The sequence below is a fragment of the Pleurodeles waltl genome, chromosome 11, assembly GCF_031143425.1.
Source record: "Pleurodeles waltl isolate 20211129_DDA chromosome 11, aPleWal1.hap1.20221129, whole genome shotgun sequence".
NCBI lineage: Eukaryota > Metazoa > Chordata > Amphibia > Caudata > Salamandridae > Pleurodeles > Pleurodeles waltl.
The window spans coordinates 6,822,388-7,049,324 of NC_090450.1; the positions used below are offsets into that span (position 1 = coordinate 6,822,388).

The 226,937-nt window shown below is 47.4% G+C and overlaps 2 protein-coding genes across 4 annotated transcripts; one reads left to right on the forward strand and one right to left on the reverse strand.

Moving 5' to 3' along the window:
* Positions 1 to 31,660: 31,660 nt before the first annotated feature.
* CCDC50 (coiled-coil domain containing 50) lies at positions 31,661 to 115,608 on the reverse strand. 2 transcript variants are annotated; one of them, XM_069212774.1, is made up of 12 exons: positions 115,487 to 115,605; positions 96,211 to 96,273; positions 93,550 to 93,679; positions 92,055 to 92,145; positions 86,651 to 86,759; positions 76,792 to 77,550; positions 75,618 to 75,733; positions 72,896 to 72,940; positions 62,458 to 62,559; positions 56,727 to 56,806; positions 53,421 to 53,530; positions 37,968 to 38,670 (listed from the first exon to the last, which is right to left on the reverse strand). In XM_069212774.1, exons 1-12 carry the CDS (start codon positions 115,530 to 115,532, stop codon positions 38,651 to 38,653), a joined length of 1,671 nt encoding a protein of 556 aa, XP_069068875.1. In that variant the 5' UTR covers positions 115,533 to 115,605; the 3' UTR covers positions 37,968 to 38,650. The 2 variants fall into 2 exon arrangements, with proteins under 2 accessions (XP_069068876.1, XP_069068875.1); XM_069212775.1 differs by lacking the exon at positions 76,792 to 77,550 and having other exon boundaries at positions 31,661 to 38,670; positions 115,487 to 115,608.
* On the forward strand, positions 70,571 to 210,730 carry UTS2B (urotensin 2B). Of its 2 annotated transcripts, none has more exons than XM_069212777.1 (5): positions 70,571 to 70,683; positions 177,406 to 177,507; positions 204,884 to 204,921; positions 207,179 to 207,272; positions 209,400 to 210,730. In XM_069212777.1, exons 1-5 carry the CDS (start codon positions 70,632 to 70,634, stop codon positions 209,423 to 209,425), a joined length of 312 nt encoding a protein of 103 aa, XP_069068878.1. In that variant the 5' UTR covers positions 70,571 to 70,631; the 3' UTR covers positions 209,426 to 210,730. The 2 variants fall into 2 exon arrangements, with proteins under 2 accessions (XP_069068878.1, XP_069068877.1); XM_069212776.1 differs by lacking the exon at positions 70,571 to 70,683 and adding an exon at positions 168,043 to 168,185.
* Positions 210,731 to 226,937: the final 16,207 nt, after the last annotated feature.

The following is a 226,937-nucleotide window of genomic DNA, read 5'->3' on the forward strand; positions in this document are numbered from 1 at the left end:
AAATTCATCCCGCAAACTCTACATCAGGCCCTACGTTGTTGGGAGCAACAATGGACACATTGGACAACCAGGTGACCTTGCCCCTGGTTCTGGAGCCCCCGTGGTGTCCTGACCACCAAGTGTATGAAACCCTCATGAAACCCTTCATCATCCAGGAAGGAAGCGGTGTTGAAGGAGGCGGTGCATTGGAATTGGATGTTGTTGCAGTGTCTAACGGGATCAAAGTGGACGGAAAACCCGTCTCACAGTCGATTACACGATTACTAAAGAGGAAATACGCAACGCAAAAGGCGTCGAGCACAGTCAAGCAGAGAGGGTTGGGAAGTGCAGAGGTGGAACTGTCACATATATTTCTACCACTTTTCCATATGTTGAATAAAATGGTAACCAATGGGTGAAAGAGTACCCGAGTACCCGTCCTAATAAAAAGGATGTGATAATCACAGTAATGGCATGAAAAATTACCAAAAGGAAATAAAAAAATTTAAAAAAATGAAATCATTTAAATTAAGATCAAAACATAGTGGAAGCATTGTCTGAGTGGGAGAAGTGGCTGGCCTCCCTGAAATTATACTTGATAATATTAAATTTATAGTTATTCACTACTCGTGACCAATCATCCTATCTGGAGAAAGAACCGGTTCACCTGCTCGAAGAAATGAGAGTTGGGTTCGTGAGACAGGTAGGCTGAGATTTTATTTACACACTGCCTCTGGACTTGTACCTGTCACTAATGACATACGGGCATTTTGTTTGATTTATGTGATTAAACGAGCTCATGCCTTGGTGAGACCCACAGAGTGGTTACATTGGTTTGAGATGTCAGCAAGTTTTTAGGGTTGTCATCAGTGCTTAATTTGTAAATAACAAGGCGCCGGTGCTCAAAGCTCTCCTCTTAAACACGCGGCTGCTGCAATTAAATGTGGGAACACGGAATACCGAGGCATCGTAATCCTGAAGCCATCTCGGGCCTCTTCATTTCATTTAAAGCACCCCCCAGCCTCTTCAGCTCACTTTTGCAAGTTTCTACTTTCTCCCATTGTGACGCTTTTTCGTTTTTCTCCTCTTCCGTCTTTCCCAAATGTGTCTTTTGTTCACAGCAAATGCTTGAGGCAGAAGAATAAGCCCCGGCCCTCAAAAATAAGTGCTGGTGCTCAGCCCCGGAAACAACAAGCACAAATTAAGGACTGGTTGTCCGTCAAATACTGTAGTTTGAATGGAGATTCTAAAATCTGTACTGGAGTTTACCTTTTAGAGATTATCCTAACATTTCTGATTCTATGTTTGTATCTATGTATATAAGTCATACATTTACCACTTCCGTGCATTGCGTGGCTCATGAACACCGCACTATGATGACATAAACAATACAATATACTGTCATTTGTTCAGAGTTGATCTTGGAGTATCTGCTGAGTAGAGTTAAGCTGTTATGTTATGTGGACTTGTAGAGCGCGCTAATCACCTGAGAGAGCTTCCAGGCACTTGGGCCGGTGTGGAGACCTGGTCCGAAGAGCCAGTGCTTCAGCTTCTTGCTAAACTCCAGCAGTAAGGACGTGTTTCGGATGTGCTGTGGGAGGTCATTCCATGGGTTAGGTGTGATGTAGGAGAACAAGTGCCCTCCTGGTCTGCTTCTGTGAAAGCAGGGGGTGTGTGGGACTGAGGCTCAGCGTGGGTGTCGGGGTGCATTGTGAAGGTTGGTGCGGTTGTTGAGGTATGCGGGTCCAACAGAGTTTTGTACCTGTGTGAGAAAAGTTTGCACTAGTTTCGTTTGTGAATGACTAATTTCAACACGTTGTATATATGCAGAATACCTGCACAAAGAAACTCCATGGACACTGTGATTTAATCAGATTACTTACCCTGGTTCAAGCGGCGTAACAAAGGCCCCGCTGTCCCCTCCAACGGGGAGAGAGCTCCGGGCGGGCCCCCTCAGCACAGTACACTGTGGACGGGCGGCAGGCCCCTGACTGGGGCCTGGGGGAAGAGGGCCCCCTACAGGTATTTTGCAGGGGGTGCCCTTTAAGTTTCGTTTACGCCACTGCCTGGTTCCATCACTTAGGCAAAACAAGTGGTCCTGTGGTTCAAAGCACTGCATGGCAACAGGCCTCAGCATCACGAGCATCCTTGTATCAATACAATTACAGCGGATCATGGAAACAACACACTCACAATGCACACATCCCTACTAGAAGCCTCTGGGTGCGGCTTCCCAGAAGGGTCTAGTGGGAAATCAGTGTTTTTACTCTGCCCTGGAGCTGTTGGAGGTGGACGCTGCTTTTAGCAGGCCAGGGAGTGAGCTCCCGCACACAGGTGTGAGTGACATCAACATGACTTCAGCTATGTTTCGCGTCATCACAATTACTTCAAAGGAGAAAAACTATTCTGTATGATGTGCTGCGTCCAAAATCTGAGATATTAAAAAATCATTTTAAAATTGCACTAAGTGGAATCCAACGCTTGCAGTCTGTATTTAAATGCGCAGACAAATGAAATTACGGCGTGAAAAAAATGGCAAGCAAGCCTCCACGGTTGCAATCTAACTGCTATAAATGTCCCATTTAGGGAAGATGTGTTTCCTAATTTCTAACAGAGCTAATATTGCGTTACCATAAAAACCCACCAAAAACTCCTGCTAACCGCATCTTTAATCAACGTTTGCAGAAACATTGTTTCCTCATGTAGCGCTGCATGTATATTTGAAGGTGCAGCAAGGGTCTCGATTACTGATGGTGGTAAAACCATCACCAAAACTGTGGTATTACTGCAAATTGATTAGCAGTTTGTTTTTAGGTTTTCACTCTAGGGTTAATACCACTTCCCTGGACATGATAACTGCGTGGATGATGTCACCTTTATGTTTAGTTTAACACCAAACTACCTATGACCCTCAAAGACAATTTCACTCATTTAAGAAAAAAGAAAAAAAAAAAAAAAGTATTGCTAAAACCAATATATTTGACCTGCATTTGGAGTCCTGATTTAAACACTGAAAAGGTCTCCTGCAATGAAAAGGATAACACAATACATGATTGGTTCTGTGATATGATGCCTTACTGAGTGGAAGATTGCAAAGTATGTTGACTCAATGTAGTGTTGATTTGAAAATAGTTCCTCGTGCTTTAGCAAGCAAGAACTGCGTTTGAATCAGAAAAATATGCTTACGTCACTGGAATTATGCAATTCTGCGACTGCAGTTTTTTGCATAGTTATGGATTTGCTGCATTTTTCACATAATTCGTCATTGGCTGCAAACTCTGCAGATTAAAAAAAAAAGTTCTCAAACGGATCAAAAGTTATTTAAAACGTTCCAACGTGTCTGCGTGCCCGTAGCGAAGGGTTACTGGTCATCGTTCAGTTCCTTATTTATTTATTTCTATGTTAAACTGGTAGTAATGAGGCGACATCTTCGCGCAGACAGTATTAGCAAATAATAAAGCAATTCTATCGAAAAACGAGCCACATTATGCCAAATAATTTGTATTTTCGTGCCGCATAATTTAGTCAACTCTGCTGCATAATTTAGTGCTCCCCGGGCGCACAATCCCTTTGAGTATGCTAAATATTAACCAATAACAAGAGGCGAGAAAGTAACATTCTTCTACGTGGAGACATAACCTACTCTATGTATATTTTAAATAATGTGTAACCGAGGTACTGATAGCTGTGGTCTCTGTACAGACTTAGGATGGGTACAAACAGGCCCCTCGCGCTGCGAACACCCTCTGGGTTCTGCTATAAACCACAGGAGGTGATCCTTTTTTGTGAGGAGGCGGGCCAGTCCCCGTGGGACTGTGGGGCCCAGAGGAACACGTGTCTGCTCTAAAATAAGCACTGGCGCCCCCGGTCCGACCGGCCGGCCCGGTTCCTAAGGATCGGACGGATTCTGCCTCCAGGAAGAGGGCGTGAAAAGTATTCTACCCACGAACAGGTGAGAAAACCTCACATTCCAGGGCTCGGGGAGGGCTCGAGAGCAGCATGTGCACACAAGTCATGCAGAGTGCACATTAAGAGCTGTGCGCATTCAGTGGTCTCCAAAGGCGAGATGTGCACACAAGCGCACCCAAGCCATACAGAATGCACATTAACAGCTGTGCTGTGCGCATTTAGTGGTCTCCAAAGGCTAAGAAAGTCGAGGGGGTGCAGACAAGCACAGCCAAGCCCTGCAGGGTGCGCATTAACAGCTGCGCGCATTCTGTGGTCTCCAAAGGCGAGGAACGTCAGAATGTGCACACAGGCGGCCCAAAATCCTACAGAGTGCACATTAACAGCTGTGCTGTGCACATTCAGTGGTCTCCAACGGCATGATTGTGCACACAAGCGCTTCCAAGTCCCGCAAGGTGCACATTGACAGCTGTGCGCATTCAGTGGTCTCCAAATGCGAGATGTGCACACAAGTGCAGCCAAGTCATACAGAGCGCACATTAACAGCTGTGCGCATTCAGTGGTCTCCAAAGGCGATGAACGTCAGGCGGTCACTGGACACGGGTCAGAGATCACACGGGGGCTCGCTGGAATGAGTTACACAAACGGCAGCACATCATTCATGTGAGAAGATGCCGCCATTGAATAAAGCAACCCCTAAAAACATCGGCTCTGATTTTCCCGCACACTTCCTTGATTTATAAAGTTCCATGAGGGTGATTTTGGGATATGAAGTGGTCCTCATACCCTGCAGCACTAGTACAGAGGGGCGTTGTCACGAATCTGAGGAAACGCGTTAACCCTGACTCCCCCGTGGAAACCCGAGGATCAGACCCAGGAGGGGCAGCCTGGCTCGGTGAGAAGCTCAAAGGATCACATCACTAGGGGGCTGTGAGCACCCCCGTGTAGACCCTGCATCAGACCCCAGTGCTCCTAATACCAGACCCCTGAGATCCTGTGTCTGTTCCTTGTGGGCCCCTCGGATGAGAAGCCAGAGGCCTTGACAGCTCCCTCTGTATTCTCTCTGTACCCAGTACTAAGGCTCCTGGCTGGCTGTGGCTGTTCCATATACCCCTAGGATCAGATCATGGAAGGATTGTGGCTGTTCCCTCTGTACCCCTTGGAATCACATGTTGGAAAGACTGTGGCCGTTCCCTCCTTACCCCCTAGTTCAGATCCTGAAAGGGATGTGACTTGTCCTCTGTACCCTCCCCCCCAACAGTTCAGATCCTGGAAGGACTGTGGTTGTTCCTCTCTGTATCCCTTAGCATCCGATCCTGAAAGAGATGGGACTCATCCCCCCTGTACCCCCTAGTGCAGCTCCTGGAAGGGACGTGGCTGTTCCCTATGTACCCCCCAATCCAGATCCTGGAAAGACTGTGGCTGTTCCCTCTGTACCCCCTAGTTGAGATTCTGAAAGGGATGTGGCTGTTCCCTCTGTAACCTCTAGGATCAGATCCTGAAAGGGATGTGACTGATCCCTCTGTAACCCCTAGTGCAGGTCCTGGAAGGGACGTGGCTGTTCCCTCTCTATCCCTTAGGATCATATCCTGGAAGGGATGTGACTCATCCCCCTGTACCCCCTAGTTCAGATCCTGAAAGGGATGTGACTGGTCCCTCTGTATCCTCCCCCCCACCAGTTCAGATCCTGGAAGGACTGTGGTTGTTCCTCTCTGTATCTCTTAGGATCCGATCCTGAAAGGGATGGGACTCATCCCCCTATACCCCCTAGTGCAGCTCCTGGAAGGGACGTGGCTGTTCCCTCTGTATCCCCCCAATCCAGATCCTGGAAAGACTGTGGCTGTTCCCTCTGTACCCCCTAGTTGAGATTCTGAAAGGGATGTGGCTGTTCCCTCTGTAACCTCTAGGATCAGATCCTGAAAGGGATGTGACTGATACCTCTGTACTCCCTTGTTCAGGTCCTGGAAGGACTGTGGCGGTTCCCTCCTTACCCCCTAGTTTAGATCCTGAAAGGGATGTGGGTGTTCCCTCTGTTCCCTCTAGGATCAGTTCCTGAAAGGGATGCGACTGATACCTCTGTACTTTCTAGTTCAGGTCCTGGAAGGGATGTGGCAGTTCTCTCTGTAACCCTAGTATAGACCCCGAAGGAATGTGGCCGCTTCCTCTGTACCCCCTAGTTCATATCCTGAAGGGCCGTGGGCGTTCACTTGGTACCCAACTCTTCAGCTCCCGGAAGGCTGTAGCTGTTCCCTCTGTATCCTGGAGGATCAGATCCTGGAAGGGCTGTGGTCTTTCTCTCTACACCCCTAACAATCCGACCCTGGAAGGGCTTTGGCTGACCCCTCTGATCTCAGTAGTTCAGATCCTGGAAGGCTGTGGCTGCTCTCTCTTTACCTCCTAGTTCAGGTTCCTGAGATGCTGTGGAATATTCCCCCATAGCTGCTACCCCAAGTGAATGCCAGATGTTAGACAAATTGTAAGCATTCCACTGATCACCTTTTGTGTGTTTGAAGTGCTGCCCTAAGGGGGCCCAGGGTATGCCCAGATGTGGACATTTGCTCACATGGCCTCTGGAACCAAGCTAGATGGACTAATGAGCCCTGTTCCGGGTGAACCCAACTGTGGCTTGCTTATCTTCTGGTACCTGGGACGGCAGTGCCGGCTGGACTGTTCCTATTGGAGCAGGGTCATGACTGATCTGCATAGGGCTGTAGTGAAACTGAGGCGGCAGGGTGAGCAAAAGAAGAATGTGTTATGTTACTACCCTGAGGAACTACCAGTGGTCAGAGAAATCACAAGCATTCCTCCCATCACCATTTGTGTGTTTGACGTTCCATCTATAACCAGCCAGATAAAATCCTAGAGGGCTTGAGAGTGCTCCCGTAGCCTCCACTAGCCTCTCCTTAGGACAGTGCGGTCACTCCCTCTTTTACCAGCAAGATCAGATTCCAGAGGAAAAGAGGCTGCTCCACCTGTAGCCACCAAGACCTGATACCCCAGAGTGGCTGCTCCCTCTGACACAGCCTCCTCACTCTGACACAGCCTCCACAATCAGATCCAGAGAGGCTGCGGCTGCTCCCTCTGACAACCTCCACAATCAGATCCCGAGAGGCTGTGGCTGCTCCCTCTGACACAGCCTCTACAACCTCTGACACAGCCTCCACAATCAGATCCAAGAGCCTGTGGCTGCTCTCTCTGACACAACCTCCACAATAAGATCCCAAGAGGCTGTAGCTGCTCCTTCTGACACAGCCTCCTCTCTCTGACACAGCCTCCACAATCAGATCCAGAGAGGCTGTGGCTGCTCCCTCTGACACAACCTCCACAATCAGATCACGAGAGGCTGTGCCTGCTCCCTCTGACACAGCCTCCACAATCAGATCCCAAGAGGCTGTGGCTGCGGCTGCTCCCTCTGACACAGCCTCCTCCCTCTGACACAGCCTCCACAATCAGATCCCGAGAGCCTGGGGATGCTCCCTCTGACACAACCTCCACATTCAGATCCCGAGAGGCTGTGGCTGCTCCCTCTGACACAGCCTCTACAACCTCTGACACAGCCTCCACAATCAGATCCAAGAGCCTGTGGCTGCTCCCTCTGACACAACCTCCACAATCAGATCCCGAGAGGCTGTGGCTGCTCCCTCTGACAGCCTCCACAATCAGATCCTGAGAGGCTGTGTCTGCTCCCTCTGACACAGCCTCCACAATCAGATCCTGAGAGTCTGTGGCTTCTCCCTCTGGCTCAGCCTCCACAATTAGATCCAGAGTGGCTGTGGCTGCTACCTCTGATACAGCCTCCACAATCAGATCCCGAGAGGCTGCGGCTGCTCCCTCTGACACAGCCTCCTCCCTCTGACACAGCCTCCACAATCAGATCCAGAGAGGCTGTGGCTGCTCCCTCTGACACAGCCTCCACAATCAGATCCCAAGAGCCTGTGGATGCTCCCTCTGACACAGCCTCCACAATCAGATCACTGAGGGGCTGTGGCTGCTCCCTCTGACACAGCCTCTACAACATCTGACACAGCCTCCACAATCAGGTCCCGAGAGGCTGTGCCTGCTCCCTCTGACACAGCCTCCACAATCAGATCCCGAGAGGCTGTGGCTGCTCCCTCTGACACAGCCTCTACAACTTCTGACACAGCCTCCACAATCAGATCCGAGAGCCTGTGGCTGCTCCCTCTGACACAACATCCACAATCAGATCCCGAGAGGCTGTAGCTGCTCCCTCTGACACAGTCTCCACAATCAGATCCCGAGAGTCTGTGGCTGCTCCCTCTGACACAATCTCCACAATCAGATCCCAAGAGGCTGTGGCTGCTCCCTCTGACACAGCCTCCACAACCTCTGACACAGCCTCCACAATCAGATCCGAGAGCCTGTGGCTGCTCCCTCTAACACAACCTCCACAATCAGATCCCGAGAGGCTGTGGCTGCTCCCTCTGACAGCCTCCACAATCATATCCTGAGAGGCTGTGGCTTCTCCCTCTGGTTCAGCCTCCACAATTTGATCCAGAGCAGCTGTGGCTGCTACCTCTGATACAGCCTCCACAATCAGATCCCGAGAGGTTGTGGCTGCGGCTGCTCCCTCTGACACAGTCGTCTCCCTCTGACACAGCCTCCACAATCATATCCAGAGAGGCTGTGGCTGCTCCCTCTGACACAGCCTCCACAATCAGATCCCGAGAGCCTGTGGATGCTCCCTCTGACACAGCCTCCACAATCAGATCCCTGAGGGGCTGTGGCTACTCCCTCTGACACAACCTCCACAATCAGATCCCGAGAGGCTATAGCTACTCCCTCTGACACAGCGTCCACAATCAGATCCCGAGAGCCTGTGGCTGCTCCCTCTGACACAATCTTCACAATCAGATCCCGAGAGGCTGTGGCTGCTCCCTCTGACACAGCTTCTACAACCTCTGACACAGCCTCCACAATCAGATCCGAGAGCCTGTGGTTGCTCCCTCTGACACAGCCTCCACAATCAGATCCTGAGAGGCTGTGTCTGCTCCCTCTGACACAGCCTCCACAATCAGATCCTGAGAGGCTGTGGCTTCTCCCTCTGGCTCAGCCTCCACAATTAGATCCAGAGTGGCTGTGGCTGCTACCTCTGATACAGCCTCCACAATCAGATCCCGAGAGGCTGCGGCTGCTCCCTCTGACACAGCCTCCTCCCTCTGACACAGCCTCCACAATCAGATCCAGAGAGGCTGTGGCTGCTCCCTCTGACACAGCCTCCACAATCAGATCCCAAGAGCCTGTGGATGCTCCCTCTGACACAGCCTCCACAATCAGATCACTGAGGGGCTGTGGCTGCTCCCTCTGACACAGCCTCTACAACATCTGACACAGCCTCCACAATCAGGTCCCGAGAGGCTGTGCCTGCTCCCTCTGACACAGCCTCCACAATCAGATCCCGAGAGGCTGTGGCTGCTCCCTCTGACACAGCCTCTACAACCTCTGACACAGCCTCCACAATCAGATCCGAGAGCCTGTGGCTGCTCCCTCTGACACAACATCCACAATCAGATCCCGAGAGGCTGTAGCTGCTCCCTCTGACACAGTCTCCACAATCAGATCCCGAGAGTCTGTGGCTGCTCCCTCTGACACAATCTCCACAATCAGATCCCAAGAGGCTGTGGCTGCTCCCTCTGACACAGCCTCCACAACCTCTGACACAGCCTCCACAATCAGATCCGAGAGCCTGTGGCTGCTCCCTCTAACACAACCTCCACAATCAGATCCCGAGAGGCTGTGGCTGCTCCCTCTGACAGCCTCCACAATCAGATCCTGAGAGGCTGTGGCTTCTCCCTCTGGTTCAGCCTCCACAATTTGATCCAGAGCGGCTGTGGCTGCTACCTCTGATACAGCCTCCACAATCAGATCCCGAGAGGTTGTGGCTGCGGCTGCTCCCTCTGACACAGTCGCCTCCCTCTGACACAGCCTCCACAATCATATCCAGAGAGGCTGTGGCTGCTCCCTCTGACACAGCCTCCACAATCAGATCCCGAGAGCCTGTGGATGCTCCCTCTGACACAGCCTCCCCAATCAGATCCCTGAGGGGCTGTGGCTACTCCCTCTGACACAACCTCCACAATCAGATCCCGAGAGGCTATAGCTACTCCCTCTGACACAGCGTCCACAATCAGATCCCGAGAGCCTGTGGCTGCTCCCTCTGACACAATCTCCACAATCAGATCCCGAGAGGCTGTGGCTGCTCCCTCTGACACAGCCTCTACAACCTCTGACACAGCCTCCACAATCAGATCCGAGAGCCTGTGGTTGCTCCCTCTGACACAACCTCCACAATCAGATCCTGAGAGGCTGTAGCTGTTCCCTCTGACACAGCCTCCTCTCTCTGACACAGCCTCCACAATCAGATCCCAAGAGGCTGTGGCTGCTACCTCTGACACAACCTCCACAATCAGATCACTGAGGGGCTGTGGCTGCTCCCTCTGACACAGCCTCCTCTCTCTGACACAGCCTCCACAATCAGACCCAGAGAGGCTGTGGCTGCTCCCTCTGACACAACCTCCACAATCGGATCCCGAGAGGCTGTGCCTGCTCCCTCTGACACAGCCTCCACAATCAGATCCCGACAGGTTGTGGCTGCTCCCTCCGACACAGCCTCCACAATCAGATCCCGAGAGGCTGAGGCTGCGGCTGCTCCCTCTGACACAGCCTCCACAATCCGATCCCGAGAGGCTGTGGCTGCTCCCTCTGACACAGCCTCCTCCCTCTGACACAGCCTCCACAATCAGATCCAGAGAGGCTGTGGCTGCTCCCTCTGACACAGCCTCTACAATCAGATCCTGAGAGGCTGTGGCTTCTCCCTCTGGCTCAGCCTCCACAATTAGATCCAGAGCGGCTGTGGCTGCTATCTCTGATACAGCCTCCACAATCAGATCCCGAGAGGCTGTGGCTGCTCCCTCGGACACAGCCTCCACAATCAGATCCCGAGAGGCTGTGGCTGCTCCCTCGGACACAGCCTCCACAATCAGATCCAGAGAGGCTGTGGCTGCGGCTGCTCCCTCTGACACAGCCTCCTCCCTCTGACACAGCCTCCACAATCAGATCCCGAGAGCCTGGGGATGCTCCCTCTGACACAGCCTCTACAACATCTGACACAGCCTCCACAATCAGATCCCGAGAGGCTGTGCCTGCTCCCTCTGACACAGCCTCCACAATCAGATCCTGAGAGGCTGTGGCTGCTCCCTCTGACACAGCCTCCACAATCAGATCCTGAGAGGCTGTGCCTGCTCCCTCTGACACGGCCTCCACAATCAGATCCCGAGAGGCTCTGGCTGCTCACTCTGGCTTAGCCTCCACAATCAGATCCAGAGAGGCTGTGGCTGCTCCCTCCACAATCACATCCCTGAGAGGCTTTGGCTGCTCCCTCTGACACAGCCTCCATAATCAGATCCAGAGAGGCTGTGGCTGCTCCCTCCACAATCACATCCCTGAGAGGCTGTGATGCTCCCTCTGACACAGCCTCCACAATCAGACCCTGAGAGGCTGTGTCTGCTACCTCTGACACAGCCTCCACAATCAGACCCTGAGAGGCTGTGGCTTCTCCCTCTGGCTCAGCCTCCACAATTAGATCCAGAGCGGCTGTGGCTGCTACCTCTGATACAGCCTCCACAATCAGATCCCGAGAGGCTGTGGCTGCTCTCTCAGACACAGCCTCCACAATCAGATCCCGAGAAGCTGTGGCTGCTCTCTCTGACACAGCCTCCACAATCAGATCCAGAGAGGCTGTGGCTGCGGCTGCTCCCTCTGACACAGCCTCCTCCCTCTGACACAGCTTCCACAATCAGATCCCGAGAGCCTGTGGATGCTCCCTCTGACACAGCCTCTACAACATCTGACACAGCCTCCACAATCAGATCCCGAGAGGCTGTGGCTGCTCCCTCTGACACAGCCTCCACAATCAGATCCTGAGAGGCTGTGCCTGCTCCCTCTGACACAGCCTCCACAATCAGATCCCGAGAGGCTGTGGCTGCTCCCTCTGACACAGCCTCCACAATCAGATCCCCGAGAGGCTGTGGCTGCTCCCTCTGACACAGGCTGCTCCCTCTGACACAGCCTCCTCCCTCTGACACAGCCTCTACAATCAGATCCCGAGAGCCTGTGGCTGCTCCCTCTGACACAGCCTCCACAATCAGATCCCCGAGAGGCTGTGGCTGCTCCCTCTGACACAGCCTCTACAATCAGATCCCGAGAGCCTGTGGCTGCTCCCTCTGACACAACCTCTACAATCAGATCCCATAAGCCTGTGGCTGCTCCCTCTGACACAACCTCTACAATCAGATCCAGAGTGGCTGTGGCTGCTCTCTCTGACACAGCCTCCACAATCAGATCCAGAGAGGCTGTGGCTGCGGCTGCTCCCTCTGACACAGCCTCCTCCCTCTGACACAGCTTCCACAATCAGATCCCGAGAGCCTGTGGATGCTCCCTCTGACACAGCCTCTACAACATCTGACACAGCCTCCACAATCAGATCCCGAGAGGCTGTGGCTGCTCCCTCTGACACAGCCTCCACAATCAGATCCTGAGAGGCTGTGCCTGCTCCCTCTGACACAGCCTCCACAATCAGATCCCGAGAGGCTGTGGCTGCTCCCTCTGACACAGCCTCCACAATCAGATCCCCGAGAGGCTGTGGCTGCTCCCTCTGACACAGGCTGCTCCCTCTGACACAGCCTCCTCCCTCTGACACAGCCTCTACAATCAGATCCCGAGAGCCTGTGGCTGCTCCCTCTGACACAGCCTCCACAATCAGATCCCCGAGAGGCTGTGGCTGCTCCCTCTGACACAGCCTCTACAATCAGATCCCGAGAGCCTGTGGCTGCTCCCTCTGACACAACCTCTACAATCAGATCCAGAGAGGCTGTGGCTGCTCCCTCCACAATCACATCCCTGAGAGGCTGTGGCTGCTCCCTCTGACACAGCCTCCATAATCAGATCCAGAGAGGCTGTGGCTGCTCCCTCCACAATCACATCCCTGAGAGGCTGTGATGCTCCCTCTGACACAGCCTCCACAATCAGATCCTGAGAGGCTGTGTCTGCTCCCTCTGACACAGCCTCCACAATCAGATCCTGAGAGGCTGTGGCTTCTCCCTCTGGCTCAGCCTCCACAATTAGATCCAGAGCGGCTGTGGCTGCTACCTCTGATACAGCCTCCACAATCAGATCCCGAGAGGCTGTGGCTGCTCCCTCGGACACAGCCTCCTCTCTCTGACACAGCCTCCACAATCAGACCCAGAGAGGCTGTGGCTGCTCCCTCTGACACAACCTCCACAATCGGATCCCGAGAGGCTGTGCCTGCTCCCTCTGACACAGCCTCCACAATCAGATCCCGACAGGCTGTGGCTGCTCCCTCCGACACAGCCTCCACAATCAGATCCCGAGAGGCTGAGGCTGCTGCTGCTCCCTCTGACACAGCCTCCACAATCCGATCCCGAGAGGCTGTGGCTGCTCCCTCTGACACAGCCTCCTCCCTCTGACACAGCCTCCACAATCAGATCCAGAGAGGCTGTGGCTGCTCCCTCTGACACAGCCTCCACAATCAGATCCTGAGAGGCTGTGGCTTCTCCCTCTGGCTCAGCCTCCACAATTAGATCCAGAGCGGCTGTGGCTGCTATCTCTGATACAGCCTCCACAATCAGATCCCGAGAGGCTGTGGCTGCTCCCTCGGACACAGCCTCCACAATCAGATCCTGAGAGGCTGTGGCTGCTCCCTCGGACACAGCCTCCACAATCAGATCCAGAGAGGCTGTGGCTGCGGCTGCTCCCTCTGACACAGCCTCCTCCCTCTGACACAGCCTCCACAATCAGATCCCGAGAGCCTGGGGATGCTCCCTCTGACACAGCCTCTACAACATCTGACACAGCCTCCACAATCAGATCCCGAGAGGCTGTGCCTGCTCCCTCTGACACAGCCTCCACAATCAGATCCTGAGAGGCTGTGGCTGCTCCCTCTGACACAGCCTCCACAATCAGATCCTGAGAGGCTGTGCCTGCTCCCTCTGACACGGCCTCCACAATCAGATCCCGAGAGGCTCTGGCTGCTCACTCTGGCTTAGCCTCCACAATCAGATCCTGAGAGGCAGTGGCTGCTCCCTCTGACACAGCCTCCACAATCAGATCCAGAGAGGCTGTGGCTGCTCCCTCCACAATCACATCCCTGAGAGGCTGTGGCTGCTCCCTCTGACACAGCCTTCATAATCAGATCCAGAGAGGCTGTGGCTGCTCCCTCCACAATCACATCCCTGAGAGGCTGTGATGCTCCCTCTGACACAGCCTCCACAATCAGATCCTGAGAGGCTGTGTCTGCTCCCTCTGACACAGCCTCCACAATCAGATCCTGAGAGGCTGTGGCTTCTCCCTCTGGCTCAGCCTCCACAATTAGATCCAGAGCGGCTGTGGCTGCTACCTCTGATACAGCCTCCACAATCAGATCCCGAGAGGCTGTGGCTGCTCTCTCGGACACAGCCTCCACAATCAGATCCCGAGAGGCTGTGGCTGCTCTCTCTGACACAGCCTCCACAATCAGATCCAGAGAGGCTGTGGCTGCGGCTGCTCCCTCCGACACAGCCTCCTCCCTCTGACACAGCTTCCACAATCAGATCCCGAGAGCCTGTGGATGCTCTCTCTGACACAGCCTCTACAACATCTGACACAGCCTCCACAATCAGATCCCGAGAGGCTGTGGCTGCTCCCTCTGACACAGCCTCCACAATCAGATCCTGAGAGGCTGTGCCTGCTCCCTCTGACACAGCCTCCACAATCAGATCCCGAGAGGCTGTGGCAGCTCCCTCTGACACAGCCTCCACAATCAGATCCCCGAGAGGCTGTGGCTGCTCCCTCTGACACAGGCTGCTCCCTCTGACACAGCCTCCTCCCTCTGACACAGCCTCTACAATCAGATCCCGAGAGCCTGTGGCTGCTCCCTCTGACACAGCCTCCACAATCAGATCCCCGAGAGGCTGTGGCTGCTCCCTCTGACACAGCCTCTACAATCAGATCCAGAGTGGCTGTGGCTGCTCTCTCTGACACAGCCTCCTCCCTCTGACACAGCTTCCACAATCAGATCCCGAGAGCCTGTGGATGCTCCCGCTGACACAGCCTCTACAACATCTGACACAGCCTCCACAATCAGATCCCGAGAGGCTGTGGCTGCTCCCTCTGACACAGCCTCCACAATCAGATCCAGAGAGGCTGTGGCTGCGGCTGCTCCCTCTGACACAGCCTCCTCCCTCTGACACAGCTTCCACAATCAGATCCCGAGAGCCTGTGGATGCTCCCTCTGACACAGCCTCTACAACATCTGACACAGCCTCCACAATCAGATCCCGAGAGGCTGTGGCTGCTCCCTCTGACACAGCCTCCACAATCAGATCCTGAGAGGCTGTGCCTGCTCCCTCTGACACAGCCTCCACAATCAGATCCCGAGAGGCTGTGGCTGCTCCCTCTGACACAGCCTCCACAATCAGATCCCCGAGAGGCTGTGGCTGCTCCCTCTGACACAGGCTGCTCCCTCTGACACAGCCTCCTCCCTCTGACACAGCCTCTACAATCAGATCCCGAGAGCCTGTGGCTGCTCCCTCTGACACAGCCTCCACAATCAGATCCCCGAGAGGCTGTGGCTGCTCCCTCTGACACAGCCTCCACAATCAGATCACTGAGGGGCTGTGGCTGCTCCCTCTGACACAGCCTCTACAACATCTGACACAGCCTCCACAATCAGGTCCCGAGAGGCTGTGCCTGCTCCCTCTGACACAGCCTCCACAATCAGATCCCGAGAGGCTGTGGCTGCTCCCTCTGACACAGCCTCTACAACCTCTGACACAGCCTCCACAATCAGATCCGAGAGCCTGTGGCTGCTCCCTCTGACACAACATCCACAATCAGATCCCGAGAGGCTGTAGCTGCTCCCTCTGACACAGTCTCCACAATCAGATCCCGAGAGTCTGTGGCTGCTCCCTCTGACACAATCTCCACAATCAGATCCCAAGAGGCTGTGGCTGCTCCCTCTGACACAGCCTCCACAACCTCTGACACAGCCTCCACAATCAGATCCGAGAGCCTGTGGCTGCTCCCTCTAACACCACCTCCACAATCAGATCCCGAGAGGCTGTGGCTGCTCCCTCTGACAGCCTCCACAATCAGATCCTGAGAGGCTGTGGCTTCTCCCTCTGGTTCAGCCTCCACAATTTGATCCAGAGCGGCTGTGGCTGCTACCTCTGATACAGCCTCCACAATCAGATGCCGAGAGGTTGTGGCTGCGGCTGCTCCCTCTGACACAGTCGCCTCCCTCTGACACAGCCTCCACAATCATATCCAGAGAGGCTGTGGCTGCTCCCTCTGACACAGCCTCCACAATCAGATCCCGAGAGCCTGTGGATGCTCCCTCTGACACAGCCTCCACAATCAGATCCCTGAGGGGCTGTGGCTACTCCCTCTGACACAACCTCCACAATCAGATCCCGAGAGGCTATAGCTACTCCCTCTGACACAGCGTCCACAATCAGATCCCGAGAGCCTGTGGCTGCTCCCTCTGACACAATCTCCACAATCAGATCCCGAGAGGCTGTGGCTGCTCCCTCTGACACAGCCTCTACAACCTCTGACACAGCCTCCACAATCAGATCCGAGAGCCTGTGGTTGCTCCCTCTGACACAACCTCCACAATCAGATCCTGAGAGGCTGTAGCTGTTCCCTCTGACACAGCCTCCTCTCTCTGACACAGCCTCCACAATCAGATCTCAAGAGGCTGTGGCTGCTACCTCTGACACAACCTCCACAATCAGATCACTGAGGGGCTGTGGCTGCTCCCTCTGACACAGCCTCCTCTCTCTGACACAGCCTCCACAATCAGACCCAGAGAGGCTGTGGCTGCTCCCTCTGACACAACCTCCACAATCGGATCCCGAGAGGCTGTGCCTGCTCCCTCTGACACAGCCTCCACAATCAGATCCCGACAGGATGTGGCTGCTCCCTCCGACACAGCCTCCACAATCAGATCCCGAGAGGCTGAGGCTGCGGCTGCTCCCTCTGACACAGCCTCCACAATCCGATCCCGAGAGGCTGTGGCTGCTCCCTCTGACACAGCCTCCTCCCTCTGACACAGCCTCCACAATCAGATCCAGAGAGGCTGTGGCTGCTCCCTCTGACACAGCCTCCACAATCAGATCCTGAGAGGCTGTGGCTTCTCCCTCTGGCTCAGCCTCCACAATTAGATCCAGAGCGGCTGTGGCTGCTATCTCTGATACAGCCTCCACAATCAGATCCCGAGAGGCTGTGGCTGCTCCCTCGGACACAGCCTCCACAATCAGATCCCGAGAGGCTGTGGCTGCTCCCTCGGACACAGCCTCCACAATCAGATCCAGAGAGGCTGTGGCTGCGGCTGCTCCCTCTGACACAGCCTCCTCCCTCTGACACAGCCTCCACAATCAGATCCCGAGAGCCTGGGGATGCTCCCTCTGACACAGCCTCTACAACATCTGACACAGCCTCCACAATCAGATCCCGAGAGGCTGTGCCTGCTCCCTCTGACACAGCCTCCACAATCAGATCCTGAGAGGCTGTGGCTGCTCCCTCTGACACAGCCTCCACAATCAGATCCTGAGAGGCTGTGCCTGCTCCCTCTGACACGGCCTCCACAATCAGATCCCGAGAGGCTGTGGCTGCTCACTCTGGCTTAGCCTCCACAATCAGATCCAGAGAGGCTGTTGCTGCTCCCTCCACAATCACATCCCTGAGAGGCTGTGGCTGCTCCCTCTGACACAGCCTCCATAATCAGATCCAGAGAGGCTGTGGCTGCTCCCTCCACAATCACATCCCTGAGAGGCTGTGATGCTCCCTCTGACACAGCCTCCACAATCAGATCCTGAGAGGCTGTGTCTGCTCCCTCTGACACAGCCTCCACAATCAGATACTGAGAGGCTGTGGCTTCTCCCTCTGGCTCAGCCTCCACAATTAGATCCAGAGCGGCTGTGGCTGCTACCTCTGATACAGCCTCCACAATCAGATCCCGAGAGGCTGTGGCTGCTCTCTCAGACACAGCCTGCACAATCAGATCCCGAGAGGCTGTGGCTGCTCTCTCTGACACAGCCTCCACAATCAGATCCAGAGAGGCTGTGGCTGCTCCCTCTGACACAGCCTCCTCCCTCTGACACAGCTTCCACAATCAGATCCCGAGAGCCTGTGGATGCTCCCTCTGACACAGCCTCTACAACATCTGACACAGCCTCCACAATCAGATCCCGAGAGGCTGTGGCTGCTACCTCTGACACAGCCTCCACAATCAGATCCTGAGAGGCTGTGCCTGCTCCCTCTGACACAGCCTCCACAATCAGATCCCGAGAGGCTGTGGCTGCTCCCTCTGACACAGCCTCCACAATCAGATCCCCGAGAGGCTGTGGCTGCTCCCTCTGACACAGGCTGCTCCCTCTGACACAGCCTCCTCCCTCTGACACAGCCTCCACAATCAGATCCCCGAGAGGCTGTGGCTGCTCCCTCTGACACAGCCTCTACAATCAGATCCCGAGAGCCTGTGGCTGCTCCCTCTGACACAACCTCTACAATCAGATCCAGAGTGGCTGTGGCTGCTCTCTCTGACACAGCCTCCACAATCAGATCCAGAGAGGCTGTGGCTGCGGCTGCTCCCTCTGACACAGCCTCCTCCCTCTGACACAGCTTCCACAATCAGATCCCGAGAGCCTGTGGATGCTCCCTCTGACACAGCCTCTACAACATCTGACACAGCCTCCACAATCAGATCCCGAGAGGCTGTGGCTGCTCCCTCTGACACAGCCTCCACAATCAGATCCTGAGAGGCTGTGCCTGCTCCCTCTGACACAGCCTCCACAATCAGATCCCGAGAGGCTGTGGCTGCTCCCTCTGACACAGCCTCCACAATCAGATCCCCGAGAGGCTGTGGCTGCTCCCTCTGACACAGGCTGCTCCCTCTGACACAGCCTCCTCCCTCTGACACAGCCTCTACAATCAGATCCCGAGAGCCTGTGGCTGCTCCCTCTGACACAGCCTCCACAATCAGATCCCCGAGAGGCTGTGGCTGCTCCCTCTGACACAGCCTCTACAATCAGATCCCGAGAGCCTGTGGCTGCTCCCTCTGACACAACCTCTACAATCAGATCCAGAGAGACTGTGGCTGCTCCCTCCACAATCACATCCCTGAGAGGCTGTGGCTGCTCCCTCTGACACAGCCTCCATAATCAGATCCAGAGAGGCTGTGGCTGCTCCCTCCACAATCACATCCCTGAGAGGCTGTGATGCTCCCTCTGACACAGCCTCCACAATCAGATCCTGAGAGGCTGTGTCTGCTCCCTCTGACACAGCCTCCACAATCAGATCCTGAGAGGCTGTGGCTTCTCCCTCTGGCTCAGCCTCCACAATTAGATCCAGAGCGGCTGTGGCTGCTACCTCTGATACAGCCTCCACAATCAGATCCCGAGAGGCTGTGGCTGCTCCCTCGGACACAGCCTCCTCTCTCTGACACAGCCTCCACAATCAGACCCAGAGAGGTTGTGGCTGCTCCCTCTGACACAACCTCCACAATCGGATCCCGAGAGGCTGTGCCTGCTCCCTCTGACACAGCCTCCACAATCAGATCCCGACAGGCTGTGGCTGCTCCCTCCGACACAGCCTCCACAATCAGATCCCGAGAGGCTGAGGCTGCGGCTGCTCCCTCTGACACAGCCTCCACAATCCGATCCCGAGAGGCTGTGGCTGCTCCCTCTGACACAGCCTCCTCCCTCTGACACAGCCTCCACAATCAGATCCAGAGAGGCTGTGGCTGCTCCCTCTGACAAAGCCTCCACAATCAGATCCTGAGAGGCTGTGGCTTCTCCCTCTGGCTCAGCCTCCACAATTAGATCCAGAGCGGCTGTGGCTGCTATCTCTGATACAGCCTCCACAATCAGATCCCGAGAGGCTGTGGCTGCTCCCTCGGACACAGCCTCCACAATCAGATCCCGAGAGGCTGTGGCTGCTCCCTCGGACACACCCTCCACAATCAGATCCAGAGAGGCTGTGGCTGCGGCTGCTCCCTCTGACACAGCCTCCTCCCTCTGACACAGCCTCCACAATCAGATCCCGAGAGCCTGGGGATGCTCCCTCTGACACAGCCTCTACAACATCTGACACAGCCTCCACAATCAGATCCCGAGAGGCTGTGCCTGCTCCCTCTGACACAGCCTCCACAATCAGATCCTGAGAGGCTGTGGCTGCTCCCTCTGACACAGCCTCCACAATCAGATCCTGAGAGGCTGTGCCTGCTCCCTCTGACACGGCCTCCACAATCAGATCCCGAGAGGCTCTGGCTGCTCACTCTGGCTTAGCCTCCACAATCAGATCCTGAGAGGCAGTGGCTGCTCCCTCTGACACAGCCTCCACAATCAGATCCAGAGAGGCTGTGGCTGCTCCCTCCACAATCACATCCCTGAGAGGCTGTGGCTGCTCCCTCTGACACAGCCTCCATAATCAGATCCAGAGAGGCTGTGGCTGCTCCCTCCACAATCACATCCCTGAGAGGCTGTGGCTGCTCCCTCTGACACAGCCTCCATAATCAGATCCAGAGAGGCTGTGGCTGCTCCCTCCACAATCACATCCCTGAGAGGCTGTGATGCTCCCTCTGACACAGCCTCCACAATCAGATCCTGAGAGGCTGTGTCTGCTCCCTCTGACACAGCCTCCACAATCAGATCCTGAGAGGCTGTGGCTTCTCCCTCTGGCTCAGCCTCCACAATTAGATCCAGAGCGGCTGTGGCTGCTACCTCTGATACAGCCTCCACAATCAGATCCCGAGAGGCTGTGGCTGCTCCCTCGGACACAGCCTCCTCTCTCTGACACAGCCTCCACAATCAGACCCAGAGAGGCTGTGGCTGCTCCCTCTGACACAACCTCCACAATCGGATCCCGAGAGGCTGTGCCTGCTCCCTCTGACACAGCCTCCACAATCAGATCCCGACAGGCTGTGGCTGCTCCCTCCGACACAGCCTCCACAATCAGATCCCGAGAGGCTGAGGCTGCGGCTGCTCCCTCTGACACAGCCTCCACAATCCGATCCCGAGAGGCTGTGGCTGCTCCCTCTGACACAGCCTCCTCCCTCTGACACAGCCTCCACAATCAGATCCAGAGAGGCTGTGGCTGCTCCCTCTGACACAGCCTCCACAATCAGATCCTGAGAGGCTGTGGCTTCTCCCTCTGGCTCAGCCTCCACAATTAGATCCAGAGCGGCTGTGGCTGCTATCTCTGATACAGCCTCCACAATCAGATCCCGAGAGGCTGTGGCTGCTCCCTCGGACACAGCCTCCACAATCAGATCCCGAGAGGCTGTGGCTGCTCCCTCGGACACAGCCTCCACAATCAGATCCAGAGAGGCTGTGGCTGCGGCTGCTCCCTCTGACACAGCCTCCTCCCTCTGACACAGCCTCCACAATCAGATCCCGAGAGCCTGGGGATGCTCCCTCTGACACAGCCTCTACAACATCTGACACAGCCTCCACAATCAGATCCCGAGAGGCTGTGCCTGCTCCCTCTGACACAGCCTCCACAATCAGATCCTGAGAGGCTGTGGCTGCTCCCTCTGACACAGCCTCCACAATCAGATCCTGAGAGGCTGTGCCTGCTCCCTCTGACACGGCCTCCACAATCAGATCCCGAGAGGCTCTGGCTGCTCACTCTGGCTTAGCCTCCACAATCAGATCCTGAGAGGCAGTGGCTGCTCCCTCTGACACAGCCTCCACAATCAGATCCAGAGAGGCTGTGGCTGCTCCCTCCACAATCACATCCCTGAGAGGCTGTGGCTGCTCCCTCTGACACAGCCTCCATAATCAGATCCAGAGAGGCTGTGGCTGCTCCCTCCACAATCACATCCCTGAGAGGCTGTGATGCTCCCTCTGACACAGCCTCCACAATCAGATCCTGAGAGGCTGTGTCTGCTCCCTCTGACACAGCCTCCACAATCAGATCCTGAGAGGCTGTGGCTTCTCCCTCTGGCTCAGCCTCCACAATTAGATCCAGAGCGGCTGTGGCTGCTACCTCTGATACAGCCTCCACAATCAGATCCCGAGAGGCTGTGGCTGCTCTCTCGGACACAGCCTCCACAATCAGATCCCGAGAGGCTGTGGCTGCTCTCTCTGACACAGCCTCCACAATCAGATCCAGAGAGGCTGTGGCTGCGGCTGCTCCCTCTGACACAGCCTCCTCCCTCTGACACAGCTTCCACAATCAGATCCCGAGAGCCTGTGGATGCTCCCTCCACAATCACATCCCTGAGAGGCTGTGATGCTCCCTCTGACACAGCCTCCACAATCAGATCCCGAGAGGCTGTGGCTGCTCCCTCTGACACAGCCTCCACAATCAGATCCTGAGAGGCTGTGCCTGCTCCCTCTGACACAGCCTCCACAATCAGATCCTGAGAGGCTGTGGCTTCTCCCTCTGGCTCAGCCTCCACAATTAGATCCAGAGCGGCTGTGGCTGCTACCTCTGATACAGCCTCCACAATCAGATCCCGAGAGGCTGTGGCTGCTCTCTCGGACACAGCCTCCACAATCAGATCCCGAGAGGCTGTGGCTGCTCCCTCTGACACAGCCTCTACAACATCTGACACAGCCTCCACAATCAGATCCCGAGAGGCTGTGGCTGCTCCCTCTGACACAGCCTCCACAATCAGATCCTGAGAGGCTGTGCCTGCTCCCTCTGACACAGCCTCCACAATCAGATCCCGAGAGGCTGTGGCTGCTCCCTCTGACACAGCCTCCACAATCAGATCCCCGAGAGGCTGTGGCTGCTCCCTCTGACACAGGCTGCTCCCTCTGACACAGCCTCCTCCCTCTGACACAGCCTCTACAATCAGATCCCGAGAGCCTGTGGCTGCTCCCTCTGACACAACCTCTACAATCAGATCCAGAGTGGCTGTGGCTGCTCTCTCTGACACAGCCTCCACAATCAGATCCAGAGAGGCTGTGGCTGCGGCTGCTCCCTCTGACACAGCCTCCTCCCTCTGACACAGCTTCCACAATCAGATCCCGAGAGCCTGTGGATGCTCCCTCTGACACAGCCTCTACAACATCTGACACAGCCTCCACAATCAGATCCCGAGAGGCTGTGGCTGCTCCCTCTGACACAGCCTCCACAATCAGATCCTGAGAGGCTGTGCCTGCTCCCTCTGACACAGCCTCCACAATCAGATCCCGAGAGGCTGTGGCTGCTCCCTCTGACACAGCCTCCACAATCAGATCCCCGAGAGGCTGTGGCTGCTCCCTCTGACACAGCCTCCTCCCTCTGACACAGCCTCTACAATCAGATCCCGAGAGCATGTAGCTGCTCCCTCTGACACAGCCTCCACAATCAGATCCCCGAGAGGCTGTGGCTGCTCCCTCTGACACAGCCTCTACAATCAGATCCCGAGAGCCTGTGGCTGCTCCCTCTGACACAACCTCTACAATCAGATCCAGAGAGGCTGTGGCTGCTCCCTCCACAATCACATCCCTGAGAGGCTGTGGCTGCTCCCTCTGACACAGCCTCCATAATCAGATCCAGAGAGGCTGTGGCTGCTCCCTCCACAATCACATCCCTGAGAGGCTGTGATGCTCCCTCTGACACAGCCTCCACAATCAGATCCTGAGAGGCTGTGTCTGCTCCCTCTGACACAGCCTCCACAATCAGATCCTGAGAGGCTGTGGCTTCTCCCTCTGGCTCAGCCTCCACAATTAGATCCAGAGCGGCTGTGGCTGCTACCTCTGATACAGCCTCCACAATCAGATCCCGAGAGGCTGTGGCTGCTCCCTCGGACACAGCCTCCACAATCAGATCCCGAGAGGCTGTGGCTGCTCTCTCTGACACAGCCTCCACAATCAGATCCAGAGAGGCTGTGGCTGCGGCTGCTCCCTCTGACACAGCCTCCTCCCTCTGACACAGCTTCCACAATCAGATCCCGAGAGCCTGTGGATGCTCCCTCTGACACAGCCTCTACAACATCTGACACAGCCTCCACAATCAGATCCCGAGAGGCTGTGGCTGCTCCCTCTGACACAGCCTCCACAATCAGATCCTGAGAGGCTGTGCCTGCTCCCTCTGACACAGCCTCCACAATCAGATCCCGAGAGGCTGTGGCTGCTCCCTCTGACACAGCCTCCACAATCAGATCCCCGAGAGGCTGTGGCTGCTCCCTCTGACACAGCCTCCTCCCTCTGACACAGCCTCTACAATCAGATCCCGAGAGCCTGTGGCTGCTCCCTCTGACACAGCCTCCACAATCAGATCCCCGAGAGGCTGTGGCTGCTCCCTCTGACACAGCCTCTACAATCAGATCCCGAGAGCCTGTGGCTGCTCCCTCTGACACAACCTCTACAATCAGATCCAGAGTGGCTGTGGCTGCTCCCTCTGACACAATCTCCACAATCAGATCCCGAGAGGCTGTGGCTGCTCCTTCTGCCACAGCCTCTACAACCTCTGACACAGCCTCCACAATCAGATCCCGAGAGCCTGTGGCTGCTCCCTCTGACACATCCTCCACAATCAGATCCCGAGAGGCTGTGGCTGCTCCCTCTGACATAGCATCTATGATCAGGTCACTGACAGGCTGTAGACACTTCCTCTAATACCAGCAAGATCGGATACCAGAAGGGCTGTTTGCTCCCTCTGTTGCTCCTAAGATCACTCCCCAAAGTGGATGCTCCCTCTGCCTCAGCCTCTACAATAAGGTCACTAATAGGCTGTATCCACTCCCTCTATAGCCGATAACATCAGAAGCAAGAGTGGCTGCTCCCTCTCCACAACCCCTGGGCTGAGATCCAAGATGGCGGGGCTGCGAACTCTGTTGCCCCAAATATCAGATGCAAGAGACAATGGGCTTGAATTCTAAACAACTTTTGATACAGTGGATCATGTGACCCTGATCAAGCTCTTTCCCAGGATTGGATATTAAGGTACCGACAATTGAATGGTTTCACCACTTTTTTGGTGAAGTTGGTTTCTTTTGAAAAAAGTATTTGAGCAGTTGGATATGGGGCACCTCAGCGATCTAACCTCTTCGATATGTCGAACATTTATGAGACCCTTGGCATTAGTACTTGAACAATTTCTTATTATGTATTGGACTCAGATCTTTTGATCATGTGACTCCTGGAAATCGGACTTCAGAAGCCTTCCACCAAATGCCTTTTGGCCTTGACTTGCTGGATGGGCAGAAATTTAACTAGACTTAAGCTTCCAAAACAAAGGTGCCTGCTTTTGGGAAAGGCGACCTATGCTCACCCTTGTAAAATGGGGGCAGGAAAAGCAATCATTAAAATACGAAAATCTGGCTCGGTTTCCACATTTTGCAGATCCTCATGCTGGATAAATTTCAAACCGTTCCATGATAAAGGCCAGCCTTCTTCCCTGAAGCTACTGACAAAAACAGAGGAGGCAAGAAGGCCGAGGTCTGGCCATCTCCTGTTTCATGTCGCCAGGGTGGATCTCTTGACCAAAAACAGGTAAGCCGAGAAAACCAAGGTCTGACCATAGTCTCTTGTTTCATGTTCCCCATGGAGAATCTTTAGACCAAAAACAGAGGGGACGAGAAGGCCGAGGTCGGACCATCTTCTCTTGCTTCATGTACCCAGTGTGATTTTTCAGACTAAAAACAGAGGGGGTGAGAAGGCTGAGGTATGAGTATCTTCTCTTGTTTCATGTCACCAGGATGAATCTCCAGACCAATAACAGGGGAGGCGATAATACCGAGGTCTGACCATCTCCTGTTCCATGTCCACAGGGTGGATCTCCAGACCAAAAACAGAGAGGGCGAGAAGACCAAGGTCTGACCATCTTCTCTTGTTTCATGTCTTCAGGGTGGATCTTAGGCCAAAAACAGAGGCGATGAGAAGGTCGAGGTCTGTCTTCTCTTGTTTCATGACCCTAGGGGGAAGAGCTTATGCACAAATTTATTCATTCCCCCCTCTGCCCTGATAAATCTTCCCCCCCCTTTGTCTGGGGTGAGGGGAAGGCCCACCCTAGCTCAAAAGTATATTGAAGGTTCAATATTCAAGAAGCGAAATACCCAGAAACTCCTGTCGATTGTTTTAAATATTGTTTAAACATCTACAATTCTGTAGACTTGGATAATGTTATCTGCTGAAACAATTAAATGTAATGTTATCGCAAGTTATGTATCTGTGCTTTTGTTTCACACAGTTACATTCTGCTGTAGCTATGGAGCACACCACTGTATGACAACTACGAGCCAATTGCACAAATCTGTGCTCGCCACTGTGACGTAATATTCGGGATTCACCATCCTCTCCTGCAGCAACACGCACGAACATCTGTGCAAATAAATAGAATTACGTTTCTATTTTGCAGCCATACCCTTACCCCAGACGTCTTTCTGTCCAACACACGAGAACTGTGCCAGAGCAGCTCAGCGCGCAGCTCCGCGGCCCAGCGCACGGCTCCACTACACAAGCGCACAGCTCCGTGGCCCAGCGCACCGTGGCCGCACAGCTCCGTGGCCCGGCGCACGGCTCCACTACACAAGCGCACAGCTCCGTGGCCCAGCGCACCGTGGCCGCACAGCTCCGTGGCCCGGCGCACGGCTCCACAGCACAAGCGATCTTCCTTCCTAATGTTTATATTAAACCTAGAAATGTTGCTGAGGTTGGACACATCCCCTCACCTACACACCCGAACAGGTAGGTGTGTTGAGATGATTGGGGCACATTACTGTGGTGTTCTGTTGTCCCACTGACTGCAGGTGCGCAGAGGGGGCGAGATGAACCTATGGAAATGTCACGTGACTGCCATAAAATGCCCACATTGTTTGACGATTAAATACATGAACATCTCATGGAACCGCGACCGCCCCACCTTCGAGCTGCAGGAAATCTGTGAACTGAGCCTCTGTTTGTAAGTGCTGGCAGGTCCCACTGGCACATTTGGCTCAGGCGGACTCGGGGTGACAGCAGCCAGAGCTTGCAGGGAAATAAAGGCTTATTTCATTCTCTTGGCTGCAGGGCATCACTGCAACCCTGCGGGGGGCTGATCAACGGGGGGGGTGGGGGTGGGAGGGGGAGGGGGTGTGGCGGTTCACGCGATGTGTAGTAATTGTGAAATTTGCGTTTGTTTTCCAGGAAGACTACGTAAAAAAAAATGAAAATATTGTGTTTCAAGTGCTTCTAACAATACTCACTGCCCAGTGAGCCCTCCTGCGTCCTGCTTCTCAGGGGCAGCTCCTCCGCAGTGGCAATGGAGAATTGCCCCCAATCGTTTTATATTTCAGCTACTGGCTCAGTCAGCAGGGGCAGGGAGGGGCCGGGCTGGTCCATGGAGGGGCGGGGTGAGGGGGGTAATGGGGGAAGGAGAGGTAGTTGAGTCACTGCACTAAGCGTGCATGTCAGTTTCTCCAGCCTTCAAAGGCCAACCAAACAGACATGCGCACTAAAGTTTCCTCATTTCCTAAGGCTTCCTATCCCACAGCGGTAGATGGGAATATTCCTGGAGTAGGCTTCGAGGAGCATGAGGCTTGAAAGCACAAAAGGTGGATGTGCTAAACGGAGAGTAGATCCCCCGGTGCTGGTTTATACCATCTAGCGACAGGTCTAGAAACCACTGTATAGGTGGATGGTTCCTTCCAAATTGCAAAAATAGGTGCAGGGAGAGCCTCATTGAATGGGAGAAGAGGCTCAGAGGAATGGGTAGGGGAATGCAGGACTTCCGTCAGGTTGCTGGACTTAACTTCTGTAGATGGCAGTTGTAAGTCCATCATGTCAGAAGCATTTCTCACCACTGCCTGATAAGAGGGTGCTTTTTGAGGGCTAATGCCTCTAGGAGATAAGAGCTCCTTCTCTGGATCAGTGCGCAGTCAACTTGCATTTTTCAGACCTTCAAATTGTGACTCAAGTCCATGGCCGGTGTATGAAGTTGGCTCTTTATATGATATATCAAAATGAGATATATTGTGTAAAGAGTCCCGGGGTTCCCTTACTTGTGCACAGGAGCTTGCTCTAGCAATCCCAAGGTGCTCCCTTAGCGGGTGTGTGGTTCCGCAGCCTAAGGCTGATCAGAGAGGAGTGCGAGACACCTGCACATACACACCCGTCAATACATGAGACACAGGACTCAAGAAGGAGATCCACACCAATCTACAGAAATAACACATATCTTTATATAAATTTAGGCACCAGAATCAATACAATCAGGTAAAAACATTTTGCAAGAAAAATATTTGTAGGTTTCAAAAGCTGACAGTGTAATTTTCAAAAGCAGTAATGTTATCCTATGGAGAGAAGAGCAAGTAATATATTCAGGTATACTACATCAACGTACGAGGCCAATCTCCTGGACTTAAAGTAAGTGCTGAGCAATGGTCGGGCCACACCAACAGGTCATTCTGGGCAGTACTGGAGCAGAAGTGTAGTATGATTGTGGGGTGCCCAGTGCTACTCAATGGAGTTAAATGAGGTGGAAAATATGCTGCAGGTGAGGTCTGGCGATCCAGTCGGGAAGAACCAAGAAGTTGGTTCCAATCTTGGGATGCCACAAATGTAGGGACACCTTCAGTCCTCTACTCTACGGGTCAGAGGCGACAGGTGCAGAGGTGCCCTGAGTCATGAGGTTTTCTCCACCTGGGCACTTGCGTTTGAGGGGGCCAATGTGCAGATGCTGCAAGCAACATCGGAGGGTCCACAGTGGGGAAGTCTGAGGTGGACCTCATCTATGGAGGATTGGATAACCATGTGGCACTGTTGGTCCACTTCAACTCAGACTGTGCGGCACAGATGTAGTGGGACTTTCAGCTGTCAGGTTTTGTTAGACTGGAGTCCTTGCAGTCAGTCTTGGGGTGCTTGCAAGCTCCACTGGAGCTCCTGGGTCTTTTTTGAAGGCAAACAGTCCTCCCAGGTTTTGGCTGCTCAACAGCTGCAGGACGAGATGACTGGTGAACAGGGGCAGCAGACAGGCCAGCAGTGCTGTGTCCAGGTCATGTGCTTCTTCCTTTGCTTTTGCAGCTCTACAGTGTTCTTTTTCATAGGTCATCAGGAATCTGCTTTCTTGGTGCCAGGGCCTCCCCTAAATACTGAATTTATGGTTGTTCCAGGAAGTGTAGGGTAGTAGCCAATGTGCAAATTGCTCCTGGGGTCACTATACCCCCTATATGACTACCTCATGTGGGAAGTTGGCATAACCATGTCCCAGAGTTTCTAAATCTGTCAACACCAAGATGTCCACTTCAAGTAGCACACCTTAGGTGTGTGTCTGACCTGAGGAGTAGACCCACATCTCTGAATACTTAATTTCCCACCTGCCCAGGAGGCACATGGGCCCTGGGGCAGAGGGTTGGCATCCCTCCTTTGAGAGAAGCCAGATCTGCATACCAAGGGTGGTGGGCTTCTTTGAAGCCCCCCCGCCTTGAAATGCAGATTTGCATGTCTTCCTATTGGGTGGGGTGTGTAAACAACTCCCCCCACATCAGGCTTTGTCTCTGACAGCCCAAGTGCAAAGCCTCTCACTCTGGGAGGTCAGAAGCATGTCTGGTGGTGGCAGGGTGGCTGAAACTGGTCAGTCTGCACACTGGTAGTTAGTAGGTTTTCAGGTGGCACCTTTAAGGCGTCCTCTGGGTGTGTGTATTAATAAATCCACTGCTGACATCAGTATGGGCTTATTAATACAAGATGTTTGATACCAAGCATCCCTATTTTCAGTGAAGCCATCACGTAGCTGGGAACTCGTATTGAACAGTGTCCAGCACATGTTCTTAAAAAGGCTTCCCTGTTCACTCACTATGTCTAAGAATCAACAAAGACGCAGCAGAGGCAGATCTTATCTTGCAAATATGCCCTCTCATGTAATATAATGTGCCCTGCCCTAGGGCTGCAAGGCCTGCTGCAGGGGTGACTTACATATGTTGCATCAAGTACTAGGAGACATGAAACACAGGCTGTGCACCATGTCATGTTTTCATTTCTAGCTACACCAAGACACAGTCTGCAATGGTCTCTTTTGTACCCATGTCCTAGATACCAGGAGTACCATTTACTAGGGACTTACACGTGGGCCAAAGGAATTGTCAACTGGGGAACAATTGCACAGTTTTAGGGAAAGAGAGCTGGCACTGTGGGCTTGGTTAGAAGAAGTCCAGTGCACTTTCAGTCGAAATTGAATCAAATGCGAGACAAAAAAAAAAAAAAGGGGGGGGCGGAGGGTGACCATGTGAAAAAGGGGCACTTTCCTACAGCCAGCCATTATACAATGTTGATATTAGGATCGATTTCTCCTTCCTTCGCAATTTCACTGGCTCTTTTGCTGTAGCTCTCAGTGGGATGTTTCAGCAGCTCTTCTTTCTGATCCCAATAGTTCCTGTCGTACCTGGTCATGAAATTAGGGATATAACAAAAAAGGACCAAGCTAGCAATCACGTAAACTCCATATTGATTGCATTTGGTCACAGTTTTAATCAGCTTCTGTCACGATCAATAGACACAGCACCACAAGTGGGGTGCCACTTTTATCAGGAGAAGTGAGGGGAGTGCTAGGTGGTAGGGATTCGGACGATCCTGGAACTCTCCCACAGAAATATGAGTAAATATGAAGAAAATAAGTGATGTTAGCCACAGTTTAATATTTGCAGGACAATCTTGGCATGAAAAAAATAAAATTGTAGGAACAACCCAATGCGCAATACTTTGAACTCTCCTGGGTATCAAATTTTCAGAAATGTCTAGGTATAGCAGGTGTCCTTGGATGGCGGCTGCGTCTCAAATACCTCTGAGATACACACACAAAAAAAATGGTTTCATTTTTAATGCAGATATTTGATGTCTCTACATTGTGATTAGGGGCCTCTCAAGCAATCGGCGGTAGACCCAGCCACATGACCGCTCCGTACAGTTTTTAAATGTGAGAGGCGTGGTAACAAAAGTACAAAAAAATGTGTGATTATCCATTGAACTTCTCTCCATTTTTGGCTTCCAACTGTAAGCCATTAATTAGATGTTATCGTATGAATTGCTCCATGATCAGTACACAATGAAATACCATGATAAGCTGTAGCTCAGTTGTTGGCTCCGGGCGTTGCATGTTTTCGGACAACCAAAAACCATATATCCTTGTTATAAGAAAGCTATGATGGAACAGTATATAAAACTTTTTTAATATCAGCCATTGGAGCACAAAATGAAAACGTTGTCACATATTTCTATTTTTAACCAATTAATTTCATCATTTTTGGATTTCTGCTATTACCTAGGTGTGAAACCGTAAGTCAGCACCTAAAACGACCCTTTGTTTTACTTAAAATTGTGCCTACTTTTCAGAAATGAATTGCTTTCTGGGTTCATCAACGGGTTTTCAGACTTGTTTCCGCAACACACTGCAAATCAGTAGAAACCACAAAAATATGAAGAAAGAATCGAGTACCACTTAGAAAACGCAAACAACTGCGGCAACTCTGCTTGTTCCTGAAAGCTGGAAATCTGAACACAGAACAACTTTTGTTGATGCCATTTTTACCACAAAAAAAAAAAAAGTGTAAGGTAACCACTGTCGGCTTACACAGAGGAATATGTTACAAAGGATAGTAGATATTATGATACAGGATTCAAGAGCATGTGTCTACCCAACAACCCATTTAAGCAAGCAGGACCACTCACTCCGTCATGACTGAAGATGCTCTCCTATCAGGACTCAGACACAAAGTTTCAAGGCAAGTCCAATGAGTTTAGGTTTGTTAGCATCCACAAAGGTCTTTTAAAGTGAAACAAAAGACACACATTGGTGCAGTTAATTACCAACTGGATGATTTATTGAACACAATGAGAAAGACAACTGGGTACAAACATGGAAAGGCTCTTGGGGCCTCAGCAAACAGACTGCTTTGCACCTGAAAAGGTATAAAGTGTGCTACTCATCTCAATAGTGTTTAAGATGCACAGCCCCTCAATATGATACTTTGGTTCAAAATTATTCAGACAGCGTAAAGTAACCCAGAAAAGCGTGGCATGAACAGTCAAAGTAGCAGGCTTGCATAGACGAACCTTGTATTTGTGCAATTGACATCAAATGGAAGCCACACGCGCTTCAAAGTGAACTGCAGTATACAAATGTCCAATGCAAATACTGACCAAACTCACATTAAACAGAGACACACGGGACGCGTACAGTGTAACAGTCCATGCAAGTGTGCACTTAGCACCTTTTTGAGGATAGTGCTTTGACACTTTTCAACAATCATCTAGTTCCATGAGAAATCATCTGCAAACACCTGGCATTGGAATTCAAAACTCACTAAGATGTGTTCCGGAGATTATGTAAAGAAGTCCCACATTTGTGTGGAAGGTTATATCCCAGATTTTACCTAAAGAAGACTCAATTTTGTGTGGAAGGCTGTGCCCCAGAGTTTATCTAAAGAAGTACCACACTTGCGTGAAATCCGTGGGTGTAAACTTGGCCATGGGGCAACAGTCAACCTCAGCAACCAGTTGACCCTCTTACAACAGAGGGATCTATTCTGTTCACATACATGCCCTTCTTTGGGGCACAACAGTCCACAGTGCGTAAGCACCGTGGAAAAAGAATAAAGAGACATAACAGTAAAATATTACCATGATGTAGGTTTGGTCTCTGACGCCTCTACCACACCTGATTATGGATTTAACTGTATTTTGTAGCAAGGTTAGCTTTGGCTCCAAACTTTCAACGGAAAACAGGTTGGCACAGGCACGCTCACAGGCTGCCAATCTCTAGAAATTCATAATTAGGGCCCAACATACGAGGTTGTCAAAGGACTCTGCCATCCGCAACTTAACAGAACAAAGCACAGCTCAAGTGGTTGACGATGCTGGTGTCTCCAAAGCCATCGGTTAAGGCACAGTGTTTGCAACCAGGCCATGAACTGAACACAAAGTTTATGTGCTGTGGTCACCCACCAGTGGTTTAAGAGCATATGTTGGCACAAAGCTCACATTCGGCGATAAATATTGCTTTTCTTCCAATTGTAGAGGTCCGCCTCTGCATCACAATATAATGCATTCATCAGAGTTAAAGGGACCCGCAGTTCCCATAGCAAAGAAAGCAATCTAAGACTGAGCACTGGATTCTCTAACACTGTAGATGAAAGAGTGAGTCCACCCTGGGGGAGTAGCATAGTGAAACAGTAGCACTGCAAGGTAGAAACTCTGACCAAAAGGGTATCCTGGACCATCACCAATAACTCCAGGGGATCTTGACGTGACACTGGAGAAGGGCTTATGGAATAAGACAAGGAGAGAGATACAACACACGGAAAGGGAATGCTGTACAATATTCCCTGGAATGACAGAGGGAACTTTCTCCGGCAACAGAAGGGAAAATCCTGGGTGGACAATCCTGGAACAGCCTAGGGATCACTCTTTGAATAACTAGGAAAGAGGGTCCTGTACACTTATTCAGGATTCTAACAAAGTGAGGGGCTCTTGGAGGAAACCAATGCCTCCCCCCCCCTCCCACCCGGGGATATAGGGTGCTCACGCATGGAATTACATGAGGTTCCCTGATGATCCCTACTGGAATATGACATGGGGAAAACGGGCCAGAGCAATGGCTTATATGTGCATTTCTGCACTCCAGGTCCTGGACGCCTCTAAGATACTGCATGTGCTGTGTGAGCTGAGGCACAGACACACTTTCAAGAGAACACACACTACACAAATTGGAGCTTAACATACGATTGATTCATGTTACTAAAACTGGCATTAGTCAGTGTGACCTCAGGCCTCCATGTCACCAGAGACCGCACAAGTCTCCTGTCATTTAGCTGCAAGGATTCCATCTGATGCAAACTACCTTGAGCACTGCAGAAACTCCTCCAAAGACAGCCCCGTCAATGCATGCAGGATGGCGACACAGAAGGCATCATGAGAACAATACTTTAGAGAATCACTTGGCACACAAACACGTAGAGACCCAAACACTACAAAGACAATCATCAGTAAAGGTTGATCCTATTTTAGGAAGGTGTAAGTGGAAACTCTTGCTTCAACCCTCCACAGGTGCTGCTGGGCTACCGAAAAATCCAGCGGTTCAGACCATCGGGAGAGTGACAGGTATGAAATCTGTAAGTTTAGCATTGAGGTGTGCGTTGGCGTCGGACAACCTAGGTGGGTCATAGTGTGTTATGTCAGGGCCCCCAAATGGAAAGTTTTGGCACTTTGAATAAAATACTTTTATCAGACTTATTTTCACAAAGAGAATAAGCTTCCCTCAAAGTGCTTGCCCCATTCTGCATAAATATTATCCTATTTTTTTTTCTTTCTTTTCCATAAGGAGAGTCTCGTGAACCAGCAGACCACGAACTGGTGATGCCACCATCTCCAATGTTTGCCAGTGTATGTATGCTATCCTCCCTTCCCCAAACCAACAACAGCAATATATTAATTAGGTTCATGACTGGCCAAAGCATAGCAAGTAGCAATAGCCTGACATATAGGAGTCGAAGGACGCTTCTAATATAAGACGTCAATGGAGGAATAGACCTCTCTCAACAAGGCACAGTCAAACCCGCATATGTGGTATATGTATGAGAACTACATGCCAAGGGCATGCACTCTGTGTTTAAAGGCAAGCGCTATGCAACAGCGCTATGCAACAGCATGCCATTAAGTAGAGCAAAACTGTGCCATTGCATGCAGTAGTCGACCGTCAGCGCTAATGATCTCTTCAAACAGACACATATGGAAAACTATGATTATACGGCCACAAATGTGTTTGTTCGTAGTGTGGAGAAAATGCCTTCACTTAAATAAGTTTGAGGGTCAAGTGTGTTACCTTCAATAAAGGTTTTTAGGACAGAAACACACAGACATTGCAATACATCCTTTTACAGATCTGCGTGCCGGTTGGTGTAGCAAGTTACAAAAAAACACCATTTCATGATATCAGTCGTCAATAAATTCACAAATATGAGAGAGGTAAAAAGAAACTAAAACAACTGGCCTATCAGAAGTAAAAAAAAAAACAACAACAAAAAACAGCTCATTGAAATAGAAAAATAAACATTTACAAAATAACATTGAAAATGGCACTTAATTCCCAAATCTGTTATGAAAAGACCTTTGTGCATATTTATCACCCCCCTCCCCCACTCCAATTAATGTTAATATGCAACGGTGAGTTATTGAGAGTGCGGTCCAGGTGAGTATAGTCCAGCACAACGCAGCCGGAAGCGGGCTGCTTTCCTGAGAGGAGGCGGAACGTGACACTGGGCTTGGGAGGTGCATGAGATATGAGGACAATATGGGCTCTTCTGGCTACCTAGGACTTCTGCACTAAATGTCAAGCACCCCTACAGTTTCTAGAGCTTTCTACTCTTTGGGTCCCGCACTATGACAAAAGGATGCTAAAAGAGGCTTCTGTGAGAGGCAGGTTTAGGTCTGTGCACATTAAACAGCTTCTGAGAAATGTGTACCAGTGGAGTCTGGTCTTTTGAACACAGGTGCATTAAAAATAAAAAAGATTTGGATACGCAATCCTGTAGGTCCAGTTGGCCACTGGTCAGCAGTCGTCTCTGCTGAAAGTCCCCGCTTCTAGCTACGGGCACTGCTCCTTTCTAAAGAGCTCGGTATTCAGCCCAAGCCGCCAACGGCTCTCTGCCATCCAGATTTCACAAAAGTGCATTTAAATGTATCCAGGTGATGCAGAGGGTTGGGACAGGTTTGTCCATAATACAAACTGAAGATAAGATGTCCTCAAAGTAGGCATTGTGTCTCATCCTCAAATCCTAGCAATGCCAGCGTCAGAGAGCACTGCCCACAATCCTGGCACAAGGGGTATGATGCCAGTTAAAGGAAATGCGGTCACTGATCAACTAAGAACAGTGGTATCACAGAATGGTATCACGGGACCATACAGAAATGTAATTATATTTTCCCAAGGCAATCCATATGAAAATTATTAAAAACAAAAATTCAACTCATATTTTCCAGTTCTAAATGACCAAAAGAGAATGGAAATTGTTCATCTCCAAAAAAACAGTAGAAACGTTAAAAAGTGTTCAATGCTGAATCACCCAGAGGCCACATACATACCCATTTTCAACAAGTAGATGAATATTAGCAGTAAAACTACTGAGCATCATTGCACAATGTCAAGCCTGGGACTCGGTTAAGATTTTATTTTAGACAATGATCTGAAATTAAGCACCAGGCAGCTCTGCCTGTGCTGCTTGTATTGTACTTTCATAACTGCTAAATATATGATACATCTGAATAATTTGCAGAAACTCTGCTTTTGGGCGGCTGCTATCCAAAAATCATGGTCTGGAAAATGTGTTTGCCAAATCGATTTCAGCGATGAACATTATTAGTCTTTCCGTTGAGCTGGACCTTACCACCTCAAACCTTCACTGTGGCCTACAGACTCCCCAAGTATCAGTCAAGAAGCGTAAGAGCCCCCCGGCACGGAAAGTCCTTGGAAGCAGAATTGAATTCCTGAGATGGTTCTTCATCCCAGGAATGAATTTACCCAACCTGTGCTTAAGGTCCACATCATTTTTAAGGGGTCTCTGATTTTCATGGCAGAATTCTGTGTAGCTTTACTCAAAGAGAAGCCACAAATCGTGACTGGTTGCATTAATGATAGGCAGATAACTTGAAAATGGGCCAGCTAACCTTCCGTACTTGCCACGGGTGTCATCTGCCTGCTGCTACACAGAGATTTTTCTGTAACAAACACACAGAAGAAAAACAAAATGAGTAACAGTTGATTTAGTGACAGGCAGTTCTACACCTAAGTGCGTTGTTAGCCGTAGCGCCACCTAGACATGTATTGCGTTGGAACTGGAAAGAACCACTATATAAGCTGGACTAAAGTCAAAATTGCAAAACACAATTTTATTCAGTGGCTCCCATTTTTAGTGGAAGTACCATTACTAGAGGCATCCCTTGGAATGCAAGATTTGAAAATTCAATCATGACGAGGCAAACGACCAGCCTGTCGGTGACTGGGCATTAATCTGAACTAGGACACCAGGCAATCACTGCTTGATTTAGTGCCTTCCATTGGTGTTCCTGCAGCACATGCTAGTGGTCGTCACGCACATCGTGGGCAAGTGGTGCTCGTCTGAGAGTCGGTGTCGCAGAGTAGAAGCTCCTTGGCACCAAAGTGCAAGTTTTGCCTTCTGCCATAGAATCAATGTGACTACAGGCGGTCCTCTGATCGATGCCCCTGCTTCCAATTTTTCCAATTCTCTGACAATCAGTACAGGAATAACTTCTATTTTTCTACATAGGATCTAGTGTGAATTACACAAAGTTTCATCCTCCATTGTTTCACAGTGAGCGGCCTTTTTCCACCCAACATCCAGTCTGGGATACTTCCCGTTTCAATGTAAATCCTCCTGGGAAGGCTATGGATCATGCACTGACAGCAGGTCAAAGGCCTTTCTCAAGGATACATCAGTGCTTTGTTTTTCACAATCAATAAGGGAATAATCAACCACACCCTATGCAGGAGAAATGCAGTGGAGCTCATTCACCCAGAGCGGCTTTTCATATTCGGCTTTCAAAAGCTGTTGATTTCCCATAGATGTGATGTGCTAAATCTTTTACGTTAATGAGCTCATATGATGCCGACTGGCGTTTTGGTACGAAACAGAGTTAGACACCAGAACAGCATAAAGAACCGAAGATGCCACAGCGAGGGAAGACACCCTTCGATGAATTGCAATGCTGCACACTCAACCATCAAGCATGACGAGGACCACTCTGCTGCCGCGAGCCAACATGTCACCAGGAGCACACCATGACCCTTCCTGTGCCTCTAGTTCAAAAAGATCCTCTGGTAAACATCACCAACAACCAATGCTGGATCAGAATGTCACAGGAGGGTTTAAGACACTTGTTCTTGCCAATACTTCAACCTACAACAGTACCTCTTAATGTTGCATGTATCAGTGACTGGTTCTGTTGCATTAATGCAGATGCCAAGAGGAGGGCAACCGCGCATTGGTGCTCTGCGATGAGAGCCATTGGAGTTATTGCTTGCTAGCCCTGAGCCTTGCCCGGTTATAAGTGGCCAAACGTGTCAGTTTCTAGGGAAAGGCTGGCATGTCGAGTAAAGGCTTTTGTGCTTTATTGCGTCTGATGTTTTTCATACCCGTTAAAGCGAGACAAGCATGCCCTCTATGATCAAATTTCAAAACATTTATAAATACAATTCTCAAGAATCACTATCCTGCCATATATCACTCCTGATGCTGTCGCAAACTTTATGTTCCACATCAACAATGTGGACAACTCTAAAGACCAAGCATTATTTGTAGACTTAAGGACAGAAAAAGAATCCACTATGAACAATTTCAAATCGTGAATTTCCCTCGCCCACAAAGAGAAGGTGCACAAGGAATCGGTTACCTGCACATTCAGTTCACTGGCTGCATGTTTAGGCGGGAAAATGGATTGGATAGTAGAATGGGCATATCTGTGTCAGACCTGTGAACTCATTCCTATGCTGTCGTTGATATGTCAGTCATAACCTTTGCTGCTTTGTCAGGTGGCAGCGAGCGTGGGTGGTGGTGTTAGGAGGAGGTGTGCCATTTGTAGGGACCAGATCAGCTAACGCGTGGTGGTCTCCAGGGCTCTTTCAGCACCGGACTGCGCTGCACGAACAAGGGAACGAACGCAGGATGGGGCGCGATGACCTACAAGGTGTTGACCACAGAGGAAAAGGATCTTCAGAATTCCTGATAAAGACTGCTACAGTTTGTCAGCATCAGTAGAAACACGTTTACTTTTCACTGCCGGTAGGATGGACCTGTGAAACATAACGAAGATGTGTTATTAGTCACTTAAGCGCCAATTCACCAAGATCATTTCTCATTCTATAGTGAGAAAGTGGAAGCAGTAGAATATTGTGTAAACTTATCCGTACCTAAGAGGTGAACAATTACACACAGCAAGTATGAAATATGCTTTAAAAATGAATTAAGAAAACATGGACCAGACTTTACCACACACAACGCAGTGGAGATCTGAATCCACTAGATTAAACAATTTAGTCGTACAGATTACACGATCTGTTCTCTAACACAACACCCCTTAAATTAGGCAACTCAATATTAATTCCCAGAAGAAGGACACTTTAAACAAGTAACTTACCTTTAACAAAGGTTTTGCAGTTTTGTGTCTGCTACAAATTCTCATGCTGTGCGTATGCTGACATGTGGAGTCAGACAGCCCAGTGCTCCTAGATTTCACACAACTGATATTATAGGTTGTATTTGGAGAGCTGCTTCCTTGGTGACACAACTTTACATCACAGAGAGGCTGTGCAGAATGCATCTAACGCACCAATCTATCACCAGGGGGATTTTCAATAGGTACAGGTATTGATCAATTGTGCCCGGACATGGGTCCCGTGCTCACTGTACCACTGGATCAAATGTAGCCTGGCTGATGAAGGGTGATACCCTAAATTCGGTCCCAGAATTGTTATTTCTGGACCAGGGAGGACCTGGCATGGCCGTTCGGGCTGGACTGATCCCATGGGGAGCAGGGTCAAGACTGATTAGCATATGTCTGGGTCCAAACTGGGATGTCATGGCAAGCAAAAGAACAACGAATTAAACCCAGATCTGTGACTGCGGGTGAGTGTTTGAAAAGTTTCAGTACTCCGTCCATCATTCTTTTATGTTGCTATTGTTCAACTGTGACACAGTGGCAGTGGTAAGTTGATGGCCATGACCCCAATGGATACCTTTTTGACATGACTCCTCAAGAGGTCACATTGTTAAAACTTTGCAAAAGGAGGCTTGCAGAACTAGCCTAAGTGGAGAAGCCAGATGGCGCCTCACAGCGGCCGCAGAGGCTTATAGACTCCGCGATACAAAAGAGAATTCAGACTATGTATCAGAAAGGAGCACATACTATGACTGCATGTTATATGATAGCAAGTTACACAAACAGTTTTGCACAATAAGGTTTTAAATAGACTATCACTCGTGGTGATGTTCATTGCTTTTCACAAGCCAACAAAGTAAGTTTTGACCAGGGATTAGCATCAAACAGTCCTACACTGCCCTCTGCTGGCTGTTCATCAGGACTGCAGTTCACAGAGAGTGTTACCTTCTTTGATGAACAAAAACAATAAAGATTAAGATAGCTCAGAAGATTAACAGAAGCAATAGTGCATTTAGTAGGTTCAACATTAAAATCTTGGTGTGACTCAGTCCATCATCAACAGGAGGTCAATGAAACGCATGCCAATGTGTCGGGCAATAGTCTGTGCCGCTACGTAACGATGGAAACCTATCCCAGGGTATGGACGAATCAAGCAGGAGGCGACTGGCTCATTGGGGCGTTTTGGGCTTTGGCTCATCACCAACCAGATGGCATTAACACAAAAAAAAGATAATTTGGCGTTCCTAGAGTAGGTGCCAGCTTAGCAGTCCAGGTGGCGGGCCACTGGTGATGCGGCTACTAACACGACTTTGGGACTCCTAAATTGATGACGCGCTGGCTGATTAGGTCTTCTAGGCCAGACAGACCCAGTGCCAGAGGTCAGCTGAAGCACCGATGAGTAAATGTGTCAGTGCCAGAGGACCTTCTAGAAGCATCGATGAGTAAAGATGAGCACAGTGCCAGATGAACATGCAGCAGCAAACAGACAGAGATAAGGAGATACGCCAGTGCCAGAGGGGCTTGCAGAAGCAGACAGAGATAAGAAGATGCCCCAGTGCCAGAGGGCACTTGCAGAAGCAGGCAGAGATAAGAAGATGCCCCAGTGCCAGAGGGCCTTGCAAAAGCAGACAGATAAGAAGATGCCCCAGTGCCAGAGGGCCTTGCAAAAGCAGACAGAGATAAGAAGATGCCCCAGTGCCAGAGGGCCTTGCAGAAGCAGACAGAGATAAGAAGATGCCCCAGTGCCAGAGGGCCTTGCAGAAGCAGGCAGAGACAAGAAGATGCCCCAGTGCCAGAGGGCCTTGCAGCAGCAGACAGAGATAATGAGATGCCCCAGTGCCAGAGTGCCTTGCAGAAGCAGGCAGAGATAAGAAGATGCCCCAGTGCCAGTGGGCCTTGCAGAAGCAGGCAGAGATAAGAAGATACACCAGTGCCAGAGGACCTTGCAGAAGCAGGCAGAGATAAGAAGATGCCCCAGTGCCAGAGGACCTTGCAGCAGCAGGCAGAGATAAGAAGATGCCCCAGTGCCAGAGGGCCTTGCAGAAGCAGGCAGAGATAAGTAGATGAACCCAGTGCCAGAGGGCCTTGCAGAAGCAGACAGAGATAAGAAGAAGCCTCAGTGCCAGAGGGCCTTGCAGCAGCAGAGATAAGAAGATGCCCCAGTGCTAGAGGGCCTTGCAGCAGCAGACAGAGATAAGAAGATGCCCCAGTGCCAGAGGACCTTGCAGCAGCAGGCAGAGATAAGAAGATGCCCCAGTGCCAGAGGGCCTTGCAGAAGCAGGCAGAGATAAGTAGATGAATCCAGTGCCAGAGGGCCTTGCAGAAGCAGACAGAGATAAGAAGAAGCCTCAGTGCCAGAGGGCCTTGCAGCAGCAGAGATAAGAAGATGCCCCAGTGCCAGAGGGCCTTGAAGAAGCAGACAGAGATAAGTAAATGAACCCAGTGCCAGAGGGCCTTGCAGAAGCAGGCAGAGATAAGAAGATGCCCCAGTGCCAGAGGGCCTTGCAGAAGCAGGCAGAGATAAGAAGATGCCCCAGTGCCAGAGGGCCTTGCAGAAGCAGGCAGAGATAAGAAGATGCCCCAGTGCCAGAGGGCCTTGCAGAAGCAAACAGAGACAAGAATATGCCCCAGTGCCAGAGGGCCTTGCAGAAGCAGGCAGAGACAAGAAGATGCTCCAGTGCCAGAGGGCCTTGCAGAAGCAAACAGAGACAAGAAGATGCCCCAGTGCCAGAGGGCCTTGCAGCAGCAGACAGAGATAAGAAGATGCCCCAGTGCCAGAGGGCCTTGCAGCAGCAGACAGAGATAAGGAGATGCCCCAGTGCCAGAGGGCCTTGCAGAAGCAGGCAGAGACAAGAAGATGCTCCAGTGCCAGAGGGCCTTGCAGAAGCAAACAGAGACAAGAAGATGCCCCAGTGCCAGAGGGCCTTGCAGCAGCAGACAGAGATAAGAAGATGCCCCAGTGCCAGAGGGCCTTGCAGCAGCAGACAGAGATAAGGAGATGCCCCAGTGCCAGAGGGCCTTGCAGCAGCAGACAGAGATAAGAAGATGCCTCAGTGCCAGAGGGCCTTGCAGCAGCAGACAGAGATAAGGAGATGCCCCAGTGGCAGAGGACCTTGCAGAAGCAGGCAGAGATAAGAAGATGTCTCAGTGCCAGAGGGCCTTACAGAAGCAGACAGAGATAAGTAAATGAACCCAGTGCCAGAGGGCCTTGCAGACGCACAGATGAGTGAAGGTTAGCACAGTGTCATACGGTCTTGCAGCAGTACATGCATAGATGAGACAGTGCAATAGGGTTTTCCTGCAGCACAGGCATAGATGAGTAGAGGAGTGCAGTGCCTGAGGGCCTAGCAGAAGCATAGATGAGTAGGTAAGCACAGTGCAAGAAGGTCTTGTAGCAGCAGAAGTATAGATGAGTAAAAGTGCCAGCATCCAAAGGCCTAGCAGCTTCATAAGTATGGATCACTAAGGATGAGCATAGTGCCAGATGGTCTTGTAGCAGCAGAAGTATAGATGAGTGAAAGTGCCCAGTGTCTGAAGGCCTAGCAGCTTCATAAGTATGGATCAGTTAGGATGAGCATAGTACCAGATGGGCTTGCTGCTGTAGACAGAGATAAGTAGGAGACCCCAGTGCCAGAGGGCATTGCAGAGGTAAGGAGGAGTAAAGACGAGCACAGTGCCATAGAGTACTGCTGCAGCAGAAGGACTGATGAGTAAAGTGCCAGATGGTGTTGTTTCAGCAGAAGCACAGATAAGTAGATGAACCCAGAACCTAACAGGCTTGCAGAAGCATGGAGGAGCCCAGTGCTGGAAGATCTTGCAGAAGAGTCTTTCAGAAGCATAGATGAGTAGATTAGCCCAGTGCCAAAGAGTACTTCTGCAGCAGAATCATGGATGAGCCCAGTGCCAGAAGATCTTGCAGAAGGGTCTTTCAGAAGCATAGATGAGTAGATGAGCCCAGTGCCAGATGGTTCTGCAGCAGCAGAAGCATATATCAGCAGGTAGGTCCAGTTCCAGAGGGTACAGCAGAAGCTTAGAGGAGCAGAAGAGCACAGTTCTCAGAGGGTCTTGCTTCAGTGACGCCTAAACAGGTAGCGTGCAAGAGGCAGAGTACAGACGAGTAGAAGTACATAGTGTCAGAGGGTCTTGCTGCAGCAGAAGCATAGAGGAGAAGATGAGACAGTGCCATGCCAGAGGGTCTTGCTCCAGCAGAAGCATCGATAAGTAGTTAAGGCAGTACCAGAAGGTATTACTGCTGCAGCAGAAGTGTGGATGAGTAGATGAGCTCAGTGCCAGAGGGTCCTGCAGAAGCACAGATGAGAAGATCTGTATCTTGCCGCTTTTTATCACTCTGTGTGAATTTGAACTTATTAATCTGTCTTTTTAGGAATGAGAATTACTACATGCCTGTTTTTACAAAGTTTTTTTAACGTTTGGATTTATTTAATGCACTTCAATTTGAATTGTTGGGATAATCACCGCCCCTCCTTACCTGAATGATACTCGGTTGAGAAAGGGATATTTTTAATTTATTGTGCTCTGAGACTCCGACCACTTTGGGTGCAGGAAGTTGGGCCGGTTAGAGCCCACTTCCGGTTTCGGGGCAAAAACCGCGGTTAGCGGTCTAGTGGTTTTGTCCCATCAAGGGGGGTTAAATGCCGGCTCAAACACGGCCGCGCAGCGGACGCGCCGAAGGCGCGCCAAAGGCAAGCCCGTCTGCGCCCGTCCGCGCCAGAATGGGCCAGGAATCTTGCATCTTGCTCTGGAAAAATTAGTTATACCATTGAAGAACTCAAGAAGCTGGCATGCCCCCGGTGCACCCACACTCTTATCCCGGACACTGCTTACGCCTGGAGGTGTGCGCAGTGTAATTGGATGGTGCCTATACCATCTTTGATGGGAAAGCAGAAAACCCAGGGAGTTTGGGGAGCAGGGGGGAACAATTTTGAACATGCTTTAGGTGGAATTGTAAGGGACGGTAGAGCGGTGGGCTCTTTCGCTCTTAAAAATGTTAGATCCCTCCCAAAACACAAATTTGAAATTAATGAACTTATTCTTACTCTCAACATAGACTGTCTCTTCCTAACAGAAACTTGGGCGAGGTCTGACTCGGACCCTGATTTTATTGAGGCAACCCCTACCGGCTTCTCCTTTCACAGGGTGGACAGGAATACAGGCAGAGGAGGAGGCTTGGCCATTATTTGTAGGTCTGAGTTCACTTGCACCTGGAATAGTGCTAGTCACATACCAGAGGTCTGTGAAGCTATGGCCTTTAAACTATTCCTGGACAAATTTCTAGTCTTGGAAGGCCTGTTAATTTACCGGCCCCCTGGCCCCGCTTCTAAGTTCCTCTTGTTATGGCCTTCATTATTGGAACCTTTAATCATGGCCCCTAAAGCAATCATCTTGGGAGATTTTAACATCCATTTTGATAATACGCGTGATTTGCTGGTTGCGGAATTCCTCAACCTTATGGTGGTTCTGGATTGGGTCCTAAAAGATGGGATGGCCACTCATAGAGCTGGTCATACCCTAGATGGGATTTTCACCCACCCCGAGGAATATTTGTATCTCTCAATGACCCCGTTAGAGTGGACGGATCATGCTCTCCTGACGTTTAAATTTCTGGCCAGGCAGCAGCCCATAATATCCATTCCCCAGAAAAAAACTGATAAGATCCTGGAGAAATATTGAAGCAGAACCACTGAAAGTAACACTTATACATAACTGGAATGATCCAAAGGTGTCCATGTTGTCACCGCTTGCTAGATTTAATCTGGGCATTAGACAGGCAATGGACACGCTAGCACCGGCGAGGATCTCTGCTTCCCGTACTAGGAAGAAACCCAATCAACCTTGGTTCTCTCAAGCCCTCAAAATCTTACAGAGGAAATACCGGCAGAAGGAACTCTGCTGGAAACTCAGCCTTTGTGAAGCCGAGAGGGTGGATCTCAAGCTCGCACTTAACACTTACAAAGAAGCCTGTCGGGTAGCCAAATCGGACTACTTCACACGTAAAATTAGCGAAGCAGCCAACTCTTCTAGAGAGCTATTTAGAACCGTTAACGTTCTCACCACTCCCTTAGGCACTCCCAAAGTAGAAAATTCTCAAGACTTCTGTAATAAAATAGCCAAATTTTTTTAATGTAAAGTTCTTGACATTTATTCCAGCTTTAGGTTGGATAAGAAACCAGCTAACCCGTCCCCCCGGTCAACTATTCATCCTCACCCGGGGGTGACAACTAACGGGGTGCCAGACAAGCCACTCTTACTCTCAAAGTTTAAGATCCCCTCTCATGAGGTTTTGTGTAAACTGCTCTTGGAAGGTAGATCTGGCTCCCCTATGGATCCCTGCCCCCCTGCTATCCTCCAATTAGTACCAGAGCTAGTGGTTTCTATGCTGGCCCCTATTTTTCAGGAAGTGCTTGCAACGGGCCTATACCGCAGGGTATGGAAAGAAACCACTATTATCCTGTTAAAAAAGAAGGCAGCTGGCAAACCCGATGACTTGACTAACTTACGCCCAATAGCCCTTCTCCCCTATGCGGCCAAAATCTTAGAAAAACATCTTAATAAAGAATTGGTTGATTTCCTGTCTGCCTCTAAGGGCTTGGACAGCTCGCAACATGGTTTTCGGAAATCCCACAGCACTGAATCAGCTCTCATTGCATCATCGGACACCATACGCAGACTGGTGGATAAGGGGCAGGGGGTCTTTCTGGTGTTATTGGACCTGTCGGCAGCTTTTGACACCATTGCTCCCCATATCCTGCTAGACCGTTTATATCAGGCAGGTATTAGAGACCAGGCTCTTAAACTGATTGAATCTTTTCTATCTGACAGGTGGGCCACAGTTAGTAGTGGCGACTTCAGATCCCCTGCCTACCTCCTGCCATGTGGGGTCCCTCAGGGCTCCTCCTTAAGCCCGACGCTATTCAACGTGTACGTAGCACCGCTGGCAGAGCTGGTTCGCTCTTTTGGCTTTATTCCTACTTCATATGCAGACGATACTCAAATCATCATCCCTATTGATAAAGACCTTGAAGAAGTGGCCATCCGCTTCAACGCCTGTATGACAGCAGTGAATCATTGGATGAAGACCAACTGGTTGAAACTCAACTGTGAAAAAACTGAGATTTTGTGCTTTGGAATTGGAAGGGTACATTGGTCTTCTAGCTGGTGGCCTGAAGAATGTGGGACGCTTCCTGTTCCACGGTCTACCTCAAAAAATTTAGGAGTAGTATTTGATGAGCAACTGTCTTTTAAACCTCAAGTCAATCTGATAATTAAGACCTGTCTGTGGACCATGAAGAAATTAAAAAATATATTTCCTTTTATTCCACAAGCCTGCAGAACTACTGTCATTTTGGCTTTAGTCATTTCCAGATTGGATTATGGAAATGCGCTTTTACTCAATCTGGATAAAGAATCTTTGCACAAACTACAGTTGATGCAGAACACTGCTGCCAGGCTTTTATTAAAATTGCCTCACGGGGCCTCTGTTAAGAGGTGCCTTAAAGATCTACACTGGCTTCCGGTAATCCAGCGGCTCTCTTTTAAGGCTCTCTGCATCACCCACAAGGCTGTCCATGGGATTGGGCCTAAGGCATTAACCACCAAGCTGCAATGGCACAGGCCGAATCGGCTGTTGCGCTCGGCCTGTGCCTATCAAATTCAAACAACCCGCACTAAGAAAGTAAAGTGGGGAGACAGAGCATTTACCATTGCGGCTGCTAAAATCTGGAACTCTCTACCATTGAACATTAGGCAAGAACATAACTATTTAATATTTAGGAAATTGGTCAAGACCTGGCTGTTTCCTCTATAAGTTTGGGAATTTTCCGGTTAAGTTACCCCGCCTCACCCAGTTAGCGCTTCGATGCCCTTGGGCCGGAATGCGCTTTATAAATACTCAATACATATATACATACATAGATGAGCTCAGTGCCAGAGGGTCCTGCAGAAGCACAGATGAGTAGATGAGCTCAGTGCCAGAGAGTCCTGCAGAAGCACAGATGAGCTCAGTGCCAGAGGGTCCTGCAGAAGCACAGATGAGTAGATGAGCTCAGTGCCAGAGGGGCCTGCAGAAGCACAGATGAGTAGATGAGCTGAGCTCAGTGCCAGAGGGGCCTGCAGAAGCACAGATGAGTAGATGAGCTGAGCTCAGTGCCAGAGGGTCCTGCAGAAGCACAGATGAGTAGATGAGCTCAGTGCCAGAGGGTCCTGCCGAAGCACAGATGGGTAGATGAGTAGATGAGCTCAGTGCCAGAGGGTCCTGCCGAAGCACAGATGAGTAGATGAGCTCAGTGCCAGAGGGTCCTGCAGAGGGGTCTTGCAGAAGCGTAGATGAGACGGTGCCAGAGGGCCTTGCTGCGCCTTATGTATGAATGAGTAATGTACATATATTTCATGAATGGAAGACAAGGTACTGCAGTTTGGGCTGCAGAGATCCTTTGCAAAGAGGGACAACCCTGCTTTGTGTGTGGCTGCCAGCCTTCTGCAATTCTAAAAGTAAGTTACAACTAGTGAAACAGAATGCTGCAGTCAGAGGAATACCAGTCTATAAAAAGAGTTAAGAAGCATTTGCTGCCACCACTTGATACCTTTTTTAATTGACGGTCTGCACTTCAAATGGAAGTGGAACAGATTTTTTTTCTCAATTGAAGCACTTTCTACAGCAGCAAAATATTTCTTGCAGATGGTCCTTATTTCTGGAGCACCGAAAAAATCTGAGCACGTCGTAGCGCTGACTGTAGTCCAGCTTTGAATGACGGTTACATTCGCTTTACCTGATGAGCCCAATACACCTCACCATTCATTCTAAATTCAAACCATCAACACTCTGGAAGCTTACGTCACCTCCTGTCGATAACGTGCACAAATGAGCGTCTGATTATCTAGTTACACTATTTGTAAAGCTGTCACCAATCTCGTATCCTGGTGCTACAATTAATCTGTTGGTGTTTCAGTCAGTGGCAGATGACTTAATTCACATTAACGCGGGAGTATGTGTTGTAATTTAGTCAATTTATAAGTTAGTAATTATGTGTATATAGTTCATGAACATACGGTCATTAGATAAATATAATTCTTGTGTTAACGTTCTTGGCAACATAATGTTTAGATATGGGTAGGATGTAGTTCTTAATGGTATAGTCCGCCCTCCCCTATGTGGGAGATTGAGGATGCAATGTTCGGGAGGTGGTAGGGACCTGGAGTGCATGATAGAATGTTGAGAGTTGACAGAGATGGTGGTGACGGAAGGCACAGAGTGGAGAAGAAGCAATAAAGTCTGTTCTTGAAGTAAAGAAGACTGGAGTGGACTTTGTAATAATGGCGACGAGGAGTGCGTAAGGGGGCACATTTTTCTCTACCCCTTTCCATGTTGGTGACTCTCCACCTATCCTGTGTCCTTCGGAATTGAAGCCTGTTGCCAAGAGAAACTCGGAGTTCCGGTTTATTTTATTTTAGTATTAACTATTAACTGAATTTAACATTCCGTTAGTGAGGAAAAACAAAGGAACTGAATACGAACAGGAATTTCGTTTCTGTCTGCGTTGGTTACATTGGACAGCAGAGTAGTGTAGGGGCAGGTGTGCGAAGTAGTGTCGGACACATCTTATTTCTATTTGGCGGCAGCGTGAAGCAGTGTCGGACACATCGTATTTCTATTTGGCGGCAGCGGCGGTTTCCTGTGATCTGCGCGGAGGTGCCGGTTTGCAGTGTCAGACAACGCATTGTGATTTAGCGCACGAACGGCGGCCTGCTTTGAATTCCTCAGAATCAAAGCACAAGTGCCGAGTACTTCAACTAAAGGTCAATTAGAGTTTACATCTGACAAAACGAGCGGCATTTGGCTTTGATCTGCGTGCACTTCAATTCGACGGTGAAGGTTCGATTCAGCCCTGACTAGAATTCCAGAATTCCATTCGAGAATTTCCTGATATTTTTTGTGAGCGATTAGGATTACTTAAAAACTTTCAACATAAAATTAAACTCAAGCCCAAAAGTAAACCCATTGTGCATAAAACCAGACCTATTCCACACTTGCTGAAGCAGCTATTAAAAAAGGAATTAGAAAAATTAGAGTCACAAGGAATTATCCAACCCATTGAATGCTCCGAGTGGTTGGCCCCCATTGTGGTGGCCAAGAAAAGCAATAACAATGAAATCAGAATTTGTGTAGACTTAAGAGACCTAAACAAGAATATTTGGGTTGAGCGGCATCCTCTTCCAAGAATACACGAAATACTGAGCACTATGGGGGAAGCTTCATACTTTTCTGTACTAGACCGCTCGAGTGCAGATCATCAAGTCGAATTGCACCCAGAGTCCAAATGGCTAACAGCATTCACCACTCCATTTGGATCTTACATGTTCAACAGGATGCCCTTCGGTCTAGCATCAGCTGCAGCGGTTTTCCAAACGATCATGCAAAACATCCTAGGTAGTGTATCCAATACGTTTTATTTCCAGGATGATGTACTTATATATGGTGCAACAGAAACGGAGCATGATAAAATACTTAGAGTTATCCTAGAAAAGTTAAAAGCAGCAGGTCTCACATTAAAGAAAGAGAAGTGCAGAATGAAAGTAAATTTGGTGGAGTACTTAGGGCATGTTATATCCAAGGATGGCTTTAAACCCAAAGTTTCACTCGTTGACGCAGTAATGAATGCCAGTGCACCAAAAAACAAAGATGAGCTGAGGTCCTTCCTTGGCGAATTTATGGCCAAGTACGTAAAAAAAATTTCAAAGGTCTCGGCAGATCTTAGAGAACTGTTGAAAAATAAGGTTCCTTATGAGTGGAACGAGAGCCATGACAAAGCGTTTAAGGAAATCAAAACAGCCATTGTAAATGCTCCATATTTGTGTAATTTTGACCACCGTAGAAAAACCTTCCTCACAACCGATGCCAGCAAGTTAGGCCTGGGGGCAACCTTATCGCAGATTATTGATGGGGAGGAAAGGATAGTAGCATTCGCTTCAAGAACCTTAAACAAGGCGGAGGCTAACTATTCAGTAATTGAAAGGGAGACCCTCGCATGCTTCTGGGCGGTAAAACATTTAAATTTGTTGCTGTGGGGCGCTCAATTCACATTACGCTCTGACCATAAACCGTTGGTATATATATTTTCCACCAAGGGGTTTAATAATATCACACCCCGGATAGCTAGATGGATTCTAGCTTTGGAAAATTTCTGCTTCTCAGTGGTGTATCTACCAGGAAATAAAAACTGTGCAGCTGATTTCCTCTCAAGAACCCCGTTAGACTGTATAGAAATTTTTTACGCTTTAGAATACTCTATTTTACCGGTTGACTTACCATCCATAAGTGATGAGGAGTGGAAATCTGCTTCCCAACAAGACAATTCCTTGGCGCTGTTAAGGAGGAAGGCGAGAGAGGGATGGCCCGGGAATAAAAAAGATGTAGAGGACATCATCAAGGAATATTGGGAGGTAAGATTGGAGATTAATGAGAAAGACAATTATATTCTAAGGAATGACAAAATCATACCTCCTAGTAATCTCAGACTTAAGATTATCAAACTTGCTCACGAGGGTCATCTTGGAAGAAGTCTTACTAAAGCCCGAGTAAGAGAAAGATTCTGGTTTCCAAACATGGATTCTATGATTGAGGATGAAGTTAAAGAATGCTCCTGTTGTGCTCTAAGTGACAAGTCAAAGGTAATACGCAAGACACCCATTTCCCCAGTACAGATTCCTGCCAAGCCATGGGTTAAATTAGCGTTAGACATCATTGGACCCCTTAATTATACGGGTCTACCTACAAGATTTGCGATTGTTCTTATTAACTACCAATCGCATTGGATCACAGCAAAGTTAGTTAACCTTGTTACCACAGAATCAGTCATCAACTTCTTGAAAAATGTATTTAGTATAGAAGGAATTCCAGAAGTTCTCATAATGGACAATGGGGTCCAATTAACTTCAAGCTCAATGAAGCAGTTCCTGGATTCAATCGGGGTAAAACATCACACCACAGCTTTATATTGTCCCAGAGCCAATGGCTTAGCAGAACGGGCCAATAGAATGATAAAAGAATGTATCCAATTGGCAAGTATTAACAAATTGAATATTGAAAATGCCATTAGAGAAATGTTATGGGCATATCATACCAACTCCAACTCGATTACAAAGATCTCACCGTTCTCAGCATTACGAGGCAGAGAACCATGTACTAAATTCTATCCCTCATGGTTGGGTGGGGGCAGACGGTGTAAGAATACATTTCCAACTGTTAGTACAAAGGTAGTGAAGCACCAGGAAGGTTATAAGGAAAGATAGAATACCAAATTTGGAGTTAAAGGACAATGCTGGAAAGTGGGGGGTAAAGTCATGATCAGAAAATCAATTGGTTATTCGGGAGGCGGGTGGAAGGATACTAAATTCATGGGTCCATTTTGCATTTCAGAGGTAAAGAAGAATGTTGTTATTTTAGAAAATGGACAGTGCTGGAGCATGGACAGGGTTGCAAGATATGTTCCTTTTACTGCCAAGGTCACAGACAAGAATTCTACATGGAAGGAACCAACGCGGATGGAGATCAGGGACAATGTACTGAGGACTCCAAGTAGTCGGATGACCAAACCTCCGGTGTGGAGTAAGGATTACATCAAATAGTCAACAGTTGGTGAATCTCGGTTATTCAAGGAATTATTACTTTGTTAAATATAAACTATCCCTTCCAAAGTAAATTCCCTCCCCCATTGGTTGGACATTTTATTGTGCGAGGAAGATGTGTTGTAATTTAGTCAATTTATAAGTTAGTAATTATGTGTATATAGTTCATGAACATACGGTCATTAGATAAATATAATTCTTGTGTTATTAACGTTCTTGGCAACATAATGTTTAGATATGGGTAGGATGTAGTTCTTAATGGTATAGTCCGCCCTCCCCTATGTGGGAGATTGAGGATGGAATGTTCGGGAGGTGGTAGGGACCTGGAGTGCATGATAGAATGTTGAGAGTTGACAGAGATGGTGGTGACGGAAGGCACAGAGTGGAGAAGAAGCAATAAAGTCTGTTCTTGAAGTAAAGAAGACTGGAGTGGACTTTGTAATAGTATTGCATCAACAACCGAGGCTTTCGTACCTCACTTTATAGACACTAAACCGCCCGGCCAAGTACCACGCATCAGGGGTGAGACAAATGCATTTTAGTGTGGCGGTCCATACCACCGCACTAAAATGCAAAGTCACGCATTTATAGGGTCGATAGCGCTGAGGTGCAGATGCAAGTGGGTCGGAGCTCTGCCCAAGCACTGCATGATGAGCAACCTGCGTGCGCCTCCGACAGAGTGCGCAACTGCCTCAGGTGGTGCCTGTTCAGGACTCTCGTCATGGCTGCGACTCACTCAGGTCTGTGTGAATCATTGTGCTTTTCTGATTTTAATACCAGTATGTTGCTGATGAGGTGCTAAGCAGCCTGCACAAGGTGCTTATCCGTGCATTGCCGCTCTGCAGATGGCACACAGAAACACGTTCACGTCCGTTACACTCCGATGGGAGCAAAGTTACATCGACTGCGCCTTCTATTCACCACTGCCAAATCTCAACTTCCCATTACAACCTGCTGAAATGTAAATAAACATCCAGCAGTAAAGAGATCTTAACGGAAATAACATTTTTACTTCATTTTGTTGATTTTGTACCACAAAGCAATGATTAGTACACATGGGCGGGGTGACTCGAGACTTAGAGCCACTGTTGTGCAATGCAACTGTAGCTATGTGTGAACTTGACAGTAGCGGGCACTGAGGCGCGCCGGATCCGAGGCGGTCGCTCAGTCAGCTATTAATGACGATTTTCTTAGAAAAGTGACTGAGCTAAGTCTTTTTTTAAATATTGGTGCTCTGCAGCAGTTTTAAGATCTTCTTAGAGTTTCTCGTTCCTCAAATGGGTGTAATGTCTGATATTTAAATGGTTCCCTTGTCTACATTGCTTTATTTTTCTCTGAATAAAGTGTCACTGATAGTTGTTGAAATGTCACTCATAATTACGCTGAAATTATGAAAATGTCAGACAACGCCATCGGAATCCTTGGCTACTACGACTAAACCCGGCTTCCAAACGTAGTCACAACCTCTCCATGCACTGTAGACCAAGACAAGGATGTGCTCTCCCGCTGGCCCGGGCAGCATCGCCCTAGTGTGCACAAAACCAAGTTTTGAAGAGAACAAGGACACTTCCAGACCCAAGCACTAGATGGCAGGATTGCGCAAAGCAAGTGACTCTAGACCGATTCCATCCCCACAAACTCCTCTGAGGGACCCCGTTGCCTCGGCCGGGGAGTAGTTATGGACTCACCCTTCTAAAGGAAGACGTACCACAGAAAGAAGGCTTGAGGAAGTAAAGCTCTTACCTTTAGGAGACGTTTGAGATTTGGAGAAAGGGCGCGTCGAGCTGGACTGTTTTTCAAAACTGAGACTGCTCTCCAGGTCTGAAATGACCTCAGCGGCGGGCGGGGGAGGCCTGCGAAGCCAAGCACAGGGTCAGCAAGAGAGCTCACGAGGTTAGTGCATCACATCTCTGCAAACACTCATCTCTTGGTGAGAAATATCTGGGGCAAGGCACATGCAGTGGAGTAACAAAACCTCAGCAGGCCTATCTGCAATGAATGCTGATGGGGCTGACCCACAATGCCCCCCTGCCACCTTGCACAAGTAGTTACCTTTGCCTCCTGCATTCACATCATCAACAGGAGATTCCATGATCGGTTTAGCGCCAAAGAGAAACACATTATGTTTTTAGATGAGCGCGCTCTAGCTACATGCACACAAATAATCCATTCAGATTCATGTTTTTTTTATTACCCTATTTATGCTTGTATTAACAAAATGTAACTTTAGTGCCCGCTGAATGACCCCCTCACTGACGCCTAAATGGGGGATTCGCTCTGTGAGGGATGTGCAGATTCAAACTAAATCTGGTCACCAACAGGTTAAGATTAGGAAGGTTATTTCTATTTGGAAAGAGGGCAAGTTCAGCGACCGTAGACTGGCGGAGCTCCCACTCTGAGCCTGACCGCTCCCCTTCCCGTTTAGTGCCTTATTCTGAGCGCCCAGGGGAAGCACTAGTTTACCTGTGATGAATGTGCCCTCCCCTGAAATTCACTTCTAGGGACACCGATGACAGTCTGGCTACTGGTATTTAAACATCTCATATAACAGAAATGCATTGTGAAAAGAATGCACAGGTATGTAATGGCCCACCCAGTGATGGGCGACGTGTGTAACTGTTGTTTTGCGTCCAATGCAGAAGTTTACTGGCCACCAGAACATGAAGTGCTACATTTAAAGCGGGAGAAGCGCAAACAAGCCTCCTGCACATTTTGGACAGTTAGGGTCTCATTAGAAATCTGGTGGTCAGACAAGCCAACCGCCAAACTCGCAGGGGTGAGGCGGCCATCAACCCCGGCTGCCTCACCCCCCTGCCATATTATTACATTCCCACCATTTAGCCCGGCAGGAACAGTGCTATGGGATTGCTCTCGGCTTCAAGTCGAGGCCAATACCGTAACACTACAGCACCATCAGAATGCGCACTGTCTGTCAAGCCGACAGTGGGCATTCCAGGGGTGCTAGCAGGGGGGCCCCTGCACTGCCCATGCCATGGGCACTGCAGCCCCCCCCCATGGACCCCTGCACAGCCTTTGCACCAGCCTTTCTATAACAGCTGAACCGCCACGGAAGACTGGCAGAAAGAGGACTCATGCTCCGCACGGTGGTGTTGGATTCAGCACAGCCGTGGCCGAGCATGAGACAGACTGCCGTCAGCCCATCAGGAACCAGGCTTCTGGCGGGGCCAGTGGTCCCTTGGTGGTCTGACAGCCAGGGTCCTAATGTGGTGGTGAAACTGCATGTAGTGTGGCAGCCCGACCACCATCGCAAGTCTGGCCGTCATTGGACCACATGTCTCATTATGAGGCCCTTGGTCCTGATAAGGACATTATAAGTTCTGGATGAGTCAAAATGCACAGCATAACCTGAACTGCAACAGCTACTCTTGCTTGGAACCTGGAACTTGAAACCTCAGGGGTGCCTGGAGATAAGAGCTTAATTTAATGATCTCATGGCCTAATGCACTATTCAACGTTTTTCTGTCTTTTACTTCTTTGTCTCGGGGGGGGCAATGTTCTATATCATTAGGCGCTGAACTCTTTAATTGCCCAATGTATAGAGGATGCTTACTGAAGGAATTTTCTGTTTAAATTAAAATGTTAGAGATGTTGCATTTGATCTATAGGATAATATGATAAGTTTATAATGTGAAATGTATATAAAAAAATATTCATGCGAGATAAGTATGCAAAGCTAAGAATTGAAATGATGGAAGACATACAGACTTTCAAAGTGCAAAAGGTACCAGCCTCAAGGTGGTGCAATTAAGGTCAACAGCAGAAAAAATCTATTAGGTTGAACAATGGTTTTGCTGTTTGAACCTTCTATAATCACAAGCTCCACATTATTTCATCAACTTTTGGTTAGGTCTGGATATTTTGGTGGCAAATTCTAATTTTACTTTTGGGGGCCTGCTAGAGGCAAAGCCAGCAGTAATGCTCACAGATGGGTATCAATCAATTTTTTTGTACCAGATTTAGCATCCCTGGTAGGAGACACTTAATATATATATATTTTTTTTTAAATCGGATTGCTGTTTGTATCATCTACTGCTTTATGAATAAATGATGAGCTGATCCATTGTCCGGTGGAGAAACCTCTTTAACATCTGTTTGTGTTTTAGCCATTTCAATAGTTGCTCATAACTTTTCATCATACTATCTGAATGTAAATGCATTCCCTGCTCTTCTTGGTGTATTAAAAGGCCAATCTCTTACAGCTCAAATTGTGCTGTGTGTACACCTGGTTTAATATTCTCAACAATCTCAGCTTTATGCTTCCCTCCTGTTTGTTTTAGCATCTTCTTGTATGAGCTTAGTGTCAACAAAATGAACCAGAGACTCAATTTCCACTTTTAAAAGTTTTATTTTTTTTTCAACAAAATTCTGAATGAAGGCTTCAACATTGGTGTAAGGTGTCTTAGACTTTATTTTCCCAAACTGCGTATCATGATGAAGTAGCCATAACTAGAAATCACAGAGGAAATTCAAACTACAATACTGTGGACAAATGCCATAAGTGTTAGAATTTTGCCAGAGGAAAATAAATTGCCTGCATTGATGTTTGACCATTTATTCAGTACTGATCAATTTCATAATGCCATTACCCTGAACACAGGAAGGGAGAAGCCCTACATAAAAAGCGCTATAGTGAATGTTTACGTTTATAACACATTAGAGGCACTTTTTTCACAATGAAGCAGAATCCGCTCAGCCACTTTCCAGAAGTAGAGAAGAAACAGGGCCCTCTAGAATGGCGATTGTAGACAGAGTGCAAGGAAAGATGGGTGCACAAGGATTTAATGGAAAAGAGTATATAGGGCTTGGACGAGTAAATTACAGGTAGGACGCTGTGGGATGTGAAGATCAGGGAGTGAAAGATGTACCCAAGCAAGTCCGAGGAATCTCCATCCCCCTCCATTTACCAACTTGGGCTTCCCACTACAACTCCAGAATATCAATAGTTTTGGGCAGCAGTTGTTTGGCTTCGGATTACTGCAAGGAGATGTGGTTTGGAACATTCACTTGAGTGTAGAAAGAATTTCTTACCGTGAAGGTTTATCGTTTCGCGATCTCGGGTGTTCTTGGCGGTCTCTCGATCGCGAGTGTCCATGTTCATTTACTTCAAGCTGAAAAACATGAGCCGGTGGGTCTGGGGTGGAACAGCATGAGCACATTAAGTAACATGTTTTAGGATCACCTCTCCAGGCCTTCGAAACACTGGCCAAGCCCACGTAATTTAATCAAGTACCAAAATCGTTAGCACCAGTTAAATTTGGACTAGACCACATTATCTTCCCATTGTTTCCTTGGAACAACTCCAACCAACTACTCTTTCTCTTGTATTACTCAAGATTGGGGTGAAGAGATCTCATTGGCGGGGCAGCTAGCGGTGCTAAAAGGCACAGGCCGGAGTACTCTACTCATAAAACATCAAGAACGATTAGGACAAATGTCCCCGTTCCTCACGCTCTCTACATTCAACAAACCACAAACTTCCATCTGCACGGCACGTAATACTGCACCTCAGCCAAGAACTAACACAACTTTGATCTCTTAGCCTGAACAAGGGAAATTGGCTTATCCCAGTGACTAACTTCAATACATTCAGATGGGCACCCAAGTTCCTCCTTTGACATTACTTTCAGGGCTCTGCATCCATGGCAAAAACGCTACATCAGTTGAAGAAGCAATGGAACTATGCTGGGTGGAGAGTCTACAGTAGTAGGACATTTAAGAATAAGAAGTCAAGTTGAAAAATTAACAAACCATAGTTTAAAAATGTTTTTTTTAAATCAGTATTGATTTTCATGCAGTGATTAATTTGGTCTTTAAGATTGTTTACTGATATGCACTGTTCGTAGTGGAAGGTAAGCATTTGCACATTTGCAATAGACCTTACATTTGAGACACTCAACACCAAAGGGTTCTGCATACACAGAAAAGTGAGTGACCACAGAAATAGTGCTCTATTCTTGCTCTCAGAGAATAAGTCCAACCTATTGCCTCTATCCTGGATTAATCTTGCCTTACTCATCCCTACTACCTTGAACATAAGCCACTGCACACAGTGTCCATCTAGGAAGTCTGCCTACAATAACTTCAGATTCAGCTGTACACTTTAAAAATGCCTTATACCGCAATCCTGTACAGTCTTGTCTTTTAAGGAAACTATTTCTTTAGAATTTCATACATCAAATGGCTTTTTTTTTTAGCACGATTATAAATGTTTATTTACAGATCACTGAAATCTGGATACCAGAATTTAAGAACAAACATAAGTCTGAGTCGTCCACGAAAAGCTTTCCACAATATGCCACTACGGAAGAGTAAAACCAAAAGTCAGGTAACAGGACTGAAAGGAGAGTCCTATTGGTTTTGCGAATGCGTGTTACTATTTCAACCCTGCCTCGCAGCCACAGACAGAGCCGTGTCAAATGAGTAAAATCATTCTGGCTCTCCATGATCATCACGACTCCAATTATCATCTTCAACCTTGTTATTAAAAACTCTCAAGTATTTTGAGACCCTCCTTGTGTTATGCCCAAGTAGATTAGGTTTTGTGGTATGTTCCGACATGGCTAAGGCCTCACATCTGTCTCTCTAAATCATATATTCAGAAAAATGTGAGAAGCACTGTAGGCGTAGTGGTAGGAAAATTTAAGGTGCAGTGAGTTGAAGAAATCTCGTTCCCAAAAATCTCTCTGAAAAGCATATTGCTGCAGAAAATAGTTCCAGGGCAACAAGAAGCAGAAGAGGGGGTGCGAGGAACCTTGACATGAACCTCTACAGATCTGGAATGGTCGAGAGAAGGCCACCCCACATTTCACATATGCAGTCTGAGCTATAAATTGTCATTTAACCTTGCAATAAACTCATGTCCAAGGCAGGCTTCCTTAAGTCCTACAACACATAATCACACGTAATGCACACAAATGATTCTACACAAAGTGAATAAGCAATGTTTTCGGACGGATTATCCCATGCTGTCCACATTTGGTGGTCCAAGATTCTATGATTTTTTTTTTTTTTTTTTTTAAAGCATCTGCCAGAAATGAAGCAGATTTGCGAATCAAACCAGAAAGGGGATATCTATGCTGAGTCTTTTGGCCAGAATATCTGATTGGATTTTAATCTTTGCATTAATCAGGGCTATGGAGCAATAGTTGCTACACTTAACCCGTGTTTTCCTATAGCGGGTTGGGCGGTTTATTACACCTTTGTCGGAAATAAGGCCGAAACCGTGGATGATTGCACATACATTGGGATTAGTTGTTTAGTCATGGACTAAAGTCATCTAGGGCAGCAGTTCCCAACCTGTGGTTAAGGCGAGTTTTAATGCTAGCAGAATGCTCCCTGGTTAAATGCAACACATGCATAAGCATGAACGCAATATCTTACAAAATACAATGTACACACAAAAAATGCACCTAAAAAAAAAAAAAAAAAAAAAAAAAAAAAAAAAAACATGTTTTGCTAAAATGTCATACAGTTTTAAATATAATTTCTAATTTTGTAAATCATGTTTGATGCCTGCCAACATATAACAAATAAAGATAAAAAATGGGAACTGTACAAATCAGCGTAAAAGTATTATGAGCAACAGTATGTGCAACATAAAAATAAATTAACAGGTCGTGATTCTCAATTAAAGTCAAAAAAGTGTCCCAGTAGCTATATGGCCTTTCTTAGTGCAGACTTACAACCTTCGGGAGTTCACAAGGGTTAACAGAAGTAGCCATGAGAGCCATACTCAAGTAAACTACTGAGAACTCCAGTGTCAAATTGAGCAAACCTATACATATGTACATTTGCTAATGTGAAGATCAACCTAACAACATTCACTTTCCCACTATCCCCTTTTTCTACATGTAGGAAGCGGGCTCTTTATATAGTGGACAAAAAAAGCACATCATGTAAAGAGTCCAAGCAAACCCCAAAGGAACTACACAGGCACAAATGTCACCCCAAAAGCTGTCTTTTGTGGTAGTGTGGGTGAGCAGTTAAGTGGATCGGAGGGAACTGCTAAGTATTTAATGCACACACAAAGGCAATCAGTGAAACACACAATAAAGAAATCTGACCCCAATTTATAAAAGTTACACATACTTTAATATAAATTAAGATGCCAAGCTCTCCGGAATCAGGTGAGTACTTTTCGAATTATGATTTTTTTTCAGTTTTCACAAGTTGACTGCAATTTTTGGGTGCAGTAATGTTATCCTATGGGGGAAAACATGTATTGCTTTCAGGTATTTAACAGCGACTTACAGGACTGTTCTCCAGGACTTAAGGAGAGTATGGGGCAAGGTCCAATGCCACACTAACGGGTCAACTCAGGAGGTTCTGGGGCAATCAGGTGCAGAGGTGTGTTACGGCTTTGGGTGAACTGTTTATTTAAAAGGGGGAACGGTCCGTTCAGGAAGTTGCTGCAAGCTGGGACTGGGGTGGGGTGGGGAGCGGCTTTCTGGAGGAACCCACAGGGTGCTTGACCCTTGAGGTCCTCTGGAGTCTAGGGACACCATTGGTCCACTTCTCCTAGGGCTGTGGAGCTTGGGTGCAGTGGTGTCTTGGCATCAGATCCGGTGCTGGAGTTACTAGCAGTTGGAGGAGGCCTGCAGAGGAGGCTGCAGACAGCGACGGAAGCCAAGACTGGCCAAAATCAAGGGTGGGTTCACCTCCAGAGCATCTCAGGACCCCGTGGGCACCATCAACTCCCTCAGACTTGGGCTGTGGGACTAAGGAGCTTTGAGGTGTCAGGTTACGGCGGTCTGGGACTTGCTCTGGGTCTTGGTGACCTGGTGAAGAGTGGAAATGGGGCAGTAGGGCCTCTTGCCTCACTGGTCTCGTGGATCCGGACATCCTGACATCCCTAGACTGTAGGTCTGCCTTGGTGCTGTTGGAATCAGGATTTGACCGTCAACAAGCCTTTATTGCTGCAATTGGTCCAGTATCCCAGGTATGGGTGCAGGGAGCCTTTGGGTGAGGACAGCATCTCAAGACTTCAGTGAAGTGGTGGGGTTGATGTCCTGGGCTCCAATGAGTCTTCTCCTGGCTCACTGATCCCATGGAGGGGCCGATGGCCAACGAGGAAAAGTACCAGACTTTACAAGCATTGCCTGCAGATGCAGGGAAGCAGCTCCTCTACTCCAAAGGAGACTCTCTGGCGATTGCTGAAGCGCTGCCACCTCTCCAGGTTTCTTGGAGTCTGAACAGCAGCAGTGCAAGTTTGTATCTTTGAGGGTTGGGTGCAGCAGGCAGGCTGGCAGGATTGGTGCCAAGTCATTAGTGTTCCTCCGTTCTCGGGTCAGCAGTCTGATTCTGCCCACTCCTTTTGTGTCCATTGAAATCTGAAGTCGAGGTATCAGGGGTCCCCCAAAATACTGAATTTACAGGTGTGTAGTAACCCATGGGCTACCAACTCCTCAGGTCACCGTGCCCCCAGATGACCACTGTTCCAGAATTCATAAAATCCAACACACACAATAAGGTGGAATTCCTAATTTTGTGTTCACTTCAGGCGGTCACCCTAGAGGCGTGTCCAGCATGCAAGTGCAACACGCCTCCTGCATAGCTAATTTTCCCCCATCTGTACAGAAACTGATCTCTGGTTTTAGCCGGCATGCCAGTCAGTCAGCACACCAGTAGTTGGTTGGTTTTCAGGGGGCACCTCTAATGTACCCTTTGGGTGCATATGTTAATAAATCCAACACTGGAATTAGTGCGGGTTTATTAATATGAGGTATTTGAAACCATACACCATAGGTTTCACTGGAGCCATTAAGTAGCTGGGGAACTTGTTTTTACCAGTGCCCAGGTCATACCTTGGTACATACCTTAAGATGGCTTCCCTGTTCCCTTGTACTGTTGGTAATTGAATGACTAGAACCGGAGCATATCTGGCCATGCAGATGTAATATAATTCACTCTGCCTTAGGGTTGTAAGGCCTGTGGAAGGGTGACTTACAAGTATTACATGCACTGTTAGGGGACCCGGCGCATAAGTGTGTGCTGCGTTTTCACTTTTTTAGAAATTCATCACGCAGCTTGAAGTGGCGGTCTGTATGGGTTTGGTCCCTTAGAGTGGATCAAGCTATGCGGCAGCTCTTAGGGACCCTTTTTAGTATGTATGCCCTAGGCACCACTTACTAGTGGCTTACAGAGGTGCTAAGTGTCTGGCCACCTGGGCATCAAGTGACCAGGGGTCTCGTTTTTTGGGGAAGAAACACTGGCACTAGGGCCTGGTTAACAGGAATGCAGCCAAAACCCAGGTTCCTACACTACACGATGGAAAAGGTTTTACCCCCGCCCCTTCAAACCTTCACAGTCTGTTAGAGATAGCAGAGGACTGAATACCCTTAAAATGTTAGTCTGAGAGAGGGCAAAGCCCCACAGGGCTCATCACTACCAAAGCTACTGCTGCCCACCTACGTCTGTATGTAGATCTGTGGAAAGGAGGCAGAATCCAGACTTTCCTAGAATCCAAGCCTGGTGTAATGGGAGGACTGTCAACCATTCCCAAGGATGACCTGCTCACTGCTGATGTACCAGTCACTGTGGGTGGGTCTCTTCTCCAGGTTCACACGCAGTACATCCTTTGGCCAGGCACAAACGAGATCACTTTGTTTCAGGAAACTAATGGAACTGAGATGACACCCACCAACATGGAATGGTTGGAATGGCTGATATTACCTTTGCAGAATCTGCAAGTTTCTAAAACTAGGCAATCTTTTAGCTAGAGGACAATTACACCAGAGGAGGAAAATTAAAGCATAATTACATTCCAGTCGTCTGGTGGTCTCTTTTCCTGAGATGGCTTTTCACACGATTTTTGTTTCCTGTACGCTTTCTTCTCTCGCTCCATAAACAACCGAGCAATCTCCTACAACAAAATAACACAACCATTATTAAGTTCCAGGTCACTTCTTTGTTGAAGAGTATAAAGGTAATTTTGATCCTAGAACTACTTCAACTAAAGTTAATCCTGAGACGACTTTCAATACCAATTAAGTACATTCCAGGACAGGAAGGAGGTCAGGCTGCATTGTGAACTGAGAGAATGCGAAGCAGACATTTGGGACAGAAGTCTGCATGTCCTGGAAAAGAAGCATCACCTTGCCCTGTACAACTGTCTGGCATACTTATGTGTTTCCACTAGTGGAATTGACAAACAGCCATTTAGTTGGGGGATTGCAACATATTCTCAAGACACATGAAATGTACAAACAACGCATTTTTACAGCTTTATACCAATGAACTGTTAAGACCATATTATCAACTTCTGCCTACATACCAATGAAACTAGATGTTCAGATTTCTGCCAAGATAACATCTTCGATGCAGGTAGGGTTCATGATGGCAACACCACCGACAACTTTCTTTAAAGAAACTTTAGAGTTATTCACTTATGTTAGTAGTTCCACTTAGCACCTGTTCATCCCGGAATATGATTTTCACAGAATGTTTCACACCCTTTGTGTGGCAATTAGTCAAAAACTTCGTAGCATCTCTACCATTTCTTTACAATAAAAATAGTTTTGCTTCTCCCCCATACCCTCCCCACCCCCAGCATTCATGCGGAGAAGACGGTCACTGGTTGTAGGCAGAAAACACATTTGTCACTTAGTCCATTACTGGTTCTAAAGTGCTGCGTCCACATTTGCAGGGTCCAATAGCAGTGGAACACTACTAAAATAAATAAAAAATATAAATAAAATAATTACCTGCAACACTAGTTCTCCTTTAAAGAGATCATAATTAAATTCACAGACACTAGAATATTTCTGCCCAAGTGGAGAAAGTTAACTTGGAAAGTAGTTGTGGCTCAGTAGGACCTTGGGGTTTTTCCTGAAAGGATTTGCCTCTCTCTCTCTCTGAAGGGATGAAATTACTTTGTGTTGAGTGCTTCATGTTGGGATTGTGGTCTTTCTGGCTGCCTTACAGTGGCAGTGAAATGTGTCCTTTATGTGAGAGTGCATCCTAATAAGCCCAAATACCAAAACACAATTTTCCGCTTTGGTAAGCCTGTATAGAGACAGTATCTCTTTGTTCAGAGGGTTGTGTATTCCTTTTTCCAACAACATCAACATCAGCAATTTCTCACTACGGTGGCAAGGGTTCGTTAACTTTTTCATGGTGATCTTAAATAGAATTCTAGTTCTTGTGGAGTAAAGATGGAATATGAAACTATTGCTATCTGGGGGCTCTTTCATGCTTGATCACAAAGCACTAAGAAGAGAATTTCATTAGGATTTGCCCATTTTCAAAGTTAGTTGTAGAAAAACTTCTTAAACAACAGTTGCTTTTTTCCCCTACAATGGAAGCACAATTTTTGTGTATCTATGGGATTCAATCAGAACCAATGGACAGAAAGAGGCAAGAAAACATCTTTTATCATGAGAGTGCTGCATGTCAGTTTCCCTTATCCAGCACTGACATCACGCATCTCTTGTGAATGCTCTTTCGCATCCGACGCATTAAGTGCATTTACACAGAACTTTCCAAGTCCAATGCCTTTACTTTGCGGATGTGCATGCAGAGGTCCCCAACAGAAGAGTTCCGTTCAAGCCCAACTCATTATCCACTTCAGGACTGTGTTATAGCTCAAAGTACAGACCAGTAAGTGCACACAGGCTTAGTGCAGCGGAAATCATGGCACCTGCGTGGAAAAGCGTGCAAGATCAGAAAATGAAATCAGTGTTCATCTCAAACTAGTGCACTCAGGAGCAACAACGTTGTAATACGGTCTTACACCTATATATAGACCACTACAGATCACCATGGTAAGTAGTCTTGCTTTCAGAATAGTAAATCTACACTTTTGGCACCGGCTCACCTTGACAATATTTAAGTAGTTAACATGTGGAAGTCAATATCATAGACTTCAATATTGTGACATACAATCATTAATGCTTAAGTGAGTCTCACTAATTTTATTCATCACCTCTCTCAGTGATATATGCCATTCGGTAAACCAACACTATGGAAAAATTAAGAACCTAACATCTTTAGAATAGCTTATCTCAAAATAATCAGCACATTTCATTAACTACAGACAGTAGACGTACTGTACTTCTGCAATTTTGGGACTAAAACCTAAATCCATTGTGATATCACCTAATGATAACTAAAATCCAACTATGTTGTCATCTAGTCACTTTTAGTGTTTAGCAAAACACAGAACCAACCGCCTGCTTGATGTGGGCATTCCAGTTGCCAAGCGAGGGCTCATTTACTTCTAGTATATCAACCGAAGGATGGACTCATGGGATGGATAGGTAGATCAGCATCGAGGATCTGAACATTTTCTGGGGCATCAGAGCAGCTAAGTAGTATGCTGCATTAGAAATGCTGATAAAGAGGTTTTACAGGACAGTAAATTGTGTAAAGTCAAAAGGGTTTATTTACGAGTTTGCAAATGTAAAGGCAGACACCTGCAAAGTGAGCATTGAAGACAAGTCCTTCCGTGGAGACATACTCATCTTTAGTTACGTTTCTTGAGATTCTCAACAAAACCCAGGTGTTGTATTCGGAATGGACCTTAGGCAGGAGATTTGGGGTGAATCCCTAATTCCACATACATTTTAAAAAATTTTGTGAGAGGAATGATTTTTCCTGGTGCTCCAAATGCCTTTCCACTAAACATTACACATGAGACAAATTTCAAATGCAAACTGATCGTCCCTAAAATCTACTCCTATAAAGTACCTACTAATGTACGCCAGTGCTATAAAAAAACTATCATATTAATAACTATCACTCAATGCCGGGCTTGAGAGTGAGTTACTACAAACTAAACCACATGAAAATGTTATTGCTCGTCCGCGATTGTACAGTCAGTGCTCATATATATCCAGGGAGGTCTTCCTCTAGTCTGCAAGGTCCCACTCTGAAGTTATAGATCGAATGTTCCAATAATCATCCGTCCATCCTCCAGAGCTCAGCCTAACCCTGCAACAGGACATTTCTATAACATCACTGTTCTAAGACTGATGTGGAACAATGGGGTGAGAAACAAGCAGATGAGAATAAACACCCTCTCACACTTGGAGAAGATTGGCCTTGCTTTTGAAAGTGACTGCAAAAAGACTTAAAATATAGGCCACAAAAATAGCAGTCATGCATATATTTGTTCTTACAAAGTAATCAACTGTACCTAGGTCCACTATCCAGCATTTTGTCCCAAATATGTCATGTGTGGAGTTTCAGATTGTTTGTAAGGAGTTATTTAAGGTCTAGGTTTCACAAGGAACAAACTACTTGATATGGAGGCAAAACATCAGTATGAGTTTCAGAAGAAGAATTTAGAAATGGAGAAAGAAGCAGGTGGGAAGCTGTTGGTAAAAAAAAAAAAAAAAAAAAATTAAAAAAAAAAAATTAAAAAAAAAAAAAAAAAAAAAAAAAACACACACTATTCAACTTAGGCATCCAATATAAAAAACAAAAAAACAAAAGCTACGGCAAAGCCAATAGGTCTTGCCTATGAAAAAGCTATTGGCTTTGCCAATGTGTTTTAGCTAGGTTGTACACCAGCGTGGTTGCTGTTGAGCATGGCTAACAACTGAGGGCACAGAAGGGAGTGGTGTGGAGTGGCATAGAGCGGAGTGGTGTGGAGTGGCATAGAGCAGAGTGTTGTGGAGAGTCATGGAGTGGTGTAGAGTGTTGTGAAATGGGTAGAGTGTTGGGAAGTGTAGAAGGATAGAGTGGTGTACAGTGGCATGGATGGAGTAGAGTGGGTTTGAGTGGAAGGTCGTAAAGTGTTGTACAGTGGAGTGGCACAGTGTCGTGGAGTGGCATAAAGTGCCACTGAGTAGAGTGGCATAAGGCGGACTACAGTGTTGTAGTGTAGATTGGAGTTAAGTGCCATGGAGTAGATGGAGCTGCATACAGTGGAGTACAGTGTCATAGTGTACAGGCGTTAAACTTTCAGAGTGGTGTGGCATAATGTGGAATAGAGTGTCACAGAACGGAGCTACATTGAATGCTGTGGAGAAAGTGTAGTGGAGGAGCATAGTGTGTCAAGGAGTGGAGTGAAATAGTGTAGTAAAGTGGCACTAAGTGGCATAGAGGGACTAGAGTGCGGTATATAGTGTTGTGCAGTGGCATAGAGTGGAGTAGATGGTCGTAGAGTGGAGTGGCACAGAGTGGAGAAGAATCAAGTCAGTGGATTTTCATAGCATAGAGTGTCAGAGTGGAGTGTTGTGGAGTGAACTGTCAGAGTGGAGTACAGTGGAATGTCAGAGTACAGTGTCACAGTGGAGTATTGCAGAGTGCAGTGGAGAAGAGTGGAGTGGCATAGATTGTTGTAGAGTGTGGTGTCAGAGTGGAGCGTCATACAGTGAAGTGGCATATAGGGGGTCATTCCGACCCTGGCGGTAAAATCCGCCAGGGCCGGGGACCGCGGATGCACCGCCAACAGGCTGGCGGTGCATCCCGGGGCATTCTGACCGCGGCGGTACAGCCGTGGTCAGAAACGGGAAACCGGCGGGGTACCGCCGGTTCCCCGTTGCCCTGGGGAATCCTCCACGGCGGCGCAGCTTGCTGCGCCGCCATGGGGATTCCGACCCCCTTACCGCCATCCTGTTCCTGGCGGTTTTGGCCGCCAGAAACAGGATGGCGGTAAGGGGTGTCGTGGGGCCCCTGGGGGCCCCTGCAGTGCCCATGCCAATTGCATGGGCACTGCAGGGGCCCCCGTAACAGGGCCCCACCAAGATTTTCAGTGTCTGCCGTGCAGACACTGAAAATCGCGACGGGTGCAACTGCACCCGTCGCACCCTTTCCACTCCGCCGGCTCCATTCGGAGCCGGCATCCTCGTGGAAGGGGGTTTCCCGCTGGGCTGGCGGGCGGCCTTCTGGCGGTCGCCCGCCAGCCCAGCGGGAAAATCAGAATTACCGCGGTGGTCTTTTGACCGCGCAGCGGTATTCTGACGGCGGTACTTTGGCGGGCGGCCTCCGCCGCCCGCCAAAGTCAGAATGACCCCCATAGTGTCAGAGTGAAGCGGCACAGAGTGGCATAGGGTGGCGTGATGAAGAGTGGAGTAGTGCGTCATACATTAAAGTGAAGCAACAGTGACATAAAGGAAGTTTCTTAGAATGTCAGAGTAGTGTCGAAGAGCGGCACAGGGTGGAGTACAGAGTGGGAGCGTGGAAGGACAAAGTATCATACAGTGGAGTAGAGTAGTGCAGCATAGAGTGGAATAAAGTGTCATAGAATGGCGTGGAGTAGAATGGAGAGTCGAGTAGCTTGTCGTAGAGTGTTGTGTCACAGAGCAGGGTACGATGGCATAGAGTGGTGCGGTGCAGAGTGGAGAGTCAGGGTAGAGGGGCATAGAGTGGTGGCATTTTGTATATTAGAGAGGCATGTCGGAGCGCGCAGATTGTTTTGGATTGGCGTGGGGCAGGTTGCAGTGAAGCAGTTTGTTTTGGATTAGGCGAGGCAGAAAGTTTGGGATTGCAGCAATGAGTGTGGCAGAAATATTTTGGATTTGAGTGGGGTGGGTTGGTAGGATTGGCGTGGGGTGGATTGAGATGAAGTGATGTGGTTTAGTTTGGAGTGTAGTCAAATGGACTGGAGTGGGGAGGATTTGAGTTGGGGAGATTGTTTTGGATTGGTGTAGTGCATATTTTAGAGGAGCTGAGCAGATTGGAGTGGGGCAGACTTGAAAGAGGCCGATTGGAGCTGGGCAGATTGGAGTGGGGTAGATTGTTTTGGTTTGGAGTTGGGCAGACTGGAGTGGGGCGGGCCAAAGCGGGGCAGGCCGGGTTGGGCCAAACTGTTTTGGATTGGACTGGGGCAGATTGTTTTAAACTGTAATGTGGCAGATTGGAGTGGGGTAGATTGTTATTGATTGGAGTGGGGCGGATCAGGGTGAGGCAGATCGGGGTAGGGAGGACCGGGGTGGATTGGAGTGGGGCGAATTGAAGAGAGACTGTCTGCTTTGGATTGGAAGGGAGCAGATTGCTTTAGATTAGAAGGGAGCAGATTGCTTTGGATTGGAAGGGAGCAGATTGCTTTGGGTGGGTGTAGGGCAGGTTGAAGTGAGGCAGTTTGTTTTCTACTGGAGTGAGGTGGGTTGGGAGGACTGGAGTGAGGTGGATTGGAGTGTGTGGTGGATTGGGACAGAGAGGTGGATTGGAGTGTGTGGCGGATTGGATTCGAGTGGGGGTAATGGAGTGAGGAAGCCTGTTTTGGATTAGAGTGGGGCAGATTGTTTTGGACTGAAGTGGGGCAGTCTGGAATGTGGCAAATTGGAGTGGGGTAGATTGTTTTGGATTGGAGTGGGGTGGATCAGCGTGAGGCAGATCGGGGTAGGGCAGACCGGGTTGGATTGGAGTGGGGCAAATTGGAGAGGGATAGATTGTTTTTGATTGGACTGGGGCAGATTGCTTTGGGTTGGTGTAGGTTGGTGTGGGGCAGATTGGACTGGGGTAGATCAGGGTGGGGTGGATCAGGGTGAGTGGGACAGATAGTTCTGGACTGGAGTGGAGCAGATTGGAGTGGGCCAGATAGTTTTGGAATAGAGAAGGGCAGATTGTTGCGGATTGGAGAGGGGCAGATTGTTGAGGATCTCAGAGGGTCAGTTTTTTTTGGGATAGCTGTACCGGAGTTGGGCAGGTTGCTTTGTTTTGGAGTGGGGTGGGTTTGGACGACTGGAGTGTGGTGAATTGGAGTGGTTTGGGGTGAGTGGTCTGGATTGGAGGGAGGCGGATTGGAGCGTACTGCCTGTTAAAGTATAATTTCGAAAATTACACGAAAGAAACAATGTTTCTTTGCAATATTTGGTACAAGATAATCGTCATCTTTTGAGAACAGGGCCCATGAGCAACAACAAAACATCAGTGAAAAGTGAGAAAAGTAGGCCTGGCAAAATAAAACAAACATTTAACTATAGAAAATACAACTTTGCAACTTTGTTTGCTCTCCAGAGCATGTTTTGCCAGTCACACGCCTTCTGTTAGGCACTAGAAGTTAAAAAAAGAACAAAATAGTACCTCAAGAAAGGGGAATTAAAAGAAACAAATGAGGAAAGAAACTGTGTGCTGATAAGGGAAGGCACAGAGACGTGTAGAGAGAGATCAGGAAAAGAAACACAAACAAGAGGGGAAGTCTAAAAGGGAGAAAGAAGATAGAGACGTAAAGGGCAGGAATAAACATGAACAATGAAAAAAAAAAAAAACACTGAAAGTGGTGACTAGAGTAACAACAGAAAAAATGTAAATTAAAAAATAAATAGAGGAGTAACAGAGCACAGGAGAAAACATAAAAGAAACAAAAAATGAGGGAAGAAAAATAAATCTAATGAAGAAAAGAGGCGAGGGAGAGCGGAGAAAATGAAATAAAAAAAATGATAAAAGAACACTTATATTTACATAAACGAAGAAAGAAATAATATAAAAGAATGAATGAATAGAAAGAAGGCAAGGGAGAAAGAGGAAATAAAAAGATGGCAAATGAAAGCTCTAGTATTAAAAAATAAATAAAAATAATAATAATAATAATAATAATACATGAGAAAAATAAAATGAATACGTGAATGAAGAGAAAGGAGTGCTGTGTAGCCATTCTAGCTATAGCTTCATGCACATTATTTTAACACGCTAGGCCAAGCCGCTGAGCACTCTAACCTAGATATATTTTATTTGGCTTGATTTTATTATTGTTACAACAGCCACTTCTACGGCCTTGTTTTATTTTCTGTTTATCTAATTGTTTTTGCCTAGGCCAGCACTCTGTTCTCAAACAAGACATTCTTGGTCACTCTGTGCTTTTCCAAAGCTACAGCACGGTACGGTACATTGGCAGTGAACGTGGTAGAAGTTTAGTCTCCAACATTTGCAGAAAACACACATCCTTACGTAGGGACATTTTCTCAGAAAATCAGCTGTGTTATTATAAAAACACTTCCCTGTCCCTTACACGTTAGAGGGAGATTCCAGCCAGAGAACCACGACTGTATGCTGATTGCTTCGCTACAGATGCTAACGCAGACTTCAGGCCTTTGTTCAGGTATGGGGGATGATGCTTTCCCAGGGAAACCTGAAGGGCAGAATTAGAGCTTAACACGCTCTGCTCTCTCTTAGCCTAGGTAGGAGCTAGTCTATGAACCGTAGTGACAATATGATGGTGTTATTTTTATGCTTCACTCTCCTCGTCACAATTTTAATACTGTCATGCTTAGTCGTCCTGGTTATTGCAGCTCATGCTCTGCTATCTAAGATACAGTCATTTTATTAAAATGATTATTAAAACATATACTGCCTCGGTTTGTCATTTTATGTTAAAGACTAAGGTACCTGAGAGAAACGGATGAGACATGAGCAACCACGGCTTGCCTTAGAAACCAATTATGTCATGCGCTCGGCTGCCTAGTCATCCCTGCCTTCGGGTAGAGATGAGGCACTGCTAGTTAGCCGCAGCAAAACCCGGAGTGGAGCGACAGGCGTCACCTGCAGTGGGTTAGACTTAGTCTCCCACGCCATGGGTGATTCTGTCGCTTGAAGCCCAGTAGTCTCATAAGAATAATGAGAGCCTACGCGACATGAGGAGGGAGAGGAAAGGAAATAAAAAGATGCTAAAGAAATGTTGTTGCATTTGGATATATAATAAATATTACAAATCTAATGCTCCAAAGATGACAACAAGTGTTTACCATCCAAGTGACCCATTGTAATATAAAAGTAAACCATGAATTACTAAACCACACGCAACACATGTGAAACATGCACACAGACAAGCACATAACCACACACAGACATGAATCGCATGCACACTTCTTTATGCTGTTTTACAGAATAACCTGTATGTAATTAAGCATTTAGTCCTGGTACAACGTTCACTTCTACTAATGCTCACCTCACATTTAAATTGCCCACATGCACATAATTACATTTCCACAGACAGTGTGCACTAGCCATTGTGCATAGCCACCCTATGCCTACGCAGCTACTGCATTGTGTGTTCACCTTTGTGGGAAGCCAATGCATGCAGCACCTAGACAGAAATAGTGCCACTAACAGACCGCAAGATATACACACAGACGGACTATCTGGTGCAGATTCATGCACCAGAGGCTGCAAAATGTATTCAAAATCTCTTTCTAGGCCATGTAAACAAATAAAGGCAACAGTCGGAAGAAGGGGACTTTTCTGGAAAGAACAAATCTCAATTTCTTTATAATGCACGTTATTCCAAATGTACATTTGTGTCTTCAAAGCCAGCCTTTTGCCTTGCGTTTGCACACAGAGTGTGGCATTTATTATTAGACAGTTGAGTGCAGTAGACATAATTTTATGACAAAATATTAACTTTTTTTTTGTTAGGACTACCGTCCCCTAAGCTTATGCAAAATATGTTTAGATAATGCATTGCTGTGTCTCTGGAGCCATGGTTGTATGTGAGACCCACCCACCCCTCACTGGCTCCAAGATGCTCAATGCACCATTGTCGAGGCTCTGTGCTGGACAGCCCTTAAAATAAAATTAAAAATAATTTGAAAAAAAATAAACTGTTACCTTAACGCTGCGCTCCGTTTGTCTCCTCGCTGCAGGCACAGGCTCCCAGCCTTCCCTGAGGCTGATCAAAGCAGCATCAGGATTGGCTGGAAGCGCCCAGCCAGGATTCTCCCAGGCAGACTGGGAGCCTGTGCAGGCTCCCTCCAGCTCGGCAACTGTGTTGCTGGTCTGGAGAGAGCCTACTCCACATGTGTGTTTAGCCGGCCTGAGACAGCCGGCCAAACACACATGCACTCCGAGTGGGACTGCTGAGCACTCACCCCCCATTGCTCATCACCCCCGTGGCCCCTAAAAGGTTTGCAGCTGCCGCTGTTGGCGGGAGGAGACGCTCCTCCGCCCTAATGGAGGAGCCGCCCTTGTGGAAGACGCAGGTTGACATTTGTTCAGTGTTTGATGCACAGCAAATGGGACAAGATAAGAACAAGATTTACAATCCTGTTTACAGAATGGGGCTCTTGGAAAAATATTGGTAAGTAAGGTTTTGTCCTGGGGAAGGAGAAAGTGAACCTGCAGAACCAAAGCCGGCAAATTGAAAGCAAGAAAGAGTGAGTTACAAACCACAAAGCCAAAAGGTAAGCAACAGCCGGAATGTATTCCCAGATCAACGTCTGAAACTCCAAGATGAAAGCTGCAACCTAAAAATACTGAATCAAATATACATTGGGATAGGCACATCCGAACCCACGAGCTGCTGAAAACGCACTCACCTCGTCTTGTGCAACTTGAGCTGCTCGTTCATCTTCCAGGGAAACCTGCAACAAAAGCAGGATGACATTACAACTCGACAGAGAGACACACAGAGAGAGACACACACACAGAGAGAGACACACACAGAGAGAGACACACACACAGAGAGAGACACACACAGAGAGAGACACACACAGAGAGAGACACACACAGAGAGAGACACACACAGAGAGAGACACACACAGAGAGAGACACACACAGAGAGAGACACACACAGAGAGAGACACAGAGAGAGACACACACAGAGAGAGACACAGAGACACACACAGAGAGAGACACAGAGACACACACAGAGACACACACAGAGACACACACAGAGACACACACAGAGACACACACAGAGACACACACAGAGACACACACAGAGACACACACAGAGACACACAGAGAGACACACACAGAGACACACAGAGAGACACACAGAGAGACACACAGAGAGACACACACATTAAATGCTTTGGGAGTGGGTCTTATCACCGCAGTTGATCCGAGCCACTAATGTGATTAAATTCTGGTGAGAGGTCCAGATTCCTGCACTACACACATTGGGAGTCCCACAGAATGAGTGGAAGCACTTCTTAGAGTAATGTGTGAGTAGAGTCACTTTGTAATCTCAGTGCAGAGCATGACCTCTTTACTGTTACTGTTCACCCAAGAACCTGTGGCCTTTAACCCTGCTCTGTGAAGATGAATAAAGATTGATGTAACGTTCAACGTCAGCCATCATCAGTTAGTTGTGTAGTTTTCAAATCAACTTTTGTGGAGAAAACAAATGCTGCCCTAAAATGAATGGGACAATTGCAGAATCACTCAAACTAGAGTAACATCAATGCAGTCTGCATTTTCCTCACCAAGGAAGGGGTACGAAGGATCCAGAAGGCAGCACTCCGTGCACCCGGTGTAGGTATTTATTGAGCACGCTGTAAGTGATGGCAATGCCAGCCATGTTAACACTGGTTACCCAGCTGCCCACGTTCAATGAGAGGAACCTCACTCCTCTGACAAAACACCGATCTCGTGGGAAACACAACTGCACCCTGGTGAACACCAAGCACCTAGAGAAAAGGGAGGCACAACTCAACAGCAGCAGCCAACTACAAGGCGTGCATGAAATAATCAAGGAAAAGACATTACCCGAGATAACTCCAACCTATAATCACTGGACATTAAGTTCCACTAGGAAGGTGCAGCACATGAGGCAGGTCACTGTCTAATGACTCCAGAGCATCAAAGGTTCTCTCCTGTTCCCAGAGGATGGAAACCTAGCAGAGGGACCACTGATCATATCTGTGGAAATACTGCCGGGCGGTTATGCATATGGTGCCTAAAGGCCAGGCCTCGTCCCATGCAGTGCTTCTAACCACCTTTGTTCCCTACATTGCACAGTAATTAGCAAAAAGAAGTCATCATAAGCAAGAAAGGATGAACAGGTTACTCTTTCTTATGGAAGTTTGCTAAGGAATGCACCAAAGCCGCAAAGTTGGCTTTTCCACACTGCATCCAGTGTTCTTGCCTCATTGATCAGTAAACGGAGTGCAAGCATACCTCAGGCGGAGACGTCTCGTGCACAACAGAGGCACCAAAAGAATGTAGAATGGTGTAGTGAACAAACTGCTCGTTCCCTCTTTTTGGAGTGTTGAAGCAACCCTGAAGAGCTTGTGGATATGAGAACTACACAAAGTAATCCCAAGGAATAGACTCCCTGAACTAGGACACAAAGACCTGTTTTTTAAATTGTTTTTATTTCATTATGAATAACATCAGGGGCTTGTGCAATAACACAAGGGTTCCTGGCCTTGGTCTGAATTGGGAGACCCCAGGTGGAGCTCTTACAGATTGTGCAAAGCCAACTGGTACCTTCAGGAAGAGGTTTCAGCTACAGGCGGCTCTAATTATACACAAAACTGAAAAAGCAGAGGTCCACTGAGATGTTAACCAGTGGTCTTATGAACTGTCTAATGTCAACGATCCACTGACATTGCAATGTTCTCCTCTGAACGGACTCCTTTCAACAAACCTCTGGCGCACCACAATTGTGCTTTTCTTGGTGGAATTTTATCAAGTGCACAGCAGAAGCACGAAGGGCAGTGAAGCATATGAGCCAGCTGTAGAAGCCAGGGCATGCGTAAAAGGTATTTACATACTGCTAGGAAGACATAAATAGAACTTTACAGTGGAGGATTGGGGCCCTATCTAGATAAGAATCTAGATTCCAACGTCTACCTATGAATAACCAGGAAAATCAACCAACGGTGAAGACGCAGAACGCATTCTGGCTGGGTCAGGCGAGAAACAAGACCAACATGAAATAGAATAGCACAGGAGCAGCATCTTGGGCACAACATCTTCTACACACCCGATACTACACAGAAAGGACCAGAGGGCGAAGCACAAAGAAAGCCAGGGGGAAAGGGATGATCATGAGCGCTCTTCTCAACTTTGCCAGCTTTAGAAAAGATTTAAAGAACTTGATCAACAGCTGTCTCATTCAACCACCAGCCCAGACTAGATGTGCCAAAGACAGAGGCAAATCCTAACTGCGCACTGTGGTCGTCCAATAAGAGTAAGGCTAACTTTATTGTATAAAATGTGATTTTTAACTAAGGGTAACTTTGCTAGAACATAGCGTTGATTCCATTGTCATTTTGACACATTGAGTTAATGGTATTTTTTTTTGGTCACCCTTAGCTCTTCCTCCTGTAGCCGTCGCGCGATCACTGCGTCATCCAATCCCAGGCTCTGGACTTCCACCCGAGGTTTGCTGTAAGCCGCATCTCTTGTGCCTCTCGACCTCATGCCTGGAAAACAATCAAATAGGATCAATGAGCAATGTGCGCGCAGGGCCATCGAAGGAATATTTTCTATCTTACTCAGATACTGTTTCTGGGCCACTTACGGCACCAAAACTTGAAACAGTGGATCTGTAGCGGGACAGGGCCTCGTTAACGAGTACACCACGAAATACCTCAAGAGTTGATACAATGGCAGAAGGTGAATGAGAGGCGTCACTACAGATACTAGCGACATTGTGCCAATTACCCAGACACGCCTTAAAATAGAAACTTAGAAAATGCAACCGAAACGTTTACCCTAAAAAGAGAAACAGCAGATTAGAGACACCAAGCTTTTCTTTCTAGACCAAGGCATTAAAAAAAGTACTTAAAATTAGATGATTAAATCCAAGTTTCTATAGAGATTTAGACTGCATACGACTGAACAGGAGAAAGAAAAAACAAAGTCAGATACTATACTATACAACGGTACTGTGGTGCAAAAATTACGTTTTCAATTCATCCTTATGAAGTTGATAACCCAAACAACGTCATCATTTATTGGAAAATCAGATAGGCAAGTAATTTGGAAGTGGGACAGAAGGGTTGAGGTGAGGTCAAAGTGGGCGTTTCATTGCAACATGAGCTTAAGACAAATATCCACAATTTCAGGCTTACTGGTACACAATTTATAGGTCACAAAATATAAACATATGGATTCTTTACATATTCTGGCACAGAAATTGAACTGATTTAAACACCCTCTTCTTTTGCATGTCATATAGCTGATTGATTGTTCAGAAGCCCCCAAGACCAAACCAAAGTAAAGAGCAGATGTTAGAAGATGTCAAACACCAATCACCCTAAAGCAAGAAAGCCCATGCAGCTTGTGATATGGACAGAATGAAGCATGATCCTACGCACCAAGCAGTGCAGAGAAACCATAGCCAGAAGGCAATTTAAAAAAAAAAAAAAAAGAAAAAGAAAGCCCGAAAGATTCCTGGAAAGGGTGGTGGCCAGGAGAATCTCTCCGCGGCTAATCGAAGGCAATCATCCACTGAGCAGAGTCCTCTATGCCGATTTACCTGCATCCTTATGGGGGTTTGCATTCCGGTCACTGTAGGGAGAGGTACTCCTTCTTCGATCTCCAGTTTGCTTTGGCTCCAAGTGGTTGACTCGCTTATGGTCCTTTTTATTTAGTACCTTCAAGTCAAGGAATTCCTCATAGTTTGCACCTCTTTCAGGAGACCTCCCCTGGGTTCGAGTACACCTCTCCCTTCCGCAGCGCGAGTCGTCCGGGCGACCAAGCTCTCTATGGTGCCCTGCATCCCTAGCAGCATCCCTTCCATTATAGGGGGATGGGCTCCTTCTTCCATGGCCTTTTTGGTTGGGTTCCAAGTGGTCAATTCTCTTATGGTCTCTTCTAGCTCCTTCTTTTAGGTCATAATATTCATCATTGTTTGGAACTGCTGAATTAGTAAGTTCCCGGCTCCTGGTGGACTTCTCTCCCACAGAAAGCTGGTCATCCCCACACACAAGCTCTCTGGGACTATGGCTCATGACAGCATCTCTGCTGGTCTTGGGGGCAGGAGGTCTCTGAGGCCTCGGTTTCCTTGGTGATGATCTGTCTGGAGCTCTATGTAACTCGCCATCACGCTCTCCAGGATCATCAGAGTGCCTTCTGAAACGATCAGAGACATGTCCGTGTTCCTGGACATCACCAGAGCTCACAGCTGGGGAGCGCTTTCTGTCATCCCTTGACCTTCCAGGTGGCTCCCCACTCCGGGTTCGGCGAGGTCGGTCAATATCAGATTGGTGTTCCTCGTTCCTGCCTCTTGAGTGGGCTGAGGAATGAGGGGCAGAGAAGATATTATAAACAAGCAAGCAGGTGAGTACAACGTACAGCAACGCAGACATAAGCACATGAAATGAACACAATGCGTGAAATGCACAGTCAGCAATTGGAAACAGAGGCGAGTATGGTGACAACACTGCATGTAGCAGAACGCCATCGGTATGATCATCATATCTGTAGGAATTAATTCATGACGCAAACATGGAGCACCAAAAAAGTAACCAATTCCTCTTCTTTTCACACTTGTTTTTCTGCCAGTATAGGATGTTTTAAGCAAACTGAAGTAGGCCCAAAAGATTGACTACACTGTACACAAGAGGTGTAATAAAATGTTCCATCCCTTCATCTCCCAAGGTACTCACCTGCACAGACATATTGAGGTTACCTTTGTATTAACGTTTCAATGATTTGCAGTCACGTTCTCAGGACTATGATCTCTAACATTCAGCAGCTCCGCAGGGCATCACTTCAGTGTGTTCCTAAGGGCTTCCAAATTCTGCCACTGAAGAGAACCCCATAAGCCTTATGCAAACAGTAGATGTACAAGAAAAGTGTGGAATAATCATAATGCATGTTATGCAGAAAGAAGACCAACCTACACATGCCAATACCAGGTCCAACCCCGCAGGCTGCACTGAATGGGATGGGACCATCAACACCGGTCAGTACTCCAATTAGGACTGAGCTGCTTTAGAGGTTGTGGGACAAGCGGCAATAGTACCCCAATCTAATAGATCACTGAAGCCCACACACGGAAAAAGAGACCCTGAACTTCATTGGACTGTCAAAGACAAATATTACTTAAGGAGGTAGAATGCATTACGTGGTGTTTTAGGAGGCACCCAATAAACCATCTGATCAGCCTAGTTTCACAAACAAAGTGACTGAAGATGAAGCTGTGAGTTTCCAGTTTCACGCAGCTTTCACACCCCTTCCACTGGAACTAAAACAGGCCAGAACGCCAGGGTTGGTAAGCCAAGCGTGCAACCCCTCCTGGTCACTTGAACAAAAGGAGAAGTGACTCCTAACATGAGGCCGGGGCAAAAATGGAGTCTGCAAAAGCGAAATCATGACAGATGGCCGAGCTCAGTTTGTTCTGTGCTTTCATTTCCTGCTGGAACACCAGGTGGAAACATGTGAACAGGCAACAAATGAATGTAATTTTGGCTTTCACTCTTCCCTGGTTGATAACTTGAAAAGGATGGTTTCATATAAAATGTGAAACACACATGATTAGCTACCAGAACATACTAAACGTTACAGCTTTTTTTCATTTAATAAGCAAAAAAAAAAATTGAAAAAGTACAGGCAACAGTATTTTCCCATCTTACAAACCACGCATTCTAATTTTATGAACAAATTCATCTTTTAAAAAAGTTAAGATTCTCTGCTTTACTTAATTTCTGAATAAATCCATAGTAATATAATAAGAGTTGGATTTTTATCAAATATTGTATTTTTGATTTAAAAGAAATTTTAAAAAATTACCTGACAAAAGACAAGTGTTGGCAAATGCCATCTGAAATATATATTTTAATATTACCTAGTGGCGGTCGCCACTAGGTAGTTATACTTACAACCTAGTTTCTATATAAAAGGCGTTTTTTACTTGCCTATATCTTTAGCGCTACTTGATTAATCTTCATGAAAATTTCCATGAAGTGGGGTCAGTCTACAACGCTTCGTTAGTTTAATACCCTCGGGTACGCCAAGTTCAGGGGCTGTAAAAAAAATAAAAAAAATTAAAAAATGCTCTCCTGGAGCCACATATGGCCCTGGGGATCGCCACACCCCACCAGGGCCGGTTGTTGCTATGTCCCGGGGTGCCCACCCCTGGGACATAGCTGTTTGCTGTGGCTTGGCTACAGTGCTGCGGCTAAGCCACAGCAAACACTTCTGGTTTTGACAACGGGACCTTTAAAGCAGGTCCCACTGTCAAAACCCTAAGTTTTATCTCTGTCCTCTGCGCGCATGAAGGGGACAGAGATGAAATGCTTCAGCAAACATGAAGCTGCTCTCAAAGCAGCTCTGTGCAAGCTGAAGCATTGGCACTGTGGAGGAAGCCTTAAGCCAGTTAGCCCGAAAGGGCTTTTTATGAATGAAAAAAATAATAAAAAATAAAAAAAATACAGACCGCGCGGTAGCCCTTGAGGGCTCCCTCGTGGTCCCACGTACCCTGTAAAGGGTTTTTGATTAGATATTATTTAAAAATAAATAAACAAAATATAGGAGGGACCGCGGGAGAGACCTTAAGGGCTCCTGCATGGTCCCTGAAAGCCCATAAAGGGCTACAAAAACTAAACCCCTGTTGCTCACTGTGAAGGTTGCTGACATTCACACTAAGCTATAGAGGTTCGAGTCCAGCTCGACTCATTACCATGTTTTTTTTTTTTTTTAAATAGAAAAAAAAAATACCTTTTCAAAAAATATGAAATACATTTTTATGTTAAATCCAACAAAACTGTCTAATTCCAACTATATGAGATATTAAAGCCCTAAGGTAACTATAACTGGCATCTTCACCATGCATTAAAATGACCCCAGAAATTATGGCAATCATGCCATGTTTCAGAGCATCACTGATAATATCAATGTAAGTTTTTGACGAAAAACTGCATGGCGGGGGTGTGAGTTATAATTACCTTGACCCCTCGGGTGCCTTGGATGCAACGGTTACGTCCAAGTAGAGGCCCACGGGGGCACATTACTGTTGTCCAGATCTGCCCCCCTGATTCTGACTAAGAAAACATTGGGGGATCCATGCAAGTCAAACCTCCCTGAATTCCCTCGGGTGTCTAGTTTTCAGAAATGTTTGGGTTTGGTAGGTTTCCCTATATGGCTGCTGAGCCCATTACCAAAAACACAGGTCCCCATCCCCTACAAAAACAGGTAGTTTAGTATTTGAAAATTTTGAAGTGTCCACATAGTGTTTTGGGGCATTTCCTTTCACGGGTACTAGGCCTACCCACACAAGTGAGGTACCATTTTTATTGGGAGACTTGGGGGAACGCCAGGTGGAAAGAAATTTGTGGTTCCTCTCATGTTCCAGAACTTTCTGTCACCAAATGTGAGGAAAAAGTGTTTGGCCAAATTGATGTTTGCAAAGGATTCTGGGTAACAGAACCTGGGGAGAGCCCCACAAGTCACCCCATTTTGGATTCCCCTAGGTGTCTAGTATTAAAAAATGCACTGGTTTGGTAGGTTTCCCTAGATGCCGGCTGAGCTAGAGGCCAAAATCCACAACTAGGCACTTTCCAAAAAACACTGCAGTTTTCTTTGGGAAAATGTGATGTGTCCATGTTGCGTTTCCTGTCATGGGCATTAGGCCTAACCACGCAAATGGGGTACCATTTTTATCGGGAGACTTGGGGGAACACAGAATAGCAGAACAAGTGTTATTGCCCCTTGTGTTTCTCTACATTTTTTCCTTCCAAATGTAAGATAGTGCCCATTTTGGAAATACAAAGGTTTTCTTGATACCTATGTTTCACCCTATAGATTTCACCAAATGAATTGCTGTATACTCTGTATAGAATAAAAACCCATTGCAAGGTGCAGCTCATTTATTGGCGCTGGGTACCTAGGGGTCTTGATGAACCTACACGCCCTACATATCCCCGCAACCAGAAGAGTCCAGCAGACGTAACGGTATATTGCTTTAAAAAACCTGACATCGCAGTAAAAAGTTACAGACTAAAACGTGAAAAGGTGAAAAAAAAAAAAAAAAGGGCTGTTTTTTTACCTCCATTTAATTTTTTTTTTTTATTTCAGCTGTTATTTTCTATAGGAAAACTTTGTAGGATCTACACAAATGACCCCTTGGTGAATTCGGAATTTTGTCTACTTTTCAGAAATGTTTAGCTTTCTGGGATCACACCCATTTCTGTCACTAACTGGAAGGAGGCTAAAGCACACAAAAAATAGTAAAAATAGGGTATGTCTGATTAAAATGCCAAAATTGTATTGAAAATGGGGTTTCTGATTCAAGTCTGCCTGTTCCTGAAAGCCGGGAAGCTGGTGATTTTAGCACCGCAAACCCTTTGTTGATACCATTTTCAGGGGGGGAAAAAAACCACAAGCCTTCTTCTGCAGCCCTTTTTCCCCCCATTTGTTTTTTTAAACTAAATTTTCACTGTATTTTGTCTAATTTCGTGGTCTCCTTCAGGGTAACCCACAAACTCTGGGTACCTCTAAAAAAAGGATGCAAATTTGGAATGGGTAGCTTATGTGGACAAAAAGTTATGAGGGCCTAAGAGCGAACTGCCCCAAATAGCCAAAGTAAGTCCTGGCACCTGAGGGGGGAAAAGGCCTGGCAGTGAAGGGGTTAAGGCACAAGTTATAGTTTATTTAACTATAACTGTTGAATTTCTATGGTTTTGTACATTTGAAATGTGAGCCCAACTATAATGTCCCTGTAACCTTTGGTTGTTTAAGTGAATTTCTATGTCTTTTTTTTTTTTTAATTCTATTTTGCAACTATAGTTTCCCTATAACCTTTGGTTTCTTCAGTGAACTATATTTTATATATATATATATATATATATAAGAAAAAAACAGGAGATGAGGACGTACAATCTGCGCCATGAAAGGAAAGCAAAAGAAGATAACAGACAAAGAATCAAGGTAAACAGAAAGATGTTGCAACAGAGGAAGAGGGAATGACAAGGGAAAAAAAGGAAACTACAAAACAATTTTAAGTGAGAAGGAACGGACAGAACCGGAGCTTCGTTAGAGCAGTGCACGAACCGGCGGGCGGGGTGGGTGGGCGCCTGACAGAAATGGAGAAATACTAGGGTTAGAAATAAAACCAAAGAACACAAGCTGCTCCCAAGGTGGGGGAAGAAACAAATGCAAATAGACACAGTCAAGAAAGTAAAGTAGGGGCAGATACTGCAGGAAAAACAAGCAATTACACATCATCACGTAACTACAGTGCTTTACTGTCAGAGCAGTGCTTGTTCGCTGTACTTGTTTTTTGGGCCAATTGTTATAGAGAAAAATGCGTCTTCATGCACAAAATGCAGAAAAGAACACATTTTACACAAACGTATAGACTTATGGATACTTTAATCTCACTATAGACAAACTCAACAATATTACGAAAGATGTATAGACCTCCTTTAGAGAAGATGCTCCCCATGAGCACGCGTGTCACTAACATGACTGGGAGCTGGGACAACAATCATGGTTAGATACTGAAGACAAGAAGGCTAGAGCTATGCTGGTACATCTGCAAGCATCAGGTGCCACCAAAACCAGCAACTGAGGGGAAGAGGCCAACTTACTGAATTACAAAACACGACTCATTGTGCAAATTACAGCAATGACCACAGCCCGCTGAACACACTGTACGGTGCCTACCTTTTACAACTCCCTCTAGTACGCAACCGTAACAACAAAAAATGCAGTTAATCTGATGCTAAGTCAAGGTGCTAGTTTTTTTTTTTTTTTTTTTTATTAATGAAATGATAAATGTTTGAATAAACAGACCTCGCCCTTTTTCGCCTGTGGTTGACCTATAATCTGCGACTGCTGTGATTAAGTGCCATCAACCCTTTTTCAAAATACAAAAGAACAACAAGAATTAAAAAGAAAAAAAAAAAACACAGCCTTACTAGAAACACAGCTGCTGTGTATGGGTTTTCCGCTGAAAAGGGATCACCACAAAACGAGTGGTAGATGAAAGTGAAACAGCAGGCCACTGCCAAGTAGAAATTCATTCTCACTTTGCCATGGCTGCTGTATTCTTGTCCTTGTAACACCATCAACAGAAAGAGCGTGCCCACAGACTTACACCACCGCTTTCATCTAGACAGGAACACTCTCAAAATCAATTACAGCACACCACTCGAAGAAGCTTAGTTACATGACAACAATGAAAAAAAAAAAAAAAAAAAAAAAAAAAAAAAAATAGAGATTGTAGAACTTGTACCGGACTTTATCACCATTTTCGTTGATTCCGGAGCTCCCTCTCGGACTGTGCAAATAAGAACGCTGGATGTGGTAGGTCATGTGTCCGAGGTACTGGAAGAGGCGCATGAGGTTCAAAGACATCCTTGAAACACAGTGATGTGTATGTCACTGTATGTAAGCATTAGGTACTGCGGACAGTGAAGAAATGGACGCATTTGCACATACCAACTTTGCATCTTGTACAGTATCTTATTCACCAACACACGTGCGCTTCTCAACACGCGCTCACTATGCAAGTACTCCATCGAATTATGGGACCTCATCAGCACCCTCACACCAGATGTAGTCTTCCTCACCGAGACCTGGCTTAACCCCATATTCACCCAAGGCATTGCCACAGCGATCCCCGAAGGATATAAAATCACTCACCAGGAGCCACACCAACAAGCCGGGAGGAGGAACAGCTATCAGCCACAGAGACCATACAGTGCACCACCACCACCCCCCGCCCCCCCCCCCCCCCCCCCCCCAATGGAACATCAAAACCTCAAGCTCCACAAAATGTCAAAACAATCATCAGAGGCACCCTCGTATACCGACCCACAGGCCTGCGCTCCAGCAATACCACTGCAAACTTAATTGCGCCCCTAGCCTTAGACTTCAAGGACTAGACCTTCCTCAGCAACCTAAATCTCCACATCAACGTCCCCCAGTGACAACACTCCACACCTCCTCAACAGTATGAGCAGCCTCGGATTGACCATGATGATCCGCAACCCTACACACACTGGACCCCATTTTCACCTACAGTAACCTCGTCCAAAACAGCCGTGTCACAGAACTCACACAGACCAATCACTTCATCATCCATTTCAGCATCTCCAGCCCCCACACCTCCACCACCAAAATAACCAGCTCCCCCCTCCCCCGGAGGTGGAACAAAGTCTCACAGATCAGCTGGGCAGATGCCCTCAAAACCTCCAACCCCCCTAATGCCACAAACCGCGAACCACGATTGAAAAACCTCAACACCTCGGATCACCAGTTGTGCTGACAGCATTGCCCCCCAGCAACTGCAATATCCAGGGAAAATCCTCCCCCCAAAAAAAAAAAAAAAACACAGCTGGTACGCCCAAGAACTTAGAACAGTAAAACAAGACAGAAAACAGCTGGAGAGGAGATGACACGCCAGCAAAAATGCCTCCGACAGAGCAGCGTTCAAGACCTCCCTCAACCTGTACCACCGCCTGCTGAGGGCAACAAAGAAGTCAGCCCTTGCTGCACACTTCGATACCAGCGCCAACACCACCACGGAACTCTTCAGCATAGTTAAGGAATTCTCAAACCCGGATGCCAGTGAAAACATCAAACTCTCTCAGGAGCTGTGCGACAACCTCACCCACGTGTTCTACAACAAGATGGCCAACATATACAGAAACTTCGAACCTAACCCTCACCCACAGACTTCCTCGACAGATACGCCACCACTGTAACTCACACACACCACACACTGACCACCTGTAACATCCTCTCCACCCAGGACATCACCTCCACCATGAAATCCACCCACTCTGGAGCTCCCACAGACCCAGGCCCGCACCACATCTTTAACCTTGGAAACCAAAGGATAGACCAGCACTCATCACCCTGCTCAACCCCTCTATCACCATTGCAACTTTTCCCGGCACCTAGAAACATGTCAAAGTCAGACCAGTATTACAAAAACAAAATAAAACTAAAAATAGAAAAAAAAAAAAAAAGAAAAAAAAAACACTTTGCCTAACCTATGGAACCCAAGAAACTACAGACCAATCTCCCTGCTCCCATTCCCAGTGAAGGTACTGGAAAAGATCAACAAGCAACTCAACTCATGACTTACCTGGAGAAGAACCAGCTACGTGACTCCTTCCAGACAGCAGTACTGATCTTTGGCAATAGCAGCAACACAAGGAACGACTCCTGGTGGCCATCAGACATAGGACCGACACCCACTCCCTCCGACCATGCCAGAAACCTCAGAATTGTCACGGACAACAAGCTCACCATGAAATCAGCAATCAACACGGTCTCCTCCGTCTGCTTCCTCACTTTGCGTATGCTATATAAGATCTTCAAGTGGCTACCCCTACCCACGAGACACAGGCCCTCATCACCAGCTGACTGGACTATGGAATTGCCATGGGGACAATATAGGCTGGCCTTGCAGAGGGAGGAGGAGATGGAGGGAGGCAAAAGATGCCATGGGCCTGATTAGTGCTTTAGTCCCTAAAGAGGCATGCAAGACTATATCAGTCATAAACTGGGCGGCATTCTTCACAGTGCCTTGCAATGTGTGCAGGCCATGAAGTCCACAAGAAGTCCAGAACACCGATGGCCATTTTAAGACAGGAACCTCAATGTATTCTTTGAGCAGCCACATTGTTCTTCATTTCTCTACAGGATGTGCGCATATGCCTTCCTACACCTGCCTCAAAAATTTCAATGGTACTGCTACAAAAAGAAGCCGTTGTAGAGAAGAGAAGTATATATGCAGGATTGTCCAGCTAGAAAAACGATTTACTCTACTGCAACAAGCAAGCCACGTACAAATCTGCATCAGTTTATGTATAACATATTTACTCAGACGATACTTCTGGTGGGAGTTGGTTGCCATGCAGAAGAAGGGAAGCCATTCTTTCCAAGATGGCGTCTGTGATCAGCAAACAGCCCCTGCGGGCTGCCTCTGCTCCTGAAAGCAACGCATCACCTGTTTCGGAACGGAATCACTGTCTGCGAGGCGGAAGCATACATCGGATGTCAGCGGAGTGAGAGAAATACTGCTCTGGGCTGATCCAAGGTATGACCTACAAAGGGCTTACGGGCTATTGGAAAGAATAATTCACTGAAGGGGCTGAGCCAAAGTCCACTCTTATTTGGAACCGTGAAGCTGCCAAGCCAGACCTAAAAAGTAAAAGTTACTGCATACAGCTTACATAAGATGGCATCACCTGGTCTAAATGAGGCAAAAACAGCACAACTGAGGTGAGCTGCAAATCTTCAAACCCATACACAGTTCACTGACCAACTCATACACACAGTGCTTTGCAGTGCAGATGATGAAACTGGGTCCAGTGTCGCCTTGGTTGTCACCCATAGAACATGTGGCAATGCCAGGACTTCAGCTGAACGATCTGTACCTGGAGCCAGATGGAAACTTCCGTCATCTCCAGCCAGCGGCTCCAGAAACGGTTTCTTTCGTTTCTTTTCCTCCTTCAGTTCCTTTTCTTGCAATAATCGTGCAATGTCCTACTCAGACCAGAAGAAAGAAATTAGTAGGAGCAATCAATGAGCAAATTACGCATATTCATTTTTTGATTATGTTTCATTCAAATTTCGGGAAATGATAACCTACAATTGTAGGAGGCTGGACTGGCTTGTAGTGAGTACCAAGGGGTACTTGCACCTTGCACCAGGCCCAGTTATCCCTTATTAGTGTATAGGGTGTCTAGCAGCTTAGGCTGATAGATAATGGTAGCTTAGCAGAGCAGCTTAGGCTGAACTAGGAGACGTGTGAAGCTACTACAGTACCACTTAGTGTCATATGCACAATATCATAAGAAAACACAATACACAGTTATACTAAAAATAAAGGTACTTTGTTTTTATGACAATATGCCAAAGTATCTTAGAGTGTACCCTCAGTGAGAGGATAGGAAATATACACAAGATATATATACACAATAGCAAAAATATGCAGTATAGTCTTAGAAAACAGTGCAAACAATGTATAGTTACAATAGGATGCAATGGGGAAACATAGGGATAGGGGCAACACAAACCATATACTCCAAAAGTGGAATGCGAACCACGAATGGACCCCAAACCTATGTGACCTTGTAGAGGGTCGCTGGGACTATTAGAAAATAGTGAGAGTTAGAAAAATAACCCTCCCCAAGACCCTGAAAAGTGAGTGCAAAGTGCACTAAAGTTCCCCTAAGGACAAAGAAGTCGTGTTAGAGGAATAATGCAGGAAAGACACAAACCAACAATGCAACAACTGTGGATTTCCAATCTAGGGTACCTGTGGAACAAGGGGACCAAGTCCAAAAGTCACAAGCAAGTCGGAGATGGGCAAATGCCCGGGAAATGCCAGCTGCGGGTGCAAAGAAGCTTCTACTGGACAGAAGAAGCTGAGGTTTCTGCAGGAACGAAAAGGGCTAGAGACTTCCCCTTTGGTGGACGGATCCCTCTCGCCGTGGAGAGTCGTGCAAACGTGTTTTCCCGCCGAAAGACCGCCAACAAGCCTTGCTAGCTGCAAATCGTGCAGTTAGCGTTTTTGGACGCTGCTGTGGGCCAGGAGGGACCAGGAGGTCGCAAATTGGACCAGGAGAGAGAGGGGACATCGAGCAAGACAAGGAGCCCTCTCAGCAGCAGGTAGCACCCGGAGAAGTGCCAGAAACAGGCACTACGAGGATGTGTGAAACGGTGCTCACCCGAAGTCGCACAAAGGAGTCCCACGTCGCCGGAGACCAACTTAGAAAGTCGTGCAATGCAGGTTAGAGTGCCGTGGACCCAGGCTTGGCTGTGCACAAAGGATTTCCGCCGGAAGTGCAGAGGGGCCGGAGTAGCTGCAAAAGTCGCGGTTCCCAGCAATGCAGCCCAGCGAGGTGAGGCAAGGACTTACCTCCACCAAACTTGGACTGAAGAGTCACTGGACTGTGGGGGTCACTTGGACAGAGTCGCTGGATTCGAGGGACCTCGCTCGTCGTGCTGAGAGGAGACCCAAGGGACCGGTAATGCAGCTTTTTGGTGCCTGCGGTTGCAGGGGGAAGATTCCGTCGACCCACGGGAGATTTCTTCGGAGCTTCTGGTGCAGAGAGGAGGCAGACTACCCCCACAGCATGCACAAGCAGGAAAACAGTCGAGAAGGCGGCAGGATCAGCGTTACAGAGTTGCAGTAGTCGTCGTTGCTACTATGTTGCAGGTTTGCAGCCTTCCAGCGCGGTCAGCAGTCGATTCCTTGGCAGAAGGTGAAGAGAGAGATGCAGAGGAACTTGGATGAGCTCTTGCATTCGTTATCTAAAGTTTCCCCAGAGACAGAGACCCTAAATAGCCAGAAAAGAGGGTTTGGCTACCTAGGAGAGAGGATAGGCTACTAACACCTGAAGGAGCCTATCAGAAGGAGTCTCTGACGTCACCTGGTGGCACTGGCCACTCAGAGCAGTCCAGTGTTTCCAAGATGGCAGAGGTCTGGAGCACACTGGAGGAGCTCTGGACACCTCCCAGGGGAGGTGCAGGTCAGGGGAGTGGTCACTCCCCTTTCCTTTGTCCAGTTTCGCGCCAGAGCAGGGCTAAGGGGTCCCTGAACCGGTGTAGACTGGCTTATGCAGAATTGGGCACATCTGTGCCCAAGAAAGCATTTCCAGAGGCTGGGGGAGGCTACTCCTCCCCTGCCTTCACACCATTTTCCAAAGGGAGAGGGTGTAACACCCTCTCTCAGAGGAAGTCCTTTGTTCTGCCATCCTGGGACAAGCCTGGCTTGACCCCAGGGGGGCAGAAACCTGTCTGAGGGATTGGCAGCAGCAGCAGCTGCAGTGAAACCCCAGGAAAGGCAGTTTGGCAGTACCAGGGTCTGTGCTACAGACCACTGGGATCATGGGATTGTGCCAACTATGCCAGGATCGCATAGAGGGGGCAATTCCATGATCATAGACATGTTACATGGCCATATTCGGAGTTACCATTGTGAAGCTACATATAGGTAGTGACCTATATGTAGTGCACGCGTGTAATGGTGTCCCCGCACTCACAAAGTCCGGGGAATTGGCCCTGAACAATGTGGGGGCACCTTGGCTAGTGCCAGGGTGCCCTCACACTAAGTAACTTTGCACCTAACCTTTACCAGGTAAAGGTTAGACATATAGGGGACTTATAAGTTACTTAAGTGCAGTGTAAAATGGCTGTGAAATAATGTGGACGTTATTTCACTCAGGCTGCAGTGGCAGACCTGTGTAAGAATTGTCAGAGCTCCCTATGGGTGGCAAAAGAAATGCTGCAGCCCATAGGGATCTCCTGGAACCCCAATACCCTGGGTACCTCAGTACCATATACTAGGGAATTATAAGGGTGTTCCAGTAAGCCAATGTAAATTGGTAAAATTGGTCACTAGCCTGTTAGTGACAATTTGAAAGAAATGAGAGAGCATAACCACTGAGGTTCTGATTAGCAGAGCCTCAGTGAGACAGTTAGGCATCACACAGGGAACATATATGGCCACAAACCTATGAGCACTGGGGTCCTGACTAGCAGGGTCCCAGTGACATAACAAACATACTGAAAACATAGGGTTTTCACTATGAACACTGGGTCCTGGCTAGCAGGATCCCAGTGAGACAGTGAAAACACCCTGACATACACTCACAAACAGGCCAAAAGTGGGGGTAACAAGGCTAGAAAGAGGCTACTTTCTCACAACAATGACGTGCATATACTATTTGTGGTCACTTCACGCTCGTTCTGAGGTTTAAAAATAAATAAAGAGCGATGCACAGCTCTGCATTCTGAACTAAAGGGCTGCATTTAAGGTACAATAATGTCAGTCTTTCTACTCACCAGATGGAAAGTAGACACTCCCTAGAAAGGAAATATGCAGACAAACCTTCAACGCAGAGGGTTTCTCAGGAAGCTGTCATGGAGCGGGGATAGATCTGTCTGTTGAGGTGACACAAACCTCCAAGAACCCCAAATCCACGTGTGAAGAGAGGTCCAAGAGGTTTAAGTGTTAGACACTTGTCTGGGGCTTGAATATTTCGTAGGTCACAAACCCAGCTCAGAGAAGGCATGAAGCTCATGCCATTAAGTATTCGTGTCGCAGGGGGTGCATCTCGGATGCGAGCGGTTATAGACACAACAGAGGTGTATGGACACTGAATGCTTTACAGAAGCCACATTATTAAAGGGAGGGGGCGCAGGGGGTCAGTAGTATGTAAGAGAGTGTACACTGGCTGTTATAGACACAACAGAGGTGTATGGACATTGAATGCTTTACAGAAGCCACATTATTAAAGGGAGGGGGTGCATGGGGTCAGTAGTATGTAAGAGAGTGTACACTGGCTGTTATAGACACAACAGAGGTTTATGGACATTGAATGCTTTACAGAAGCCACATTATTAAAGGGAGGGGGCGCAGGGGTCAGTAGTATGTAACAGAGTGTACACTGGCTGTTATAGACACAACAGAGGTGTATGGACATTGAATGCTTTACAGAAGCCACATTATTAAAGGGAGGGGGTGCAGGGGGTCAGTAGTATGTAAGAGAGTGTACACTGGCTGTTATAGAAGGTACTCCAGAAGTATTAACATCGCATCACATGTGTACACACTCACAGCTTGGGTCAGGTGGCGATACACTGAATTGTACACAAGGTTTTGGGCAGGTGACAAGGCAAAGATTAGACCATAATTAGGACTTTTGGTTCACGGAGCACAGCCGCGGCCACCAGTGGAACTCGCTCTAGAGACAGGGGAGTATCTGTTGATTTCTGCATCTTTACAGGTATCAGCTCATTACGATGCACACCTTCACATCGGCGCACCTCTCGCCTTATCCGCCACAACCTTCCGACTGATCTCAGATTTCACTCTATCTGCCAGTTCTAGAACAATCTCAGCAAACAGGCTCTTTTGCCGTGACTCATCCGGCCTCGGTAGCTCTTATATCAACACGCGGTGGAACCCGGCAGCTGAGGGGAGGGAAGGAAGCCAATGACCGGAAGAGATGAGGTCAGCAGAAGGATGTGAGCGGCTCTGGACAGACTGATAGTCGGCACTGAGGAAAGGAGGAGACCTCCGCTAATAAAGAGAGAGGGAACCGCTGAGACAGCAGGGCCACCAGGGGGAGGCCTGGGCCCAGGCTATGCGGCAACAAGCATTAGCAAAGCCAAGAGTGCGGTCTTAACCATGAAGTGCTTCTCTGGGCCCGGATAGGTTTATGTACTCAATTAGTTATCATACCTTCCATTCCCCACTCAGTGCTGCACTCATGAATCCATCCATCTTTAAAGTAATTCAAATTCTTATGATACATACTGCTTAATAAAATAACATTATTTCATTAATGTGTTCTCCAATTTATGCTGGTTTAGATCCACCCTGCTGCCATTGTTTTAACATCCAACATTTTATAATCCCATCATGGGTAAATTACCAATCTCTGTATGTTCTTGACATGCATATTACAGTTCTCCAAGGAAGGCCTGGTGAGTTTTGCAGACACTAGTGAACCCACTCTCGCCACAGTCTTGGTGCATTACTCAATCACTGATAGAGCTGCAACAGATTCGACCTGTTCAGTGCTCCGTTTGTGTATTTATAGACAAAACATGCTTATTTATAAATGGCCAATCACAGATGACTTTTCTTAAACACTGCTTCTGATCAGAACATCCACTGGCATGGCTACATCCTAAAGGCACGGGTTTCCGATGTTTGGGGTTTCATCTATGCCTTGGACAATGTCCCACCATAACTTTCTCAAGCTGAACATAAGACAACAAGTTCTGAAGGTTATCGCACTCTTACCGCTGCGCAGCCCGGCTTACCTCATCTTTTTCCTCCTGCCTCCGTCTTCGATCTGCTTCGATAACCAGCTTCTCCTGGATTTCCTGAGCTATTTCGCAGTCCTGGCGCTCACTGAAGTAGAAAAAAGGAATGGCCATTACACCGATAATCTGCGATCCAGAGCCCCAACACCCACTTAACCAGAGAGGGCCAACCACACACTGAACTCTGTTCCAGTTAACTAGATGGTAAAGTGCAAGCTCTGGGCAGAACCAGGTGCCACAGGTGGGCAAGGCGTTGACTGGGCACTATCAGCGGAAGCCGTGTATGACTGAATATGTCAGTACAATGAGTGCAGCAAAGGCAGTCAGGACCACTACACAAGATCAGAGAAGGTAGAACTATCCAAATATTTGAAGCGACAATAGGGATGAAAGCAAAGGGAGGAACGAGCTCACGGCCCCACGGGGGACTTCACATGGAACGAGAGATCCCATGTCGCAAAGATTAAGCGGCGCTTTGAAGAGGTGGCCATGAGCAAAGCACGGAGCCTGGTGTGTACCTAACAAAGGGAGCTGCTATGGCCAAGCATGGAAGAGGTAGGCTACGGCAGCCATCATGGAACGGTGCTGAGACCTCAGATCAATAAAGCGTCCGCGGGATGGAAGGGCGAGCCAGAAGGGCATGAGAAGGGCTGGGGAAATGAAGTTGAAGACCTAACAATAATTAAGGGAGAGAAACACGCTGGAGACCCAGACTCACTGGGATCAAACTTTCATAAGCAAATACGGGAAGGGCCAGACTGGGTAAAACATTTTTTAATGTTTTTTTGCCTCAGTGGATTGGAGGCTGGCTACTTTGGAGTACAATGAAGATTATACATACATATATATATATATATATATATATATATATATATATATATAAAATCAAAGATTTACCCCAGACTCTAGGAATTTGAGGTTGAGAAATTGCCCGGATGGGAGTGGTGGTGTGAAGTATCATACGATGCTCCCAGAAGCGGCTTACTGTGCACTAAAAATGAGGATTTATGACAGTATCTATTGTGGACCCCATTCAGAAGGACTGGATTAGAAGTCTAGATTGGGATATCCTGGGGTTCAACCAAGGAACTTCTTTATGGTACTAAAGGTCAATAAAGACTGAAAGGTCCGGCTATTGAATTTAACTCAAGAGAAAAGACTTCCTACCTCAATTCACATTAGAACTGACTCCAAGGCGCAGCACAAAACGCTGAGAGGCACCCTGGGTAGCACTACTTTCAGGAACAGCAAAGGAGGAGGCATTATTTAGCAGGAACTTTCACATTCTTTTTGGTATTTTACAGCAAGATAAAAGTAATCATATCTTACCTCCTATTCTGCAACAAGGCGTACTACAGGTAAACACGGTTCAGTCATACCGTCAGTAATACATAGAGAGCCATCAAATGTCGTCTTCCATATTGAATTGCAAAAAACTGCAGTTATGAACCCCCACAAGCCCTTTCGCTCATCTCTCATCCCACAAACTTACAGGTCTTTGTGGAGTTTCTTTAATCTCTCTTGTGCCCGCAGGTCTTCTTCCTCTTGCAGCTGCTTGGCCACAACCAGGTCATGCTGCACCAAACGGGACCGCTGAATGTTGGTTGCCAAGTGATGCTCAACTAGGAAGAAAGAGCAAAGACAGAAAATATTTCAAACAAGAGGGAGCCAGGTGGGGCATTAACAAGAAGCACCCTCCAAGATTGAAGCGATCAATCGCTCTGCCTCAATTTTTTACCTTCAGATAATCTGTCAATCTTAATTCATGCAGAAATAATCTAAAAATACTGCAGTGATGAACAATCAAAGTCCATACAATTTACTTATAACTTTGCGACATTCGCCAGGTGGGACAGCACTGTTCACACGAAAACTGTAAACACACTCACGAAGGAACAAAGGTGATCAAAACAGAGAGAAGAATAATCAAAGCTCCAGATGATATTTTTATCCTACAAAAAAAAAGTAATCAATTGTTTCTGAGCTCTAGGAACCTGACTGAAAAGAGAAAAAAAAAACAAAAAAAAAACACGATCTTCAAAGGAGTCTTAGAACAAACAAAAATAAAAACTACTTAACTTTAGGCATGTCTGCCTCCTGAAATCTGTTTTTTATTCATGCAAGATACTCCATCTGGGTCTCCATTAACCTTTTCATGTCCTGGTGCATTACCCTGGAGCCTTCTTAATTTCACTGCATGTTTGAGGCTCCGCTACCTAATTCACAACATCAATGGTACCTCCAGGAGAGATCCGGCATCAACGTTCTGCATAACAAGACTCTTCTAGGCAGGAGACCTGCATTCACAACGGAGGACGGTGGCGGCCATCTTAGCCATCACTGATCAGACAAGTAGGTATTACTGAGGTAGGCAGCAGTCAGGAAATGACAGGACCTCCGGACTGTGGACTATTCCCATACAGCCACCAAAACATTACATCTACCCATTGCTACTCAGGGAAATGCCAGATATTGACGAGACTATACTAATGCTATTACACAACATAAGTCTTAAGACTGGGCACCAGTGGGCAGGAGTCAACTGGAGATGTATCATAAATCCATCCATCCATCTCCGGTCTGTAATGCTGCAAACCTCCAATGGCTGTTACACAAACTGCTCAGTCTGGCAGTCAGCGGAGGTTGCACTGCTCTGCAGAATTTATAGCCCCAGGGATCTCATTCCGGTGGTTTACTCATCCTATGTGCACCCATGTAAGAGCAGACATTTCGGCACAAGCCCAACCCTACCAGCACTTTACAGGGCGAGGCCGGCTCGACAGCACAAACCTAAGCAGACAAATAAATTGAAAATGGGTTGTTAAGGTGCTGGCAAAACTAGTCAACAAGCAGTGGCAAAGTCAATAGGCCACGCCTAAGTAAAAGACATTGGCAAAGCCAACAGCTCTCAGTCATGTCGTACATCAGTGTGGCTGGTGTCTGGACTATTAAACTGTGGTAGCGTACATCAATCCTCCCTCTCTGCAAACAGTTAATATAAGAAACACAACATACAGTCAGCAGCCACTCTGCAGCGAGATAGAAAGGCGTAGGAGATGCCTTCCCTGAAGAAACGGGTCCACCTCCTTCCATTGCTTCTCTGGTTTACCTCTGCTTCTGGGCGACTAAACAGACAAAGTACTCTGGCATTGCTTTAGCTACTGTACCATCAAAAACATGATTAATGTTGAATGTAAAAAGTAGAGATGCCTCTGGGTGCTATTGCGCTATAGAAGGATTTGAAATACATACATTAAAAACTGAAAATGTTGCTAGGGTGGACGCCTGCTTTCCAAACAAAAGATAGGACATAACCAGGGCCTCTAGACTTCAGAGACACCGGAGGACTAGGTTATGTGACAGAGATGACTCAGTTATGCAGCATAAAAACTAACTGGGCGAAGTGACGCGGCACGTCCTGTGGCAGTTTTACTTCACCACTTGGTCAGATTAAAGCGCATTGAAACTGCAGGACTTGCGGTTGCCGCATTCGAAGAAGTTTAATACCTGAAAAAGCACACGTCTACTAGATGGTGACCAGTTGAACTATGAAAGGAGTAAGTGAGTGTTCACAGCCTTTTTTTAATTTTTTTTAATTAACTTTTGATCCATTTCAGATAGAAATCTTTTTTTAACTTTAAATCTGCAAATTATGGAGCAAATATTGTATTATGTGGGTGGTGCAGTACATCCATAATTAAAATTAAAATGCTGGTGTCAGAGGGCTGTGTCACTGCATCGCCCTGGATGAGGTGGAGTAGATTCTCAAGGTGGAGTTCTGCTCGGCACATCTAGCCTGGTCCACCCTCGGAGGAATGAGCTTATACCTCAGCTGCTGGTCAGGGGGTCATACTTAAAGATTATACGATGGATTGTCACTTACGTTACCACTTTTGTGGGGTTTGTGAGACTACAATGCAAAGTCTGGCATCTTCTTACTAAAAACATATTGACTCAGGGAGTGACACAGAGATAAGATCCATCAGATTGGTGAACTCACACAGGCCATACTGAGCTCTTATGCATGATGTCGCCGCCTAAACCTCAGAGCAGCCGCATGTGTGCAAGGTGTGCAGATAGGTTTCCGTGCAGTGTTTGCCCAACACACAAAGGTGCCCCACCACACCCCAAAAGCCAATCCTCGGGTACTCACTCTCCTGTTCCTGGAGATTGTGCGCCAAACTGTGATCCTCCAAGACGGCGAAGTCCCGGCAAACTGCAGAGGAGACAAGAGGGTGGTTGTAAGGAAAGGTCATGCTTGATACCCCAGAGCATCGAGAGCACAAGCCTCGCTGTTCACACCCATGATGGCGCGTGCCTACTGTTAGTATGACATGCCAGGCGCTAAATCACACCCCACAGCGCCGTCAAATTACAAAACGCTGTCGCGTTTCACTCATGCACTACTCTAAGTCACATTTTAATAAAATGCATAAAACACTGAATTAATTTACAGCTCTGCAGGTATGATGAACTCTATCCCAGTGGTATGAAGCTATAAGCACACAAAAAAGTGTATAACACCAGGACTTGTCACTCCCCCTGTGTCCTCATCACAACTCACAGTTCCAGCAGTGGTAACCAGATAGCTCACTATGCGTATAAGGCGGGGCTGTTAGTACACTTTATCAGTTGGCCTGTTGAACGATAATTCGCTATTGGTTTAGCCCACCACAGCACTCAGCGACAAGACATCCCACTTTAGGCACGGACTCCCTTCACTCCGAGTTACTGCACAAACCCTTCGCACATTGTTCACATCCATCTAAAATACTTACTTTCCCTTCTCTGAAGCTGCTTCAAAGTGTGCTTTATTTAAATATTTTAACATTAAATACTGGCTATGTATTTTGCCATCACCTCAGCCACCCATTTACATAGGATTTCTTGCCCACCTGTGTTTAAGTTGCTGTTATAAATTATTTAAGTGACATGGTAGCCGCCTGGTGTTTGAGCTGTTGGTTAGGTGTGATTTATCTATACCTCTGCCACAAACAAAAATATTAAAAAAACATGCATGGAGCAGCTGGACAGGGTGGTATTTTAAAACAGGACTAGTTAAACAGCCACACCATTGATTTTTTTTTTTTAATCAATAACATCTTCTTATTGCTGAATGATTCAGGTTGCACCCGGTTTTCTTTTTTGTGTGGCATAAACTTGCAATAATATACATTTATAAAATAAAAATAATAACTATCAAAGACAGCCTGCCAGCACCAGACACGTTTTCCTTGTCAAGGATTGTATCATCATGCTAGAAAGAAAAATGGAAGTCCTAGTGGTAAAACTGAGAACCAGATGCAAAACATTAGTTGCTTACTTGGTACAAAACATTTACCACTTTGCAGAAACCTGGTTCTGTAGTTTAAAAGAAGTGGAGAACATTATCTTGCCATGCACAGCAATGGCATCGTTCCAAGAACCCATATCCTTCCGCTGCCCTTCTTCAGAACGCAAGCCTTGTCCCGTAAAACAACAGGCCTGCTGATTTTCATACTCGATGAGACCCTCTAAAAAGGCTAGAAAATTGCCCTAAAAGGAAGAGAGAAGATGTTTCCAAGTCAACTCTTGCAGAGGGGTTGTCTCTTGATATTTCGAGCAAGAGTGACCTCTCCTGGAAGGAGTTTACTTTCTGGTCCAGGATCTTCCGAGTAGTATTTGGACCGCCATCAAACGTCTTGCTTTAAAACGCCAAACTTGTTGAGTGCCTTCATCAGGCTGCTTTGAACAATGTAGAAAGTGGAGCCTTCTACCCCTGTTTACCTTTAGTGCAATATTTGTCTTTCTCCTCCTTCCGCCAACCCTGCGGCAGCTCCCATGGATGGACAAGCATGTGAGGAGCTGTTACAGAAATGGAGAGTATCTGGACGATGCTCGGACGGAGGAGGTAGGACAAATCTAGGCATGTTAAGTGAGAATGACCCAAAGAGTCACACATGGAGTGGTAGAAGAGGCGAGAAGAGAGGACCAAAACTCATGCTATCCATTAATGAAGGAAGTAGGAATTCCTGGAAGGATGTGTAAAGCAGTGGTCGAAAACCCTTAAATTGACCGAAGTCCGGACAGGCACTTAAGAGCGGGATTGGAGGTCGAGGTCATCACAAAAAGCAATGAGCCGAGTATGGAAAGTTGGTGTTGATAAAGATTACGGGCAAAGAAAATGGACAAGAGGGATTTAAACATAGCATAGAGGAGCGAAAGGGAAAGGGAAAACCCAATGAATGTAGGAGATGCAAACATTCCCATGGCCCAAAGTGGCACCAAGTCCTGCGATTCTGTGCGGCAGGTGATGCGGGGATCCCCACAAACCCCAGAGTTTAAGAAAGTGCAGTGGGCAGGGGAAGCAGACCGAAGTGCTGCTGGAGGAACAATTGGGGAGCAACAATTAGGTGCGCAGAATTTTATTTTATTAAAAAAAAAAAAAAAGGGGGGGTGGCGGAAACAGTTAGGTAAAACAGTGTGTGTACTCCATATAGCTAAGAGCAAGAAACAGGCCGCAATATGTAGAAAATAAGGGAAAAAGATAACAAAAAGCAGGTGTGTGTGTGTGTGGGGGGGGGGGGGGGTCAGACTGTGAGAAAAAAATAATAACAAACAAGAAAGTGAAAACCAAGATAAGGGGCGGAAGAACAGAGAATGGGGACTTCACCTGAACCGGGCACGAGATCATCTCTTCTGTGGCTAGAATGACACTTCCAAGGTCGTGACATGATGGTAGGGTGTCCTCTGCCACCAAGCACTAGAGGCCATATGTATGAACTCATTTTCCCATAGACACAGAACGGGTAAAACCCTTTGATACATCTGGCCCTAGATCACACATGGTCCCAGCACATCTTCACCCAATTATCTTGGAGCATTTTCTTAACAAAACCCATCTTATGCATTCCATTGCATGAAACGTGCACAAGGATGGAAAGAAACTTCAACCAGCTCTACAGGCCGCTTACTGCTACTTTGTCACCTTAGGCGCCTTGTACCAAGAGTCTGTCTGAACATCGGTTGATCACAGCGCTACACAAAAAGGAGTGTGGCTTCTGAGTCACTGCCCCTGCAGGGACCCGAGGAGCGCTAATGCCCAAGTGGCTTATGCAGCACATTCTGAAATGAAAGGAAACTGCTGGGGGTCACCTTTCCTGCCTCATCTAGCAAGCAGCGCGATTCAGGCCCTGTGGCAAGCTGTGATAAGTGGCGGATTGGGAGTGAGTAATTGCTGGGATGTGTTGTTTGTTCCCATCCTTACAGACATGCCACACTCATCTGTTCCTCCCAATGCATCAAGTGACAGGACCCGTCACTCCCACCTCGGATTCATGAAATATCAGCTGTCAGCAAGGCAAAGCCATCTCTCATCCCACGGTTCGCAAGCTCTGACGGGCTCACGACTCTAGCAGGGATGCTCAAAGTGCAATGCACATAATACATTTCAAGGTTATACTCAATTACCACCTTGTCCCATCTCCATAATACAGTTAACAATCCTCCATCAGCACGGCCCCCAGCCAGACACGGCGAGCACTCGAGGAACGTTTACCGGTCGAAAGATCTGAAAATACCCAGTGAAGTTCTGCGTGAAACCTGGATCAGTTGGTACAAAGTGGATCAGTTGGCACAGAATTAGACAATCGTGTCCACAGTGGACAACGCAACACAAGCAATATGGTGAATGTTTTGGGTATTCAAATGAAATCCGACCTCTAATGCCTGTAAGTGTGGACCAGCTACTAATCTGAAAGGTACCTGGTGTGCACTTTATAGGAAAAAGCAGATTCGTTTAATGAGGTTTCTCCTAAGGACGATCATCCTCGTAACTTTATTCACAGGAGCTGCGCTGAAGTGCAGTGGGGGCCAATCTAATGGCAGACTCCGATGGGTGCATCCGAACAGGTCCCAGGGGTGCGCGTGCAGAAGTGATTTATTTTTTTCCTACAAACAAGCTGAGACTCAATGGAGAGAGTATCATCAATGAGGGGAGAGTAGCCCCCGACCAACAATTCAATTGTGAGCTCAGCGGAGAAATAACAGAGCAACAGGAACTACAAGGTGCCTAGAAAAAGGGTGGCAAGGGTGAATGGTGCAGTTGTCTTTGGGATGGTCTTGTTACTTTCGGAGCCTTAGCACCAATGATGCAAGCCTGAGGAGCGGGTAGGAATGACTAATTCTCAGTGCTCATGGAGAGAAGGCTCCACATCTTCTTCAATCACTCCTTCGCTTCTCAACTTGGAGTGGGCACCTCCGTAGTACCCTTAGTCTGCTGATAAAGTGGCCCAGTTTATCCAGACCCTTGGGGAGATGGACCACGGCATGCAAAAGGCTGTTTTCAAGTGCTACGGCGGAGCAAGGAAGAAGGTTGTGGGATCAATGGTGCACCTTATCGGGGAGGGTGGAGGACTGGACTGTTCCTAAGTCTTTCATGCAGGCATGATGTCGCTCGTCCACTCCACCTGGTCCTAGGATTAGAATGATACAGCCCTTCCTGTAGTAGAGATGGGGTCAAGGCTGAGGGCAAGAGATCTCTTTTACTATCACTTGGAGATATGAATCTGTTGAGCTTTATGTTGCTGTTTCTCATTTGGAAGTAAGCTTGTCTACTGGTGGTTTTAGGGAAGAGAAATGTATTCTTGGCTGGGTTATGCTTGAGGCATATGCCCAATATGCAGTTCCAAAAAAACTGAAAGTTACAAACTTTGGTTCCTTAGCATGCCTCAGCTCTCCTCATCAGGTGCCTGAAGAACTAGGGCAACATAATCCCAACCCAGTGGGAACTCAGTTGGCTCCACTTACCACCCGTACTGTGTTCAAACCCAGCTTCATCTTCACTGAAGCCATCACTCCTGGCACGCCTGCCGGGTGGCTGAAAAATGCACCCTCTGGGTGGCTCTTGCATACCTGCAGCCAAATCACCATCAGACTGGAAATGAACAAGTGGAAAAAGAGAGAAAAATACCTGAAGGCAACAAGCCTTCTCCATCTATGCACCCTTGGCGAGGGATGGCACCCCGGTCTCATCAGAGCTGCTACAAATTTAAGAAAAGGGTGAAGACACTCTCTAAAGAATACTACATTCAGAGGAATTAACAATCCAACTGCGCTGTTACCAGGAACCACCCAGTTGCAAGTAGGTTGTGTCTTTGCCCCTAAATGTGCGGACTCCCCCGAAACCTTTCAGACCAGAGAAAAGTCTGAAGAAAAGAGTGCAGGAGATGGATATGCAAGAAACCGAAGGACACATTCTACGGACAGAGAAGACGGTGGAACAAAGCACTTCTGATCCAAGAACAATCTACATCTACTGAAGACAAACCCTCAAACAGATTTGCAAGAAGAGACACCAACTATTACACCCCAGAATCCCTTCACCAGGCACAGAGATGCATTCCAGTGTAGCAGGTCCAAACTCCCTCAGAAGAGGCAGGCCTTAGGGGGCAACTTTGTAGAAAGGGTAATGCAGGCTGTGGAAGAGCGAGGAGCTCTTTGGTAGGGTTTTCCGTTGAAGAGTAAAACAATCCAAAGGAAGACACAGCGAATGATATTGTTTAATTTAATCTGAGCTTCTCTTATAGGAGCAGACCCCTTCCACGAGCTACCAACATATTTTAAAAAATGACGGTGAATCCTTGAGGAACGGGCGGACCCAGACATGTTAGCAAGGAGTCACTCATCTAGTTCAGTGGGCGATTACCAGGGGTTTTACTTCATAGGAAGTCTTTCTCTCCTGGTTAAAGAAATATTAGAAGTGAGTACTTAGCACAACAAAAAATAAAAAATAAAACACACACACACACACACACACACACACACACCACAAACAAATGCTAATCAAACTTATCAGTTGAGCCTGTGGAGATCTTTATCTGAAGGGACAATGACACAACGCAAAGAGAGATTACAGGAGTCAGTCAGTTAACTCAATATATAGCCCTAAAGTCCCATTAATGACACAAACACATGCAGGTGGCAGGGGAAAGCGTACGTCAAATACATAATACAATATATAAGAAAATCTGACTTTGTGCACTTCTTAAGGAGCGAGTCCAGCTTCAAAGCAGACGGAGGCCAGCAAGTGCTCAGGGTTTGATAAATGGAAAATAAAGAACAAAAGTTGAAATTAAAAACCCTTGCTAGTGTGCAACTCACGCTTCCAAGCAGACCGTGGCCAGTAAGGGTTCAGAAGAAATATACTTAAAATCCAGATGTGTCCGTTTGTCTTGAGAGGGGTGGAGAGACAGATAAAAGTCTGAGAGGACAAAAGCAGGAAGTGGTAGTGAACAGGAAACATCTGAAGTACTTCCAGAAGGGTGAGCACCCACCACTGACCAACAGGGCCTTTCTGACTGCACCGGGATCTGCTCAGCGCCACGAAGCCCAATCTGTACTCCAGTGAGATGCGGATTACACCAACGTCGACAGTGGATTTTTTTATTCTCTCAGATATACATTTTTCTTCGGTTAGCAAGACTGATGCTTGGTGAGGTTGGTTCCACGCCTGGCCACTGCCTGGACCCCAAGATGTCGTTTCTGAGCATCTAGTGAGGGACACCCAGGAAGATACAAGCATCAAAACAGTCTTTACCATCGAATTGAAAGCCTTAGCCATGTGCACTCCCGTTTCCACCACCCACTATAAGCACACAGTGTATGTACGTTAAATGCCCAAACTCTGTGCACGCTTCTAACTGAAATAAAGCAAAATAGGGTAATAAAAAAAAGATATTTAGGGCTTAACCACAAACGGAAAGGGCCTCTAGGACCATATGCAATAGGTGTTATTAGCAATTCCATGGAGACTCCTTGTCTTAGACCTTAGAAGGATGAAGGATGGGGCTGCCCTACTCCAGCTGATACGAAGGTCTCAATCACGGCTCAAACAGGCAGGCCGTTGCCAGCACGAAAGGGCCCCTAACCAATCCATGTATAAAAAGTGGGATCAGAGAAGTGTTTTTCTAGAAAAAAAAATACAAAAAAAATTGCTGCAGGTAAATTCTACGAAAAAGGCTGGATTCCACTAAACAGAGAAAACCCGGTTTAAGAGCTAAAATGGGTATAGAAATCCCTCTAAGCGCTAGAACGGAGCAACAGCCATCAATCTAGGAGCAGTTTTTAGGTCGAGCATAAATCTATGTGGGCTTCTAACCACACCCACCACTTTCATTTGTTCCCAGGCATGCCTTTCAAAACTCCTTTGTTATCATTGGGAAATGCTTTACGTTTGTCCCTCCTTGGGGCGGTGTTGATACCGCCTTGGCCATCGACCCGGTTCCATGGATAACTGCACGTTTGACATGAGCGAACTTCTTTTTCCTTTTGTGTCTCTCCTTTGTACTCACACTCATAGCGGCCGTGGCGCTTTGTATTCACTCGCTTATGTCAACTATTATACTTTTCATTTTCAATTTATGTGGCAAGAAAAGTCCAGTTAGGAATTCACAACGCTCATGGTTCTAACGGGAGCAAACGCGAGACCCACTGCATTGCAAATGCTTCCTTGTATGGGTAGCGAGCTCATGTGGGGCAGCATAAAAAAAATAAAAATAAAAGAAATAAAGCACTTTTTTATTTAAGTAAATGAATACGCCCCTGTGCCACCATTGCAAGGAACTGCAATATTACTGATGTTCACGCAGCTCTGCATTTCATATAGCGCCACAAAAGGCATGAAAAGCTCCATAAACCAAGACCCCTATATTAGCAACAACCAGAAGTCGGCCAGGGGGGATCCGAGCAGCGCCCACCCCAACAAGGACAGGAAGCGGTCCGACGAGTGCAAGCTTCGAGGGGCTAGGAATCTAAAGTGACAGGAAATATAGAACAATACGCGCCGCAGCCACCAGAAACATGAAGAGCAGAACACGCGATCTGAAAGGACACATCGACTGTCCAAACAAGCCTTGTCAATGGCAAAGGTGCTAGTCTTTGCTGACAGAGGAGGTAAGAGTGACCACAACCCGGCCGGGAGCCTCCCTGTGCTCACAGAACAGGGTTTGTGTAGTGGGACAGGGCTCCCACGAGCCATAGGTCACTGCTGCTCTGTAAGCAGGTATGATTGCTCATTCTACACACCCAAAGCATACATTATTCTTCGAGATTTGTTTGTGCACTTTTTTTTTTTTTTTTTAAAGAAAAAAACGCAAATTCACCGATGGTGCTCCTAGCACAGCAAATAATTGTCTCAGATTCAAGTGCATCCCCCAGGAGTCCAACCTTCGTCAGCAGCAGACTGGGCTATGGCAACACTCTATGCGGGAACAACGGGCAAACTCCAGAGAAAACTCCAGCGCATCCAGAACGCCTCAGCACGACTCATCCTTAACATTTCGCCACAAACACATCTCAGTCCAACTCAGGGATCTCCACGACCTCCCTCATCTTCAAACTCCTGATCCACGCTCACAAGGCTCTCAACCACGCCGGACCTGCCTACCTCAACGAGCAAGCGCCTCAACTTCTAAAACCAGACACGCCAGACCCGCTCTGCCGCCCTCGCCCCCGTCCCCAGTGTCCACCGTACCACAGCCGACGGCAGATCCAGGTTTTGGCGGCAAGGTGGGAGAAGGAACTCCCTCCCCGTCAACCTATGTCTGACCCAGGACCTCCTGACCTTCAGGAAGCGCCTCAAGACCTGGCTCTTCGAGCAGTAGTACCCGTTCCCCCCCCCCAGCGCCTTGAGACCCTACCGGGTGAGTAGCGTGCTTAACAAATTACTAATTGATTGATGAGTTTCAATCTCCGGTAAAACTTTCTCAAGATGAGGATGTCTTCACCAGGACACAAAAAAGATCCTCAGTCTCCTTTAATTTGGAAACAGCGGTGTCTGAAGATGCTCCGGTATCTTGTACCAGGTAAGGTAAGGGGCGCGAGTCCTTCCTTGAGCTTTCATTTTTCAACGTAGTGCTAAGAGGCAGAGCCAGGCACTCTCCTGGGTGCGGTAGGGCTGGACCGCTCACACTTTCTACTGAAACGGCTCTGCTCTGACCGTTCAGCATGAGGAGCCACGTCTGGGTACAGAGGCACCAGTACTCTATGGCCACTGTTGAACCTTTTTACTCAAAGTATTGATTACCCCATCCCACAGTGGTCCTTGCAGGGCAAACCCAGTCCATTTACACCAGGCAGGCAGAGCACAGCATGGCCAGTACTGTGAAAGATACGCACGCCAGGTACAGCAAAGACAGCAACGGAGCAAGCTCCGCTCTCTCACACCGCAGGTACTGCATGAACCACAGAAGGTCTAGGCCCATGCACGTGTATATAAAAGCAGTATGCCTGCTTCCCACACAGGCCTAAGGCAAGACCTGGCATCAGCACAGCATGCATCCCTCCCACACGAAGGCCAGACACAGTATAAGCATCAGTAGCACAACCTAGACACTGATATGGAGCAGTGCAAGCTTCTCTTCCACATAGGCTCTGTGCAAGATATTCACCAAGAACACCAAAGGCAGAAACAATGCAAGCTTCACTCTCACAAAGTACAGGCTCCTGCCTCGAACAATATAATCTAAGGACACACTCGTATAGAGAAACAGAAGCAATGCAAGCTTCACTCTCACAGAGTACGGGCTCCTGCCTAGAACAATATAATCTCAGGACACACTAGTATAGAGAAACAGAAGCAATGCAAGCTTCACTCTCACAAAGTAGAGGCTCCTGCCTCGAACAATATAATCTCAGGACACACTAGTATAGAGAAACAGAAGCAATGCAAGCTTCACTCTCACAAAGTAGAGGCTCCTGCCTCGAACAATATAATCTCAGGACACACTTGTATAGAGAAACAGAAGCAATGCTGGCTTCACTCTCACAAAGTACAGGCTCCTGCCTCGAACAATATAATCTCAGGACACACTTGTATAGAGAAACAGAAGCGATGCAAGCTTCACTCTCACAGAGTACAAGCTTCACTCTCACAAAGTACAGGCTCCTGCCTCGAACAATATAATCTCAGGACACACTCGTATAGAGAAAAAGAAGAGATGCAAGCTTCACTCTCACAAAGTACAGGCTCCTGCCTCGAACAATATAATCTCAGGACACACTCGTATAGAGAAACAGAAGCGATGCAAGCTTCACTCTCACAGAGTACAGGCTCCTGCCTCGAACAATATAATCTCAGGACACACTAGTATAGCGAAACAGAAGCAATGCAGGCTTCACTCTCACAAAGTACGGGCTCCTGCCTCAAACAATATAATCTCAGGACACACTAGAATAGGCAATAGAAGTGGTGCAAGCTTTTCACACAGGCGTGTGGATTACAGAGGGGTAAAAGACACATGAGGTATGCCACAGCAGTGCAAGCTTCACTCACACAGAACAGACGCTTACCTTGAACAATATAAGACCAAGACATTTGTATAGTGAAACAGAAGCAGTGCAAGCGTTTCACACAGGAGTGTGGATTACAGCAGCGTAAAAGACACAGAGGTATACCACAGCAGCAGCAGTGCAAGCTTCACTCACACAGCACTGTGGATTAAAGTAGTGTAAAAGACACACAAGGATACCAAAGCAGCAGAGCAGGCTTCTCTAACACAGCACTGTGGATTATAGCAGTGTTAAAGACACATGAGGATACCACAGCAGCAGAGCAAGCTTCACTCACACAGCACTATGGATTAAAGTAGTGTAAAAGACACACAAGGATACCACAGCAGTAGCAGTGCAAGCTTCTCTCCCACAGCACTGTGGATTATAGCAGTGTAAAAGATACACAAGGATTCCACAGCAGCAGAGCAAGCTTCACTCACAGAGCACTGTGGAATATAGCAGTGTAAAAGATACACAAGGATACCACAGCAGCAGCAGTGCAAGCTTCACTCACACAGCACTGTGGATTAAAGTAGTGTAAAAGAAACAGGAGGATACCAGAGCAGCAGAGCAAGCTTCACTCACACAGCACTGTGGATTATAGCAGTGTTAAAGACACATGAGGATACCAGAGCAGCAGAGCAAGCTTCACTCACACAGCACTATGGATTAAAGTAGTGTAAAAGACACACAAGGATACCACAGCAGCAGCAGTGCAAGCTTCTCTCACACAGCACTGTGGATTATAGCAGTGTAAAAGATACACAAGGATCCCACAGCAGCAGAGCAAGCTTCACTCACAGAGCACTGTGGAATATAGCAGTGTAAAAGATACACAAGGATACCACAGCAGCAGCAGTGCAAGCTTCACTCACACAGCACTGTGGATTAAAGTAGTGTAAAAGAAACAGGAGGATACCAGAGCAGCAGAGCAAGCTTCACTCACACAGCACTGTGGATTATAGCAGTGTTAAAGACACATGAGGATACCAGAGCAAGCTTCACTCACACAGCACTATGGATTAAAGTAGTGTAAAAGAAACATGAGGATACCACAGCAGCAGCAGTACAAGCTTCACTCACACAGCACTGTGGATTAAAGTAGTGTAAAAGACACACAAGGATACCACAGCAGCAGAGCAAGCTTCACTCACACAGGAGTATGGATTACAGCAGTGTAAAAGACAAACGCGGTACACCACAGCAGCAGAGCAAGCGTCACTCACACAGCACTGTGGATTAAAGTAGTGTAAAAGACACACAAGGATACCACAGCAGCAGAGCAAGCTTCACTCACACAGCACTGTGTATTACAGCAGTGTAAAAAACACACAAGAATACCACAGCAGCAGAGCAAGCTTCACTCACACAGCACTGTGTATTACAGCAGTGTAAAAGACAAACGCGGTACACCACAGCAGCAGAGCAAGCGTCACTCACACAGCACTGTGGATTAAAGTAGTGTAAAAGACACACAAGAATACCACAGCAGCAGAACAAGCTTCACTCACACAGGAGTATGGATTACAGCAGTGTAAAAGACAAACGCGGTACACCACAGCAGCAGCAGAGCAAGCGTCACTCACGCAAACACATAGAACAGGTACAGCACGGTAAAAGCCACTCAATACCCGTGCTAAGTTAAGGTATCAGCAGGGTAAACAACCCTCATACACACAGAACAGGGACTGAACAGGCTCTGCGATGGAAAATAAACTCACACAGACACTTCAGCAACTCCTGAAATGCTGCAGGCAGGAGAACACTCATACATGCACCCAGTAAAGCAGCAGAGGTGGGCTGACCCTCTGCACACATGCCCGATGTAAGTGTCGTAAGAGGGTAGTCCCTAGACCAATGTACGGGACAAGGCGCTGCATTTGCAGCTGAAGGGTGATCGAGCAAAGGCCACAGAAAGACTTGAGCGCAGTCAAAATAGCCCGCGTTGGTCTTGCTGGGACATCTGTCTGGCCAAAACTGAGCACATTTACACAGGTTCATGGAAACTCCGGCTGCATCAGTCCTGGGCACCAGGTCACTCAGGCACGGCAGGAAACTAGTCTGGTGCCACTGAAGTGAAATGACAGACACAAAGCTAAAAGACTGCTTCTCTAGACTCCTTCACAACAGCCAGCCAATGACAAGGAGCGGGAACAGGCCTACACCATGACAGGGTGGGGGGTTGTTATGTTAACCGCTGGCCCCTTTTCAATCTAGGGGTGGGTGAAATGTCATCTCCGCCAGCAGAGTTTTGTCCACTCCGGGTTCTGCTTACAGCCATGTGGTGGAGGTTTTTCTCATGTGAGCCTTGGCAATGTAAGGTTGGTGAGCATGAGCGAGAAGTTGCATCCCCTACCGTGATCTTCGGGTGCTAGAACGCCTCCCAGCAATATTTCCCAAAGCTGGTCGCGACCATTCGTTTTAGGTACCGACTGTTTGTGTTGAGAAAGCTGCTGTTCAAGTAGAAAATCTACTCGAGCTGCAGTAGGAAGCAGCACCCTCTACATGCGCTGGGTGCCGATCATGCTGATTTTATATCGTAGAACAAGCTCCCAGTGCTAGAAATCATCACGAACAGGGGGGATATAACCAAATTCCACCCGCAGGACTTCCGGGAATCTCACAGTTTTTATGTAATTGAGTGGAATTCCACAGAGTAAATTTCAACCAGTTCAGCCCAACCCTACTTCCGACTGGAGGGGGCAGCGTCATTGCTGTGGCAGAAGAGAACGCAGACAGGAAGAGGGGTAAAGGAAGGATCACTATGAGATGTGGGGGCATCATACCATAGATAGGGGGACAGCATCAAGGGGGATGCAAAAAAAAAAACAAAAAAAGTGATTTGTGCTGAAAGCAGCACCATGCCCTATTTCAGCATGCATGTGTGCATCTGTATATTATGAAAGAAAAGAAAAAAAGAAAACTCCTCTACCGTGCTGCAACACAAGGTATTGCAACAGCAGCACCCTAGGGATCCAGAAAGACGACCGGTGGCAGCTGTCATGTCTTCAAACCTTCTTCATCACAGAGATCAGCGATGACTCCTTTGGAGTAGAAGGATCAGTTACTTTACTCTCACGGCTGCCTCCTGGATACTCTGAGTTCCCCGTGGGAGCTGCAGGGGATTGAGTGAGTGTGCCTGTTCCAGATGCAAGGTGGGCGTAAGAGCTACTGTCCATCTGCTGTGCCCAAGGCTTCCTCCTAGGGGTCTCTGCCACGCTACGCATTGATAACACCATTAGGCCATGGTTGGAGAAGAACGCTCCGTGGTAACGCAGCGGGGTGACCAGTGCTCGTGGCCCAAGTGATTCCACCATGCGCTACACTTCAACGATGAGGAAGGCAGGATGGTGAGCAAACTTACCAAGTTAACTTATGAATTGTTAACTGTCGAAAAGATAATGAGGAATGTGGATGGGTGTTAGGAACTCGAGCAGAAGAGAAGAGTGTGTGAAAGAAAGTATCCGGGACTCCTGGAAGTCTTGGGTGGTGGGGGGGCAAGAGCGAGGGATATGAATGTTTTTGTAGATGATCTGAGTGATTATGAAGTAATTGGTGTTTACATTTGTTGGAGTGAGGTCCTGGTGGGAGACACTTATCACCAGGGTTTTTCTCCACCAGACACCTCCACCTGAGCTCTCAGTCAATGGGTTGCTTTCCACTCATTAGATCCACGCATGGATCATCGAATTAGTCAAATAATACATATGTGGTGGGAGATCCCTCGATCACAGCATCCTTCATACTTTGCTCTGTGCCGGTCGGTCTGCTCCAGCGTAGCCTCATTACCCGCTAGTCGACATCTGTGTAGCAGAGTCAGCGTTTCCTCTGCATCATTTGACTACGCCTGGCGAGTGCCCATCCAGGCCCAGTGATGGCATCAGCCTTATAATGTACTTAGGAACTAACCCCTTGGGGATACATGGGGGAAAGGCTGCTTGGTGTGACAGCACCTGCGGCTGGAGCTGGGGTTCCTTACAGGGCTATAATTCTAACTTCCTTTCTACCTTAACATAAATTCCCTACAGTTTCTGATCACATTTACTTGATTTTAACGCAGGTTTGTCCTTTTGCCAGGGATACACATTGCTCTGACATTTATTTTGTTGTGTGTGAGGCCTTTCTTCCTCAGCCCCTCCGCCAAGGGCTTTGACTGCTTCTCGCTACCCCCCGGAGATGAAGGCCAAGCTGGGCAGGGCTGGAAGGAGGAGGTATGTGGGAACTGTGTGGGCTTTTATTGGTTCCTGGGCCTCTGAGAACAGTGGTGATGTACCTAACAGCCCTCCAGTGGCAGGAGCCAGGAAGACTGTCCTGACATTACTAGCAACTGTGAGTTCTAGGACCTTAGATCATGAAGAACACATAATTCCATCACCTGCAACGTCAAGAGGTTAGAATGTAAAGGGTGAGTCCGTCACATCTGACAAAGTATTAGCCAACACTCTTAGTGGAGGATCACCTTCGTCAACCTGCAGGGCAGCACACAATGGGAGTACAGATCCCTCAAGTTCCGCACCAGAGTAAAGTCACTCTATCGAGACACAGAGATCCCTCCACTCTTTTCCCTGATATTAATCTTCCAGTTTTTCACTATGGCTTTCCAACCCAAAAGGACTTTATGTTTCATTTTGTTTTTTCAACCATGTAAACTTTTCAGGTGATTGAGCTTCGGCCTGGTCGGAGTTTGCGGAGCTCCATAAAGTGCCAAAAAATATCCGCCGCGATACACGTAGTTCCGCAAGCGGTGGAGTGTGTTAGTTAATGCCACTTGTGTCGAATTTTATTGACAGGTGTTTGTCCTGTGATGAAAAATCAGCATGAACGTCTCCCTGCGCAGTGCATAAGGGCGGTGATTCTTTTCTGCCGCTAGTGTTGATTTTCTACTCGAGTGGCGGATTCCTCAACGTGAGCAGAAGGTTTCTCAACTCGAGTAGTCGCTACCATCTGCAGCCGCTCGCGTTGACAAATCTCTCCTGGAGGTGGCGTTGTGTAAGATTTTCCTTACTTATCACTCACCAACTCACCATTGACATGCGCGAGCGAGGGAAAAAAATCCACTTCTCTACACAGTTTTTTGTTACTCCACGCTCTGAGCGGAGCACAGAGTGGGAAATATTCCACAGGGTTCAAAGCCCACCCTAATTGAGCCCTACCCCATCGCTGTTTTTTTTTTTTTATCTCACGGATACAGAAACCATCATTTTAAAAGTACAATGTGCAGGTTGTCAAGGAATATTAGGAAACAGGAAAACTAAGGAACTATCCCACTGCTCACAACTTTCACAAAGGAGGATTCAGAGGCTGTCTCATTTGCACAATATCTCAAAAATTTACTTCAGAAGTTAATTCTAGCTTGTCTCATAACAAGAAGCAAACATTGACAACTGCCACAAATATTCCCAAAATGAAATACCCCTGAGAAGAAGACCAGCTCACTATTTAACCATGTGCATGCTGCGCGTCAGAGGTCTGAAATAAAGATGCAAATGCCTGCAGAAACAACCAAGTCCCTTATTCCCCTTTCATAGACATCTAGAAATATGTTTAGGCGACAAGAAGGGGTGAGAGAAAGAGAAAGAAAAAACAGAAAGAGGGTTTATTGTGGGGAGGGGGGGGGGGGTCATCTATAATATCAGATTCCAAAAAAGCTATTAACTTGGCTTTTGCACGATACACTTACACAAAGAAAGCAAATATAAAGGTTATGTGGAGGCAGGTAAAAGGAACTAGAAAAACCAGAACAGAAACCACAAGACACAGGGGCACCCCCCAAAACAAATAAAAATGAAAAAAAACAGGAAATGTCAGCCTTAAGAGAAAGTCTATAAGTTGGCAGCCAATGAGTACTTTTGAAAAAATAAACGAGTACAGAGGCTGTTCCTACACAGTTTACAATTTGTAAAAAAAATACATATTATGTTTATGAACTTAAAAAACTACATACAGACGGAGTGCGACTGGACTTTTAAATGAGGTTCACAGCTTCACCTTCAGCTGTGGCAGGAGCTCAGGTCTTCCTGAAGATGGACCAGAGACCTCCTGCTGAGAAGCCTGAATGAGTTGATGCAGCAGAGATGCTGTGATTTCAAAGACAATCACGGCTGAATGTAAACACACACACACACACACACACACACACACGTTGGTCCGATGTCCACCAAGCACTCTGCCCCCAACCAGGACACGTATTTAAAGGAAACTGGGATGGGTGCAAAGACAGGGGCCAGGGGCGTGGTACGCTGGCCGAAAATGTACAATAGATGGCTTGCAGAGAGCATCCGGGCACCTACACACGTTACACAGCAGCGTTAGATAACTTTTAATGACTGGAGCTCCAGGTACCAAACTCTGCAGAAGCCCCGCCCCCTACCCCAGCAGCTCGGCTGCTCTCTCTGGGAGGTGAGGTTAGGGCAGATGCCTTGCAGTGGGGGGTGGGGGGTACATGGTGATCTCCAGATGCCTGGGGATGTTTGAAGTGGTGCAGCTGGGTCCTGTCTGGGCACAACCTGCCACCTACTGCAGCCTGCAGGGGCCAGACACCTGCGAGCCTAGGCCTGGTGTGGCTGCTCCTTGGTAGCAATGGTGTTTGTGGGTCAGGGGCGGCCACCATGTGGCCTTGAGACAACCACGCTGTGTCTTGTTCCATCCTGAAGTTGTACCAGACTGACATCCTGTCCACGCCATCATTTTTATTTACCGCCAGTTTTCTCTACGTTAGTAAATACGGGGGAGGTGGGGGTGGAGGGGTCGAACAGGTGCAAGGGCAGACCATGAAATATCTATTTTCCTCTTTACTGCAGAATGTCCCATCACATTAGATGCTGCGGGGGGGGGCGGGGGGGGGTGGGGGGAGGGGCAGGAGATCAGTATCGTGTACCCTTCCATAGCTCCCAGAAGCAATGAAACCAGAAAAGGGGGCTCTTACTTCACCTGACTCCAGGAGCCCCTGTAGGCGGTGGGGTGTGGAGAGATCACGGTTGAGGAGGGTCCGAGACTAGGAGTTTCGTATTCCACACACACAGTTGGGGTACCTGTTGAGGAGGGTCCGAGGCTAGGTGCTTGGGGTGGGGGGGTGCACCACAGATCCAGCTGGGGGTACCTGTTGAGGAGGGTCCGAGGCTAGGTGCTTGGGGTGGGGGGGGTGCACCACAGATCCAGCTGGGGGTACCTGTTGAGGAGGATCAGAAGCTAGGTGGTGGGGGGTGCACCACAGATCCAGCTGGGGGTACCTGTTGAGGAGGATCAGAAGCTAGGTGGTGGGGGGTGCACCACAGATCCAGCTGGGGGTACCTGTTGAGGAGGGTCCGAGGCTAGGTGCTTGGGGTGGGGGGTGCACCACAGATCCAGCTGGGGGTACATGTTGAGGAGGGTCCGAGGCTAGGTGCTTGGGGTGGGAGGTGCACCACAGATCCAGCTGGGGGTACATGTTGAGGAGGGTCCGGGGCTAGGTGGTGGGGGGAGCACCACAGATCCAGCTGGGGGTACATGTTGAGGAGGGTCCGGGGCTAGGTGGTGGGGGGAGCACCACAGATCCAGCTGGGGGTAACTGTTGAGGAGGGTCCGAGGCTAGGTGCTTGGGGTGGGGGGTGCACCACAGATCCAGCTGGGGGTACATGTTGAGGAGGGTCCGAGGCTAGGTACTTGGGGTGCACCACAGATCCAGCTGGGGGTACATGTTGAGGAGGGTCCGGGGCTAGGTGGTGGGGGGAGCACCACAGATCCAGCTGGGGGTACATGTTGAGGAGGGTCCGGGGCTAGGTGGTGGGGGGAGCACCACAGATCCAGCTGGGGGTAACTGTTGAGGAGGGTCCGAGGCTAGGTGCTTGGGGTGGGGGGTGCACCACAGATCCAGCTGGGGGTACATGTTGAGGAGGGTCCGAGGCTAGGTACTTGGGGTGCACCACAGATCCAGCTGGGGGTACATGTTGAGGAGGGTCCGGGGCTAGGTGGTGGGGGGAGCACCACAGATCCAGCTGGGGGTACATGTTGAGGAGGGTCCGGGGCTAGGTGGTGGGGGGAGCACCACAGATCCAGCTGGGGGTACATGTTGAGGAGGGTCCGGGGCTAGGTGCTTGGGGTGGGGGGTGCACCACAGATCCAGCTGGGGGTACATGTTGAGGAGGGTCCGAGGCTAGGTACTTGGGGTGCACCACAGATCCAGCTGGGGGTAACTGTTGAGGAGTGCCCGAGGCTAGGTGCTTGGGGTGGGGGGTGCACCACAGATCCAGCTGGGGGTACATGTTGAGGAGGGTCCGGGGCTAGGTGGTGGGGGGGAGCACCACAGATCCAGCTGGGGGTACCTGTTGAGGAGGGTCCGAGGCTAGGTGCTTGGGGTGGGGGGTGCACCACAGATCCAGCTGGGGGTACATGTTGAGGAGGGTCCGGGGCTAGGTGCTTGGGGTGGGAGGTGCACCACAGATCCAGCTGGGGGTACATGTTGAGGAGGGTCCGGGGCTAGGTGGTGGGGGGAGCACCACAGATCCAGCTGGGGGTACATGTTGAGGAGGGTCCGGGGCTAGGTGGTGGGGGGAGCACCACAGATCCAGCTGGGGGTACATGTTGAGGAGGGTCCGGGGCTAGGTGCTTGGGGTGGGAGGTGCACCACAGATCCAGCTGGGGGTACATGTTGAGGAGGGTCCGGGGCTAGGTGGTGGGGGGAGCACCACAGATCCAGCTGGGGGTACATGTTGAGGAGGGTCCGGGGCTAGGTACTTGGGGTGCACCACAGATCCAGCTGGGGGTACATGTTGAGGAGGGTCCGGGGCTAGGTGGTGGGGGGAGCACCACAGATCCAGCTGGGGGTAACTGTTGAGGAGTGCCCGAGGCTAGGTGCTTGGGGTGGGAGGTGCACCACAGACATTAAAGATCCCTTTCCTACAGGCTCGCTGCGGCGGGGCGGGGGGGGGGGGGGGGGGGGGTACAAAGACTGAGGTGGGTTGAAATCGAGTTCAGCTACTATAAATGTAAGCCACTGTAACACTATCGTGTGTGCAGTAAAGCGCTCCGATGTTTTCGGGCCATGCCCGCGCTACACAAAAGTGCAATAAGAAATACAATAAAAACTAAAGGATGGAGCAGGGTGTAGGAAGGTGCACACTGCCCACCTGGGGGGTTCTTACCTTCCCTGACTCCAGGCAGCCTCTGCTGGTCGATGCTCGGCTCCATCTAGTCTGTCCGTCTGTCCCCCGGAGCCCTCGGCTCTGTACACACTTGGCAGGACAGACGCCCTCCTCCTGCGGTTAATCAATTACTACTAAAGAAAACAGAAGAAAGACCCGCCCACCTCAGGGGCAGCGGGGGCGTGTCGGGCCGAGCGCCATCTCTGAATAGAATCCAACGCGGCGCTATCCCCGGGCGGCGAGGGTGGTACCAGGCAGAGCCGGCAGCATCCACACTGGGGGCAGAAATAATGCCATCTCCATCGAGGAGCTAAAGGACAACGTTCAATGTTGAAATAATGGAAATAGTCCAATAACAATCTCCAGCTAGTAACTCGTACTCTAATTTGTGAATTATATTGGAATAAAGACGCAGTGTGGGGTTGTCTCATTTATTTCAAGTTTCTTGTCACCCAGGCACCTTTTCGCGGCGGACGGGCTCCTTCCGTCCAAGGGGACGGGGCACCTCCTTGTCCTTCGTTTGTGTCCACGGACCATCATTGACAACAATGTAACCGCAGACCGGAAGTGGCGGGGGGAGAGTTGGGAGTACGGGGGCAGGATCCAGGGAGGGTGGACGGAGTGTCCGTGTCCCGGGGCTCTGCTTAGCATGTGCAGGGGGCAGAGGGTCCTGGTGAGAGGGGGCAGGATCCGGGGAGAGTGTCTGTGACATGGGGTCTGCTTAGCATGTGCAGGGGGCAGAGGGTCCTGGTGGGCGGGGGTGAGAGGGGGCAGGATCCGGGGAGAGTGTCTGTGACATGGGGTCTGCTTAGCATGTGCAGGGGGCAGAGGGTCCTGGTGGGCGGGGGTGAGAGGGGGCAGGATCCGGGGAGAGTGTCTGTGACATGGGGTCTGCTTAGCATGTGCAGGGGGCAGAGGGTCCTGGTGGGCGGGGGTGAGAGGGGGCAGGATCCGGGGAGAGTGTCTGTGACATGGGGTCTGCTTAGCATGTGCAGGGGGCAGAGGGTCCTGGTGGGCGGGGGTGAGAGGGGGCAGGATCCGGGGAGAGTGTCTGTGACATGGGGTCTGCTTAGCATGTGCAGGGGGCAGAGGGTCCTGGTGGGCGGGGGTGAGAGGGGGCAGGATCCGGGGAGAGTGTCTGTGACATGGGGTCTGCTTAGCATGTGCAGGGGGCAGAGGGTCCTGGTGGGCGGGGGTGAGAGGGGGCAGGATCCGGGGAGAGTGTCTGTGACATGGGGTCTGCTTAGCATGTGCAGGGGGCAGAGGGTCCTGGTGGGCGGGGGTGAGAGGGGGCAGGATCGGGGAGAGTGTCTGTGACATGGGGTCTGCTTAGCATGTGCAGGGGGCAGAGGGTCCTGGTGGGCGGGGGTGAGAGGGGGCAGGATCCGGGGAGAGTGTCTGTGACATGGGGTCAGCTTAGCATGTGCAGGGGGGCGGGGGTGAGAGGGGGCAGGATCCGGGGAGAGTGTCTGTGACATGTGGCTCTGCCTAGCATGTGCAGGGGGCAGAGGGTCCTGGTGTGCGGGGGTGAGAGGGGGCAGGATCGGGGAGAGTGTCTGTGACATGGGGTCTGCTTAGCATGTGCAGGGGGCAGAGGGTCCTGGTGGGCGGGGGTGAGAGGGGGCAGGATCCGGGGAGAGTGTCTGTGACATGGGGTCTGCTTAGCATGTGCAGGGGGCAGAGGGTCCTGGTGGGCGGGGGTGAGAGGGGGCAGGATCCGGGGAGAGTGTCTGTGACATGGGGTCTGCTTAGCATGTGCAGGGGGGCGGGGGTGAGAGGGGGCAGGATCCGGGGAGAGTGTCTGTGACATGTGGCTCTGCCTAGCATGTGCAGGGGGCAGAGGGTCCTGGTGAGAGGGGGCAGGATCCGGGGAGAGTGTCTGTGACATGGGGTCTGCTTAGCATGTGCAGGGGGGCGGGGGTGAGAGGGGGCAGGATCCGGGGAGAGTGTCTGTGACATGTGGCTCTGCCTAGCATGTGCAGGGGGCAGAGGGTCCTGGTGGGCGGGGGTGAGAGGGGGCAGGATCCGGGGAGAGTGTCTGTGACATGTGGCTCTGCTTAGCATGTGCAGGGGGGCGGAGGTGAGAGGGGGCAGGATCCGGGGAGGGTGTCTGTGACATGTGGCTCTGCTTAGCATGTGCAGGGGGGCGGGGGTGAGAGGGGGCAGGATCCGGGGAGGGTGGACCGTGACATGTGGCTCTGCTTAGCATGTGCAGGGGGCAGAGGGTGTTGGGGGGCGGGGGTGGGAGGGGGCAGGATCCGGGGAGGGTGTCTGTGACATGTGGCTCTGCTCAGCATGTGCAGGGGGGCGGGGGTGAGAGGGGGCAGGATCCGGGGAGGGTGGACCGTGACATGTGGCTCTGCTTAGCATGTGCAGGGGGCAGAGGGTGTTGGGGGGCGGGGGTGGGAGGGGGCAGGATCCGGGGAGGGTGGACCGTGACATGTGGCTCTGCTTAGCATGTGCAGGGGGCAGAGGGTGTTGGGGGGCGGGGGTGAGAGGGGGCAGGATCCGGGGAGGGTGGACCGTGACATGTGGCTCTGCTCAGCATGTGCAGGGGGGCGGGGGTGAGAGGGGGCAGGATCCGGGGAGGGTGGACCGTGACATGTGGCTCTGCTTAGCATGTGCAGGGGGCAGAGGGTGTTGGGGGGCGGGGGTGGGAGGGGGCAGGATCCGGGGAGGGTGGACCGTGACATGTGGCTCTGCTTAGCATGTGCAGGGGGGCAGAGGGTCCTGGTGGGCGGGGGTGAGAGGGGGCAGGATCCGGGGAGAGTGTCTGTGACATGTGGCTCTGCTTAGCATGTGCAGGGGGCAGAGGGTGTTGGGGGGCGGGGGTGAGAGGGGGCAGGATCCGGGGAGGGTGGGCCGTGACATGTGGCTCTGCTCAGCATGTGCAGGGGGGCGGGGGTGAGAGGGGGCAGGATCCGGGGAGGGTGGACCGTGACATGTGGCTGTGCTTAGCATGTGCAGGGGGCAGAGGGTGTTGGGGGGCGGGGGTGGGAGGGGGCAGGATCCGGGGAGGGTGGACCGTGACATGTGGCGCTGCTTAGCATGTGCAGGGGGCAGAGGGTCCTGGTGGGCGGGGGTGAGAGGGGGCAGGATCCGGGGAGAGTGTCTGTGACATGGGGTCTGCTTAGCATGTGCAGGGGGGCGGGGGTGAGAGGGGGCAGGATCCGGGGAGAGTGTCTGTGACATGTGGCTCTGCCTAGCATGTGCAGGGGGCAGAGGGTCCTGGTGGGCGGGGGTGAGAGGGGGCAGGATCCGGGGAGAGTGTCTGTGACATGGGGTCTGCTTAGCATGTGCAGGGGGGCGGGGGTGAGAGGGGGCAGGATCCGGGGAGAGTGTCTGTGACATGTGGCTCTGCCTAGCATGTGCAGGGGGCAGAGGGTCCTGGTGGGCGGGGGTGAGAGGGGGCAGGATCCGGGGAGAGTGTCTGTGACATGGGGTCTGCTTAGCATGTGCAGGGGGCAGAGGGTCCTGGTGGGCGGGGGTGAGAGGGGGCAGGATCCGGGGAGAGTGTCTGTGACATGGGGTCTGCATAGCATGTGCAGGGGGCAGAGGGTCCTGGTGGGCGGGGGTGAGAGGGGGCAGGATCCGGGGAGAGTGTCTGTGACATGTGGCTCTGCTTAGCATGTGCAGGGGGGCGGAGGTGAGAGGGGGCAGGATCCGGGGAGGGTGTCTGTGACATGTGGCTCTGCTTAGCATGTGCAGGGGGGCGGGGGTGAGAGGGGGCAGGATCCGGGGAGGGTGGACCGTGACATGTGGCTCTGCTTAGCATGTGCAGGGGGCAGAGGGTGTTGGGGGGCGGGGGTGGGAGGGGGCAGGATCCGGGGAGGGTGTCTGTGACATGTGGCTCTGCTCAGCATGTGCAGGGGGGCGGGGGTGAGAGGGGGCAGGATCCGGGGAGGGTGGACCGTGACATGTGGCTCTGCTTAGCATGTGCAGGGGGCAGAGGGTGTTGGGGGGCGGGGGTGGGAGGGGGCAGGATCCGGGGAGGGTGGACCGTGACATGTGGCTCTGCTTAGCATGTGCAGGGGGCAGAGGGTGCTGGGGGGCGGGGGTGAGAGGGGGCAGGATCCGGGGAGGGTGGACCGTGACATGTGGCTCTGCTCAGCATGTGCAGGGGGGCGGGGGTGAGAGGGGGCAGGATCCGGGGAGGGTGGACCGTGACATGTGGCTCTGCTTAGCATGTGCAGGGGGCAGAGGGTGTTGGGGGGCGGGGGTGGGAGGGGGCAGGATCCGGGGAGGGTGGACCGTGACATGTGGCTCTGCTTAGCATGTGCAGGGGGGCAGAGGGTCCTGGTGGGCGGGGGTGAGAGGGGGCAGGATCCGGGGAGAGTGTCTGTGACATGTGGCTCTGCTTAGCATGTGCAGGGGGCAGAGGGTGTTGGGGGGCGGGGGTGACAGGGGGCAGGATCCGGGGAGGGTGGACCGTGACATGTGGCTCTGCTCAGCATGTGCAGGGGGGCGGGGGTGAGAGGGGGCAGGATCCGGGGAGGGTGGACCGTGACATGTGGCTCTGCTTAGCATGTGCAGGGGGCAGAGGGTGTTGGGGGGCGGGGGTGGGAGGGGGCAGGATCCGGGGAGGGTGTCTGTGACATGTGGCTCTGCTCAGCATGTGCAGGGGGGCGGGGGTGAGAGGGGGCAGGATCCGGGGAGGGTGGACCGTGACATGTGGCTCTGCTTAGCATGTGCAGGGGGCAGAGGGTGTTGGGGGGCGGGGGTGGGAGGGGGCAGGATCCGGGGAGGGTGGACCGTGACATGTGGCTCTGCTTAGCATGTGCAGGGGGCAGAGGGTGTTGGGGGGCGGGGGTGAGAGGGGGCAGGATCCGGGGAGGGTGGACCGTGACATGTGGCTCTGCTCAGCATGTGCAGGGGGGCGGGGGTGAGAGGGGGCAGGATCCGGGGAGGGTGGACCGTGACATGTGGCTCTGCTTAGCATGTGCAGGGGGCAGAGGGTGTTGGGGGGCGGGGGTGGGAGGGGGCAGGATCCGGGGAGGGTGGACCGTGACATGTGGCTCTGCTTAGCATGTGCAGGGGGGCAGAGGGTCCTGGTGGGCGGGGGTGAGAGGGGGCAGGATCCGGGGAGAGTGTCTGTGACATGTGGCTCTGCTTAGCATGTGCAGGGGGCAGAGGGTGTTGGGGGGCGGGGGTGAGAGGGGGCAGGATCCGGGGAGGGTGGACCGTGACATGTGGCTCTGCTCAGCATGTGCAGGGGGGCGGGGGTGAGAGGGGGCAGGATCCGGGGAGGGTGGACCGTGACATGTGGCTCTGCTTAGCATGTGCAGGGGGCAGAGGGTGTTGGGGGGCGGGGGTGGGAGGGGGCAGGATCCGGGGAGGGTGGACCGTGACATGTGGCTCTGCTTAGCATGTGCAGGGGGCAGAGGGTCCTGGTGGGCGGGGGTGAGAGGGGGCAGGATCCGGGGAGAGTGTCTGTGACATGGGGTCTGCTTAGCATGTGCAGGGGGGCGGGGGTGAGAGGGGGCAGGATCCGGGGAGGGTGGACCGTGACATGTGGCTCTGCTCAGCATGTGCAGGGGGGCGGGGGTGAGAGGGGGCAGGATCCGGGGAGGGTGGACCGTCACCTGGGGTCTGCTTAGGATGTGCAGGGGGCAGAGGGTGTTGGGGGGCGGGGGTGGGAGGGGGCAGGATCCGGGGAGGGTGGACCGTGACATGTGGCTCTGCTTAGCATGTGCAGGGGGGCGGGGGTGAGAGGGGGCAGGATCCGGGGGGGGTGGACCGTGACATGTGGCTCTGCTCAGCATGTGCAGGGGGGCGGGGGTGAGAGGGGGCAGGATCCGGGGAGGGTGGACCGTCACCTGGGGTCTGCTTAGGATGTGCAGGGGGCAGAGGGTGTTGGGGGGCGGGGGTGGGAGGGGGCAGGATCCGGGGAGGGTGGACCGTGACATGTGGCTCTGCTTAGCATGTGCAGGGGGGCGGGGGTGGGAGGGGGCAGGATCCGGGGAGGGTGGACCGTGACATGTGGCTCTGCTCAGCATGTACAGGGGGGCGGGGGTGAGAGGGGGCAGGATCCGGGGAGGGTGGACCGTGACATGTGGCTCTGCTCAGCATGTGCAGGGGGGCGGGGGTGAGAGGGGGCAGGATCCGGGGAGGGTGGACCGTGACATGTGGCTCTGCTCAGCATGTGCAGGGGGGCGGGGGTGAGAGGGGGCAGGATCCGGGGAGGGTGGACCGTCACCTGGGGTCTGCTTAGGATGTGCAGGGGGCAGAGGGTGTTGGGGGGTGGGGGTGGGAGGGGGCAGGATCCGGGGAGGGTGGACCGTGACATGTGGCTCTGCTCAGCATGTGCAGGGGGGCGGGGGTGAGAGGGGGCAGGATCCGGGGAGGGTGGACCGTCACCTGGGGTCTGCTTAGGATGTGCAGGGGGCAGAGGGTGTTGGGGGGCGGGGGTGGGAGGGGGCAGGATCCGGGGAGGGTGGACCGTGACATGTGGCTCTGCTTAGCATGTGCAGGGGGGCGGGGGTGAGAGGGGGCAGGATCCGGGGAGGGTGGACCGTGACATGTGGCTCTGCTCAGCATGTGCAGGGGGGCGGGGGTGAGAGGGGGCAGGATCCGGGGAGGGTGGACCGTCACCTGGGGTCTGCTTAGGATGTGCAGGGGGCAGAGGGTGTTGGGGGGCGGGGGTGGGAGGGGGCAGGATCCGGGGAGGGTGGACCGTGACATGTGGCTCTGCTCAGCATGTGCAGGGGGGCGGGGGTGGGAGGGGGCAGGATCCGGGGAGGGTGGACCGTGACATGTGGCTCTGCTCAGCATGTGCAGGGGGGCGGGGGTGAGAGGGGGCAGGATCCGGGGAGGGTGGACCGTGACATGTGGCTCTGCTCAGCATGTGCAGGGGGGCGGGGGTGAGAGGGGGCAGGATCCGGGGAGGGTGGACCGTGACATGTGGCTCTGCTCAGCATGTGCAGGGGGGCGGGGGTGAGAGGGGGCAGGATCCGGGGAGGGTGGACCGTGACATGTGGCTCTGCTCAGCATGTGCAGGGGGGCGGGGGTGAGAGGGGGCAGGATCCGGGGAGGGTGGACCGTGACATGTGGCTCTGCTCAGCATGTGCAGGGGGCGGGGGTGAGAGGGGGCAGGATCCGGGGAGGGTGGACCGTGACATGTGGCTCTGCTTAGCATGTGCAGGGGGCAGAGGGTGTTGGGGGCGGGGGTGGGAGGGGGCAGGATCCGGGGAGGGTGGACCGTGACATGTGGCTCTGCTTAGCATGTGCAGGGGGCAGAGGGTGTTGGGGGGCGGGGGTGAGAGGGGGCAGGATCCGGGGAGGGTGGACTGTGACATGTGGCTCTGCTCAGCATGTGCAGGGGGGCGGGGGTGAGAGGGGGCAGGATCCGGGGAGGGTGGACCGTGACATGTGGCTCTGCTTAGCATGTGCAGGGGGCAGAGGGTGTTGGGGGGCGGGGGTGGGAGGGGGCAGGATCCGGGGAGGGTGGACCGTGACATGTGGCTCTGCTTAGCATGTGCAGGGGGGCAGAGGGTCCTGGTGGGCGGGGGTGAGAGGGGGCAGGATCCGGGGAGAGTGTCTGTGACATGTGGCTCTGCTTAGCATGTGCAGGGGGCAGAGGGTGTTGGGGGGCGGGGGTGAGAGGGGGCAGGATCCGGGGAGGGTGGACCGTGACATGTGGCTCTGCTCAGCATGTGCAGGGGGGCGGGGGTGAGAGGGGGCAGGATCCGGGGAGGGTGGACCGTGACATGTGGCTCTGCTTAGCATGTGCAGGGGGCAGAGGGTGTTGGGGGGCGGGGGTGGGAGGGGGCAGGATCCGGGGAGGGTGGACCGTGACATGTGGCTCTGCTTAGCATGTGCAGGGGGCAGAGGGTCCTGGTGGGCGGGGGTGAGAGGGGGCAGGATCCGGGGAGAGTGTCTGTGACATGGGGTCTGCTTAGCATGTGCAGGGGGGCGGGGGTGAGAGGGGGCAGGATCCGGGGAGGGTGGACCGTGACATGTGGCTCTGCTCAGCATGTGCAGGGGGGCGGGGGTGAGAGGGGGCAGGATCCGGGGAGGGTGGACCGTCACCTGGGGTCTGCTTAGGATGTGCAGGGGGCAGAGGGTGTTGGGGGGCGGGGGTGGGAGGGGGCAGGATCCGGGGAGGGTGGACCGTGACATGTGGCTCTGCTTAGCATGTGCAGGGGGGCGGGGGTGAGAGGGGGCAGGATCCGGGGAGGGTGGACCGTGACATGTGGCTCTGCTCAGCATGTGCATGGGGGCGGGGGTGAGAGGGGGCAGGATCCGGGGAGGGTGGACCGTCACCTGGGGTCTGCTTAGGATGTGCAGGGGGCAGAGGGTGTTGGGGGGCGGGGGTGGGAGGGGGCAGGATCCGGGGACGGTGGACCGTGACATGTGGCTCTGCTTAGCATGTGCAGGGGGGCGGGGGTGGGAGGGGGCAGGATCCGGGGAGGGTGGACCGTGACATGTGGCTCTGCTCAGCATGTACAGGGGGGCGGGGGTGAGAGGGGGCAGGATCCGGGGAGGGTGGACCGTGACATGTGGCTCTGCTCAGCATGTGCAGGGGGGCGGGGGTGAGAGGGGGCAGGATCCGGGGAGGGTGGACCGTGACATGTGGCTCTGCTCAGCATGTGCAGGGGGGCGGGGGTGAGAGGGGGCAGGATCCGGGGAGGGTGGACCGTCACCTGGGGTCTGCTTAGGATGTGCAGGGGGCAGAGGGTGTTGGGGGGTGGGGGTGGGAGGGGGCAGGATCCGGGGAGGGTGGACCGTGACATGTGGCTCTGCTCAGCATGTGCAGGGGGGCGGGGGTGAGAGGGGGCAGGATCCGGGGAGGGTGGACCGTCACCTGGGGTCTGCTTAGGATGTGCAGGGGGCAGAGGGTGTTGGGGGGCGGGGGTGGGAGGGGGCAGGATCCGGGGAGGGTGGACCGTGACATGTGGCTCTGCTTAGCATGTGCAGGGGGGCGGGGGTGAGAGGGGGCAGGATCCGGGGAGGGTGGACCGTGACATGTGGCTCTGCTCAGCATGTGCAGGGGGGCGGGGGTGAGAGGGGGCAGGATCCGGGGAGGGTGGACCGTCACCTGGGGTCTGCTTAGGATGTGCAGGGGGCAGAGGGTGTTGGGGGGCGGGGGTGGGAGGGGGCAGGATCCGGGGAGGGTGGACCGTGACATGTGGCTCTGCTCAGCATGTGCAGGGGGGCGGGGGTGGGAGGGGGCAGGATCCGGGGAGGGTGGACCGTGACATGTGGCTCTGCTCAGCATGTGCAGGGGGGCGGGGGTGAGAGGGGGCAGGATCCGGGGAGGGTGGATCGTGACATGTGGCTCTGCTCAGCATGTGCAGGGGGGCGGGGGTGAGAGGGGGCAGGATCCGGGGAGGGTGGACCGTGACATGTGGCTCTGCTCAGCATGTGCAGGGGGGCGGGGGTGGGAGGGGGCAGGATCCGGGGAGGGTGGACCGTGACATGTGGCTCTGCTCAGCATGTGCAGGGGGGCGGGGGTGAGAGGGGGCAGGATCCGGGGAGGGTGGACCGTGACATGTGGCTCTGCTCAGCATGTGCAGGGGGCGGGGGTGAGAGGGGGCAGGATCCGGGGAGGGTGGACCGTGACATGTGGCTCTGCTCAGCATGTGCAGGGGGGCGGGGGTGAGAGGGGGCAGGATCCGGGGAGGGTGGACCGTCACCTGGGGTCTGCTTAGGATGTGCAGGGGGCAGAGGGTGTTGGGGGGCGGGGGTGGGAGGGGGCAGGATCCGGGGAGGGTGGACCGTGACATGTGGCTCTGCTTAGCATGTGCAGGGGGGCGGGGGTGAGAGGGGGCAGGATCCGGGGAGGGTGGACCGTCACCTGGGGTCTGCTTAGGATGTGCAGGGGGCAGAGGGTGTTGGGGGGCATGGGTGGGAGGGGGCAGGATCCGGGGAGGGTGGACCGTTACATGTGGCTCTGCTTAGCATGTGCAGGGGGGCGGGGGTGAGAGGGGGCAGGATCCGGGGAGGGTGGACCGTGACATGTGGCTCTGCTCAGCATGTGCAGGGGGGCGGGGGTGAGAGGGGGCAGGATCCGGGGAGGGTGGACCGTCACCTGGGGTCTGCTTAGGATGTGCAGGGGGCAGAGGGTGTTGGGGGGCGGGGGTGGGAGGGGGCAGGATCCGGGGAGGGTGGACCGTGACATGTGGCTCTGCTTAGCATGTGCAGGGGGGCGGGGGTGAGAGGGGGCAGGATCCGGGGAGGGTGGACCGTGACATGTGGCTCTGCTCAGCATGTGCAGGGGGGCGGGGGTGAGTGGGGGCAGGATCCGGGGAGGGTGGACCGTGACATGTGGCTCTGCTTAGCATGTGCAGGGGGGCGGGGGTGAGAGGGGGCAGGATCCGGGGAGGGTGGACCGTGACATGTGGCTCTGCTCAGCATGTGCAGGGGGGCGGGGGTGAGAGGGGGCAGGATCCGGGGAGGGTGGACCGTCACCTGGGGTCTGCTTAGGATGTGCAGGGGGCAGAGGGTGTTGGGGGGCGGGGGTGGGAGGGGGCAGGATCCGGGGAGGGTGGACCGTGACATGTGGCTCTGCTCAGCATGTGCAGGGGGGCGGGGGTGGGAGGGGGCAGGATCCGGGGAGGGTGGACCGTGACATGTGGCTCTGCTCAGCATGTGCAGGGGGGCGGGGGTGAGAGGGGGCAGGATCCGGGGAGGGTGGACCGTGACATGTGGCTCTGCTCAGCATGTGCAGGGGGGCGGGGGTGAGAGGGGGCAGGATCCGGGGAGGGTGGACCGTGACATGTGGCTCTGCTCAGCATGTGCAGGGGGGCGGGGGTGAGAGGGGGCATTATCCGGGGAGAGTGTCTGTGACCTGGGGCTCTGCTCAGCATGTGCAGGGGGCAGAGGGTCCTGGTGGGGGGGGGTGAGAGGGGGCAGGATCCGGGGAGAGTGTCTGTGACATGTGGCTCTGCTTAGCATGTGCAGGGGGGCGGGGGTGTTGGGGGGCGGGGGTGGGAGGGGGCAGGATCCGGGGAGGGTGGACCGTGACATGTGGCTCTGCTCAGCATGTGCAGGGGTGAGAGGGGGCAGGATCCGGGGAGGGTGGACCGTGACATGTGGCTCTGCTCAGCATGTGCAGGGGGGCGGGGGTTAGAGGGGGCAGGATCCGGGGAGAGTGTCTGTGACATGTGGCTCTGCCTAGCATGTGCAGGGGGCAGAGGGTCCTGGTGTGCGGGGGTGAGAGGGGGCAGGATCCAGGGAGAGTGTCTGTGACATGGGCTCTGCTCAGCATGTGCAGGGGGCAGAGGGTGTTGGTGGGCGGGGGTGAGAGAGGGCAGGATCCAGGGAGAGTGTCTGTGAAATGGGGTCTGCTTAGCATGTGCAGGGGGCAGAGGGTCCTGGTGGGCGGGGGTGAGAGGGGGCAGGATCCGGGGAAAGTGTCTGTGACATGTGGCTCTGCTTAGCATGTGCAGGGGGCAGAGGGTCCTGGTGGGCGGGGGTGAGAGGGGGCAGGATCCGGGGAGAGTGTCTGTGACATGGGGTCTGCTTAGCATGTGCAGGGGGCAGAGGGTGTTGGTGGGCGGGGGTGAGAGGGGGCAGGATCCGGGGAAAGTGTCTGTGACATGTGGCTCTGCTTAGCATGTGCAGGGGGCAGAGGGTCCTGGTGGGCGGGGGTGAGAGGGGGCAGGATCCGGGGAGGGTGGACCGTCACCTGGGGTCTGCTTAGGATGTGTTGGGGACCACCGGCAGCGCTGGGCATGGGGACACTCCACCCCCTGACCCCATGCATTGGAGGGCACTGGGTGGCATAACCACTGCGGGAGTCTCGTAGCCAAGCTGATTCTACCACTTTATAAACTCTGCCCCAAAGACTGTGGCAGGTGGCAAACGGGATGGCGAATCTGTTCTGTGCTCCCCAGTTGCCCACAGAGGCTTCTTTAAACCATGAACATGTGAATGCCCTTGCAGCAGAACTCTTCGTGCCCCCCCGTTTCAATTTTGCAATAACATCCCGCGCACAGGTCCTAAAAAAAGAAGTAGAGGGACAACCCAAGGTACGCAGTATGGGCCTGACGTCGCACAAGGCATCACAGGAAGTAGCATCTCAGCCCATGACATCACAGGAAGTGACATCACAAGAAGTGACAGGAGAGCTTAAGACCACCCACATTGGTTTAGTAGGTCTATCATCAATACGTTTGAACACAGGACAGTATTTAACAAATGAGATTTGGCATCTGGATATGCAAAGAAGTGACGCGACCGATGCATAATCTCAGCCTCAGCTTAAACATTTACTTTTTAAAACTCTAACAGAAAGAAATTTGCAGCAGGAAGTCAATTGGCAGTAACTCGGTTCAACGCAATCGGTTGCAAACTTTGCATTTTAAAGCACCTTTTGGGGTTGACGCACCTGCGGCTGAGATCTTAGTCTGCCAACGAAATCTCAAGGAATATTAATAATGGTTAAACGTTTTAAATCAAAGTAGAATAGCGTGTTAATATGTCCCCTGAAGAGCGCTTTATGTAACGCGCAGATGAGATTAGATCCTTCTAATATAGCGCTGTGAGCTATAAAGCGCACAAGACCTGTACCTTGTAACCCTCACTATCTTATGCAACACGTCCTGTACATTGATTTACACACATACAATTTATTGTCAATGTATAATGTGCCTGTGTGATTTAAGTGCTCTGAAACCCTGCATTTGAATGCGTGGCGCTACAGAACTATAAAAGCAATAAAACAATGGCGGTATTCCTCCCAACCCCGACACCATCCTGTATGTTGCTTTCTCCATCATGTGCTTGTCCCCTCCCCACCGGAGGTGGCCCACGCGTCCATGGCTCCGCTTACCACCCCCCCCCCTCCCCCCCACAGCCTCGAGCGCTTCTTGGCATCCCAGTAGGGCCCAGTCCCTGCCTGGGAGGACGGCTGAGCACAGATGCTGATGCTGGGACCTGAGAACATTGTATCTCTCAGTTTGGAAACCATTGGCCACCTTTCCCAAGCCTGCTTTCTCTTCTTTGGAAACATTGTGCCTTCTACTTGCAAACACAGTAGCTCCCTTGGCAGATATTTTCCTTATCTCATCCTCACAGCAGCGAATCGCAGTTGGAAACATTGTATTCTTGTTTAGGAACTGCTTGCAGCTTTCAACCCCCCCCCCCTCCACCCCCCCCCCCTCGAAACCCTGACGGGTACATAGCGCGCTTTATAAATATCGTGATTGATTGATTGATTGATTCAATATAACGGGCTTTGTCCGATTTCATAAAACAATCAGTTTTATTGTGTGTTCAGGCTGTCCATGGTTCACCTTTCCACAGTGGCTTAGTTTGGGGGGGGGGGGGGGGGATTGAGGTGTTACATCCCTCCTGAAAAATCTGTTTTTTGATAAATAGTTGACTACTGGTGTATTCAGTCAGTATTGTGAGATGTCAGTCGTATCTCAGCAGGAATTTCTACACACACAGATGAAAACGCACTCTCTGCTTTGAAAATCCTAAAAACTTTAGATGTTTTACCCAATTTTGTATTTTCTCTCTTCGTGCGCCTGCCAACCTCTGTTTGTCTCCCTTTCTGCTTCCCCTCCAAGCACCCTGCTTGTTGTATAATATATTTAAACATTAAAAGCCAGTCTGATTGTCAGACAATCTGAAGCCCCCCCAATCATACTGACCGAGCTGCGCCCCTGCCTTGCCAGCATTTTAAGGAGATTTTAAACCTTTGTTTGGATTCCTTCTAGGAGCATCTACCGGTATCGGAGTAACAAAACCACACCCCAATAACTTATTAGCGTCTGTTGTTTCAATTGCCCCCCTTTTATTGGGGTGTCAGGGAGCGCCAGCCCTCTCGAGCACGGCCCCCATCCGCCTCTGGCATAGGCCTCTTGTGGTAAAGTGCGTACTGACTCCTGGCACTGAATGCCTGGCTGGTAACATTAGGGTCAGTTCCTGACCTTTGGAGGAGGAAGGACCATCCTTTCAGACCCCCCTCGGGGCTGCAGCGCTCCCTCCGTGTCACCTCGCAGGGTCCGGGCTGGCGCCGCTTGAAGCACAGAGGACGTCTGCGCCATGCGTTTGTTGTGATCACTAATGCAAGTTCATGGATGAAGAACAAACCAGGAACACTGCAAATAAATGCAGTTATATATACATATACATACACATACACAGATAAATAGATACACACCACCGTGTCACCACTGGGTAGTTATAGTTAGGAGAAGCATTTTTTCTGTTGCTAATAACTTTGGCACAGTTTGACAATTCTGCACAAAACCTTCCAAAGTGGTGCTACTTTTTGACAAGTTTCTGTGGGGAAAGGTTTGGGGTTATCCCTCGAGCAGGAGCAGAAAAAAAGTAGGGGCCCAGGATGCAAAATCCCCATACGTTTTCCATATACTTCTTTAGACAAAGCTACGTCAGAAACTGCTCAACAGAATTAGACCAAATTTGGCAGGAAACTGGATCTTGTCCACAGATTGTGATTTCTGTGATTTGATGTAAATCAATTTTCTAGTTTTTGCACAATTAAGGTTTAAAAATATTTGTATATCTAAGTGGTTGGTTTGAAAGGCTCTTGCAAGAGTCCCCCAAACCCAATTTCTTAAAAATAGAGCATTCTGATTCGGCCAAGGCGTTTTGTTTTTTCTCTTTGGCCAGATTTGCACCTGCTGGAGTCAGACTCTCGCTGAAGCGAGCGCTCTGATTGGCAGCCAGCGACATGAGAAAAATACTTCCGACAGCCATGACAGGATTCAGATACTTAGTCCCCTGTTCCGAAGTTAAAAACAAATAATAATATAAGGGGGCAGGCCATTGATACTTGCTACCAATAAGCCCCAAGGGGACACCGAGGGACCCCCATGCCCAAAATGCAAAAAAAGTCAGCATTTTTTGCCGTGATCTCACACACTCAGGAGGATTGTCGCAAAAAAATGAATAAATAGTGGCTGAGGTCACATCTTCTAGTTATAGGACTTCGGGAGTACACCCCTGGGTCCACATTTCAGATTTCGGGAGAGAACACACTGCCCCTGCCCCAGATCCTTTGTAGGCCTCCAGAAACCCACCCCTGGAGTGCACTTAATGAAGGGAGGTCGGGTTTGGTCCTCCTCTCCAAGCCAATATAGGCCCTAGGTAGCCCACCCCACGGGCCTCATTGATCAGGTGAAGGGGGGGTGCAACCCCTTTCCAGAGCCATTGTAGGCCCTTGGGGAGTCCACCCCAGAACCACATTTTAAAAGAGAAGGGGGCACGTGGCCCTCCTCCCCTGAAACCTGTTTAGTGGCCCTGGGGATGGCATACCCAGAGCTTTTTAATGGCTCAGATGGCATGCACAGCCCCCTCCCCCATTTAACAAAAAGAAGGTATGAGTGGATAGGGTCCCCAGGGCCAAAACCAGCTTGGGGAGGAGTACCATATGGTCCTCGTTCCCTTTGAAATAAAAAATATGTTGCTGGGAGATGGGATCCATGCAGCCCTCCTCCCATTTAAAACAAATATGAACACTGGGGGATGTGGTCCCCAGGGCCTAATAATGGCCAGAGAAGGGGCCACTCCCCACTAAAATGCATGGGGGGGGGGGGTATCTGGGCCTAACAATGCATTGGAGGGGAGCCACACAATACCCTCTCATTTAAAAAAAATGGAACACTGAGGAATGCTGTCCCCAGGGCCTAATGAGGCTCAAGCGGGGGCTACACACCACCACTCACCATTTATAAAAAGGGGACTTTTTCATGGGGTGCCCAGGGACTAATAAGACTCAAGGAGAGGGGTCCATGCAGCCCCCTCCCCTTTTTTATTATATTTAGCCCCAGGGGATGAGGTCCCCGTGGTCTACTAAGGAGAGGGGCGGGTCTGCAGGCTCCACTCCACTTAGATTTTGGCCCCAGGGATGAGGTCCCTAGGGCCTGATGAGGCTCAAAGAGGGGGCCCTTGCTGCCCCTTCCCCTTTTAAACAAAAAAGGCTCCGGAAGATGGGGTTCCTAGGGCCAAATGAGACTCGGGGATGGAGGCCGTGCAGCAAAATATTTAGCAAAACACAAAAAAAGCAATTTTGTACCCAGGCAGGGTCCATCTCTCAGACCCCCCCCAACTTCCCTCCTAACCAGGCCTCTGGTGTCAGGGAATCCCTACCCTGCCACATATGGCTTACAACCTTTTTTGTAGTACTCAGCCTGGCTCCCGAATCCAAACATGGCTGCCGCCACATCCTCGTTGCTGTGGTAACAACCAATCAGAACTCATCATGAAATCTGTCAGGTTCGTGAAGCCTCCTCAGCATAATATATAAAAAGTTTTTGAGACTAAGTGCTAAAAAACTGCTGAACATATTTATACCAAATACAAAAGGCACTCTTTCGGGACCAAGATCTAGCTTTCCACCAAGTTTGGTGTGAATCCTTTCAGGATTTGGGCTGTAGCTGTGTCTAAAGTGTCTATAGAAAAAATGAGAGGGGAACACACATTTTGAGATACTTCTTTTTCTCGGCCCCAGCATGTCAAATCACCTCAGAACTTTTCATGCAGAAACCACGCAAAAAGAGCACTATTTCAAATCAAATTTAGTGAACATTAGTTAAACTGCCCCAAATGTATTAGCAGCACAAAGGCATGTCCTATAGAAACACAATCCTAATTGTCACCACCCAACTACCTAGTGGTGAATAAAATATATATAAATATATATATATATATATATATATATATATATATATATATATATATATAAAACTAAAAGCATGCCATTCCTCCTAGACAGAAAAAAGACCGCACTCCAAAGTTCTTAGATGCAAATTAAATTTTATGGTGATGCATTTCGATCAACCGATCTTCTTCACAGCCCATAAACACCACAATGCTCCAATCTCTTTAAAGAGACATAATCCACCCACTAATAAACATAGTAAAATACTTTGAAACATCCCTCAATTCGATCATACCACTTAATACCAAAAAAGAGAAGACAAAAAAAGAGAGAAATGTAAAAAAGAGAGTAAAAAGAGAAAAAGGGGGAAAGGGGAATTTACAAGAAACTAAAAATATGTAATCAGCATATACTGTGATTTAGCGAAAGATAACCATTCTTCAACATGAATGTAATATTAAGTCTCCAATATTGCCTATTGATCACATAATATCATTCTCTTATTTCAATAATTTCTACCCATTACTTTTTTACAATAATTCGATTTTATAATAAGTTAATTATAACCCTTCTTCACTTTTCAGAGTTCAACTTACATTTTAATTTTGATTTAATAAATTTACATTCTACATCTTTGGCAAGTGGCCATAATAATATAAAGCTTCAAATCATGTACATTTTAGATACCGTTACAAGGGATAAATCAGCAATTTTTCTCTCTGTGGAGGAAACATGTCCTTATAACATGTTACTTATCATAACTTTTAAAAGCCAGCAAATGTAACATTTATTTTGGGAAAATCACGTGGGCTTAAAATTCAGCCCACATGTACAAAAAGTTCCTCATCCATATTGAATCCCATCGGGTCCTACTTTGAAGACGGACAATATATTCTGATTCCATCATGCGTAGTCTTTCCCTGTCACTATACCTAGCAGAACACAGCACCCTATCAAGGCCAACAAATGAAAGCATATTAGGATTTTGTGAGTGCATTTCTTTCCCATGTCTTGCTAGTAGATAATTCTGATCACAGCTCTTTATTGCCCTCAAATGTTCAAGTATTCACTTCTTTACAGGAAAAATTGTTCTGCCCACATATATTAGACCAGTGGTTCCCAACCTTTTGACTTCTGTGGACCCCCATTTTATCAATACTGGAGCCCGGGGACCCCCACTGAATCATTATTGGAACACAGGGACCCCCGAGGAGTCATTACTGATAGCTGGGACCTAATATTATTAAATGTTTTAAGCAGCCGCGGACCCCCTGAGGAAGCTTTGCGGACCCCCAGGGGTCCCCGGCCCAAAGGTTGGGAACCACTGTATTAGACCACATAGGCAGGTAAGGACATAAATGAAAAAGTCACTATTTCATGTAATAAATTTATACATTTTCTTACTTTGTCCATTCGGTAGCAAAAAAGTCTTCATATTCTTACTACCTCTGCATGCCTTACCTTTTCCACACTTAAATAAACCTTTCTGTTCTGATAACCACCCTTCCTGTTTGTCTCCATAATCACATTTCTCTGCACCAGCATGTCTCAAAAGGACCTTGATTTATGGTAGGTGATCAGAGGGTATGGTGTAACCCTCTTTCCAATAACAGGACCAATTCTTATCAGATGCCAATATTTAGTAATCATTGTCTTAATCTTTGCGGACTCTGAATTATAGGTGGTGGTGATCAGTCTTGGTGCAACTTCATCCTTTTTAGTTTTCTGCTTCTGAGTAAAGAGATAATGTCTCCCCCCGGGATCTAACTCTCTTTTTGGCCGCCCTTAATACATGGCAGGGTTAACCTCTAGCTCAGAATTTATCTATCATAATTTTCTCTTCCTGCATGTATGCCTCCATGGTACTACAGTTACATTTAGCTCTAAGGAGTTCTCCGTAGGGGATACTCCATTTGAGATTAGTGGGATGATGACTATTTGCATGTAGTAAAATATTACCAACTGTTTTTTGTGAAAAAGGGAAGTGTACTTTATCCCCCTCTATCTTCACATGTACATCCAAAAAGTCAATTTCCATGCTATGTATCTGATGCGTATATGACAAATTCAATTCATTGCACGAAATATGTTCCAAAAAACCCTGCAAAAGACTTTTAGGACCATACCATATTACAAAAAGATCATCAATGTACCTGGTCCATAGTATTATGTGTCTAGTCCATCTAATATTCTCTTCTGTCCAAATATGTTGCTCATCCCACCATCCCACGAAGATGCCTGCAAAACTTGGAGCAAAACAACTCCCAATCGCTAAACCGGTGATCTGTCTATACCTCTCATCATTGAACAAAAAGTAGCTATTCTCTGGGCAGAATTTCAACATATCCAAAAGCATCATTGTGTGATCATATAAGTAGATGGTCTTATCTAAAAAAAGGAAATGACAGGCCCCGATTCCTAATGCATGATCTATAATTGTGTAGAATGAGACCACATCAGTGGTAGCCATCAGCTATGTAGATTGCCATGGTATCTATTCAATTGTGATGATGCAGTCAGCACTATCTCTGCAATATGAGGGTAGATATAAAACATATGCCAGCAAATACAAATCTAAATACATAAAAGCAGGTTCTAAAAGGCTGCCATTTGCTGAAATAATAGGTCTACATGGAGGATTATTTTTGTTTTCATGAATTTTAGGGAGCATATAAAAGCAAGGTCCCACTGGTTTTAGAACATACACAAATTGAAACTCTTCAGTACTCAAAAGACCTTTTCTACTTCATTCAGTTAAGAGATAATGATATTGCACAGTGGATCGCTTATAATCATAATATCTTGATATCTCATAGTCTTTTACCCTCACCAGTTGTCTATTTGCCTCCTGTGTATATTTCTGAACATCATACAGAACCACATTGCCCCCTTAATCCACATAAGCAAATCTGGCTTGCATTCCACAACAGCTCTCACTGTTAAGAAGCACAAAGCTTCCAGTAGAGCACACCAGGAACACTGGTCTAATCAAGAGGACTGGAACTCCCTTCAGATAGCAAGATAAATTTGCTTCTGAAGCGTTACACAGCCAAAGCAAGGACAGCTTCCTACAAACCATTGAATGGCTCACAGAAGTCTTGCACTCACTACAGCTAATAAAGACCTCCTTCATGCCATTGAGATATTTGTGCGAAAAAGGGAGGCTTCCAAACCTCAGACCTTAAGTGAGAAAAAATGTTGTATTAGGACCTCATCCACCAATTCAACTGTAGTGCGTTCAGGAAGGTAATGGCCATGTATTAATGAGAAAAAGACGATGACAAACCCAATCGAAAGAAGGCAGTCAAGCACAGTTAATACAATTTGAGCCAATTTATGAGCATATGTTCTCTTAACAGTCCTGTTGCAGAAGAGGTATTTGACTTGATGAATGAGTCATTGATGTTGGCAAAATATCCAGAAGCAGTTTGTGCCAAAACTGGAGCCGTGTTTGAGGAGGTCTGTACAGGTTTGTTGGAGATTAGGAGGGGCGTCTGCAGAAGTCGCCCTTGGTGGTTCATAATAGACAATGCCATCCATTTGAGTTGAATTTGAGTAAAATCGCTCAATATTATTGACATTGCTTTACACAGAAGAAGTTAATGGTGCTAACGAAAGATCATTTTCCACCCTCCTCAAGCCTGGAGAGGTATCAGCATTGCTGCTCAAAACTTGTTGAGGAATATGTTGGTCTGTAGTGAGAGGGAGTCGGGTACTACCCAGGAGTCCTCTAGGTCTGCTGTGCCGTATCGGCCATATGGTGAAGCTTAATATTGTTGATGAAGACAAAGCGGTTTTCTTTAGAACCAAGCAGGGGTGGTAGAATAACAGTTCTGGTACTGTGCATTCCAAGCACTAGAATTGGTACACAATAAGAAGAACCAAACTCCTTTTTTAGAGCAATCTTTTCACACACTAGATCCATCAACTTTTGGAATGGAGCAGGCTGGTGTTATTGGTGCATCCCTTATTCCCAGGACTGCAGCGCTGGCAGATGTGTTGTTGTCATGGAACTGTTGTAAGTCCTGCAAGACAGTGACACATTTATTTATGCCAACAGGTGTATCTTCCACCTCCACGCCATTACCATCAAGATCTGGAACATATATATTCGTGTTCCAAACAGGCATTAATGTGGGGTACGCCCTCCCAGGGACCTTCTGGGCAGATTATTAAGTGCTTGCTGGACTCCATACAGATGATTAAGCCAACTACGAACTGGGCCTAATACTATGGCTGTTAATGATTGCTTTAAGTCCCGGTTTCTTCACTCCACAACACCGTTTCCCTTGGCCTTGGGATGATATGGAGATGAATAATACAGTTGGATCCCTAACAAAGCTAGGGTGTCCCTGAATACCCCTGAGGTAAAAGCAGGGCCCTGGTCTGAGTGGAAAGCCACAACTGCATATGAGCCGATAAAGACCTGCAAATCTTTAGTAACAGTTCAAGTGTCAGCTGAGCGTTGTGGCCGTACAAATAGAAATCTGGAGCATGAATCGACAGCCACTAGGATGTATTTGTATGCCTTATGAGGTATCAGGGGACCACAATGGTCCAGGTACACATACTGTAGAGGTTTGTTGGAGATTGGGGTGTGTCTGTGGTGGGCATTTAACCGTGGACCCTTTTATTTGCTGACAGATGTCACAACAAAGGACATAGTGCTGCTTGGTTTGTTTGTATAGTCTTGGCTACCTGTAATGTGCTTGTAATAATTAAATAGTAGCCACTACACCAGCATGGGCAGAAGCATCTCCCTCATGTGCTGCTTTAATCAACTCAGGTCTTTGATCTTTGTTGGGGATCACACAATCACCCACCTCTGGTATTGTTATTATGGCAGTATTTAGACTAGATATGCGCTAGGAATATTTGGTAGAATATGCCTTTGGCATGGGCTTACCTTCAGCTAAAGCTTTCGCATCAGCAAGTGTTTCATCATCAACCTTGTCCATGAACGAGCTATTGGAGCAATAGAAGCTGTAGCTTCTGCTGACTTGGCTGCTTGATCAGCCATTGTATTACCTGTGACGTGTTTTACAACACGTTGGTGTCCCAATGTATGAACTACTTAGATATTGGGTAGCCTTTTTCAGGTCTGCTACTTTCCCCACAGTAGTCTGTATTTGATGGTGTTGCCTTTTGAATTTCTGAACCCATTCTGGCACCAGTAATGCAGATGTTAATTGAAAGACTAGACATAGTAGTAAGAATCACCGACAGTTATTGTTAACTGTCCTGAATCCGTGCATTTCTATGCCATCAACAGAGCCTTGAGCTCTGCTAATTGTGCAGTGCATTCCCCTAAGGTCTGCAAGTAAGTGTGTTGTGGATGTAATTCACCTTCCTTTATGTAGACACTCACAACCGCATAGAAGGCAAAGCATTGGTGTTTTGTGCCTACTGCGGGTTGGGCTAAGCCATTAGTGTACAGAATTATTTGATACTGGAATAGGAAATGTGTTCATATTGGAGAAATTCTTGGGTTTGTAATTTTTGGTCAAAAACATAATCAACATCAGTGGCTGTCAGAGACATTGCCCATTGAATCCAATGAGGATGTAGTGCCTTTGCTTTAGGAATGCTGACTTTAATGACAGCCTCAAGGGCTGGGATCGGAGATATGACAATGATGTGTTTCCCCTGGGCAAGAAGCCTCTCTTGAATGACAACCATCTGAATAGCAGTCAGACTTTTTTCTGTGGGAGCAAGCATTGTTCAGCTGTGAAATCCAAATTTGATTTCCATACAATAGGGACTGTATCACCCTCATTGAACGTCACATATGTGAAACCAATGGCACCAGCAATTACTCTGATGACCAAATGTGTTTTATTGTCTCTTGTGTGTAAGGGTTTAGCTGGAAGCATGTCTAGTTGCAATGCTCTGAGAATCTGTGTGTGTTCAACTATCCAATATTTAAAGACAAGTCAGGACACATTAAGTCATATAATGGTTTTATGCCTTGGAATGTTATCTCTGCCAAAGTTTAAAAAGCCCAACAATGACTGGAGCTTTTTGATGGTGTTCGGTGGTTGCAATTGTGAGCATTTTTCTAAAATTGGGGTGCTAGTCTCTTGTCTTCATTTGATCATTTGTATCCAAAAAATAGGACCTGTAGGAAGACTATTTTTGTTTTTCTGAAATTAATTTGTAGCCTAATTCAGCAAATACCACAACAGTGCGGCTCAACCATGTTATGTGTTGAGCTAGATCAACATCTGTGAGGTAGATATCATCGCTATAGGTCAATGCTTCAGGGTCAATTTAATGTAAAATTGAAGTAACAAGATCTGAAAACAATTCTGGGCTTTTCTTATACTCTTGTGGGAGTCAGCAATTTTTTTTGTGAGAGCCTAAAGTGCTAAATCTTGTTAAGTCCCTACTTTCAGGTGCTATATTTTGGCAGAAAAAAATGTTGGAAATATCCAAGGTTGTTTTGTATTTTTTGCACACTATATTATTAATAAGTGCTGTACTATGTACATTTTGAATGGCAATTGTGCGTTTATGACTATTTAAATGTCTGTGGTCAAAGACAGTTCTATATGATTAGTCTGGTTTAGCTACAGGGAACAATGAGTTTTTCATTGGTGAGACACAGAGTTCAATTATGTCCTGGTACTCTAGTTGCATGAGGATTTCCCTCACGGGTGCTCTAGCTTCATGCTGGATATTGGAGTCGTGGTTGGGATTTGATTGGTTTTATACAGTAGGGAAAATCTTTATCTCACCCAACATGGTTGTGATATAATACTAGTGCCTGTGCCAAAGCCCAATCAGTAGTACAAGCCTCCCTGGGCTGTATTGGAACAAGGGGTGAGAAAGAGGGTTCTAGTACCTCTTCCCCATATGGGAGATTACGGACAAATTCTGGTGGCCAGTCTTTTTCAGCCAATAAAATATTATAAATGGTAGTTACGTGATCCAAAAAGATAGCATCAATTGTGCGCTCAATGTCTCCTTCTAATTGTATTTTTAGTTCATGCACCCTATAAAGCGTGGAGATGCCCATGTTCACAGTCTCAACTTCTATAAAGTCATTAGTTGCTTTCACCTCCAGATGCTCTTGAGGATTCCATGGAACTATTGTGGCCTCGCTGGCTAGCAGGGCCAGTGCCCACTTCCTGTTCTTCAGTAAAGCTCTCATCCTGTGTTGCATTTCGTATTGATATCTCTGCTACCTTCTTATTTTTGATTTGAGGTTTTTGTCGGGAAAGTTTCTCTTCTTTTTGAACAGAAACTTCTGACAAGCGTTGTAACTCCTTTCTTGGTTTCATGCAGTCAGCTTGCTGTTCTGACCGCCCACCTCTTTCACTGCGTTTATCCAGTTAGTCCTGAAAGGAACAAGATTGGCGTGTATCAGTATATTGATATCTAGCTAGGGGTTTTATATTATCTCTACTTCTAGGATTATAGTGGTTTTGTGGCGCTCCGAATGCGGAGATTCTTCCCTTTCTTTTTTAGAGGTTTGTTTTTGTTTCTACTGGCGTTTTTTAGAACCTTCAGGTGCTTGCTTGGTAGAATCCTTATTAGATTTACCCTGTAATTGTGGTTTACTAGGTCTGGCTCCCAGACTATCTTCACCAATTCTAGAGTAGGTTTCTGCAATACTGTTTGGTGTTTGCTCACATTCTTCATCCTGTGCAGGAACGTCCCGGAGCCGCATGTGGGCTAGTGCTACTGCTTCCCCTTTAAGGTTAATTAATATAATTGAAGATACAGTGGCAAAATTGCCAATAAGTTGAATCCCCACGGCCAGGGCCAGAGCAGGCCTGTATTCATCTTGAATTTGTTTTAACACCTTCGGAAGGTTGGCAAGTGTTGGTGTACCGTGTGCGGTAGTATAGAGCGTGGCAAATACCGTGCCCCAAGTATGGCAGTTATCTATTGTAGGAACCATCCCAAATGGGAAGCACATAGTTAATATTCTATGTTCATCTTGAGGTCCCGTATGCGGAAATACTGTCTCCAGCGCGTTTATTTTTTGAGCTAACCAAAATGGAATTTCTTCCCGTTTGGCAGGTACTTTACCCATGATCGTATGTACAGTTGCAGGGTTAATGCCTGGCGTTACGGCATGTGGCCGCACTGGGGCAGCTTGTACTGGATTGGTATTTAATGTCAGCATTAGAAACTGTACTAAGATTCTATACATTGCTGTAAGTTCAACATATAAGCGGCGAACCTCAGCTACCGCCAAGGTGCCTGCATCAGGATGCGAAGTGAAAGTGGCTAGCACCGACCATCATTGCTCAGAGAACCTCCTAACGTGTAGTATTGTGTGTGGTAGGGCACCATCAAGCCAGTTATTATGGTCTTGAAAACATAGAGGTATCTCTAAATATGCATAAGCTCTGTATTGTGCAGGTATATTAGCAGGTATATAATGATGAAATGTATTAGTGTTCTCATCGACTGCTAGAAAGTTGACCCAGGAATAAAACATTTCTGGTCTATGGGCTGGGTGAGCCTTAACTACAAATGTTACAGGACCCCTCCTAGGTTGTAAGGCCATTAGCTAACAAATAAGCACTGAGGGGAGGTTGCATGTTTATTGCAATTACTACCTTTTGCGGGTTCAAAGATATACCTGTTCAAAGATAAGGACACCAAATGGGGATCAATCCTTTTAAGGCTCAAGCTTGAACAACCTACAGCATCAAATAGGTACTACTTACCTAGGTGAGGAGGAAATCCTCAATACCACAGATATCTCTCGATATAATATTGCAGTGCCTTTAGCATGTAGAGAGACAGAGATACTCTGTACCAATGAGGGTGCTGGATTTGGGTGTCAGCAGCACCTGAATTGTGGGGAAGTGAGTCTAATCCCACACAATGTGACATCTGTTGGCCTAATCCGTTTCCGGCCAGCTAGTAGTGTCTCATCTCTGCCCAAGAGCAGGGACGATTTGTGGCAACCGGGCGCATGAAATTGTGACTTCTCAGGGAAAAAGTGGTGAATCAGATCTCACCTTTTTCTCTCAGTTACATTAGACTAACATATGCAAAGACAAACAGAGGCAGGAAATGGTTCAACACGATATATTGAATAAGCTGCATCTTAGATAAAATAGCATGATTTACAATAATTAAAATGATGAAACATATCAGAAGTAAAATGGTGACAAGAAAAGTGAAACACAGGAAAAGTCCCACCATACTGTCACTGAGGACAATATATGCAATTCCTACATAAATTATGTTAGAGCACAGCAGGATAAGCCATAATCCGCCCTTCAGGATTCCCCCCTGGGAAGACATCATCCCCATACCAGAGTATGATAGTGGTGGAGAAATCTGTTATGTATAGCAACACCAACTTCAGATAGGCCAGGGAACCGGTAGTCTCAGCAAGCAGCTGTAATGAAGTTAAACAGCAGGCAGTCATGGTCATCTGGCTGGAACCTCCCTCTAACGTGCATGGGACAGGGAAATGTTTTTATAGACAAATTAGCACGCACAAGCTTCATCACCTTAAAGACTTTACGACGCATTTTCCCTCACCTCGGATTTCCACACAAGGTGCAAGCTACTATCTCACTTGTATTATCCAAACTGGATTATGCCAATAGCCTCTACCATGGATCATCTCTATCTGTTATGAAAAAACTACAACGTATCCAGAATTCCGCAGCCAGGCTACTACTACATATAAAGCCGCAAGCCCACATCTCCCCTGCCTTGAGAGCACTACACTGGCTACCCGTTGCCAGAAGATGCACTTTCAAGCTGCTTTGTATCACCCACAAAGCTATACATGGAACAGGACCGCTTTTCATCAGAAATAAAATTACCAAATACATCCAACAAAGAACCCTCCGCTCAAGACTGGCACCCCGCCTTAGAACACCACCATACAAGAAAAAGACTGTAGGTGGTACATCCTTCTCCGTCCAAGCAGCCAAACTATGGAATTCATTACCCCCAACTATAAGAGCCACAGATAACTTTCTTGTTTTCAGGAAACTACTCAAGAGTTGGCTCTTTCCTTCATAACCACCTTTTTCAAACAACTATGAACTGCATATGCCTATGGGGATAAATATTTTTTTCAGATTATATGTATATTTCTATTGATTTATAGTTTCTTTGGAAACTAAAGCAAGGCTGTGCGCCCAGAGATCCCATAGCAGAAAAAGATCTAGAATCCTTCCTGGAGGTGAACTGATGATGTACTAGAGCGTAATCTGTATCTGACTGTGACGCGCAGGTTCTATCTCCCTCTCCTGGAGACACAGAGTAGAAGGTTCTCCCTTTATGAAGCACCTGTAAGCTCCGCCCGCTGAGCCACGCCCCGTCCACCCTCGAAGTAGGTAAAGGAATTCCCGCCTTTTACCAGGATGACGGACAGCCTTCCAAAACGACCCCACTGCGTTTACCGCCGATTCCGGTGGTGCGTTGCTGATGCACAGAAGCACGAGGACATCTCCACAGAGACACACTAGTAACAATAACATTGCCAAAGGCACACAAAGTTGCTGGAGACGTTTTACCCCGTGGCCCATCAGGTACCCCTAGTGTACAATATAAACGGGGCGTATAAAACATGCTAGGTAACGCTTACTGACATACTCGTAGAAAATACTCCGGTTGGTTCGGTCACGATGCTCATTTTTACAGAAACTAAACCTCAACAGGAAACACTTACCAATATAAACGTAGCAGGTGCCCCAGTTGAAGCTCAGCTTCTGGAAAGGACAAGCCACCCTAACTCTCGGGCTTGGCAAAGATAAAGCAAGGCTGTGCGCTCAGAGATCCCATAGCAAAAAAAGATCCAGAATCGTTCCTGGAGGTGAACTGATGATGTACTGGAGCGTAATCTGTATCTAACTGTGACGCGCGGGTTCTATCTTCCTCTCCTGGAGGCACAGAGTAGAAGGTTCTCCCTTTATGAAGCACCTGTAAGCTCCGCCCGCTGAGCCACGCCCCGTCCACCCTCGAAGTCGGTAAAGGAATTCCCGCCTTTTACCAGGATGACGGACAGCTTTCCAAAACGACCCCACTGCATTTACCGCCGATTCCGGTGGTGCGTTGTTGATGCACAGAAGCACGAGGACATCTCCACAGAGACACACTAGTAACAATAACATTGCCAAAGGCACACAAGGTTGCTGGAGACGTTTACCCCGTGGCCCGTCAGGTACCCCTAGTGTACAATATAAACGGGGCGTATAAAACATGCTAGGTAATGCTTACTGACATACTCGTAGAAAATACTCCGGTTGGTTCGGTCACGATGCTCATTTTTACAGAAACTAAACCTCAACAGGAAACACTTACCAATATAAACGTAGCAGGTGCCCCAGTTGAAGCTCAGCTTCTGGAAAGGACAAGCCACCCTAACTCTCGGGCTTGGCAAAGATAAAGCAAGGCTGTGCGCTCAGAGATCCCATAGCAAAAAAAGATCCAGAATCCTTCCTGGAGGTGAACTGATGATGTACTAGAGCGTAATCTGTATCTGACTGTGACGCGCGGGTTCTATCTTCCTCTCCTGGAGACACAGAGTAGAATGTTCTCCCTTTATGAAGCACCTGTAAGCTCCGCCCGCTGAGCCACGCCCCGTCCACCCTCGAATGTAGGTAAAGGAATTCCCGCTTTTTACCAGGATGACGGACAGCTTTCCAAAACGACCCCACTGCGTTTACCGCCGATTCCGGTGGTGCGTTGTTGATGCACAGAAGCACGAAGACATCCCCACAGAGACACACTAGTAACAATAACATTGCCAAAGGCACACAAGGTTGCTGGAGACGTTTACCCTGTGGCCCATCAGGTACCCCTAGTGTACAATATAAACGGGGCGTATAAAACATGCTAGGTAACGCTTACTGATATACTCGTAGAAAATACTCCGGTTGGTTCGGTCACGATGCTCATTTTTACAGAAACTAAACCTCAACAGGAAACACTTACCAATATAAACGTAGCAGGTGCCCCAGTTGAAGCTCAGCTTCTGGAAAGGACAAGCCATCCTAACTCTCGGGCTTGGCAAAGATAAAGCAAGGCTGTGCGCTCAGAGATCCCATAGCAAAAAAAGATCCAGAATCCTTCCTGGAGGTGAACTGATGATGTACTGGAGCGTAATCTGTATCTGACTGTGACGCGCGGGTTCTATCTTCCTCTCCTGGAGGCACAGAGTAGAAGGTTCTCCCTTTATGAAGCACCTGTAAGCTCCGCCCGCTGAGCCACGCCCCGTCCACCCTCGAATGTAGGTAAAGGAATTCCCGCTTTTTACCAGGATGACGGACAGCTTTCCAAAACGACCCCACTGCGTTTACCGCCGATTCCGGTGGTGCGTTGTTGATGCACAGAAGCACGAGGACATCTCCACAGAGACACACTAGTAACAATAACATTGCCAAAGGCACACAAGGTTGCTGGAGACGTTTACCCCGTGGCCCGTCAGGTACCCCTAGTGTACAATATAAACGGGGCGTATAAAACATGCTAGGTAACGCTTACTGACATACTCGTAGAAAATACTCCGGTTGGTTCGGTCACGATGCTCATTTTTACAGAAACTAAACCTCAACAGGAAACACTTACCAATATAAACGTAGCAGGTGCCACAGTTGAAGCTCAGCTTCTGGAAAGGACAAGCCACCCTAACTCTCGGGCTTGGCAAAGATAAAGCAAGGCTGTGCGCTCAGAGATCCCATAGCAAAAAAAGATCCAGAATCCTTCCTGGAGGTGAACTGATGATGTACTAGAGCGTAATCTGTATCTGACTGTGACGCGCGGGTTCTATCTTCCTCTCCTGGAGGCACAGAGTAGAAGGTTCTCCCTTTATGAAGCACCTGTAAGCTCCGCCCGCTGAGCCACGCCCCGTCCACCCTCGAAGTAGGTAAAGGAATTCCCGCCTTTTACCAGGATGACGGACAGCTTTCCAAAACGACCCCACTGCGTTTACCGCCGATTCCGGTGGTGCGTTGTTGATGCACAGAAGCACGAGGACATCTCCACAGAGACACACTAGTAACAATAACATTGCCAATGCCACACAAGGTTGCTGGAGACGTTTACCCTGTGGCCCATCAGGTACCCCTAGTGTACAATATAAACGGGGCGTATAAAACATGCTAGGTAACGCTTACTGACATACTCGTAGAAAATACTCCGGTTGGTTCGGTCACGATGCTCATTTTTACAGAAACTAAACCTCAACAGGAAACACTTACCAATATAAACGTAGCAGGTGCCCCTGTTGAAGCTCAGCTTCTGGAAAGGACAAGCCACCCTAACTCTCGGGCTTGGCAAAGATAAAGCAAGGCTGTGCGCTCAGAGATCCCATAGCAAAAAAAGGAGCGTAATCTGTATCTGACTGTGACGCGCGGTTTCTATCTTCCTCTCCTGGAGACACAGAGTAGAAGGTTCCCCCTTTATGAAGCACCTGTAAGCTCCGCCCGCTGAGCCACGCCCCATCAACCCTCGAAATAGGTAGGGGAATTCCCACCTCTTGCCAGAATGATGGACAGCTTTCCAAGGCGACCCCACTGCGTTTGCTGCCGACTCGCGTGGTGCGTCGTTGATGCGCAGGGGCGCGAGGACATCTCCGCGGGGACGCACTAGTGGCAATGACATTGCCGGGGGCACACAAGGTTGCTGAAGACGTTTTGCCCCCGTGGCCCATCACGTACCCTAGTGTACAATGTGGACGCGGCAGATGCCGCGGTTTGAAGCTCACCTTCTGGAAAGGACGGCCCACCCTGGCTCTTGGGCTTAGCAGGGATGGGGCGGGGCGGGGCTGTGCGCTCAGAGATCCCATGGCGGAGGGGATCTGGAATCCTTCCTGGAGGTGAGCTGATGATGTGCTGGAGCGTGGTCTGTGTCTGACTGGGACGCGCGGTTTCTGTCTTCCTCTGCTGGAGACACAGAGTGGAGGGTTTCTCCCTTTGTGGAGCACCTGTGGGCTCCGCCCGCTGGGCCACGCCCCGTCCACCCTCGAGGTAGGTGGGGGAGTTCCCGCCTTTTTACCAGGATGATGGATGGACGACTAAGTATTTTTTACCCATGTTTCTAATTATGTATTGTATGTGCAGATGTGTGTGTATAGTCATGTGTGTGTATAAATATATATATATATGTGTATATGTTGTTTCTGTGCCTGGCATGTTTCTATGAATTTCTGCTCTCTTTTTATCACACTTATCTACTCATCGCTCTTATGTCATGTCTCTATCAAACTATCCTCCATTCTCACTCGGACTCATCCCAAATCCCTTCGACCACTTCCATCTCCTAAATATCTCTGCCTAAGCTCATCCCTCCACCCCCACATCTAACTCACCAAACCTCACTCTACCTCTGTGACCTCCCACACAACCCTACTAAATTCTCCTGCATTCATCTCACCCTGCTACTATGCTCTCCCTAACCCTTCCACATCCTCTTTCCCCTCCACCCCCCTTTTATTCATCTCAAGCCTTTGGATTGAGCAAATGAAGGATAAACTCCCAATTAACACTTCTGGATTTCTTTCCTCCTCCACCCCTCCATTACTCCAGTCAATCTAACTAACAAACTCTCATATCCGCAACTCAAATTAACTCATAATAATACTAAAACTGTACTCCTTATTAAATTATACTAATCCATCACTAATTCTTGTTGGGTACCGGAGTAGCGTGCTACTCATCGAAAAGCGTTTCGACGCCTCGTCAGGGGTAGTAAGCGCTATATAAATACGATTACAATACAATTACAATAATAAAACAAGTGATGTTCTAAAGATGCGTCCTTCATAAAAATGTGTGTTTTTCTTTAAATGTTAGAGACAGAGTATACTACTCGTGCCAACAATCCTATCTCGCTGCAGCCTTGGAGAAAGCACAAAGTGAAAGAATGTTGTGTTAAGAAATGTAATGCGTCCCTAGGCAAAAGGACAACATGCCCAAACACATCACTAAAATGACTCTACAACATGATAATATTGGGAATGGTCAACTTAATGTCTTTTGATTCATCAAAATGCTCCATAAAATGATTTACGAATGATGCTAGTTGGCCACTACATCTGATGTGGGATTAGTGCAGAATAATGATTGTACATATTTTCTGATTAGTTTTACCAGTACATAGATTTTCACATGGGCAAAAATGCCATAAACCAGGTTTCTGGTTTTTCAGTTTGATAACTTTGAATTTTCCAGGAAATCCATCGGTGTGCAAAAGTAGTACCTTTGATGTTGTAATTTCAGAGAGAACACATGTCAAGTTTACAATGGCTTTGGATGGGGTCAAAATTCCAGAGTTCTTTAAAAGTCTTTTGTTTGGATGGTCATGTCCCAGCAAAACACACTGTAAGGGATCAACTTCACAGAGGTGCGCCATGGAGCTGTTGCTCCTCATTAATATCTCCCCTGTGTGAGCACACTGCAAGGGATCATCTTCAAGGAGATGCACCATAGAGCTGATGCTCCTCAGTGATATCTCCCCACCCGAGCACACTGCAAGGGATCATCTTCAAGGAGCTGAACCACTTAGCGGCCACTCCTCAGTAATATCTCCCCACAAGAGCGCAATGAAAGGGATGATCTTCAAGGAAATGCACCATGGAGCTGCCGCTCCTCAGCAATATCTCCCCTCCAGATCATGCTGCAAGGGATTATCTGAAGTCACTGGCCATCGGTACACTGGTTTCTTCTGTCTTTCAGCAGAACTCACTCCCAAGGGCCCTAGGAATCCAGTTTGGCACCACTTGGAAAATCATGGCTCTCAGCAAGAGAGCCCAGGTGCTGGCAGATTAAGTATTTGGTATCCCTGAGACTTCCTAACAGGCGGCAAGCTCAGTCCAAGCCCTTGGAGATCACTTGTGGGGGAAGGCAAAGTCCTTCCAGCAGAGTCACGGAGCAGAAGGCAGCAGGGCAACAAGCAAAAGAGCAGTCCTTCCAGAAAAGCTGTCCAGTTGAGACCTTTGGGCAGCACTGCAGTCCTTCTGACAGAGTCCAGTTGCAGGTCTTGAAGTGTCTGATTTGAGAAGGTCACAAACCCGGTATATATACCCAAATGTGCCTTTGAACTGGAGGAGACTTCAAAGAGTGGTTTTGAAGTGCATGAGTTCCCCTTTCAACCCAGCCCCGGCTGACAGGAGATCTGTGGGGGGCTATTAGTCCTTTGTCAGAGGTCATGTCACTAGTCTTTGAAGTGTAAGTGAGAGCCACTCTACCATTCCTGCCCAGGATTCCATCAGTATGTAGATGAATGCAGATGCAGCTGATTGTCCTGTGATTCTGGCTGTCTGGGTGGAATGCACAAGGGGACCTGTCAACCAGCACAGACCAGATGTGATTTGGAGACAGGCTGTAGGACATAGAGAGCAGTAAGTGCAAATAAATGCCCACTTTCTAAAAGTGGCATTTCTAAAAAAAAGTAATGTTAAATCCAACTTCACCAATAAGCAGGATTTCTCACTACCATTCCATCATACCAAAAATGGCAATGCCACTCCTTTCATCTCAGAAATGATCACTCAGAAGTATATAAGGAAACTTCCAATGCCGGACTATGAGAGGAGCAGGCTTCACAGTAGTGAAAAACGACTTTTGGAGTTTTTCACTACCAGGACATGTAAAAAGTATAAGTACACATCCTGCCTTTAACTTACATAGCACCCTGCCTGAGGGGGTAACTTAGGGGTGACATATTATAAAAGATGGGTTTAAGTCTTGGCAAGTAGTTTTAAATGCCAAATTGAACTGGCAGTGAAACTGCACCCACAGGCCTTGCAATGGCAGGCCTGAGACATAGTTAAGGGCTACTTATATGGGTGGCACAACCAGTACCACAGGCCCACTAGTAGCATTTAATTTAAGACGCTGAACACATATAGTGCACTTTAGTAGGGATTTCGAGGTAAATTAAATATGCCAATTGGGTAGAAGCCAATGTTACCATGTTTAGGGGTCTGCAAATTAAATGCCACTAGTGGCAGCAATTAGACATTTATCAAACCAATTATTTTCTAACTACCGTTTAACTCAATATCTCCAAAGGTTTGACAAGATTTAAGAATTCAGCAACAAAAAATCGATATAAAAACTTTTATGGGACACATTATAAAAAGTATAACTTTATAATTTTAAAGGTGGTTATGTAAATAGTGAATTTTCTATTAACACTTTTGCTTGTAAGAGTGTTCTAATTTCCTTGTATGTGAATGGTTTATGATGAAGTCCTTTACAAAAGGTAACACTTTAAAACACACAACATTCTTCCCATACATACATGTGACTTCTTGTATCAAGCACCCAGAAGTAGAGAGGAAAGGTGAACTCTTTGAATATATAGAAAATATGCATAGCATCAAGTACCACACGTCCCTCACTCTCACATCACCCTATTTCACACAGGCATGTTCTGCAAAATGTAACAAAGATTGACATCATGTTTGACATTATGAATTGCATATAACTAACTCAGTGGAATAAACTTGTCTCAGGATGAAAACTCAAACAATTAGTAATAAATACTAATTTGGGCGGATGCACGGTGGACCAGCATCATCACCTGTACTTGTATTAGATCTTATACGGTAGTCCCCCCTCCCAGCCCTGTGGACATACTTGCATTCGGAAGTCAGTAGGGTGTCAGAGCTCTTCACGCCTACTACAGGGCTTGGGGTAATTTGCTGTAGGGCACGGCTTGTTGTGGAGCCTTTTTAGTTATAGCTCTGTGCACATTATTTTACCGTACTAGGCCTGCCACTGTGCACTTTAACCTAGATTTATTTTATTCAGCTTCATTTATTATTTTGATAATAGCCACTTTTGTGATCTTGTTTTATTTCTTTCTATCTAGCTGTTCTTGTTCACTCCCTGCTTCTTTCAAGGCTGCAGTAAGATAGGTTGCCGGTGAACGTGGTAAAAGTTTTGTCTCTGGTATTCATAGAAAAACACACATCCTTACATAGGGACATTTTCCCAGAACATCAGCTGTTTTATTATATAAACACTTCTCTGTCCCTTACACATTAGAGAAGATTCCACCCAGAGGACCCATGACTGTATGCTGATTGCTGTATGCTTTGCTACAGCTGCTTATGCAGACTTTAGGCCTTTGCTCAAGTATGGCGGATGATGTCTTCCCAGGGGAACCTGAAGGGCAGAATTAGAGCTTAACATGCTGTTCTGTATTATAGCGCAGGTAGGAATTAGTCTATTGACTCTAATGACAATATGATAGCGTTATTTCCATGCTTCACTCTCCTTGTCACAATTCTAATTCTGTCACGCTGTATCGTCCTGGTCATTGCAGTACATGCTTTGTTATCTAAGATGCAGTCACTTCATTAAAACCTTATTGAAACATACACTGCCTCTGTTTGTCATTGTGTATGTGAGACTAATGTAACTGAATAAAAACGGATGAGGCCTGAGTCACCACAATTTCCTTGAGAAATCAATTGTGTCATGCGCTCGGCTGCCCAATCGTCCCTGCCCTTGGGTAGAGATGAGGCACTGCTAGTTAGCCGGAGCAAAACCCAGATTGGAGTGACAGGTGTCACCTGTAGTGGGTTAAGACTCATTCTCCCACACCGCAGGAGATTCTGCCACTCAAATCCAGTAGTCTCATTAGAATAATGAGAGCCTACACGACACAGCGCCCCACATTGGGCGCCATGTCCCATAGGCTCTCATTATTCTAACAAGACTACTGGATTTAAGCGGCAGAATCACCTGTAGTGGGTTAAGACTCAGTCTCCCACACTGCAGGCGATATTGCTGCTAAAATCCAGTAGTCTCATTAGAATAATGAGAGCCTACGCAACAGGCTTTCAGTGACAAATCCCGGGCTGAGCATAGACAACAAAGAAAAGAGGCTTCCCTTCCTGGTAAGGGCTCTTAAATGGTCCCAGTGGGGCAAACACTTGAGGTCAGGAAGGCAGCATCCTGACAACAAAGGAAGAGTACAGTCTTTGTTTCCTACCAGCCCTCTTCAGGTATCAAGGTGAAGGAGAATTAATTCCCTCCCCAGTTTGATCCTTGTGCTGTGGCTGCCCTCCCGCTACACTCTACTGGGGGGCAACCAGCCGCACTGATCTAAACACCAAAAAAAAAAACTAAATGTCCAATAATTCCTCTGCAACCCATATGGGGCGAAACTCCGTGGCCCGCACACGTGGCACGATATATAGTCAGGCCCAGTGCTGCACCGCTAAGGCAGGGCAGGATGATGGTGTGCTCCCCCAGGGCCCCACTCACCAAAGTGCTCCACCAAAGTATGGGTGTGGCCTTAGGGGAAGTGTCAATTTGTCTGGAGTACTCAGGGCCACACACAGCACCACACTTGGTCCCTTCGGATCAGCATTGGTCTCCACCTTCTGGTCCCATCCATACTCCTTTTGCACTTGAGCCCTGCTGCTGAAATCTCTTGCACCAGGAGGGGTCTTGCTGGGGGTGGGGTTCGGATGGCTGCAGGGATGGGAGTACAGGATGGAGATACATCCACACAGCAACATCAGCACCAAGTCTCAATTTCCCTAGCTGGGGGAGGGGCACGCTAAAGGGGATCACTCATCGCTCTCTCCAGCAGGGAAAGGCTCTCAATATGCACTTCCGGTATCAGGTGCAAGAGCACTCCCTCTGCACCTCGCATGAACAGCGCTCCACATGCGCTGAGCTTGCAGGACATAGATCACGCACCAGTTAAAAACAAAATGCTCATCAACAGCGGTCACCAAGCACTGTGTTTCAAACCAAGGATCGGGGAACCACGCACCACCTGTGCTGGGATCCTTGGGAGTCACTTGGGGGCACAACAGGGGTTGAAATGGTTTTTCCTCCAGGCAGTCCTTGGACTGCCAATGCAGTCAGAGTCAGGGGTCAGCTGGCAGCTGGCAACAGGCCAACATAACAGAGCAGCAGCAAAGTGGTAGTTCCTCCTACAGTCCAGCTCACAGCAGAAGTAGGGCAAAACGGCAATGCAGTAGAGATTGGCAGTCCTTACTAGAAGCCCATCAGTCCTCCTTCCTGACAAGATGTCATTGTCCCAAAAGTGCTCTGAATCAGGAGTCAGGGGCCCTGCACTTATACTCCAAAAATACCTTTGTTCAGGGGGTAACTTCAAGAGCCCTTTCAAGTACAGCCCTGTCTCCAGACATCAGTAGGGGGTAATCAGCCAATTGTATGAGGGCAAGACACAGCCTATTCATATGTAAGGTCTGAATGGGCCTTCCTTTCTCAAGCCCATGATAATTGTCAGTATGGAGATGCATCTTCTGTCACACACAGCTCTCTGTGTGATGGCTGTCTGGAAGGTATGGACCAAGTGGAACTGCCACTCTGCCCCAGACATGGGTTGGAGTAAGGCTGCAAAGCACTTGAGTTATAAGCACAGAGAAATGCCCACTTTCTAAAAGTGAAATGTTTGAAATAGTAATGTAAAATCCACCTACACCAGTAGGCAGGATTTCTCACTACCATTCCAAACATACCAAATATGCCCATGCTACTCCTTACAGGTCAGAAATTACCACTTAGGCATATATATGGGAATTCCCAATGGATATCTATGAGAGAAGCAGTCTCACAATAGTGAAAAACAAAATAGGCTGATTGTCACTACTATATCATCTAAAATGTAGACATATATGTCCTTCCTTTTACATTTTTACATACAGAGAACCCTGCCCAAAGGGCTATTTAGGGCCTATCTTAGGGGTGACTTAGGTGCAGTAAAAATTGAGTTTAGGCCTTGGCAAGCAGTTTGTCTTGCCTAGTTAATGTGGCAATAAACTGCTCATACAGGCCCTGCAGTGGCAGGCCTGAAACAAGTTTGAAAGGCTACGTCTGTGGGTGCACTAGTAGCCTTTAATTTACAGGCCCTGGGATTATTGTATACCACTTTACAACAGATTCACAAGTAAATTAAATAAGCCAAAGAGGTGTAAGCCAATTAAACCAAGTTTTAATGGTGAGAGCACATGTACTTTAGCACTGATTAGCAGTGGTTAAGTACCCAGATGCCTAAAGCCAACAAAAAGAGGGTCAGAAAAATAGGAGGAGAAAGGCAAACATTTGGGGTTAACCCTGTAGAAAGGGCGATTTCCAACAAAGTGCCGGTTGTTTTACATTTTGTATAGTGAAAAGCTGTTCACAGGGTTATGAATTATGTAATTGCCTTTATCTCTATTTAACTCACAACCCTTCATTTCTTTATTCTTTCTTTTCAATTACGACACTTGCATGCATTTGACAAGTTGCCAATTCAAAATATTGCTAGCTTTGTATCCTTAGATCTTTCCCAAGCTGCTCCATGCATCACAATTAAGTCTGTACTGTGTCATTTGTGTGGCCTGTGTCAAATCTGCAAGTTGAGACTGCCTGTCCAGTAGTGGAACCAACGACTTGCAGATTTGGCACATGCTGCTACAGCAGGAGCTGAACCCGCTCTGCTATCCTCTCAGATCTGTTACTCTTTTTTTGGCCATGCGATGTTCACTAAAGCTGCCCAGTTTTGGTTAAAGATAGTGTCCAAGTTCGCAGAAAGAAACTGTGTATCTTCCAATAAGGATACGCTGGTGTGGTACATGAATGAACTGACTTATGCAAATATAAAAATAAATATGATACATGAATTATCAAGAAATAAGGAATCACAGGTCTATAAAGAAAGTATCCAAGACAGCAACTGTATTTCATGAAACATTCTGCTCTGCTACATCTAGGATAGTAATAAGCCCTGCACCAGACTACCAGGAAACCCAAGATAGAAAGAAACACTGTGCCAGACAGCCAGAAAATCCAAGATAGCCAGAAACAGTGTGCTGGATAGCCAGGAAATCGAACACAGCAAGAAAAACTGTGCCAGTAAGCCAGGAAATCGAAGATACCAAGAAACACTGTGCTGGGCAGCCAGGAATCCAATATAGCAAGAAACTCTGCTCCCAACAGCCGGGAAATCCAAGATCCCATGAAATACTGTGTCTGACAGCCATGATACCCTAGACAGTAACAAACACTGTGCCCAGAATACAGGAACTCCAAGACATCAAGAAACACTGTGTCTGACAACCAAGAAACCCAAGACAGCAAGAAACACTGGGCCCACATCCAAGGAAATCTAAGATAGCAAGAAAGTCAGCAGCAGACAGCCAGGAAACCCAAGATAGCAAGAAACACAGTGCCTAGCAACCATGAAATCCAAGATAGCAAGAAACCCTGTGCCTGACAGCCAGGAAACCACAGACAGCAAGGAATACTGTGCCTGACAACCAGGAAATCCAAGATAGAAAGAAACACTGTGTCTGACAGCTAGGAAACCCAAGACAGCAAGGAATACTGTGCCTAACAACCAGGAAATCCAAGATAGAAAGAAACACTGTGCCCGACATCCAGGACATTCAAGACAGCAAGAAACACTGTGCCCAACACCCAGGAAATCCAAGACAGGAAGAAACACTGTGCCCAACAACCAAAAAACCCAAGACAGCAAGAAACAATGTGGCCAACAGCCACGAAACCCAAGACAACAAGAAACACTGTGGCCAACAGCTAGGAAATCAAAGAAAGCAAGAAACACTGCATGAGACAGTCAGGAAATCGAAGATAGCAAGAAACACTGTGACCAAAAGCCAAGACATTCAAGATAGCAACTGTGTCTTTAGTCTAAATCTGGGCTCTCTGCTACTCAGACCACTTCTCAATACTGTATCTAGCTAGTGTGTCTGCTCTCAGCCCAAAAGGGCCTAATTAGATTTTCATTCTCTTGTTCCTGTTATTATATTTTCTTAGTTTGATGAAATGGCAGCTGCTTTCTGGACAGGTAAAGACTTGGTGGATTTCTTTCTGAAGATACACAAGTGAAGGAAGAGTCTAATTATGTTCTGATTGTGTACATAGTACCTTAGGTTATGGCTCAGACCTGCCTTCAGTCCTTTGGCTACTTCATGTTCAGATACAAGTAGTGGTTCTTCCTGTGGACCCCACAATTTCTCTACCATTGAAATGCAAACTATCAAGTTGTAAGACATGCTGTTTTATTTTCTTTGTTTCCTTGTAATAATGTGCCCATTTGTTATATGCGTACTCTGGTGCTTACAGAAAGTTCCACAGATGAGTGAAGAATTGTATATTACTGTATTGCAACAATTAAATACTGTTTAATATCACTACCATGGTCCCAACCTGCTGGTTTAGTGTTATGTTATGGTTATTTGCATAGTACACTAATCACTTGTGAGGGTGTCAAAGTGCTTTAGAAGGTGGGTGAGTTGGAGGATTAACCAAAGAGTCAAGTGTTCAGCTTCTTGCGGAACTCGAGAAGAGAAGAGGAGTCCCTGATGTCATGGGGTAGGTCGTTTCACAATTCGAGGAGGGATAGGAAAAGGTGTGACTACCAGCTGTGGCTTTGGTGATGCAAGGTATGCATGCCAGTGAGAATCCTCCTGACTGGAGGTGCCTGGGAGGAATGTATGCAGCTTTTAAGGTACATAGGCCGATGTTATAGAGTGATTTGTGTGTGTATGTGGTAGTCTGAATTTGATGCGTTTGTGGATTGGGGGACAGCACAGTTCTCTGAGGTGAGTGGTGATGCAGGTGCAATTATATAGGTTGAGTATGAGTCTTGCTGCAGCATTTGAACAGCCTTGAGCAGAGTCAGTGCTTCTTGTTGATTCCTAAGTATAGTTTGTTGTCATATTCAAGTCTGCTGTTGATCAAGGACTTTGTGATTGTTTTCTTGGTGTTCTTTTGAAGCCATTTGAAGATCCTTCTTAGCATCTTGAGGACATGGAATCAGATGGAAGTGACAGCATTTACTTTGGCTTTCATGTCAAGCTTGCCATCTTTAATGATTCTCAGGTTTCTTGGTTTAGTGGTGTGGCTGGATGTGGGCCCAACTTTAGTGGCCCACCAGGTGGCATGTTTCCCAGTAGAGGTTTACGGGGTATTTATAGGGTAACCCTGTCTGAAGTGTGTGGTTGTAAAATGTGAATCTATCATTTGGCCTACATGGGAAGCACTGGGTGTCATGCTTGAAGTTTGGAGTGGGTCATCAGTGTTAATAAAGTGAACTTCTTGCTGTACCTAGCTGTGAAGTGAGGAAGAGGGTGTGATAGAGTCAGGGTTGTGATACATACAATCACCCTCTTGTTCACCATATTTCTGGGAGAAGGATGCAGTAATTGAGTGCACTCAGTTCTTTTCACTTCTCCGTAAATAAGGTAGTTGTTCCATCAAGCCTTAACTACAATTATCAGTACTTTAAGAACAATATCATGGACAATCTTTGTGTCAATTCAGTGGAGTGAAATAGATAGCAGTAGTCTTATTAGTAGAGAGTGTGTGTGACTTAGGGGCAATACATTCAGGGACAATAGCATTGGGGACAATAACATCAGGGACATTAACATGGACAATAATGTCAGAGATAATAACAGAGAGTGTAACCTCAAACAATAATGTCACAAACAATAATTGTAGGGGCAATTAATGTCATGGACTATAAAGGAGACACTAAGATCGAGGACAATAAAATCTGAGACAATAACATCAGGGACAATAACATCAAACACAATAACATCATGGAAAATAATATCAGAGCCAACAACATCAGGAACAATAACTTCTGATACAATAGCATCAGAAACAATAACTTCATGTACAATAACATCAGGAACAATAACATTGACAATAACGTCAGAGATAATAACATCAGAGAGTGTAACGTCGAACAATAATATCATGGGCAATAAAATCAGATCTAATAACATCAAAGAGTGTAATGTCAAACAATAATATCATAGACAATGAAATCAGATATAATAACATCAGAGAGTGTAACGTCAAACAATAATATCATGGACAATGAAATCAGATATCATAACATCAGGGACAATAATGTCAGCGACAATAGCATCAGGAATAATAACATCAGATACTATAACATCAGGGACAATAACATGGACAATAACGTTAGGGATAATTACATCAGAGAGTGTAACATCAAACAAAAATGCCATCAACACCATTTTTAGGGACAATAATATCATGGACCATAATAGGGACAATAAGATTGGACACAAAAAATCATCAGATACAGTAACATCAGGGACAATAACGGAGACAATAAGATCAGGGGCAAAAAAATCTGAGACAATAAAATCAAGGCCAATAACATCAAACACAACATCAATGGAAAATAATATCAGAGCCATAACATCAGGAAAAATAACTTCTGATACAATGACATCAGAAAAAATAACTTCAGATACAACAACATCAGGAACAATAACGTTGACAATAATGTCAGAGATAATAACATCAGAGAGTGTAACGCCAAACAATAATATCATGGGCAATAAAATCTGATATAATAACATCAGAGAGTGTAACGTCAAACAATAATATCATGGACAATGAAATCAGATATAATAACTTCAGAGAATGTAACGTCAAACAATAATACCATGGACAATGAAATCAGATATGATAACATCAGGGCCAAAAATGTCAGAGACAAAAGCATCAGGAACAATAACATCAGATTCTATAACATCAGGGACAATAACATGGACAATAACGGTAGGGATAATTACATCAGAGAGTGTAACATCAAACAATAATATCATCAACACAATTCTTAGGGACAATAATACCACGGACCATAATGGGGACAATAAGATTGGAAACAAAAAATCAAAGACAATAACATCAGATACAATAACATCAGGGACAATAATGTGGACAATAAGATCTTGGAAATAAAATTTGAAACAATAAAATCAGGGACAATAATATCAGATACAACAACATCAGGAACAATAATAGCAGAGCCAATAACATCAGGAACAATAACTTCAGATACAATAACATCAGGGACAATAATATGGACAATAACGTCAGAGATAATAACATCAGAGATTGTAACATCAAAAAATAATATCATGGACAATAAAATTAGATATAATAACATCAAGGACAATAATATTAGAGACAATAGCTTCAGGGACTATAACAACCGATACAATAACATCAGGGACAATTATATTGACAATACCGTCAGAGATAATAGCATCAGGGATTGTAACATCAAACAATAATATCATGGACAATAAAATCAGATATAATAGCATCAAGGACAATAATATCAGAGACAATAGCTTCAGGGACAATATTATCAGAATCAATAACACCAGGGACAATAACATGGACAATAAGGTCATGGATAATAACACCAGAGAGTGAAAAGTCAAACAATAATGTCACAACAATAATTTTAGGGACAATAATGACATGGACAATAATGGGGACAATAAGATTGGGGACAATGAAAACAGAGGCAGTAAAATCAGGGGCAATAACATCAGATACAATAACATTAGTGACAATAATGTCATGGATAATAATGTCAAGGACACTAATGTTGGGGACAATAACATCAGAGACAATAATACCAGAGACAATAGCATCAGGAACCATAACATCAAATACAATAACAACAAGGGCAAAAACATGGACAATAATGTCAGGGTTAATAATGTCTGAGAGTGTAACGTCAAACAATAACATCATGGACAATAAAATCAGATAAAATAACATTAGGGACAATAATGGGGGACAATACAATCAGGGGGAATAAAACTATGGACAATAACATCAAATAAACAACATATGAGATAATAATGTCATGGATAATAAGGTAGTGGACAATAATGTTGGGGACAATAACATCAGGGACAATAACACCAGAGACAATAGTATCAGGTACAAAACATAAGAGACAATAACATTAGGGCATTTTAACATGGATAATAATGTCAGAGATAATAACATCAGAGAATGTAAGCAATAATGTCGTTGAAAATAATTTAATGGATTACAGTGTCAGGCAGTAAAATGGGGACAATAAAGTCAGACACAATATGATCTGGGACAATGACATTGGCTACAAAAACATCAGGGGCAATAATGTCATGGATAATAATGCTGGGAACAATAATATCAGAATAAATAGCATTGGAAACAATAACATCAGACACAAAAACATCAGGTACAATAACATGGACAAATAACATTAGAGAGTGTACCATCAAACAATGTAAGAGAAAATTATTTTAAGGTCAATAATGAGACAATAATGTCACAGACAATAAAGTTGAAGACAATAAAATCAGGGACAATAACATCAGGTGCAATAAAATCAGGGATAATAATGTCATGGATAATGATGTTGTGAACAATAACATCGGAGATAGTAATATCAGAGACAATAACATGGACAATAATGTCAAAGATAACATCAGAGAGTGTAACATCAAACAACAATGTAATGGAAAACAATTTAAGGGACAATAAGGGGGCAATACAATTGGGAACAATAAATTGAAGACAAAACTATTGACAATAACATCAGATACAATAATATCAGGGACACTTCTGTCATGGATAATGATATCTTGGACTGTATGTTGGGGACAATAACAGGGACAATAATATCAGAGACAAAAACATTAGGGACAATAATGTCAGAGGTAATAACAGAGAATGTAACATCAAACAATAATATAATGAACAATAACATCAGATACAATAAAATCAGAGACAATAATATCTGAGATAATAGCATCAGGAACAATTACATCAGATACAATAACATCAGGGACAGTAACATGTACAATAACATTAGAGATAAGATCAGAGTGTGTAACATCAAACACTAATGTCATGGACAATAATTTTAGAGACAATAATGTCAGACAATAATGGGGACAATAAGACCGGGGACAATACAATTGGAGACAATAAAATCAGAGACAATAACATCAGATACAATAATGTCAGGGAACATGGACAATAATTTTAGGAACAATAATGTCAGACAATAATGGGGACAATAAGATTGGGGACAATACAATCAGAGACAATAAAATCAGAGACAATAACATCAGATGCAATAACCTCAGTTGCCTCGTCCCCTTCGCCCCTGACCTACCGGACCCACACCTGTACCTCTCTGGAGTTCGGGTACCATGGCTACCCAGGACATTCCAATATTTGGATATATACATCTTCCACAAAGAGGAGGAACTGCTTGATGGAAACCTCTGACGGACAGTGTTGTCTGTTTGTTCCCAGATGCACTTCTGGCAGACGCTGCCCCTCTCAGTGACAGGGAGGATTGTCCTCCTGAAGATGGTGGTACTCCCTTGTCTGCTATACTTCTTCTCCAATTTACCATACAATGTCCCAACCAGATTCTCTAGAGAGTTGGAGCCCAGAATAAGGGAGTTTATCTGGAACAAAGGCCGATGCAGAGTGGCGTTGAAGCTCTACTCGCCTCTGACCCATGGTGGCCTGTTGGTACCCAATATGGAACAGTATTACCTGACCTCACTGCTTCAGTGTGTGGCATGCTGGCTATCTGGCCACCATCTCTCTGACACCAAGCTTACCTTACACTGGCCCGCATTAACAAATATTTTGTGTGGACGCTGCTTGCCCCCGCTGTTAACTGATAGGGCGGACATCTTCCACATGCTGTGGTCCTGTCCCTCTTTACTCCTTTACTGGCGTGGGATAACATTGTGTTTATCATCGTGCACGTCACAATCACTATTATCCTCTTGGGAGTCCTGCCTTCTGGGCCTCTTCCAGAGAGACAAGAAACATAAAGCCTCCACCTGATTTCTGGACCTTGGACTTCTTACAGCTGAGTGCTTAATCACTAGGAGGTGGAAATCTACTGAATCTCCACCTATGATAGCGTGGAATAATTATTTCCTGGTATGGGTAGAGGCTGAGGGGGTGGCACTGAGGCACGAGGATGCTATGGGAATGCATAAATATCCCCTATCTGCTAGTAGGGATGCGATAGTGCACCGACTGCGTGAACCGGAACAGGATGAGGTCGATGGAAATGCAGTTGTTCGCAAAGCAGACTTAGCACTGGAGTGAGCATCTCCTACACCGGAGCTAATAAAAAAGCCTTTGGCGTTGTGTCTACCTGTAAGGTTTACTGATAGTCGGGTCCAGCTACTAATAAGCCGTGTCAACGACGATCCTTGGGTATAAACGGAGTGACAAATAAGCAGCGGCGATGGGAGGCCTCCCTGGGCTGGGGGACGTCAAGACCGGATTCCATGTCTGTTAACTGTTTCATGAGTTATACTGTTCTGCCTGTAACCAAGCTGTATCCGCAGGTTTATAAGCTGCTATTTACATGCAAACCCTACTGAGCAGCTGCCTCACAAGAGCTCATGATTTGTAAGAAAACAACTGATAGGCCAGGAATGCTGAATTTCAACCTAATGTTGTCTTATCTATATTTGCATGCACAATCAATCCACTCACACTTTGTTGATGCAGGTGGATATAATCCATACCACACACGGTTCATCGCTAAACTTATTGTATGTAAATATGTTTAAATGCACAAATCTTGTATTCAAAGAATATGTCTATATTGTAGTTTTCAAACTGTTCTTGCACCCAAAAATGTTAAATGGAAAACTTGACAACAATAAAAAGTTTCAAGCAAAATAAAATCAGATACAATAACGTCAGGGACAATAGTATCATAGATAATAAAGTTATGGACAATAATGTTGGGGCAATAACACCAGGGACAGTGATATCAGGGACAATGACATAGACAATAACGTCAGAGATAACTTCAGAGAGAGTAACGTCAAACAACAATGTCATTGAATATAATTTTTGGGACAATAAGATTGGAGACAATAAAATCAGGGACAATAATATCAGATACGATAACAACAGGGACAATAATGTAATGGATAATAATGTTGTGGACAATAATGTTTTGGACATTAATGCTGGGGACCGTAAGATCAGGAACAATAATATCAGAAACAATAACATCAGAGACAATAACACGGACAATAACGTCAGAGATAATAACATCAGAGAGTGAAACATCAAACAATAATATGAAGGACAATAATTTTAGGGACAATGATGGGGACATTAAGATCAGGGACCATAAAATTGAAGACAATAAACTAGGAATATTAACATTAGGTACAACAATGTTGGGGACAATACTGACACACATAATAATTTTATGGTCAATTACATCAGGGACAATAATATTAGAGACAATAGCATTAGGTACAATAACATCAGAAAAAATAACATCAGAGACAATAACACTAACAATAACATCAGAGATAATAACATCAGAGAGTGAAACATCAAACAATAATATCAAGGACAATAATTTTAGGGACAATGATGAGGACATTAAGATCAGGGACAATAATATTGGAGACAATAGCATTAGATACAATAACTTCAGAAAAAATAACATCAGGGACAATAACATCAGATACAATAACATCTGGGACAATAAAATTAGAGACAATAGCATCAGATACAAAACGTCAGCGGCAATAACATCTTGGATAATAATACTATGGACAAAAGCTGCTGAAGCACAGCCGTAAATCTGTGATGCTTTCACCCCGCCAAACACACAGCTGTCCCGCTCTAGAGTTGAGGAAAGTGGAAGTTTGTTTTCTCTGAACAACAGAGCTTGTCAATTGGTCACTTTAAACATGGCACCAACTTGGTAAACACAATGATGGTGGCTCCCTTCACAGCTCACAGGCAGGCATCTCCAAATAGGGCAGATGGTCCTTTGCCAGGGTGTGGAGATCATGGCACCAGCATCCTGCTGGACATGCCAACCGGTCGCCCGAATCGGTCTTCGGTCCTAGAGATTGTAGAGTCCCCTTGGTCCTTCCCAGACACTGTAGCCCAGGATTGCACTTTGCATTAAAGTAAATCAGAGAGACAGAATCAATTGTGAATAAGTTATTTCATCATTTGCACGGGTCCGGCTTCATTTCAATAGCAGCTATAAATTGTGCGATGGTGCTGATTGAAAGGTAGGAGGCTTTCAAATAAATCATGCCAAGACCTTCATAAATATTGATCCTATTGATTCTATTTAGTAATCCACCACTTAATATAAAATATAATTTACTGGAGAAAATCCAGCCCCCTTCTTCATGAGTGATGGCTTGTGACATGATGAAAAGAACGTCCAGCGTCTCTGGAAACAAATTAATTCAGTTAGCATTGTAGATACAACATTGCACTTTAAACAGGTCTTACTAAAACAGGTACATAGAGGGTGGAAAAAGTCAAAATGTGATAGCAATGACAACTTGAAGTTCCTTCTATTAACTGTATATGATACAATGAATAATGCCTGATTTGTCCAGGGAGCCTTGGTAACAGTTTTATTTAATGGAGGCACTAAAATAAACAAAATAATAGTTAGCTAGGGTGCAACAAGTCCTGGGTTGCTTGTGTTCCAGTCCAGAGAGGACTTGGCCTGGCAGTTGGGACGGGACTGGTCCCATTGGAGCAGGGTCAAGATTGGTTTGCCTAAAGCTGGGTCCAAACGGGGGTAGCATAGTGGACAACATAATGATGGATTGGGATGTGGCCTGAGTAAATACCCGTGGCTGAGAGTGATTCTAGCATTGCATCCACCGCTCTTTACACATTTTAGTAAGTCACTGAGAAGCAACGGTACCGCAGGACTCCTGAAGGTTTGATTGTGCCCCTAGTTTTTCCCTTTGTCTCAGTTTCCCTTTCGTTCTATTCCTCCTTCCTTTTCTGTATTTCTAGCACTTGCTCAGAGCTGATGATGGAAAATGAGTTCCTGGCCCCAAGGAGGAGTGTCAGTGCCCACCTTCTGCAACAAATTCATGTCTTAAGCACAGGCTGCCACTAGTGATCAGCTAGTGACATCTGTGTAGGAATGTGTACCTATGTGGCTGCTAACACCCTAGAGTGTAAACACACACTGTACCCATTAAAACAAACCACAACCACTCCTGCATGGTTTAGCACACGTTTAACACTGCCGTGGTGGTACACCACACAGCCACCCAATAAAAGCAATGACAGAAGCAGTGTCATAGTAGAACCGTTTGGCCAAGGTTAGTGTTCCCTGTGGGTAGACTGGTCTTATATTCCGACCAAAAACAATCAGTGCATGTTCATGCACACATATGGGAGAGATCACTGTTTGATTGCTAAACGTGTGGTAGAAGCTCTGGGGTGTTAGTTGCTTGACACATGCTAATGCTTGTGGGTTCAGTCCTCTCTGTCGGTTTTCTTCATGGTAGCGCATGTTTATCACTTGCCGCGGAGGGATGCTATTTTCATGGGGTCGCCCAATTTATTTTATGTGCTGTGGAATCTCTTTCCTGTAATCTTTAAATTATATTCCCTTTTCCCTTCCAGAACTCCCCCTGCTTCCTCTGTCTCTCCTCACTCCATCCTCTGAGAACATTCACAGGGCATCTTCACAGGGATCCTGATAGTGACAGATGGTAGTGTTTTCAGTGGACAGGCGAGACGAGCGCCGATAACCCTGCATGCTTAGCTGTGGCTAACAGTTCTACATTTACCAAGTGGATCGTCTTCATTGTAACACATTTTTAATCTGGAGGATTTACCTATTTCATTATTAGCACTTATGGAGCCTCATTACAACCTCAGAGGTCTTCACAGAAGACCGCCGAGGCTGTGGGTGCCTGAATACTGCCAGTGCTGGTGGTATTTCTGGCTCCCTAGTTTGACTTTTCCGCTGGACCAGCAGATGATAACAGTGTTACCCTCCGCTGGCCCAGAGGAAAAGTCACATCAACATTGCTGCCGGCTCGTAATAGAGCCGGCGGCAATGTAGATGTGCAGCAGGTGCAGTAGCACCTGTCACACATTTCACAGCTCGAAATGCGGGCAGTGAAATGTGCGATGGGGCTATGCCTGGGGGCCCCTGCACTGCCCATGCACTTTTGGGCAGTACAGGGGCCCCCAGGGGCACTCCAAGTCCCCTTATCGCCAGCCTTTCCATGGCGGTGTTTACCTTGGTGGCCAGTCTGGCAGTCGGGGACTCATATCCCCAGGGCAGCGGTGCTTGCACCGCTGCCCTGGGGATTATGACCACCAGGCGAAAGCCTGGCGGTATAGGGGAGGGGCCGGCGGTATGGCCGTGGCTATTGCGCCACAGTCACAATAGCTGGTCGTAATGAGGCCCTTGGTGTACTATCTCATGTGGAGTAATATCATACATGGAGCTACATCACCACACTCTACATGAAAAGATGATGTTATTTCCAGTGGTGATTCCGGCTGGTTAGAGGATTTACCCCTTTGATGCTGTGTTTGCTCAACGCCTCCTAAGTGCCCTTCGCTGTGGTGAGGTGCTCCTTCTTAGGGGGGTGAATCCAGGTTGCCAGTCACGTCTGATGGAGCCTGGCTTGGTGGAATTTCGTCAGATGCTGGCCAGTATTTGCCCCTCCTTTTATGCTTCTTCTGTATGTTTTCTGAAGACCACATCTTCATCTGTTCCGCGCCTCGGCTCTCCTCTCTGTACGAGAGTAACATTAACACCTGAGGAGGCAGTGGCCCAAGCCTGTTCTCTTAGTCTTGCCCTGGACACCTTAGAAAATGCATAGAGCTGGCGTGTTGTAGCAGCTAGCCGCTGATTCTGTAGGACACACGCTGCTGACGTGCCTGGCATGCTTAGGTCTTCTCTATAGATGGCATTTAGCTTTAGATGTCTGTTGTTGAAAACCTATTGCGAACAACAGCGATGTGCAAACTAGAAGTTGGGTCAGCCCACTTCTTGCCATTGGTTGGCTTTCTCATCAATCACTTTCCTTCTGTTTGTCTTTCCCCTGTGGCATAACGGGTTTACCATAATTTTCTGCAAATTAATTTGTTGTTCCACTGGTTACATTATGGTCAGTGGAGCAGCATCACAAAAGTCATAGGGAAAGCTCAAAACTCTGGCAACACCACTGAAAGTCGACAATTATTGGCTTTGCCAGCACTTGTATATTTTTTACTGCCCTATGAGCCTTAGCATATTATGTGTACTGAATATGGAAGGTGAACCCTGTGCATGTAGCTCCTTGAAGAACGTGGAAGGTGCACACTTTAAAATGCAAGCCATATAGAGTATGCAAGGTACGCAGCGCAGCCCAGTTCATTGACAATAAAAAGGTGCACCCAGCACAGTGCAGTCCATGTAGAGTATGAAAGGTGTGCACTACGGCCCAGTTCATTGACAGCAATAAATATGCACCAAGCACAGCACAGTCTATGTGGAGAATGAAAAGTGCACAGCCCAGTTCATTGAAAGTAAAAAAAAAAAGATGCTCCTAGTACAGTGCAGTCCATGTAGAATATGAAAGCTGCGCAGCACAGCCCAGTTCATTTACAGTACAAAAGTTGTGCCCAGTACAGCACAGTCCATGCTGATTACAAAAGGTTTGCAGCACAGACCAGTTCATTGAGAGTAAAAAACGTACTCCTGGTACAGCACAATTCATGTAGAGAAAGAAAGGCCCACAGCACAGCCCAGTTCATTCACAATAAAAAAGGTGCTCCCAGTATAGAGCAGTCCATGTAGAGTATGAAAGGTGAGCAGCACACCCAAGTTCATTAACAATAAAAAGGTGCACCCAGTACAGCACAGTCCCTGTTGAGTATGAAATGTGCTCAGCACAGCCCACTTCATTGACAATAAAAAAGATGCCCCAGTACATCCCACTCCATGTAGAGTATGAAAGGTGCACATCACAGCCCAGTTCATTGAGAGTAAAAAAGGTGCAGTTGGTACAGCGCGGTCCATGTAGAGTATGAAAGGTGTGCAGCCCAGTTCATTGACATTAAAAATGTGCATCCTGTTCAGCACAATCCAAGTAGCGTATGAAAGGTGTGCAGCCTAGTTCATTGAGAGTAAAACAGGTGTGCCTGGTACAGTGCAGTCCATGTAGAGAATGAAAAGTGCACAGCACAGCCTAGTTTACTTACAATAAAAAAAGTTTCATCCAGTATAGTGCAGTCCATGTAGAGTATGAAAGCTGCGCAGCACAGCCCAGTTCGTTGACATTAAAAATGTGCAAAATGTGTAGCCTAGACCATGTGCAATTAAACCTGTCCTATATTGCTCAATTTGTTTAGGCTGTTTCCGTGTTATGAGACATCCTCGTCAAGTCTGCACTGGAAGGTGGACTAGCTCTCGTTCCTGAGTCACATTAACTGTGCGTCAAAGTCCCAATTGTTTATTTAAATGTATTGGGGTTTTTATTCATGGACCGTCTTGTACACTTTATTGTTGCATTTACATGTCACGTGTACCTATAAAAATTAGAAACCATTTTTGTACTTAGATAACTCTTGATACGTGTCTGTAAATCGGCTCTAAGAACTAGAGGGGGTCCAGCCAGCCCCCTCTTTAGTTCTCTTTAGTTCCCAATACTCTCGCTGCAGCTCCTTGAGTGACTCAGATCTGCCCCCTGACCCAGCGCCGGGATGGACAGGCCACGTCTCTCAAGCCAGACAGACACGCAGGAGGAGATTAAAAAAGTGTCATTGATACATGGCCCCGGCCGCAGCACGCGACGTGGCCGCATCACACCTGTGGCCATCCGCTCAGAGGACGCCCATCGATCCCCGATCCATCACGCGGCGGGGCCCGTCCGAGCGCACACGCTCAAAGGACATTAGGGCCGCTTCCATTAATCTCAGGCTCGTCCTGAAGCCTCTCCCCGGACCCCTTTGTACTCCTTCTTCCAAGCGCTCCTAAGTCCCAAAGCCGGGGAGAAAAGAAACAATTTGGGAGCCTGCCTCCCATCTCCTCAATCGATACCGTCCACACCTCCCGCCATCACGTCGGCGCGCGCTGGAAGCTGCTCAGGTTAATTAAAACAGGTGCATAAGAACACCTCCATAAATTACCCCCACCTCGGTGCCTCGAAGCTTCATGTTTCCACGGCCCTCGTCACACCACTCATATGTGAAATATATGAAATGCATCGACCCGCTTTTGACGTCAGTCAGGCACCCCATTTGTCTGTCAGTGTTCCAAGAAGTGAGTGATGTTGGCAGGCTGGATTATATTTCTTGGGATACTTTAGATGATGACACACCGCGCACGCGTGGTCCACCACATAAAAGGCCCCAGGCCCTGGACACGCGGCTTCATTCCACCCTCTGGTCTTCAGATCCTGCTGGACCCACCACACCATGGACAAGGCGACTTCACTCCCCTTCTGCCTGGGGACCCTGGCCCTCCTGCTCATGGGCGCGCTCCAGCTGGCGCAAGCCAAGCCCTTCATGCTACAAGGTAAGAGGAGAGGGGCCCCTTGAAGGCATATCCACCCTGAAGCCATGGGCCTCCCCCAAACAAGCTGTGACTTTCCTATCTCCTGGGAGTGTCCAGCCTCGTGGATGGTCAGTCTGTCCATGAGGGCAAGTTACAGAAAGGTGAGGAGCCATCATTTGGGGTCAGGAGTCAGAATTTTGTTCTGGAAACATCTGTTCTGATTTACCAGACAATTCTCCCTCTGGGTGGTGTAGGGGACACTCCTAAATTGTAGGAAACATCTGTCCATAAACAGACCTGACTTATGTTCCACCTGCCAAAATCTTTTAGTGATCTAATCTTAACTTCAGATCCACGTATCTCGAAGATATTAATATTTTATTAAGGTACATAAATGTGAAGTTAAGAATAGTATAATGCATCTGTCACCTTCAAGATATTCTGGTACTTTAGATTTTCACCACAATATTCTGGCACATTGAAATGACTATATCAGTATTCTGGTAGTCAATATTTTTACCACAATATTTTAGCAGGTCGATGTTAATACATTCTAGAAGGGGATTTTTTTACGACGATATTTTGGCAGATGATTGCTGATGCACCTACTTTCCGGTAGTCCGTATGTGCACCGTATCTCTCGGGTGATACAAAGAGCCCTGCGGTTAGCGCCTGGATGACCCCATTGTGACACTGAGGCACATTATTACCAGGGGTTGTCCTCGGGGGGTGGCAGCCGCGGCGCTCACGCCTTCTATTTCCCGTAAGTGAGAGCGGATCGCAGGTTTCTTGAGAGATGAGTCCCATAGATGAGTCCCATAGAAGGCCTGCCTGCCATGACCTCCCTAGAGGTCATCACCAGTGCTCCTCTTCATTCGGTTTCTAGGTGCTGCGGGCTGCAGATGTGCAAGCAAGAGGCGCTTTGCAGAGGGTGCAGGAACCTACTCACTGGAGCCAATCTTAGAGCTCTAAAGAGTGAGTGTTCAGCATCTGTTCAAGTTGGCCAAGTTGTCTCCTTGATGAAGGGGGGGGGGGGGGCAACTTTCCACTGCAGGGTCCTAAGAGCCCTACGAGTCGACACACTCACATGGTAAATTTTTGGACATGTACTGAGTGAGGTTCTCATATTTCATGGAAAACAGACATCAGGTGAACGTATATTTAGTGATGGCACTTGCCTAGCGCACTGAAGCACTTAGCATTGCCAGCATTCAAGATGCGCTACCTGGGCTGCCTTTCCATGATAAATCCTCTGGGTTCAAGAACGCCCTTAACAGTCTGAGACAACTCCTTGTTTTCTGCATTCCTACATCCTAGCCCCTATGGGCAGGACCAAGGGACTTCACATGTCCCATCCCAGATGGGCAGGACCAAGGGTCTTCCAAGATCCTACAGATGGGCAGGACCGAGGGTCTTCCTATATACTATTCACAGATGGGCAGGACAAGGGACTTCCCATATCCCATCCCAGATGGCCAGGACCAAGGGACTTCCTATATCCCATCCTCAGATGGGCAGGAGCAAGGGACTTCTTATATCCCATCCTCAGATGGGCTGGAGCAAGGGACTCCCTATATCCCATCCCCGATGGGCAGGACCAAGGGACTTCCTATATCCCATCCCAGATGGGCAGGAGCAAGAGACTTCCTATATCTTATCCCCAGATGGGCAGGACCAAGGGACTTCCTATATCCCATCCCAGATGGGCAGGACCGAGGGACTTCCTATTTTTCATCCCCAGATGGGCAGAACCAAGGGACTTCCTATATCTCATCCCCGATGGGCACGACCAAGTGACTTCCTACATCCTATCCCCAAATGTGCAGGACCAAGGGACTTCCTACATCCTATCCCCCAATGGGCAGGACCAAGGGACTTCCTATATCCCATCCCCGATGTGCAGGAGCAAGGGACTCCCTATATCTCATCCCCAGATGGGCAGGACTGAGGGACTTCCTATATCTCATCCCCAGATGGGCAGGACCAAGGGACTTCCTATATCCCATCCCCGATGGGCAGGACCAAGGGACAGCTGACCTACCAAGAAGGTGTCCGAGTAGATTACTCATTTTACTACCTTAAGTTCTTGAACTGATGGCAATACCTGTCTCTCCACTTTGCAAGGATGAAGCACATAAACGATCACCATTACTTGTTTTTGTCACACGCATGACCACACTGTGTGAATTTTACAACTCCACAGCAGGGGACAGAACTAACAGGGGAAAAACAGGAGCAACGGAAAGACTACTGCAGAGTCCGCAGCAGGTATAGATCTCCGATCATTATAGGCTGGGAGCCAAGGGTCGAACGGATATCCAGTCGTTTGCCCACATGCACACATGGTGTCATGCTGCTGAGCCGAGATCGACAACACGGCTAGATTATCAGCAGGGACCTCGGTGACATAGGCCTGCAGCCCTTCAAATCCCCCGACACTCCAGAGCTGCCAACCTCCGCCTGAACCCCGAAACTACTCGCAGGGCAGGTACCCCCTCTGACGGTGGAGTTGTGGGCTCCCGACACCCACAGGAAGAGGTGTGTGGAAGTCGGGAGTGTGTGCACGGTGTGCGTGTAATGATCCACCCGTGAAACGCTTGTGACCTGGGGAATAGTTTTATTGTGGCCACGCTCGCAGCGGGGGTGCCTTGAGGCAGGATGAATGGTTAATACAGAGCGGTATTCAGGTCACACTGCTGGTCGGCTGCGGGAGGAGCGCTGTGCTTTGATCTATAAGCATCCTTTAAAAGCCGCATCCCACAGGGGCATCGGAGGCTCGTTAACATCACTCGTCTGACCTGTGCACTCCCTCCCGCCCTGTCAAGGATGCTGTGATAACGCTTCCAGGCACATCCTCGCCCAAGCCTCTTCATCAAACGTCACACTCCTTACAGTGCTTCGTATTTATATTAAACCCATTATAGCGCCTCTTTCTATTATTAGAGTCATAATATGGTGTTTTTTTTAATGTCGTCCAACTTTGGGCTTCTGTTGGCATGAAGGTGACGGGGCTGGGGCGGGGAGGTCACAGGTGAACACCCCCCTCAAACTTCCCCCCCTCCCACCGTCTTGCCTTTTCACCTTTAAGGTTGTTATTACAAATTTGTCTCGTTAGCATTAGGCGAGAGTGAAATTTGCATAATGTTCTTCTCAGAAAATGAACACGATTCTAAAACACTGCTGCAAAATGATGCGTTATTATGCGAAATGCCACTCTGGTATTTTGTCCTTTTTTTAACCACGAAATGCTTCCACGCATCGATTTTTGAACCCAGGATGCACTTGCAGCAAAAAAAAAAGTACACAATTGCAGATGACGCGAACAGCCGTGCCGTTATTTTTAATTGTGTTGCTACAACCACAATCTCAATAATGCGACATAGCACAATGGCCTAATTTTGGCATTTCGAGTAACAAGTTTGACAGGAAAATCCAGAATTTACGCGAAATTACTCCTGCGTAAATGTCATTTCACTTGGACCTAAAAGTTTGTGACACTTCGTCTTCAAATTAGTCCGTATAATGTAATCTTAGATTTTCTTATATGTGGCTTTCACGGCAGCAAACTCCTGTGTTTCTATCCATGTCTGAGCAGCTCCGAGGCCACTAAAAGCATAGCTGACCCGCATACTCCTGCAGAGACAGCAGTACTTCACGGCGTACCACATCTTCAAATTACCACTGCATAGACAGCTTTACATCATGACATACCGCATCATCAACTTACCACTGCATAGACAGCATTACATCATGACGTACCACATCATCAATTTACCACTGCATAGACAGCGTTACAGCATGACGTAGCACATCATCAACTTACCACTGAATAGACACCAGTATACCTGCCACTGCATTAACTTACTGCTTCAAAGATGCCAGTATATAATCACATCCGCCCCCCATCAGCCTTAAACATTTAATGGACAGACCTTCTGCAAACTTAACTTACCACTACATGAACTTCAGGACATACCACTGCATCAACGTACCATTATATCAACGCTAATACATCAGGACATACCACTGCATCAGCGTACCACTATTTGGACACCAGTACTCCATGGAATACCACTGCATCAACTTATCACTACATGGACACCAGTACATCAAGACATACCACAACATCAACTTACACCTAAATGGACATCAGTACATGAGGACAAACAACATCAACGTAAAACTACATGGACACCTGTACACCAAGCCATACCAGTACATCAATTTACCACTACACAGGCACCAGTATGTCATCACTTACCCTTACATCTTGAACGCATTTCGTACACAGGAGTCAAGCAGGCCTACCACTACACTGATTTACTGCTATACAGATAACAGCACGGCATCCTCCTAGCCTTGCACAGACACCAGTACCCCAAGATCCACCGCTGCACCCACCGACCACTGGGGAGATGCCCGTAAACCAAGATCCACGCTGCATCCACCGACCACTGGGGAGATGCCCGTACACCAAGATCCACCGCTGCACCCACTGACCACTGGGGAGATGCCCGTACACCAAGTTCCACAGCTGCAACCACCGACCACTGGGGAGATGCCCGTACACCAAGATCCACCGCTGCATCCACCGACCACTGGGGAGATGCCCGTACACCAAGATCCACCGCTGCACCCACTGACCACTGGGGAGATGCCCGTACACCAAGTTCCACAGCTGCAACCACCGACCACTGGGGAGATGCCCGTACACCAAGATCCACCGCTGCACCCACTGACCACTGGGGAGATGCCCGTACACCAAGATCCACCGCTGCATCCACCGACCACTGGGGAGATGCCCGTACACCAAGATCCACCGCTGCACCCACTGACCACTGGGGAGATGCCCGTACACCAAGTTCCACAGCTGCAACCACCGACCACTGGGGAGATGCCCGTACACCAAGATCCACCGCTGCATCCACCGACCACTGGGGAGATGCCCGTACACCAAGATCCACCGCTGCACCCACTGACCACTGGGGAGATGCCCGTACACCAAGTTCCACAGCTGCAACCACCGACCACTGGGGAGATGCCCGTACACCAAGATCCACCGCTGCACCCACTGACCACTGGGGAGATGCCCGTACACCAAGATCCACCGCTGCATCCACCGACCACTGGGGAGATGCCTGTACACCAAGATCCACCGCTGCACCCACCGACCACTGAGGAGATGCCTGTACACCAAGATCCACAGCCGCATCCAACGACCACTGGGGAGATGCCCGTACACCAAGATCCACCGCTGCATCTACCTACCACTGGGGAGATGCCCGTACACCAAGGTCCACCGCTGCATTCACCCACCACTGGGGAGATGCCCGTACACCAAGATCCACCGCTGCAACCACCGACCGCTGGGGAGATGCCCGTACACCAAGATCCACCGCTGCATCCACCCACCACTGGGGAGATGCCCGTACACCAAGATCCACCGCTGCACCCACCGACCACTGGGGAGATGCCCGCACACCAACACCAAGATCCACCGCTGCATCCACCCACCACTGGGGAGATGCCCGTACACCAAGATCCACTGCTGCAACCACTGACCACTGGGGAGATGCCCGTACACCAAGATCCACCGCTGCATCCACCCACCACTGGGGAGATGCCCGTACACCAAGATCCACTGCTGCACCCACCGACCACTGGGGAGATGCCCGCACACCAGGATCCACCGCTGCATCCACCAACCACTGGGGAGATGCCCGTACACCAAGATCCACCGCTGCATCCACCTTCCACTGGGGAGATGCCCGTACACCAAGATCCACCGCTGCAACCACCGACCACTGGGGAGATGCCCGTACACCAAGATCCACCGCTGCATTCACCCACCACTGTGGATATGCCCGTACACCAAGATCCACCGCTGCACCCACCGACCACTGGGGAGATGCCCGCACACCAACACCAAGATCCACCGCTGCATCCACCCACCACTGGGGAGATGCCCGTACACCAAGATCCACCGCTGCAACCACCGACCACTGGGGAGATGCCCGTTCACCAAGATCCACCGCTGCATCCACCCACCACTGGGGAGATGCCCGTACACCAAGATCCACCGCTGCACCCACCGACCACTGGGGAGATGCCCGCACACCAAGATCCACCGCTGCATCCACCAACCACTGGGGAGATGCCCGTACACCAAGATCCACCGCTACATCCACCTTCCACTGGGGAGATGCCCGTACACCAAGATCCACCGCTGCATCCACCGACCACTGAGGAGATGCCCGTACACCAAGAACCACCGCTGCATCCACCGACCACTGAGGAGATGCCCGTACACCAAGAACCACTGCTGCATCCACCGACCAAGGATGCTTATTAACTATGTCATGTAAAGGCTTGTCTGTCTCTAGTTGTCTCTGAACATTGGTAAGTATAAAAAGCCCTTTCTGCCCACCTGTAACATGGTTTTGAAATCCCACCTCCTAGTTATAAAGGCGACCAGACCACTGAAGGCACAAGTCAAGCCTGAGTCAGATGCCCGCCATGGCTCAGCTCGAGGTCCTGTTGGATTTATCACAATCCCTGTGACTTCAGTGATATCACATTGATGACAACCCCCCCAACCCCCTGAAAACTGGTCCTGCACCACCGACTTAAGGATAATTCTTTCAAGCGTATGGAAAAGTGAGGGAATGAGGCAGGCTGATAGTTGGGGAGTTTGTCTTTGTTCAATGTGTTTGTTTTTCGGTCTTGCCTAGAGACAGTTTTACTTGTTTGTTGTCAAAGACCTATTGTTTCTAATACATTACAGTGCATCCATAAGGTGGGCTTTATATCAGCTCCTTGTCCTTTATTGGATGGCTTGCTTGTCTGTCTCATTCCCACACTTCTTAGTCAGTGGCTCTGCTCCTCACTCATTGTTTGATCAACCTCTGGAGCACTGCTTCTTTACCATGTTTAGACTGGATGGCAACGTGTGTCCTTCCACTGCTTACATTCAGAGAACTATATGTTTCTCTTCTTTTACCTCTCCATGAGAGTGCCTGTGCTTTCTTGCTCGCATCCCCTACCCATGGGCTGCACCTCCCTTTCCACCTCCTCCGTCCCCATATTGTGCCCCCACTGCAGCCCCCACTGTTTTCCCAACACCGTCCTTCTTTTCCTTTTCTTTTTCCTTTTTTTTTATGACCACCCTATCCTCCATGTCTCCTATTCCTCTCACTGTTTGCTGCTGCTGATGAGGTGTTGCTCCCCTGTCTCATACACAGTCCCACTTTATTTATTTATTTTTTAAAAACATTTTGAAGGGCTGTGTAGCTGCAATTTGCCGCTGGTCTGCATCTTTCTAAAAACATGTTTTTGCACACTTTTTATTTCCTTGTTTATTTCTTTTTACTTTACTTTCCCAGGGTGTCTGACATCTTGAAGCGCTGTACTTAAAAAAAAGGCCAACGCATCTTGATGAATATGTGTGCGGGTGTGTTGGTGCATGAATGCGTACAGCATTATAATGCTGGGGCTGCCGGAGTGTCATTTCCCATACAAGCATGTGTCCGATGGCACATGAGGGCATATGCACAATTGTTGCAGTTTGGTATCAGCAATACACATGTTTTTGTACTTCTGCTAATGCTGAACATCACCAGAAAAAAGCACGGGCAAAGCCAATAGGTCTGTATTGGTAAAGCCATATGGTAAGAACGATTGGCTTTGCCACTGCTTGTTGATTATGATGGGAGAAGCAGAGTGACAGGTGGTGGAGAGCAAGTGGTGCAGTGCTTTTTATAATGGGGTAAGAAAGAGTTTGGTTGGGTACATGATTGATTAGCATTGAGGAAGGCTGAGTCCAGGTCCTAGACCCTTAGATCTCGAATGAAAAAGACATATAAAATGTGTGCTTTAGAAGTGCAAAGAGAGGATCCTGCCAGTGAGTTCTAAAGAGTTGAGATCTTGGAGGAGAAGATGGTCAGAAAATTGAGGGATGTGGCAGTGAAATGGAAGAGCGTGGGGTGGCGGAGACCAGATCACTAGGGTAGCATTGCTAGTGCATTCAATCAATGCTTACACTCACTTCAGCCTATGATGGTGTAGGTATCTGGCTGACATTGGCACCAACCTGGTGGCTGATTTATGTAGTTTACTGGACTATGTGCCAAGCAGCAGTACTACGTATGTGTATTAGGATGGAGGCACAAGTGGGGCATAGCTAGTTCTAAACCGAGCCATAGTGCTTTCACCTGGATTATCTCTCCCAAGAGAGAGTGCACCCCGGAACAAAATAATTTACATGAATGCCTAGGTACTATGCTCTATGTATTTATCAGCCCACCCTCTTAATAAGAAGTGGGCTAAAAGAACCATCTCCATAGCTAGAGGAGAGGACATTGGTTGAGAATAATGGGGTAAGCCATGGCCATACAACATAGAGAGTCAATTTGGGGATTGTTTCTGTACCTCACAGTTTCTTCGCTCGTGATACTCACATATTCCTAGTCTGAAGTAGTACATCACCTCACCAAGATTCATTTAATCCACGGGGCATGGGCACCTCCGGACCACAAACAGGGCCCCCAGAGGTCTCAGAAGGGTTGACAGCAGGTGACATTGAAGCAAAGAGGTGGACAATGTGCAGCATCAATCCTCCCATGCCACAGGGAGACACCTGAGAATGATGGGGAAATTCTGACTACTTTCAGGTAAACTATGGATTACCAGGTGTGAGCGGAGGACTTCTATAAAACAGCTTCTCCCACTCTATCACTCTAGTCACTCTAGCTGTGACCTAACCAGCATCACTCACTCGCTGCTCCACAAGGAGGTAAGTGGATCTATATCCTGATGTAGCTGAGACTTAAGGGACAGGTTGGAGACAGACGACAGATGACCCTTGCCTCTGGCCACGGTAAATGAGTCAGAATTCAGCTCCCAGGGCTACCTCTAATTCACCACCTCAGGCACCTTACTCCCTCTCTGATCCAACCAAGAAAAACATTCCAGCATTGTCACCCAATTACACAAACACTGACCCCATCTACACCTACTATAGGCTTCCTCTCTGGGTGTCTGCACCCAAAGCTAAGAAGCGGAAGATGTCACAGGTTTTCCATGACTAGGTGTATATGGTTGGGGCGAAAAGTCCTTAGTGAAACTAAACCATATGTATGTAAAATTGTAAGGAACCTTTCTATGGTTACAATTTGTTGTCATTAGAAAAACATTTTGACACGTTTGTATGATGAATTTATTATTCTTTTACTTCTTGTTTTAGAAAATGAACTGTTTTCAGAGAAAGATGAAGTAACAAATCAAGACATGCTGTTGACACTGCTGCTCAATAAAAACCTGGGATTGAAAAGGCCTTCTAGTTTAGGTATTGTATTATGACGTTCATTATTTGATAAAAAACGTGGAATCGATGTGATCTTCCAGTTTATGTGCTGTATGATGACCATATTTATTCAATAACATCCTACGATTGAGAAGACCTTCTAGTGTAGGTGCTGTAAGATAATCTTTATTATTCAATAAGAACCTGAGATTGAGAAGACCTTCCTTTTAGGTGCTGTAAGATGACCCACATAGTGTGTGATAACCTTTATTATTCAATAGGAACCTGTGATCGAGAACACTTCCCAGTTTAGGTGCTGTAAGATCACCCACATAGTGTGTGATAACCTTTATTATTCAATACGAACCTGTGTTCGAGAAGTCCTTCCAGTTTAGGTGCTGTAAGATGACCTTTATTATTCAGTAAGAACCTGGGATTGAGAAGACCTTCCAGTTTAAGTGCTGTCTGACGACCTTTATTATTCAATAAGAACGTGGGATTGAGAAGACTTTCCTTTTAGGAAGTGTATGACGATGTTTATTATTCAATAAGAACCTGTGATCAAGAAGTACTTCCAATTTAGGTGCTGTAAGATGACCCACATAGTGTGTGATAACCTTTATTATTCAATAGGAACCTGTGATCGAGAAGCCCTCCCAGTTTAGGTGCTGTAAGATAACCTTTATTAGTCAGTAAGAACCTGTGTTCGAGACGTCCTTCCAGTTTAGGTGCTGTAAGATAACCTTTCTTATTCTATACGAACCTGGGATTGAGAAGACTTTCCTTTTAGGAAGTGTATGACGATGTTTATTATTCAATAAGAACCTGTGATCAAGAAGTACTTCCAATTTAGGTGCTGTAAGATGACCCACATATTGTGTGATAAACTTTATTATTCAATAGGAACCTGTGATCGAGAAGCCCTCCCAGTTTAGGTGCTGTAAGATAATCTTTATTAGTCAGTAAGAACCTGTGTTCGAGACGTCCTTCCAGTTTAGGTGCTGTAAGATAACTTTTATTATTCAATACGAACCTGGGATTGAGAAGACCTTCCAGTTTAAGTGCTGTCTGGCGACCTTTATTATTCAATAAGAACCGGGGATCGAAAAGACCTTCCCATTTAGGTGCTGTCTGAAGACCTTTATTATTCAATAAGAACCTGGGATCGAAAAGACCTTCCTTTTAGGTGCCGTATGACAACCTTTATTATTCCATAAGAACCTGGGATCGAAAAGACCTTCCTTTTAGGTGCCGTATGACAACCTTTATTATTCCATAAGAACCTGGGATCGAGAAATCCTTCCAGTTTAGGTGTTGTAAGATAATCTTTATTATTCAATAAGAAACTGAGATCGAAAGGACCTTCCAGTTTAGGTGCCATATGACAACCTTTATTATTCAATAAGAACCTGTGTTCGAGAAGTCCTTCCAATATAGGTGCTGTAAGATAACCTTTATTATTCAATAAGAACCTGGGATTGAGAAGACCTTGCTTTTAGGACGTGTATGACAATGTTTATTATTCAATAAGAGCCTGTGATCAAGAAGCCCTTCCAGTTTAGGTGCTGTAAGATGACCCACATAGTTCTGATCACCTTTATTATTCAATAAGAACCTGGGATCAAAAATAATTTGCCGTTTTGGTGCTACAAGATGACCCACATAGTGTGTGATAACCTTTTTTTATTCAATAAGAACCTGGGATCTAAAAGACCTTCCAGTTTAGTTCCTGTCTGATCACCTTTATTATTCAATAAGAACCTGGGATTGAAAAGACCTTCCAGTTTAGGTGCCGTATGACAACCTTTATTATTCAATAAGAACCTGGGATCGAAAAGACCTTCCAGTTTAGGTGCTGTATGACAATCTTTATTATTCAATAAGAACCTGTGATCGAAAAGTCCTTCCAGTTTAGGTGCTGTAAGATGACCCACATAATGTGTGATAACCTTTATTATTCAATAAAAACCTGTGATCGAGAAGTCCTTCCAGTTTAGGTGCTGTAAGATGACCCACATAGTGTGTGATAACCTTTATTATTCAATAAGAACCTGTGATTGAGAAGTCCTTCCAGTTTAAGTCCTATAAGATGGCCCACATAGTGTGTGATAACCTTCATTATTCAATAAGAACCTGGGATCGAAAAGACCTTCCAGTTTAGTTGCTGTCTGATCGCCTTTATTATTCAATAAGAACCTGGGATCGAAAAGACCTTCCAGTTTAGGTGCCGTATGACAACCTTTATTATTCAAGAAGAACCTGGGATCGAAAAGACCTTCCAGGTTAGGTGCCGTATGACAACCTTTATTATTCAATAAGAACCTGTCATCGAGAAGTCCTTCCAGTTTAGGTGCTGTAAGAAGACCCACATAGTGTGTGATAACCTTTAATATTCAATAAGAACCTGTGATCGAGAAGTCCTTCCAGTTTAACTGCTATAAGATGACCCACATAGTGTGTGGTAACCTTTATTATTCAATATGAACCTGTGATCGAGAAGTCCTTGCAGTTTAGGTGCTGTAAGATGACCCACATAGTGTGTGATAACCTTTAATATTCAATAAGAACCTGTGATCGAGAAGTCCATCCAGTTTAAGTGCTATAAGATGGCCCACATAGTGTGTGACAACCTTCATTATTCATTAAGAACCTGGGATTGAAAAGACCTTCCAGTTTAGGTGCTGTGAGATAACCACATAGTGTGTGATAACCTTTATTATTCAATAAGAACCTGTGTTCGACAAGTCCTTCCAATTTAGGTGCTGTAAGATAACCTTTATTATTCAATAAGAACCTGTGATTGAGAAGACCTTCCTTTTAGGACGTGTATGACGATGTTTGTTATTAAATAAGAACCTGTGATCAAGAAGTCTTTCCCGTTTAGGTGCTGTAAGATGACCCACATAGTTCTGATCACCTTTATTATTCAATAAGAACCTGGGATCAAAAATACTTTCCCGTTTAGGTGCTGTAAGATGACCCACATGTTGTGTGATAACCTTTATTATTCAATAGGAACCTGTGATCGAGAAGCCCTCCCAGTTTAGGTGCTGTAAGATAACCTTTATTAGTCAGTAAGAACCTGTGTTTGAGACGTCCTTCCAGTTTAGGTGCTGTAAGATAACTTTTATTATTCAGTAAGAACCTGGGATTGAGAAGACCTTCCAGTTTAAGTGCTGTCTGGCGACCTTTATTATTCAATAAGAACCGGGGATTGAAAAGACCTTCCAGTTTAGTTCCTGTCTGATCACCTTTATTATTCAATAAGAACCTGGGATCGAAAAGACCTTCCTTTTAGGTGCCGTATGACAACCTTTATTATTCAATAAGAACCTGTGATCGAAAAGTCCTTCCAGTTTAGGTGCTGTAAGATGACCCACATAGTGTGTGATAACCTTTATTATTCAATAAAAACCTGTGTTCGAGAAGCCCTTCCAGTTTAGGTGCTGTAAGATCACCCACATAGTGTGTGATAACCTTTATTATTCAATAAAAACCTGTGATCGAGAAGTCCTTCCAGTTTAGGTGCTGTAAGATGACCCACATAGTATGTGATAACTTCATTATTCATTAAGAACCTGGGATCGAAAAGACCTTCCAGTTTAGGTGCTGTGAGATAACCACATAGTGTGTGATAACCTTTATTATTCAATAAGAACCTGGGATTGAAAAGACCTTCCCGTGTAGGTGCTGTCTGACAACCTTTATTATTCAATAAAAACCTGTGATCAATAAGTCCTTCCAGTTTAGGTGCTGAAAGATGACCCACATAGTGTGTGATAACCTTTATCATTCAATAGGAACCTGTGATCGAGAAGTCCTCCCAGTTTAGGTGCTGTAAGATAACCACATAGTGTGTGATAACGTTCATTATTCAATAAGAACCTGGGATCGAAAAGACCTTCCCGTGTAGTTGCTGTCTGACAACCTGTATTATTCAATAAGAACCAGTGATCGAGAAGTCCTTTCAGTTTAGGTGCTGTAAGATGACCCACATAGTGTGTGATAACCTTTATTATTCAATAAGAACCTGGGATCGAAAAGACCTTCCTGTGTAGGTACTGTCTGACAACCTTTATTATTCAATAAGAACCTGTGATGAAGAAGGCCTTCCAGGCTAAGTGCTGTACAATGAGCAGTATTCTTCAATAAGAATATAGGCTTCAGGAAGCCCTCTAGTGTATGTCCTGCACAATGCGCTGTACGATTCAAACCCAGGCTAGATAGGACCGAGTGTAGGTGCTTTACAATGAACTGTATTATTCAGTGAATACTTGGGCTTCAGAAGACCTTGCAGTCTAGTTATTGCATGATGAGGTGTAATATTCAATAAGGGCCAGGGGAAGATAAGTCCTTGCTTTCTTGGTGCTGCACTGTACGGCGAGCTGTATAGTTCAATAAGAACCTTGACTTGGGAAGACCTTCAGTCAAGTTGCTGTATAATGGGCTCTACTATTCTCCAACACCTAGGCTTCAACGAAACCTGCCTGTCTATGAACTGCACAATGAGCTGTAAGGTTTAGTGAAAACCTGGGCTTAAGAAGACATTAGACTATAGGTATTTACAATGAGCTTTATGATTGAGTAACCACTGAGGCTTCTGAAGGCTTTAGAATATAGATTGTGTAGAATGAGTTATACTATTGAAAATACAGCCTGGGCTTGAGAACTCTCCTTGGTATGGATATTTTATGGCAAGATGGATTATACTATGAAGCCCCGGACCCTTATTACACATACGGCACACTTTTCCTGTTTGAACCATGGCAGACACCTAAATAGGTGCACCATTCACAAACAGGGATAGTGCACCCTATCACAGAGAATGTGTTGCCCTCATGGCAGCTGCAAACTCGTGCTGACCTGGGGGCAGAGCCTTCAAGAGAAATATGGAGTGTCTGCTTCAATGCCTCCCTGTGTTTCCCTGTGCAGGTGGGAACCCTCCTGCAATTTGAGGACATAGTTAATCTGTTTGCAGGTGGATGCAGTGAGTGACGGCACCCGCCTGCAAGGGTGTGCCTGAGAGCTCCATGGGACCCTTTTTCCCCCTTCAGAGTGTTGCAGTCCAGTTTTTGTGTCCTCTGCACCCTCTGTCTTAGCTGTTGTTACTAACTCTGTCACCGTGTGGCCCTTTCTACGCCCCTTGCTGTGTCTAGTATGTGTGTTCTCCACACCCTTTACGCTGACTCCACATCTCTGGTGGTATCTGTCTTGTTGGTGCCATCATTAGAACGCATGGTCTGTACCACCCTGTAACTGTTCTGCCAAGCTCTCTTCACTTGGATATGGGTGTCCACCAGGTAGCATTTCCCTTGATATTGTCCTGATTCTCTGTCAGGGGGTACTGGGTCATTGGGTCTCACTTCCATGAGGTGCATCAGTCCAGAGCCCTTAGCTGGTGCACCAGACAGTCAGGGCAGCAGTGGATGCTGAGCAACAAAGGTGAGCGTGTGGCTGAGGGTGAGTTGTGGTGAGTGGGTGGAGCAACTTTGGACAAGAACACTAAGGGCAGTGGCTTAGGACAGAAGAGATGGGCAGGGGCGCTGAAAGGACAGGAAAGGAGGTTCTGGAGAGAGTCAGGACACCACTGAGGGATGGATCTGGTCATCACTGGACTAGAGGGGCTGACTGTACACCAGCGGAAGTGAGGGGACACCAAGCCAAGGAGGACAATGCACGTTATGGAGATACGGCCTCCCCTGTGCCTACTGGGCACCCATTGTCACTGCCCGCTTTAGTTGTAGAACGCTTCTGGTTGAAAGTGATGTGATGGTGGTCTGTGTGGTGTACAATACACGACTAACTTCTTGACTTGATGGGAGGTCTGAAGGGCAGCAAAGTGCTTGTGTGCCACCTGACACAGGACTGAAGTCAAGGAACCTCTACTTAAAAGTGGTTGTGGTCTGATGCAGGATTCAGCTTTACTCGTTGTGTCAAAAACCTTTGCAAATACCTCTCAGTGGTGAATTAGACACCACACACTCAAAACGTTTGCACAGACACGTAGTGTGCGCATCCGTGTTAGGATAATGATCCCTTTGAATACCCCAAAGGGCATAGATTATCATTGGAACATGCAGTACCCTTGGCCTGATAGTGTGCACTGGTACCCACAGCGGTGGCGTCATCAGTAAAACCCTCAGTGGCTGATTGGTTGTCTGCGTCCCTTCCGGAGACCCCACTGCCCCCAGAAATATAATAGAACCTAGTGAGCTCTGTTGCAAGTCAAATGGTTGAGCAGATGACACTGATGCCAAATGATAACGCATTCTCCCATCATGGCCGTCACAACTGAGGACCTGTCTCTCAGGATATTCTAAGGAGCTGGCCCTTGCTTCGTGTACAGAAGCACCTGACGCATCCCTACAGCGCCTAGAAGGTCTGCACAGGCGGTGTCTGCTTTAGGAAGCAGAGTCTGATCCAGGATGTTCAGCGAATGAACACAGAGGGCATCGCCTGCCTGACGCACAGCTTTGGCACCGTGGCCACCGGACCCGCGCCGGATGTGCACCAGGACACAGGGCAGAGCCATTCATCTTCTTCTGCAGAGCGCGGCACATTTTCAACTTCTGCTGAAATTGCATTTGTGCAAAGGTGGAAAAAAACACTGCGTTAGCCAGTGGAAGCCACGTGCTGCCTAAAATCGCTTGCCTGCTTCTGCTTAAGTCTCTCACATCTCCCCACATCATGTGCGCACTTCCTTGGAAGTGTGCGTCAAAATACTGCAGTACAACGTAGCAGTAAACTTACAATGCACGGATGGGGAGGGAGGAAGACACATAAAATAACCTTTTTCCACTGGTCCTCTCATGATTCCTGCTGAAGTTCTGTAAGTGTCTTCTTGGAAGATTTAGAAGTCAGTGGGTGAACAGTGGGAAGTTGTCTCTGCTCGGATTCCTATGGAGCACCTGTCCAGGAATCTTCTAAGTGCCCCTGTGGGAAAGTGCTACCAGGACCGTTGTAAAAGAGTGGTGTACAGCCACTAGGACATGTCCAGGCATCTTGTCTTTGGGACTTGTGCCCTGTAGGAAAGTAGCACTTGTTACCTTTTATCCCAGACCATGCAGGTGCCGGGACAACCAAGCTCTGTCAACACAACACAGTGATAAAAGTAGGGGTGGGTGAAAAGTTCCTCTCCGCCGGCGGAGTTCAAAGAGTTTTGCTCACTCTGCTTGCAGTGTGTAGTTCGTCCACAACTCCTCCAACCCCTGCATGGTGGAATTTTTTCTCACGTGCAGTTCACCAACATTAAGTTGGCGAGTGCGAGCAGGAATTTGCATGCCCTGGTGTGATATTTCGGCTCTAGAACGCCTCCCGGCAAGATTTCTCAACGCGGCCAACCATGGATGTTGAGAAAGCTGCCACTTGAGTAGAATATCTACTTGAGCAGCAGAAAGAAACAGCGTCCTCTGGCGCAGCGTGTGGCGCTGTTTGCGCTGATATTACAGTATGGAACAAGCTGGTAAAAGTCAGCGTGAGCACCTCGAGGTTCCTGAATTGCCCCCGCTCCCAGAACTCTGCTGGATCTCGCTGAGTTTTTACGTAACAGCGCGAAAATCCACAGACTGAAACTCCGCAAGTTCCTCCCAGGCCTAGACAACACCAGGGCCAGGCTAAAAACACTACACCCTGTTCACACTCAATACGCTATAGAGACCACCAGTTCAATCCCGAAAACAGAAATCACACCTCCACTTACTATGCGCTACTTCCAAGCCGTGGTTCAATCAGTGTTTACCATCAAGCACTTGTGGATGATCCCTGTAGGAAAGTACCATCTTGCCTGGCATGTTACCCCCATTTTTCACTGTATATATGTTGTTTTAGTTGTATGTGTCACTGGGACCCTGCTTGTCAGGGCCCCAGTGCTCATAAGTGTGCCTGAATGTGTTACCTGTGTTATGACTAACTGTCTCACTGAGGCTCTGCTAACCAGAACCTCAGTGGTTATGCTCTCTCATTTCTTTCAAATTGTCACTAACAGGCTAGTGACCAATTTTACCAATTTACATTGGCTTACTGGAACACCCTTATAATTCCCTAATATATGGTACTGAGGTACCCAGGGTATTGGGGTTCCAGGAGATCCCTATGGGCTGCAGCATTTCTTTTGCCACCCATAGGGAGCTCTGACAATTCTTACACAGACCTGCCACTGCAGCCTGAGTGAAATAACGTCCACGTTATTTCACAGCCATTTTACACTGCACTTAAGTAACTTCTAAGCCACCTATATGTCTAACCTTTACCTGGTAAAGGTTGGGTGCTAAGTTACTTAGTGTGTGGGCACCCTGGCACTAGCCAAGGTGCCCCCACATTGTTCAGGGCCAATTCCCCGAACTTTGTGAGTGCGGGGACACCATTACACGCGTGCACTACATATAGGTCACTACCTATCTGTAGCTTCACAATGGTAACTCCGAATATGGCCATGTAATATGTCTATGATCATGGAATTGCCCCCTCTATACCATCCTGGCATAGTTGGCACAATCCCATGATCCCAGTGGTCTGTAGCACAGACCCTGGTACTGCCAAACTGCCTTTCCCGGGGTTTCCCTGCAGCTGCTGCTGCTGCCAACCCCTCAGACAGGCATCTGCCCTCCTGGGGTCCAGCCAGGCCTGGCCCAGGATGGCAGAACAAAGGACTTCCTCTGAGAGAGGGTGTTACACCCTCTCCCTTTGGAAAATGGTGTGAAGGCAGGGGAGGAGTAGCCTCCCCCAGCCTCTGGAAAGGCTTTCATGGGCACATTTGGTGCCCATTTCTGCATAAGCCAGTCTACACCGGTTCAGGGACCCTTTATCCCTGCTCTGGCGCGAAACTGGACAAAGGGAAGGGGAGTGACCACTCCCCTGACCTGTACCTCCCCTGGGAGGTGCCCAGGGCTCCTCTAGTGTGCTCCAGACCTCTGCCATCTTGGAAACAGAGGTGCTGCTGGCACACTGGACTGCTCTGAGTGGCCAGTGCCATCAGGTGACGTCAGAGACTCCTTCTGATAGGCTCCTTCAGGTGTTGCTAGCCTATCCTCTCTCCTAGGTAGCCAAACCCTCTTTTCCGGCTACTTAGGGTCTCTGTCTCTTGGGATTTCTTAGATAACGAATGCAAGAGCTCATCCGAGTTCCTCTGCATCTCTCTCTTCACCTTCTGCCAAGGAATCGACTGCTGACCGCGCTGGAAGCCTGCAAAACTGCAACATAGTAGCAAAGACGACTACTGCAACTCTGTAACGCTGATCCTGCCGCCTTCTCGACTGTTTTCCTGGTGGTGCATGCTGTGGGGGTAGTCTGCCTCCTCTCTGCACTAGAAGCTCCGAAGAAATCTCCTGTGGGTCGACGGAATCGTCCCCCTGCAACCGCAGGCACCAAAGAACTGCATCACCGGTACCTTGGGTCTCCTCTCAGCACAACGAGCGAGGTCCCTTGAATCCAGCAACTCTGTCCAAGTGACTCCCACAGTCCAGTGACTCTTCAGTCCAAGTTTGGTGGAGGTAAGTCCTTGCCTCCCCACGCCAGACTGCATTGTTGGAAACCGTGACTTTTGCAGCTACTCCGGCCTCCGTGCTCTTCCGGCAGAAATCCTTTGTGCACAGTCCAGCCTGAGTCCACGGCACTCTAACCTGCATTGCACAACCTCCTAAGTTGTTCTCCGGCGACGTGGGACTCCTTTGTGCGACTTCGGGTGAGCACCATTTCACGCATCCTCGTAGTGCCTGTTTCTGGCACTTCTCCGGGTGCTGCCTGCTGCTGAGAGGGCTCCTTGTCTTGCTCGATGTCCCCTCTGTCTCCTGACGCAATTTGCGACATTCTGGTCCCTCCTGGCCACAGCAGCGTCAAAAAACCCTTACCGCACGATTTGCAGCTAGCAAGGCTTGTTGGCGGTCTTTCAGCGGGAAAACACTTCTGCACGACTCTCCACGGCGTGTTGAATCCGTCCTTCAAAGGGGAAGTCTCTAGCCCTTGTCGTTCTTGCAGAAACCTACGCTTCTACTGTCCAATAGCAGCATCTTTGCACCCACCGCTGGCATTTCCTGGGCATCTGCCCATCTCCGACTTGCTTGTGACTTTTGGACTTGGTCCCCTTATTCCACAGGTACCCTCGACTGGAAATCCATCGTTGTTGCATTGTTGGTTTGTGTCTTTCCTGCAGAATTCCCCTATCACGACTTCTATGTCCTTTGGGGAACTTTAGTGCAATTTGCACTCACTTTTCAGGGTCTTGGGGTGGGCTATTTTTCTAACCCTTACTATTTTCTAATAGTCCCAGCGACCCTCTACAAGGTCACATAGGTTTGGGGTCCATTCGTGGTTCGCATTCCACTTCTGGAGTATATGGTTTGTGTTGCCCCTATCCCTATGTGTCTCCATTGCATCCTATTGTAACTATACATTGTTTGCACTGTTTTCTAATACTATTACTGCATATTTTAGTATTGTGTACATATATCTTGTGTATATTTGCTATCCTCATACTGAGGGTACTCACTGAGATACTTTTGGCATATTGTCATAAAAATAAAGTACCTTTATTTTTAGTATATCTGTGTATTGTGTTTTCTTATGATATTGTGCATATGACACTAAGTGGTACTGTAGGAGCTACACTCGTCTCCTAGTTCAGCCTAAGCTGCTCTGCTAAGCTACCATTATCTATCAGCCTAAGCTGCTAGACACCCTATACACTAATAAGGGATAACTGGGCCTGGTGCAAGGTGTAAGTACCCCTAGGTACTCACTACAAGCCAGTCCAGCCTCCTACAATCCCTGACTGAGGTCACAATATTGTAAAATGGAGGACAGGAGTCTTGCTGCCAGACTGAGCTACCTTGTTCCTCTGCAACACCACTGACTGCAAAGGCTGAGAAAAAGGTGAAGAGACCAATTAAAACAAATCGCAGTACTATTTATCACTAACCTTCAAAAGGATAGTGCCTTGGAGTCAAGGACAGTGCCTTGTCACAACTGGGATAAAAGGGGTTCCCCTTGCTTTGGGTTTAGGGGTTGCAAGTCATTTGAGATGTGGATTTCTCAATCCAACTAACGTATTAGTCATCTGGGCACTGGACCACCACCAAAGCATCAGGGTCCACAGAGATGCCAATCGTGAAGGGTTGGTCATGGGAAGGAGAGTGACTGCAGGAGCAGTCAGCAGTTAGGTCTCCAAGACTTGTAGATGTAGTTGTTGAAGCAGCCTCCTGTGGCATCTGGCGAGGGTACAGATGGCTTCGAAGCACTGTGTCCATGCCTCCCTTCACCTTGGGTTGTCCCGCAGGTTCTTACACAGGCATGGTCATCGACAAAAGCAGAGGAGGTCACCAGAGATTTAGATGGATCTTCAGGCTTCTTTCTAGGTAGAGGAACAGGCATTATTCAACTCCTTAGTCTGGGCACAGCAACAGACAGCACATGCTGCAATGATGTTTGATAAGCTGAGGGGAGGCACCAGTTTATAATTCTAGGTCTTGATGGATTAGGAGCAGTTCACTGATAATCAGCTTCACAAAGTTAAAAGCATGCAAATCAGTCTGCATCAGGCTTACCCTGCAGCATGAGTGGCTTTCTTCTACTAAGAGCTCAATCCAGAGACCAGGCAGTTCTACCACACAGTTGGGAGCACAGTCCAGACAGGTCTAGAGGCAACCCAAACCCATGATCCAAGACCAGAGTAGCCTCAATGCATCCTATCACATCTTTCAAATGTGTCAGATGTAGCTCCATCAGTAGCCAAGCCAAAGTCAGACCAGCAACGTCTGAAGTTCAGCTCAACCCACAGTCTCTCCCAGAGCTCAGCACAGTCCAAATCCCACAGTTTTGTCCATCCTAGCCATGGGTAAAGGTTAAAAGCCTACCCTGCAGTCGTCTCCACAATCCGACCACGGGTACAGACAATTCCTATTCTAATCCCATCATTTTAGCCTCAAGGCCTTATGACAGGACTGCCAAGAAGATGTCTGGCTGAATCACATTTGCAACCATGCCAAGGCTTCTGAGCCCACCAAGAGCATTGACCAACCCTGCAAGAAGCCTAGCCCAGTATATGCCAGAGCCCTGTGCAGATGAGCCCCGTTCCGCAGCCAGTCTATGCAACCCTTGATCCAGTGATCCAAGCTGCAGCCCACCTCAAAGCTCAGCTAAGTGCATAAACCACCACTGACTGGAGCTCATTTCAGGCCTACCTATATCACTGCCTAAACCCTATTATTGCCTGGTCTGGCCCAACCCAGAACAATCCAGTTAAACCCTATTCCAGCCCAACACTTAACCTAGTGCCAAGTCCAAGTCTCACCTACGAGCACAGAGAATTTCCTAGACACCTGTGTCCAAAGTAAAACTTAGCAAAAGGACAGGGTCCAACTCGCAGAGCTCCAAACCCAAAGCCCCGCCTAAAGCCCAGGAAACTGTGCACCCCCCCAGAGAGAAACTCAGCCTCAGCTTCCAACTCTTGGACATTTTAGGTTAGGATAAGTTACATTGTCAGTATCCAACCCATCAGCTCTTCATTATACCTCCTTTTTTTCAATATTCATCATACTTGCTTTTCGTTATTGTGCTGTGAAAACAATATCCATCACGTTTGGCTAAAATGAGTAAGTAAGTAATGAAAATAGTTAAAAATAAAAAAAACAGCCCAGCAACCAGCCAAGATAGACCCAACATTCTACACTGTTATCTGCCCCAACCTCTAAGAAGCCCACCACCAACTCAATTTAAGGACAAAGCAATCAATGACTCTGGCTGTCATCAAGCACAACGCTGTGAGTGTGTCTGGTGTTACTGTAAATGTATTCACTGCAAGAGAGTCTGTAAAGAAGTAGAAAAGCGCTTAGGTCTGGCAAGTATTAAGAACAGAATTTTCACTGACTCTGAGTATTGTGTGCATTGACCCCATAAGCAATACTAATCATCTCTCTTTGGGGTCCTGTTATCACTCCTAGGGTGACTGGACTCTCTCCCTGTGAGTACAGTGCACAATCCAAAAATCTCTCACAGTCTCTGGTGATGTGGATTGGATCCATGATGACTGTACAAAGGTTTCTGAGTTTCCTGACTGATGGGCATTGCAGTCACCTCAGTAATCCACCTTAATATCACCTCAAAAATATTGTCCAACCATTAAATTGTGATCAAAATATCAGAGCTACAAAAATATCGTGGAACAAACTATCAAAGGGAAGTATACCGTTTTACAAGGGTTTTACTATTGCATCAAAGTTTGAAATATTGTTTGCTTTAGAGTTGTTTTTTATTTTATGGTGTGATATTGTATTGTATTATAATTTCAGTGTACTATTAACATCATTATAATTTATTTTTAAATATTAGTTTAATGTATATTTTTTCAGGGTACTAAGTTCTTTGGTGATTGGATGGGTACAACTTTTGATTCTATATTATTTTATGTTAATTAATTTGTCAATGATGTTATATCTTTTAATTCCAAGTTATTACTTTAAATGTTGATAAAGTTTTTTAATTATGCATTACATTTGTATTTTGGATTGGTCATTAATTTAGAGATTGGGTTGGGAGTGTTTATTTCTTACTTACATATTACGCTAAATGATTAATCTCCTGACTGTATTGCATTTTTTAATTGAAAGTTGTATTTTTTAATTTTTTACTTATGTATTAAATTTCAATTTAGTATTATGGGCTTTCTTAGGGTATTGAGTAAATAGTTTTTATAACTACATATTAAAATATTTTATTTTTATAAATGTTCACATTGTTTTTTATCTGTTTAAATGTAACAAAATGTGGTGATTTGTATGTTAAATTTTGAATTTAGGTATGAGATTTACTAGGCGATAGAGTGGGTAGTTTTTAAATATATATATTAAATATTAAAGTAATTCAGAATTGAGAATGAGTTAGTAATTCATTCATGAAGGTAGCCTTTACTTTCTGAATGTAATAAGTGTATTCATAATTACTTCTTAAATTGCCAAATAATATTTGATATAGTATTTATGCATACATTTATTTTTGCAAAGGCCTGTGTGGACTTTTTATGTTTTGGATTTGATGTTTTGATTTCATTTTTACATATCCTGTTTTCTAATTAAATTCTTATAATTAAAAAAATACATTTGTACCCAGTTATTTAAAGTCATAGACAATTTTTTCACTGTTTTTTTTTTTGTATATGTTTATTGAGAAGTACATGTCAATATACACACTGTGTTAAATAGAGAAACAAAACATCAAATTATAGCCATATATGAAAAATATTATGAAATATTAACTTCTCAGATTTCTAAACACAAAAAACATTATACATATATCAATAAATGCAATATATGAGCATATTTATAAGGCATCCATCTGTGCATTAACTCTTAGAAGTAGACCTATAAAAGAACATCTGGAAAGAAAGAATTATGCAAGATGTATTAAACCATACATTATAAGTTGTTAGAAGATAGTTGAGATAGTAATATCATTCAAATCCACACATATAACATTTCAAATGGAGATATCTCTGCCAATTCAACAGTGTTGAATTGGTGAGCAGTAAATCCTACTTAAGATAACAGTGTTTATGGGTGAAGTGTCAATTGTCTTAATAATAACAGCATGACTCAAAACAATAATAAAAATGTCTTAAAAAGGATAGGAGACAAAGAAAGAGAAAACATTTAAGTGTGAATGTTAATGGAATATGTGTTAGCTAGAAAGGGTTTCCAAATTTGGATGAAATCCCAACATTATCTTGCAATCTGTAAATCAGCTTTTCATATGATACCACGTTATACATTTCACTAAGCCATTCATCATGTGTAGGACGTTGTGGTGTTCTCCAATGTCGTAATATACAAATTTTTGATACAGTGAGTGCAATAGCAATCAATCGTCTTGTGTGGTTTGTTAGATTTGGGAGATCAGTAACATCTTGTAATACAACTATTTTTTTCTGTTAAAGGAATGGGCACATGTATAGCTCTGTGTAGAGAGGAAGTTATAGAAGACCAGTATTCCGTCAAAACTGCACATCAAAATTAAATGTGTAGGACATCACAGTCCTCATGAGGACACCTCCAACAGGTAGAATGGTGTAGTAAACCTGCTGCCTTGAGTTTTTGTGGTGACCAGTACCAATTATGAAGAATTTTGAAAAGAGTAAATGTCATTCTTGCCTCCCAGATTCCTTTATCCATGTTCATAACAACATCCGTCCAGTCTTCACTGGAATACGCTACATTAAGTAACCCTTGCAATTTGACGTGGAGTTGTGCTAGTAATGCTGATGAGTGTAGTTTATGCACAATGAGATCATAAAATCCAGAGACCACTCCTTTCAATTTCCCCCAAGTTTTTAAGTATTGTACGACTGGGGAATCCTCAGGTATCCACATAAATGGTCCTAGTCTACTAAGTAGAGCTTGTTTCAATTGTAGGTATTTCCCCTTTTGAGAGCTAGGGAGTTGAAATTCTATCTGAAGCATCCTAAAGGTTTTAAGATCGCCTTTTAAAGCGAATAAATGATCCAGCATTAGAATACCTGCTCTCTCCCGTGTATCCCAGGAAATTGTCTGTTTCCCTATTCTAATATCAGCGTTATGCCATATGGGAGCCTTATTATGTAGCATCGGATTACTCCTAAAGAGTTTGTGGGCGTGTATCCAAATCTTAAGCATAGACTGAATAATAGGGTTTGAAGTTTGTAAAGCAGGCAATTTATGAGTATAAAACATTTGCAAACCTGAAGATGCCTGTAAAGTTTGCCTTTCAATGAGAACCCATAGTGGGGGGTCATCCTGTCTTGGCCAAAGATAAACCAATTGAGATAAATGGAGGGCTGTATAGTAATGTTCAATGCATGGTAAACTAAGGCCACCAGATCACCTGTGAGCAATCAGTTTGGAGATTTTGAGTCTAGGTCTCAGAGATCCCCAAATAAAGGTTTTAATACCTTTGTCAACGTCTCGCAGTATTGATATTTTAACTGTCAAAGGTAACATACCTAAAACATATGTGAAACAAGGCATTATAATCATTTTCACTGCCTGGACTCTACCCCAAAAAGGACAGGTTACGATGGGACAATTTTTCATATTCTGACTTCGTTTTAGCAATGAGTGGATCTAAGTTATCTTGAATCATACGTTCTAAACCTGTGTTGATATAAATACCTAGATACTTCAGGCGATCCGCTTCCATTGAAAATTGTAGCCTAAGATAGCTGCTTTTGTTGTGCCCCGGGACAATGGGAGAGCTTCACTCTTATTCCAAATGACTTTGTATCCAGAAATGTTTGAGAAGCGAGAAATAGTAGACATGAGTGCCAAGAGTGAAGTAGGTAGATCCGTAAGTGTGAGTAATATGTCATCCGCGTATAGAAGTAGTTTGAGATGCCCGCTGGTGTAGGAATGCCTGCAATTTGTGACCACCGTCTTATTCCAGCTGCCAGTGGTTCAAGTGCAAGAAGAAATAAGAGGGGCGATAAAGTGCAACCCTGGCGGGTACCTCTTTGCACTAAAAAGGGTTTTGCAAGGAAACCCCCACAATTCACTTGTACAGATGGTCTCTTGTATAACCATTTAACCTTAGAGATAAAATCATTACCTAATCCTAACCTATGCAATGTACGGAACATATATATCGATTCAGTGCGGTCAAAGGCCGTCTTTGCATCTAAGGATTATGCTACTCTGTCTTTTCCAGCATTCTTTGGAAAACCAAAGTATGTGAGCCAAAGTGCAGAGATGGCTACGAGAGTTTCTGCCTGACATGAATCCAACTTGAGAATTATGTATGAGTTTAGAGATAACTTGTTTGAGTCTTTAGGCAAGAATGGTGGCTAATAGCTTTGAGTCTGTATTCAGAAGAGAAATCGGATGATAGTTACTGTAGTATAATGGATCTTTCTCAGGTTTCGGAAGGACAGTTATGATAGCTTTATTTGAGAGTGAGAAGAGACTACCAGTTTCCTCTGCTTCTTTATAAGCCTCATAAAGGGCATCTATTGCTTGTGGTTTTACCCAACGGTAAAATTCCCCAGGAAAACCATCTTCTCCCGGTGCTTTATTGTGTGGGAGACTGGAGATTGCTCGCGCAATTTCACCCTTTGTTATTTCGCCCGCCAGTATGAGCCGGTCCTGTTCATTGAGACAGGGGAGTGTTATTTTATCAAAGAATTCCTGTTCTTTGAGGAGGTCATCATCAACTTCTGAACTATATAACTTGGTAGAATAATCTCCAAACGTATTAGCTATTGCTTGAGTCTCAGTTATTAGTTTACCCTCAGGGTTATATATAGCTGGAATAGCTGTCATAGCTTCTCGCTGTTTTAATCGTGCCGCTAGTAAACGGCCTGCTTTTTCTCCTTGTTCGTAATTGCGAGCCTTAAGTCTACATAGCATATATTCTGCTTTGGAAGTATATAGTGTATTAAGTTCTATCTTAACTTTTTCCAATCTGCATCTGGAAGCTTCAGTTGGATTACTAAAATGAGTATGTGTCAGTGTTTTGATAACATTTTCCAAAATGGCTTCTTGTTCTATTCTGCATTTATTTGTTATTGAGGAATCCCTCATAATTTTCCCCCTAATAGTAGCTTTTGTGGCTGCCCATAAGATTTGTGGAGAAGAAACTGAGCCTTTGTAATCTTTCATATAAGTAGTCAAATGTGATTGTAATTGTGACTTTTCTGCCGGTAGTTTGTAGCAAGATATGTTTAGTCGCCATGGTTTCCTACAAGGGATGTTTAGACCGCAATCAAGCAGGAGACTGATAGGAGCATGATCTGACAGTGCACTTTCTAAAATATCACAATCTAGTACTTGTGGTGTAATAGAATGTGAAATAAGGAAGTAATCTATTTTAGAATGGGAATCATGTACTGTTGAGTGATATGTAAACCCCTTATCTGACGGATGTAGTAAATACCAGATATCGATCAAACCATGATCTTCTCTGATGTCTCCCATTATGGTTCCATCCCTACCGTGATTTATGTCCAGGGAACCGGTTCTGTCCAAGATATCATCTGGGGCAAGATTCCGATCGCCTCCCAAAACTATTCTGGAAATTCCCATTTCTGTTAGAATTCTATTTAGATGAAGGAAAAAGGGGGCTTTAGTCCCAACAGGGGCATACATGGAACCCACTCCTAATATATTATTACCAACTGTAAGCTTGGCTAAAAGAAATCTATCATCCTCATCTGACCATGACTGTAGTATTTGGCATTGCAGTGATTTCCGTATTAGACGGCTACACCACTTTTCCTAGTTGTAGTGTGGGATGTAGCATCTCCTGATATGTGAGAAGGGGATTTGCAGCTGTAAAGAATCTGGCCTACCCAATCTCGTCTTAATTTTTCTTATTCCATATCAGATAGATGAGTCTCCTGGATGAGAGCAATGTCAGTATATCTGGAGGCTAAATAGGAAAGAATTTTCTTCCTTTTAATGTAGCGAGTACAGCCATTGACATTGAGAGAGACAATTTGCATAGGACTTGTCATGATGCTGACTGGAAAGGTTAGAGTATATTTGTACTGTGTGAAACTGGGTCAATATGCTAAAAAAGGGAAGAGGTAGTAGATAAATTATATGGTAATGTGATAATGGAAACCTACTGGAGGAAAAAAAAAAAAACTATCTGGAGTATAGTAAACCTGAAACCAATATGTGGAACTATAATCATAAAATATCATTAACATTAAACTCTAAATAGTGTACGTACACTGTTCTAAGTGCTAGAATGTAAAAGAACACTGCAGATTAAAGAATATGTATCTTTCGTCGGCGGGTCTAAACCTCAATTCGAAACCCAGACTCTGCAGGGGAGGAAAGGAAAACCCATCATGGTAAACAGATTATGAGAAAACCACTCCATGGAGTTTTAAAATCCATCCAAGAGAAAATCTGCATATACAAATACAGTAGGAAATTTACGTGGTTATTGAACAACAATATATGAGGATCGGAAATAAATCATATCCATCAGAATGAATAACTGCAGTAAATCAGTAATAACATTAGATTAATACATAGCATGTATAAATATACTCATCTAGCTGGAAGAAGTGATAGAAGGTTGAGCATCAGTTACTTTATTTAAAGACGTGGGTGACTTGAGAGGTGATCTCGATTTGTCTCTAGGATTTTCCTGTGTGAGTGACTTTACGCAGTGGACTTCTTTATCTCTGTCAAACTGTTTCTTAAAGGTACGGACGTGTAATCTACCGGTACGATGGCTTCATGGATCATTCTGAAATTGAAGCGGACTATTCATAGATGTTTTGTTCTGGGGTGGTGGTGTTGAGTCCATATGTTGGGCATCCAAACTGTCCAGGAAGCGTACCAGATCCTCAGGCTCTGTGTAATCCCTTGATTGCCCAAGCATTGTGATCCACATTGTAGCAGGTTCTAAAAGACCATATTTGATATCCCATTTGTGAAGTCTTGGCCTAAGCTGCAGGAACGCTTTTCGTTTGGCATTGGTTTCAGTGGAGAAGTCTGCAGCAATAAATACTTTATGGTCTTCCAAGTCATACAGACCATGTTTACGAGCAGCTGTTAATATTTGGCGGACCTGTTCATGACGTAAGAGGCATGCTATAATCGGTCTAGGTCTAGATTCAAGAGTTTAAGTTGAAGTTGTTGATCTAATTCTGTGAGCTCTCTGCACCTCAAGAGGGTGCTCAAAAGATATGTTCAGTAGCCGCGGTATTAATGTTAGTAGCAAGTTCTTCACATCATTATTGACTTCCAGTTTTTCTGGAATTCCATAAAAACAAATGTTATTTCTTTGGGCCCTGTCTTCCAAATCTATAACTTTTTGTTTTAGGTGCCAGATATCTGGACCTCAATACTCTGCATTTTTCCATCCATAGATCCCAATCCCTGCCCCACGGCAGAGATCTTTTTTAAAATATGGTCCATAGAAGCAAAGTCTAGTGGGACAATGGTAGACGTGCCTGGAGGTACAGTGTTCCCTACTCTTTGTGTAAACCAAGGGTTTCTATTAGATTTGCCACTGTCCATACTGTTATACTTCAATACAGCTTAGTAATCAGATATGGTATCCAATTGACTCACAAAGTGGATAGATATTAACACTATAAATGGTGACAGACATCTGGGAGTTTAAAATTATGGCTTTATGTTTTCAAGCAGGCATCGCTGAAAAACAGCGCATCAGAAATGTTGTACAGTTTTCGCCTGCCTATCCAAATTCACTTTACCCTCTCTGCTGATAGGAATTCTGTTGTTTATTTAATTTCGTAGTAGAGTCTGAATTGTCAAATTTAGAGAAATACCTCAGAAGTGAAAGCTTATATGCTTCTCATACAGCAGCCTTTCGACATTCAAGGAAAGGAATTTCACATATCTTTTCAGAAACTGTCTGTGTTTCCTGATAGAGTGAGTAATTTTCACAAACTCTTTCAGCTGTAGGAACGGTGTACAACACTCCCTTGCCAAACTATATTTACGCCACACACCAGTAGACAAGAAATTCCTGCGCTTACATAATCACGTAATGGATCCTGAACAGTTAAGTGACGAGAAGCACCTCAGAGTTGAGAGTTCTCATATGCTTCTCTTACAGCAGCCTTTTCACTTATCTCACAAGCAGCTGGCTGTGTTTCCTGACAGAATTAGTCTTTGCCACAGACTTCTAGACTTTTAAAAAATAATGACTGAATGCTTTCAGACAGGTGTCCCTGAGAACCAGTGCATCAGAAATAGCTCACATCTTTTGCCTGCCTATCAAAATTTGCTTTACACCCTCTGCGGATAGGAATTCCAGCATTTACTTAATTGGTAGCAGACTCTAAACTGTCAAATGAAGAGCAATACTTCAGAAGTGAAAGTTCATGTGTTTCCCCTACAGCAGCCTTTCACCTCTCAAGAAAGGGAATTCCACTTATCTGTTAAGAAACTGGCTGTATTTCCTGACAGAATGAATATCTTTCACAGGCTCTCTCAGCTTCAGAAATGGTGTACAACATTCACTTTCCAAACTCCATTTGCTCCACACACTCTGCTGACAAGAAATTCCTGTGCTCACACATTCACATAATGGAGAGTGAACAGTTAAATGAAGAGAAAATACCTCTGAGTTGAGAGTTGTCAGAGGCTTCCCTGTGCTGTGTGGAGAGTTCAACCAAAGGCCAACAGTAACTTAATTCCCCTGGTGCAGTTTAAACAGAAGAAAGCCCCTGATCTCTTCAGCAGCTGACTCTGTGTCCTGACAGAAAGTGTTGTTCTTTGCTCAGCTGAGGGGCCCTGTTCAGGTGATTTGCAGCCGGGCTTCAATTAAGAACTATCCTCTCTCACTTCAGAAATAACTTCAGAGTTATGTGGCTGTTATCACATGTATATTTCCTTTCATTCTGGCTCTAAGGAGGCTTTTTGACAGCTATTTGGGTAATTCTTCCATTTCAGACGGCCAGACTCCGCCCCCCTTTTTTCACTGTCACTGTTTGTTTTATTGATGAGTTTGATGTTTACTGTTCGTTTTATGAAATGTGTTCTAAGTTTATTATTTTTTATTATATAGTCTTAATTTTAAATGTCATTGAGTTTTAGTTTTTGAAGGTAAATATTATACTCCCTCACAAGTTTATGCTTTTTCCTCATTATTAGTAGATTGGAGTTACAATAATAATTCTGACCCCTCCTATGTTTGGACGGTCCCCAATGCCTGTTGGACTGGAGTAACAATCATATATTTGCTCCATACTGTGTGCATTTTCCCAACTGTCTGTTTGACTGGACTTAGATTAGTACATCTGATGCCCTGGCTCCTCACATCTATTATTTTTTAAACTAATTAATTCGTTTCTAGCAATGTAAATACAGTAGTGCATTTGAATAAGTTTTTTCTTTCCTTTTTTGTAATGTTTTTGAATTGGAGTCTGGTTACTATTTTTTCTTTCATTCAATATTTTCATAGCTAATATTTTGATGTTATTTATTTGAAAAATATAGATTTTAGAAACGTTTTTATTTCACTTTTTATTTTTTAATTATTTTCTAGTATGTTAGTCTTTGACAAATATTAGGTTTAGTCACTTATTTGTAAAATGTATTGTGACAGTTTTATAATTATATAGCATATTTTTAAATGTGCCTTTAAATATCATAATACTTATACACATGTCTATTATGCTTTATTGTGTCATGTAGGTCTCTGATCTTATATTTTGAAATTATACTGAATACATATTTTAGTTGATACATTTCTGCTTTTTTCAATATCTTTTTAACAGTTATTTTAAACTTACTTGTGGTTAAATGAATACATGTTATAGAAATTAATAAATTATTTTTACATATTTAGTAAAATGTTCACACACATATATATATATATATATATATATATATATATATATATATATGTTACAATAAAGGTAAATGCATGTAAATACATATATTTGCCTATGTAAAATCAATACTTTGGTCCACAATATTATTTTATACTCAGTATTGCTGTACTTCGCATTGCAAGTATGTAAAATCATTATTCTGTTGCTCAATATATTTTGTCTGTGTTAATTTTGTGGCGATATTCTGTCATGCAAGGGTTGTCTCACCCCAGGTCTTGAACTCTCTAGGTACCCTTTAAACCTCTAGATAAAAAACACCAGATGGTCCTCCAAGCTTGCATGGCAGTGGGTCAGCAGCATCCCCTCTCTGATGCCACAGCTTGGAGGGGGAGAGGAAAAGCCTCTGGCTACATGTCTCTGACACTTTCCTGTCAATAGGGTGAAAGCTGGTCCTCAGAGAAGCTGACCTTCCCAAGTAGTGGTTTTCTTTTCATCTCAGGAAGATGCCTTTCTCTGTGTAAAGTATTGTGGATGATTCTGGTGATGCCAGGAGATCTGCTCTCTTCCTCAATGTGAGCCACCTGTGGTGGTGCCTACTCAGGATATATGCCCCCCCACACCAGGACCTCAGTTTTACCTGCCAACACAAGCGATTCTGGGCCCCATCCTCCTTGGATGGACTCCGGAGATTCTCCACTTAGAGGTCTGACCTTATGTCCTTGCCCAGGCCTGAGAGTATGGAGGTCTGGAGGGAGACATAAGCCCCATGCCCTCTGGCCTGTACAGGGTCAAAGGGAGGTGGGTGTCGAACACTGCGTTTCATGAGTCCAACTGGGCATCATGAGAGCTATGGGCAGTATGCAGAAAGACGGCACAGGCAAAGGAGGTGGCTGTTTCCCACCACCCTGGGAAACTCAGTATCACGTGGGGCCATTGAGGTACCAGCTTTAAGGGGCCACACTTGTCTTGAATGTATGCATCATGGTATTGTAAGAAGGGCATAATATACTTGGACCCCCAACAGCAGAAGTCATACCCACCTCCAAGAAGGCACATCAGAAATCGGTTCCTCTTTGGTTTACGCATGGATGTAGCCAATTTCCACATTTTTTAAAGTGAGTCCTGTCAGCAAATGGCCTTCTTAGGTAGGGTAATAGGTTATCCGGTATGAAACCAAGAGGTATTGCACTGTATATTATGTGAGAGACTCTAAAAGCTGCAATCTGTGTGTGCCTGTGTGTACTTATTGCTAATGACACTCAGATCTCCGAGCTGCCTGAGCTTACTCTACTCTGAATGCCAATCACAAAGGTGATGTCACACGTAGTGCTTAGTTTGCAAAACAATAAGTGCCAGGACCCTTGTTAGGCGGTCACAACAGCAAACAGCACTCATTGCCAGTGATGCCAATGTCAGTACCAACACAACTACTAACCGTCACAAAGCTACAAATGTGAGAATTTAGACTACTCCAGGCCCCCAACACTAACAATGGCTTGGGCATCAGGTAAAAGTCATTTTAATGTACATTGAATTAATAAAAGATTGTTGTGCTCATTTCTACATTAGACGGACAGCGCTACCATGTGGCAGACTGTCATAAGTGCTAGCATTGACAATTAAGTGCCGGTGCTGAGCACCGGTAATCACCGGCTCAAATTAAGCACTGAGACTCACACAAACCTACCAGCCACATTCTTTCTTTGGCTTACATACAACCAAACTACCACTGTGGGAGTGTGGGGCAGAGCCAACAGCTGAGGGGTGAGATGTTGAGGGATGTTTGTGACACAAATAAGACGCAGTGTCAAGAACAGAAAGAAAGCACCAAAGGGAGTAAAATAGATGATGCAAACCAAAATAACTGAACGAGCACTACCAAAATGTAAAGTAGGAATGCTTAACTTTTGAAATATTTTATGTTAAAAAGACAGAAGAATTGCCAGATAGTGCTTGAGGAAGTTCTTGAGGAAGTTGCCCGTTGACCCATATCATGTTTGTTGACCTGGTTAGTTGGAATCCTCATCCCTGGAAGGAAGACACTTCTCCGCCAAGTCACGGGTTTATAAAACACCCTCATAGTTCCCATAGTTCCTCACGATGGAATGTGGAGGAGTATGCACACCTCCTCATGTCTGCGCATAGGATGGAAATCCCCCTCTGTGCACACCTTGTGCGTGCCGGAATGTCAAACTCTCACCCGTGGGGACAGGCCATGCAGGGGGTTTCCTGAGGGGGGTCAGCATCACCCTCTGCTCTTCTGAAACATGTCTTGTGGGGCCACGCAGGGGTTTTCCCGAGGGGGGTCAGCATCAGCCTCTGCTCTTCTGAAACATGTCTTGTGTGGTGACCAGGCCTCGGAAAGTCCCTCCACCAGGATGTGCACAGGAAGCTTTGTGGCCTGTGTGTGCAGAGAGAGACACAGCCAGATGCTCGTCACTTGCAAGCCTGTGGCTGAAATACATTCTCTACTCCCACACAACGCAGATAAAGGCACTAAATGGCAATTCATGTACCATTTGTGTTTCCATCTCGCAACATAACACAGCATCCTTGAGAATCCAGTGGGGGTACCGCAGGCACACTTTGACAAGTGTCCCAAAACATGACTGTGACCCCACAAAGTCAGCAGTCCAATGTTATAGGGAGACGAGTGGCCTGGAGTCACAAGAGGTGAGGTCCACTTCTGAACCAGTGGGATGCTAAATTCATATCCAGGGTCGTGTGAGGTCACAGAAAGGAACTTTGAAAACTACCACCTGCCAACGGGGTGTATTACGTATATGAAATGATGCGGCTCACGAGGATCCTTCCTGGTGCCGGGAGTGGCACCCACGCCCTCCACACTACAAAAGCCTCCACTTGGCATATTTACAGAGACCTTGGACCTGATTTAGATATTGGCGGAGGGGTTACTCCATCACAGCAGTGACAGATGTCCCGTCTGCAGAAATCGAAATCTGGTTATTTCCTATGGGATTTAGATTTTGGCAGATGTGATATCCATCAGCAATTGTGATGAAGTACCCCCTCCGCCAACATCTAAAACAGACCCCTGGGGCCTGATTTAGAGTTTGGCGGACACATTACTCCGTCACAAATGTGCCGGGTACTCTGTCGGCCATGTTACGATCCCTAGAGGCAGTAAACGTTGTGACGGAGAAACTACCAACCAATATCTGAATCAGGCCCGAGTCTGAACTTCCTGCCCACAGCAGAGATCTCTCCTTCCCCTTCCCAGGTTCTACACAGATGTTGTGGGTCCCTGCAGAAGACTGTCCTCATGGGGCGCCATCTTGCTTCTGACACCAATGGTGTAAGTGAAAACAATGTCACAGAGCCTACAACCACTCCTGATGAGTGTTGGTTCACCACGTGGTGTACTCTCGGCTGCACTACTCCCAGGGGCGTTTCGAGACCGACTGCCATCTTTGGGAAACACACAGTAATATTACCCAGGATTTGCACAGAGGCAAAGCAGAATTCCATCCTGTGCCGAATAAATGTGCATTGATAATGCCAATCTCTTAAGAGACACTACCCAGGTGGGCTGTCAAGCACTATACATGCAAAATGAGTGGACCGGTAAGGGCAGAAATGAGATGGGCGGCAGGATAGTGTGTATATAAAAAAGAATTACCCTGTAGGGTGTTCTGCATCTGCATAGAATATAATAATTTATAAAGCACACATTCAACCTTGAGTCTGTTGGCACTGAAATAACACATGTTCATTGTTTCTTGGCATTCATTTTACCAACCATGGAAAGATGAAAGTCTGAGCGCACATGCTGAGATTTGAGTCTGTGATCATGAGACAAGTGAGGATACCAGTAGGGAACATTGATACTCATTTTATCAACCACAGAAGGATGAAATATTGAGTGAAGGTGCTGAGATTTGAACCTGTGACCATGAGGTCAAAGAAAGATTCATGGGGCTGTATTATACAAAATGCCCTGGTGGTGAAGCGGGCATTTGCACCCTCTTTGTATGCCCCCGGGGCACTTTAGTATTACAGAAGGGGCCGCAGACACCTGTGCGGCCCTTTCTGTAATATAGATAGCGCTGGTGCACATATAACTCTAGCGCTGTCATCAGAGGGCATTCGCTCATTGGCAGGGGGGTGCGGCCCCACACACATGAGGGAATCTCCTTGCCTCTGCACCCGTGCCGTATTATAGACACAGGCACACAGGGATGGACGTTCTCAGGAAGTGTACTGAGGGTGTGCCACAGAAAGATGGCCACTGTTGTTGCACCCCCTGACTACAACCCTCTGAAACAACCCTCTGGAGGGGAGAAAGAGGTTCCATGGGCCCCTCAAACATCCCCCCGCAGGGGGTGCAGTCACTCACTGCACATTACTGCAAGGGATCGCTCATCCCTCCTAAAAGTGCCGGTGGGTTGCCGACTGCACAGGGAAACACAGAGCGGCTGCTTCAAAGCTGATTCGTATTTCACTTGAATGCGCTGCCCAAAGTCCAGGGCCAGTTTGCCGCTGCCCCGAGGCAGCAAAGTCTTTCTAATATGCTACACTGTCCTTGCTTGTGCGGGATGCAAATAACGAAAATGCTGTGTGTTTGTAATACGGCCCCTGGAGTAGGCGCATTACACCACTGAGACACCAACCCTCGACGACTCGGCAATGGAAGCTCCCCCGCAACTCACTGTTCATGTGTCCGACTTTCAGTCCGGGACAGGGAGGCACTGAATGGCATCCTGGACTATGCTTAGGGAACAGGAGGAGCTGCTGGTTGTACGATCAGCTCATTTAGAAAGCAGTTTAAATGTTTTTTGAGTGCAGGTTTCTAGTTTTTTCTGCATTGTTTAACTTGTCTTTGCCAGCTGTGCTGATAAGTGCTTGTCTTGTTTACTCGTTACTTTAAACTCTTGTAAACTCAGTGAGAAACTTAGAAAAGAGACTGTCTTCCTGCGAGGGGGGTGATCTTCGACTGGAAGAAGCTCGCATAATTAAGTAGTGTTTCCACTTTCCTCCACTTTCCCTCCTCTGTGATTTTTTTCTGATATTTGAGATCCATTTCCCCTTCCATTAAAATTCTGTTATCAGCGTATGTTTGGCTGAACACAGAGGTAGAAAGAATTCAACTCTTGCTAACAACTGTTCTTGTTTTTGCAGAAGTGGAAATGGCGAACAAACTGGAACAGCTCGAACAGGTTAGTCTGCAGCAGAGCTGGGTTTCTGTGTCAGATGCTGGGGAAAAAGGGCCATATGTACGAACACATTTTCCCATAGAGACAGAATGGGTAAAACCCTTTGCTACATCTGGCACAAAGTTATGTTCACTTTGTGAGCGAGCAGTGCCTAACGTGTCCCCCGGGTGAAAGAAATGGCTCCTGGCACTCAGTTTCAAGGACCAGGACTTATTTTACATAACCCAACTTTCACCAAGATGGAGAGAAAGCAGAAAAGGGAAACCCAATAAGGACCAGAAAGACATAGCGCAGAGGCAAAGGGACAGCAAGGAAAGATATGAAATCAACGACAAAGGGATAAAAGGACTGAACACACCTCGCAAGAGTGACATGAAGCAAGAAGAAGTCTAGGGTGGTGTGAGAAAGTGGCATAAGGCGGTGGCGTAAAGAAACTTGAGGTGGCCCCCCTGCGAAGAACATGAAGGGCCCCCCTCAGGACTCATTCAGCAGCTCTCTGGCCAGGGTGCTGTGCTGAGGGCCCCCTCGCCCCTCGCCAGGGTGCTGTGCTGAGGGCACCCCTGGAGCTCAACCTCCCCCACTGCCCCTGCACTGCAGGGACTGTGGGGGCCTTTGTTACGGACTTGGCATAAGGTGCTCTCAAAATTAGGCAGTCTCGGTAATTGGCAACAATGGCATTCAGCAGAACAATAACTTTTGGACCCTGCATTTTTTGCTAATGAAGCTCTATTTACATTTTTTGGAATATAAATTAAAATTTGACAAATTCTCTCCTGCGATTGTATAGTTCACTCTAAAATTAGTCAACAAAAAAATGTCAGAGTGGGTCTGTGTATTGTGTAGCATTGTTCATCGAGGCCAGGGGCTCTGTCAGATGTACAGGATGCAAAGAATTCGTTTTTAGATTAAATTATATCCGTTTACCTTACCTGGAGAGCCTTAAATCCTGGCTTGTGTCCAGCCTTTGCTAACAATGGACACCCCTTACAAGAAACAGTAAGCAGCTTTTGATTACTAGGAGGCGGTAACTGCATGTCCTGGGTGGGTGTAAACCAGGACGCGCTTGCACACAGGAGCACTCAGTGTGGGAGCTAAGACTGAACTGGGGGCCGAGTCGCGTCTGCTCTTGCAAGAGGTAGCGGGTGGTCAGGGGATAGGAGTGATAGTCTCTTGTTCGCCAGGCATCTCTAAAGCTCATCCCCTGCATCCTGTTTAGAGTGATCATGATGGTCAGCCATGGAATCTGCAAAAGAGCTCAGTGGCTGTTCTCAGCATTTCCGTACTCCAATATGAGACCTTCTGTGGGAGTGACGTGGCGGGTGAGGATTATTTTAGAGCGCCTGTGAACACATGTCAAGGGTCGGTTTCCACCAGATGTGGAGTGGCCCCGACGGAAGGCTAGGGAGTTGCTCTGCAGGCCAGTGAGCCCGTAGATAGCCCTGTTGGCCAGAGTGGCTTGTTGTTAATGGCTGCCAGCCCTGTGAGCAGACCCCAAAAGAAGAAGAAACGCAGACGCCATGTTGGTAAGGTTAACAGTAAGTGTATGAGACAATATTCCGGAACCAGGAGCAAGTCTGTAAAACTCCAGAGGCTCGGTTTCCTGTGTGTCCCATGTTTGTCTGACCAGGACGTTCTGCCGCTTTAAATGCAAAGGTACATATTTAACTTTTTAAGTAACAGTGGAGTTTTGTGGAGCCACTGGGTAGAATAGGGTCGACTGGCCTATAGGGCAACCAGGCAGTGCCCGCTGGGCTGGTCTGACAGATCAGTGTCTGGGCTGTTTTTTAGCAGTTTGTGGGCCTGCCTTATGGCCAGGTGGGCTGGATGTTACTATTGATTTCATTAATTTTACCACAAACATTGCTGCAAAGCATGAAGTCTCCCATGTCTTGCGAAATACTCATACAGCATGTCTTTACATGTTCAAAACTGGCCGGATTTTCAAACCTGGCCCATTGTTTAGCTACTTGGTTGATTAATTTTGTTTTAGTACCGGTACTAGTTTTTTCCCAGTGTGACCTTTGGGGTAGACTTGTCTGTGTTCCCCTTAGCCTTTCCTCACACAATAGTCCCTGCTGATCCTATCTGAGATTTGGTTAGACTCAGGTCTTGCTGTGCCTGTATCCTTGGCTGTAGATTCACTGCCCTGTGTGTTCCGTGGATGTAGATTCACTGCTCTGTGTGTTCCTTGGCTGTAGATTCACTGCTCTGTGTGCTCCTTGGCTGTAGATTCACTGCCCTGTGTGTTTACGTTTAACAGCTGGAAAGGCTGAAGGAACATCTTCTTCAAGGGAAATCTCCTGAGGCTCCCTATGGTATCCAGGACTTGTCGCCGTCACATCCCAACAAACGAGGTGGGTGCTCTCGGTGAAGTGGTCTCATCTGTACTCAAGGCCCAGAGGGTCACTATGTTCCATCATGTACCATACACAGTCATTCTTTGGTAGTGAGCTATTGAGTCAGGAAAGCCACTAGATAAAATATGATAGAGCGTGCACGTCCACCTCGGGTTGCAGATCTTAACTGTGCGCCCTGATCACTGTGCATCGGAAGTTTGCAGATCCACTGTGTCCGAATAGTGACTACAAGAAGTCCTAGCTGAAGATATCCTCCACCCTCCCTCACATGTAAGAAGGATAGACCTTGGTTTGAGAGCTTTGCAGATGGTTCGAAGACCCACAAAGAATGGACCTGCCTATTGAGAAATCTAAAGATCCATTGACTAGAAAAGGTTTATCAAGAGCCAGAAAGCTGTTCCTCCTGTCAGTTCACAGGCCAACTACTCCTGGTGTATGACTGACTCTCACCCAGCTCTACCAGCCCTTCGAAGAGCCTGTAAATACATCACTGCGACTCACTGTCATCCACCCTGACACCTATCTCCACAGATCGGTCCATACATTCTTCTCTCTGCACGCTTGCACTCTGTCCTCTGTCCCCTTCTCACCTGGTACGGCAGGGTCTGCACACTCCTTTCTTGCCTCCTGACTCTCTAAGGTGAGCTCTCTATCTAAAGACACATTATACGAACCAGTCTGCGGGCTTCTCTGTCGTTTGCCGGGGAGGCTGTTGGGAGTTGGTTCTGGGTACTCAATGCACTCATTGTAGACTAACTTATTTTCTCTAAATATGGAGGTGTATTGGTAATCATTGGGTTTGGAGGGGAGATGCTGTGCACCCTGGGCTTCTCTTTACTCTTCCTCCCATCTTCGACATTCATGGCAGAAACTCTGTAATCTGCCTTCATTTCAATGTCTTACTGTGGGACAGGATCTTGCAGTGGAATCCCCCAGGTAAACCCACCCCTCCACCGCTGTTGGTTGCACCAGTCCACTGCAGAAAAACAATCAAAGGGTTTAAACTGGGGTAGCAGTAAGTTGTCAAAAGGGGGGGAATAATGTAGTGTGCTTTTGAATTCACCCTGAATTAGACGGATTTAGAAAGTGCTGGAGTATTGAACGTGGCACAGACTGAAACAGACTAGGGGATGCTGGGAGAAGGAGAGACAAGTGAAAGGTCATTAAGTTTGCATGATTGTACGGAGGCTCACGAGGGTCATTGTTTCCTTCAATGCTTCATTATCAGTCTTGTAAAGCCAAACTAGCTATCAGTCCAAATGGAACATGAGTGTATAAGCAATTCATAAGCAAAAGTCTTCACTGTTTGGTTACTAGCACTCGTGTACACGTGGGTCTGTAGACCAACATCTCATGTCACAGTATTTCATGGGAGGTGTGAAAGATGTAAGCTGTTAGAAGTGTAAAATACGTGCATCAGTGTGACATCACATTTAGTTGAAAGCTATGGTGGCGTAAAACCATAGCTAATGTGACTCCAGCAGGAACCTGGAGAACTTGCAGGAACACGATTCATATTTAGCACCAGAAGCACTTTCAGGTGCAACAATCAACTGAAATGTAGTGTCTCCTTTAGGAACCAGATGGACCTCCACTGTAACATCTGAATTTGATCTGTGTACAAAAGTAATTATCAGTGACATTGCATATGGGCTGTTGTTGAACCCGTCCCCCGTGTTCAAAGGTACACTATATGTTAGCAAGAAAATGAAACACTGCATCATGCAAGGCAACATTCCCCCATACCTCATCTTGAAAAACTCCTGACAGCACCTGGTAAAGTCATTTAAATACAAAAACAAGTAGATCATGTGACTCTAGTGACTGGGGAACGCCTTCTTGACGTCCCATCACCAAAACAGGAACCCAACTCGGACATGCTAACTATCCCTAAACTGGCCTTGATGGACACGCAATGGGAAGTCCATAAAAGCACATGAAAGCCAATGGCTGAAGGGGACTGACTCAAAGCCCACGGTTAACTGAACCTCTTATTGTAATTTTTAGAGCAGTTGAATAAATGAGGTCTTGGGGACAGCTCTGGTAGCCAGACATAAAAAAGCTTTTAAGGATAGGAGATGCTTTGCACCCTCAGTAACCTTTGCTTTTGTTCTTGTGTTGCAGCCTGCTTCTGGAAGTACTGTGTCTGAAGGTCCACTTCCACTCTACGGATCCAGTTCCATCCATGAGGCCTGTGCTTTCCGTGCATCCGATGACTGTGTCCATAGCTAAGCATTGACATAAAGGCGAATAGCTGCAAACTTATTTTTGTAAATCCTTCCTGATGTCTTTTGACTTTCTTTGTTTCTGTGTGAGTGAATGAACATGAAGGAACCACCACAAGTCACTTTCAGCTTTGGTCTTCTCTCTGGCCCAAAGTGTGCTTTGAACATAGGACTGTTAATTCCATGGTGTCACAAAGAGGCCACATTGTGGTACATGTTGTGCCTTTACAGGGACTCGCCCTCACTAGGCCCGGCAAAGGTTATGTTCATAGGTATCCTCAGTTCCTCCCAAGTATTAAACATTTCCTTTTCTAGTTTGAGTAACTCACCCAGGCCTGGTAGTAGACCTGCATTCCAGTACTAGCTGTGGTTTCCCTGTTATAGAATCTGGTACTCCAGGTAGCAGAAAGCAGAGGTCAGGCTACCTTCACCTTGCCTGACACTGAGAAAAGCCTGTACTCTCTTAGCCACAGACACCTGGGTCACATATTAGGTAACACCTCCACTGTCCCAGTTAGCGCCACCGTGCACCTTTAAACAGGTGCAAACAGGGACAGTGCACCCAATCACAATCAGTGGGCAGTGCACTAGTGAACCGCGGAGTGAAAACAACTGCTCTGTCTTTCACCTGCAACTCAAAGAGGGACAGAGATCACCCTCTAGGCAGGATCAGTGAGTGATTGTCCCCTCCTGCAGGTGGATGTCTAGCGGGTCCATGGGGTTTCCCACATCCAGAGGGCTACCCTCAAGGGGCGCACTGAGTTATCCACTTCTTTGTGGCGCACGGTCAATGCACTTCCTGACAGTCTCTTTGCCTCTGTGCACAGTTCACTACAACAGCAGGGGCGCAGAAGCTAAGCATTTCTCTTACATGATAGAACTCGGCGCTATGTGTACACCGGTGCTTTAGCGTTTCAAAAGGTGCTGCACGAGCATCAGCATTCTATAAAACATCAGTGCTCAGGTGGTGCAGAAGACGGGCACACATTCCTGTGCCCCAGGGCTACTGTCTGTGGTATGGACCCTGCTATGGTGCAATCTTCTATTTAGAGTAGACCAGCATTGAATTATCAACTGGGACTTAACATTAGACAACTGGATTCTAGTGCAGATGTTGAATGAATGTGTTACTCACACCTGCCATGTCACAACCTGGTATTTGGAAAAGATAAGATGTATGTCTAGGTGAGCTACTTAGGCCTAACACAAATAAACTGAGGTCTGTAAATACTGGGGTTCGTCTGAGTCTCATGTTTACTACAACTCACTATTTCGCCAGTGCCTCCAAAGCCTCGTCACAAAGACTAGGGGCAGCATCTATGGCAGAGTCACGCAGTGCCGCAAGTCACCTTGCTGTGCTGAACTGCAGGGCAGGGAAAGGCCAGGGATGTGCCGTACTTAAGGCACCACAGTGCATTCGCCTCCTTTCCCCTGCGCAGGCTCACAACGGGCAGCCTAGCATCAATGAGGGCGCCACTGTGTCATGTCCCAAGGGTGCCCTCGTTGCATGCAGGTCGGATTTTGTGCAGGAAGGGCATCTTCTTGCCCTAAAACAAACCCCAGAAGCTTTGTCCTCTTTCTATGTGTGCTGTGAAATGCAGCGCTCACACAAAGAGGAAACAACGAGGAGACGCATAGAGGTTTCTCCTCGTTAAGTCTCTCTTGGGTAAGAGAATCCTTTTGGTCCACTCCCATGTTTACCTGTTCTTGCAAATCTGGGAATGCGTCCAAATACATGGATGTTCTGTGGAAACACCCACACGTCACCCATGGAGACTCCTTTCTGGCGCAGGGTAATGCAACGTAATGATTTGCACTGCTTTAAGTCAGTCAAGATTTGAAGGTGGCCTTGCGTGGCTTCATAAATCTAATTTTTCATTTGCATCACTTGTCCACCCATTTGCATGGTACAATAGTGATACAAAGGGGCTCATATATATGCCCACGGGTCTTTTGACCAGGTGTGTTTCTTACAGTTTTGTCTCTTTGCTGTCATTCACTTCCTGAGAGGAAAGGTCAACGAGCTCTTGAGGGGTCCTCAGTCTCTTCCGTGGCTGCTCGCTCTATACCTCTGTGTCCATTCCTCCCCTTTGGTGAGGGTCCACGTGCTTCACCGGATAGAAAGTCACCACATCCCATCTACTCCTCTGCCACAGAGCCCTAATGGAGCCAGGGTTGGCACAGCGGAACAGCAGGTGCGGTGGCCATCGTGTGCTTTGGCGCCTGTCTGGGAGAAGTTGGAGGACAAACCACTTCAAAGGCCATTCCCTTATAGAACTGCCTGGTGTGGCAAAGCTTCCCTAGGTATTACAACAATAAACACTTTCACCTGTTGTCACACATCACAGGTGAGCCGGTTATAGACCAAATAAGGTTGATAAACACACAGGTGGGCCACAGGCTGATGAAACTTACACTTCAACGATCCACTGAAATGGCAGCATGTGTGCTGTGCTCCACCACAAATACAGCAGAGTCCACCAGACACACCTTAACAACCACAACACAAGCTAAAACGAGACACAATACCAACCCTACATCTCAGCATCCAAAGAAATCAATGCAATCGAAGAAACGATGCACCATTGTCACACTTTCACACAACCAGTAAAGTGGTAAAGGTGATACAGGTGATATAGTGTCCCTCTGAGCAAAAACGGGAAACGTCCTAAACAACACATCATGAACGACACAGACGTTTTCAACGCAAGAGTAACTACTCTTGCCTGAACAACCCATGGCTTTCTTTGTGCCTTAACTACGCATGTGCTGAAGTATGCATATGTGTCGTAAAGGCACCGAAAAAGCGATGCGTGGTTCAGGAGAGGACACAGTGAGGTAACTAGGGATCGGGCAGGGATTGGGGTGAGGAGTTTGGGTATTTTGTTTCAACGAATTAGGGTGGGGGGGCGGGGTATTTCTTTTTTTTTAAGGGCGGGTTTGAAGGAAGCATCGGGAGAGGATGCAGTGAGGTAAATGGGGTTGGGGCAGGGTTGGTGGATAGTTTTTAGTGGTGGGGTGGATTTAGAGCTTAAGGTGGGTGGGTAGTTTACTTAGGGGGAAAGGTTTTAGGGATCAGGGTGGGTCGGGGTAGTTTACTTTTTAGGGGTGGGGGTCAGGGTAATTTTTTTTTTAAGGTTCAGGGCGGGCAGGGGGTGTCAGGGTAGTTTTGTTTTATGAGGCAGGGGTAGGGGTCACTGTAGTTTTTTTTTAGGGTTCAGGGCAGGTGGGGGATCGGGGTACTTTAGTTTTTAAGAAAGGGGGTGGGGGTAGGATTGTATTTATTTTGAGGGCTCAGGGCGGGAAGGGGGTCGAAGTAGTTTAGGTATTAGTGGTGGGGGTAGTTTAGGGCCTCAGGGCGGGTGGGGGGTTGTATGATAGAACCATGCATGCCATTTCACACGCCTTTTCCACACATGCCTTTTTTAGGCATGCTTTTACAATAAAATTTGTTGTAAAGGCTTGCATCGTAAAGGCATGCGTGGAAACAACGCAGTCGTGGTTCTGACCACGTTGTTAAGGAATGCGTTTTCCCGGCATTCGTCGTTCCATCATACAACCTGCAACACCCTACAAATCTACTGTCCAAAGGAATAAACACACATTAAAAGTGTCAAGAGTGAAGGTTTTTCTGCTACTCTCCAATCCAGGCAATTGTAGGATCCTGCATCAACAGTAAGAAACTCACAATATTAAGACACCAAAAATACTTTTAACCATTTAACCACCGTCTGCGCACCCTCAATTCAACAATGCCACTCTGCACCATCCCTCAGCCAACATGAGCAGACACAACAACCCTTACTGATGGTCTTCAAGGCACTTGCCATGCTCTTCAGAAGACATCCTCAGCACATAAGGGGACCCCTCAGGGAGCCTCAGGGAGTGTAAAGCCGCACACTACAAACCAACAGGCATGCAGTGCAGACCACCACGCTCTTCACCTGCAACCATCACTCCAGATCACTGTGCTTGGGAGCTCGAAAAAGTAGAAGCCTCTGCTTGTGTGTGTGCCCATGTGTCTGGAGCAAGGGGCATCTGGCATGGGAGAGGTGGAGAAGACCCGATGATGACGGGGGCGGGGCCTCTCGGTGCTTCAGTGAAGAGGGAGGGAGAGAAAGAGAGAGAAACACTCTGCCTGTGGGAATTGTAATCTTACAGAGTAAAGGCGGCGGTCACATGAAAGGTATTTCGGGTGAGGAGGGAGAGGTATGGATGAAGGGGCTTCAGACAACGTCAAAGATGCCAAGAAGTACCACAACTCTAGCAGTTTCCTGGTCTCTTTGGAGCCTTTCCTCTGCCAGCAGTTAGTGGTGATTGGGCAGCGGGTGTGGTAGGTTCTGGTGTTTACAGTTGGTGTCTTTGGGGCTCAAGTAGTTATCAGTGAAGTGACTCAGTCTATAGAAGTCACTCTTCATTGATAGTGGACAGTGGGGTCAAGGCATACTACAGGAGCCGGAAGACACCTCGTAGCACATGGAGCTTGCCATGTCCACCGGAAGCGGAGCTGGACACCAGTAGCCTGTCCCACTGCATCGCCAACTATTTGGTAGTGGGCTGCTTGTAATAATAACAAACATTCCAAACCAGGATCTGGAGAAAGGAGAGAGGGGGAGGAGAGAGTGAGAAGCTGTATCTCCGGGCCACTTGTGGGCCACCCCGCTGTCCACACCAGCGGTAACCAAGGACATACACAGTGCTAGTACCACAATGCACCTAGGGAGGGTCTGACACTCAGGTGGACTCCAGAGATTTCAGGTGATAGGCCCTCAGTGAAAACCAGACTTAACACAGCAGTAGCAGGAAATGTCAATAAGATTGGACTAAGGCACAGGAGAATCGAGGGGCGCCTAGAAGACAGAAGAGGCGTAGCAGGGGAAAGCGGGGTGCAACATTGATCAAAAGCAAGTGGACGTGGTGTCAGTATTGCAGGTTCTAGAGCAGCGAGAGCTGGAGAGATCATTCAAAGTCTGTGGAATCAGGGACCAGCTCCGGCTCCAGGGAGGGCGCTTTGGAAAGGAGAAAGAGCACATCATTGCAGCATTTAGGCAATTAAGCCATGTGGACCTGGAGAAAAATGTGATGGGAGAACAAAAGTGTAGTGCTTTTACTGGTGGTAACGGCGAACACATCACAGCTCCCTGTGCTGTAGACTAGAGTGCTCAGGACGCACAACTCAGACACCATCCTATTCTGTATTACACATTCTACCGGAACACGTCATAACAAAGATCCTCTGCCCTCACAGGTGGAACCAGCTTTATGTACTGGAGCACCGATTCCTTCAGTCGGGGCAGCGTGTGCCCCTTGTAGAGGGAGCAGAGACCACCACACGCTGCTCCTTACATGACCACTCCCAGGTGACACCCCTAGTGCATCTGCCAGGCAGGACAGGACTGTGGAGCCAAAAGCAGCCCTGGCAAAATCACTCAAACCAAACCTGCTCTCTCCCTCCATCCATCCATCCATGCATACATCCCCCCATTCATCCATCCTCCCACCCATCCATCCATCCATGCATACATTCACCCATACATTCATTCTCTCTCTCTCGCCCCCCCATCTGATTGCTTTTCCTCTCCCCTCCTCCACCACCCCCTCCCTCTCTTTCTCTCTTGAAGCCTGATGTGCCTCATACACTAGGTCCTGGGGAGTTGGGATCATTTACCAGGCATCACAGGTGACCCTGGGCATTTCAAACCGGCTTCCCAAGTGCCAGCCGACCGGGGAAATGCCTGGTGCAATAGAAGGCCTGTCTGGCGCGTCTGCCAGTGGAACACACACAAAGTCACAGATGCATAGACGCACCCTTAACCAGCACACATAATACACACACCATACACAGGCTTACACGGGTGCACACGCAGACATAAGCAATGCACGCACACAGACTCACAAACACATAAAGTTATACCTGCGCACAACACTCACAGAAACATTCCCAAAGACATGCATGCAATAATACTCAAAATCACACACACACACATAGAAGACACACAGGCTTACATGGGTGCACATACATACACAGACAGCTGCAATGCACGCACACAAACTCACAAACACATAAAGTTCTACCTGCGCACAACACTCTTACACATAAACATTCCCAAACACATACATGCAACAATACTCAAACTCAGACAGCGTCACACGCACACACACACGCACAAACACACTGACACACACACAAACAAACAGAATGGAGTAATGAAACATTGAAAACAAACACTCTGTGCAGACTTCTAAAGAGAGAGAAGCTGTGAGTCCTTCGGGTTGTAAAAGTGTGTGTGTGGGGGTGGGGGGTGGTGCTGACAGAGGGTTCTCCTCCTACGAACATTTATTTGTTGGGAGCGGCCAAGTGGTTAATTTTGCGGTACATTTTTAAAGCAAGTTGCCCAAAGAACAAAATGTTTTCCTGGTACTAGGGAAGGGGTCTTCATGACACAACCCCACACATGTTCTCCTCAGTGCGCTGAGTCTCACCCGCACCGAGGGTATTAGGACCGTCCTTCCCTTTCCACCTGCCCCTCCCCCCTTTGTAATCTAGTTTATTTTCTGTCTCTCTCTCTCTCTCTCTCCCTGTTTGCGATCCTCTCTTTCTGTTCTTTTCTTCAGTTTTCCATACCTCTCCCGGATCCCACCTCTGTGCTTCCATGACCAGCCCTAGGCTCCCGCCTCTTAGCTGTGTCAGGGGCTCCTCTGTTGAAGTTTGTTTTTAAGTTTCCTCCCAAATAATGGTGGGAAAGTGGCCCATAAAGCAGTAATAATACTTTCACCGTGCCCAGCCTGCTGGGCTTGGGGCTACTTGAGTGAGGGTCCCCTGCGCCACTGTGGGTGCGCACACAACCTTACAGGAGTAAACACACACAGGCCAGAGCTAGAGGGGGCAGGATTCAGTGTCCTACCTGCATCTAGCGTAGGACAATGTGAGATGTCCCAGCTGCAGTGTCCATTCACCCCCTCTAAAGTGAAACACTCAAGTAAACAATAGGAAGATGAGCCACATGGTGGAGCCCATGACTTTAAGAGCCTTCTGTAATGCACTGAAGCACGTGGTGATTAGTGTGTTTATCAAAAACAGCACAGAATCACAATCCACAAAATAGTCTGTGATTAATAATCAGAGCAGTGGTTGTCAACCTTTTGACTTCTGTGGGCCCCCTCTTTATCATTACTGGAACCTGGGGACCCCAACTGAATCATTATTGAAATCTGGTCACCCCCCACTGACTCATTACTGAAAGCTGGGGGTCACCCCCCACTGACTCATTACTGAAAGCTGGGGACCTAATCTGTTAATGTTATTTCATTTTCTGAGCAGTTGTGGACCCCCTGAGGAGGCTTCACGGACTCCCAGGGGTCCCCGGACCACAGGTTGGGAACCAGTGTTTTAGAGAAAACAACTGTTCCAAAAAAACAAGCAGACAAACAAAATGGAAAAAAAGAGAACATGTCAAAGACATGACTTGGCTAGTCTAATCTTCTGCAACCTGGTCTGTCAGAGGTGAAGGTGGCCCCTTCCAGTGTCCAATGGGATACTGCTGACTTACGGTAGCTCCTAGCAGCTAGTGCCTCCTGGAAAGATGCCCAATGGGGAAAAAATCCATGAACAAAAAAACCTCCAAGAGGCATATGACGGGTGGACTTCAGAAGCTGGAGATAGGTGTAAACAACCAACAGATTTCTGGAGTAGAAGAAGATGGCTAACTGGAGAGCCATTGTGGAAGGTCCTAGACCAAGAAAGGCCAACGTGAAAAGTCACATATCCGGGTATAACTAGGGTGAACGGTCGGTGCTCAGATTCTGGCCAAGGTGGATGGTCATATCTCTAAGCCTAGCCAGGGTAGGTCAGTGATTTAATTTGGGCCTAAGTTGCTCATTAGAGTTTGGCCAGGATGAAAGATCACAGATACAAGACTAACTAGGGTACAAGGTCACAGTTTTGACATCCAGCCCAGGGTGGACATCACTGACTAGAATATGGCTTTGTTTAAAGTCAAAGATCTAAGATGTCACTGATCAGAATCTAACAAGTGTTTAAGGTAACAAATGCACGCCTCACCAGGGTTAAAGGTCACAGAAAAGTGCCTGGTTGGTCTGGAGGTCATAGGTCCAAGTCTAACTAGGGCAAAAGGTCACTGATCCGAGTACAGCCTGGAAGTAAGGTGGTAGATCAGAGACAATCCAGGGTTGAAAATTAGAGATCAGATTCTTGAGAGAATGTAGCACCACATATCCACACAATGCCAACGTGGAAGGTCAATGCTCATGGTATGGCCAAGTTGACAAGTCAGAGGCCAGTGGTTGGGTCATCAACAAAGCTTAGCCAAGACAAAAGGTGGTACGGAGGCTCACCAATCAGCGCCTGGACAAAGTGGAAGTTCATAAATTGAATCCCACAGAAGACACTCCACGATTGGAGCATGGAAACAGAAGGAGATCACAAGCAATTGTCTGGATGACTGAACGGTAGACTGATGTCTGTGGTCACGGTGGACAATCGCAGATTGAAGAATGGTTTTGTAGTCACATTGTCACTCCTGACCAAGTTAAAGTTCACATTATCAATTATAGCCAGTACAGAAGGTTGATATTGGTCAGGGCAGGAGATCTTGATACTTTTGCCTAAGCTGGAGACTTTCAATGAGGTAGAATGTCTACCTTACACCAACTGAAATATATTTTACATCATTAGCAACCCAGTGACAGCACAGCATACAGCTATGGGGGGAGGCCTTGCCCCAGGTCATACACAAACCCTATCATTAATTATTGATTCCTGGATCAATGAGTGATGGTGTCAGACCTGTCTGCATGTATCAGGCAGTCACCGAATGTCAGGCATTCCCAGTTTATGATTGGAGGCCCATTTAATGCCAGAGAGACCCAGCTGGTGACAGGGTAGACTACCAGATGTCAAAAGCACCACCAGATTACAGGCATCCTTCATTGATGCTGTGGTTAGTTACTATATACCATGACTGGCCACCATATCCCAGGATTGGCCTTGGAAGCCTAGGATGTCCCACAGATGCCAGCGCTAGCATCGGGTATCAGGGGTGACATCCAGATGTCGGATTTTTCCCGGCAGATAACAGCTTAAGGAGACGATCAGTGGCTTCAGTCTCTTCAGAGCAGGGACAAAATAAAAAAAAAAACGAGTCATTTACTCTCCTAAAAGAAGAGCCCCTCCAAATAGGTGGCAACCGCCCTACTAACCTCTAGTGTTTGAAGAGAATTGGAGATTCAGGACGAAAAGTGTCCTGGAAAAATTGCTCTTTCCTCGTCTAAATTAAATTTAGAATGACATTTTAGAATAAAAGACAGACTGAACTGCAACTCCTATTTGTTAGAAAAAAATCTCAGCTACGGGACGTCTCAAGACAAAGAAGACAATTCTCTTAGATGATGAAATAGCTGCAAGAAGATCAACTTCCAAGTTAAGAACTGTAAAGGGGCCAAACTCAAAAGGTTCAAAGGGAGATTTCACAAGAGCTTCTTAAAATAAAAGTAGATCACAGTCTGGAACTAAGGGCCATATGTGTCATGCATTTTTGCGGTCGCAAATGGCCCAATCAGGCCATTTGCGACTCCAAAAATGGATTTTCATTTGTATGAATTCCAATTTGCGATTCAGTAAGATGTTACCGCATCACAATTTAGAATTGTGAATATATACCAATTTGGTATTATGAAGGGGCGTGTTCAGGGCATCCCTACCTAATACCGAATCAAAGGGCAATTCATGAATGCTTTGTGACTCAAAGCGGTTGCAAAATATTTGCATTTTACCTTCTACTTCAAGTCAGTGGTATCCCATTCGTAAATAGGAAGGGGTCTCCGAGCAACCTCTTCCCATTTGTGAATGGTAAAGCAAATTTTTTTCAGATCACAGTTTCTGCATGGCTGGACCCCCCTCACGACGGACGAGACTCGCTCCATCATAAGCAGCATCAACTCCGGCGCCTCCACCAATCCTTGCCCCCACTACATTTTCAACAAAGCAAGTGCCACAATTGCACCCGAGCTCCGCAAAACCATCAACTGCTCCCTAGAGTTGTCCACTTTCCCCGAGCACTGGAAGCACACCGAAATCCACCCGCTGTTGAAGAAACTCAAGGCCAACCCACGGATCTCAAGAATTACTGCCCCATCTCGCTGCTGCCTTTCCCAGCCAAGGTCGCCAAAAAAGCGATCAACACTCAGCTCTACTAACACATCGAGGACAACAACATTATGGACATCTCCCAAACAGGATTAAGAGCAGAGCAGCATTGAGACCGCCCTGCTCATTGCTACAGATGACATCCTCCTTCTCCTCGACCGCGGCTAAACAGCAACCCTCATCCTACTGGACCTATCGGCCCCTTTGACACAGTGTCCCACCGCACCCTATGAGCCAGACTCACGCAGCAGGCATACGCAGCAAGGCCCTTCAGTGGAAGCACTCCTTCCTGACAGGCAAAACGCAAAGAGTCAGACTCCTGCCACACCTGTCAAAACCTACAGAGATGAGCTGTAGAGTACCCCACCGATCCTTGTTGAGTCCCACACTGTTCAACATCTACATGGCCCCGCTGGCCCCAATCATCTGAAACTACGGATTGAACATTGTCTCCTGTGCCGGTGACACTCAGCTGATCATATCCCTGACCAAAAACCCCACAACGGCCAACAACAACCTTCAAGAGAGGATGGAAGCTGTCACCGCCTGGATGAAGGAGAAACACTTTAAGATAAATTAGGACAAGACCGAGATCCTCCTCCTCAACCTTGGACAAAGCCACCTCTACCACTGTATCACCTTTTGCTCCCCTGCCAGACCTCTATGCTCCTCCCAGCAGTTGCTCACCACCGTACCCCGCATAAGGAAATCCTCAGCTGGAGGGAGATCTTTCACCTACCTTGTGGAAAAACACCTTGCCTATCCACCTCCGGCAGTCGCCATCGATACCTCAGTTCAGGAAGAACCTTAAGACCTGGCTCTTCGACTGAATCTTGAGAACCCACCTCACAGTGACTCGAGACTGTAGGGTGAGTAGCACACTTTAGAAATGCTGATTGATTCTTTGATTGAGATCAGGGGGTGGTCCCAAGGACCACTGCATACTCTTAAAAAATTTAAATAAAACTTTTCCTTTTCTTTTTTTTAAACGCATACCGTTTTCCTTTAAGGAAACAGACTGCATTAAAAAAAAAAGACTACTTCATTTAAAAGCAGTCACAGTCATGGTGGTCTGCTGATCCCAGCAGACCACCACCCCTGTGATTTTTGCATTTACTAATGGCTCCCAAATTGAGAGCTGTAAATTTGTGAAGTTACTGATTAGTAGTCAATTTAGTAGAGACTAGTTGAGTGGCTGGAAACGGGGAATACTTGCCGCTAGATGGGAGTAGCAAAAAGGGGTTTTGGAAGGGTTGGGGGGAATTAGGGAGAGAGAGACACCCACTCACAAAAGAATAAGCCCACTGCTATTCACATATTGCACTTCTAAAGTTACTGCAGCTAATGAGACCCAAAACCTTATTAAATGTACTCCGGATTAGACCTGGAGTAGGCCCAGCTTCACACATGGCCAAACACTTGGACTGCATCACTCTCTCACAGAAAATAATGGAGACAGTGACTTAAAATAAAACCCCACAGGCAATAAAGTTAAAATAAAATAATATTTGTTGACTTTTTAAAAATATGCATACATTTAATTGAGTGTTAAATCATAAGCCCATTAAAAACAAAAAAATGGTTTTAATGATAAATATTATAACTTTTAAAATGTAAAAATAAATGTAACTTGTTTTTAAATGATTAAATTAGATTAGATTCATTCTATACTGTATTTAAAAATATATATATACTATACTATTAGTTGCAGTACTGCAACTAGACCCATGTAAGATATTATTAGTTGCAGTACTGCAACTAATAGTATCTTAGAAGGGTCTAGTTTCCATCTCAAGTCACTGATTAGGAGTATTCCGTATGGAGAATTTGTTTGGGTTAAAAGAAATTGCTCAACTGAACATAATATGAATATAACATTTGGAGAAACCAAACAGAGATTTTTTAATAGAGGATACAAATTGAAGGTAGTGAATCAGGAGAAGTGAAGGCAAGAGCAAAAACAGGTGCACAAATATTGGTTAAAAACAAAAAAAGTGCCGGATGACTTGACAATGGAAAATGATGAGATAAGACTCATCTAAGATTACAGTAAAGAGAATCAACAGATATTAAATGTACTAAATAGATATTGGCACTTGATTAAGAAAGACAATGACATTGGAGAGAGATTGGGAACTCGCCCTTCAATTACATATAGGAAAGTGAAAAGTCACTTTAAGACCCCTAGTACCATCAATTGGTTAACAGTGGGTAATAAAGGATTTCACTGCTGCAACAAATGGAAGGCATGTAAATTTGGTTGCAATAAAAAAAACCAGTAAGAGACTTTCGGGGGAAGGAGATTGTTGTAATGTTGTTGTTTGAATAACTCAAACATATGTAACATAGTATGTGTCCTAATTATATACACCACTATTATTATTCTCTTAACCTTATTTTCCCTTTATTAATTCTGTATAATCCCATAGTGTAATTCTTGTTAGTAAATGGTCCACTCCAATCCTTCCTTTAGAATGTTGACTAATGGTACAACCTGGAGTGCACCTTAGAATGTTGATGAAGAGAAGTAGAGAATTGGAGGATTGGAGTTGGTGAGAAGCAGTGAGCTGTGAAGGTGTAATGCAAGGAGTTTACTAATAAACCGACGTTAAATCATCTGGTCTTACTGATTCAAATTACAACAGACTAAATTTGGCGACGAGGATGGGATACTGCGCAGGGGCAGTGAAGACTCCTTGCCCCTGATTTATTCAGCACCACAGTGGATTATCTGCTTCCCGTTTTGAACCAAGAAGGTATAGTCAAGTGGCGCCTGTGTGTTGTAAGCAGGCAGAGTAACGATTGAGAACGCTGCTATTTCATATCAACATCTGCTGCATAATGACTGTATAGCGCTTCAGCACGTCATCTGGGAGTGTGCTGTGTGAAGAATATACTGGCAAAATCGTGAGTGTTGCCTTGTTTAATCAACGCGGCTTTGACGTGCAACCCATCACCGTGCCATAAGGATAAAGTACTGAAGAGAACCTGCCTGTAGAGCTGTTAGCCAGTACTGCGGTGAAGATTGCGGCGATAAAGCGCTGACGCTAAAGTGCCTAAGGCAATTCCATTAATACAACCTTATTTACTTTATTGTTCGCGGCTGGACGGGTAAAAAAAAAAAAAAAATACTCGGTTGGAGCAATCATCTCAGCACGGTGAGTGGCTTCTCAGTGTGGCGCTAGTGCGGTGAACTGCGGCACGGCGCTGACTAAAGAACCGCCTGAGGAAGTTCCGTATCGAGCGCGGCGCTGAGGCGCGGTGAGTGGGGTCTCAGTGTGGTGCTAGTGGGTGAGCTGCGGCACGGCGCTGACTGAGGAAACCCTTGAGGAACTTCTGTATCAAGCGCGACACTGAGGCGTAGTGAGCGGCGTCTCAGTGCGGCTCTATCAGAAGAAGCGCTTAAGGAATTCTACAGCGAGCGTCCTCGCCTATAGAACCCGGCGAGGTACGATCAACCCACTTATTCATGTGTTTGGAGCTTACCGTTAAGACTCTGAATATCGGGGAAACGGGAGGTGCTCATCGGTGTATGTGTCGAGGAAAGAGATTGAATCCTCGCATATGAAGCAAGCGTTGGCATCAGGAGGACGCATTCAAAATAAAAGCCTTTTCTTGTGTTAAGTTTATTTCAAAATAAGAGCCCAAAGGTGTACAGTAAATATTATTTAGGGGTGCAACCTCATTGTGTACAGATCGTATAAGCTGGTGGTTATCTTGCATTTGACAAATCTATATGTGTGCATATTATTAAGCCAGCTGGTTCTGTAATGCAGTATTTGGATTGGGTTATTAATGTGAAAGCTGCACATCATTATGCAATAATTTACTTAGAGGGTGTATTTTAAAGGAACTGGAAGGGAGGAAAATTTACTCATACAACATAATATACTATAGTGTAAGCAAGTACGAAATGGCTGAAGCGGGAATGTCCCAACCTCCTCCGTTCCTAAACGAAATTGGTGAACCATTGTTACCTTGGAAGGAATGGTCTAAATTGTTTGAATCTTATTTAATTGCTATAGGAGGAGAAAAGTTCACAACATTAAGGAAGCAACATATTCTATTACATAACTTAGGAATACAAGGAAGAAAAGTGTATGAGAGCCTGACGGCTAATGAAGGGGAAGGAGAGGAGGATGGAGAGAACTTAGATGTTTTTCAACAAACATTGTACAGGATGGAGAGTCATTTTGGGCACAAAGTTAATATTGTCTTAGAGCGGCATAGATGTTTCAGTAGAGTACAGGCCACGGACGAAAAGGTAGGCACCTATATAGCTTCTCTGCGCGGGCTGGCTCAAACATGTGCATTTGGGGAGTTAGAAGACTCATTGATCCGTGATCAGTTAGTTAGATGTCCAAACAGCCAAAGGGTACAAGAGAAGCTCCTTACTTACAACCCTACTCTTAAAGAAGCTGTGGATATGGCAAGGAGTATCAAGCATACAGTAGAATGCATGAGAGAGATTAAAAACACACCTGAGGTAGAAGGTGTGAAAGAGATAAAAGGTGGTAATGCAAGGGGTGAGGGGGTGGTTAATAAAGACGAAGATTCAGTAGTGTTAGCCACCACAGTAAGGAGAAATAGTGATGAGGACATAACAAAAGGAAGATGCTTCAGATGCGGAAACCCCAAACATCTAGCAATTAGTCCCTTGTGCCCTGCGCGCGGTTGCATATGTAGAAAGTGTGGTGCTAAAGGGCACTATGCGCGGGTATGCAAAAATGATAAGAACTCCAAGAAAAAAGTAAATAGAGTAGAAGAAGTCACTGATTTAGGCACAAAGTTTATTCTGCAGGTTAAGGGTAATCATGAAAAGGAACCCCTCAATAACACTTATCCTTTGTGTGACATCAAACTTGACGACATTGAGGTGAAGGTCTACGCTGATTCTTGTTCACCGTATACATTCTTGAATTACCAGACATTTGTTGACAAGTTCCAAACGCATGGTTACAAATTATATGCGGCCAATATTAAACCGGGAGGGTACAACAACGATCCTATACCTCTTAAGGGAATGCTAGAACTAGACATTATGTTCAAGGGTAGACATACTAAAGGAATGGTGTACATCACTGAGAGGGGATCCAACTTACTGGGATGGAGGCACCAGAGGGAACTGGGGATCAAACTGGATCCCAATGGCGAGGAACAGGTGTTACTAGTGGACTTGCATAATATTTGTGGAAGCATTTGTGAGGAATATCCTAGGTTGTTTGAAAATCGATTAGGGTTGTTGAAAAACTTCCAACACAAAATTAAACTTAAGGAGGGAGCTACACCAGTGGTACATAAAGTTAGAACGGTACCATATTTAATGAGGGAACCTTTGAAGGAAGAGTTGGACAAATTGGTCAAATTGGGAGTTATAGAACCTATTGAAAGTTCCTAATGGTTGGCACCTATAGTTGTCACCAAGAAACCCAACGGCAGTGGCATTCATCTGTGTGTGGACTTGAGGGACTTGAACACAAATATTTGGGTAGATAGATTCCCCTTACCTAAAATAAATGAAATGATAAGCATGTTGGGTTCTGCTAAACATTTTAGTGTAATCGACCTATCTTCTGCATACCACCAAGTGGAGTTGCACCCTACATCATGCTCACTCACATCTTTTATCACTCCATTTGGGGCATTTAGATATCGCAGGATGCCATTCGGCCTCGCATCAGCGGCAGAGGTATTCCAAAGAATCATGCAGAAGGTTTTGCAGGGAATCAAGCAGGTTATGTGATTCCAGGATGACATACTAGTCTATGGAAGTACGGAAAGTGAACATAATTCAACCTTAAGAGAGGTATTCCAAGCCTTGGATGAGGCTGGCATGACCATCAGAAAAGAAAAGTGTCAACAAGGTGTCGGATCAGTGGAATACCTAGGACACAAAATAAGTTAGGATGGTGTGGAACCCAAATGTGATCTGGTAGTAGCGGTGAAGGAAGCTCCAGCTCCTACCAATAAAGATGAGTTGAGATCGTTTTTGGGTTTAGCTGAATTTATGTCAAAATTTGTGTATAATTTTGCTACAGTCACTGCTCCTATGAGAGCATTATTGAAGAAAGATGTACCCTTCGAGTGGAATAAAGACTGTCAAATTGCATTTGATGAAGCTAAAGAAGCCATTATCCATTGCCCTATGTTAGGAAACTTTGATACCACCAGGAAAACTTGGCTCACTAAAGATGCGAGTGGAAGAGGTTTAGGTGCCACTCTATCCCAGTGGGTAAATGGGCAGGAAAGAATTGTGGCGTTCGCATCCAAGTCATTAAAGGAGGCAGAACTAAATTATTCCACAATAGAGAGGGAGGCTTTAGCCTGTTTTTGGGCAATCAATCATTTCAAATTTTTCCTGTGGGGGTTGCCATTTGTGGTTAGAACGGACCACAAACCCCTCATTTCATTATTTACTGTTAAGGGTAAAGACCAAGCTACCCCTCATATTGCGAAATGGATTATGGGGTTGGAAGGCTTTAATTTCGACATGCAATATGTTCCAGGCAAAATAAATATAGTAGCTGACTGTCTCTCAAGACTGCCCAGAAAGGGAGGGGAGGAGGAGACCAATGAGATCCTTGATCCTGTGCTCCATGTAGAACTGTCAGGTATCACTAAAGAAGAATGGGTCACAGCTACAACATTGGATCGGACTATGCAAACTTTGAAAGATATGATTTTGAAGGGGTGGCCTGATAGTTGTCAACAGCTTGAAGAGGATGTAAGGGGGTATTGGGAGGTACGTTCTGAACTTCATCTAACCAAGGAACTAGTAATGAGAGGTGAGAGAATTGTTCCCCCTAAAGCACTCTGGGAAAAACCAATAGGATTAGCACATGAGGGACATTTGGGAAGAACTTTGACTAAAAACAGACTACGAGCCTCCTACTGGTTCCCCACTATGGACAGGTTAGTAGAGGATACTGTACGTGATTGTACCCATTCTTCATTAAGTGACAAAACCAGAAGTACACGTAAGGCACCTTTATCTCCAGTTGAGGTCCCCACTAAACCATGGGACAAGCTAGGGTTGGACATAGTAGGACCTCTTACGTGCCCTGGATCGAGAGCCAGGTTCATTTTAGTATTAGTTGATTATCACACACACTGGGTGATGACCAAGGCTGTACATAATGTAACCACACATGATGTAATACAATTCCTTAAAGAAACCTTTTCCCGTGAAGGGATTCCTAGCACTATAGTGACAGACAATGGGGTACAGTTCACTTCAAGCACCATGGTGGAGTTCTTGACAGTCTGTGGGAT

Excerpts from the sequence above, each read along its gene's own strand:
- CCDC50 (XM_069212774.1), bottom strand. The coding sequence starts at position 115,532 with ATGGAGCCGAGCATCGACCAGCAGAGGCTGCCTGGAGTCAGGGAAG. Across the intron at positions 53,531-56,726 it reads CGAAACGATAAACCTTCACG|GCCTCCCCCGCCCGCCGCTG; the intron begins GTAAGAAATTCT and ends TTGGCTTCGCAG. Across the intron at positions 38,671-53,420 it reads ATCTCAAACGTCTCCTAAAG|GTCCATCCTACCGGCAGTGA; the intron begins GTAAGAGCTTTA and ends TATGTTTCACAG.
- UTS2B (XM_069212776.1), top strand. The coding sequence starts at position 168,086 with ATGGACAAGGCGACTTCACTCCCCTTCTGCCTGGGGACCCTGGCCCTC. Across the intron at positions 177,508-204,883 it reads GAAAAGGCCTTCTAGTTTAG|AAGTGGAAATGGCGAACAAA; the intron begins GTATTGTATTAT and ends TTGTTTTTGCAG. Across the intron at positions 207,273-209,399 it reads GTCACATCCCAACAAACGAG|CCTGCTTCTGGAAGTACTGT; the intron begins GTGGGTGCTCTC and ends CTTGTGTTGCAG.